At 36.1% G+C, this 288,358-nt stretch overlaps 1 long non-coding RNA gene and 2 pseudogenes across 4 annotated transcripts; 1 reads left to right on the forward strand and 2 right to left on the reverse strand.

Moving 5' to 3' along the window:
- Positions 1–60,458: 60,458 nt before the first annotated feature.
- Positions 60,459–62,222, forward strand: LOC307196926 (large ribosomal subunit protein uL4-like; annotated as a pseudogene). Its single transcript has one exon. The product of its transcript is annotated as a large ribosomal subunit protein uL4-like (transcript).
- A 1,429-nt stretch (positions 62,223–63,651) lies between these two features.
- Positions 63,652–206,851, reverse strand: LOC307197229. Of its 2 annotated transcripts, XR_013831358.1 has the most exons (5): positions 206,304–206,851; positions 172,904–172,990; positions 109,334–109,423; positions 105,164–105,220; positions 63,652–67,827 (listed from the first exon to the last, which is right to left on the reverse strand). It is a non-coding gene; the product is annotated as an uncharacterized lncRNA (long non-coding RNA). The 2 variants fall into 2 exon arrangements; XR_013831357.1 differs by lacking the exon at positions 105,164–105,220.
- A 48,778-nt stretch (positions 206,852–255,629) lies between these two features.
- On the reverse strand, positions 255,630–256,717 carry LOC307196963 (zinc finger protein 396-like; annotated as a pseudogene). Its single transcript has one exon. The product of its transcript is annotated as a zinc finger protein 396-like (transcript).
- Positions 256,718–288,358: the final 31,641 nt, after the last annotated feature.

The following is a 288,358-nucleotide window of genomic DNA, read 5'->3' on the forward strand; positions in this document are numbered from 1 at the left end:
TCGCAGGAAAATCCAGAGGATCGGTGAAAGTAGGAGGGGCAGCAGCCCATCCATCTCTCGGCGAGGTATTTGCATCGGCAGCGCGGAGCTGGAGGCGAGTTTGGGGAATTTTTTCCAGCGACCTCCCCTCCCCCCCGAACCTGTCGCGGAAGCCGTGATCAATTGAGCTCCTGAGGCATGAAGGCAAAGTCATAAAACTAATCAGAACTTACAGTTTTCTTGCGTGATAGTTTTGCCCTTTCAATCTCCTCGGACTGCTCTAGTTCTACTTTCTCTACTTGCAGACAATTTCCTCCCCTGCTGGGCTCTCTAATGCAAAACTTCCGAGGCGTGTGATTTACGCGCAGGGTGGGAGAGAGGACCCTTGCGAGGTGGGGAAGGGGCTCTGGTCCTTTTTTTAGGACGCGCCACAGCCAGTAGAGTTGAGCACGCTTCGTTTTCCTTTGCTCTGGTGCTTGATTCAGGCTGATGACGAGATGGATGTTCTGTCGTAGGGGTTAGGAAGGTTGAATAGATCATTTCCAAGCGCATTCGTTTTCATTTTTCTCATTCTGTCAATGGAACTTGCCCTGCGTCTCTCATCCATCCTTAACAGTGATTCTCCAGATACCGGTCATGTGGGCACGGGCTCGTCCGTGTAAGCACCTCTGCTTTCTTGCTCACTCGGGCACACTTGCCCTCCCCCCCAATCCAGCTCCTCCTGTCCATTTAGCTTGCATTTTCCCTCTCATCTAGTTAGTATTTAAAATTGAATTCTATGCTAATAATTCTAACAGCAAACCTTTCTAAAGCTTCTATTCCTTTCCAGATACCACGCATGCTATGCTGTTTACTTACAGTTGCTTCATTTTAAAAGTTATATCTCCAGCCCTAAACCTCTCCAGCTCCAGGTCTGCTTGGATGGCCATTTCACAGTCCATTTCCATTCAACTGTCAGCCATCACCCAAACTCGGTACATTTAGAACAGACCTCTATCTCCGCATAGGTACCACCTTGGATTTCCCAGTATGTATTTCTCTTTCAGCACCATCATCATTCTCCAGGTAGCAAGACATTAAACCTCGGCTTCATCTTTGAGGACTTTGACAGGATTTTCTCTGTGAAAATCCTCAATTATTCCAGCTAATATTACACAATCTAGAACTTTACATTTTTCTGGTGGCCTTACATACATCTGTCTTCCTTCATCTAATGAATTTGCTTCTGGGATGGGACCTATCCTTATAATTGTTCTGGACCAAACGCTTCAGGAAGGCAAAGATTGATATTCAGTATGATTAACACACAGCACGTGTTCAACCCTTAGCAAATATTCGTTGAATACAGAAGTGAATGTTTGTATCCCATCCAGCATTAACACAAATCTGAGCCCACCGACCTGTTTGTAACCAGTTCATTGACTGCCCGGATCTTTCATCTGTAAGAGATGGTGTGTGATCAGGAATCAGGTACTGTACCATATTTATTTATTATCTTGTTCTAATCAATGGCCACCACATAAGAAAGGGAAAAAATTGGAGACCTTTTTTTAAAACGATATGTTGGTCATACTGTTTCTAAAATTGTCCTCAATTGTTTATCTTCTTGTGCCTCTGCATAAATATTGATCACCAGTTTGGGCTTCCGTCCTGAACCAGATGTTTCCATGCTACTTGCCTTCCTTTTTAAAAAATATCCTTAAACTATAACCTTGACACAGATTCTAGAAGGGGTGAGTTAACCAGAATACTAGTTCTGGTCGGTTCATCACAGAGGAAGGTCGAGGTTCTTCTCCACCTAGAGAGTACAGTGTAGAAGGCAAGGGTAAGAACAGTGGATGCTTCACACAGTAACTGAGGGACACCCTTTCGTTTGGGGAGGTCAGGGATGGTCTCTCTCTGAGGAAATGGCACTTAAGCTGAGACATGTTGATGAGAATGAGTTGGACTTGAGAAGCTCTGAAGGAAAATGGCCTGGACAGAATAAACAAGGACAAATGTTTGCAAAGGAAAGAGTTGGGTATATTTGAGAAACAGAGAACACAGCACAAGGGGGAGAATCAAGTGGGCTTATGTTGGAGTGGTGGGCAAGGGACAAGTCTCGTAGGGCCTTCTAGGTCCCTGGATGGTGTTTGTATTTTATTTTTAGGAGGAAGCTCTACATTAGGAATGACAAATAAAGGAATTGCTCCTCAAGTTTACACCGTGGTCAAGTTCAAGGACAAGACATGTTTTTTTCTATCCTTTCTCCTCTTGCATCCTTTTTTTTTTTTTTTTTTGCGGTACACGGGCCTCTCACTGTTGTGGCCTCTCCCATTGAGGACACGCAGGCTCAGCGGCCATGGCTCACAGGCCCAGCTGCTCCGCGGCATGTGGGATCTTCCCGGACCGGGGCACGAACCCGTGTCCCCTGCATCGGCAGGCGGACTCCCAACCACTGTGCCACCAGGGAAGCCCTCTTGCATCCTTTTCCTACAACTTTTGGTTGATTAGAGAACCTTGTTTTCTTAGAAACACAAATAAAAAGTCACTGTACTAGATAAATCCCAAGATGCTACTGAATGTTTAAGATTCCATGAAATACAAATGTAAGTCATGGACTTCCCTGCTGGTGCAGTGGTTAAGAATCTACCTGCCAATACATGGGTTCGGACCCTGGTCCAGGAAGATCTCACATGCAGTGGAGCAACTAAGCCCGTGCGCCACAACTACTGAGCCTGCGCTCTAGAGCCCGCCAGCCACAACTACTGAGCCCACGTGCCACAACTACTGAAGCCCGTGCACCTAGGGCCTGTGCTCCACAACAAGAGAAGCCACTGCAGAGAAGCCTGCGCACCACAACTAGAGAAAGCCACACGCAGCAATGAAGACCCAATGCAGCCAAAAATTAATTAATTAACTAATTAATTAATTAAATAAATTAAAAAACAAATGTAAATCATAACTGCATATGCTTGTGAAATTTCATGTTGCCATATAATTTTCAACTTTATGTTTTACTATTTCTATTCTTATATATAACAATCTTTTACAAATCCTCTCAGTTGAAGGTTTCATTTCTTCACTGTCACTTAATTCTGTACACAAATTTGGTAAATGTCCCCCTTTCTTTCCTACTTAAAAAAATCCTCTCAATTTATTTTCATTCTCGATTAAATTCATAAAATCACCTGTACCAGACCTGAATTTTGGAGAAGGAGGAATTAAAAAAGGTAAGAGAACTTTGCCATGATTTCTGTTGGTGTGGAAAAGTATTTCTCTACATGTTTTATCTCCCAAAGCAGATTTGGTGCAAGTACAAGGTTTCTGATGAGATTGCTGATTCAATTATATTCATATTCATTCCATCCTGATCTTACTCTAAAACCAGAGATGTGGCTTGAGTATCTGGCAACTGAGAGCAGAAAAAAGCTAATCACTGAGATCTGAGTGCTTCTAGCAATTCTGGGGAGCCCTGGGTAGGAAAACATAGATGTGGCAGAAGGTAACAAGCAGTTACATAAGGCAAGCTCTCAAAAAGTCGGATCATTTATAGTTTCCTGTAACAGTCTCTCCCAATATAAACGTGTGGATAATAATAAAAATGTATCTTCATTATGTAATGCTTAGAATTTTCCTGAGTATGTCTATATTCTTCAATCTATTTCATCTAATTAAGTATACTTCCATTTTGTAGAAAAGAAAGGACTTCGTAGGAGAGATTTCTAGCTCTCTACAGTCATTTACTAACTTGGTAAATATGAACCCATACTGTGTGATCCTTAGTCTAGGGTTTGAGAACACAAAGATGAAGATGTAGTTCTTATCTTCAGGAACCTTCCAACCTATTGCAAAAATAAGAAGGTGCGTACATCTCCACGCACCGCCATGAGCACTGTGATCAGGTAGACACAGAATATCAGGTGTAGAAGCACATAACATGACAAAAAGTATCGATTGGGAAGAGAAGATGTTTGGATTGTACCATGAGAGCAATGCGAGAGCGTGAGGAGTTTTACGAAGGGAAATTATGATGATGACTGTATGAGAAAGCAACACCCTGGCAGTCTTGCGCACTGAAGGTGAGGAAATGTTTAGGAAATTACTGGAGAAATCCAGGTGAGAAAAATATTGGCCTGGACTCTAGTTGTGGCACTAGTGTATGAAAATCCCTTGCATGTAATCAGAAACTAGAAATAGATTTGAAGATTTCTTGAATGCAGTTATCAATAACAGAGCATAAATGATCACTGAGAGAAGAAAGATGTGTGCCTAGGATTAGCATCGTGAAATCACCCCTCCCCCACCCCTTGACCGCATCTCACTGGTGACCGTGCCCCTCGCAGTTGCTAGACTGAACAAATCCAAAGTCTGAGATGATACAATTTTACTGCTTAAGGTGCTCTCAAGGGCTGCTTGTTCATTATCCAAGCAGTCAGTCTGTCCAAAAATGAATACTTCCTTGGAGAGTACACTACTTAGTTAAAGGGCCCTGAATCTATTCACAGAGCAAGGTCAGCACGCAGTAAGTTAGAAAATGCAAGGTTGTCTGTTGAGGAGGAGGGCAACAGAGCCACAGTAAGAACACAGGACTAAGGTCTCATTTAAATCAATAAAAGTGCCAAGCATGGAAAACCTTGAAAGCATAAGTAAAATGAGAAAGAAAAAAAACCTCAAAAGTCCTTTGCGAGCTCACATATCATAAGGTAGGTGCGTCCCAGTGGGTGGTACTCAGATTTCTGAGGTGATACAATGATGCTCATGGACCAGTACTGAGGTTGCCATTCACTTCAAATACACAGTACAGAGAACTTCCACAGCGAAGAATAAGATCTATTGGTTAAACAGAAAAACAACTTTAGACATTTTAAATCTGCCTACCTGTATATCTTATGCTTTAGACTGTAGGTAGCACACTCCTTACCCCAACTATTTAGGAAAAAACCCACAGAAAGAAAATGGGAACAAAATGACCCATGGAGGGGTCAGAAAGCAAGGGTGAAGGATTCATTTTTCCCCTGTTCTAAGCAAAGGAAGTTGCCCAGACTATCTTTCCAGAATCCTCCAGATATTCGAAGCTTCTTCATGGGGCTTCAGAATATCTGAGATATTGTGGGTCATTGGTTACCATTTTAAAGAAGTAGAGCTTCCTGCTGCTACAAGTCAAATTTCTCAACATTTTCTTTCTGACGAACAAACACAAACAGATAAACATCTGACTTGGATTTGGCATTAAACGCCAAAGCAAGGGAACACTTAGTTATTTAAATAGAGTACGATACCCCTGATGTGCAATTGTATCTCTGGAATTACAATAGTTGGAACACAAATTACTTTTTAAAAAGCGGCTCAAATCAAAATTGTCAGAAATAATATAGCTAGGCCTGTGCTGTCTCTTGAATTATAGTTGTTCCATAAAAGCCTTCTAAAACCATCGGAGAGAAAAGCGCTAATGCAAATTCCTGCTAAACATTGCTCTATCACTCTGTAATAAACCAGAGAATCTTCTGGGAAAAAAAGTGGATTTTCACAATAAACTCATTTCAGAAATATTTATTGAGTGTGTGCTGTCTGCTGGGTTTGATGCCACAAATTGCAGGAACTACAAAGGAAAGTAATGCCAAGGCCCCACGGAATATTCCAGGCACATACAGAACTATAAAAAGGGGAGAGATGAGGCTAAACTCAGTAAGAAAACCATAAGCATCGAGCTATGGGATTTGAAGAAGGAAGACACTTGTTACTGGAGGGTCTTAAAAGCATAAGCCAATATGACCTTTCACCTGGGTCTTGGACAAGACTAGGATATAGACAGTAGGAGACGGCAGAATATCAGGAGAATATTCAGAGAACCTCAAACAGTCTCCAAGGAGCAAAGGGATTTAATAGGGGAATGTTTTTGTTGTTTACATAGAATGGGATTCTTATACAGAATCCTCTGCTCACCTAGACAGAAAGAGGGCTCCCTAAGCATGCGTTCACTTGTTCAGCTTGTGCCGGGACACTTTCTCTGCCTGTGCACTAACCTGATTGTTCCCTGCATGCAGACTCAGAGAGCTGGCTTGCCCTGGGTTTTCCAGGTTTTATAGCTGGTGTCACTAAATTATATTTAGCACTCTCCTAACACACATAAAATGTGCGTGTAGGAATGACCCTACTTCCAGCAGCTGCATGGAACCAACAGTACAGCTCTCTGGAGTATGTGACTGAGGCTAAACTCATATTCAGAAAGCAAATCCAGGAAGGGAAAATATAAGGAAACTATATACCTTAGGAAGAAAAATTAGATGAAATGAGCCAGTTTCTACAAAGGAAGGTAAGCATGCTTAACAAAATACCGAAGAACCACCACCCTAGAAGATACTTGTGGTTAAGAAGAGCAGTAGTCTTTTTATGAACTTGAACTACTCCGATACCAAAGGGGATATCTCAAGTAGTCATTATCTTTTTGAACTGCAAGTGATTCCACTTTTCACTGTTAGGTCTGAATGATTAAAAAGGGCAACCAGCATCTTTCCTTCACTTCATTCCCATCTGGCAAAATGGTCACTCTACACCCCAAATTAACGAGGGCCTCTCACTACAAGAGAGTAAATAAGAAAACTAACTTGATTGAGACAGATGTCATATATGAGGACCAACATAAACAGACCTTATGGACAAAATAAGGCATGATATTTTCTAACGCATTTGTGTATTTGTGTGAGAAAAAATTGTGCTGGAAATGAATCCTCATTATGCCACATTTATTTAGTTAGGGCTTTTTACATTTAATGCTGACAGGAAAATGTTATACTTCTCGTGAGGAACTTAAAGATTTCCTTCCAAATAAATCTGTGGTTATGAATCATGGTCTGAAAGGGTTAATGGGCCTCAGTAAGCAACTGAATTACCACCAGTCACGGAGGATAATTGGGCCCCATACCTTATGCATGAAATGACCTACATAAGACACCTTTGATGACACTTAAGCATATTCCCTCATTTTCTCAACGATGAAACTGAAATTCAGGAAGGTTAAAGGGATTGGTTCATCATCTCATGACAAACTCAAGGTAGGGGAATAAGACGCTAAACCCAGTAATGAAAGCATGCTGGCTGGTCCGCAGGGCAACAGCCAATGCAGGATTCCAAAACCCCTAGACATGTAGACTTAATTATTTGATATTTTGCATGTCCAATATCAAGAAGGATTTTTTGGTTTATATTTCATAGCTTTTCTAAGCATGAGAAAAGAATTTGGTTGTAGCCATTCTCATTTTTAATTTGACTTTTTTATAGCTTGGACTCTAGTGGATTTATAATGATTAAAATTGAATATATTTTCACAAATAATTCTGTAGACGTGGCTTTCCATCACACCTTAAAATTTTATTTAACTACTAATGTAAATCATAATTCTCATTCTTAGAAGAGTAAGAATTGAATGAGTCTGTCGCCTTAGGGGAAAAAACTCCTATATTTTGGAGAACTATAAAGTCAAATGAATAGCTCACGGCAAGAAAGTAATTTGATGTTAGAATCCATATTGATGGATAATTCAGTTCCTTTATTGTATGAAATATCAAGTAGTTCCACCCAAAAGTGAAAAAGCTAAATAAGTTTTTAACCCATAGTTAATGAAGAAAAATAGCTCTATTACTTGTTAGAAAATTATTAGGTATTCTTTAACCATTTAAATATTCCCCTATAGATTAAGACAAAATATATCTTTCTAAATTTATGAAAGACAGCTCCTTAACCGACCTTGCAAATTTGACTAATTTGAGTGTCATGTTTGAGTGAATACATAACAGAGCAAGACAAAGTTTTAGGTGTTTTAGTTTGTTTAACCAAGAGCACTGTAATCAGTGCTCCTCTGATTACATCCAACCTGCAGACAAGTTGGGCCCATATAGTGGTCTTGTTTGTTTGTTTATTATTTTTATTCATGTCTTCCAGTATTTGTTATTGGAAGATTAGACACACATATCTCTGTTTCTGACTTCTCTTGTTTTTTCTGTATTTTACAAATGTTCTATCTATATACATGTATTTTTTTAAAATTTTATTTTATTTTTCTTTTTTGGCCGCGCCGCACAGCTTGCGGGTTCCTAGTTCCCCGAGCAGGGATTGAACACAGGTATCTGGCAGTGGAAGCACAGAGTCCTAACCACTGGACCACCTGGGAATTCCCTCTGACTTCTCTTCTACACACTGAAAATCTGACACACTTACAATTTCATATTATAAAGTATGACTAATGTGAGGCCTCTCTGTTCCTTGAGATGGGCATATACACTCCATTTCGCCACAGTCAGCTTACTCCTCAGTGTAACAGTTGCGCCTTTGTAGGTGTGTCAGTTTACAATCCCTAATACTGAAGGTAAGATATCTTAGTCTCCTTTCACTTCTGTAAGAAAATACCCTAGACTTGGTGGCTTAAACAACGAACACTTATTTCTCACGTGTTGTCTGGGGACTCCATGTGTGAAATCAGGGTGCCGGCAGGTATGGTTTTGGTGAGAGCCCTCTTCCTGGCTGTAGACAGACTGCTTCTTGCAGTGTCCTTGTGGCCAAGGGGGAGAGGTCTATTCTCTTCATCCCCTTATTTGGACACCAATCCCATCATGAGGGCTTCACCCCAAGACCTCATCCAAATCCAATAATGTCCCAAAGGCCCTGCCTCTAAACATCATCACACAGGGGATTAGAGCCTTAACATATCAATTTGGGGGGAAACACAACATTCAGTCCATAGCATAAGATATGCAAGTAGGCAGATTTCAAAGTCTAAAGATTTTTTTTCCCATTTAACCGTTAGACATAATTAGATCTTGTTATTCTCGTGCGTGGATGTTATCTATACAGTGTATTCTATACAGTGTATTCTGTATAAGATAAGAAAGTGAATGGAAACCTCAGTACTAGCACAGCTGCATTCTTATATTACCTGGGAAACCTTAATACCACCCACTGGAACACATCTACTTTATTATACGTGAGTTGGCAAATGGCTTTTGATCTTTTTTTTTTTTTTTTCATTTTACACATGCTATCAAGGTTTTCCATGCTTGGCACTCATATTGATTTAAATGGGATCTTAGCATTTAGATAAATCTATTAGAATAGTAATCTATTAGAAGCAAGAATAGCAAAATATGAATCATCCCATTTCATGAAGACTAGTTATGAAACACTCAAGTAATTTTAGCTCCCCCTGTCCTAAAAGGATGGTTTAGATGCTAATTAATACCCAATTTGTAAGGATTCCTTTCTTTGAAAAATATAGTTATTTCAATTATGCCCAGCATATGCTTCCATATTTATAACACATGATCTTTATACAGTATTCCTAAACTCTACTTTTTACACTGAATTTGTTTTGTTATTTTTACTTTTGGCTTAAAAATGGAAAAACTTCCTAATCATTAATGAGAGTCATAGGAGGCATGAATACAATACTGTAATTTTATCTTTACTCGCACATATATGAGCAGATTCGGAAGTATAATAATGCAGTTAAACTAAAAGCAATATTTGTACAGGCTTTGAAGCACAAAATTTTTAATTTGGAGATATAATACATTATACCCATTTAAACTAATACGTTTAAAGAGCATTTTAAACAATTATTAAATATATCGTGCATGAATGTACTGTGTTGGTACAAGAATTTGAGTATCAAAGGACCCATTATGTTTTTTAAAGAAACGTATAAATTCAGATATTTTCAGAAGTATTTATATCTCTTTTTTATGAACATACATCATAATCATTGAAATCTACCCAAATCTGTCATTCTCTTAATAGACACAGATCTAAATCTTTAGATTTTTCTTTCTATATATTTTTTCAAAATTGTGTGAAGGATACCAAAAACATATATCAAGTCAATAAAAGTTTAGATATTGGAATTCATTTTCATCTGTTGGCTCGTTTGTTTTAAGAAACAGAAGACGGCAGGAGGCACACACATTATCAGCTGCATCGTATCTCATGTGTATGAAAGGATGTCATGGTAAAGAGTGAACAAAATTGCTCTGAAAAGTATCTTGCACAAAAATCAGGTAACTGTTCCTATATAAATTACCTAAATTTAATGCTTCCTGCAGCCCAAAGTTAGGGAATTGGAGTCAGATGAACAGATCAAACTCATGGGAAAAGACATAATCAGTGTGAAATATTCATTTTGACCAAAAAAAAAAAAGGAACCTAACAGTTGTTCTCCAAACTGTCTGGAATTAGGATAAAAGTTAGTAAGGAAGCTGGGAAGTAACCGTTGTGAAAGATTGCAAAGCACACAGTCTCTCACATTTCTGATTAACTGAGCTTAAGATGGACGCATTGAGAGAAATAACTTTTCCACAGTTCTTTAAGTCCATTAAGCACTAATTGGGAAAGATTTTTTTTTCTGGCAGTGTCATCAGGAAAGAAGAGGAGAAAACCCTTTCTTCCTACCCGTTCTGACAGAAGGCACAAAAGGCCTTAACTGTGTATGGGGGAAACATGCCCACGCTCCTTTCCGTTGAGGGCGTTTATATTACCCCTGTCAACAGGAACTCAGTCTCCTTCTGAAACTTATTGTCCCCGGCTAAGACCCCTGTGAAAGGCAACAGATGTTGCTAAGATTATACCAGGCTGTCCACTATCCTGTTTCATTTTTCAAGGAAGAAAATAAAGAAAGCGAACGAGAGAAAAGAGACCCAGCCTTGCTTGACCTCCTTGGACCGTTTTGCACTTGGGCAGATCTGTTTGCACACACTCTGCTGGCTGGGCAGAAAAGGCTGAGCCGATTCCATTCAGCTGGAGGTCACTCCTAACACGGTGTTCAGTGGGTCTCATGCCTTTCACACAGAGCAGCTGCCTCTGACTGCCAGAGCAAATTGAGGTGATTCAAGCCACCAGCGGGGCATAACTATAACTTCCATTCACTGGGAAGGGAGGGAAACGTTCAAAACAGACCAACTGGGGTTGCTCACAATAAACCGTAGGATTTGATTTGACACATTGGATATTAAGACGTGGTCATATTGAAAAGTAGGCCATAATGACAAGAAATTACAAGATAGTTATGTGAGTGACATTAAGGAAACACAGTACTTGGGCATTTATTAAGTTACACCTAATTATCAAATGCCCTATATTTCTGGGTTTTCCTGACACTTGAGGAGTTCTCACTGTCACCTAGATAGATAACAAACTCCTCAGGTGCACTTGACACACAGGGAAGGCTGACAACATTTATAAAGCAAAAACATCCATTGAAGCAGGAAGTGATTTGAAGCAAAGTGATGGTTAGCAAAGCTGGATAGATCATCTTCCGATTTAAGCATAGAATTATATGAGCAGTTTAAAACTAATAAGATAGACTTATTCCAAAAACAAAGCAGTAAAGGAAAATATGTTCAAATAATAATAGAAATTAATTACATAAAAAGCAGCATAAACTGGTATAAAAGATGCTATCATTTTTAAACAGGGCTTTTGAAATGGTTAAACAAAGAAATTTTAAAAGGACATGTTTCAAAGAACCCGTATTTACTTTAGAAATAAAATATCCCTAGTCCATTTAGTAAGATAACATTAGGCAAACACTATCTAAGAATAGATGAGTTTCTTTTTCTTCTTTGATGTAATTATATTCCTTAATTTACTAGCGTCGATTCCATATTTTTGAGTTCCCAACATGTATTATTGGGTTAAAGTTCAGGATAATTATTCCCTAAGGCACATTCAATCCCAGACCTCCCATTCATAGGTAGTGGTGAGATTTTTATGTTGGAATTTTTGCTTCAGAATATTTCTCTTCTTATCCCCACTAGAACTGCAGTTATCAAGAACAGGTAATATTCCTTGTTCATATTCAAAGAACTTAGCAGAGAATTTTGCATAGCATATGCTCTCAGTCAGTAAATGAATTATGTTTAAATATTAATTTAAACTACTTTGGTATATAAGACATCACAAAAAAATAAACAGATACAAATATATGAAAGACACTACACATTTTTCCAGTGTCATAAAACATAAAGCATATTTTTTCAAACAAGGTAGTCACCTCCTAAATTACAAGGGGCAAATTGTTTTGTCAGTGAGAACTCACTGGCCTGGACACTGGCCTTTACGTGAATTCCACGGTCATTTAAATAAGGATTGGCTCTAATGTTTCTGAAAGGATGATCTAAACTCAGAGTCGTATTTAATACTGAGCTCTTCTTCCATGCGGCCTCTATATTTTGTTTCTATGTGTAGCCCTTTCCCTGATTGGCAAGTTATATATTCTTCAACTCACTCCTTCCCTAATATATCTTATGCCAAGAAATTATGTCCCTAAAGTCTAGAATTCACATGGCTTTTGGAATTTGGCCATCAGTTCTTTTGATGGGTTAGATGCAAATAGAAATATTTCTTCAAGATATACGTGCTGTGAATAATGAAGATGGGGAATGACAGAATGGTATCTCTGTTTGGGAAGTTAATTACCCTGCTGCTACCAGTGCTAATAGCTGCATAACAAATATAAATTCAGTGTATTGATCTGCTGGAGTCCAGTCCAGAGGGTGTCTGGTAACACAATAAGATTCACAGTGAAATTAGCAGCAAGGAAGTTATTTTATGACTATAAGTTGTCATAGAAAATCAATAAAGACGTTTGGCATAGGGAAAATGGAGCCAATGATATATTTAAGAAAAAAAGTAGTTTATTAATGAACCTCTCAAACCACTGGGGGCAATATCAACTATAAATAGAATAGTGTTTCAAAAAAAGCAGGTGACCTGAAAAAGATGTATTAAACACTCATAAGTGCTTCTTCTTCTCTCTCTTTTTAGAATAACATTCAAGGATTAACAACATATTTAACCTGTGTAACTCTAGGCAACAGGATGTGAATGAGAGAAAATGATCCTAGAGGTAATTAGACATTCGTATGAGGGAGAGTAGCACGTGCAGTTACAGTACACTGGCTGGATAGAATCGCACCAGCTATTCCTCCTCATGCTTCAGGGCAGGAGCTGCTCACTAGATGGGTCAGGAAGATATCCGCCCCCCTTGGTATAGTGTTGTGAAATTAAGTGTGTTATGGGAGGTTTATTCCTGGCACTGGCCACTGGACGAGATGTACCCTCCGTTCAGGATAGTAACTCCTCTTTTTTCTCACTAAACTATTGCTTATGCCAGTTGAAGACATGATCTTTACCTTTACGGCATTAACTTCAATTCTTAAAGAACTTTGAGTTTTCATTGAACATCCAAAGGGAGGTTCTTTGAAAGTAGTTCTCAATTATTACTGAATTTGTGTTTGTCTTTGTTGAATCAATAATAATAATGGGAACACAGGTAAAGGATGAAAACGATCTGCCATGTCTATGTAGCCAAGACTGGCAACTGCCCATCAATATGGATCTTTCTCTTATTTGTGGGCATTTGAAGAGTGTGCATTTGTCAGCCTGCCTTGAGCTGAAAAAGGTCAAGGTCCCAAGCACTCCTGGATGGAATGTGTGTGGGACTGATGTGTGTGAATTTCACCTCACTTACCTAAGGGGAAAGCCCTGCCTCTTCTCCTCTACCCTCCCCCTTCCCAGGTCTGAAATGACCATGTCCAGGGTGGTCTTGGAAGCTGCGTGGTGTTGACTTAAAAAAAAATGCACGATGTGACAGTTGCGAGTTAAGTTTTATTTGGGACAAAATGAAGAATTTAGCGCTTTTCTGTGTATGGGAAAATGCAAGAGTCTGGCTTCACTGAAATCATTCCTCTGATATGCACCTCAGCTATCTGGGGCCAGTATCCGGTGTTTTCACTACCTGGGTTTCCTCAGGGCTCACCGTAGGGAGTGGCTGCTAAGATGGTAGGTATTCTTTTCGGCCCTGAATTTCCTCAGGGCTCACCGGCTCAAGCTGGAGGGTTGCAATTGTTGATGACTGTGACATCCTTTGTTTACTGATATGGCAGGAAATCTTCCATTTATAAATATTCCATTCCACTTATAAATATTCCATTTATCAGAGGTAAACATGGCAGAGCCCCTGTCGGCCCTTGTCACTGGATGGTTTTGTTGCTCAGAACCTATCTTCCCTGAAACATTATCTGAAAGACAAATAAACTTCTATCTTTTTGGTCCGTTGCCTTTTGAGTTCCCTCCATTATCGCAGTTTGCCTACCTTAATGCATCAGCAATTTTTATTTTCACACGTTCTGTGAAATTCAGAATCTCTAAATAGCTACAAGGAAGCTTTCCTAGGAATTCAGAATCTCTAAATAGCTACAAGGAAGCACAGTATAAGTGTATTTATTCACTTTTAAAATTTAATGTCTGAAAATGTATTAGATACATATAACATTCAATTTAAATACATCCTACCCAATTTGTTTAAGTATCTCCTTTTTAAAGTCCTTTCCCTTCAAATTTGCTTCTACTAGACTGAGGTGCTCTTTTAATCCCATCATGAAACTGTACAGGTCTAGGCCTATGTTGAAAGTCACTAAGATTGGAAGAATCTTTATTTCAGGGAAATTGTAGTACCTATGTTAGAAGCCAAGATGCAGTGTACGCAACTTATTTCTTGGCTGTGATCTCTATGATTTACGTTGTTGGAGTCACTTATCCTGGAGCTTCTCTCTTTGGATTCGATCTTAATCATATATATTATAGAATCATTGCTATTGTGATCGAAAGCAACCTCAAACATGGAGCTGATTTTTAAGCAGCAGGAATTTGCTGTTGAGTTTAAAATTGTTTTCCTATATTTATTCAGTCACATGTATATGTTTTAACTTTAATTAATTCTATTTTAAGAAATTTAAAATGTGCTATTTAATTCCACATGATTTATAGCAGCTGTCTCCATCTATAAAGTGTGCTCAGACAAATCTTTTCCAGCCAATGAAGTCAGAACCCAGATATCTATCCTGCTTACCAGGGACTTCAGTTTGACTGTTCCTGTCCCTGCTTACCAGGGACTTCAGTTTGACTGTTCTCAGTGATTCCCCAACCAAAGATAATCAGGAGGGAAAGAGAAATCCGGTGTAGAAATAACACAGTAGGAAGCAGCAACTCTGGCATCATATTGGGTTGGCCCAAAAGTTTGTTTGTGTATTTCTGTAACACCTTATAGAAAAGCCTTAATGAACTTTTTGGCCAACCCAATAGATATTATATATATTTATTATATATATTATTTTATACATATATATTACTTTATAAAATATACATTTTCTCTCTACTAGAGCCTTGTGTAAGCCCCTCTGATACTCAGAAATATCTAATGTTTCTGCTCTCCTCAGAAGCTTATGGCCTGCCAGTAGGAGTCTTCACTGTACAATTGCACAAGTCTACAAGAATTTTGGAAAGGTTAAAATGACTTTTTGAAAAGACTACCATTAAAAATCAAGTGAATACAAGAAAATCCAATTAGTACAGAAAATTATAAATAAAAAGTAAACGTTTCTCCACCCTTTTGATTCCCATTCCCTCTTCCCCGCTAGAAAACCACTTTTAACACTTCGACAATTTTGTATAGACCTGAACTTCACTTTCTCTCCTTAGGGAGTAGATTTCCTCACATAAGACACAGCAAATACAGAATAACCTAAACATAGCTGAGATTGCCAGGCCTGTAGGTCACCCTGAAGAGTGAAGTCGGCTTGTGCTCTGGCATGCCAAGTGCAGGAACCGTGGGGAGGTGTCCCAGGAAGTTTTGAGAAGGGTCAATCTTAGATGACAAAGAGAAAACTGTACCTTTTGATACAGGTTCATGTTAGATTCGCAAAAGAATCATAACGTAAATCTCAAGTTTAGTCTCAAGATTGGTCCGGCAACCATATACCCTGGTTTTCCCGGAACGACCCTCTTCTACACCCATTGTGCTATTCTGTGCTCCGTCTCACTCTCAAATGTGATCTGGTATTGAACTCTGAACTATACGCTCACCCTGGCTCTAGGACAGTGTTGCGTGCAACATGCTACCATGCAGTTTATCTAATCCTGACCTTCGCTTTGCCAATAGTGGCAATTATTGACATTTAATTAAGAAAAGTTGCAATCAATGAGATGTTGGGAGTCTTAAAGACATTCCTATCTGTCTCCCAAAAGCTTCAGAGGGAAATAGCCTCATATTCTTCATAGTTCAAGGGTTGGCTCTAAGTCTAGGTGGCTTAGAAAGCTGATTTATCAACATACCAGGAGCAGGAGGGGTCTCCTGTTACCTGAGCCCGAAAAGGATGATGCAGGCCAGCTTATCAATTTATAATGAGCAATCTAATCGGAGAGGCAACCAGACGCTCCACCTGCAAGCATGCCACGGGGGAAGCCACACTATAATCAGGCTGTGACTTGGTGAGTATGACGTCAGAATGAGGCTTCTTAGTTACGTGATTTAAACGTGTAAAGGCATCCCGCTAAAACAGACTCATGCGCGCCTACCCAAACAGCTTATTATTTGCTACCGTGCTTCCATTTCTGACTAACCTCTCTTATTATTTTACTTCTCTAGATATGTTAATTAGTTTTGTTTAGTTTTGTTCTCCCAAGCCCTGTCCCAGAGCTATTGTCATCTCTTTAAAATGGCTTCACTGATGTTTAATGCAATCCATCAAGTGCCACGGGGTGGGAGAGGGGGGGTGTTCTGTCCGCTTCTGAAGTCCTTCTTTCTCCACTAACCTCACCCAAAGCAGTGCCAGAACTCTGAGCAGAAACGTTTCCCAGTGGTTGTGAGATGGAGAGATGGAGGGTCATATCTCACATAAAAGCCCAATAATTACAGTCACTTATTTTTACAGCATATGAAAATTAGGCTGTCACTTAGAAACAAGCCTGGCGTCGGAGCGAGGGGCACCTGAAACACTTTTGACAAACAACAGCAAGAAAAGGAAAATATTAACAGTTAGTGAAAGACGTTATAAAAGATCGTCATCATCAGAGTGTATAAGAGCAAGTGGCTTCTTAAGATTGATGCAGGGAATGTGCACACGAATAAGGATCTGCTCTATTGGCAGGAACTTCCTTTCATTCTCTGCATAGTATTATATCACGCCATATCCTGCCACACGGTAAGTAAACATCGGTGTTTTATTGGCAGACAGTGTACGTGGTGCATTTTTTAAGTTGTAGCATTTGTTCAAGAACTTCTTTTGTATTTGCTAATAAAGTCTACCTATAACATTGATGCCTCTATGATTCAATTACCTTTTTCTTTAAATCATTATAGAACCTCCTTTATATTTTGAATGACTCCTTAGACCAGCCAGGACTATGCTGTGAAAACAACTGATATTGACAAGCTAGAACTGATGGGCAGGGCGGGTGCGTATTTGCTTTTCATGTTGATACAACCCTTATTTGGGGGACACTCAGCATGTTCCAAACGAAATTCACTGTCCTCTCTCGAAACATCTAGTCTTCCAGAGTGAAGGCCTCTCCCTCTGTTATTGTCACCACCCCTATGAGGAGCCTTGGAGTCACGTCTCCTCCTAGATTCCCCTCACCCATCACACCCACGTGGGAAGAAACTCCCCATTAGTCTCACTGCCCCTATTCTTTGTATTTTTCTCCCTTCTCCTGCTGCCAGTCATTTTTCTAAACTAGCTTAGATGTTGCCAGCATCTTCTCCCCAAAACATGTAGGGTGTCCTTATTGTCTAAGGCGACACGTCAAACTCCCTAGCCACGGCTTTCAAGACTCTCCACGCTCTGCCATGTCCTGCCTGGCAGCTCTGTTCTCAAGCACAGATGGGTGCCTATATTGACTACTTATTATTCCAAAAAAATTGGCCACATTTTTACGCCAATTAACTTTGCTCAGACTCTGTGCTCTCCTTCTATATCAAAACCCCATTTGACCTTTAAGTCTCTATTCAAATGTTATTTCTTTCATAAAACTTGCTCTGAACCCCCTGGTAAGAACGGTTTCTCCTGCAAGTCCACAGCACGGCATTGGTTTCCTATTACAACGCTTATGACTTTATGCTTTATGTTCACGTGTCTCTTCTTTCCCTGCCAACCCTCAGTACAGCCTTCTTGAGATTGACCACGTGTAGCCTTTGAACACTTAGCTCTTCAAAACGTCTGTTTGCAGTAAATGCTAGCTAGCAGATTATCATAGGCATTGGAGAGGGAGTGACACTGACTTCAGACATTTTTTGCCCCTGGGATTTCAATCTGTCCATGAATAATTAAAAAATCAGATGACCTTCTAATCCTGGGAAATTAGGGAGCTGGGTAATCAAGGATTAAAGGAACACTGGAGCAAATGGAGGCATCGCTTATCCAACCTGGAAAGAGCCTCCTTAGTCAATAATGTGAGTTATTTCATGCCAATGCGCCAAAATTCTGTAAGACTCAAAGATTCCCTTTATACTAAACTGTTTATAATGATCATTTGATATCCTGAAATGAAGTTCACAGATAATAAACCCATCATGCCATTTGTGGCAACATAGATGGACCTAGAGATTATCATACTCACTGAAATGTCAGAAAGAGAAAGACAAATACCACATGATATCACTTATATGTGGAATTTAAAATACGGCACAGGGCTTCCCTGGTGGCGCAGTGGTTGAGAGTCCGCCTGCTGATGCAGGGGACACGGGTTCGTGCCCCGGTCCGGGAAGATCCCACATGCCGCGGAGCGGCTGGGCCCGTGAGCCATGGCCACTGAGCCTGCGCGTCCGGATCCTGTGCTCTGCAAAGGGAGAGGGCACAGCAGTGAGAGGCCCGTGTACCACACACACAAAATAAATATGGCACAAATGAACCTATGTACAAAACAGAAACAGACTCACAGACATAGAGATCAGACTTGTGGTTGTGTGTCGGGGGAGGGGGAGGGGGAGGGGGAGGGGCGGGATGGACTGGGAGTTTGGGGTAGTAGATGCAAACTATTACATTTAGAATGCATAAACAACAAGGTCCTACTGTAGAGCACAGGGAACTATATCCAGTCTCCTGGAATAAACCCTAATGAAAAAGAATATTAAAAAAATGTATATATGTGTATAACTGAGTCACTTTGCGCTATAGCAGAAATTAACACAACGTTGTAAATCAGCTATACTTCAAAAAAACATAGATAATAAGCCCATCTATCCACTTACAATGACTAAAAAATATCAATATACTGCTCCAACAGAAAAATAAATGAGATAAAATAAAGCAATTTATGTTAAGATAATGTAAATTTCAATACGTAAATGCTTGCAGTGGGCCCAAATTACCCCTACCCATGTCCCAAATGCCTACACTGAGAATCACGGATTTAGACGCATCTTGGAAGGACAGAGGAATTGTTTCTTTTGGGGGATCTAGAAAATCTAACCCTGGCTTTGTGTGATGCACTCAAAAGAAACAAAATGAGGAACAGTTGAGTCAGTCTCAAAAGCAGAGGGTCTTCTCTTTTTTGTTATATTTAAGAGCAGAGAGGGAGCTGGTCAGCATTAGAACGGAGAGGATGGAGTCTCCTGAAGTTAGCATGACCAGAAAATCAGCGCGGAGCACAGCATGTCCAGAAACACGGCTGATTTGCCTTAAAGAATATACTGTTGTAAGGCCAACTGGCCCGAGGCAGGGGAACACAGTCAGATTCACAGGTTGCATCAGACCGAAATTCTCCGGACCACCCAGTTCCAGAAACTGCCCTGGAGACATTCCGGACCACCCAGTTCCAGGAACTGACCTGGGGACTTTGAACCCAACCCGGCCTTCCCGCCTTTCGAGGGGCGGGACTAATGGTCCCCCAGGATACCCGAAAAGACCACCAAATAAGGAATACCCTGCGCCCTCCCAGATTCACCACACCCCTTTCCCTTCTTCCCCTATAAAATCTTGCCCAACCCCCGCTGGGGTGCGAATTCTCTGGCCCCTTTCTCTCGGACCAGTGAACCTCGCCCGGGAGCGCTCCCTAATAAAGCTCCCTTGAAGCTTTCCTCTGTTTCGCGGTGCCGTTTGTTAAGATCCGACCTTACAACTGTTACCTGTTTGTTTCTTCAAATCTGTAGTCTAGCGTTAAAGCAATCCTGCGGGTTATAACATCAAGGGGAGTCTTTTGCATCCTATTTTTTTTTCTTTGAACTATTTCCTCAGAATATGTTTTTTAACCTAAATTAACTGCGAGGAAGACAAGTAGGAACAAAGTAACAGCCTAATACTTATCACTACCAGCTGTGATGTTGAGAGTGTGAAAGCATTTCAATCTAAAATGGGGCTGCACAACCTGAAATGTGGACTCTCACGAACTTGCCCTCAGGTAAACAGAACTTAAGATCTGAGAGACTGATTTCCAACAAGGGCCTGATTTGCAGACCAAAGCTTATCGCCTGACCAATGAACATCTACCAAGCATCTCTCCCCATCTTCAAGTCAATGGATTTACTGCTTGGACTCTGGCTGGACTGCCCCGTCTTTGCACTCCTTGCCATCAATACAGCCCACCCCCAAACCCTCAGCGCAGTCGCCTGTCGCTGGCTATACTTTGCATTTCCCGAATTGAAACTTCTCTGCTGTTCCCAGATACCCTTCATTGCCGGTACTTTGAGCTTGCCTCAGTTTACCTCTTTATGTAGGCTGACAAAGGTTTGGCATAGGTTCCATGACAGCATGGCGCCTGGGACTTTTCCCTTCTTTCCCCACCGGGCTCTTCCCTTATCAGTGATAGCTTCCTAATAAAGCTTGAAATATAATTAAATTCTAGGGTCAAAACTTTTTAGAGTTGGTAAGTCCATTAGATATATATATATATAATTCAACCCTCTCATTTCACATGTGGGGAAATAAGTCCCCAAGAAGTTCAGGGACCCTCCAGAAGTTTTGGCTTGCTAGTGCCAGCGCCTGGCCCGGAACCTATAGCAGCAGCCTTCAAGCCCAGAACTCTTTCCCTCCTGACTTGGTGCCGTCCTGAGTCGTGGGCAGCTTTAGTTCTTCCCGACTCTGCCAGCACACAAAGCCCTTATCAGCTGCCTTTACTTCCTCAAATATTTTTTCTTCCCATGGTTCCCCTCCAGGCGCATTTCTTCTAGCAACCCGTAGAACAAAGATAAACATAAAAAGCCATGAATCCTCATCTGAATTGGCCTCCAGAATGTATATCTTTCTTTTCCCTTATATATATATATATATATATATATATATATATATTCTCTACTTTCAATCAGTTCTCCAAGCCAGCTGGTTTGACTTGATAGAGAGAGCACTGAAATCGTTTTCTACCTTACGCTCTGTCCTTTATTGGGCATGTGATTATTATTACTTTGAGTTTCCATTTCTTCACGTGTAGAACAGGGTAATAATATTTGTATCCGTATCTCCCAGAGTTCCTGAAGAAATCAAATGGTAGAACGATGGCACTTTGTAAACTGAAGGGCATTGAACAAGTACAAAATATCTATGTTTTCCCTACTTTGAATTTCATGGACATAATAAATGAACTATGGAACCTTCCCTCAGTCATTCAATTTCTGGGTAATCTTGGGCAAACAGCATTTCCTCACTCTGCTGCTTTCTCACCTGCTTAAAAAAAAAAAAAACCAACAAAAAACCTGTATTGCAGAATTAAGGGTATTGGACTTAATACATATGAATCGCTTAGTACAGACCCAGGCACACAGTTCAATAAATGGGACTTGTATGATTATAATTATTTCCCTAAAGCCTCATTTATTTTCTGGTTTTCCCTACCCATGTCTTGATACCCACAGCATTTCCATGATATATTTGGATGGGTCGTTTTGTTTCTGTTTTAGAATTGTATCATATTGACTCATGAAGTTGTTACTGGATCATCCTATGAGATTACTTAGTGGCCATAAATGATGCTGCTTTATCCATTCTGTTGCAATAGAATAGTGGAAATGTGGAGTACAGCATGTCTGATTGCTGAATGCAGTTTTCACCTATTTTCCCACACTTTTAATAACATACTTAAGCAAAATGAGATGTATATGGAAAAGTTGAATATCTTGCTTACTCACTATGTATCTTGTTAATAAAAATCCCTATACCATAAAAGAAAGTAAAAGGAGTTTCTTCTGAAATACTTCATATTAAAGATGATATTTCTGACAATAAACACATGACAAGGAAAATTGTAAAAGAAAAGAAACAGTATCATTCAACATTGATTTCTTTTTCCAAACTGAATATTTTAATTATCTCTGTACCCCTCTTCACATTTAAAAGAGAGTAGAGTCTTGCCTCTCTGACAAAAACAAAAAACAAACCCCAAAAATCATACAAAATAAAATCTAGAACATCACTAAATAGTCTAATTTCAAATTGATGCTAACATGTTTGTGGTATTATCATTTTCAGTTATTTCCACAACATACATGGAAAAGGGAGCCTTCTGTTATATGCAAAACTATTTTTTTAAATAAATTTTTTTTCACATTATCTATAGATCTCAAAAATCTGAGGGGATGAAACTTTTCATTGTACTGGATTTTCAGGCATTGAATCCCTTAAATGGACATATTCCACCTGAATATAACATTTGTATAAGTGTACTCATTTAAATTCTTCATAGTTACAAACATTTTCTCCAATCTAAAGAAAAATTAGACTAGGTGCAAATCCTGTAAGAAATCTGAAGGTAGCAAATGGCTCATCTGTTTTTAAACACTAAAGCTCACTCTTTCCCTCTTTAAACACTCCAGCTAAGGGCTAATTCCCCCTCATTCTCTTTAAATGATTGTAGATACTAAATGGCCACAATTATGTTGCTACATATGAATGTGGTGTTTGATGAATGTAACTCCAACAATCACAAAGCAACAGAAGTTAGGAGAAAAATGCAATAAACTAGCAGATGAGATCTATCAGAGAAAACAATTTATTACAAATGGCAATGATAACTTGGTATTCTACTTTCTATTATACAAAGTAATGATTGTGTTTAGTCCTTAGACTGTGTGGGGTGTGTGTCTTTAATATGTATAAAGATATTTTATGTAATTAATAAAAACATTACAGAGGAGGTATGCTAGATAATGAAAATTAGACCTTAACTGGGAATCTGAATGTAAGCCTTCCAATTTGCTTTAAAAAATGAACTTGGGAAACACTTTTAATTTGTCCTTATTTTACTTGTTAATTAAGTCAGTGTCCTCTTAGAAAGTATGCACTTTTGCCCCACCCAGCGGCCACCTCATAAATAGCCACTGTTCCCATGAGTAAGAGAATTCCTTCCCCAGGTGAACTGGGTACTAGAAACACAAGGGCAGAAGTTCTCCTTGTGGCTGACACTTGTCCACGAGGCTATCATTTCCATCAGTGATTCAGCCATCTGCACTGAGCAGTTGGGGCAAACCCACCAGCGCGCCAGGAGCTTCAGGCGACCACCAGATATTTCCTCACACAAGAAGGTCTACAAAGTCAGCTGTGCACCCATCCAAACAACCAGAAGGAAGAGGAGACACACAGCTATGTAGCAAGATTGGATTGGTGAGAGGAAAAGGAGAGAGATAAGGCGATGGAGTGAAAAGGAGTACAGATCCAAGAGTTTTTGCTCCATGTTAATTCTGTGAATTGGACAATTCATTTCACCCCTGTTTCCATATCCTTTAAAACATGGATAGTTACATTTTCCTTGCTTATACATTAATGTACGGAGAGAAATGACAAATGTAAATGATACAGTAACTGGGAAAAGGTAAAATTTTTCCAAATTGCAGGAAAAGATTTTATACCTGCATTTTGCAGGCCACATGTTATTTTTCTCTTTGTGTCTTTTACATGTATGCATGCACACACAAACTCAGACTTAATTTTACAATCAGTACAAAACTGTAAGAAAATAATAAAAAAAGTATTGATATAATTATCCCATTTTAGGAAATTATTTTTAAATAAATTAATGGTTTTAAAAACATATATTTTAGATTTTAAATACTAGGATTCGTATAAAAACAATGCTACCACGGCAACCACATTAGCAAACTGAAAAAAGGGAGAGACTTTCTTTTTAACTGTCTTGGATAACAGTGTGAAGTCTGTAAAGATATCAAATTATTCGTCAGTGTAAATGAATACAATTTTCTCACTTGCCATTCTTCCAAATCCTCTCAGAACATGGACACTTCTATTATCTCCAGATCTCACAAGAAGACATGGTATTCCCTTTTAAGTAGAATTTCAAATATTTCCCTTCATACATTCATTCAGTTAAGCATTCATGCATTCCTTAAAGTTACTCATTGTACTCTTAACTTGTGACTTGGTCCTAAGTAGTAGAAGCACATTTCCCATGCCCCATAAGGGATGGCACTGTCACAAGGGGAAAAAAAAGTAAGTAGCATTGATTATGATAGGGTAAGGGTAGAGGTAAGCCAAGGTTTTGTGGGAAAACGGAAGTACTATCCCCAAATAGGTATATCTGTGATTATTTTCTAACAAACTTGTCATCCATATTAAGTCCCAGATATTGAGAATAATTCTAGCTAGAATCTGTATCTGTCATAAATGATGAGGTCTTTATGGGAACTTGGTTTCCAAATTGTGGCTAGATTTTTTGTTTCAAATTGTGGCTAGAAGTCCCCTGGGGTCTCTGAGACTTTCTCAGGGCTTAGCTAAGTCTTGTCTTTCTGGCTGTATATTTATGTGAGGCTGGATTTTCTTCATATTCTTCAAACAAAACAACATACCTTAACAAGTACGATGCAAAGGCAAAATGAGACTCTCTGTGTCTTTTATAAAGCCAGACATTAAGTACATGTGCAAAAATGTAAAATGACACAATATTTTTTCAAAAATATGATTTTACATAAAGTATTTGTTAACATGAAGGAGTCTCTATTGTTTTTTAATTAGTTAATAAATACATATTTTAAAAATGTCTGCATCAATTTATACTACGGTAAATATCAGTGTGTATAAGACACATTAATGAAAACTCTTAAGTCCTCAGTAATTTTAAAAATATGAAATGGTTCCTGTCCTCAGGAGCTCATAATCTAATGTAAATTATTTAATCAAGTATGCGACTTTATATTTTTAATGCTTTTAAAAGTCACAATTCAGAGAAGTCAGCATTTCATAGAAGATAATTTTCAGTATTATTTGAAATATTACATTAGATGAAATAATGTATTGATTTCTTGTTGTAGACGTATGTCTGTACATGAAAGATTTCTAATGTTGTTGCATCTAATTTCTGATTAGCAGGTTTTTTAAAAAAATTTATTACATATATATTTTTTATTGGGGCAATATACATATGTGTATATAAAAAACACAAAATTTTCCATTTTAACCATTTTAAGTGTACAGCTCTGCAACATTAAGTATAATCGCAATGTTGGGCAAACATCACCACTATTTCTAAAACTTTAACAACCCAAACATAGGTTTTGTAACGCTTATACCATAATTCCCTATCCTTCCCTCCCTCAACACCTGGTAACCTCTAATTTACTTTCTGTCTCTATGAATTTGCCTACATATTTCATATAAGGGGATTCATGTAATATTTGTGCTTTTGTGTCTGGATTATTTCACCTAGTATATTGCTTTAAGATCCATCCATGTTGTGGCACGTATCAGATTTTCATTCATTTCTAAGGTTGAGTAATATTCCATGGTATGCACAGGCCACATTTTGTTTATTCATTGTCTGTTAATGGTCACTTAGTTTGTTTCCACTTTTTGGCTACTGTGAATAATCGTGCAATAAACATTGTTGTACAAGTAGCTGTTCGAGACCCTGTTTCTAATTCTTTTGGGTATATACTTAGTAGTGGAATTTCTATGTCATATGGTAATTTTATCTTCAGCTTTTTTGAGGAACTACCAAACTGTTTTCCACCACATCTGTAACAGTTTTTGTTTCCACTAGCAATATTCACGATTCTTTCTCTTTGTCTTTGGAAAATATGATTATAAGGTTTCTTGGTGTGAGTCTCTTTTTGTTTATTTTACTTGAAGTTCTTTGAGCTTCGTGGATGTTTATATTCATTTTATATTGAATGTTTAACTTCCTGAATATATATATCTTTTGTCTGTCATCAAATGTGAGTAGCTTTCAGCCATTGCTTTTTCAAATACTCTCTCTGCCCTTTTCTCTCTTCTTCTTCTGGGACTCCCACAGTGTATATGTGGGTTGGCTGTTTGGTGTGTCCCACATTTCCTTTAAGTTCTGTTCACATTTCTTCAACTGTTTTTCTTTCTGTCCCTCAGACTTGATACTTTCCATTGTCTTATTTTAAAGTTCCCTGATTCTTGCTTCTGCCTTTGAATCCCTCCAGTCAAGTTTTCATTTCAGTTATTGTATTTTAGCTCCAGAATTTTTATTTTAGGTTTTGTATTTCTTTATTGATATTTCCATTCCCTTTATATAACATTTTCTTGATTTCTTCTGCACCTTCCTTTAGTTCTTTGAGCATCTTTAAGACAGTTATTTTATTTTATTTTATTTATTTTTTGGCCACGCCACGTGGCTTGTGGGATCCTAGTTTCCTGACCAGGGAACGAACTCGGGCCCCCGGCAGTGGAAGTGTGCCACTGGACTGCCGGCAATTCCCAAGACAGTTATTTTAAAGTCTTTGTCTAGTCGATCTGCCATCCAGTCTTTCAGGGACAGTTTCTGTTGATTTTTTTTTTTTTTTCTTTAAATGGGCCACATTTTTTCATTTCTTTGTATGGTTTGGAATTCTTTGTCGAACACTGTACTTTTGAATCTAATAATGTGATTTCTCTGGAAATCACATTCTCCCCCTTCCCCAGGGTTTGCTGCTTTTTGGTTATTTTCCAAATTTGTTTCTGTTTGCTTGTTTGATTATTGCAGGTTGTCTCTGTGCTAGGATCAGTCTGAGGTATAAACACTAGGTCTTCTCAGATCTTTTTGAGCCTGTGCATTTCTCTGGGCATGTGTGATCACTTTCTGATTTTCCCTGTACATTCAGATGTTCTTGAATGTCCTAGTCTTTAATGTCTGGCTTCCAAAGAGGAAAAAGGAGAAACATGAAGGGGCAAAAAATGGGTGGTGGCCATTTACATACCCTGGAAATCACTTCAGCAGGAAGGCGAGGGACTTAACAACAATGGGGGTGGGTGCTACAAAAATGGCCACCCATCTCTTTGTTGTTGCCTCAGTGGATAGAAGCAGCATTCACTGACCAGAGCACAGATCCACCATATTTCGAAGACTGGATTCTTTTTGCCAACCCTGGATCATGCAAAGTGTGTGCAGACTTCTCCAGGATCATGTGTACAGATGCCTCTCAGAGGGCTGAAGGGTGGAGGATTGGTTACCTGATGTTCAAAGAGTTGAAATTGACTGAAATTAACTGCAATTTTCCCTCCAAGACTTCCCCTGGAAATCTGCAAGCTTTCAATAGACTCCAGAGTTCCAAAATAGTTACATCAGACAGAATCTACCAGTGCAATTGGTGTCTAGGTGGGGAGACAGCTTCCTGGTGCTTCCAGCTCTGCCATCTTCCCATAATCTTCCTGGTGCACATGTTTTTAATCCTTATATCTTTTTGATGAATTGACACTTTTATCAGTATATAATATCCTTCTTTGTCTCTTGTAACCTTTTCCCTAACAATCTATTTTGTCTGATATTGGTATAGCTACCCCAGCTCTCTTTCAGTTACTATTTGCATATAATGTTTTTACCTTGCAGTTTTAATCTATTTGTGTCTTTGGATTTAAAATAACCCTCTTGTAGATAGCATATATTTGAATCATTTTTTTAAAAATCCATTCTACTGGACTTCCCTGGTGGCGCAGTGGTTGAGAGTCCACCTGCCGATGCAGGGGACATGGGTTCGTGCCCCGGTCCGGGAAGATCCCACATGCCACGGAGCGGCTGGGCTTGTGAGCCACGGCCACTGAGCCTGTGCGTCCAGAGCATGTGCTCCGCAACGGGTGAGGCCACAACAGTGAGAGGCCCGCGTACTGCAAAAAAAAAAAAGCCGTTCTACCAATCCTTGCCTTTTGGTTGGAGAGTTCAACCCATTTCCATTAAAGCAATCCCTGATAAGGAAGGAATACTTCTGCCATGCTGCTATTTGTTTTCTGTATGTCATACAGTTTCTTTCTTTCTTTGTTTCTTTCTGGCTCTCACTTCCTGTATTAATACCTTCTTTTGTGTTTAGTTGATTTTTTTTGTTGTTGTTGGGTGTTTTTTTTTGGTAAATCTTTTGATTTCTTTCTATTTTCCTTTTGTGCATATTTAAAAAATATTTTATCTGTGCTTTCCATGGAATTACATTTATCAGCCCAAAGTTTTATAACAGTCCAGTTCAAATCGATACCAGCTTAATTTCAATAGCACACAGAATCCATGCACCTATACAGCTGTCCTCCTGCTCTCCTCTATGTTGTTATTGTTACAAAGTATATCTTTATAAATTATGTGTAAAGTAACATAGATTTATGATTACTTCATGCATCTATCTTTAAATCTTGTACAAAATTTTAAAAAATCTTATTTCATACTTTTCCTGGGAATGGAGTGTTTCATAACTTCTGTAATCTAACTTTTACAACGCTGCTCTTTAATTTGAGAGAAATCAGCCATTCAGGATTTCTCACTGTGGACTAAATCTATAATGCTAATTGCCTTGTCATTTTTTATACAATCAGGTCTTAAAACTGAATTGGTCATGAAGTGTTCTCTTCTCAGTTTATTGTCTAATAAACATAATTTCACACCCACTTTCAATATCACCTTATTACACACAGACAAGTCAACTGAATTATCAAGCACCATGAAAATCTAAATATTATCAAATAATAATTTTACATTTTAGAGAAAGGTATCTTTAACTTATTTTTTCAAGTTGTTAAATTGATAAAAGATTAAAAAGAAAATTGTACTATTATGACACCACTGATAATTATATCACTGACTTTCTGAATGGAGAGTATTTTATGCCTTAGTTTCTCCAGATTCAAATCAGTAATTATAATAGATGACTATTTAAAAGGGAAGATAACACCATCTCTAGACTAAAATAATCTTTTAATTCTAAAATCTTCTGATATATATATATATATTTTTTAATAAGGCTCAATTATTGCTGTATTATGATTGACATTAAAACATATTTATAAACTGAAGAAAATTTAAGAGCTTGTCCGATATCACTTTTATTATATAAATCCTTTTCCTTTTGTTTTTTAACACTGAAACCATATTGTAAAGCATTTTCAAGGCTAAGGCAATGTTTCAGTCAGGTAGGCTCTCATGAGTTTTGTGACCATAAAGAGTTTCTCCTTCATCTTTCCCAAGTCCACAGTTTTCAAACTTTCAGTTATTCCTTTAAGTTTGTCAATAAATGTAGGTTCAGTCACCAAAAGGCTTCTACTAAAATAAAACTCCATGAATGTGGAGTTTTTTCGGGGGGGAGGTGTCTCTTCTGATATTCTTTTAGAATCGATTAGTCTTATTAGATATTTGCCATTTGTAGAGGAACATAAAAGAATCCTGATTGAACAATAAAGGTGTGCAGTCAGCAGTTAATATCCTACCTTGGTGTCTGGCAGCATAAGAGGCACCTAATTATATTAGATTTCCCCTTTTTTACTGTTTGTAAAGTAAGCACACACACATTCACATACTCAAAAAAGGAACAAAAATGGTATTACAAAACCTTGGCACATTCTTCCCCCAAATCTTGAAGTTTTAATTTTTATATGTAAAAGTAGTGACAGATATTCAACCTTTAAAAAGTAATAATACTATTAATAATATTAATGAGTTGTGAAAGGAAACTTGTCTATTCAAATAAAGCAGTGAGCTTGATCCAGTAGAGGATACATGCGTACACCTCTGGATACTGGTGCTCAGCTCACTACAGAAGCCTAAGAGCAGGCATAAGTCTTGTGTCGGGGAACCTTGGTAGAAGCAGCTCAAACCAACTCAGCTCTCTGGCCTGATTCCAACACTCTCCTCAGAGACGGCAGCTTGCTTGATCATTGACAAGGTGCAGAGTGCACTGCGTGGCTTATCTAATCATTCTGCATTGGGTGTATCTCTCGGCATACATTTCAAACTTAATTTGCACTTCGGATGGATAATTTATTTCAACTCTCACTTTTTAATTCTGAGCATATGAATTAACCCAAATGTATCAGAACTAAATCTGAATAATTTCCAAGGAAAATAACTGTACTTCATATGAAATATATTAATATCGATAATATTTATAAAAAAATAATAATTACCAGAATAACTTAGTGGCTCATAAATCACCAGTAGAGGTGTAGACGGTGATTGTATTAAGCTTCCTGTTCTTTACCTTTTTAAATTATGATTAAAATTATTCAATTTGTTTGGAGTTCCGATCCTAATCCTCAAGTAAAACATATTTAAACATGAAGGATTTGTGAATTGATCTGTTAAGATGTGTCCTATGACTCCATTTTGGTTGCTTAACTTCTCTGAAATTCAATTTCCTCATCTATAAAGTAGAAATATTTCATCTAATTTATAATGTAGACAAGTTTCCTTAATCTTTCCCTTTGCACTGAGAGCCGTTTATGCCTAATTTGTAACATCCATACAATGGGACATTATGGAGGAGCTTTTAAAACGTGAAGCATAGCTTTATATCCTCTTCAGGAACATGACCAAGATATGTCAAGTGGAGGAAAGGAAGTGCTACACAGACTGTACAGCAGACTGACATGTCAGTGCTGACTGACATGGTAGCCACAGGTCACTAGTCACAGGTCTCTTGGCATGGGACAGGTAGACAGTTCAAATTAAGATGTGCTCTAAGTGTAAAACACACCAGTTTTGAAGATAATGTATAAAAGTGGGAGGAAAGAAGGAAGGAGAGAAAAAAGGATGCAGAGAAAGAAGGAGAATAAAAAGAAGAAGAGAAAGAAAAAAGACAGATAAACATAATCTCCAATTCTAGTTTTATCTCCCCAGTTGCTTGACCTCCCACTCTGTCCCTGTGTAAGACGGATACAAAGAGCTCAGGAAAATCACCAAGGGACAGTATGAAGCCAGTCCCACTGCACCTTGGTTTAAGTGATATATTTATATTACGTCCTGGTTCTGGAGGACAAGCCCCACCTCCTTCACCCTTAAACCACTGATTGAACTTCCTCTGCACATACCACAGTGTCCACCTGTCTGTGACAAAGCCTTGGTGTCTCCCTATCTCTTTGGGGGAAAAAGTTCCATCCAGATACTGTAGCTCCATGTTGGCACCCCTGCTCTCACTGACCAGGTGTTTCTACACTTCCACCCACCCTGGGTCTGACACTGATTTCTCACTATCCTTGTCCCATCTATGCCTATCATTTTATTGTCTGAATCACAACATATTCTCTCAGCTTCTTCTTTCCAATGCCAAGTGCTAGTTTAAGGAAGAGATACAATACTGGTTTTACAAAAGCAAAAACTGAAACACAGAACTATTGGGACAAATCTTTTGTTTGTTTGTTTAGTTCCCTGCCCAGAGATCGAACACAGGCCCGAACAGTGAAAGCTCTGAGTCTTGGCCTGTGGACTGCCAGGGAATTCCCGGGACAAATCATTTTTTAAAAACTTAGTAGAAATGAATATTTGCCTGGCTTTTTTTTTTTTTCTTTTTTTTTTTGGCCATGCCATGCTGCAGGCGGGACCTTAGTTCCTGCGACCAGGGATCAAACCCATGCCCCCCGCATTGGAAGCCTGGGGTCTTAACCACTGGACGGCCAGGGAAGTCCCTTCCCTGGCTTTTTAAAAATGTAGTTTGTTTTTATTCTTTTATTTTAAAAATGTAATGCACATATTTAATTTGATTATTTAAATAATATTGTACTGTGTTTCCCCATTACATTAAATCTTCTACAAGCTCATTGTAACAATTTTCTTTGTGGAAATTAGATTCTTTCTGTTTTTTGTTATCACAAGTAACTCTGTAATATTTACTCTTGGGCATGTATCATTTCACGTCACTTATTACCATGATAACGTCCTAGTAGTTTAACTACTGAGTTGAAATCACTAAGCTTCAGGACATATAATTTTTTATTGGTACATCCAGACAAAAGTTACACCCATTTTTACATTTACTAGACGTGAAAAAGAATGCCTGTATCACTGCATCTATTCCAATCTTGAATATTCTCATTAAATAATTATATTTCATTTTTTAAATGTTTATTTAATTGTGTTAAGAACACTTAACATGAGATCCATCCTCTGGAAAAAACTTTTAAGTGCACAATACATTATTGTTAACTATGAGCACAATGATGTACAGCATATCTCTAGAACTTATTCATCTTCCAATACTGTATCTTCAAGACATTTAACTAGTTTAAATCATTCTAAACCCACCACTTTTGGTGGGACTTCTGTCCATTTTTAACTAAGATCTACATTATGACTGTGTACAATGTGGCAGATTATCAGGGCCAGTTCTGAATTATTAAAAGTTTCCTTTGTTTCAGAAGGAAATAGTGCCAATTGAGTAAATTATTGATTTCCCCCTTTTTTATTTAGCCACTTGTAGACTATATGAAGAATCCATAAAACCAAGAAAACTTTGATCAATTACTTGGAATTTAGCAAATTTAACAATATACTTGAATAAAAGCCAAGGCCTGTTTACATTTTATCTAATTTTGAAGCTACCTTCTTTTAGCATCCATTCATAAAACTCTCTTCACTCCTATTAATGAATATTTTTCATTTAGAAGGTTATGTTTGAAGGGGTGTAAACTTTTATAACTAACATGTGAAACCAATACAAAAAAGATTTTCTGTGAAGTAAATAGGAATTGTTTAGATCAAGTTACAATATTTAGACCAAATTTTTACAATGTAAAATGTTGATATTTATTTCTTGAATAGTCTATAAAAATATCTCATTATTTTATACTAAATCCCTTTCCAAATACTGTGCTCCACTTTGAAATCATCTTACATTTATTTAAACAAGTATCAAATTTCAATAATTCACATAAGCTTTCATAACTCTTTCATAAACTATATGTAAATATGAATTTATGCATATTTTCTTATTTGTAAACCAAGTGTATTATAGTCACAGAGTACTGAATATATACATTTAAACCATTTCCTCCAATAAATATTCATTTATTATATACAAAATAATTAGAATTTATCAAAAACTTTTTTTCAAAATGTTTTTATCATGTCATCAGAGTGATTTCTACAAATTGATATTCATTTACTATAGCCAAAATAATTAGAATTCATGAAAACTGCTTTTAAAACAGTCTCAACGTGTCATTACCAATATCTAAATATGTACCATTGTTATTAAAAATAAAACTAAAAAATAAAGAGGAACCAAAAGCAAAAAAATAAATTTTCATGTTAAAAAGGCCTACTCTTTAATGGGTTTAGTCAACTTAGACAACTAATTCTATTATCACAGCTCAAATAGCTAGTTAAGTCCATGAAAAAAATGATTAAGAAGTAAGTCAGACAAAGAGTTGGCGTTAACCATTGTTTAACTGCTTTTCAGTCCAAACAAATGAACCCCTGTAGAAATATACAATGACTCAGCTTTCTGATTGTTGACATGAACACAAGGGACTCATTAAATTCACCATAAGCCTGTCAAGCCTGAACTACACAATTACTCAGACACTGCCTCCATTGTCCTTCCAAGGATTCTCTCCATTTGGAAGACACTTGAGTTTTTGAGATGACAGGATCATACGTCATCAATTATTCTTACATCTAGAAAAGATTTTACCAAAAGAACTGTACTTGCTAGGTGAATGAAATGATTAAGAAAATTAAATAAATAATGAAATGGGTTTAATCAAAAATACTAAAAAAAATGGGTAACTAAAATGTAAAGTGGTAAAGTATTAAAAGAAAATGATCAAGAAGAACATATCTACATTTAGTATTATTAAGTATGGTGCACTATTGCAAAAAAAATAATTTTTTAAGAGCATTTCTTATATACATTGTGGGTACATTGTACATTAGCAAATAAAATATAATAACCTCATGTTGGAATACTCTGGAAAATATAAATACTTTGGAAACAAAAAAATTCAAACTCCACTTTAACGATAATATATGCAGTGGGATATCGCACTCTTAATAACTTAAGAGTGATTTTAGGTAATGGTAAAATATTTAAATGAAAATTGAACAATTTAATCAGTCATGTCCATATTTTGTTCTATTAGAAGACAAACTACTAGAGTTTGAGACATTTCATTCAGAGGTTTGGTGCTGTACAGACAATATTAATAGAAATATCACTTATTATAAAAGAAAAGTGTATTTTCATTCTTTTTTTTACAATTGTTGTTGGAGTATAGTTGCTTTACAATGTTGTGTTAGCTTCTACTGTACAGCAAAGTGAATCAGCTATACGTATACATATATCCCCTCTTTTTTGGATTTCCTTCCCATTTAGGTCACCACAGAGCACTGAGTAGAGTTCCCTTTGCTTTACAGTAGGTTCTCAGTTTTGTATTTTTGTTGTGAAAGAAAATAATTTTGATTTGAATGAGTAAATAATCAGCTTCATTTCAATCACAAATACATTTGCTACTTTTTTATATTTAAAGAAGCAGCTCTGCTTAAGATTAGTAGGAAAACTGTAGAGTCTCCCTAAATGCCTAATAAGATTCAGAGAAAATTTTATCTTATTCATTTACTTTTTTAATAAAAAAATTCTGCTTCAATGATAAAAGAGAATATTTAAATTGGTGGCCTCTCTTTTAGTGCCATTATATAATAGACAATCAAATATTTTTTCCTTTTGCATTTTGCTATTCTTTCAACAATGCTCCACTTTGAGATCTTGTTAAGAAAAAAAATTTCAATACTGTACATACCCACACATTACATTTTTGAATATTTATATTTGATTTCATAAATGACATACACTGTGAGGAGCACAGACATCATTTGAGAAAGTTTTGCAGTGCTTACAAACATTTAACTGATGGGTAAAATGCAATCTTCTCCAAAGCAGATGGTACTCCTACTTCTTATTTCTAAGCCTTCATAGTGGGATGCATTTTTCCCATTCTTTATGTCACCACTCAAGACACCCACAGTCAACTTGAAAACAAAATCTAATCTGAAATTCAATCTTTATAAATGTGGGATTTATTCTGCAGCCTTAATTTTTTGCAATTTGCAACTATGTTATTTAAATGTATGAGTAGTTATTTTTTAATAAAAATGTTATAATAGAAATAATCCCATTGGTTAATGAAAATTTCAACTGTGTGTCTATAAACATTTGGTTTCAGATATTCCCAGTCCTCACATACTTAACTTAAGAACTAAAGTACAACGATATATAATAATGTCATATATATATATTATGCTTATAATATAAAATTAAGTAAAATATATAAAATTAAATTCAAAATTATAAATAGAATATAAATATCTAACTACATAACATGATTTAAAATAAAGGAGGAATACTTTATAGGTACTTTAAAATTAAATTCAAAACTATAAATAGAATATAAATATCTAACTATATAACATGAGTTAAAATAAAAGAGGAATACTTTATAGGTACTTTATAAATTAAATTTTAAATGCCTATGTAGAAATATTTTCTTATTGCTCTTTATATTAAACCCACAACTTCTAAGTCTTAACTACAGAAAAAGTTACTAAAATTTATATTTTATTTATTTAAAGTTTATTAAACAACCTTTAACTTTAAAATGGTAGTTCTTTTATAATATTTCATTTTTTGAATGGACATTTTGATTATTCTCAACTTTTCATTATTATATGATATATTTTATTGTAGTACTTGGACTGAACATTTTTGTGTTTGCAGAGAAATCACATTTCTTGTAATGAATGGTCTAAATGTAAAGATTCTTTCAGGACAAGCACTGTTTTCACACCAAGACTATACTATTATCTATACTAGAAATGAGAGCTATTAATGGCTATCATCACCTAGATATTAGAGGGTATGTGTGTGAGGTTTCTATTAGCAGCTATTCCTTCTTGTACATCCCTTAGTTAATAAATGGCTAAATCTACCACCTCCCCAAATACTAGCTCAAAAGTCACTTTCTCAATTAGGCCTATCCTAACAACCCATTTAAATGACAAGTCTCTCTCTAGAATCCTCACTCCCCTTACTTTGTATTATTTTTTTCTATAGCCTTTACCACTTTCTCATATACAACATACTTATTATAAGAAACTAAAATTTCCCTTGATATTTATAGTAGCTACACTCCTAGAACTCTCAGTATATTACACACCTGCAAAAAGTGATGGGCTACACCTAAATCTATGTTCCACACTCACATAATTGAAACAGAGTTTTCACCTATTTGAATTCCAGAAAAATATTTGAAAGTCATGGCAGGAGACATTTTCAATGAGGGGACTTCCCTGAACAGTTTAGAACTTCTTGTTTCACTGATTTCCACCCAGCAGATGCTAGTAACATTCATCCATCCCCATGACAACTAACAGCCATCCCCTAAAATGTCCAGCCCCTCTTAGGTGTGGTACTGCTCCTATTGTGTGTCACTACTTGGACGGGAAAGACACCTTTCCCTCTACAATAGGAACAATTTCTAATAACATTGCTGATGATTTTTAAGTTTTGTGATAGAAAGTGGAATGTGTTTTCAAATGATAGGCACTATTTAACTTGTAGCGCAAGGTCCTGTGCTGAGAGGGAGGGAGAAATTGGGATAAATTTGAAGAGTTGAGAAGATATGACAAAACCACACCACTATGTGGAAGAAGCAAGAATATGAAAGGAGGATGAAAATAAATACATACATACATGTCATATATGTGTAATGTCACATATATGATATATCTATATGTAATATAGATATATGATATATATGATTTATTTTTATGCCCTCTGCAATTATATGGGTTTTTTTTGGTAAAATGGTTCAGCAGATCTAGTGTAGAAAATGCAGATATTGGGTCTATTCAACTCTGAACTTATTCCAGGTTGCTACAACTAGTGAGAAAGAAAAGCTGAGTTTATTCACAAGAATAAGGTCAAGGAAGAGACCCTGGAGTCTGTGCTGGAAAAGAAGCAACAGTGGAAAAAGGGGTTAGAGGAAGAAGGAAGAGGACATCAGGGTTTTGAGGTCTCAGTGATGAAAATCAGGAGTTAAGGCAATAACGGCACATAACACTTAGAAGAACCAGACCATGTAGTCATAGAGGATAACTGATTTCAGAAGATTAAACAATCTTTGTAGGCAAAATCTTTCTCCGAAACTTAAAGCTACTTTACTCCTTATTTACTGTTCTATACTTTGTTGGTTTTTTTTGAGCCTAATGTGGATTTTTTATTCTGTTTACTTATCTTGGAATGAAGAGTTGTCTGGCACATTCAGTGTTTCTAGAAAAAAAAGGTGTTATGGCTTACCTTGTGTTCACTCACTGTCCATTGGGTATACTTCTCAGATAGCATCAGAAAAGAATTTCTGGCCTGAAGCCTTACATTTTCATATTCAAGCAGCAATTTGGTGGAGTTTGTCTTGGCTCAAGCCAATGGAGTAAGGAAGACCATTTTAGCATAAGACACTTGATAGCATTTGTTTGTGTTCTAAACAGAAAGCTCACATATCACCCTGTTTAGTAGAGAAGATAAAAAACAAGCAAACCTGGGCTTCTCAGTTTGTATACGTTAGATTGATGATAGAATTTCTAGACCCATTACCTGGGCTAGGAAATATTTATGTGGTATAATTCTACTCGATTGAGGTACAATGGTCTCAAAAAACGATGACATCTTTTTCTGTCACTATGCTAAAAGAATTCAGAAAAAAACCTTTAATCCCCAGTAGGTACAACTAGCAGCCCTCCTACTAATCTTGCCCCCAAAATTTAACACATTGGGGCAATACCTCACAGGATACCATTTGATCAATCTTAGTGTCTCTGTTTTCATTCTCCCCTTTAAAATCTTACATTATGCATAATAAGAGATACTTGAGACAGAATAGCAACAGGAAAGCAGGTAGACTATGATCCCCTGAAAATCTTCTATCTGTGCAGTAGGTGGGCAGCTTCCAAATTTTCTGTTGGCGCAAATTCTGGTCTCTTACCAGTGGGAAGCTGTGGCACAGAACCAAATCATATTCGTACCATCTGCTCCAATTGGCAAAGCTCATGTCAGCTGCCAATTGTGCTTTTCAATTCAGCCCCGTAGGTCTTGTACTTCCTCTCAGATTATTGTAATGTTTTGTAGTTTTCAGTGTTCTTGTGAGATTTAGTGTTTCTGAGTCATCGTAGATGTTTTAAAGAAAAGCTGGCGGAAGCTTAGTACATTTTAAATTAAAAATTACAGGTATAAATATATCATTGAAAGCTACTACGTTTCTTCTTAGGTTGCTATTATTGTTTAACATGTGAACGTTACCAATTTTTATGAAAAGATATCTTTTTTCCTCTATTTTAGTTTCCTCCTAAAGCTTTCAAATTTAGAAAAGTCTTTCCACCACAAGAACCAATACATGTTTATCACTCCTTTGCCTTACTTTTGTTCATCTGGGTGTTTTTGTTTATTTGTTTACTATAATATTTAAGATCAAGGATTCAGATAATGTTGGCTAAAATTGTATTCCCTGATTTATTGGCTGTGTAACCTTGGGTATGTTACTTAAATTTTCTAAGTCCTTCTACTATGGATTATAAAATCTAATAGTTCCTGAGCTTTACTAACTCCTAGAGTTACATTTCAATTTTCAAATTACTTGACCTATCTGAAACATTCGATAGAATAGAAGATCCTTTCTATTGGAATTTGTTTTTGTCTCCACTATAACATACCATCCTGAGCGTTTGTTCTGCAGATGCTTTCTTATAGTCTTTTTTTTCCACCCATACTTTAAATATTACTGTTCCCCAAGATTCTCTGTTGCTTTTTTCCTTCCTCTGTTTGTTCTTCCTGAGTAATCTCAATTGCTTTTATGGATTGAATTTATCAGTACAAAGATTCGCAAATCCAAATCTTGACTTGCATTTCTCATTAGTATCACAACCTTGGTATGTCCCAAACTGAATTTACCTAACCTCCAAAAGCCTGCTCTTTGTATAACTATTATCTGAGGAGTCACCATCAGGCACTAACCTAAGAATCCTCTTTGACTCCTTTCTTCCCCATTTATTATAAATGAAGTCATTAACTCCTCCTACCTTGATCTCGAAAACCTTATTTGACCCTTTCTTACTTTCCACCTGGACTATTGTAATAGCAAGGTCTCAGGTCTCCAAGCTTCCAGATGGAAGGAACCACACCATTCCCTCTCCACAAGGTCAGGATTCTGAGAACATAGTTTAGTTATATTACTGCATTGATTAAACCCTGTCAAAATGTCTCCTCCCCAAGTAAGAATAGCTTTAGGGTGGTTTTCTACAATCTACCTAAGAAAGATGGAAAATAGTTATATGATTGAGAGAATACTGTTGCTGTGGATAGAAAGTATTGTTTTCAGTCTGTTTGAGGGGGTTCATATGATGTTGAACAATTAATTACTAAAGAAAAATAATGATAAAATAAAATAAAAACCCTAAAAATCTGACATTATAAAGTAGATGAGAAAGTACACATGTATTAATTAAGATTATAAGGACAAATTTATTCCAATAATAAGCATAAAAATAAAAAGTTATATGGATAGGTTGCAGAGTAGTATTATGTTTATAAAATATAATCCAATAAATACTATTTTGAGGTCAATACAAACTGAAGAAGCTCTGAAAAGTAATTTTAAATACAAAAAGTAATTCTTGACACAAAATAATTAATGAAAAAGAATCACTTCATATATTAGAGAACAATCTACAATGAAGTTGTGAGGGACTATTTTGAAATAAGATTTGTCAACCCCCAGAAGAATGTGTAATTTTTAGATTACAGCATTAGTAAATACTTATATCTGTCTAGAAATATATATGCTGTAAATGAACAGAAATATTGTGATAGGGTGGAATAATGGCCCTGCAAAGATATAATATCATGACCTAATCCCTGGAATCTATGAGTGTGTTATGCTACATGGTGAAAGGGAATTAAGGTTTCAGATGGTTAAAGTTGGTAGTAAGCTGACTTTAAGATTGGCAGATTATACTGGGTTACTCAAGTGAGCCCAATATAATCACCCTGGTCCTGAAATGTGGAAGAGGAAGGCAAGAGTGTAGGTCAGAGAGATGTGGTAATGGAAAGGGCAGGAGAGATGGGCTGAGAGAAGGATTCAACTCTATTATTTGCTTTGAAGTGGAGAGAGCCATGAGCCAAGGAATATGGGTGGCTTCTTTCTAGAAGAGAAATGAGTTCAGCCACGGAGGAAATGGAGACCTCATTGCTAACAACTGGAAATGAACAAGGAAATAGATTCTAACCAAGAGTCCCCAGAAAGAAACAGAGCCCTGCTGACATCTTGATTTTAACCCAGTGGGACCCATGTTGAACTGACGACTTAGAGATATGGCACTCGCCTACTCTGAGTTCACCTCTATGTTAGCACGTATTACAGTATATTAAACTGCCTATTTACTTATGTTGCCCGAATCTGGTAAATCTGAAACATCAGGCATGTAGCATACTTATGTTTGTATCACCGTACGTAGCACAATAGCTACCACATGGTAGGGCTCACCAAATATTCACTGAAAAATAATACGAATGAATAATTGAACAAATAATTGAATAAGTGAATTCATACATATATATAGAACACCATAAAATTAATATTTTCCCTCTTCTTTGTTTTATAAATTTACATTAACAGGTTTAATACTTTCCTTATGACTTTTTAAAAATTGGGTATTTATTTGTAAATTGCCTTTTCTTCCAAATAGGTTTATTGGTTAAAGAAAAATGGTTATAAAGAAACATAGAGGAAAAGGTGATCTGTTATCATCATTTGTACTCTATAATGAATTATTTGCCCAAGAAATTTCAACTGGAAACTTGAAATGTTATGATCACTAAAACTATTTGGTGAATATTAGCAAATTGGTAATATGTATGAGCAGCACTTCCTGCCAGAATTTGATTTGTCCCAAGAGGTGAATCAGTGATTCCTGTCAAAGAAAAAAAAAATGCAGCCTAGGTATAGGCTACATTTTAGTAATATAATGGATTTTTTTAAATTTTAAAGATAGTTCCCTGCTATACATACTTAGGATGTACGTATATATCCACTTACTATGAAGGGAGGTGAATGATAAATTGGCCATAATTTCTTGAGACTTGGCCCCTATAAATCATCACCTATATTCTTGTTTAGTGTGATGAGTTCACCTCTTTATTATTTCCCCAGGAAAATAACTATGAAACTTGAAAAAAAACAACATTCATGTGATCAATTTCAAATGTGAATATTTTAATAATACAAATTCAAGTCTCTGTTTTAAAGAAAAAAGAAGAAGTGCTGCTAATTTTTCAAAGTCATCCAGCTCTTCCTCATCTATGTCCTCAATTGGCATCAGTTTTTTTCCCACCAATGGAGACAGTGCATCCTAGATGCAATCTCCATGATTTCACCCAGTTAAAATGCTTCCTAATTCAGCTTTAAAAAGAGAAGAGCTAGCTCACTCTATTTGAATAAGCCCTGGTTTATTACAGGCAACAGAATGATCAAATAAAAGCCCAGCTGAATCTCAGTTATAGAAGAGATCTATTCATTTATTCTGTGCACTTAAGTGAAAGCTGTGTCAGCGTATGATAGTTTAATAATACTAATCTTGATAACCCATTATATTTTTATAACAATTATCTCTCTTTCTTTCTGTTAAACATACAAGTAGACTTGTTAATCCATGCCAGATTAAAAAGCAAACAATTTTCTTTTCAAGAAGATTAATAAATTTGCCCTTGCTGGTTTTGTAATTAAAAGAGAAAATAGCATGCAACACAAATCAGATAAAAGCAAACACTGCTCTAATTCAATTATATATAAACATGAGTCATCCCTCAATTTCATCTAAGGATGCTGACCAGCAATTTTACTTCTGAGACAGAGATCGTGGATAAGAAGGATTAGACTTTCTCCCTATTGTACTTTATTTCTATGAACAAAACAAACTCAGTAATGCTCTGCACAATATACAAAAAATCAATGAGTACTCTTTCTTTTTAAATCTATTATTCACCTTCTTATCAAATGGTAGTCCAAGTATTCCTCATTTATCATAATTAAGCAGTTCCTGAAAATGGACTAGATAATGAATTTTTAGATAGTGGGCATCTATATACAATTCATTTAAATAGGAAAAACAGTAATTCATTTCCAATCTACACAAAACCCCAAATTGCTTCATATATCTTAAAAACATTGTGAAATACCTATGTAAAAACCCACAGAGGAGTTGTAGAACACAAATTACCCAATTACTTATCAATGAATGGACTTTGGTGGTTATTAATTTTTGCATAGCATGATACTGTACACAGCAACAAACACAAATCCATTTTTTTCTAAACTGCAACAAATACCATATCTACAATGACTATGTCAATTAAGATACAAACTCTATCAGTTTTGAGTGTAAGTGGTATGATATTAAAATTACATAAGGACAACAGTCATAAACTGTGACGGATAGTCATTCAAGTCTAATGTTATTAAGAATCAAAATATCATGATAATAACAGAAAAGGAATTCAAATAACACTGAGAAAACCTGCTGCTTATTAATGGAGGTTTTGTTTAAATGAGGTTTGGTAATGAGAGGACAGAGATGAAGGAAGCAGTATGTGTATGGGTGGCAGGTTAAAGTATTGATACATGCCAGTGAGAAGGCAGGGCAACAGTGTAGGCTAGAGGTTCATCAATTACCGAATCCGAGAAACCCATGTACTCAAGACTACGATAACTCCAGGAATCCTAATAGCGTAAGACCAACTTGTTATTTTTTTAATGTGATACATCTGCTCATATTATGATTATGCTCACTAACAAGATCTTTTCCTTTTTATTTTTTGCATAACCTAAAATTTCAACTAAATTTTTGGCACCTGGTATTCATAGCTACTCATCTTCCTCTGCCTCTGATCAGTGATGAGTATCAAAATGAATACATTAGGAGTAAGTTCTTTATTATTTGATGCTGACACTTTTGCAACATTTTCACTGTTCACTAAATCCTTGCCTTTCCAGAAGATATAAGATATATTTAATTCTTTGAGAGTGAGGTGGTCAGACAGTACCCGAACACCTTGAAAAACAGCAAGAAAATGGTAAAAACACTTTCTCCCATTCTCTGTTCTGAAACTTTTCTTTCAAGCCTGCATGTCTCCTTGATGCCAAAATTCTTTTGTGAATCCCTCACTGAATCCATATTATCTCTATCAGCACCCTGAATCAGATACTGCTTAGAATATTCTGGGAATGTTGTAAAGACAATTCGGTCCAAAACGTTTCAATAGTCATATATTAGGAGGCAAAAATCTCACTTCCTTATCACCTCCATAAATCAGTAACTCCTCCCTAAATCAATACATTCTTGAGGAGTTGCCTATTATCAAAGAGTGCTGCCTGTAAGATTTTTCCTTCTTGCGTTATAAATTTCTCCAGTGTTAAATAACCTCCTTTCTCACTTACGCTTTATGATTTGAATACTATATAACAGGCAGTACACTCTCAACGTTATTTTAAGGGCCCTGGAGTTTGGGGAGTGATACACCAACAAAGATTTTACTTCTATCTTTACAATTTCTACTCCAGAATACGGTGAGCCTATCTTTGGGCCTTGAAGGAGCCAGTACTTTGTCATCTTCTGATATGTTCAGAAAAGTCATTTATTTCCAAAGAGCCCTGTCTTATCAAATGAGAATATTTGCTTTGCAATGTAGCTAACATGTTACCAGGAAAGCATGGTGTAGTCTTATATTCTACATAAGCTGTTTCATCTGCGACCTTCAAATTACAGTCATGAACTACTCTAAATCTCCCAAACTATCAGAAAGTTGCTTTGAAACTCAGTCCTTCAATAATCTCTTTGTTTTATCGTTTTTTTTTTCACTTCTTCAAAGACTCTACAACATTTTCTGCTATATCAAGATTCTAAATGGCAAACACCCTGCCTATGGCTTTTTAATCTTCTGCAACAATGTTTATCTAGTATTTCAAATATATTACACAGTGCTCAAGTATCCTAGTGAGAACATCCAGAAGGAACAAAATTCTCATAAACCGTATGCATGGCACAGCTTATGATTTTTAGGCATATACTTCTCTCAATAAGCTTCCATACCAAATTTTCTTCTATTGAATGAGTTTTTCTAGGCTTCTCTGGCTCATCTACTTTCTTCCCAGGATTTTACACTTTACATAAGATTTTCTTTTTTTTTTTTAACTTAAAAATGAGGAGCCTGCGACTTCCCTGGTGGTCCAGTGGGTAAGGCTCTGCGCTCCCAACTCAGGGAACCCAGGTTCAATCCCTGGTCAGGGAACTAGATCCCGTATGCATGCTGCGAATAAGAGTCCGCATGCCACAACTAAAGATCCCGCATGCTGCAACGAAGATTCTGTGTGCTGCAACTAAGACCTGGCAGAGCAAAAATAATAAATAAATAAACAAATAAATAAACAAATGAATAAATATTAAAAGAAGAGGAAGCTATAAGAATGATAATGCACAACCACAAATAGAAGACGCAATCCCATCAGAAGTACAGCTGAGATATGACGGTAGCTCACCACACAGCCTCTCATTTAGACTCACACAACTTAAATGTTTGTTCTTGCAAGAAGGTCTGCTATTTGTTATAGCAGACATCAAGTTTTGGGAAAATTTCACAAGTTGTTATGGCAACTGGAAGAGTTAAGATAGTAAGGGATTCCTGTGTATTTTATTTCAGAGGTTTCTAAGGGAATTCTGAAACAAAGGTGAAAGGCATTTTGGATGAAGTTAATTTGACCTTCCCCAAATTCAAACAACTATTTGCAGCCCATATCCATATAAGAAGGAAAAATAAAACCCAAATGGTCTATTTTCAGTTCAGCCACTGAGAAGCTTGTCAGCAACTGGCTGGTGAGTAACTAGATGACCTGGATGATCTCTTCCAATCCTAAGAATTTGTTTGAAAAAAAACATGTTTTTTTGGACTGCATGATCTCTAATTCTCCATAAATCTAAAATTCAATGATTCCATCAATTATTTTAATCAATTTATTACTTTGTATGATTTTGAAAAGTTTTATAAGATAGAAGTTTTGAATCATGTATTATAGAAAATAATAAAATAAATTTATACTAAGGCTGATCATTTGCCTTATTTCTCAATGACAAAGGTAAACTACTGTTTTATATTCTTTTAACATTTGTTAGAGATGGTCTACATAAATCTGTTAAAGTGATTCACTCTTAGTAATTAAAATATGCCATGGCATCTTGTCTTCTATCCAGAGAAAGGATAATTATTTAAAGGTATTAGGTATTTTTTAATGTTTTTAGTACTTTATAAACAACATGCTATAATGCTGATCATTTAATAACTGATGACAAAGAATATCATTGAAAAATCTTCGTAATTCAGCTCATATTATTTCTATCCAAACCAATTCTCTGTAGGAAATAATGCCAAACAACAACACTATAAAATATGATGGGATTCTTTTCAAGCAAGCCTACTCAGGAATGATATTTTAGGTTTTTGGGTTTTTTTCTTGCAATTGAACATAGCAGAAATTGATTGAATTTTTCTCAGTGCCTGTAGTGCAGCAGCTCAGCAATAATTTGCCAAAGGTCTGCAGTGGCTCTTAAGAAGGCATTTTATTTAACAACAAATGTGTAAACTTGATGTTATTCTATGCATTTCCTGTGGCTTTAAACCATACCAATAGAGAAAATTGGAAGAGAGGGAAGTTATTAAGAAAAGTAAAACTATATGATGTTCTTGTGAGTTAATTATTATGATCTTTTAACCAGTGAGGCTTTTTCATCCTCAAACTATCCAAATAATTGGTCTTAATCTCTACGTTACACTTTTCATACATGTTATTATGCGTTATGCCATTCTGCATGATTTAAGGGAAAGAATATATGAATTAAATTCTGTCTCCCCTCCCAAATTCATATGTTGAAGTATTAACCCTCAGTACCTCAGAATGTGAACTTTTTTAGAGATAGGGTCTTTAAAGAGGTAATTAAGTTAAAATGAAGTCATTAGGGTGGTTTCTAATCCAATATGATTTGTATCCTTATAAGAAAAGGAAATTTGGACACATACAGGTCTAGATGGAAGACGATGTAAAGACATAGGGAGAATACAGCCATCTGCAAGCCAAGGAGAGGGCCTGGAACAGGTCCTTCCCTTCAGCCCTCAGAAGGAACCAGCCCTGCTGATAACTTTGATCTTGGACTTCTAGCCTCCACCATTATGAGAAAATCAGTTTCTGCTGTTTGAGCCACTCAGTTTGTCGTACTGTGTTACAGCAGCCCTAGCAAATTAATAGAGAAAGTAAAGCAATATTTGTATGATTAAAAAGGTTTTTAGAAACATCCAATAATGGATGAATGACAGAAATCCAGGTGGGACAACCTATCTCTAAAACATAACTGGATATAAAGTGTTGCAAGAAGGATCTCTGGGGTCAAAGTTGAACACCATTCATACAGAGAAACTGTAAGTGAGCAAACAAATAGAACACAAAAAGAATGACATGGCTAAAATAGGGGAGCAAAAATAAAGATAGGACGTTAAGTGATTACATTTATTAAGCAAGAGGAGATTATGAAATTGAACTTAAAATAAATAGAAGTTTTACAAGTTCAAATGGGAATATGATTGTACGTGGTTGTAAACATAGCAGGAATGAGGTTGTAGGCATGGCAGTGCAGAGTCCTGTGGGGAGTAATGAGCTGGAAAGTTTAGAGAAGAGAAACATTGCAAAAGTTGGTAGAAGGTAGAAAAGTCCGGAGATTTAGAAAAGTAGCCAAATCATTTATACTTAATTTTGAAAGCAACAGGAAGAACCCAACAATTTGGACCAAATGTTGACCTTTCTAGACCTGACTCTAAGGAAGATAATTCCACTGGCACTTTAGATAGAGCTGGTGTGAAGGGAGTACAGATTGAAAATGAGTCCCAGGATTCCTGTCTTTGCAAATACTGAACTATGAAAACTTGCCAGTGGGAGAATTTTTCATTTCACTTGCCTTTTTTTCTTAAAATTTGTTGAATGTCAAACATAACGAATACACCTTAATTTTTTCATGTGTTCATTAGTGTCTTGGACCTCTAGCTAAGGGGGTACATTACATTACTACTGTGTTCCATTTCATTTAGCCTTGTATGGCATTTGGATTCTTTGGATGGAAACTGATGAACATAAAGAGATTGAGGAAGACAGGATGATGGTCTGGATTAGAGTAGTGGTTTTTAGTGCACATGCGAATCTCCTGGAAAGTTTGCCAAGAAGAAATAAAAGAAAAAAGAAAGAAAGAAGAAGCAGATTGTGGACCGGGCTCCCAGAGTTTCTGATTTAGTTGCTTTAGGACAGGGATCTTGAGAACTTGCAGGTAATGCAGATGTTGGTAGTTCCAGGCAACTGAGTTGGAGAATACTGAGTTGGAGAAACAGAACTAAGAATGGAAAGCAAAGTGGGTGGGAAAGAGCACTTTCTAAGTAATCAGATTGCTTCAGTTTTGTTCGTTTGTTTGTATAATGGAGTGTACTGTGGGGTTTAATGGAATCTTCACTCACTATTGGTTCAGGAATATCGTCATTTTCTTCCTGCTTTTCTTGTCAGTGATTCTATATCCTTTCATCTTTCTATCTTCCCTTTATTTTCTCCTTCCTCTTCCTCATGGAAGCTCTTACTTCCATGCTTCTTTCATTTTACCTTCTTTTTCTAGATTTGTAATATTCAAAAGGAAGTCTCAAAAAATAATGTCTGTAAAATAAGAAATTCTATGTAAACTCACTTTTCTTACCCTGTGTTTTGGGAAAGAAATGTACTGTTATTCATATCTAATTTGAAATTATTAATAATTGTATTAGTAAGCATGGATCAACTTCCTTTTTGATGATTACTTTTATTAGCTTAAAAGATGCATACATCTAGATGTGTTTTTAAGAAATTGATATGTAATTAGAAACACTTTGTTTCAATCAAGGAAAATTATGCCATCATGTATCAGAATAATAATGCAGATTAAATAACATATTTAGCAGTGATTATTATGTACTACTGTGCCTTGTGGATACCTAGTTTGTACTTTTATGAACATACAAGAACATTAGCAGATAGTTCGGTGGTCTAGTAATGTGCATGGTATTCGATTCATGTGATTTTTTTTTTAAGGAAAGCATTGCAATATTCAGTAGGGGTTTAAAGTAGTATAAATAGCTCTGTACTTCTGGTAAACTTCTGTCCTAAATCACAGAAAAATAAAGTAACATTGTAGATGCTGTCTATTTCATTAATGTTTAAAGTACTCTAATATTTTATAATTTTTCTCTACAATTCAAGATGACCTCTCTTCCAAAAAGTAAGTATTATCTGAAGTTCTGGCAGCATTTGGTGTTGTCAAAATACTTTTGTCATTCTCTTGCTTGTTATATATTACTACCTGACCAACCAATAATAACATTTCTGCGAAACAGTGAGTCCCTTGTAATTCAGTTAAGTTCAATTAGTCATAACATCCCGTATGTTCTTGTAACAGGCAACTAGAAATAGAATCTACAGAAAACTCTATAATTCATGTTTCTTCTGAAAAGAAATTCAAGGCAGCAAGAAATTATAGTCACAAGTATTAAATGCTTAATTCTCAGGCTATGTCTGTCTGTGATATTTATACCTAAGCGCACTAAAATATTTATCAGTTTGAATTACCTGCATTGTCCGACATTAAACAGTGAGAACGCTTACTTTATTTTTCTTGTATATATGTCATTATTAATTGAAGACTTAAGTGGGGACATGAGGAGTAGCCAGCTTTCCGTTATTATCTCTAAAACCCAACAAAAAGCCTTAATTGGTAGTTGTGAAAAGATGTCTGATTAAATTGCGAACACCAGTAGTGAACTATTGGCTAACTGGATACATCAGTGTTGAAGCATTTTTCACAAAGGTTGTCTCTTTTTCTTTATGGTTGATTTGGGGTTATTCAAATTCAACACATAAAATAACAACTGCAGTTTTGCTATTGATAGTATTTCAAATCAATTCTATTTGATCTACTAATCAATTAATATCTTTGTCTAATATGGAAAAGATCCATGCTGAGATTTAACAGAAACTTATAATTAAGACCTTTAGTAAAGTGTAATTGTGAACAAGAAATCTAACACCGTGGAGTCATTTGGAAGATTCAGTAATAACTCACTGCCAAGTTAAAGTTGGGGCCTTTTAGATGCAACTATTAGCTTCTGGAAAACAAATGGAGGAGAAATAGTTAAGTGTGACCTTTGCCTAAATCAATTCAAACTCATAAGGAAAACCTGGAGATGGTACTGGGGCTTGTCTTGCTCAGAGAACTCCAGTTAATAAACTACTTTCTATGAATTTTATTGTTCTTGCAGTTAAGGACCAGTACAAAGAGAATAGCAAATATTTCTAAATTATAGAGCCAGTATATCAAGATTCTAGGATATGTATCTTTTAATATGATCTCACCAAACTTTTTTCATCAGCCTTTTAGCAAGCTGTTTCATGGGGAATAACATTCTTTACTTAAAACTATTTGTGTTTGAATATCAATCACATCATTATCACCCATAAAGAGAAATGTGAAGACATTGCTTTTAAGCATCCTGCTACGCTGATGAGACAGAAACAGAAGCATGTAACTCACCAGAATGCAAGAGTAATTTCTCAAATTTGGTAGGATATTTGGACTTTGTGGTAGATAGAATAATGCCCCTTGAAAGATGTCCACATTCTATAATCCCCAGATCCTGTATTATGTTACCTTAAATGGGATTTTAGTTTCCTAGGGTTTCCATAAACAATTATCACAAACTGGGGGACTCTGAACAACAGAAATTTGTTCTCTTACAGGTACGGGGGTCAGAGTCTGGAATCAAGGTGTTAGTGGGGTTGAATCCTTCTGGAGTCTGAGGGAGAGTCCTTCCCCATCCCCTTCCACTCTCTGTGTCTAATACGTTTCTGTTATTTATAAGGATACTCCTCATTGGAAGTAGAGCCCACCCTAATCCACAATGATCTCATTTTGGGATCTTTAATTACACCTACAAAGATCCTCATTCCAAATAAAGTCCCATTCTGAAGTTCCAGGTAGACAAATCTTTTGGAGGCTACTGTTCAACCCACTGCACATGGCAAAAGAGACGTTGCAGCCATGATTAAGTCTCTTGAGTTGGGTAGATTATCCTGGATTATCTGGATGGGCCCAATGTAATCACAAAGACCCTTTTAAGGAAATGGGTAAGGCAGGAAAGGAGACATGGCAATGGAAGCAAAAGACAGAAAGGAGAGAGAGATTTGAAGATTTATACTGCTGGCTTTGAAGATGGAGCAATGGGCTAGGAGCCAAGGAATGCAGATGGCCTCTAGAAACCGGAAAACACAAGGAAACAGTTTCTCCTGCAGCCTCCAAAAGGAACACTGACCTACTGACATCTTGAATTGAGAACTTTTGAACTGCAGAACCCTAAAATAATGAATCTAAGCCTTAAAGTTTGTGATAATTTGTTACAGCAGCAATAGGAAACAAATAACACCCTGTCTCTCAAATTCATATAATCAAGAAATATTTACACTCTACCTTCCTGTAGGAATTTTTATAAATTGTTAAGATTCAGATTTCTAAGCCACATGGATGATATACTTGCAAGTGATTACAAATCAGTTTGCTATTGAATTCCAAAATCATCTTTATAAGAATTTATTAGTAATGGAATTTTTTTCTAAATTCATCTTTGTCGTCGACACAAAATACAGGATTATGAAAAATCTTGAATGCTCTCTAAGTATAATTTTCACGTGAAGAAATAAACCTGTTTGTATTTTATACTTATTAAAGATACACCTGACAAATTCTTGTTGTCTGTGGATACCAATAACATGTTTCATCAAAGTAGGGAGCCTATATAATACTAATAGTTCTATTTAACTCCATGTTGCTCTCTAATGTAATGGTGTTTCACAATTAGAAAAAAAATCCATTATACGTCCACATCTGACAGGTTATTACTCCAAAAAAATTTCAATTTATTTGAGCACTAACATTGTAGCTGGCAACAATTTTGGAAAGTTTAGTGCTAATGCAAAAAAAAGAAAATACCCTTGCAAAATTTACCACAATTGTTTACTTTCTGAAAATGAGCACTAAAACATTTGCATAACATCTGCACTGCTTGGAGGGTTGAAACACTAAAGCAATTAGCTCTGTGTTCTATAATGCATGTTGCAACTCAAGCAACGTTGAAGTTGAGCTAACTTAATATTTAGTTAGAAAAGAAAGGCACTTTATTTGCCCTTTACTATTAGTTCTTCTTTTAAACTGCCCGATCATGGTTAATGTGTTAAGAATCTTGTTTTCAAGATAATTCCAGGATACATCATTTTAAGAAAAAAATCTCTAAGGGACCTTCATTTAGTCTTTCTAATATGTGTGTGTTTACATCTATTTTATATACTTGAGTAGTACAAATTTTACACAGCAGTTATAGTGTAGTCTATAAAGCTGCATGTTTCCTATAAGAAATTATAAGGAATAATTTATAATAGCAATATGCCAGAATAACTATGTTATTCAAGATTAGATGCACTGACCAATACTTTTCAAATTTTAGATAAATATCAGTACCTACAATTTTATTTTTAGGAAAATATGCTATAACTAAGTAATCATGTTGTATTTTGTTTTTGAATAGTCATAAGATTTGACAATAGACTCCTGATTTGCAAATACATTTAAATTGGCAATTTAAAATTTATTATTAAGTCACATTAAATTCTGCATTAAAATCACAATGATTATATGTTCTATAGCTTAAATCTAGACACATCATCAATATGTAGCTATGTACATTCCACAGGCAAACTTTAGTAATAAAAAATAAATGAGTGTTAAAAAAGGTCTGCTATATTGGAAAGACACGAGTCATCTCACAGCTGAACAGGGCAACATTCAAACAATTCTGTAAAACACCTACAAAGGCTAACTAAATATTACTTTGATAAAAGATATTTTAATGCATGGCTATGCCTGCCAGAAAGGAAGGGAAGTGACAGGTATCAGCAATGCAGAGGTCAGTAAGAGCAAGAATGGTGGGTTCTCAAGTTGATGAAAGAGGCAGGTAATCCTGTTTTGGTGGAGAAGGGCAGGTAATGCAGAAGTGATTAGTGGGTTTTAAAACCCAAGCAGGGAAAAAGAAAAGGATGAGGGCTCTAGCTTGCGAGATAGGGAGTTAAAATTGAAACCTCTGCAAAAAGCTGGGTTCCTGAAAGGGCTATAAACCCTACATAGAAAAGACTCACACATCTGTCTACCAGGGGCAAAGTAAGAAAGCTTGACTAAGCCATGTGTCAATGTTCAAAAGCAGTAAGATACAGTAACCTTCCCTCAAGACACTGATAAGCACAGTCCTGGCTCTGTCAGGTTTGAAGTTTGAATTTTCACTCCCTACATGGGCTTGTGGAGGAGGAAACCCAACATCCATAGGTTGGGCCACATTGTGTGTCTGATTATCAAGTGCTTCCTCTGTATCCAGGGACCTTTGGAGGGCATCCACACTGGACACACGTAACAGCACGTTTCTGAGTGCGTCTACATTCCTCTTTCCCCAAATCCCTTGTTATTGGAACCTAATCTTGCTCCAAGTGGCTGAACATCCAGCATTTCACGCTCAGGTCATCTCCCTTTCCAGGCAAAGTGAGTAACTAAACGTGCTAATCAAGGCTGATACTGAGCGGGGGAATCATTCTGTTACTGTCATCTTGAAGCTGGTACCGGCTATGAGACACAGTTTTCTCTAAACCAGGTTCACATATTCCCCACTTCAGTAAACAGGTCACAGGGAAGTCCCCTGGAGATTCCAAGATTGATTGTAGAAGCAGTTGTCATCCAGCACTGTGGCAGGAGGAGGCAAGCTGAGAGTTCTACTACAACTTTGTTTAGCTTTAAGACTGACTTATCATTGATGCCGTTTAGACCATTTCTAAAGGACCATGGAGTGCTTCTCAGCACAGGCAAATCTGTATCTAAGTAGAGCAGATGAGAAGCAGGTGATGCTGAGCAGGTTTGCTTGTAAAGACACCTAGAGTTTTATGATTTGGCATTTAATCACTTGGGTGACTCAGTAGAAAAGCAAGAACGTTTCTCAAAAGTACAGTTCTTTGGAGAAGAAGGTATGGCTTTGTGCCAAAACCCTACATGCAGTTCATAGGGTTCAGATATAAGTGCCTCACCAAATGTGCATACAATACCCTGTCCATGGACACACACAGCAACCAGTCCTATCGACTCAAGGATAAGGCCCAAATGTTAAAGCTGCTGACATTCCAGTGTGGATCAGATGGGAACTTTTGCTTTTTTCTTGTTCTGTGTTCAAATTAAAGCACGGCATTTTATTCTACACTTAAATATCATGTGTAATATCCTGAATTTTGGGGTTTGTTTCTTCTAAAATCCAAAAAGGTCTAACAAGAGGTGTGTGCCTTTTAAAGTGGTAGTGGCATATAGCACATCTTTCTCTATGATGTAAAAATAATATCCAGATTATTCCAGATTATTGCAGCCCTCTTCTTTGCATAGAAACTATATTTTCATGCAGTGAAAATATAGGCCCAATATTTTCATGGGATTCATTTGTCTCCTCTAATCCTATGATATTTTCTGTTCTCTAGGATCTAGCAATAAATAGAATGATTTGGCTTCATGTTATTTTAGTGATGGGAACAATTCCATTTCTTTTGGACTAAACTATGAACAGAGTCATAGATCGATGCAAGCCTGTGACAGCACAGTGAATGGAGGTGTACTGCTGGGCCTGCCAGGTATAAACCTCAAACAACTTCCAGTGTGTTTTCAATACTTGTCAAGAGGGGCAAACAAACATTCACCAAATCACTGGCTGTATACCAGATGCCAAAGCCTGTTTATTTACTTTGGTGAAAACAGATGGCATCTAGAGCAAAAGCTTCAGCTGGAGTCACCAGTGAATTAAGCTTAGAAAATCCACTGTTGTTTTCTCTCATTCCTCCATCTTCTGCACCTACAAATACTGACAATTAAATGGAAATGTGGTAAAAACTGTGACTCTGAATTATTTTAATCCTTATGGTAATAATGAGATCTCTACATAGCCGAGATATGGGAGAAACATAACTGCCCATCAACAGATGAATGGATAAAGAAGATGTGGTATATATATACGATGGAATACTATTCAGCCATAAAAAAGAAAGAAATTTTGCCATTTGCAACAACATGGATGGACCTGAAGGGTATTATGCTTAATGAAATACATCAGATAGAGAAAGACAAATACTGTATCTTTTCATTTATATGTGGAATCTAAAAAATAAAACAAATGAACAAATATAACAGGAGGAAACAGACTCACAGATACAGAAAACAAACTAGTGGTACCAGAGTGGTCAAGTCTGGTGGGGAGTGGCAAGATACGGGAAGTGGATTAAGAGGTACAAACTACTAGGTATAAAATAAATAAGATACAAGGATGTAATGTACAGCACAGGAAATACTGCCAATATTTTATAATAACTTTATATTGAGTATAATCTTTAAAAAAATATCAAATCACAGTGTTGTATGCCTGAAGGTAATATAATAAGTCAACTATACTTTAATTTAAAAAAAATTCAGGGGAATAGTTTTCCAAAGGTGATGCTATAGCTTATGCAAACTGAGTCAGAATTTAATAAAAAACTAGAATATATTTATAACCATTGAAAAAATTGGGTAAGTGAGATAAATCACTTAAATTCTACTGACAAGCCAAACAGGTGGTTTGGACCTTAAAATAACATATAATCATCTTGCAAGCATTTATCCAATGATTATGAATACACACACACACAAATACACACAAGTATCTGCAACTTGCCTTATGAATCTTGTATAACTTTTATACCAAAGACAGTAGGAAAAAGAAAAATTATATTCCAAAGTCAAGAAAAATGTAAGTATAAAAACTGTAAATATTAGAATATTAACAAATATAAGCCAGCAAATCATGTTTGTAAAACCTAATCATATAGGATTTATCCCAGTTAAAATATGTAAAAATTATTTGACATTAGGAAATATATATTTTGCTACATTAACAGAATATTATCTTAATCAATGCAAAAATGCATTTAATAAAACTGGACTCTATCCATGATAAATACTCGTAGAAGTATGGAATAGAAAGAAACATCTTTAACCTGATTTAAAAAATCTGTAGTAAAAATTCTGTAATTAAAATACCTATAGTAAACATCGTATTTCATGCTGAAATATTAGAAGCACAGCAGCCACTGAACCAAGTTTCTGCCTCACTTCAGAACTCAAGCTTGCCCTGATACACGAACATTCACCATAGTGATAATCCCCACGTTATGTTATTTTAGAACTTGAGGAAATTTAGAGTATGTGTATTTCAGCCTCTTTATTTTACTGTGAGGAAACAGGTCTGAGTGGGCTTAAGTGACTTGTCTAAATTTATTCAACTAGTGATGAGTGGAACCTTGACTAGAAGCCAGTGTTCTGTGAAATGAAAAAAAAGCCAGCTAAAAACATGCTGGTTTGGGTCAGCACACACACACATACACACACACACAACACACACACCCCAACTATAATCAATCTTGTTTATTAATTGTTCACTATTTATTTAACAATGAGTATTAAGCCCAGAATTAACCTTAGTCACTTTTGTCTCAAAATAATAAAAGAGAGATGGAAATGTATTTAAAAAAAGAGAATTTAATAATAAAATGATATAACACCAAACTATGCTAGTAAATGTAATTTATTATATGGGAAAAATGTAAAAAAAATCACTTTTGTTACAGTTCTATATAAAATTTGGGTGGTCTAAAAGGTTATCAGTTTTGCTGACATAAAGCTGAGAAAAATAAAGTGCAAATTTCCTGGAAATCAGAAACTCAAAATATTTCATCGGAAGCCATTTACTACTTTAACCACTTGGCAGAAACGAATATATTACACGCTCAAAACAGCTTGAAGAACGAATAAAAATAAGTTTGAGGTATATCTTTTGTAAGTTATCTCTAAATGAAGGCTGTTGTTTTTCTATTTTCTCAGTTGATTCCGCTGTCTTGCTGGAATGAATATCTAGGGTTGGGAGATTACACAATTTGTTTAAGATGCTAGAAACCTGAAAATTTATGTGAAATCTCCTGAATTGTAGTACACTGAGCAGGTCAAATAAAATCCATCCTCAGGCCTACTATCATACAATTTGTAACCTCTCCTTTAGACTATGAGAGTATTAAATTAGTACTCATGACTTAATGAGCTTCTTATTTATATACTGTATCCTTTGCAAAAATCATACTGGGAACCTGCCTCATTTCTCCTTTCCCTTTATTTTATTTATTTTTTATTCATTCATTTATTTTGGTTTCAAGAGAGGCAACCTACAAATCATGGTTCTTATTAAAGTTTTTTGAGAAATATTGAGATAGACGAAAAGACAAGGGATTGATGTATGTGTAAATGGTACAGAAATGGGAGAGAGAGGAAAACTAAATAATTGACGCAAAGCAAAATTGCACTGAACACTTGTTAAAAGTGTCAAGGAAGACTGTATTCAAGACTATTGTAATAAGGTCAAGTCTCCTGCTCAAGACTTGTGTAGTAGAAGAGAGACAACTCACTCGACTGGAGAGGAAGGACTTTTAATTGCCGGAGTTAGTTTATGGAAAAGCGCTAAAGGACTTCAGCGCGGGGTTTGGTCAACGTGAGTAGGTCACCTTTGCTTGTTAATTGTCACGTATTAACAAACTTGGGCTGCTGCCCCCCAACGGAGACTGGGAAGGAGGCGTATTATCTTAGATGACTACATTTCAAAGGGGTAACTCCCAGGTCTTTGAGCAAAATGTTTCTGGGTTGGAGAAGATTTCCATCTCAAAGGGGCAGAGGAAGAATTTACAATCACAAGTGTTCTAAAGGAAATTTTCTAAGGGAGGTCAGGGGCCTATCCTCAGGAAGAAACCTGTCTGAAAGTTAGTTAAGATAAAGGAACCAACCGTTAAGCCCATCTTGATCACTGATAACCACGATGGAAGTGGAGATTATGATTATCTTTGTGGAGTATATTAGGTGCTTTAAATTTCCAAGGCAACTAATTTGAACAATAGGGAGATATGAATGGATGAGAACATGTTCTGGTTTACTGAAAAAGAGCCTGACTAATTTCACCAATTAATACACCAGACTAATTCTTGTTTGTGGGATCTTTGCTAGGGAAGAAGGGTCTTAAAATGCAAGCTGAGGGTTAGGGTAGGGACTAGGGGGCCAACAGAGGAAAAGGAAGAAACAGATTTTTTTTAGTTTAATTTGTACTTACACTATTAGTGAGACTCACATGGCTTCTAATCAGAGAATGTTTCAGATATATATACATAAATATTTATTTTATGTATTTATTTATTTATTTTTTACTTGAGAGTTAATCATTTAACTAGGTTGAAGGTTTTCCACAGAAATTTTCAACTGACTCCACTGAAACTAAATTGGGCCCCATTCTCCCAGGGGGCACAGCATGAAATGCGATACAGATCCAGTCCTCCACATGGTTTTTAACATTAGATGAGATACCATAAAAAACTGACCCCTATTTTCTAGGTTTTGTACTTATTAAACCCAAAAAGCCATAGCTCAATAAAATGATACAACTCTTATTCACCTTGATTACCCAAGAACAGGTTTTCCCGCTATCCTAAAGTAGAGCATTTCTATGAAGCCTTCTAGAAGCCAAAATGGCATAAAGCAAAGAAGCAATTACCTAAGGACATATCTCGCTAGGAGGCACAAAATAAATCAAGATACAGCACAGATGCTCACAGATGCAGTTCGAAGCTATGGTGGCTCGATGCTAAGATGCTAAGTGTAGTTCCCTGGGAAGGAGATGGCAGGTGCCACTCTCACGGTTTGGGGTGCATGCTGCCTGTACATCAGCTGCTACAAGACGAACCCTGAATGCTAGTTTCACTTTTCACCATGTTTTGTAAAAACAAAAATCCTCTTCGGATTTCTTTTGATTATCAAAGACAGGTACTAATGTACTAATGTAGGTCTTTTGTGAAAGTGAAGTGGTGTATAGCGAACTTTAAAAAGCAGAGAATACCCATACATAAATTCCTCCCATGAGTGTTGGGGACTTTTTTGTAACAGCATTAACTTTTTACAACACCAGGGAATTATGCATTGCACAGCACAAATGATGTATTAAACCCTGGTGGATTAGGAGCACTGATGCACTTTTAAAAAGTGCCATATTGTTCTACTGGATAAACTGGGCATTGGGAGGATGGAGATGTAAAATTCAGCACTGATTTCACTTCTATGTACAACTGGACAACCAGAAGAACATATTTTCAAAATTCAAATGGAACTTACTGTGGCATGCCAAATCATTTTAGTAACTGTATTTACTTTGTATAGTATGCTGCCACATCTTTTGAATAGTGGTCCTTTTCTAAAATTCACAAGGTCTTGGGTAAATTATTGCTTTTAAACAATTTAACTTTTTTCTTTTAGCTACTGCTAAATATGCAATAAAAACTGCATATAGCTTCATTTGATATAGAATAGAATTTTAGTGTCATTAAAAAATACAAAGGATTTAGTGACTATAGCTTTTAAAAGAACCTCAATAAAATATCTTTTTTTCTCAGTGTATATTTCAATGAAACCACTAAAATTGGACTCAAAAGACTAGCCCTCGGGCTTCCCTGGTGGCGCAGTTGTTGAGAGTCCGCCTGCCGATGCAGGGGACACAGATTTGTGCCCCGGTCCGGGAAGATCCCACATGCCGCGGAGCGGCTGGGCCCGTGAGCCATGGCCGCTGAGCCTGCGCATCCGGAGCCTGTGCTCTGCAACGGGAGAGGCCACAGCAGTGAGAGGCCCGCGAACCGAAAAAAAAAAAAAAAAAAAAAAGACTAGCCCTTACTGCTTCTAATTAATCTTAAAAGAATAAGTTATAAATTTGTAATGTAACGTGATGAAAACACATGAGACATTCATACTTTAGCATATTTGAATCTGAAGAAGTCTTGAAAATTGCTAGTACCACTTTCCTTAGAAATAAATGGATGTGATTTGCATTTCCCTGATGGTTAATGATGTACCTGTTAGCCATCTGTATGTCTTCTTTGGGAAAAATATCTATTTAGATCTTCTGCCAATTTTTATTTGAATTGTTTGTGATTGTTCTGCTATTGATTTGTATGAGTTCTTTATGTATTTTGGATATTAGCCCCTCCTTATCAAATATATGATTTGAAAATATTTTCTCCCATTCAGTAGGTTGCCTTTGCATTTTGTTAATGGTTTCCTTTGCTGTGCAGAGGAAATGAAAGTGGTTTGATGTCATCCCACTTGTCAATTTTTGCCTTTGTTACTTCTGTTTTTGATGTTGGATTTAAAAAATTATTGCTAAGACCTATGTCAGGAGCTGACCACCTATATTTTCATCCAGGAGTTTTATGGTTTCAGGTCTTATGTGAGGTGTCACCTCACACCTATTAGAATGGCTATTATCAAAAAAAAAAGAAATAACAAGTGTTGGAGAGGATGTGGAGAAAAGGGAGCCCTTGTGCACTGTTGGTGGGAATGTAAATTGCTGCAGCCACTATGGAAAATAGTATGGAGGTTCCTCAGAAAATTAAAAATAGAACTACCATATGATCCAGGTATTCCACTTCTTTGTATTTATCTGAAGGAAGTTTGCAAAGATATATGCACCTCCACGTCCATTGCAGCATTATTTACAATGGTCAACACATGGAAACAATGGAATATTATTCAGCCATAGAAAAGAATAAAATCTTGTCATTTACGACAACATGGGTGGACTAAAGGGCATTATCCTAAGTGAAATGTCAGACAAAGACAAATACCACAAGATCTCTCGCATATGAGAAATCCAAATCTAAAACAAACAAAACAAACAAACAAAAAAAAAACAAATCATGTAGGACTGTAGTATCTGCTACTGAGAAAAAAATCTGTGTATAGGTGGACCCCCACAGGTCAAAATTGTGTTGTTCAAGGGCCGACTGTAATCTCATAATCTAAATGTTAATAATGTTATCCAAAAAGATCTACTTATCAAAATTATATTGATATTTTTATTATAAAACTCATATTTATTCTTAAGCAAAAGTTCATCAATGCTTTTCATTGGGTTAGAATGATTGCTAATTTCAGATTATAACCGCTCATTTTTGTTCAGTACTATACAACCCAAATGCTGTATAGAAAATTGTAAGGATAAACAGAGTAATAAGCAATATTAAAAATAATATCAAAGAATATTAAGATAAAGACATTTTAAAAAATCAGCCTAAATTATGATTTACAGGCACATTAGATTATATTTTTAAAATTGGTTTAAAAAATTATGGAGACATAATGTAAAGCATGGTGACTATAGTTAATAGCACCAAATTGCATATTTGGAAGTTGTTAGAAGAGTAGATTTTGCTTTTCCTGTGGGAGCTGCCGGGTTGAGGGGAGCGTGGCCTTCTCCTCTCCCGCCATGGTGTGTGCTCGTCCACTGATATCAGTGTACTCTGAAAAGGGGGAGTCAGCTGGCAAAAATGTCACTTTGCCTGCTGTGTTCAAGGCTCCCATTCGACCAGATATTGTGAACTTTGTTCACATCAACTTGCGCAAAAACAACAGACAGCCCTATGCTGTCAGTGAATTAGCAGGTTATCAAACCAGTGCTGAGCCTTGGGGTACTGGCAGGCCTGTGGTTCGAATTCCCAGGGTTTGAGGTGGCGGCACTCACTGTTCTGGCCAGGGTGCTTTGGGAAATATGTGTCTTGGGGGCCGTATATTTGCGCCAACCAAGACCTGGCGACATTGGCACCGCAGACTGAATACAATGCAGAAGCGATATGCCATCTGCTCTGCGTTGGCTGCCTCATCTTTACCAGCGCTGGCCATGTCTAAAGGTCATCGTACAGAGGAAGTTCCTGAACCTCCTTTGGTAGTTGAAGATAAAGTTGAAGGCTACAAGAAGACCAAGGAGGCCGTTTTGCTTCAGAAGAACCTTAAGGCCAGGAATGATATGCAAAAAGGTCTACGGTTCGCAGCGAATGAGAGCTGGCAAAGGCAAAGTGAGACACCGTCGCCGTATCCAGCGCAGGGGACCCTGCATCGTCTATAATGAGGACAACGGTATCATCAAGGCCTTCAGAAACATCCCTGGAACTACTCTGCTTAATATAAGCAAACTGAACATTTTGAAACTTGCTCCTGGGGGGCATGTGCGACGCTCCTGCATTTGGACTGACAGTGCTTTTCCGCAAGTTAGAGGAGCTGCATGGCACTTGGCGTAAAGCTGCTCCCCTCAAGAGTAACTACAACCTCCCCACGCACAAGATGCTCAATACAGACCTTAGCAGCATCTTGAAAAGCCCAGAGATCCAAAGAGTCCTGCAAGCACCACGCAAGAAGATTCATTGCAGAGTCCTGAAGAAGAATCCACTGAAAAACCTGAGAATCATGTTGAAGCTAAACCCATATGCAAAGACCATGCACCGGAACACCATTCTTCGCCAGGCCAAGAACCACAAAATCCGGATGGATAGGGCAGCAGCAGCACTAGAAGCCAAATCGGATGAGAAGGGGATTCCAGGCAAGGAGCCTGTGGTGGGAAAGAAAGGAAAGAAGGCTGTTTGCGTTAAGAAGCTGAAGAAGCGAAAGAAAGCTTTGGTGGGAAAGATGTCCCCAGTGACTAAGAAACAAGCAGCTGAAAAGAAGCCCGCTAAAAAGAAGCCTGCAGAAAAGAAACCCACCACAGAGGAAAAGAAGGCTGCGGCATAAACTTAAATTTGCTTATTCGGTAAAGGTCAAATCATTTTGGACAGCTAATTTTGAATAAAGACCTGATCAAAGAGAAGTGAGAAACATGAGAAAAAAAAAAAAGAGTAAGTCTTAAAAGTTCTCACACCAGAAAAACAAATGTTGTAACTGTATGATGACGCATGTCAACTAGACTTATTGTGGTGATCATTTCACCATGTATACAAATAGCAAATCATTATTTGTACACCTGGAACTAATATAATGTTATAGATCAATTATACCTCAATTAAAAAAAGTGAAAAAAAATTGGTTTAAAAATTGAAGAAAAAACTAACACAAAGCTGAAGTTATTTTAGATGATGTGTTTGTTAAATTTTTAACTGAAAACTTTAAATACATCTTAATTTCAATGTGTTCGTTAAATACTGAATCCTGACAGGTACTATTTTACTGTAAATATTTTTCCTTGGCCAAATATGTGTTTACCAGCTTGTACATCAGGCTCAATTCTATAATAGAGTCTCTTTTCAGATTAAAGAATGCAATGAGCTTTCTTAAGAGACTCAGCTTCTGCAGCCTTGCGGGTTTCACAGTTATAAACAGCTAGTGGTAGAGGGCACTGCTGTTTTAAATAATAGTGTTGTGGGTCACATTTTCAATTCTTTTGTTTGTTTTCTGACCAACAGCCTCACTTCTAAGTGGCCTGATCTAATTTCTTCCAGATTATAAAAATCAATACAGGTTAACATGACTGATGCAAGAAACCAGAATGAAAAAAACTGAAGTTACCATATAAGTCTATAAACTGAGATTTACTTACAAATGTGCTGCCCTAATTCAATGCAGAAGGACTCGACGGATAAGACAGAGCAACACACTCTGCCACTGGATATTAAGTAATCGAGTAAAATGTTATTTCATTAGTCCTTTTACCTATTACTTAATTATGAATAAAGGTGACTTTTAAATTGTAAAAATTGGAAAATTATACATGATTTGTTAACTTAGCTTAACTTTTTTTTTAACATCTTTATTGGACTATAATTGCTTTACAATGGTGTGTTAGTTTCTGCTGTATAACAAAGTGAATCAGCTATACATATACATATATCCCCATATCTCCTCCCTTTTGCATCTCCCTTAACTTTTGATCATCCCTTTATTTAAATCTACAGAATTAACTCCCCTTTCATATCATTCCCACCTTTGGACGATCAATATCATAATTTATGTTGTGGAGATAGTAAAACAACTTTTCTCTCTCATTACCTTATATTCTTTTTATTATTTACATTGTATTTTTACATTTTTTTCTCCCAGCTTTATTGAGGCTTAATACTTTATATTACCTGATTACCAGGCTTATTTAGGCCGGTTACGTGGAAGGATTTCGCCTAATCCCAAAGAACAAGGGTGAGGAGTGAGAGAAAATATTATGCACAGACATGTATGCAGAGCTCTTCCTGGAAGCAGAAGGGACTCATGCCTCCCCAGGGAAGTAGGGGAAATACCATCATTCAGCACGTGAACATCAAGACACACACAAAGCAGGTGTTGCGCGGAGCAAATGGAGCGACTTGAGGGATGGACCGCGATAAGGCTGCAGAAACTGAAGAGCACGCCACCCATTTTCCAAAAGAAATTTTCAAACTTCTTAATACATTTTTGCCTTAATCACCTTTAACTTCACAGTAAAATACCCTTGGAAAACATATCATTCATCTTTACATGTATTTATAGCTCAAATATGTACTCAGAATTTTCCATTAAGAATAATATACTATTCTTACTTTGCCTGAATTCACACAGGAGTGATTCTCTACAGAACTACACTTCATTTACTTTTTAAGTGTGTAACTCTGGAAATGATTTGAATATAATGAAAATGCTATTAAATACACTTTTGTTGAACAGAGTAATAAACCTCACTCACTTTAATAATCAGAATGTAACCCAGTCATTCATCTTCTTGGAGAACACTGCATGTCTGCTATAAAAGGTAACGGAGCTCTGAGTATGCCATTTCTCCTATTTTAATGTCAAACCAAAGCCAGGAAAGAATTATAAGGTATGACACATACATTGTTTGCTAAAACCAAACTCATAGCACTATATTTATGCCCTGGGTGCAAAAACCCTAAATGGATAGAAGGATAAGAGTGGCTTTATTTTACAACTTTACTGGTAAGAATTGCATAAAAGATATGTAAAAATGGTGGAAATTCTAAGACATCTTGGGGAATTATAAAGAAAAGTACATAAAATTATAGTGTGAGGAAGTTTGAGGAACACGTTTTGTGCTACTGAACACTGGTAGGACTCTGATTGAAGGGTGGAACTCATTCAGGCCTCCTCAATTACAAAGTAATAGTTACTTTTCTTTTCCTTTTGTTTAAAGCTCCCATATGAATACGCTTGGGGGAAAGCATTATTCCTTTTAGAATACTACTGAGATTTGAAGATTCAATGGTTCAAAGAATGTGGGGTTTAATGCAAAAAAAAAAAAGTATCTTTTAAAAAAGAACATGACTTGTCTATTCCACAGTCTAATCTTAATCTCTCCCCAGATAAAGCATATTCCTGTGTAATATTCTCTTAATATGAATACCATCATCTAGAAACATTCTCCATTAGAGTTAAGACTTCCTTAGCATCACATGGACTGATTGCTTTCATTTCAAAAATAATATAGTTAATTGCATTCTTATTTTAAAAAAAAAACCCTAAGTTTCTAAAACAACCTGGTTGCATTCATGTTAGGTACTCCAGTGACCCTTAGTTATTACAAACATATTACGAATTATATGTAATTAGCTGCACTTACCTTCTGCACTGCTGCCCAGACCGGAAACTGCAGGATCAGCTTTGATTCCACTCAGTCTCAAACCCGCACGATTCTCTGTCTTAATTTGCATTCAGAACACCACTGCGTTTGACCTGGATTGTTTGGGAGGATCCATGACTTTAAGCTCTTTATACAGGTCATGCTCGAGGCACAAGACCACAAGACATGGTTTGAATTAAGACCAGGTTTGGGTTTGCTGAACACTGTAAGGCAGTGGCTTTCAACCTTGCCAAAACATTGGAAGCACCTGGGGAACTGTAAAAAACATGTTGATGCCTGCAGAGATGATGATTTAATTGGTCAGAGAGCATTGCAAAAGTTCCCCAGGTGATTCTACTGTGCAGTCAGGTTTGGGAAGTACTTCTCTTAGCTGAGCATTGTCTTGCAGAGAGGAATGTAAGCACGACTGGATTTTGAGAAGGTATGTGGATGAGAGAGGAGAGAATCTGAAATTTTTGAGAGGCAAGGTTGTGATGATTAGTACAGGAAGATGAAATTTTTAGGGAAAATTAAAACAGATGTTGGAAAGGATCATCATGCAGTTACGCTGTACTGATGTGTCATATGGTGCTCTCTTCTATGTTCTCATACTCAGTAAATGCTCTGCAGTGTTGGTTACTTGGGGGATGGCTATATGTTGGCTGAGATAACGTTCTATCTCTACCAACCTACCACCCACAAGTCAGGGGGGGCCCTTGACAGTCCCTCCACATTCTATTTTAATTCCCTAGTTAACTGTCAGTCTCCTGCTTTAATTTGAATCTCTTTGAGAACGATTTTATCTTTTTCATCACTGTGAAACATTGTAGTGTGCCTGATAACTATCTAAAATTCAGCAAATGTTTGTTGAATGAATATTGAATAATGACGAAGTTGAATGAATAACTTAAGATTACTTTTGCAATTAGTTCAGTCTTTTTGGGCAAATAAACAAAATATTCCCACACAAATACTGACTTTTCTTCTTTCTTGCCTTAGAGTTTTAAATATTGATTCTCCTTTAAAGTCTCAGACGAACTCTTTCGAGACCCAGGACTCAGCTGGGGGCTCCTTTATCCCTTTAAAGAAGCTTCTGAAAGAGGTAATATGAAAAGTGACATCAAGGATAATAAATATACTGTGAATTCTAGGAGAGAGTTGCCTTGATAAAGCCTCTCAGACTTAAATAGCTCATCTTGGCTATCGAAGAGACATTACCTAAGACTACTTCTGCCCTTGGGAAGAACCATATGTATGATGTTAAAAGATTAGTGTGACAGTGCCAGCTTATCTGAGGAAAAATTCTCCTTCACAGCCAGCCAGGAAATATCCTTACTGAAATATAATCGAACAGCCCCAAATTCTGATTTGACAACAGGTATGCTTTGCTCTTCTACTTTGGGCGTACCCTGACTGTTCCAGCTGACTGTCTTCTATTCTATCCTAATATTCCCCGTTTTTACACTCTACCCTCTTTCTCATCACTCTCCCTCTGACATATTGATGAATTCTCCTAGTCATCTCTAGAACCCACATTAACCCTTCTAACAGATTATCGTTTCACCCTGTCCTAAAGAAAGCCTTCTCTTTTGGGTGTCATGAGTTCCAGTAGTTCACCTTCTGCACTCCACTGTTGTCATCTATTGACCTGAAAGCTGCTCGCCTCCACCCACATTCAATGAAGACTTTGGCAACAACCTTACTGTTCACAACAACACCTCTCATTTTCCTGGACCACTGTTGCTACTCAATTGTACTTTTGGTCCATAACAACTTTCATTTCCATCTCATGCTTTAGATAATCTCTGATCACAAACTCCTAGGCTTTAATCCCACTGAATTTATCCTTTGCCATAATTTGGAACTCCTTTCATAATTCTCTTCTGTCCCACTATTTTCTCCTACTGATGTAACTGGCTTTCTGTTGTATCATTTCAACAACTGTCTTGTTTTTATACTCAGTTGCCTCCATATTGTATCTTTCAGTTAGAACCAACCATTCCAACTCTACATTTGTCCACTCTCAATTGTCTGATACAGCAACCAGTAGCCACATGGTCTATTTGGCACATGAACTATGACAAATCTGAATTGAAATATGCTGTATGTGTGATACACACACCAGAATTCACTGACCTAGTGTAAAAAAAGAATGTAAAATCTCATTAATTACCTTGTTTGTGATAATCAATTCACAATGTGTATATATATATATATATATATATATACATACCTATATATAAAATCATCATTTTGTACTCCTTAAATATATACAATTTTTACTTGTCTATCATACCTCAATAAAGCTGGAAAGAATTTTTTAAAATTACAAATATGGCTTGCATGTGTGGTCTGCATTATATTTCTGTTGAGCAATGCTGATTAACATGTGTCAAGGAACTTATGTCCTTCACTGTCAACTCCTGAGCATTGAACTTGGTGAGAGAAATCATACAAATAGGTGTATTTCTAACCTAAAGGGTCCACTTCTAGCCTAAAATGACCATCACTACTCCTCAGACAACCTTTAACTTGTCCCCAGAGAATGCGAGCCCTAAACTATCTCTCACAATTCATACAAATGCGTACTGAGTGCCGACCATGCCAGTCACCAGGTTAGGAGCTGAGGATGGAGCAGTGAACAGGAGATAAGAGTCCTTACTCTCACAGTGGAGTCGGAAAAAAACAAGGCGCATCAGGAAAATATGTAGTTTGTTACACAGATCGAGTAGCTCTAGGCTAAACTGAAAATGTGATTCAGGCAATTGGGATAGAAGATGTCAACCGAGGAACACTGCAGAACTTGTAGACAGTGTCCTGAAAAGGCCTCAGTGAGGATGTGGCACCTGGAGGAGTGAAGAAGCTGAGCTATGATTCTTGGGGAGGAGCCTTCCAGGGAGAGGGAACATCAAGGGCAAAGTCCCGGCTGAGAGTGGAGTACAGCTAGAGGCCTGGACAAAGGCCTCTGTGGCCGGAACCAGGGCGCCAAGGAGAGAGAAGCAGATGGCTCAGCGAGCTTCCAAGTGAGGATGGCTGTGGGGGGCAGAACACAGGCAGATCAAATAGGTCACCATGTGGACTTTGGCTTTTCTGTCAAATATTTGGAGGGTCTTGTCCAGAGGGGTCATGCGATCAGGCTTAATTTTAACATGACTCTGGATGCAGCACTGAGAAAAGAGAGAAGAGAGGTGAGGTTAAAAGCAGGTAGAATGGTTATGAGACAACTGCAATAATCCAGGTGAGAGGTGAGGGTGGTTTCCACCAGGCTGGTAGCAAAAGAAGTGAAGTGTCTTCTCAACAGAGGTAGTGAAAGCCTCTTGGCTGAAGTGCTTCTCTGTGTCCAGATAATTTACCTACACCCCAACTCAGCTTTCCCTTTTTCCTTTTGTCAGAGGAAGCGTGACCCCATCCCCTCATTCATTGTCTGGATCCAGTCCACTTCCTACCAACCACTGTTGTCTCTAACATCTTTCCCTATTGGTTCAATAACTAAACTTAAGAAAATGAGCACTCCCTCAAGCATTCACTCTCTCCCCACCTCATTGTCAGCTCTATTCTTTTTCCTCCTTTATAATTCCTGTCTCCGGAATCTCACCTCACCATTCATCTCTCTACTGCACAGTGGCTCTAGTTGCCACCACGACAGGAAAATCCTTTTGACCTTCTGATTTGGAACTTCTTAGATAATTTAAAGTCCTCATTTTATTGGACATCTTTGTGGCATTTGATAATACTGATTATTCTCTTTTGGAATTTGGACTTTCCTCTGTTTACATTTATGTTGCCACTGGTCTGTTAAACACGAGTGCATAATCATATTTTACTTAACTTTGGTCTCTAATATCATGTATATAATTCAATTTTATGTACCTGGAGCGCATAAACATATATATACATATACATAAACAAATATATAAATACAAATTTATATATAAAATGATATACATACATATATACTATTTATATATATAATGGTTAATTATATAAGAATATTTAATCTCAGTTTCTATAGAGACTACTCTTTTCTTTTGTTCTTTTATTTCTGTCATTGAAAGAATTCAGCCTTCTCAATGGGTCTGTGGTACCTGTCTCCCCAAAATTAATGGAATTGTTTCCCTTTGCTCATACATAAGTTTCAAAGACAGAGACCTCTCTGCTTTCAAGGAAAGAGGATCCAGGGTTTTAGTTGCTAATGATTTTGGTCTCTAGGCTTCAAGGTCTATTGCAAAATAAAAGGAGTTAGCTTTCCCCCCTGCTCTGTGTATGGGTAACAGAAGTTTTAAGTTAGGAGTCATAAGGCAGATTGGCAAGGGGGTAGGTGAGGGAGAAGCTGCCTGGGAAACGTTGGGTTAGTGGATCAAGAGACCCCACTGGGCACTGAGTGAGGGCCCAGAACAATGAATCTAAGTCCTGCAAACAGCCAACCGACACCAGCTTTCCTGTGATAGAGAGCCCCAAGACCTAAGCCTTTTTATCCTTAGGAGTATCTCACCAGTTGTCTGTGTAGTGGGATCTGGCCCTAGTCTAAATACCCCAGGTGGACCACACTTCAGTGCTCAGGATACGTGTCAGCGCTAAGTTTGGAAGGCAGCGGAGAGGCGGGACTGACATCAGGCACAGGGGTGCCTGGGGCTGTGGGTGTGGAGGGGAGGAGGCCCTGCTCTGAGGCCTGAGGGGCTTGAAGGGGGAGCTCTCACGGGTGCGCTGGTTACCGATGACAGTTCTGTCTGGATGGGCCTCTTCTCATCATCACTGTCCAGATTATGCCTACCTCACATTTCATGGATGTTTAGCTACAAATTCAAATGTATGGGTTCTCCATGGCATACGGATAACAGAAACTATTTTAATAAAGAGAATGTTTGCACATAATGGATTACAACAGATACTCAAATCACTTTATAAAAGAAAAAGGTTACCATGTTTCTAGTACTTGATATGAACTTAATTGGTTTTACTAATTTATCTAAAGAAAAAATAATGTGTCAAGCAGAAAGGGAGACTTTATCCAGGAAAGGCAGAATGGAAAGAATAAAACAAAAACAGCTAAAAAAGTCTGTGGTTTTTCATATACTCTGGGTGAGGAGACAACGCAAAGACTTAAGTATTTCTGTGCCACAGAGAAAAGCTTTCTATATAATGAAGACAGAAGCATGAGTTTTTCTCTGGATTTCTCTTTTTCTGCCACATTTTTCCCTGATGGCTACTGATCATTGTGTTTCCAGAGTGAAGAAGATGATAAAGCCAACGTGACTACGGGACTATCCTGATCCCTGTAAAATCCTCAGCACTTTTACTCACTGCTACTCTAAGTAACTATAAACTTACTTAATGTGACGCAACAGTTGGAAAAGAGAGACAGCTGTGGTATGCTGACACCGCAGAAGGCTTAAAACTACCATTCTTTCCAAGTCAAAAATCTAACCGATTGTTTTTGAAATTCCTACCGAGTTTATTTTTTTCTTTTTAATTTTAACCATGATTTTAAAATATAGATATTTCTTATGAAAACCAAGTTTCTTACCTCTTTTGAAAAATTGATCTCAATCTGTATCTCCACATGGCCACAACTGGCTGGAGTTGACTAGAATGTGGAAACCTGGTAACTTGAAAATCCAGGTAGATGAGCCTGGAACCTTTCTGTCTCTTGATGACTCCTTACTTACCAACCACTGTCAGGGTCAAATTCTGGTTTTAAAAAATATAAATGCCTGGGCCTCACCCCAAGGCTTTCTCACTTGGAATCAGGAATAGTTTAAGAACTCCCCCAGTAATTTTATTATGCAACCAGAGTTGAGACCCACTATTCTAGACCAGTATTTCTCAGCCTTAATGTGTATTTGAATCAACTACAGAACTTGCTAAAATAAAGATCCGGATTCATCTGAGATTCTACATTTATAAAAAGCTCCCAGGTGATGCTGGGGCCCCAGCAGCATTCTCAACCTTACTTACTACTCACAAAATAGAAACTTCAAAATTTTCATGCTTAGTATTCAAATTCTGATAATTTCTCAGCATCAACAGAACTTTCCTCTGTTGACCCTAACACCTTTACACCTCTTTTCCCCCCCCAACTTAGATTCCACAGTCAGGCATCCTCATCGATGCTTTGCATTTTCTTCCTACTGTCCCTTCTTCTTGTTTACTCCTGGGAAAACTCCAGCCCTGATTACAGACAACACTTGCCCTGCAACTGAACAGCTGAACTCTCAATTGGAGGTAAACACTCAACCATGCAGATGATAGGCTTGGAAGTTGAGACTGCAAATCTCAAACGGACACTCAGAACAGCAAATCAATCCTGCTACTAACAGAATCACGCTCCCACTGTGAGCGGGAACTTTCAGCAAAGAAATACATACATCATAATTATAATCCACCTTCCCTCCTGCTATTATGTTAACCAGAGAAGCAGTGAGAACCAACAGAATGAGGCTGCATTCATGCCTACAGATAAGATACTTGCCTTTTTTTTCTTTTCTCTCCTGCCTTTCCTTTCAATGCCAGTGGAGCTGGAGCTTAGAAGAGGGAGGAGAGGGATCAGAGATCCAGACTCAACTCTCCACTCCCTTCCCACCACAGAGGCCCACACGCACACACACACCAACACACACTCTTGAGTCCGGAAGCTGGCACTTTGGAGAGAAGCCCTTTGACTTAGCTCTGTGGCTCCCAGTTTAAAATGAACATGACTGTGCCTCAAACACAAAGAAATAGGACTATAATAACAGATGTGGCTAAAAAGTTAAATAGTTTGGCAAAGGTACCACTAAGGAGTATGGGTTCACATAGCTCAGTAGAAGGGAAGCATAGTAATTGGGAAAATGTAGAGCTGTTTCCTACCGAGAGTCCTCAATTTACCAGTGACACTGGTAACTTTCATCTCTGCTTTGGCCACTGATTAGTCTTTTGATGGCTCACTAGTTGTACTGTTCACTAATTAGCCCCAGCATTGAATCTCTTTTCTTGGAACAGCACAATTTTATGCATCATTATTCCTCCCTTAAGTGAAAGAAAATTTTAAATGAAAATTAATATTACTGTGAATACATTATATTCCGCCATTACATTTTTTCTCAATCAGGAGAATATTTTTCCTTCTATTCATGTTGTCTGCTCATCCTGCTCATTAAATAGTAGGTTGTTAGATTCTTAATTATTTCAAATGTTGTAGTCTATTTACTCATTAATGTGCTCAGTCACAAATATTTATTGAATTCCATCTGCATGGTAGGCAGTTAGAATCAGTAATCAATTAAGCAAACTTTATCAAGGGCTTATAGTCTAAAATTTTCTCAGCTTTTCTTAAACTTGGTCTTATTGTTCCTAAAGTTGTATCCATTTTTTAAAAAATATATCAACTTTTCAATGCAAATTTTAAGAAAACAGAATTTCTTTCAAAGAGCTACATAGTTTTGTTACCTGAAAACTGGGTTCACCTCTTGGTGGTTGTTGAGCCAATAGACATAACCAAGCCAAAGTGTGGGAAGAGGAACGATTTATTACTTGCAGCAAGTGATGGAACCGAGCAGGACCCTGTGGGGCTCCTGGGCACAAAAGCCTTCCTGTGTCCCCCATTTCTTGATTACAGGAAATAGGCTTCATTCAGCCTCCATGACCCTCCCTGAGTTCCAATGGGCAGGTTCAAACAGTTGCTAATTAGGGAGGGGAGGGGATGTGGAGACCAGGGAGGAACAATCAAAAGAAACAACAGGGCAGCTTTGCGGCAGGGTCCAGGTTCCCCCTCATGGGATGCACACAACAATACCTTTGAGCTGTTTTGCGGATACTGAAACCCCAACCACGTGGGAGAAGTTAACTGACTGCTTCCCACCAGCACGTAGACCCCAGACTGGTTGAAACCAGAAGGTTGATGATGCTGACTCCCTATTATATTACCTCACCACCAACCAATCAGAACAATGTCCATGAGCTGACCACGCCCTGCTCCTTGAACACTCTAAGATGCCTCACTACCCCCTCCAGGTCAGGACACACAGTTTTGAGGGCACTAGTCCGCTGTGGCCCCCTTTGCCCGGCAAAGCAATAAAGCTATTCTTTCCTACTTCACCCAAAACTCTGTCTGCGAGATTTAATTTGGTGTCAGGGTACGGAAGCCCAAGTCGACTTCAGTAAGAACACTGGGGATCTTTCCCAAAGCAACGTTTCCCTGAACAGCAAAACTGGGGAAGTTTTAAGCTAAGGGTACATACATATTCATAAAGGGGCTTGAGCAGAGGAGAATTCATCATAGAATTGGGGCAAAGGTCGACAGAGTTCAAGCTTTAGTTGACTGAAGTCAGGATGGTCAACATCATCATTCCATCCTCCAACTGGGTGGGGGCCTTAGTTCCTACAGAACTCAAAGGTATATTAACATTATGTATTTCCCTTGAGGAGCAACTAGGACTGTATCACTGCACTATGCTTCACTGCCTTTCCTTTGTTACCTTAAGATCATTAATTACCAAGGCCTGTTCAAGGGCAAGCATGGTGGCCAGGCTCAGGAACAAAATCGCTTAGTGCAAAACGGGTTCTCTTATGTCAAGAAAGCCATGCCTGGTTCTCTTTCTCCCACGACCCCCTAACCTATCTGCTTACAGTTTCTCTCCAATTTGTTTATAAAATAGAGATTAAAAAAATAATAATAAAGTGTGTTTCTTATCTTCCTTGGAGTTTAGCATTGAAAGCATACATCTATCTATCAAACACACTAAAGAATATGATATTCTTAGTTTTACTTTTGTTAAAAAAACAAATTTCAACCGAGTAAATTTGAAGATCTAATTGGTTTCATTAGGCAATTCATGAATCGGGCAGCAGTCCAATCTGGTAACTAGCAGGGTGCTCTGAGGGGTTGTACAAAATGGAAGGTTTTTATAGGAAGAAGGGTGGGGCAAGGGAGCTATTAACAAAAAGAAAAGAAAGGGTTATTTTTAGGCCAAGACATGGGGGAAATGGGGGGAAGGAATTGCAAGCATTTAATTGTGTAGATTTCTCTTCTCCCTGGGTGGGGAAGGAGAGGGTCACTCTGGCAGATTACCTCATTGGTGCTGACCGGAAAATTCCAGACTGGTTAATGAAGATTGCATTTCTGGTGAAGGCTGGAACTACAATTAGGTTAGGTGTTAAATCTAGTTTTGGTATCATTGGCTTTAGTGCAAGTGACACCATTTTGGGCCTGTGGTTTTTTTCTTTAATACTTTTGAACAGAGATGGACGTACCATGGAAATAAGGAAGCTTAAGTTGCAGGGCCCCTTACTTCCACTATCTCAGGATACTTATCGATGTATGCATGTGGTCATATACATTTATTTTTTTAATTTCAAAAATTATATACTTTAACTAAAATTATTTAAGATTGGTGTCTCCTTCCATTACGACATTCCTCCACAACACTTTTCCTATTTGGGATATCACTGGAAGGGACCGAAGGAATATGGGAAGGAAAACAGGCTGGGAGACCTACGATTTGAAAAAACGTTGTTGGGAAATTATCATTAAAATAAGAAAGAAACTGCAAACTCCTGAATTGAAGGTACATGTGAATATTACATTTATTTAGTAAAGACCTGAGAGAAAATGTAGACTAAAATTAATGAAATGCAAAACAAAATAATAAATTTAAATAATTCTGACACTGAGGTGCTAATTGTAATGAAAATTGATTTCAGATCACACCAATAACAGTAACTCATACAAAGGAAGCAATAAATTTTGAATACAAATAATTCATAGGCTTTTGAATTGTTTGATAATCCAATTAATGAAGTGGGATGAATCATATAAACATGTTGGAAAAGTATTTAAATTTCTTGCTAATGTGTCATGAAATACTGATATGGACACAGATGACATAAAAATCACAATATAGCATGAAAACCAGGACATTAGTGACAAATTATGACTAGTGACTTTTATCAGTTCAAACAGTATTTAAGATGAGGTATTGCAGAAGGAAAATTGAGGTGCCCTGAAATCCTACATCTTAACATTTATTTCTCACAGTTTTGGAGGTTGGGGAGTCCATGTTCAAGGAGCTGGCAAATTCAGTGTCTAATGAGGGCCTGTTCCCTCTTCCCGATCCACAGTAGAAAGAACGAGAGAGTTCCCCGGTGTCTCTTCTTCTAAGGACACTAATCCCGTCTATGAGGGCCCTGTCCTCATGATCTAATCACCTTCCAAAGTGATTAGATCCTCCTAATATGATCACAAAGTGATTGTATTGGGGGTTAGGATTTCAACACATAAATTTTAGGGGGACACAAATATTCCATCCCTAACAGTACCTAATGAATGAAATAAACAGAGTCTTGTGATAGAGAATAACAAGAGAAAGGAATGCTGTTTTAGGTAAGGTGATAAGAAAACCTCCCTAAGAATGAGAACTAAATGTTACACCTGAATGATGAAAAGGAGGCAGCTATGAAAAAAATCCCAGGAAGAAATCCATGCAGAGGAAAGAGCAAATACAAAGTCTATAACAATATTTGGTGTTACACGTTTTATGCCTACTTCTTAATAAACTTGCCACCTCCTTTCTTATTTGGTTTTAATTAAACAGATTTTTATAATATTCCCTCTGTCTGATTGAGTATGTTTCATGAAAGATACTTAAATGTGTTGAGGAGTACCAGCTGCACAACCAGTTTTGCTCACCATCTATGCTTCAATGAATAAGGCTCAAAAGACCCCTGGAATCCTGTTTAAAATGAGCTTCCATGCAACTCGATATTTGTATTGAATTAATTATGAGGAAACAACATGTGATGACACCTGACAACTAATTGCATCACTAGCGAAGGAAGAGTCCTTGTTAGGGCTGAGACAAGATGATTCGTGACCTCAGTGCTTATTGAAGAAATGTTATACTTGACAGCTTGCTGAAGCAGCTCTTTGAAAAGTAATGCAGCAATTCATCACCTTCATAATTGATAACATTATCCTATAAAATGATTTCATTTAAGGACAAAAAAACAAAAGATACCATTTGGAAGGATGTAATGAAATTGAACAACCAAAGAAATTTGAAATAGAAAAGCACACTGTGAGAATAATAGTCTGCATGAAGTCTATTAATATGCACTTTGTCTTGGTCATAGGGTCAGATTAAGATCACAGGAGTCAGTCTGTCTAAGTTAAAACTCCTGTTCTTTCACTTACTAACTCTTTAACCTTGCACATCCATTTAAACTTTTTGTACCTCAGTTTCTCAACAATGAAATGATAACAATAATATTTACCTCATATGTTCATTGTAATCATGTAACACAGAGTTTTGCAAGTAATAGCTACTACAATCATTATTATTTGGACTGATTTTTTGAAATATTAAATTTCCTAATTTTTTAGCTAATTGTGTGGAGTTTCACACAACTCCAATAAGTGGAGATAAACAATCTGCTGGTGATTTGGTAAAACATTATGCCTTCAGGCTATGGTGTTAATTATGATCTCTTTCCTTTCCTTTGGTTACATATAAGTCTATATATAGAAATCTAAAGATTTAGAGTATACTAAATGCAATGCTATTAATCTTAAATATAAAATAATGATAAATCCCATATCTTCCACTGAAAATGAATTTCAGTGAACTGAGATAGCTGAAATTTACCACCTTAATACAGCACTCCTCCTGTGGTAATTCTTGGTGATGTAAAAAAATTCATATATGATCCTTCCAATATCTTGGGACCTCTCAAACATCTAACCTCCTCCCCTTCCATGATCTTCAACCTCAAATCATAGCTTACACCGTGTCATTATCAGTAACTGCAAGGGCATCCCACTCTCTAGTTACCCTCAACTCATATTCCAGAGCTTTCCTGGTCTCCCCAAGTACCAGCCAGAAAAATTCATTATATACAATGGAAATGTAAACGAGGTTAAGTAAACACTTTAGAAATCATATTGTTTTGGAGAAAGTAACAATATCTCTAATTAATTAATATATTAAAGTATTAGGCATCAAATAACTGAAAAAATTGAAATAAAATTGGAAATCTGAACTGCAAACTTTTTTAGGTCTACAATTAAAGCATGGGCTTTGTACTTTTTATCTTGGCTTTCTTCTACATGCTTTATTTTCAGGAAATAATTGCAAATTTCACAAGCAAAAGATAATAATTGAAAACATTATAGACTGCTCTAACTGGACTTCTGGCCCAGGTAGAATATTAAACCAGAAGTTCAACAGGCATTGACTGTGTGCCCAAATGTATTTCCAAAGACAATTAAAAACAATTAGTTACTATTTTTCTATTTTCTTCTTCCTTATTGAATATTCTAAGTTATTAATCATTCCTCTGAGTACAGACCAAATGTCATCATTTATGGTCTACTTGCTTATATCCAAGTAGACAGTCACTCAGGTGACATTTGGTGTGTACAGGAACATATTATGGGAACTCAGCCAATGAATTTAGGACCAAAATCACAGACAAAATCTAACAAGATGAAGTTTGCTAAAGGCAGTACTGTTGTTGACTATCGTCCTCATTATTATGGAAAATAATTGAGTTCACATAAGGTAGACAATCTATTTTGAATATCTGTTTATTTTTCAGTTCATCGTTTATGCAAGAAATGTATATTGATAGCATTTCTGACCTTCCATAAAGACGGATACAACTTTCACAAGCAAAAACAGAATTAAAAAGGAAAGAGGAGCAGTCTAAAAACCTTTGTTATGAATAAACATATCTATTTCCTGGAATCTCTCCTTGTAACACACTCTTTCTCAAACCAAGGACAAGGTGAGGTTTAAGGCTGAACCCACATCACTCTCAGTAGTGGGGAAAGAAGAGACCTAGCTTTGTGATAATAACAATAAACACTGTCAAGTGTTGAAGACACATCAAGAACGTTACAGTCATCGGAATAGACAAGCCATCAGAGCTTCTGGCAAACTCACAATGTTGTAGAGACAAATTTTTGAGTTTGGGAAGGACAAGGAACCCCAAACTCGAGGGTTCAATCCCAGAGAGAATGGAGATATAGAGAAATGAATCTGACATTCCAGTTTTCCGCTGGATGCATATGCCAATTTCTTAAGCTGCATAGGGCCAAGAAATAAAAAAGGTAAGTTCAAAGCCTCTAAAAAGCAAAGTTTTTTTATCAGTCTTATAGTGCTAGGAAGACAAAAGTTGGAAATAGGATCTGCCAAAATGGAAAGAATCTAGAATATGCCAGCTCTCAGTGGGGAACCTCTAAACTGTAGTGGGATAAATCAGAAGGACAATCTTACAAAAACTGTACTCAAGCTTAAATGAGCTTAGTTTCTGCTCTACTCAAAAAATAATAGACTAAACTCACTCTAGAGAAAAATAACATTATCAAATTCTCAAAAACATTCCATAAGTAGTATCCAGCTACAGTGGGTTGAATTGTGTACCCCCAAATTAAAATGATCAAGTCCTAACTCTGGTACCTGTGAATGTGACCTTCTTTGTAAATATGGTCTTTGCAGATGTAATCAAGCTGCGATGACATCACACTAGATTCAATTGGGACCTTATCCAATGACGAGTGTCCTTATAAGAAGAGAAAAGGACACACAGAAAAACACACACATAGGAGAAAACAATGTGATGATGGAGTCAGAGATTGGAGTAAAGCAGCTAAAAGCCAAGGAATGCCAAGGATCACCAGTAGCCACCAGAAGCTGGAAGACACAAGGAATGATTCTTCCCTAGAGCCTTCAGAGAGGACATACCCTGGCAGACACCTTGATTTCAGACTCCTGGCTCTCAGAACTGTGAGAAAATTAATTTTTATTATTTTTGGCCATCCGCTTTGTGGTACTTTTTTATAGTAGCCATAGGAAATAAATACATCAGCATTCAATTATACATTACCAGGAATTTTAAGAGACAGACGTAGAGAAAATCAACAGTGGATTCAAAGCAACAAATGACGGTTATTACAATTAGCACAATAACAACGAAACATATCTTCAAGAAAATATATAAGATTTTGGAAACTTTTTTCAGCTAATTAAAGTTTATGAAAAGGTTAAGATGAAAGTCTAGAAATTAAAAAAATATATATATGGAAAAAATTATGATTCAGATAAATAATTTGAACAGCACATTGGAATCAACTGAAGAGAAAATTAGTAAACCATTAGAAAGACTGGTAGAAAATATTCAGTCTGAATAATGGAATGTCAAAGGAATGAAAATACAGAAAGTACAGAAAAATATATGAAATGGTGAAAAAGCCTAACAGTTGTATAACAGGAGTCCCAGGAAAGTAGGAGAGAAAAAATGAAGCAGATAAATATTTGAAAAGAAAACAGTTAATAATTTTCTAAAACCAATGAGAAACATCTCTCTGTTTCTTCAGGAAACTCTTTGAACACCAATAGGGTACATAAAAAGGAAACCACCCTAGATTTTCATATCATAATGAAACAAAATCTGACAACAAAAATAGTATCATAAAAGAAGTCAGATAATAAGGGTATATTCTTAAAAGGAGCAACAGTAAGAAAGAAGACTAAATTTCTTTAATGAAAACGATGGAGGAATACACGTATTGAAATTCAGAGTTCAATGCATACAAAAGGAATAGTTGAATAGCAAAGATTTATGTATTTGCCCCAAGAACTTAGAAAAAGAACAGAACATCAAACTCAGAGAAAGTAAAAGAAAAGCATACTGATAAAACCAGATAATGATAAAAACAGAAATCAATGAAAGAGATAATAAATACACAATGAAGAGAATCAGGCAAACCAAATATTTTTTGGGGGAAAGAACTAAAATTTATAAATTATTGCAAGATTAATCAAGAAAAAAGAAACAAAAGTAGGAGGAATAAAAAAGAGACAATAGCAAAGATTCTATGGATTTTAAGAAGTTCAAAAGATGATATTATAAGCAACTATGGCCAATAAATATTAACTTTTTCAAGAAAATAAAATTGCAAACATTTTTTAACCTTGGAACAGGCAAAGATTTTTTTTAAAAAACTGATGTAAAATAAAGGAAAACATAGATCAATTGGGCTACACTGAAACTAAGAATTTCTGTTCATTAAAAGACATACCATTACAATTATGAAGAAGAAGCGACAGAGTGGAGGAGGAGATTTACAATATTTATATCTGACAAAGAACCTGTATCTGAAATACAAAAAGAACTTCTACAAATGAATAAGAACAGCAAAGAAATTCCAAGTTTTAAAAATAGGCAAAAATCTTGAGTACCCACTTTACAAAATAGAACATACATATTATTAATAAATATATAAAGATCTGTTCAGACTTTTAAGTCATTAAAAAATACAAATCAAAACCACAACATGATCCCACTAATGTGATAACCACCACAGCAGCAAAAGGAAGAAGGCTGACAATCAAGATCGAAGGAATGTGAATGAAGAGCAATTGAAAAGCTCAAACAGCAGTGTTTTACTCTTGCTCATATCACTTTAAAAAATGCTTTGTCCTGTACTCTGATGCAGCAATTTCCCTTACTAGGTAAATACCCATCAGAATTGTTTCCATAGTTTATCAAACACTGCTATCCATAACAACAATAATAATAATAAAAACGTCAACCAAATGTTCATAGAATAGAGAAGGATATATTACAACAAAATACCATACAGCACTAAGAATGAATGAACAGTTGCTATACTCACATCAAATTTGAATCTCACAATGTTGAATGGATGAAGACACACATATACTGAATTATTCAATTTATTAAAAAAAATCCCAAAGACAAGCAAAAATTCTATATGTTAGAATTCAAGATAATGGTTATTTTCACGTGTGGCTTACTTACTGGGAGAGGTTATGAGTTGGGGTTTCTGAGGCACAAATCATATTCTATTTCATGATGTAAATGCTCATTACATTTTTTGCTTTCTTTTTTAAAATTTATTGTTTTGTGTACTTTTCTGTATATTTCAAAAAAAACTTGTTTAATAAATAAAAATGTTAGAACCCATAATCAAGGGTGAGGTGGGCGGTGGAAGTCAAATCACTTGGGCTTTAGAGTCTGATAGGTTTGGGTTTGAATACTGGCAGTGCAATTTCTGGTCTCTGTGGCCTTGGAAAAATTACTTAACACCCCTGAGTACTCAATTTAATAATATTAAAAAATAAATAATAATACTTTTTAGACATAAATTGCCTTCCTCGGTAACAGAATGTACATTGTGTTGTGGACGACAATGTGCCTATCTTTTAAAAGAAACAAGCAAACATGCAAAAAACAAAACTATTTTTCATTGTGTATCACTGAAAATATTTTAAATTTATTCTCTATGGCCAGCGCAACTACAGTAAAATTATGAGATACTAAATTGAATAATTCATGGCTTTTTCTCATATGGAACTCACAAGCTCTTAGGGAAAACAGAGAAAAACTATGTTTCATTTAAAAATGTAAGTTCCATGACAACAGGAATCAAGTTTTTGTCTTATTCACTCCCTTAGTCTCCTGGCCCAGCATGAAAATGTTTACTGCAGTAAGTAACCATCACTAAGTATTTGTGAATTCAACGAATGAACATGAAAGTAAAGTGCTATCATAGAAGACCTCATATGTTACAGTGGGAGAATGAAGAACTGTGTGCACCTATATCTAGGAGTGTTGGAAGACTACACAGCAGGGAGAAAATTAATTTAGAGCTTAAAAGATAAGTAGGCATACATCAGCCTGGCTTGGTGGGAGAGGAAATTGAGAGAAGTGTAGCAAAGCAGTAGAAGGCATTCTTAGCAAAGAAGACATAAAGTACTGAGTTCTTTTTTTCCTGTTAAACAGAACAGAAAATCAGAAGAAGTTAAAGGAAAAATAATGAAAGAAGCAGTGTTTCTACAGCAGTCTAAAGTCTCTTTAAGTTCTCCCTACAGCTGTGATGCACTGGGTTGCCAATTTTGGTGACTACCTTGGCCTCTTATTCTGGGTAACTTCCAAGACCAGTTGCTTTCCAGATATCTCTGCTAGGTTACTTTGTTCCTTATTTTTCCTGGGTTCTGTAATGTCATTGAATAACTAATGTGATCAATTCATTTAAATCACGGTAATAACCACTTATTTCTAATTTCTGAGATAGTATTTCAATGCCATACAATATTTAAATGAGTAGATCTTTAAAGGAATGGAAAATTTGAGGATTCTAACCTCTATGGGAGATATTTTGGGACATATATGACTTTTTCCAGTGGACTCAGACTTTCTTTTTTTTTTTTTCTTTTACTTTATTGATATATAACGGACATATAAAGTTGTGATATATTTAAAGTGTACAACATGATGATTATACACACACACACACACACACACACACACACACATTGTGAAAAGATTCCCGTGATCAAGTTAACACATCCATTACCTCACATATTAACTTTTGTGTTTTGTTTTGTTTTGTTGAGAAAGGTTAAGTTCTACTCTCTTAGCAAATTTCAGTTATACAAAACAGTATTTTCAACTAAAGTCACCATTTGATCTCAGGCCTTATTCATCTTACAACTGAAAGTTTGTACCCTTTTACCAACCTCTCCACATTTCCACTACCCCCAGGCCCTTGCAACCAAAGCTCTACTCTCTGTTCCTGTGAGTTCAACATTTCTTGTTTTTTACAGATTCCACATAAAGTTACACCTTGCAGTATTCTATCTGGCATATTTTACTTTAAAAATGCTCACCAAATTCATTCATGTTGTTGCAAACTGAAGGATTTCCTTCTTTTTTAAGGATGAATCCCACATTTTCTTTATCCGTCCATCCACGAATGGACACTTAAGTTGTTTCCATACTCAGTTACTGAGAATAACGCTGCAGTGAACATAGGAGTAGGTATCTCTTTGAAGTCCTGATTTTGTCCCTTTTGGATACATACCCAGAATTGGGATTGCTGGGTCATATGGCAGTGTTTGTTGTTTGTTTTGAGGCGCCTCCCTGCTGTTTTTCATAGTGGCTGCACCAGTTTACATTCTCACCAATAGTACACAGGGTTCCCTTTCTCCACATCTTTGCCAGCATTTATCACTTGTCTTTTTGTTGATAGCCATCCTAGCAGGTGTGAAGTGATATCCCTTTGTGGTTTTGATTTGCATTTCCTTTTTTTTTTTTTTGACCCCTCCGTGTAGCTTGCGGGATCTTAGTTCGGACCAGGGATTGAACCCATGCCCTTGGCAGTGAAAGTGTGAGTCCTAAACCCTGGACCGCCAGGGAATTCCCTGATTTGCATTTCCTGATGATTAGTGATGAGCACCTTTTCATATAACTGTTGGCCATCTGTATGTCTTCTTTGAAAAAATGTTTATTCAGGACCTTTGCCCATTTTTAAACTGGGTTATTTGTTATTTTGCTATTGAGTTGTGTGAGTTCCTCGTATATTTGGATATTGACCTTTTATCTGATATGTGGTTCTCAAATATTTTTTCCATTCTGTAGGCTGTCTTTACATTTGTGTGTGTGTGTGTGGTACACGGGCCTCTTACCGTTGTGGCCTCTCCCGTTGCGGAGCACAGGCTCCAGACGCGCAGGCTCAGCTGCCATGGCTCAAGGGCCCAGCCGTTCCGCGGCATGTGGGATCTTCCTGGACCGGGGCACGAACCCGGGTCCCCTGCATCGGCAGGCGGACACTCAACCACTGCGCCACCAGAGAAGCCCCTGTCTTTACATTTTGTTGACTGTTTCTTTTACTGCGCAGAAGCTTTTTAGTTTGATGTAGCCCCACTTGTTTACTTTTGTTAGGCTTCATTTCTTAGCTTTACTGTTACGTCCTATGTTACGTCTTGCCTGCTATCCGGGCACAGATGCTACTCCTTGATACTGAGCTGCTCCTCTGTGTAACAGTTCCACAAATGACGTTTGCTTCTCTGTACTTCAGCAAGCTGATAGAGACCAATGTTTATTCCCTTTTTTGTATCCTTTGTGCTCAACAGCATTCTTAGTAATCAGAAGTCACACAATAAATATTTGTTGAATGAATAAATGTATACAAAATAGGCAGTGTCTATCTTAAAGGAGGTGACCTGGTAATAATCTAGAGTTTCTCCAAATAGGCAGTTTGCTTTAAATGTACATAAGCTTGTTCTGAACTTGAGTTTTCTAGCAGATTTAAGGATTCAATTTTCTGGTATGAAATCACCTTCTAGGCAGAAGGTTTTAATTTTTCATTGTTAATTTCTGATTGTGATTTTCTACTCCCCATAGAGCTTGCCTATGACACCAGCTGAGCTGGTGGCTGACTCAGGCCTCAGGCAGCAAGAGGGCTTTGTGAGGATATGACCCAGGGCAGAAGGTCTGTGGTATCAATGTCCTTGGTTAATCCATTGATCAACAAACTCAAAGACTCTGGAAGGAGAGTATGACCCAAAGGAGACACTCATTTCTCAGCAGCATCTACAGGGCAATGGTGAAAAGAAACAGTAAATATACCATTGCCGTGCTTAAATATTAATAATGAACACATTGCTGCATCAGGCACTGTTGTTTGGCTTCTAAAGCCCATTTCATCCTTCTATCTTTACAGCAATCTTATAGTTTGGGTGAGATTGACCCTTCCCTTCACTGCAAGTAAGGGCCTAACTGACATAAAACATATAATATAATCTCACTCTTCTTACCCAGCAAATGGTTCTACTGGGCAGACCAAAGCCACCGATCACATCATGATAGTCCCCTGGCCACAGCCATGGGTTCCCATCATGGAAAAACAATCAGAAAGTTTAAAGCAGTATTGACAGAACTATAACTTCACTTTTGACATCACCAAAATGATTTTTAAAGTACATGTATAATACAATGGAAGCTTTTCTGTCATAAGGAGTGTGTAATTTACTGAAAGACTCCTGCTTTTCATCTGTTTGTTTTGATTGAGTTACCATTCTGTATATTATACAGTCTCAGTGGTAGTGATGTTTCCAGTGGGATAAAAATCAGTTCTGTGGGAGTGAAAAACTTAGATATGACAATAGTGTGTGGACCCCAAAGCACACTACCTAAACAGATGTACAGTATATTGTGGTACCAAATTTCACGAGGTAAGGCCATTAGAGAAAAAGGTGTATCTTAGAAGACTACGAAGAGGAGTGGTAGTAAGAAAAAAACGGTTGAGAAACACTTCTATGGATTATTTATGGTAAAATACAAATTCTCTAATAGATTGTGTTTGCATCTTCTCAGAGCCTACTTCACACTCTTAGGTGGTATATGCAAGCTAATTTTATTAGTTCAAGCAGTCCTCTAACTGGGAGGTCAAATCTATAGGAAGTAAGTTGTAAGACTGTGATGTGTCTCCAAACTAATTAGATGTGCTCTGGGAATGTCCTCACCTCAGTGGTGGGCCCAGCAGCCAGGAGCAGAGCTCCCTGAGAAGAGAGCTGGTATGGAGGTAACAAGGGCTAAATGAACTCAAGTGTCAGACTGGCTGGCTCTCCTAGGCAAAGAGGAAAGGGGAAGAGAGGAGAGAACAGAGGGAAGAGGAGAGGAGGGGGAGAAAGACCCAGTGAGAGAGAAGTCACAGTGTTTTGAACCTAACCTCAGAAGTGACGCGCTGTCACTTTTGCATATTCCATTCCTTATAAGCAATCGAAATAACTCAAGGGCTTGAACACCAGGCCCCCAGAATCGCCGGGCTCCCTCTAGAGGCTGCCTACCACAGGCCTGCCACTGACCTTCACAGTCAGAGCCCAGCTCCGCTTAGCAGGTCCTTCTTCAAACCTGCCCTCTCACTCTCTCCACACCTGCCTGACTCTCTCGGTGCCTTCTAGCCTCTGGGCCTCCTGCCGCAGTACCACTGTTCCTATCGCGTCCTGAAAGCCCCTCCCTTCCTCCTTTGTACACCGAACTCTTACTCATCTTTTGGATTTTACATTTATTCCATTATTTCCTATTTTTCCTAATTGCACCTTAGGTCCTTGGATAGGGTTGCCAGATAAAATGTAAGATGCCCAGTTAAATCTGAGCTTCAGATAAAGCATGCATAATTTCTTTTTAGTATAAGAATATTCCAAATATTTCAAGAGACATACTTACGCTAAAATATTATATGTTCTTTCCCTGGAATTCAGATTTAACTGGGCATCCTGTATATTTATGTGTTAAATGTGGCGACTCCGCCTGGGAGGGACCTCACAATTGCCCCAGTGCCTAGGTCAGGTCGGGCCTGTAGAAGACACTCCATCAATGTTTTTTGGGTCGATGAGTGATAATTTTTACAGCTTTTCAGAATAGGTAAGTTATACAAATCAGGAGTACAATATTTATTAGTTAATAAATCATGATCATTTAGAAAGACTCATTTACTGTACTTTTAGGCAGTTTTCCTTTTTGATGAGCTGATATCAACCCTTCATAGTGAAGTAATTTGTGTCCAGTTTCTCTTCATCCAGCAAATCCTGGCTTTATCACTCACTGTCCACTAGAGAAAGAAAACTTTTTAAAAAGTCCTTTGAGAGACAGAATTGTAAAATGGAAAACTTTGTAATTTTGACAGAGCAACCTAAATGCTTTGAGCCTCAGGTTTTTTTTGTTTTTTTTTTTTAAATTAAAATGACAGTAAAAGTAGGACTGCTGTGAGGATTAAAAGGGCCAATGAGAATAAAGCAGTAGGGAGAACACACTGCACTTAAAAGGCATTTAATGAATCTCCCTTCAGTCCCTCCTGCCCTCCTCCTTGTATAAATATCTCAGAGTAGCCAAGAGAAAATATATACACTGACTGTGAAAATAGGAAGCCTCTAAAATTCGTGGAAGACCTCAAAAGCGAAGAACATATTTTCTTTACGTTTCCAATCCATTTGAGGGAATTAGTCAAACCACTGTAATAAAGGTAGTTGAGACCTGAATAAGTGTGCTTTTTGTTTTGTTTTACTTTTTATTTTATTAGAGCTGAAGAATACAACAAATCTGCTTGGGAATAAAGTAGGTATATAGAACAAAAAGAGGTGTCCTATGTGATGATTTTGATCTTAAGCTCTGACAGGAAATAATAATGAGCTTAAATAATGCCAGATTAAGGAACTAGAATCAGAAGGATCACCAAGCAGGAGGAGGCAAGCTTGCAGTGCATGCCCTCCACTCAGACTGCATTGCTTAATTACTGGCTCCATGCCAGGTTAATAATCACTATCAACTGTCACATGTATTTGCGGCTTTCCTGACAAGATATTGGCAGTGCGCTGACACTGTAAAGCTTGGGATTTCTGTCAAGTAAGTGTGCCAGGGCAGGACGCTGACGTGGGGGAGTGCATTGTACACTATGCAGCAAGTACCGATTGTTTCTGAGGGATTTTTTTATAGAGGTCTAACTGACATATAACATTATATTAGTTTCAGGTGTACAATGATGATTCAGTATTTGTATGTATTGCAAAATGATCACTGAAATGTCTAATTAACACCTGTCACCGGTTACAAAATGCTTTTCTTGTGATGAGTACTTTTAAGATCCACTCTGCTAGCAGATTTACTGCAGCAGTTTAATTAGTATAAATAGTGTTTAAAATGTCATAGAAATCTTTAACTTCTCATACTTTATTTCTCCTAATGGAAGCTGGTGGGGAATAATACACTTAGGAAGACTGCTAATCAAGATAGTCAAAATGCACCATACTTGGAGATTAGATTTTAGGTGAATAGTTTTCAAAAATAAAGATTTTTTTGAATGAATATTTTAAATCATTATAGTCAAACATATTAGTAGTGTTTATTAATATGCTAACGAGAGAACAAACTATTGTCTCAGGTATATATCTTAATATGATCAATCCAAAATTATCTGTCTTGTTTGATAGGAGTATGTAATTGTGAATGTACAGATTTCAAGCTGGTTAAATAACTGGAGACATGACATCTATTAAGAAAATACCCTGTTTCTGACTGACTGGAAAAGATTTAGCCTTTTTCTTCACATACTAAAAATAATTTAAGTGGACTGACTCAAGAAACTATTATTGCCCAAATCTGGAATTCTGTTTATGAGGACATTTAAGGAATAAAAGCTCAAACTTGATTAGAAAATAAACATTTGGCTTAGAGGAGATGTGAATTCTATCATACAATATTTACTACATAATTTTTTTTTTTTTTTTTTTTTTTTGCGGTACGCGGGCCTCTCACTGTTGTGGCCTCTCCCGTTGCGGAGCACAGGCTCCGGACGCGCAGGCTCAGCGGCCATGGCTCACGGGCCCAGCCGCTCCGCGGCATGTGGGATCTTCCCGGACCGGGGCACGAACCCATGTCCCTTGCATCCGCAGGCGGACTCTCAACCACTGCGCCACCAGGGAAGCCCTATTTACTATATAATTTTTAATACACCAACATCTAATTTTGTGAAAATAATACTACAGACTGTTAGACTTTTAATAGTAGTTCATTTATTTTTCTTTCCAGTTAAAAAAAAATTTTTTAAAACACGTTTTACATTTCTTCTTTCTCTTAAAATATTTGAGTTCTAGAAAAGAAGTTAGAGTTGACTGCTTCTTACTCGTATAAAAAAGTGACTATATTAACCACATACTCCTATAATTTTATCTAGATAATCTCTTTGCATGATTTGTCTCCCTTGTTACCTATAACTCTTTGAACCACACCTCACTGCTCCTCCTTTTTCTCCCTGCCCCTCCTCTGACTGTTGGGAAGCCGTGGAGTCAATAACACCAAGTTCACGTACCAGTCATGAGTGCTAATTGATCACATATACATAGATGAGACTTTCTACTAGACATCCCATGTGAATATTGAGCAGGCATCTCAGATCCATTATGCTCACAACAATCCTCTTGATCCCCTACTCCCTCCAGAAAAGGCTGCTTTGTGTCCCAAATCTCTGGTCCCATGATTTATCCACTTCCTGAGTTAGAAGACTAAGCATTATTTGAGGTTCTTTTTTCATCTTCTCATCCAACATTGCCTTTTATCAAGTCTTCTTACATTTACCTTTAAACTATAGCCGAATCTAACTCCACGTCTCCACATCCACTGCTAATATTCTGGCACAAGCCTCCACTATCTGATACTTGCCTGGACCACTTCCTAAATGGTCTGTATGCTTACATTCTTGACTTTCATTGAGTCTGTTCTCCACTTAGAATCCAGAATAATCTTTTACAAACAGATCAGAGCATGCAACTCCCTTAGTGAAAATGACTTCTCATCTCATAAAGGCAAGGTGTTAAATGTTTTAAATGACCCACGAGTGCCTCTACAACCAAGATGAATCTTTTGCATCTCACTTGCTATTCTTCTCTCTGTTTTACCTACACTGAATTCATCCTGCTCCTAAAACATACCAAGTCCATTTCTGCCCCAGAGAATATTTGCTTCCCCCTCCATCCAGAATATGTTTCCTGATATTTTATAACAGTCAGTCCTTCACATTATCCATGTCTCTGATCATACGTCACCTTCTCAGGAAAGATTTTCCTGATTCCTTCACCCCAAACAGTATGATCTCTTTCAAGGCAAAAAATTGCACTGGACAAAGCTAAGCAGGCAAGGATACTGAGATAGGGGACAAAGGCCACAAATAAGTCTGACCTCGACTTGAGCGAAACAGAAGGAACAGGGCTTTTAAGAGCTGGGGTAAGGGAGCAGAGACCTTAGACCATCTGTGTTTACTAATTGGCTTTACCCACAAAGGAAAAGTAAACTCCACATCTTCATGACAGGAGGTATTTTTACACCTTGAAGCAAGGTATCCACTTAAGTGAGCCGCCTACACTATCTTCCTCATTAGTTACCTTTCAAAGGGATGGTTCCCAGGCCCTTGACAAATACATCCCTGCGGTGTGAAACTGGAAAGAGGCTTTTAAAAGTTATACATGCCAAAGGGGCGGAGAAAGAGTTTATAATTACAGGCATTCTAAGATAAACGCTTCCGAAAAAGAGAGGTCGAACACTTTCTTATATACTAGCAACAGAGAAGTGGAATTTGAAATTAAAAACACAATATCACTTACATTAGCACCCCCTAAAATTAGTTAGGTAAGCCATAAAAGGGGAAATTGACAGTAACACAATAATAGTAGGGGACTTTAACACCCCACTTACGCCAATGGATAGATCATCCAAAATGAAAAGAAATAAGGAAACACAAGCTTTAAATGATACATTAGACAAGATGGACTTAATTGATATTTATAGGACATTCCATCCAAAAACAACAGAATACACTTTCTTCTCAAGTGCACACAGACCATTCTCCAGGAGAGATCACATCTTGGGTCACAAATCAAGCCTTGGTAAATTTAAGAAAATTGAAATTTTATCAAGCATCTTTTCTGGCAACAGCACTATGAGACTAGATATCAATTACAGGAAAAAAACTGTAAAAAATATAAACACATGGAGGCTAAACAATACGCTACTAAATAACCAAGAGATCACTGAAGAAATCAAGAGCAAATCAAAAAATATCAAAACAAATGGCACTGAAAACAAAACGAACCAAAACCTATGAGATGCAGCAAAAGAAGTTCTAAGAGGGAAGTTTATAGCAATACAATCCTACCTCAAGAAACAAGAAACATCTCAAATAAACAACCTAACCTCACATCTAAAGCAATTAGAGAAAGAAGAACAAAAACAAAAAACCCCAAAGTTAGCAGAAGGAAAGAAATCATAAAGATCAGATCAGAAATAAATGAAAAAGAAATAAAGGAAACAATAGCAATATCAGTAAAACTAAAAGCTGGTTCTTTGAAAAGATAAACAAAATTGATAAACCATTAGCCAGACTCATCAGGGAAAAGACTCAAATCAGTTAGAAATGAAAAAAGAGAAGTAACGACTGACACCACAGAAATACAAAGGACCCTGAGAGACTACTACAAGCAACTCTACGCCAATAGAATGGACAACCTGGAAGAAATGGAAAAATTCTTAGAAAAGTACAACCTTTCAAGACTGAACCAGGAAGAAATAGAAAATATGAACAGAACAATCACAAGCACTGAAGTTGAAACTGTGATTAAAAATCTTCCAACAGAACTTCCCTGGTGGCGAAGTGTTTGAGAGTCTGCCTGCCAATGCAGGGGACACAGGTTCGTGCCCCAGTCTAGGAAGATCCCACATGCCGTGGAGCGGCTGGGCCCGTGAGCCATGGCCGCTGAGCCTGCGTGTCCGGAACCTGTGCTCCACAATGGGAGAGGCCACAACAGTGAGAGGCCCACATACTGCAAAAAAAAAAAAAATCTTCCAACAAACAAAAATCCCAGGGCCAGATGGCTTCACAAGTGAATTCTATCAAACATTTAGAGAAGAGCTAACACCTATCCTTCTCAAACTCTTCCAAAATAAAGCAGAGGGAGGAAGACTCCCAAACCCATTCCATGAGGCTACCATCACCCTAATACCAAAACCAGACAAATGTCACAAAAAAAGAAAACTACAGGCCAATATCACTGATGAACATAGATGCAAAAATCCTCAAAAAAATACTAGCAAAAAGAATCTGACAGCACATTAAAAGGATCATACACCATGATCAAGTGGGGTTTATCCCAGGAATGCAAGGATTCTTCAATAGATGCAAATCAATCAATGTGATACACTATATTAACAAATTGAAGGATAAAAACCATGTGATTATCTCAATAGATGCAGAAAAGGCTTTCAACAAAATTCAACACCCATATATCACAAAAACTCTCCAGAAAGTGGGCATAGAGGGAAACTACATCAACATAAGAAAAGCCATATATGACAAACCCACAGCCAACATCATTCTCAATGGTGAAAAACTGAAAGCATTTCCCCTAAGATCAGGAACCAGAGAGGGTGCCCACTGTCATCACTACTATTCAACACACTTTTGGAAGTTTTAGCCATGGCAATCAGAGAAGAAAAAGAAATAAAAGGAATCCAAATTGGAAAAGAAGTAAAACTGTCACTGTCTGCAGATGACATGATACTATACATACAGAATCCTAAAGATACCACCAGAAAACTACTAGAGCTAATCAATGAATTTGGTAAAGTAGCAGGATACAAAGTTAATGCACATAAATCTCTGGCATTCCTATACACTAACAATGAAAAATCAGAAACAGAAACTAAGGAAACACTCCCATTTATTACTGCAACAAAAAGAATAAAATACCTAGGAATAATCCTACCTAAGGAGCAAAAGACCTGTATGCAGAAAACTATAAGACACTGATGAAAGAAATCAACGACGATACAAACAGACGGAGAGATATACCATGTTCTTGGATTGCAAGAATCAATATTGTGAAAATGACTATACTACCCAAAGCAATCTACAGATTCAATGCAATCCCTATCAAATTACCAATGGTATTTTTCACAGAACTAGAACAAAAAATTTTACAATATGTATGGAAACACAAAAGACCCCGAATAGCCAAAGCAATCTTGAGAAAGAAAAACAGAGCTGGAGGAATCAGGCTCCCTGACTTCAGAGTACACTACAAAGCTACACTAATCAAGACAGCATGGTACTGGCACAGAAACAGAAATATAGATCAATGGAACAGGACAGAAAGCCCAGAGATAAACCCACACACATATGGTAACTTTACCTTTGACAAAGGAGGCAAGACTATACAATGGAGAAAAGACAGCCTCTTCAATAAGTGGTGCTGGGAAAACTGGACAGCTGCATGTAAAAGAATGAAATTAAAACACTCCTTAACACAATATACAAAAATAAACTCCAAATGGATTAAAGACATAAATATCAGGCCAGGCACTATAAAACTCTTAGAGGAAAACATAGGCAGAACACTCTTTGACATAAATCACAGCAAGATCCTTTTTGACCCACCTCCTAGAGAAATCGAAGTAAAACAAAAATAAGCAAATGGGACCTAATGAAACCTAAAAGCTTTTGCACAGCAAAGGAAACCATAAACAAGAAGAAAAGACAGTCCTCAGAATGGGAGAAAATATTTGCAAATGAAGCAACTGACAAAGGATTAACCTCCAAAACATACAAGCAGCTCATGCAGCTCAATATCAAAAAATACAAACAACCCAATCCAAAAATGGGCAGAAGACCTAAATAGACATTTCTCCAAAGAAGACATCCAGATTACCAACAAACACATGAAAAGATGCTCAACATCACTAATCATCAGAGAAATGCAAATCAAAACCACAGTGAAGTATTACCTCACACTGGTCAGAATGGCCATGGTCAAAAATTAAACAATAAATGCTGGAGAGGGTGTGGAGAAAAGGGAACCCTCCTGCACTGTTGGTGGGAATGTAAATTGATACAGCCACTATGCAGAACAGTATGGAAGTTCCTTAAAAAACTAAAAATAGAACTACCATGTGATACAGCAATCCCACTGCTGGGCATATACCCTGAGAGAACCATAATGCAAAAAGAGACATGTACCACAATGTTCATTGCAGAACTATTTACAGTAGTCAGGACATGGAAACAACCTACATGTCCAACGATAGATGAATGGATAAAGAAGATGCGGCACATATATACAATGGAATATTACTCAGCCATAAAAATGAATGAAATTGAGTTATTTGTAGCGAGATGGATGGACTTAGAGACTGTCATGCAGAGTGAAGTAAGTCAGAAAGAGAAAAACAAATATCGTATGCTAACACATATATGTGGAATCTAAAAAAATGGTACTGATGAACGTAGTGGCAGGGCAGGAATAAAGACGCAGATGTAGAGGACGGACCTGGGGACACGGGGGAAGGGGGAGCTGGGACAAAGTGAGAGTAGCATTGACATATATACACTACCAAATGTAAAATAGAAAGCTAGTGGGAAGCTGCTTCATAGTACCGGCAGATGCTTTGTGACAACCTAGAGGGGGTGGGATTGGGAGGGTGGGAGGGAGCCTCAAGAGGGAGGGGATATGGGGATAAATATATGCATATAGCTGATTCACTTTGTTGTACAGCAGAAACTAAAAAAGAAAACATAAAATAAAATGGTTGATTCAAAAAATAAATAAATAAAATAAAATTAGGTATAAATCTATCAAAATACATACAGTATCTATATGAGGAAAACTACAAAATTCTGAGGAACAAAATCAAAGAAAAACTAAATAAATGAAGAGATATTCCATGTTCATAAAAGGGAAGATTCAATATTGTTAAGATGTCAGTTCTTCCCAACTTGATCTATAGATTCAATGCAGTGCCAATCAAAATCCTGGAAAACTATTGTGTGAATATTGACAATTGACTCTAAAGTTTATATGAAGAGGCAAAAGTTTTGGAATAGGCAACACAAATTGGAGGACTGACACTGCTCAACTTAAAGACTTCTAATAAAGCTAAAGTAATGAAGACAGTGTGGTATTGATGGGAGAGTGGACAAATAAATCAATGAAACAGAATAGAGAACCAGGAAAAGACCCTCATAAGTACAGTCAACTAATGTGTCATAAATATGTCGACTGACCTTTGACAAAGGAGCAAAGACAGTACAATGGAGCAAACAGTCTCTTCATAAAGTGGCGCTAGAACAATTGGACATCCACGTGCAAAAAGATGAATCTAGACACAGACCTTATACCCTTCATTAACTCTAAATGGATCACAGACCTAAATAAAATGCAAAACTATAAAACTTTTGAAGATAACATAGGAGAAAACCTAGATGGGTACGGCATCTTGGGTATGGCAATGACTTTTTAGACACAGCATCAAAGATACCATCCATGAAAGAAATAATTGATAAAGAAGATGTCATTAAAACTAAAAGCAATAACAGAAGAAGGGGAAAACAAGCTACACACTGGGGAACAATATTTGCAAGAGACACATCTGAAAATTAATTGACAATTTTGAGGATAATGAAACTAGAAAAGGTGTTTTCCTGTTTCATTCCCATCATCTGTATTTACAGGGAAACTCATGAGCTAACACAAGTATTTCAAAATAAACTTCCTCTTTGCTTCAATATATCCAAAATCTCAAGTACAGAATCTCAAAAAGGAGATGATATAGCATGTCTTTGAACAAATTTGGAGAGGAGGGTGAGAATGAGGAAAATGACTTTCATGGCCAAAGGCTCTTAGAAATCAGGACCTCGGGCAGAAGTTCAGGTGTTAAAACTGTTGTGGAGTGCACTCCCAAAGCAGAGGAGGGATATGTGAAGGAGCTGTTGCTCAGGCTCACTGGCTCTCTTCACTGAGGCTCTCTAAAGCTACTGCATTACTGAACAACATCTGCAGCGGGAGACACAGAGAGAATTTATCCATCAAGGGTTGCACAGCATGGCAGGACTTGAGGTCTTATTGGCACATGCCTGTGAGCCCCCTGAGGGACCAGCAGCAGCTGCCCACTGGTTTCAAGCCCCAGTAACCCCTGGCTTTCCGTAGCAGCAGTGGTGGCAATGGAAGAATGGACATAGTACACACTCCTTCTAGGAAATCCCCAAATCCAAATCAAGGGAATTTCACAAATCTGTAAATCTGACACTGTCCACTCTGTGGGCCACTCACACCGGTTTGCACCATCTTGTAATAACTAGATTTTTCCTGGAATCAAAAATGACTTTTTTCCTGGGGTGGGATATGAAGGTGGAGAGTAGACTCCATCAGGTGCTAGCAAGTTGCCATCTCTTAAAAAGAACTAAGAGGTGCTACATAGCTGCTCCTGAGTCCATCACTATAACCAGCATGTCCCTCTTCTACCACCAACACTCCATTTCCTTCACCCTGGACAGCACTTCAGCTGGTCTGGTTTGCTTGTCTGGTTGTATGATCCAAATCTGAACCCCTAAGGGGTTTGTGTCCTTAGGCAGCTTACCCTTGTTGGGGCATAGTTGCTGAAATGAACTATTTAGAGCCGTCACTGGGCACCACAATACATCCCAGTGAGTGCAATTGTTTCCAGACTTCCTCTTTACTCCTGTGTGGCAGCTTCCCTGGAAGCTTATGATAATCAGAGTTGATTATCCCTTCCAGTCTTGTAACTCCTTCACTTGCCTTCTGGTACTTTGGCAAAAGGATACTAAAGTGATCAGATGGCAGTCAGAGCTCTCAATTCAATGGAACCTGACAAAAGCTTTCTGCCCTTGGGAACCACAACTTCTAACTGGCAGAGTTTAAGATTGTGGACTGAAAAGCTTAAATTCCACAATTAAATCCCTGAACGTGGTGGTGATAGAAGCCAGGTCTGCTTTGACTCTTTGGTTCCTGTACCTATACATTGCAGATATTGGGGATATAGTACTTTATATCAGCCACTGGGTCAGTGCATATACCTCATGATGGAGGATAGTGTCCCAAATCCACAAATTATTTTTCTTGAGTTGGCACTTTTAGCTGAGCTTCCAAATTGGCTATGTGTGGCTAATAATGCATGTAAGACCAGTCCCATTGCCCCACTGTCATCCGCTACAAAAAGGTTTCTTGGTCTGAGGCAATATGTGTAGAACTATTAAGTCCATAGAGCCAGCACTCTGAACAGAGAAGCAAATCTCTATCCAGAGCAAACACTGATTCTAGTAATGAAAAATAGCTGCCTCCTCCAGGGGCCAGGGGTTCAATGTACTGGAACTTCCACCAGATAACTGATGGTCACATGAAGAAATAATGCCGTATTGAGGAATCAGCTTTGTTCTCTGCTGCTGCCAAGGTAGGCATCCAGGACTACCAATAGCTGTATCAGCTTTGATGAAGTGAAAGCCATGTCACTGGACCCACGCAGAGTTGCCACCATGGCCACCCCTTATGGGCCAGGGGTCAAGCAGTCAACCGCCAAGGAATGAGGCTGGCTAACATCCAAGGTCAAGTCATCTTGTCCACCTGCTAGTTGAGAGCCTCCTCTTGGTTGGATGCTCTTTGGTGGTCATTAACATAAACTCTATACACTTCGCGTCCATTTCCATAGGGACATCCACAGGGTTCTTCCCCAGACTACTTTGTTCTCCATCTTCCAGTCTTGCTTCTTCTTGCCGCCCAAACACTGGCCAACCCATGTGCTACCGCCCAGGAGTCAATGTGCATTCATTTCTTCACTGGTATCAAATGAAAAACCTGTGTACTACTTGCAGCTCTTCCCATTGGGAGGATTTCTCTCCACAGTGTTAGCTGCTTCCTAGAAGGCTGAAAATGGATAGGGGTCCAATGCTGACCACCACCAACATATCACACCAACCACCCTGAGAAACAGATCCAAGTTATTTCCTTTTCTGTCAGTTGGCCATAGGTGTGAGTTGAGGGAGAAGCATCAGTACAGCAGATCTAATGATGGGCGTGGCGTGATCGGTACATGAGCCACCCGCTCATGCAATTTACATATGTTTTCTCAATTTTTCCTGGTCCATTTCAATAAACCATTTCTATTTGACAATGGAATACTGGTGTGTTTGCCTGATATTATGCTTGGTTGATCTAATAATACAATAATGCACAGCTCATAATGGATAATTACCTGGAGTCCCATGGTCAGGCACTCAGTTTTTATGAAAGCCCAATAGCCTAAGAGGCATATGTGTGTTAAAGGGGGAACTGTTCTTTGACACAGAATGACATGGCCATGCTTCACAACCTTACCTGTCTGCTCTGCAATTTTCTTATAGGGGCTTGTCAAAGATACACAGCATCCTTAACAATGAGAGTATCTCTAGCATTATTTGGATTTGGTTATATGGCCCTTGTTTCTCTAGGTCACATTCAAAATGATTTGCCTTCTATATCAGTCAAGTTTCTTCAGAGAAACAGAACCATATATATGGGGAATTTATTATGTGGAGAAGGATCACATGATTATGAAGGCTAAGACGTCCAATGATTTGCCATCTGCAAGCTGGAGGTCCAGGAAAGGTCGACGGTGCGATTCAGTCTGAATCCAAAGGCCTGAGAACCAGGGGAGCCTGTGGTGCTAATCCCAGTCTGATGGCTGAAAAGATGTGATAAGATGTCCCAACTCAAGCATACAAGCAGGAAAGAAAGGGGTGAATTCCTCCTTCCTCTGCCTTTTGTTCTGTTCAGGCCCTTAATGGACTGGATGTCCACCCACATGGGTGGGTTTACTTTACTGAGTCCATTGATTCAAATGCTAAACTCATCTGGAAACACCCTCACAGACACACCCAGAAATAATGTTTAATCTGGGCACTTGTGAGAGTGAAGTTGACACATAAAATTAATCATCACATCTGCTAAGTGACTTAATAAATAGATTAGGCAGTATTTCCATGCTACTTCTGAAATCAAGGAGTCCCAAATGCTGCAGTCTTTGTCGGGGAGGGGAGGCGAGGAGCAATATTTCACCTTCTATCTCAGAGAAGATGCTCAAGAGTGCTTCAAAGTTCTGGATTCCTAAGAATGTACCAGTGTTGCGGGCTCCGAATCGTGTTGGTGTTTAGGAGGCAGAAGAGTTGCTCCTACATTTCTTGCTTCCCCTGGGGTAAGTTCACCAAGTGAGGACAGCAACAATCTAGGACCTCAGTAGACACAGAAACCCCCCAGAGGGAGGTGAAGTGTGGGTGTGTAGCAGTAACAGAGGAGCCAGAGTACTGTCCCAGAGACACTGGTGATAGAGCAAACCTTTGCAAGGGCTGCTTCAGCTAGAAAGCAAAGCAAATGCACTGACTACGACATGCAGAAGCTGGAACCCCTATGTGCCCATTTATGAAGTTTTTATATAAATTAAGATTTTGTTTGTAGTATTTACATACATTGTGTAGCTAATTATTAGTCATTAATTAAATACCAAATGATCATCAAAGATCAAAAGGAAACTTCAGTATGAGAAATAGAGGCGAGCAGAAGGACAGTCATAAGCAAAGAAAGGATTCTCTTGGATTAAAAAATTTATCGTAGGGCTTCCCTGGTGGCGCAGTGGTTGAGAGTCCGCCTGCCGATGCAGGGGACGCAGGTTCGTGCCCCGGTCCGGGAGGATCCCACATGCTGCGGAGCGGCTGGGCCCGTGAGCCATGGCCGCTGAGCCTGCGCATCTGGAGCCTGTGCTCCGCAACAGGAGAGGCCACAGCAGTGAGAGGCCCGTGTACCGCAAAAAAAAAAAAAAAAATTTATTGTAGAAAGCTAAATGAGTGGAAAGGCTACCTACATAGCTATGTAGCTATGTAGGCATGCTTACGTATGTAGGTAAAGGACCAAGGTAAAAAAGGTTAGTAACTTAATCTGTCTGCATTCGTACTAATACCCAGCAGTACCCATCATTTGTATATTTCACATCCTTCCTACAGTAGTAGTTCAGCCATTAATTGAAGAGAATGTTCAACAGTTTTGATAACAGCTATTTCATGCAATACAATATGCAAAATAATAATATGAAACGTATGTAATAATAATTAAAATCAATTATCTGCAGGATATCATCTCTGCTCTCAGTCCTTAGACATGTTAAAGAATAAAAAATAGCACATATAGTCCCTATCAGGTTATACTTTCCTACTTCTTACGGCAATGGTATCTACTAAAGCAGAATATATAGGTAAGGATAATATTTTAATTCTAGACGAGCAATTAAATTATCAATTGATATTGTTTACTGAACACATCTTGTATGTGATTTTGTGTAAGACAGAGGCCTTAAAAAAGATTAAGGTGGAGATTTGTAAGTAATACACATGTGGAGACCACTTGAAAGTTCATGTAATATGCCAGTGAATACAAACGATGTAGTATGTCTAATCTTAGCAACTGCAATCAGACTCCAATTAAACGAAATAAAGATGTTCACAGATGAAATACAAATGTACTTAACATTTTTAAATTCAAAGCCGGGACTTTGGCTTTAACACATGATTTTACCTAGGCCTTAGCACAACTTACAGATGAAAGAAGCGTTTTACCTCCTTCTGGCCCTTAACGTAATGAATATGACTGAATTGGGATTCGGGCATATGCACCCTATAGGACATTGAGTTCTGTCCTTTTGAACGCCGGAGCAGTATGGCCTTGAGGCTTCATTTGCTTCTTTCTGTGTGTATGTTTTAGATATGAAGAAAAAGATAAGAGTTAACATCTAAGTTTTTACCTGGAACTTGGCCACTTAGCTTTAACACAATATCTATTAATCACATGCCAAAAGCACTTTATGAGGAGACTAAAGAAATAAACTAGGTTCTGAATTATTTACGCCCTGTCACTCTGTACCTGGCAGTATGGTTATATCCCCCCACATTGTACAAGTTGTATATATAGAAGTTACTTTTTCCTCAGATGTTAGAAGACGATAGGCCACAAGGAATATATGCTTCCCAAACAACTTGTTAGGAATTTGAGCAAAAGAATAGAAGAACGTGCTCTCTTCTCATTCCTAGAGTATTACTTGGATGTTGTTTCACTCTGTCTTTGTCAAGGTGTTCAATCTCACCTTAAAACTTCAATGCTAATCCCACCACTGGGCATATACTCTGAGAAAACCATAATTCAAAAAGAGTCATGTACCAAAATGTTCATTGCAGCTCTATTTACAACAGCCAGGATATGGAAGCAACCTAAGTGTCCGTCAACAGATGAATGGATAAAGAAGATGTGGCACATATATACAGTGGAGTATTACTCAGCCATAAAAAGAAATGAAATTGAGTTATTTGTAGTGAGGTGGATGGACCTAGAGACTGTCATACAGAGTGAAGTAACTCAGAAAGAGAAAAACAAATACCGTATGCTAACACATATATATGGAATCTAAGGAAAAAAAAAAAAAAGGTCATGAAGAACCCAGGGGTAAGATGGGAATAAAGACACAGACCTACTAGAGCATGGACTTGAGGATATGGGGAGGGGGAAGGGTTAGCTGTGACAAAGCGAGAGAGTGGCATGGACATATATACACTACCAAATGCAAAATAGATAGCTAGTGGGAAGCAGCCGCATAGCACAGGGAGATCAGCTCGGTGCTTTGTGACCACCTAGAGGGGTGGGATAGGGAGGGTGGGAGGGAGGGAGACACAAGAGGGAAGAGATATGGGAATATATGTATATGTATAACAGATTCACTTTGTTATAAAGCAGAAACTAACACACCATAAAAAAGAAAAGGAAAAAAAAAAAAAACCAAAAAACTTCAAAGCTTGTTCCAAGAGTAAACATTTCACAAAAAGTAGCCAGGCTGTTGTCCCTTGTGATCAGTTTCTATTAAGCTCTACTCAAGAGATTCAGGGGCAACATTACTCTGGGGCAAACAGAGTGGGCAGCCTGACCTCCAGGGCCACCTGCTGCAGCCAGCCACCCATCAAACTGTCCTGCTCCACAGGGAGCTCTCTGATGGACGGGGCCTTGGCTTTTCTGAAGACTCTCCATAGGTAGCAAATTGCTGGCCTAGACATCAATACCCTAGTAGGTTGTGTAGGACCGCTCAGAGAAGTGTAAATCAGTATGTCAGGTAATATTCTGCTGTACGCTTTCACTTATTATTAACTCTTCCAGTTCATTATGATAGAAAACAATATTTTTAAAAGGTCATTTGAAAGAAAGAGCTGTCGCTTTCACATCAATAAATACCTTGGGCCCCATACAATTCAACAATCCTAAATACCTTGCCATTTGATGGCAGGATATTAATCTAGAGCCCAAATACCTATTAACATCTCTGCCCTAGTTAGGAAACATGCATTGATAGTTGAGTCAAATTATAAATCTTCTTAACACTTGTAGAACAAAACATCCACATGTACTAAGAACACATATGGGTGCCCTTCTTGTTCTCTTGAGTCTTCCCAGTGGGGCTCAGCAGTCAGAGAGCTATTTGCTCTTAAATTGCATTTTTATATTGTTGAGCTCTTTCTCTTTCCAAGCTGCCTGAGGTTGTGAGGCTGCCAATAGATTCCTTTTCCACTCTGACATGGTTTATAGCCAATAATGACCTACAAAATTCTGTAACTCATCCAAATGATAAAAACTGAAGCATATAGAGAAATCGCACGTTCTCTGTTAGGGAAGGTGGCCCAGCATCCCAGCAGTCAGACTCCCTGTCCCTTTTAGTCCTTCCCGATTCTCTTGCAGAACAGTCTCCTGATAAGAGGCATCTGGAAACACTAACTAGAAAATTATGAAATCACTGAAATATTGAATACTGTTTTCTTTCTCTGAAGCTTTAATAAAGCTTCCGTCTTCTACGAGAGTAAGAGGTAGAGTTATTAATTTCATTTTTGGCACCCAAGGAAGATGTTCCACTTATACCAGAGAGGTGAAGAGTGAATAAGTAAGAAATAGAGCTAAGTTTTTTTTTTAGGTCTAACAAATATGTGCTAGAGAGAAACCTGGAAAGATTTCTTTTACCTCTAAAATGGTTATGAAATAAGACAGACTACCATCTGCAGAAATAGAAACCATAAACTCTTATTAGTATGCAAAAAAAAAAAAGATTTCTCTCAGTCTGTGGTCATTTTCAGCTGGCAATCTTGCTCCAAAGAACAAATGAAGTATGTGTTTTGCAGTCTTAACATTTTAAACTACATACTTCCAAATCAGATTAAGGGAGTTACAAATGGAAAAAATAAATTTAGCACTTGGAAAATTGTTTGGTTTGAAATTTCTTGTAGCACTGAACATGTTGGTGAACAAAATGAAAATTAAAGCTTTGTATAATTCAGTAAATGAAGAGAAAACCAAATTAGCACTTGGTTATTTCTAATTAAGTAAAAAGTGATTATCTTAATTAGACAAAACTGCCATTTCAGCAACACTTTATTCCTGATATTTTGAGATGATTTTGTCAAATATACTTTTGGAAAGAATAATATACCAATCTCTTAGTCAGTTTTCACCTTCTAATTTTTGCAATGCATCATTTTACAAAATAAATATCCTAGTAAAGATTTACTTTACAGCATATGAAACAGTGCATAAGAAGATGCAAACACATATTGTAGAGTAAAAATATGCATCTATCAATGTCTATGTTAGTGTGGCTCTTAAGAGGATGGAGAAGGGGTAGTTTAATGGAACTAGTAATGCAGTATCAGATCTTGTTTGACCATCTAGAAATATGTGTAATATTTCACAGTAACAACTAAATTGTTACATAAAAAGACAGACAAATCTTTCAGAGTAAAACTATGGGTTCCCAGTAAATGTTTGTCAAATTACATTTCAAAATGTGATTTCACAGTGCGTGTGGGCCCAGGGCTTACCTTAAGGATGGGAGACGCTCAGTGCTTTGGCGTCTGTGCCATCGTGCTTCGTGGCACATAGTGGTTCATGACAGCCAACCTACGTGGATGCATGTAGTTTGCAAGTTCCCTGGCAAATTCGTATGGTTATTTAGCTTAACTTGGTAGTGAGATGACGTTTCTAAATTACATGTACGGAAGAAAAAACGTTTTATATTCAAATTATTAGAATTAATATTATCAGACAAGTCTATGGAAAATATTTATTGTGTGTGCTACACAGAGGCAAGGGGGCCACAGAGGCCTTTTGTTACTTACTCACCTCTTTCACCCAAAATTACAGTTGGTCCTTGAACAACATGGGTTTGAACTTCACAGGCCCACTTATATGTGCATATTGTTCAGTAGTTTTATTTTACAGATCATTAACCAAATGTGGGGAAAAGTTTGTGTTTGACTAGAGATCACAATATGTGGAATAAAATAAAACTAGAATTTGGTCCGATTCTATGCAAACGGTGCCCTGGGTGAGTCATTTCTTTTGTTTTGAGGCAGAGATAGCAGTATTCCGATTTTCAACTGTGTGACGGGCGGAGTGGCTCCAGGGTCAAGTGTACAAACATTTTTTGGGGAGGGGAATGTGACGCAGTATAGCTAATTAGAAGGTGATAAATGGCTTAGAGAGAAAAGCAGGGAGGGAGAAGATTATGAGGAAGATGAGGGATGTGGTCTAAATTAAATTAAAATGTCAGAAAAAGCCTTACAGAGATTGTACAGTTGAGGAAAGACAAGCTTACGGTGGAAACAGGCTTCACGGGTATCTGGGGGAAGAATATTTGGGGCAGAAGAATTGGTTAGTTCCAAGGTTATAAGCTTTCGATTTTATCACCCAGACTTTCTTTTCTGAAACGGATCACCAAGCAATTATGCTGTGCAGTCATTCCTTTCTAGCCATGCTGAAATTTACAATAATATATATCAAAAATTTGGTGTAAAGCAGGTTAGTTAGTGAAGCACAAATAAGATCTCTTTATAAAATAGGCCTGGAACATAGATTTAGGTCCTGAAAACTTGCTGAGCTATCCGACTGCATCAGGGGATAGGAAGCAAATAGCCACGACTCACTTTTCTTTCTTCTACCTAATCCCAAAGTGTAAGACTAAATTATATGTCACTTCAGCGTATCATAAAAGGTTAGACAAGAGGTTTCTTGCCTTTGACCAAATGTCATTTATTATACAACTTATTTAACACAAAATAGTTTCGATTTGCTCTTTAATGTAAATTACAGAGATTGTAACAGAATAAAGTTTGAGTGCACTTCTTGTAAAGTTGCCAGTGGAAATCTATAGCTCATCTATATGCCTTTTTCGAGCACCTTTTAAGAATTGTAGTGAGAATAAGGATATTATAAGGGAATTAAGAGTCATGAATAATAATATTTCAAATAAGAAAAGGTAAATTCTTCTGAACCCATAATTTATCATCTATATTGGAGGAATTAGTCATGAGGATGCTCACATTTCATAACCAAATTAACAACTTGGTAATCCAAAAAGGCATGTAATAAACATTGTAGAATGAACATTGATAAAGTAACTTCATGGAAAAGTCTTATTATTCTTAATCATGTATTTGCAAACTTCCAATTTCTAGTGATAGTTTCAAATAAAAATTAACTAACAACCATTGTTCCATGATGTTATTTATTTCAAAGTTATATTTTCTCTCTTTCATGGACAGAATTAGTAATTATTCACAGTACCATGTCTATAAAATTAAGTAAAAATTTAATATGATTTGACAAATAAATGGATGAACTCCTGAAAACTTTATGATTCACTGGCCATTAAACAACATATAGCTTGTTAGATTATCATCTTTCAGGGACCACAGTCATACTCTTTGAGATTTATTTTTTTCTGTTTTAAGCATATAGGCTCTACCTATATTTTTTCTTAATTTGAAAAAATTAAATTTGGCTAGTGTCTAAAATCACAGATTTGCTGATCATAGATCATTTACTAATCAAGATGATATAGCTTCCTACCCTCCTCCCAAAAGATATCCAATTACTCTATGGGGTTGGGCTTAACATTTCTTCAATATATGGATATCGTTCTATTAGATCATAAGTATTAATCTTATATATTGGAAGAAATCAAGTCTGCATAGCTAATTATTAATTTTCTTAAATATAAAACTACGAAACCATTTCCATGTATGGGGAGATATAAATCTGACTTATGGTTAAGCAGGTATTTGATGCGTTACTCACCTCTCTAGTCATCTCAAATGAAAATCTATCTATCTATCTATCTATTACATACAGTATAGGTAATATATAAATATAAATGTATGCATGCCCCATACATATAACATTGTAGCACTTTATTAAACGCTGCATAAGAAACCAGTATAGTGTATGCATTTTTCTAATTGTGATTGATATCTAGATCTTTTTTAAGGCTTATGATTACCTCTCTGAAAGGGACGGTGGCATGATACAGAATTCAATGAGCTGCTGTTGGAGCCAGCTACAATGAAAGAGAAAAAAGAAGTTTGATCAAGGTCACACCAGGATTAACTCTATCTTTGTAAAAGAGTGTCAGGGGATGTTTCATATCCACACATGGCAGAAAAGACCTTGGTTTTACACTCTCACCTGAAAGACCCTCACATACTCTACTCAATAATTAATTTACTTCTGAAAGGATGGAGGTTAAGACAGGTGGGATTTGAAAGGAAGTTTAAATTCGTCAGTTGTACACTTAGGAGAACTCAGTACTTTGCAGTTTATACTTGTGTATGAGACATAATTCCTAACCTAATGAAAGTATTTTAAGTGTAGTTTACGTGTTTCATTCTTTCACTTCTCCTATCTTTATGACAGGGTACAGTTTTGGAGCAAGACCCCAAGTTAGACTCCTACCACCCCTCCCCCCATCCCCCCAGAAACTGGGGTGTTAACTTCTTTGATGATGACATTTCAAAGAGATGGTTCCCACGTCTTTGAGAAAGATATTCCTGTGTTGCTAAGCAGGTGAGAGGCTTATATAGCTTTTGAAAAGATTTACATACATTTCAAAGAGACTGAGAAAGAAGTTATAATTACAAGTTTTCTAAAGTACATGCTCTAAAAAAAAGAGAGTGAGGAAGAATTTCTTCCCTTATTTTCAACAGGAAGAATTAAGCCTCTTATTTTTAATTTGTATTTGCCCTTACAGTTTTTTTCTCTATTTTTAATTGCTTTTCTGTTTTCTTTTTTTTTAAGTTATAAATCACAATTGACTGGTCTGTCTATTCTTACACAGTCTCCCAATTTTTGTAGCTTTTGAGAAAGTTTTGAAATCAGGTAGTAATTTCTACAAGTTTGCTCATCTTTTTAAAAATTGTTTTGACTATCTAGGTCCTTTTCATTTCCCTGTTAATTTTTGAATATGCTGCTGCAATTCTGATTTGAGCTTCATTGAAACTAAAGATGAATTTAGGGAGTATTGCTAACCTGACAACATTAGGTCATCCAGTCATGAAGGTGACATATTTTCCATTTATTTGTCTTCATTAATTTTCAGCGATGTCTCTTAGTCTTCAGTGCATCTACCACACACCTTTATTACACATTTTATACTTTGTGAGGCCAATGTAAGTATTTATGACATTTTTCCATTCGCTTATTGTACAATTAATCTACTATTTTCTTGCCCTTGCAATCTGCAACCTTACCTAATTCATTTATTATTCCTAATAATTTCTTAGGAATTTTTACATGCACAATTAATCATCTGCAAATAAAAGTTTTACTCTTCCTCTCCAAAACTTGTGACCACGTTGAACAGGAACATTAAGAGTGGGTGAGGTAGGCAAGGCACCTGAGGCTGCAAAATGTAAGGATGCATCCCCTGCTCTCAACGTGCAGACCCTGTACTTCAACATCCTGATGGTGAGTGTCCCCTGAGGAGGGTACTTAACAGGGAGGCACCCGTACATAACTGTGAGAGGACCATTTTTAGGCGTTTACTACTCTGTACCAGAAGTGCAGCCATCCCTACAACTGAATTTTAATTCTTTCTGTTTAAAACAAAAGCACAAACAAAAACTTTAAAAACCTGTAGTTGTAAAACAATTATTACTGTAGTCAGTTTTGTCAGGTTTGAATAAATCATAAATATATCAAATATTCTGAGGAGGCTCTCATAATTTTGACCTAAGTTTATTTATGGTAATAGTACATAGAGAGTCAGGGTCATGAGATTTCCCCATGTTTAATGCATAGCTCAGATTCTCATGTGTTAAATTTGGAAGAGAACTTAGGAATAATCTAAAAATAAATAAATAAATGAAAAACCACCATTTACTGATATCCTCTTATTCCAAGCACTACACCAGTTCCCTCCCTGTCCAATTTAGTCTTTCCAAGAACCATGCAAATTTGATATAATTAATCTCCACTTTACAAGTGAGAATACTGAAGATCAGAAAGAAAAAAATCACTCAACTACATCCTCACTGTGTGTTACTCATGGAGACAATCCTTCAGAGCAAGAATTTTTAATTTAAATTTTATTTTTGTGTGTGTGTTTTGTGCATTGATATATTGCAAAGTCTACAAGAATGCCAAAGCATCAGCACTCGTTTAACATTTGTTGAATGGATAAAATAATTTTGATGCTTAGTTAAGTTGCATTTCCATTGTTATCTCTGTTTTTTTGGTAATGGTATACCTCTGACAATATATATGTACAAATGACTGTCATATTTTGTACTTATATTTGAGGGGTTTCTTTGTAGTAAGGCAGTACAGAAGGTTCAGGACTAACCTTTAGAATTGCTTACACCTTATAAGTTCACAAGGGGTGCTGATTTCAGTTTATGCTAAGATAAGGTAAAAAGTTCAAGTCATGAAGCATGAACCATAAGAAGAAAAATGTTTTCCAATAGGCGAGTGTGTTGTCAGGGTATGAGCCATACTCATGATCCAGGCCATTAGCCTACCAGAAGTGTTGTCCACAGGCAACAGAGCACAGACAAAGGCTTCAGGCACCAAAGAAGGAAACTACCCCAAATTAAGCCAGTTTCTGAAAATAGAGACAAGAAGAAAATCTAAAATAAAAATAATAAACCCAAAGAGAGAGTACATAAAAAGGGCTGTATCCTGTGGAACAAAAATGAAACAAATGAGTAACTGTTCATACGTCCTGGCTAAACCTAACAGACAGTAGCTACATTTTCCTGAGTGAAGTTATTGATAGTACTGAATGCTTTAGGTCAAGATAAATCTTGCAAGTGAGAGAAGACTGAATCTACAGAATTGGAACGTACTGAGTTTATTGAAACTAACTAAGCAGTAATTGTCAGAAATAATCTTAGTTAAGACGGCTATTCAAAGAGTAGGTTTCATGTCTAGCCTGGGGAAATCCAAGTTGTTCCTAGAACTCGGTTTAGTGTTTTTGAGTCTTCTTGGCATACACGGCATACAAAATATATAACTGATCTGGCTCTCAGGGAGCTTATAGTCTTATGTAGGAGACAGACATTAATAAAAACAGTATCATAATTATAAATGTATTACATAAGACTTACAATCTGAGATTAGTGCTGTGAAAGAAAGCAACAGGCTTAAAAGAGTGTGAACAAAGACATATGACCTATACTGGGACTTTTGGGATCTTTCTGGAGAAGACAGATTTTAAGTTAATATTGAAGTTATGGGTGACCAGATTTCCTAGGATACATATAAAATGAAAAGAGAAAAACAAAGGATTGAACCTTGAGGAACTGCAGGATATCATTTCTCTTAGAAAACAAAGAAGTAGACAGACAGGTAGGTGGAGAATAAGAGAGATCGGTCCATGGAAGTCAAGGGAAGAGCTATTTCCTAGAAAGTCTCTTTCTGTGAGTTGTCCACTAGAGCAGTGGTTCTCAACATGGTGGGTGGGTGGGTGAGTTGGGGTCCTAAGGAAATTCGTCATTATCTGGAAACATTTTCGGTGGTCACAGCTGGGGAGGGAGCTACTGGCATCTAGTGGGACGAGGCCAGGGATGCTGCTAAACATCCTACCATACAAAGGAAAGGCTCTCACAGCAGGTTAATAATCCACCCCGAAGGGCTGTGACGCTAAGGATGAGAACCTGACACTAGTGTGAGTACAAAGAAGATAAAGTAGCCACAGAATTGTCTCGGCACTCTGAAGAGTGACTGATGCCAAGAGCTGCTAATGAGAGGTGTTTTGGTAAGGCAAGCAGAGTCAGAAGTTTGAATAAGAGGTGCTGAGGACAGCAATTGTAGAAAGCCACTGCCTTCAATAGAAGCTGAGACTGAATGCCTTAGGGCATTTCTCAGAAAACAAATGTACATAACTGTCAGGAAATTCAGGAAACGTGAGTCATATCTGAAAGCTGAATGAGAAGGGCCTGTTTGTTGGACTTAGCACCTACAGTTTTTTATTTCCTCATTTCCTTGTTGACTTTAGAAAATGATAGGAATCATTGGATCTATACATTTAATCCTAATTGGGCTTATCAAATTAAAAACACATTAAAAGGATAAATTGATGTTAAAGGCCTAGAACCAAACTTTAACTTAATTCTATAATGAGAAAATATTCACAATTATGTTCATTTATTTGGTTTATTCGTTAAATACTTACAGAGCTTATCCTAAGACGAGATGTTCCAGGTGATGAGGCTTCAACAATCAGCGATATTGACAATGGCTTTCTTCTCCTGAAGCATAAATTCTAGTTGGCAGAAAGAGACGGGAAAAAAATCAAACTACTAAGTAAGATAATTTCAAGCAGTGACAAGTTCTATGAAACGAATGAAACTAAGAAGTGGTACAGAGGTAGCCTCTGATCACCTTAACATATGTAGCTCTTCACTCACTTTCTAAACATTTACCTGATTTCATTGGCATCTGCACTAACATTGGAGTACTGAGAAATATTTGGTCATGGAAATCTCTATAGGCAGAGTGATCCAAACTATGGCTAGAACAAGGAACAGAAAGACCAAGGTGGCTGGATTGTATCTGGGGGAGAGGGAGAGTTGTGATAAGCAAAGACTAAGTCATGAAAGGCTTGTAAGTCATGCTAAAGATACTGGATTTAATTCTGAATGCCTAAGGGATCATGCAGACTTTTATACAGTAAAGTTACATGATCTAATGTACATTAGAAGGCCATTCTGGGAACGTTATATGGGAACCATGCAAGTAGAATGATAGGACTAGGGTAGTGACTGTGGAGATGCAGAAAAATAGGAAAAGTTCACATATATTTCAGAGACAAAGTTGGCAGACCTTGCTGTTGAGTGTAAGGAAAAGAGATGTGCGTCAAGATTGTCTCAGTTTCATTACTGTTGTTGGTCATAATATTTTTTATAAATTTTAATAAAATTTAATTACATAAATTTTGAAATATCGTGTATGTTTACATAAAATTTTAGGAAATTTTAATGAAATAAAAGTAGAGGAAGATAGCACATTTATTAAGATTACTAATATGAGAAAGACTGAATAGAAAAATATCTGGGGAAAAAATGAGAGTCATGGTTTGGCATGCTAGGTTGCAGCTGCGTATAAAACATTCAATAAAGCTATCGAGTAACTATTGCACTATACGCATTTGGATTCCAGGAAATTTCAGTGATCAAGCTATTGATTTAACAGTGAATGACCTTTAGATGGTGTATAATGTTTGGGGATTAAATAAGATCTCCCTTGGAGATCTCCCCTAGAGAGAGTGTGTAGACAGTGCATGAGGCCAAAATCTGAGCGCTGGACTGTTCCAGCTTTAGGAGACAAAGAATAAAGCACCTAGCGTGCAGACCTAGAAGGGGCAGTGACTAAGGTAGGAGGAAAATCATGAGAGGGCGTCGCACAGAAACCAAGAGAGGACAGTGTGTCCCGGAAGAAGGAGAGTTATCAGGGAGGAGTGCTGTTACAGGCTTGACTCCCCAGGACATGGAGACAGGATCTGGGAACAGGCAGCTTACAAATTGTCTAGACAAGACTTGTCACTGTGAACTCATGGAGACTCCTCCAGCCTAGAGGGGACTGAAAAGACTAAGGAAGAAAGGAAGCAGAGTCAGCAAACACAGGCAGCTTGAGAGGGGTGTTGCTATGAAGGAGAATGAAGAAATGGAATGGAAGTGAAATCTAAAAATGAGAAACATTTTTATAATATTAAGATTATACACACACATATATTTGCAATATAATGCAGTGGTTACTTGATATCTTCATTTGGATAAAACCTAGGATGCCAGAACATGACTCATTTGCATTTTCCTCCCCAAACATGTTTCTCTCCAGTCCTTCACATATCATTAACCTTAGTAAATGAATTATTGTGCACTAGTTTTTAAAATCTTTTTGTGTATGTTAGACTATGCTTTATGATTTTTAATGTTCCCCTCCTTTTATATATGTTTTCTTTCTTTTTAAAAAAATTTTGATGCATTCAGTTGAAACTCCTCTGGAAAAACGGAAGTATCAGTGGGTTAGAAAATTTTTCTGGAGTGCTGGAGTGTTGACATGGGAATAATTGAGTTCATGAGTTAGGAAAATGGGGTGATATGTTCAATTTGAGGAAGAAGCTACCTGGTAATGTAAAGATTTAAGCCAAACCTACGGGAATAGGTAGTTGAAGGAGGTAGAGAAAATATATGTTAGAGGTTAGGAGGAAAAGGGTCTAAACAACGTGTTGAATGGATCAAAGAGTAAAACAACGGCACAAAGACCTGTGCTACTTGTGATGCTGAAGTGATCAGGAATGACCGGAGGGAATTCAGAAATGGTGGAGGGAAATTCAGTCATTCAGTAAATGAGGGGAGCTAAGGAGTTGATTGGTAGCTAAACATAACGAATGAGAGTAGCCAATGGTACTATCTAAGGTCACGAACTTAAAAAAAGTATTCGGAGATGCAAGAGAAATATTTGAGGTTATGTCAAATCATATTTAATACTCCTGATTATTGTTCAGTTTGTCAGTATTGATGCAGAATTAAAGGTCTCATTCATATAGCCCATTTTAAATTGGTATTATAATAAATACCAACAGGAATACTTAAAGAGATACATCACTGAAAGCAGCTTAGGTAGAACTTTTTGCAAATGGAGAAGAGGATATTTTAAATTTTGGGTTCAAATATCATTTGGAGTTCATACTGCCGCATAAAGCTGTAGAATCCTTCTACAATATAAATGGCTTTATCGCTGTTGGAGCAAATGGATTGACAGCTTGCTGAGTTTTGAACTATCTTGAATTGTTCTGGAAATCTTTCTCTAAGGCTAAATAGTATGGCAGCATAATTACTGAGTTTAGAGGAGGGAAAGGCAACAAGGACACCCTTGAATAAATGAAATGTCAAAGCAGGGTTGAAGGCAATAGTCACGCCTGGCATAGAGGAAATCCTTAATGACATTTTTTATGGAGTTCAAAAAAATCATTGCAATTCCCTTTAACTGACGCGAGGAAGAGTGATCTGTCAGCTAGAACACTTAAGGCTAGCAAACTAAATTGGTTTGAGGCATCCTGAAGTACACCAAATCTAATTTAATCAATAATACTGACACACCAAAGAGACGTACAAAGCGATTCTTAAAACAAGGAATAATGTGGATTTTTATCATGTATCACAATTTTTCCTTTTTAAAATCCTGATAAGTAAAATTTAAAGTAATACTTATGTAGTTTCATGGTGTCTTCAGTTGGAGCAAGTAAATTATTTTGTTGTTGTTCCCGTTTGAGGGATAAATGACTTAACATGTAATTTTGTACACTCCTCAACACACACACACACAATATACAGCTTCACTGTAAAAAACGGGAGGATTCCATTACCTTTTTTCCCCTTTAGTTATGTTTTAATCTCAGTTTAAAACATCGGCTAATCAGAACCCTAGCAAGTACTAAGCATGGAAAATTCTTATCTTTTACTGACTCAGCTGTCTTTCAGCTTCCTTTATCTCAAACTTATGTTTCTAATTGGGCTATTTGCCCAACATTTTCACATTTCAATATTATGATTGACCTTGAAGAAATTGTTCTGGGATTCCACCGATACTGGTAATTATAGTTCCATTATGCCCCTCCTTAACGCAGGAGATATTTAGACTTTGATCAATATATTCATTGCACTTCTTGATGGATAATATAATGCATTATTTGCTGACTTTCCTGCCACCCTCATTAATTGTCTTGTCACAGTCCAGAAATACAGTTGCAAGACACTTGACATGCGTTTTTGCCAGAACTTATCACTCTACGCTTACATTTACTTGGTGTTTAATTGTCCACTTCCACTATTAAAGCCTCGGTTTATTATTTATTGTAGCTTCCTGGCCCCCTGTGGATATAAGCAGCCTTCACCATTCTTATCTCCTTCTGCCTGCTTCTTAGCTGTGCTCTTGTAAACTTAGGATTTCCAGAGTATTATAGAACAGCCCAGAGAGACCTTGTCTTTCATTTACGCTAGGATTTAGGGACAATCTATTTTTAGATTTCATATTTTAATGTGTAAACTGAAACCCTATAGATATATTGAAGCTTGTGAATATTACTAGTTTTCCTTGAATCAAGGACATTTAAATATACGATCCCATCTTAATCTAACAATCTAATTTGGGAAGGGGGTGGGATTCAGGCCTTCCATCAGGATACAACTATGTTTAATCTACGTATTTGGGCAAGGAAACTGGGAGGGTGACACACTTTTTCTTTGGTCATTTTACTTCACCACTTAAACTACCCTAAATGATGGTCTGGGTCAAGACAGGGCAGCTCATATTTATTTGTGAGGAAAAATATTAATAACAAGCTGTGTATTCCCTTGACCTGATAGATCGTTCTCACGGCCTTTTGTGGATATTTCAAATCATACTCTCCCCAAGTGAAGCACATGTTTTATTTCTGATATTTTGCTGACCTATCCATGTACTTGGTCATATTAGTGAACACATTTATCACTGATACCCCCAGACCATTCCAAGCAGTTAGGTGCTTCCTGCGAGCTTTCTAGTGTATTTCCTTCACTCTCTACACTTCACACCTCTTCTCATATTTATGTAATTGTTTATTTATTTGTTTGACTCCCTCTTCCAACTTGGCCAGTAGATTTTAGATCTCCCTGTTCCCAGCGCCTAGCAGATGGGAGGTTTTAGTGTATATTTATCTATCTACTTATGTATCTATCCATCTATAAAGATGAAAAAGAAAAGTAAAAAGTTCATAAGAATGAGTAAACTATTCTCCTCTTATAAACTACATATATATCAAGGGAGAGATAGATCAAGAACTGAAGAAGAGCTATAGTCATACAGAGTGTAGACAAAAGCAATTATAACTGTTACTTGGTAAAAATGTTTACTTAACCCATCTACACACTGCATTATTATTTTCTGTTTTATCTAATTACCTGATTTTAATTTTGCTTAATTATAGATGATCATTCCAATATTTAACCACATTGCTGCCTAAGAAAGTAGTCATGTATTTTTTTTTACTCTACATATGCTTTCCTCTTATTTTCTCACAGTTTCTTCAAATGAGCTCTCAACAGCACCTTCTTAGCATGAGTGTTGGCTTTTCCTGTTGCCAACCTTCCAGTTGGAGTTTTCAAATAAGAAAAGATTTAGTTGAGAGACAGAAACTGAGTAAAGATAATTTTACAGTTTTTAAAAAAAGAATACTGAATTATACAAAGTTGACATTTCTTTTTTATGATTTTTATCTCTTTTATCAATTTTATAGTAAAATAGCATAAGGATAAAGAACATTTAATAAATAAAAGCAAGAAATTATTTTATTTAGAACAGGAAATGATTCACCTAGGAATGCTATTTTTACAATTAAAAATAAAAATAGTGTTCTATAATATTTAAAATCATGATATATTAAAAATGAAAATACAAATTTCAAACAATTTCTTCCATATTATATAGAAATACATTTGTCTTAACCTTACTTGCAGAGTCAGAGAACTAGATTACTATAAAATGGATAGGCTCTTTTGAGTGCCATTGAATTGATAGAAGCCATGTGTAAATAATGTATAAAAACATCTCTTGATTATCTCCAGTTACATCACAAAGTATCAACCCTGTCAACTCCCACAACCACTTCACAGCTCTAAACAGCTTGGGGAATAAAGCCCATCTATCATGATCCAATGCAGTCTTTTCATCCTTAGCCACCGGGAAGGAGTGTGCATTTTTTTTTACACAAAACCACAAGTGTATTTGGATGTTGAGAGGTGGGAGGAAAAATGTAGAAAATCTTTAAATTTATTAAAAAAAATAAGTTATTTAAAAATATGTTCACACACCTACTGTCACACACATCCCAAAGGCTGTTTGCTTATTCATGTGTATTTTCAAAATTTATTTACGATGTGGAAACAGCTCTGTTTTTATTGAGTGTAATCCAATTTAAATTAATATGTCTCAAAATAATTCATGATTTACCAGTGAAAATGAAAGCAGTCCTTCAAGTGTGCTTCTGTTTAGACAGTTGTTAATCTATACTACATTGAAAACAATTCAGTACTTCACACCATCTGTAAAGATATGTTTCATTTTGAAGATTCTCAGATAATTCTCTGGATTTGCATAATACCTTCTATTAGATATTAATAGCTAACAAGATTAAAATGTTAAAGAATTTAGAGTTAAAGGCTGATAAAAATAAATTAACATTTCTATTAATACACAATAGTTGTTAAACATACCTTTCACCCTAATATGAGTACTTGATCAATTAAAACATTTGCTTCATAATCTTAAGATTAGAATGAAAGTCAACTGTTCTTACCCACAGACATCTTTGAACACATCACAGTATCACCCATTCTCTTTCCAGGGTACATATGCTGAGTTAATATATGACTGCATTTCTTCCATTAGCACTGTAATAACGCCTTTTTTTTTTTTCTGCCTCAGCTACACAAATTAGATATTTGATTTATTGGGTAATTGTGACAGGACAGATTATTTATCGTTGTCTAACAAACTGAAAAATAAACCCGTAAGCTTTTCTAAATCAAGGAAAAATTTCAACCTTACGTAATAAACTCAGAAATTTAAACCTTGCTACTAATAAATATTTAGATGCATTTTTAATCCTTTAAATTTTATGTTGATGTTTATATTTTTTCTATGTTATTCTATAAATTATAAAAGGTTAAAGAATATTTTATACATAGAAAAAATTTATTTATATAAATCTTAATATTTTATAATTTTCTGATTCTGCCTACCCATATTTTTTTACACATCTGTAATCATAACGTAATACATTTTATACTCTGCTGTGTTCAACTAACATATGCCTTATGCATGCTGTGACTGGCAGAATCTTGGCCCACATGAACTTTGTACCCTGGTGTTGTGTCTATGAAAATGTTATGTCACTTGAAAAAAGGACTCTACAAATATAATTACAGTTATTAATCAGTTGAATTTAAGATAAGAAGGTTATCCCAGATATTCTGGTAGGCCCAATGTAATCACATGAGCCCTTTAGAGCAGGAGAGAAAGTTGAAGAGATTTGAAGCAAAAGAAAGATTTGATGTGCTTGAAGAAGGAGGGCTTCACATGGAAAGCATGAGAAATAAACACAGTCTATCAAAAACCACTGTACTCAGAAGAGGATCCAGACCTCCAGATGAGAACAACAGCCTTGGCTGATGTTTTGATTTAACCAAGTGAGATGCTTAGCAGAGAATTCAGACAGATCGGCTAGACTTTTAACAAACAGGAAATATGGAATGATAAAAACAGTGTTTAAGTTACTAAATTTGTGGCAATTTGTTACTCAGCAATAGAAAAAGGATACATATGCCTTTTTCTAGTTGTCATTATTATTCAATATTCAGATTGTTCCATTGATATGTAATGTGGTCACCAGTGTTATAAGTAGTGCAAAAAAAGAAAAAGGTAGAACATGGTTTAAACCTTCAAGAAATCCCACAATATAGCCGGAAAGGCAAGTAGTCACAAAACAAGTATTGAAATATCTTCATTATTTGCCACAAATAGAGAAAAGTGTTCAGGAAGAGTCACAACCATAGGAGGAACTGTTTTGTCTGATGGAACTTGAGTTCTGTCATCTAACTCACTTCCAACATCACATCATTAGCTCTATTTCCACTAACACTGCCCTAGTTGAGTGGTTGGAAATAAATAGAACCTGTAAATAGGGGATTATATTAAAAGATCAGACTGGCAGTATTACATGAGCAGCATTATATTACGCCAGTAAGGATGGACAGACCTAAAATACGTTGCATGTCTAGGAGGTTTTCTGTAATCTCTACTTGAGCAGAAGATCAAATACGAAGTGACAGTCAGTAGTTTGGAATGGAATCATTTTAGGGACTTTTAAGGGGAAGCAACACTTGTTTGCCTTGTATAGCAGGATACGCAGGATGCAGGAAGGGAACTGGTCAAGATTTACTCCAAGACTTCTAGGCCTGGCTACTGGGGAAGAAGATAAAATGAAAAGAAATGAAGTGGCTTTAATAAAGCTATTGGGCAGAAGAGGGAATATAAGGAGCTGATTTAAAATAATGTCTGAATTAAGATATCATCTGTTATAAGTAGCAGAAACCATGTCTCAGTCTTCAAAATACCTAAGTCCATCATCTCACATAACAGCACACAGGGTTGGTAGGTTGAGCGTTTCAATAGTGTCATCTAGAACTCAAAATCGTTCTCTCTCTTACTCTGTCCACAACATTAGCCTCATTCTAAGACTACTTTCTCTTGGTGGTCTTCGGATAACTGTCTGCAAAAGCCAGGCCAAAACACTTCCCTGTTTACTCCCTGCCTAAGATAAAGAGCATTTCTCCTACCCATGACAAAACCCTTCTCTTCAGTCTAAGTCAACTTAGTCACGTGTCTCCCTTATGACAAAAGTAGTCACCAGCAAAATATGTACTGGTTTAAATTAGATTTAGATTTGTCCAACACACTAAACAGAATATACATACTCAGTTTATAAAGGTAGTAAAGGAACTGAATAACTATAATTTAACCCCGCATTTTATAAAGAAATTGAAGAGGAAACCACGTGGTCTATAACACAAATGCCATCCTGTTAGATAAGCATTGAAGGCATCTGGCTTGTCAGAGGCTAATCCAATATGGCAACAAGAAGTTCTGTTGGTGTCCCTTTTCATTGTCTTCCATGGTCCTAAATTCTTTCTTTGGAATAAACTAATACTTTGTCGGTCTTCCTCCATTCCCTCCATGTTTGCCTCTAAAATGAGCATTTGGGAGTTTGCCCATTTGGGGATTGCCTTATGGATTCTTTTATACCTATGATCATAAATCAAATTTCAGTCTAAGTCTGTTTACTAAAGGGGCACATAGTTTTCTTATAATAATGAACATTTAAATAGTTTTGAGGACATTTGTCTTTTCCTAAAAAATTTTTTATTGGAGTATAGCTGATTTACAATGTTGTGTTAGTTTCTGCTGTACAGCAAAGTGAATCAGTTATACATATAGATATACCCACTCTATTTTAGATTCTTTTCCCATATAGGTCATTACAGAGTGTTGAGTAGAGTTCCCTGTGCTATACAGTAGGTCCTTGTTAGTTATCTGTTACATATGGTAGTGTGTATGTATTAATCCCAATCTCCCAATTAATCCCTCTCCCTTTGCCCCCCCGGTAACCATAAATTTATTTTCTACATCTGTGACTCTATTTCTGTTTTGTAAATAAGTTCATTTTTTTAGTTTCCACATATAAAAGATATCATATGATATTTGTCTTTCTCTGTCTGACTTACTTCACTCAGTATGATAGAGGACATTTGTCTTATAACATTAGACTATGGATGTTATTTGAGGAAACCACATTTGTTAGACTATCAGTGACTCAGTTAAGGTTGTAAACTATGGTTATCACAGAAATAGGAATTTACTCACCAGCTGTGCATTACTTAATCCACTATGACCTCACTGATCCACTTCTAATTAACAATCAAGTATGAATACTGAAGATTCTCTTAGAATAATATATACATATCTATTAGCATTCCACATTGTGAAAAAGTCATTTTACAAGTAAAATAAATGTTACTCTTAAAGAGTAACTTGAAACACAAGGCAGAAGTTTGATTCTCTACAACACTTTTAAGAAATGCTCTAAAATGCCCAATGCTACTCAAAAGCTAAGTAGGATGAAGATTGATACAAGCTAAGTGGATTTAAGGAATTAAAACCAGTCATGACATTACAAATAGTGTTTTGTAAAGAGCTGTTTTCCAACAAATTGTGGAAATATATGCCAGACTGAAAGGAGAGAGTATTGAGGAAGTGCAAGCTCCAGAGACTGACTGCTCCTTCAGGACATTCAACATCGATGGGAAAGAGGTTGTATGAGGGAGGAGTAGAACTTTTCTTGTTGTTGTTTTTGTTTGTTATATTGTGTTTATTTTCATTTAGGGAAGAATATATTATGTATTTATGCTTTGGATAACAAATGGGGCAGTTTATTCAAAAGGTTGAAGGTTTACCAGTGGAAGGAAATAATTTATAGAGGAATAACCTGGATGGCAGAACCTGAATTTATAATTTGCACATTGTGGATCACTGATACATGTGAGCATGCTTTTCCCACAATATGACTCAGGCCACATATTTGTTTTAGCAATAACAGGAGAAACTACTTCATGCATAAAAAAAGAGAGAAAGATGTTGAGTCAATATACGAAGTAGTTTATTATAGAAACTAGGGAAGATGAGTGAGTTCATATTGCCTGACAGCAGTCTTTCCAGGAAAGTACAAGTTAATGTCATCAGCTGAGAGTGAAGCCTCAGCTTCACATCACTTTGATGTTTTTTATTTATTCCACTATGTACAAATGCTTTACAGATAATTATACTTCTTACTTGATTAGGTGTGAGAACTTAAAACCAATACCTAGTACCAGTTGTAATGCAACCTAGTGTAATCATGTACCATATCTTTCTAGCTCTAATTGATCAGATTCTTTTGCTATGTTTTCTTTTTTCTTTTTTTTGTATAGCTTAATTGTGCCTGGTTATAAAATGTTTGACTTTCACAAAACCCAGGACAAAGTTTGGTGATTTACTGGAGAGGGAAGAGTTTAGAGGAAAAGTGACTCTTTAAGAGATTAGTCTCGGTGATGATGACACAGACTTAAACAAAGGGATTCGCAATAGGTCTAGCTTCCAAATATTAGAAAGAACATGATTTTTTACCGAGTTGGAAGTGATAAATACAGGAGCCAACCTCTGGGTTACAGCTTTGAAAATAAATAGTGCTATAAAACCATGAAGAGAGCTAGTGATTATTGGAAGAGAAGGAAGAGGTTAAGAGGTGATCTGATGCTGTCACTTTGGGATATGTTCAGTCCATTATGTCTGCAGGACATACAAGTAGAGATAGCAATTTCATTAGTATTTTTAATGTAGATCTGGTGTTTAGGAAACAATCTCTGAAGCCAAGCATCATTATATATTCGATTACTGAGACGAAAGACAAGCCAATATTGACTAGGAATGACAAATACTGCTTTTTAAGAACAAAGCAGGAAGAGAGAATCCTGCAGGAAAGGAGAGAGATGCATCAGTAGAAGAGACAAAGAGGAATTGGTCTTAGACGGTGGATTATAATTAGCATTTTCTGAGTATTTTCTGCAAGAAACTATTTACATAAATTGTACTTTTATTTGTTCTTACCACACACTTTCAGGATGTTATTACTATCTATCTTTTACTAAAGAAGAAGCTGGACTTCAGAGAGGTTAAGTAATTTGCACAAAGTTATCAATATAGGACCTGGCCACAGCAGAAACCCAGGTCCACCTGAATCCAAAGCCGTTTCTTTTCCCATGCTACCGAGCTGCATCTGGGAGATAACTTTAGACCAAAACAATCTTTTGGGTCACTTATGTAACAGCAACTTGGGGATTCCAGGGCAAGTGGGTGTAAAACAATTTATGAGTGAGTTTTCTGCTGGTAGTTTTCCTTTTTTTCAGTCTCCTAGGTCTATTAGGGAGACGGTCCTCCTTTTTGCTTTCTTGGGTTTCCTAATCATCTAGAAAGTCCCTGCTCTATTTCCCCTCACTCTTTGTTATATGACTTTCTCTGTTTCTCTCTCTCCAGGCAGAAGCAGAAAGAAAGACATCTCCATTATTATGTTACGTGTCTGCTCATCAGCAAAACAAATCCCCATGGCTCTCTTTCTAATCAGAAGGAAGTAATTTTCCTTTCTCACCTGACTGATTCTCCAACTTGGCTCTCAGAGCTCACTGCTCTCCAATCCCTCCCTCCAGGTACCCAGTTGCAAGTTTCAGTTAGTGCTACAGTTCACTCATTAAACATTTCACCACTGACTTCCTAAGTCACTGCTACCCAGCGTCCAACTCATTTAAGGTCGTGCCACTAATTTAACCAATTCAGTTAAAAATCAAGCTAAAACTATATTAAACAACCTTTATGAGATTCTAAGATCAATCCTGTGCTGATCTGAGCAGATAGTAAAATGCCTGCTGACATAATCATAAAAATAATCACCATCACCTTTATCAACATCATCGTCATCATCACTGCTGCCATACTGAGTACCCTCTAGGTGCCAGACAGTGTGCTATGTACTTCTCAGGCATTGTTCCCTTTAGTTGGTAATGTTTATACTAGATGTGCAATTTAGTTAGTAGGATTCAATACATACCCATACATGTGAGGTTCACATGTCAATCTAGTTTAACACATTAGGTGTTATCATCACTTTACAGATGAGGAAATAAAGTTTCAAAGTTATACAGCCTCTCCAGGGTAGAGCCAGTTTAAAATATGCTTTTCTTTTTTTTTTTGACTTCTAAAGACACATGAAAAGTCAAACCCAAGAGAGCTTGATCTACCAAAAATATCCAGTATACTTGTATCTAGATTTGTTTACCCACTAGGCAAGTTCATGGCATGTATAAGTACAAAATATGTACGAATGTGTAAAGTAATAGCAAGTTTCATTTCCTTAATAAAATGAAAGCAAAGATGAAACACTTAGGAGGAATCGCACTTCTATTTGAATGATCGTGGCTCAAATCACAGTATCTTCTACACTGTTATTAGTCCTTTAATTGTTTGGCCTTGAATCACAAGTTATATGTTACAATAAAACATAACCTCTCTGTCAAAACAAATGCTCAACTTGTAAAGCCAGGCACAAGAGAAGAAATAGAATCCAGGCTTCAACTCAGTGGTGGTGGAACGTATTTTGTTTAAACTAAGCATCTGATACTAAAAATGTTCCTTTGAACAGTTGCTGAAACAGTCAGGGCCACAGATCACCTTGTCAGGGCTCTGACAGGAACGCTGACGTTTAAAGGTGAGTTCCAACTGTTTCCTTAATTTATAATGTAAGACTTCTGCAGCCACCTGTCTAAGGGAAGCAACCATGCAGGGTTTATTGGTCCCCAAGCACTTTTGACACCCATCTTGTTAGACCGCTTGTACCAATCAGCATTTTTGGTAGAATCTAAGCTGTTATCACCTATTTTTCCTTTTCCCAAACTTTGTGTCAGATAATTTTATCTAAATCTGAATGGGGAAACAAACAAAAGTCCTTAATAACTGAAAATCCAATATATCTTGACTTGGCTAATGTTCAAATCATTACTCTATGGCAAAAACTTGTCCTCTTAGGGTTTTAAAGACTTTCACCATAAATAAGCGTTGTAGGTCTTATATAACATTTCAGCCAACTTACCAACCATATTTTGAATGCTGTTAATAAATCAGGCATCCCAAGCCCTGACTATAACCTCATTTTCCTCCCATTGCATAGTATTCACCAGATATCTTTCTCTCGGCTCATCCATTGATGTGTTGCCACTTACGAGCTATGTCAACAAGGTCAAGACCTGACAAAGTCTAAAAAGACTCAACTGAGCCAAGCCTCATATTTAAGCATCAGAAAAATAGATCCAATTATACCCCCCAGGGCCATCTGAGAAAATTAAATCCAATAAAATATTATATAAAACCTCATAGCCAACTGCCTGGCCTTTGGTAAGTGCTAAAAAATGTTCTTTTCTTTTTTCTCTCCATCTTTACTTTTCTCTTTCATTTACTGATATAGAAAAGAACTCTCAGGTGGGACCTAATAGGAACTAAATAATTCATACTCATTCTTTAATTTACTTATGGGTCACAGGTTGATCACTTGCCACTTCACATTATCATCGTTTTGCTCTCTGGTACTTGGAGACAATACTACTCTTTCTCAGTTTTAAGTTAAGTGTAGCAGTAATCCTTAAGAATATATGCTATATTATCCTGAATGCATTTCCTTTTAAATTTTTTTCTATTTGTTTTGATGTTTGCTTGGTTTATCTTGTTTTGAAAAAAAAATTATTGCAAAGTGGAAAACATTACAGAAAAGAAATACTGAGTTTTGTGATCTGGGAAATATAGACAGAAATACGTGTGAATATTTCTGAGTTATCGAAGATAACCTTTTTCTCTCATATGAAACATCTTTAACTCATACGGCGCACACTTTCATCTTCTATTATTTAAAGTGTTCGTGGTAAGATTGGATGGAAAAGGGGTGGAGAGAGTCATCAATCATACTTCTCTTTAAGATGGATTCCTTTACTCTATTTTACACTTTCAAAGAGTAGAAGGAAGAGCTTGTTATATAGCCAAGTGGGATACCTTTCCACAAATGCTTCAAATAGTTTTATATATATATATATGTATATATATATATATATATATATATGTATATATATATAAGTTAAATGTTTCCCATACATCTGAATCTCAATGCATTCTACATGAAAACACTTTTAGCAGTCCTTATGGATAGGTTAACTGAAGTCAAAGATATTAGACACTCTGTTTAAGGCAGAGAGATAGAGTCCTCCCGTGAATATTTGATAACAGTGTTATATTACAAGGCTTGGGCTAGCATCTGCTGAGTATTAGAAAAGTGAACCAAGTGGGAAGAATAACATGAATGACTTTCATGTTGATTGACAGATTGATTGATTGACTGAGTTTTGTACCTAGATAGCTCATGTAACCTTGATTTCTTCATCCATAAATTGAAACAAATTATGCCTGTCTATCAAAAGCAATCATTTCTAAAATCAAGTTTGTTTTTACTGATGTAGATTACTTGGAGATCTTTACATTAATTTTTTTAAAGTTATCTTCTCTTATTAATGATAATCATAGTCTTCTAGCAGAGAAAAAGTTCAATTTGCCTCCTAAGGTGTAAGAGAGAATGAGTGACATTTGGACCAATACCAATTTGCTTCTTGAGGTGTATATATTATTCTTAACAGACTACTGCTAAAAGTTCAGGATCATTGCAGGCACTAAATACATGACATTATAACAGAATACTAACCGGTACGACAAAGTGTGCAATAAATATGCATTAAAAATAAACAAAAACAAAACTTGTTCTTTAAAGCCAGGGCAAGGAAATTGAAAACCTGAAAGAAAATAGAAAGGATGAAAGAAAACTATATTTTAATTAATTATCAGTGCATTTCTAGGGGCTATGGTAGCATTACACATACTTTTATCTAATTTAGCTTTTTAACTATTTCACATATTTTACCTCACTTAGCCATTTTACTGTTTAAGAAAACTAAGGTTCATTTAATTTTATTAGTTGTCAAGGATTCACAGTTACAAGATAGAGTGTAAGATTGTCTCGTAAATTCTATGCAGGGTTCTTTGTCCCACTTTGTGTTATATAAAACTCTCTCCTAGAAGGATGGTTGATAACCAGGGAAGGATTTGCTCTATGTTTCTCCTGATAATACAGCTGAGTCAATTCAATATGACAAATTTTAATGAAAGGGCTGGTTTGTGCTTGTGGGGGTTGAGTGACATCAGTGAACAAGACATATGGAGAGAGAGAAAAAAACAGCAATAAACATGGTAAATAAGTAAATGTATAATGTAATATAAAAGAAGGTAATAAGTGCTATAAAATACATAAAATAGAGTAGAATAAAAAGGATCAGACCTAGATAGACATTTCTCCAAAGAAGATATACAGATTGCCAACAAACACATGAAAGAATGCTCAACACCATTAATCATTAGAGAAATGCAAATCAAAACTACAATGCGATATCATCTCACACTGGTCAGAACGGCCATCATCAAAAAATCTAGAAACAATAAATGCTGGAGAGGGTGTGGAGAAAAGGGAACCCTCTTGTACTGTTGGTGGGAATGTAAATTGACACAGCCACTGTGGAGAACAGTATGGAGGTTCCTCAAAAAACTAAAAATAGAACTACCATATGACCCAGCAATCCTGCCACTGGGCATATACCCTGAGAAAACCATAATTCAAAAAGAGTCATGTACCACAATGTTCATTGCAGCTCTATTTACAATAGCCAGGACATGGAAGCAACCTAAGTGTCCATCGACAGATGAATGGATAAAGAAGATGTGGCACATATATATAATGGAATATTACTCAGCCATAAAAAGAAATGAAATTAAGTTATTTGTAGTGAGGTGGATGGACCTAGAGTCTGTCATACAGAGTGAAGTAAGTCAGAAAGAGAAAAACAAATACCGTATGCTAACACATATATATGGAATCTAAAAAACAAACCAAAAAAATGGTCATGAAGAACCTACGGGCAAGACGGGAATAAAGACGCAGATCTGCTAGAGAATGGACTTGAGGATACAGGAAAGGGGAAGGGGAAGACGGGACAAAGGGAAAGAGTGGCATGGACATATATACACTACCAAATGTAAAATAGATAGATAGTGGGAAGCAGCCGCATAGCGCAGGGAGATCAGCTCGGTGCTTTGTGACCACCTAGAGGGGTGGGATAGGGAGGGTGGGAGGGAGGGAGACCCAAGATGGAATAGATATGGGGATATATGTATATGTATAACTGATTCACTTTGTTATAAAGCAGAAACTAACACACCATTGTAAAGCAGTTATACTCCAATAAAGATGTTAAAAAGAAAAGGACTGTATTGAACTATTAATTGTACAGAAAATTCTATCTGTTATTTAATTTATTTAGATTTTTTATTTTGGTTTTATTTTTCCTATTTTCAATTTTCTTCCCCAAACTACAATATAGTGGACAAGTTATAAGTACATTACAGTAATTTTATTAGAAAGGTATAAATCAATTCTTTACAAGTACACTCTGATTTTACAATGAAACTTATCCCAATTTAAACTTTTATAGATTAATGGAGGTGTAACTGATATGAAATAAACCACACATATTTAAAGTATATGATTTGATAAGCTCTGAACAGGTATATACCCATGAAGCTACCAACAAAACTATGGTAATGAACATACTCATCACCTCCCAGAGTTCCTCATGACTCTTTTTGGCCTCTCCCTCCCATTCTCCCTCACACTTCCAGTTCATGCCAACCAACTACTGATCTACTTTCTGTAACTACAAATTATTTTGCATTTTCTAGAATTTTAGATGTCCTTTTTTTTTTAAACGGAACTATACTATACACTTTTCTGCTTTTATTTTCATTCAGGATAATTACTTTGTGATCATCCATGTTGCTGCATGAATTGATAGTTTCTTCCCTTTTATTACTGAGTGGAATTCCATCGTAGAGATACACCACAGTTTCCTGATGCATTCATGTGTTTATGGCCATTGGAATTGTTACCAGTTTTTGGTTATTACAAATAAAGTTGCTATGAACATTTATGTACAAGTCTTTGTATGGACATATGCTTCATTTCTTTTAGGTAAAATCTCTAACAATAATCATGTGTTTTTAATTTTTCCTTGCAGTTCTATCAGTTTTTGCCTAATGTATTTTGAAGCTCTGTTATTAAGATGTTAAATGGTTAGGATTTTTATGTGTTCTTGCTGAACTGACCACTTAATTATTATGAAATAAACTTCTTTGTCTCTGATAATATCTTTGTTCTGAAATATACTTTGCCTGATATTGTATTAGTTTTCTAATCATGCACAACAATTGACCACAATTTTAGTGACTTAACATCCATTTATTATTTCACAGTCTCCTTGTGTCAGCAGTCCAGGCATAGCTTATGTGGCTGCTTTGTTCAGAGTCCAAGGTGTTGGCTAGAATGGGCTCCATCTGGAGGCTTAACTAGGAGAGAATCCGCTCCCAAGGTCATTCAGGTTGTTGGCAGAATTTATTTCCCTGCAACAGTATGACTGTAGTTTCTGGCATTTTGCTTAGTGTAAGCTAGAGGCTATCTTTGTGTCCAGGAGGCTGCCAACGGTTTCTTGTCATGCAAACTTCTCCCGCATGGCCACTCATTTCATCAAGCCTTCACGGGGAGTCTCTCTCTGCAGGTAGGGCTTTGTACTTCCACTGATGAGGCAGACCCACCCAGGAAGGTCATCCTTTCACTTACCTCAAAGTCATAATGATTACTTACATCTGCAAAATTCCTTCATGTCTGACATTTTCTGTTTGCCAAGGCAAGTTACAGGTCCTGCCTACACTCATGGGGAGGAAATTATACAGGATGCAAACATCAGGGGGTGAGGATCACAGGGCAACTCAAAGGTTTGTCAACCACAGATACTAATGGAGTGACTCCAATTTCATTTGATTAGTGTTACTTAACATATTGGGTTATTTAACCCAATATGTTATTTTATATTTATATTTAACCTATACACGTCCTTACAGTTAAAGTCTTTTGAGGTTTTTTGCTTGTTGGCTTTTGTTGTTGGTGTTCAAGGCAGCATATAGTTGGATCTTGGTTTTTCGTGTGATCTTATTATCTCTCATTTTTAATTGATACATTTTGACCATTTACATTTAATATGATTATTGATAGGGATGGGTCTAAATTCACCATCTTGCTATTTATTTTCCATTTATTTACTTGTTCTTAGTTCTCTTTTTTTCTTTCTTTTTGATTAATTCATGATGTTATTGTATCCGCTGTTGGCTAATTATCTATTACTCCATACTTTTTTGAGCAATTGCTTTGGTATTTATAGTATATATTTCTAATTTATTGTTGTCTACCTTCAAGTAATATTATACCACATCACACATAGTATAAAACCTTACAACAGTATACCCCCATTTCCCCTCTCCCAGTCTTTTGCACTGTGATATGTATCTTACTTCTATATATTTACAAACTGCATTTTACCTCTGGTAACATTTCCTTACACCTAAAGGTCTACCTTTAACATTTGTTGTGGAGCATGTCACTAATTCTGACTTTTTCAGCTTTTTAATATATGATAAAGTCTTTATTTTACCTTTTTTTAAAAAGATGTTTGCTTGGTATACCTTTTATGTTGAAAGATGTGCTCTTTCAGTACATTAATGTTGCTCCTCTGTTTTCTTGCTTACATTGTGTCCATCAGGAAGTCTGCTGTCCCTTTTATTTTTGTTCTCCTGTACATATCCACCCCACCCCACCTCTATCCAGTTACTTTCAAGAGATTCTCTTTATCACTGATTTTAAGTTGATTATGTAACTTACTTTCCTTTTTTCTTTCTCTCTTTATTTCTCTTTCCCTTTCTCCCTTCTTTCCTTTCTTCTCTCTCCTTCATCTCTTTCTCTCTCCCTTCCTCTCTCCCTTCCTTCCTTCCTTTTGCTTACTGGGCATCTTAGATCTCTTGGGTTATGTCAAGCAAGTAACTCCTGCTGCCTACCACCAGGAGCAGCAGTGCCAGGATATCTACCCACTGCTTGGTTTGCAGGTAGCAGACTCACCATGAAAGACACAAATCATACAGGCACTGGATGGAACAACACCTCACTCACATGGAGAAGAGACAGAGCAACATCAACTTCTATAGTGAGTGTTGGTCCCCCACGTCCAACAGGTGTTGCCCCACAGCCAAGGCAAGGAGATGGTCTGCATGCACCCCTCTTGTGCTGTAGGCAAAGGATGCCATTCCTTCCCCACCAGGAGCAGATAAAGCAGCAGGGTTGGCCAGGTGCCATACGACACATTATTTAAGCGAAACCAAGAAGTATATGTCAAACCTGGAACAGGGAAAGATATTCCCAAACAAGGCAATATGCCCAGCGCAGGCTATGAGGGCTCCTGACTTCCATGTTAGAAGATATTTCAGGCCCAAGGCACACTCTCATGCAGCCAAGCTAGGGCTGAGCAACCTGCACATGTCTGCCTTTCCCAACAGCTTGTAGCTCTAATCTGACTTAGAAAAATTTCATCCAGTATTCCTTTATTTTGCACCCCATTTTCAGAGACTCCAATTACATATAAGTAGGCCTCCTGAAGTTTTCCTACAGCTTATTGATGTTTTATATCTTTTTATTTATGTGTTTTTTTTCTGTGTTTTAATTTGGATATGCTCTTTGCAAGTTTAGTAATTTTTTTTCACCTTTGGTAGTGTCTACTTAATCTTATTTAGTGTATTTTTTTATCTTAGACTTTGTATTTTTCACCTCTAGAGGTTTAATTTTTTTCTTTTAAAATATATTTCATACCTCTACTTAACATGCTCTATCTTTTCTGTACCTTCCTGAACATATATGATAGTTATAATAAATGTTTTCAAAGCCTTGTTTACTATTTCTATCATCTGTGTAATTTCTCAGTGATTTCTAAATCATTGATATTTCTGCTTATATATATCATATTTCTGCCTCTCTTCTATGCTAGGAAATTTTTTATTAGATGCTAAAGATTGCAAATTTTGCCTTTTTGAGTGTTGCATAATTTTATATTCCTATAAATGTTCTTGAATTTGTGCTGGGGCAAAACTAATTTGCTTGGAAACAGTTTGTTTTTAGGCTTTGCATGTGGGAACACAGCAACTTTTAGTCCAGGGCTATTTTGACTCCCTATAGAGGCAATACCTTTCTAAGAACTCTCTGTGAAACCCTATGGATTATAAGATTTTCCACTTTGGCCAGTGGGGGCTTGAACTTTTCCTGGAATTGTTTCCTCTGCTTCTTTCAGTTTTTTCTTTTCTGGTCTCAAGAGTTCTCATATACTCCTTTGTTGATCAGTAGTCAGCTGAAAACTAGAGGTGGACCCTCTGCCCTTTTCAAGAAGTTTCTTTCCATGCTTCTCTGTTCCCTTTAGTACTCTACTCTGTGGATTACAGCCTTCCGACCCCACTAGATTCTAAGGTACCTCTCCTCAACTCAGGAAGGCTGCCAGACTTGGCCTCAGTGCTCCCTTCCTGCATGTCAACCTCATCCCTCTATGTGGGCAGCAGCCCTGGGCAATCATAAGGCACAAGTCATTTGTCTCTTCTCTCTCAGGGACCACTTTTCTGCCTTGTCTGATGCCTAATGTATGAAAATCATTGATTTTTTTGGTGTTATTTTTAGTGGTTTTAGATAGGAATATAAATTGATTCCTATTATTCTATCATGGCTGAAAAAAGCCCCGCCCCTCCATTTAAATTTAAAGGTTTATTTTTCTTTTCCTTGAAACCCGAAAATAAATTAAAATACCAGTCTTGGGGCTTGCCTGGTGGCGCAGTGGTTGAGAATCTGCCTGCTAATGCAGGGGACACGGGCTCGAGCCCTGGTCTGTGAGGATCCCACATGCCGCGGAGCAACTAGCCCCGTGAGCCACAACTACTGAGCCTGCGCATCTGGAGCCTGTGCTCCGTGACAAAAGAGGCCGCGATAGTGAGAGGCCCGCACACCGCGATGAAGAGTGGCCCCCACTTGCCACAACTAGAGAAAGCCCTCGCACAGAAACGAAGACCCAACACAGCAAAAATAAATAAATTAATTAATAAAATACCAGTCTTGCAATGTTTTAGAGTCACACAAATCTCATGACATTTTAGGTATTATTTACAGAATCTTGCTAATTTTTTTGCTTCAAATCATGTTGTAAATTCTAATTCACTATAAAAACTTGATAGAAAACTTTAGGTTTTGATTTTATTTGATTGCTCTATATTCAAATACATGATAATAATTAACCATAGTACTAATGCATATTCTGGTCAAAGTTAGTTGACATTCTTGAACAGAAGGCATGCTTAAACATTCTATAGAGATAAAATTTTTAAAACTTAAATGCAATATTTTTTCATGGACAGTTATGACAAAGTGGAGCAAGAAACTCACTTTGGGGGTTGCACATTTTGAATAGATATGTAAGCATCATGGAGGTAAATATTTAATAACCTTGAGCTATAATGACTATCATGATATATACAATGGGCCTGTGTACTTTAAGCACAGTATTTTTTACAGCTCTCTCTCTCTCTCTCTTTGTGTTTTTTTAATTTATTTTTATAATGTGTCCTAATTTGCTTCTTTTTACTATGTAGGGCATCATGACTTGGGCAAATTAAAAGTTTTCATGATGGCATTGTGACAGATAAGAACTAGCAGGTCAGTTGCCTGGTGAAACACCAACTGAATGTCAACACCCTTATGATCCTAATAAAGAAGAAAAAATGAAACAAAAGATCATCACACAGAGCATCAGAACCAAATTGTAATGGACATCCTGTGATCAATGATGACCGTGGGGAATACTAAAACAAGGAAAAATTAACAACATGACTGATACCAGGGATGACAGGTATCAACAGATGTTTGCCCCTGGCAGAATGAGAGTGAGACTCAGAAACAGAATTTCTGTAACTCTGACCATTTTTCAGCTCCAACATCTACCTATTAGCTAAATTATCAAGAAATGGTTTACCCTAAATCATGGTACACTATAAAGAAATTAGAATACTATGAATTTTTAATACAAAGAGACAGCTATAGGAAAATAAATTATGTGACTTAGAATTTTTACAATAAGGAGAATAATAATAACTTTGATCATTATTAAAAACCTTTGTTGAATATAAATGTTGATTTATAGACTAGGTTGCCTGAATTGAGTTTAGCATTCAATATTTAGTATTTATAATAAGTTTGGAAGGCAGCTAGACTAAGAAGATATTGACTCTGGAATTATACTATTTTGTTTCAAATTCTGGCTCCACTATTTTCTAGCTGTGTGAACTTGGGGAAATTATTTAACTGTTCTACGGCTGAATTTCTCTGTTTTTAAAGGAGGATCTAAACTATATCTATTTTAGAGAATTGTCATGTAGATTCAATTAGATAATACAAGCAGATCTCTTAGAGAAATGTTTGGCATATTAGAATATTTATTGCTTAAAATAAAGCAATAAAAATTGTTGCTGGATAAAAAATTATCACTCAAAAAAAAAAACCCTCTGTGACAGTAAGAAAAATAGAATGTAGGTCAGATTATATAATCTTAAATACAAACACACACACACAAACAAACAAATCCAAATGGCATTTTTAGATATAAACAGAAATGCTTAGAAAGATTTCTAGTACTATATAATATTCTAAATTAATTCATAATTAGAAGGGCTACCATTATCAGTACAAGATGACATAATTGCAAAAAATAAGATGATCTTTCATTCCTTCCTTTCTTTCTATTCACATTTGAAGAATAATTTCAAAAAGATTTGAATAAATATATTTTTAATGATTTCCAATAGTATACTCAAAATACAAAGTGATCTTAATTGTTAAGGGGAAAAAAGTTATGATTGGTCCCATAACCAATCAAATGTTTTGTGAAAACATTAAACATACTCTTATTGTTGGTTATCAGTGTACAGGGAAATTAACAAAAATAATATATATTTAGTACACCTTAAAGAAAAACATTAGAAACGTTGAGAATTAAAGTGTTTTATGTCCTTGTAAAAAACTTATTAAGAGTAGTTTGAACAGTGCTAGCCTTCTGATTATGTAACTTAGGATATGAAGTGAGGCAAATCTCTAAGTTTGGATCAACTTCCAACATTTTATTCTCTGCATTTTCAGTGTCATGAAATATCTCTGAATTATTTTAATGGGAAATTTTCTCCTGTGTCACTTCCTCTGGGACGTCTACATCCTTTTCTTCACAACCACCTTCCTCATTATGTCTAATCACTTCTGCATTTTATCATGCAATTCTTAAAGTATCTCCCTGTGTTAGGAACTATTAATACTCTGATTTTCTGGGTGAAGAAACTGAGGCACAGAGATATGAAGTAACTCCCAATGTCACAATTAGCATAAGACAGAACCTGCTTCAGACTCCAGCAGTTTAACCCTCTAGCAGGGCTCCACCTGCTAACGCTTTGGATAATCTGGGTGATTAAAACGTCAACACCGGGGCCTTGCCCCAGACCAATCAACTTGGACTTTTTAGAGATGAAGCTCAAAAGCTTCTCAGCTGAGTCTAAGGGGAAGACGTGGTTGATAGTTACTGCTTTGGGGCCTCCCAAAGCATACCCAATAAGCCTTAACAGCATGGAAAAACAAAAGATGAAAACAGACTATTCTGTAAATGGTGTTAAAACAATTGGAAACAAATAAATTTGATCTCCATTTCACACAATTACCCTCAAAAATTCCCAATGGTTTAATGACTCAGTGTAAGAACTGTCACTATATAGTTCAAATACAAAAAGAGAATAGGTATATATATCCATGGTTAGGGTAGGGTAGAGAGAAAAAGACCAGGTTAAAAAAAAAAATCGACCAAACCACAACATTGAAATGTTGTCTGCAAAATAAAACTCAAATCATTGAGCACACACTACTTTTTGTTATCACATCGTCACTACATGCACGATTTTCTCAATCTTTGTCTTCCAGTCTTTGTCGTGAAGATATGCTCTAGGTAAAATAGCCTATTAAGGTATGTCCCCTGGGGATTGGTTTCAGCTGGCCCACATCATGCCGCACTAAACTGTATCAAGCAGTGTTTAAACACACTAGGAATACTGTGAATAGATTTTTGGTTATTTAAAAGTTCTGCAATTTGGCAGTCAATTTTAAAACTAGTTTTTCTTTATTCTAAGAAACCTCAAATGGCATCAATAAGGCTTTTTAAATATTTTTTGAGTAGAAAAGTATTTTCTTCTGTACTATTCTTTGATCAATCGTTGTGAACTTTCAGCTTTTAAAATTTTTTATAATATTCATTCTTGACGAAATGGTGCCCTTGTCAGCATCTCTAGAAGAAATCAGTATGAGTAATGGAGAAGAATATGTTCGCTGCAGTTACTATAGTAAATGATGGGTTGGGATCTTGTTTAATAATTTCTCAATAATTGATTAGTCATACATAGTTGGTATAAATAATATGTGAGAATGCTCTTAGCAAATATCACAGAAAATATGGAATCTCTTGTCGTCACATCTTTACATTACACTATGGACTGTAAGTAGCCTATATATTTCAGTAACGAGGCTGAAAGACATCCTTTATTTTTATAGTTTTGTTTTTAATTCCAGTCAATACTGTGAAAGGAAAAAAATGCTCCAGTAAGCTCTATTCTATAACTAAAGCAAATCTTTGGACAAACGAAATTATATTGAGAATTACCAAGTTTAATATAAAGGCAGTAGTTTACTTTGATTCAATAACATTTTGATTATCTAGTCTCTAAATGATACTGCATTATCTACTTTAGGCAGTGGCTCGAAATATTTTTGTCTATTTCAACACACCTGCTAGTTGATAATTACATGTATGGCTCACTCCAGTAGGCAGACCAAGATTTGTTTTTCAAGTCTGCAATAAAGATAAAACTTATGAGGTAGTTGTGGGAAATTCATGCCAAACTAAAAGCCAATGCCCTCTTCTGCCTCTGAGATTAAGAACCAAATCTTTAGAACACGTAAGAATGAGCAAGACAGATAATCTGTGCTCAAGGAACATGTAAACTATCTCACAGTGCCTCCCAGGTGACTGCTGGAAGTATTGATCCTTGGAAAATGTCTTACAGTCCAGTGATTTGCACTGGGAACCAAGTAATGCTAAGGAGACTGCTAAACTGGGATGTTTATAAACCCGAGGCGATGAATGCACTGGGGATGCAAAATAACCATAAAGTCAATTCTCGTGGGATTATAGTCTTCCAAAACCCAAGGCAATTCAAAAGATCAATTCACCCCAACTTTCTGTTTTACAAATCAGGAACCACAATAAAGCGAGTCCAAATAATTTGTCTAAGGACACACAGCTAAATAAATGGCAATGATAGACTACAAACCAGACGCTTCCATTCAAGCATTCTTATTAAAATTTCTCAACTCACAGCTACCCTGTGAATGAGTCATCTACTACGTCAGTCATGCTATCTTAGAACCAGCAACCAAGAACAAAATGCAGCTGTGAAAACCAAAGTGCAGCTCTGCCCATCCCAGTCACTGTCAAAGGCTTCTACTGTTTTCGGCATATCAATCATAGCTCAATAAAGCTGTTTTTTTTTTTCAATGTTTTCTATTTGGTAGGAAAATCCTATATTATTAGTCTGTTACATTTTTATATCAGACTTATTACCATGTGCTTATTTTACGTGAGATAATAACCGATAATTTATTGATGGTTAACTATGATCCAGGCACCATTCTTACTACAAATAATGTCACATTAAATAGTCACCAACAATAACTTGAGGAAGAAATATGTAAAACCTATGAAAGGAGGACTCATTATTGTAAAGAAAGGAAACCTTCCCAAATTAATTTATAGGCTTAATGAAATAAAATACTAATCAAAACCCCAAAAACCTAAAGTTCATCAAAAATAAGCAGCTTAGAATAGAAAAATATTTTTATTTTTTAATTTTTTATTTATTTTGGCTGTGCCGAGTATTAGTTTCGGCACGTGGGATCTTCATTGTGGTATGTTTAGTTGTGGCACGCGGACTTCTTAGCTGCGGCATGCAAACTCTTAGTTGCAGTATGCATGTGGGATATAGCTCCCAGACCAGGGATGGAACCCAGGCTCCCTGAATTGGGAGCGCAGAGTCTTACCCACTGGACCACCAAGGAAGTCCCATAGGATAGAAAAGTATTTTTAAATTAAGCATTTTAGTTTGAGATAATTGTAGAGACACATGCAGTTGTAAGAAAAAGAGTGAGATCCTCCGTATCATTTACCCAGTGTCTTCCAATGGTAACTTCTTGAAAAACAATAGTACAATATCACAACCATGATACGAACACTGATAGTCAAAATATAGAACATTTCTGTGATCACAGGGGTCCCTATAAAAGTGCTGAACTTTGATAGCCACATCTACTTCTTTCCTGCCAGCCATTTTCAAACATGACAACCACTAATCTCTTCTCCATCTTTATAATTTTTGTCACTTCAAGAACGTTATATGAATGGAATCACACAGTGGGTAACCTTTTGGCATTGGTCTTTTTTTTCACTCAGCGTGGTTCTCTGGAGATTCATCCACTTTTTTATGTTATTTTTTTTAACTGTCAAATTATTTTTCAGGGTGGAGGCGTCATGTTAAGTAAAAAAGGCATGTTATTAATTATAAATACTCTATTGCATTCCCACTAGCAATGTATGAATGGCCAAGTTTCCCTGCATCTTCACTGGCAACTGATGTCACAATTTTTTTTTGCCGTTTTGTTAAGTGTGTGGTGACATCTCATTGTGCTTTTAATTTGCACTTCCCAAATGGCTAATGGTGTTGAATGTGTTTTCATGTGCTTATTTGCCATATGCATATCTGGTAAAATATCTCTTCATATATTTGGCTCATGTCCTAATTAGATTGTGTCTTTGCTGTTAAGTTTTGAGACTTTTCCATATATTCTAGATTCTAGTTCCTTGTCAGATATGTAATTTGTGAATAATTCCCTTCTAGTCTGTAGCTTGTCATTTCAATCTCCTCATGGAATATTTTTTAAAGCAAACTTTTTAACTTTGCTGAAGTCTAATTTACCTAGTTTTCCCTCTAAAGATAGTTTTTGATGTCAAACCTAAATAATTTTTGGCCTACCCCTAAATTCGGAAGATTTTCTTAAGATTTTTTTTCCTAAAAGTTTAATAGTTTATGGTAACATTTAAATCCATAATTTATTTTAAATTTCTTTTTGTGTAAAGTGTGAGACTTACATTCTGCTTCTTTTTTTCTGCCTATGGATGTCCAGTTGTTCCAGCACCATTTGCTGAAAAGTCTTATTCAGTTGAACTGCGTTTGCACCTTTGTCAAAAATCAATTGAGCATATCTGCGTGGGTCTATTTCTGGATTTTCTATTCTACTTTTTATTATTGATTTTTGTGTCTACACCTGTGCCAAAACCACGTCTTGACTATGGTAGCTATGTAATAAATCTTGAAACTGAGTACTGATTCTGTCCATGTTATTATTCTTTTTTAAAACTGCTTAAACTATTACAGTTCTTCTGTCTTTCCACACTGTTTTAGAATAATTTTGTCTATATTGAAAAAAACATCTTGCTAAGACTTTGATAGAAATTACATTAAATTAGCATATCTATTAGGGGAAAACTGACATATTTACTATGCTGAGTCTTCCAATCCACAGTATTGCTTTCTATTCATTTATTCCTATATTTAAACTACCATTAAGAATCATGTTTCTGAAGAATCTTCAATGACATGGAAAATGCTTAAGCTGTCATGTAAAGTAAAAAAAGGCATGTTATTAAATTATAAATAATCTATAAACTAAATAGTGGAAAAGATAATATGTTATGCATTGACAATTTTCAAAGAGAAAAGAACACTCCAAGTGTTAATAAAAAATTTTATATTTAGATTTTATTATGGTTATATGAATGGCCTCCATTATATTATTCTCCATTCTTTAAGCTTTTTTGATATTTTTCCTTTTTAAGAATATTAATATTACTGATTTTATAAACGTGTAGATCAAATACTTATCCAAAATGTGCTCATAATACAACTAGTTATTTATAATTATATCCTCTATGCCTGTCATGATATCCTCTATGCCTGTCATGATACCTTTCAGTATCAAAGTATTGAGGAAAGTTTTATACAAATGAGTAAAAACATGAAGCTTTATACTAGAATATTTTCTATTTCTATAGTATGATTATACCTAATTAAAATTATGTTTTCTTTCAGAACATACTTCTTATATGTCTACTACTGACCAGTGCTATTGCCATTCACAGTATTTTCCTTAATTCTTATTAAATATCTAAAAGATTATTTCATTATCTGAAGGTGTCAGGAAATTCCCGTGAAACTACTCAGATTTTAGTTGTAAAACATAGTTTTATCTCTAGGATATCTGATTCCAAACTTAGGGACATTTTTCCCTAAAATAGACGTAAAGTTTTAAACATACCTGTAAAGAAAATATGGGCAAATTTTATGAGTGATTTAAATTTTCTCCATATTTCTAAGTTCCCTTGCACTGAATGGGGATGGGAAGGATGGAGAATTTTTTATGCTTATATGTTTTATGATATTACTGAAATGGCAAGATACATATAGTTCACAGAATGAGGAATTTAGTTTATGGGAATATGAATTCTTCATGAATAATGCATAACCATGCCATCAGTATTTTTCCATGAAGTGAGCTCTTAAGTAATTCAACATAATTCTAGTAATTTTACAATGACAATAATATTGCTATAGATTTTTCTTCAAAGGTACAATTTTAAGATTATATCTGTTGTGTATTGAAAGATCTTCATGACACAAAATAATAAATACTAAGAGACATTTTAGCATTAGTTGTAATTGAAATCACTTGTAGTCTTACTAGGAACATTACTATTAATAAGTGAGTAAAACTCAATTACTGGCAATATTAGCATTTCCCTGTTTAGAATAGTGAGATTTACCATTCGGTATCTGCTTAAATGATGATATAACAAGGTGATCAACATTCAGGGTATGCAGTTAATGAGTTAAATAGACATGTAGGCAATCAACCAACAGGCTGTCTATGTTGTGGGTAATTGTTCAGGCTCTGTAGCAGTACAGCCTGGCTGTGAAGTTCAGTTCCACTACTTTGTAACATTGAGACTATAGTTAAGTCAGGCAACCTTTCTGTTTGCCAGTTCCCTCATCTATAAAACTGAGCTAATCATAATGCCTACCTCAGAAGACTGTTACATTAAATAGCAATAAAGGGGAAATGACTCCTGCATAGAAAATATTCAACAAATGTCTCATTGGATGTTATTATAATACACAAACAGTTGAAGAAATTATCCTATTTTATGAGTTTAAATTAGATGGCTGATAATCTAATCACTGTTTCATATTGACTTTTGAGAGTTTTCTGGGTATAGCATCCCCAGCTGGTCTGTGTATGGGAGGCATTATAAAGACTGCTTAACTTTTGAAGTATGCAACATGACCCACCAAATGAAAGCTTTAGCAACTCATGTGTGCTATAGGAAAAATACTATATAATTAGAGACTTATGAGGTATTTTACCTCTGTAACTGAAACGATTATCTAAACTTATAAAACACTCTTGGTAATGTCTGGCAGAAACTTTCCTTGAAGGACATGTTTTTAAAAGTGCACTGAATGTTAGAATATTTTTACTTCATTTCAAAGTATTTATATTATGCATGTTTTTTTGCTTTAGAAATTGTTCTTAAGAGGGAGAAAAGTCTACATTTAAATAAAAATGGCCTATAAGGTATTTTTCAGAAATATGTTTAAACATGGGACATTCTTCAGAAGAAAGTATTTTGTGATAATTATATTCTCCATGAGTGCTGATTGAACTAATTAAAAATTGCAAGTCTTGGGGCTTCCCTGGTGGAGCAGTGGTTGGGAGTCTGCCTGCCAATGCAGGGGACACGGGTTCGAGCCCTGGTCTGGGAAGATCCCACATGCTGTGGAGCAGCTGGGCCCGTGAGCCACAACTACTGAGCCTGCGTTTCTGGGGTCTGTGCTCCGCAGCAAGAAAGGCCACAACAGTGAGAGGCCTGCGCACAGCAATGAAGAATGGCCCCCGCACGCCGCAACTAGAGAAAGTTGCGGCGTTAAGAAGAAAAAAAAAAAAAAAAAAAAATTGCAAGTCTTATCGAGATTATTTATTGACATCTATTTGGCAGCCTCATTTACTTAACATACCTCAGTAGTTTATTCTTTTATACTCAGTTAAGAATGGTAGCAGTAACGAGTGAAAGTTGATAAATGTTTGATAAACAGATAAGATCATATCTCATCCTTTGTACTTCAGAAAATGAATCAAAGGCTAAGTCCATACACTATAAAATAACCTTTTAAATCACCTAGTAATTTAACTTGTGTTTTGCTTCTATTATCTGGAAATATGCATTAGGTAACAACCATTCAGCTTTCTATTCTAATTGTCTCATCAGTTCAATCTGAAGAAAAACTCCAAGGTTAATTTTTGATTTATTAGTGGTCGTCAGGAGAGATATATTAGGGAACTGCATATGCCAATTCTAGAAATAACTCTATTCAAACTAGGCCCTACACGGGTAAGCTATGAATACGTACTTGGTATTGTCTTCCCAACAAGTGCCTTCTGTATTTCTCTTGTGCCACTCTTAGCTCAAGGCATAGAAATTCACCCAGGGAAATACAATCAGAGAACCAAGAAAGTGAAGAAAATATGGAGTGAAGCAGAGTGGGAAGGGAATTTTAGCTCTGTTTACTAGCTCTGTGGGCTTGAAAAAGAAAATCAGTATTTCTGAATTTTAGCATCTCATTTGCAAACAGAGTAATAAAACTTATCTTGCAAAATTGTGGGCACAGTACATATCAAGGGTATGGAAGGGTTCCTGAGAGGGAAAAACTCAACTCATTATCAAAGTAGAATAATTCTAACAAGCAGAACTATTAAAAAGGGCAATGTATATCCTCATGGATGTGACCATTTATTGTGATTATTGTAATGGGTTTCATGCTTTAAGAAGAGGGCTGCTTCAGTTAGCTCCAGGGATTTTGGAGTCTGATAAGTTTGGGTCAGTGTGAATCATGAAATTAACTTAACTATTTATACTTGTGATAAATGTGTAAGGGCCATATATTGTTGCTTTGAATACTTATTTCTCCAATTCTGCTAAATAAAACTAACCAGAAAATTAGAAATTCTCCCTTTTTATTGATGTAAAAATGCCTTTTTTATTCGTACGGAAACATGTAAAAAATAGAATTCTAGAGCATGTAATTGAGAAATCAAGGCACAGATGGTGAACGGCTCAGGCAGTGAGACGCAACGTAAAATGGGAAGTAGATTGGCTTGAATTCATTCCACAATATTTGTAAATAGCTTTCAAAAAGCATTGCAACTGCAGAAAATCAACTGCTTTCTTCAATATTTTATTGACCTTACCTGAGTCATCAGTATCACTACATCTATAGTTAAATATAACTACTCCTTCTTTCCCTGTCTGCCGACTGAAAAAAAAATCTGAATTATCAATTGCAGACTCTCATGAAAATCAAATCAAACTGTCATAGAAGCAGGTTTGGTAATGTCTCAAACTCTGTTCGAGATTCACCTGTTCAACAACCTTACCCTAGAGGTTTTTCAAACAGACATAATATGTAAACCCCTAGTGAATGAAACGGTTAGGAGCAAGAGGCTCATTTCCAAGAAGAAAACCAACAAACACTGGAGAATATGTTTCTGAATTTGAATAAAATAAACCAGCGGGAAATTGTGGAAACTACTATCATTAACTTATATTGCACTGAGAGAAAGGATATCTAGACCAAATTATCTCTTGACCATGAAATTTCTGAAGAAAGTATCTCATTATTAAAAATGTTAAAATTCAAGATTTTTTCCTATAAAAAGATACTTTTCCTATAAAAATAGTTACTAAACATGGTGGGAGGAGCTTTGGAAAAGCCACCTGAGCTCGTGACCTCAACAAGATGGCAGCATAGGTGGTTCCCGACATAAGCCCTCCTCATAGAAAGGCCAGACAGCAATTAGCCACAAAGGAGGTGCCCTTGGAAATGCCCAGAACCTGGGGGTGAGGCTGAAGCATCTCTTTGTACCACAAACACCAAGAAACACTGTTAGGGGGCTTCCCTTCCCTGGTGGCGCAGTGGTTGAGCGTCCGCCTGACCATGCAGGGGACACGGGTTTGTGCCCTGGTCCGGGAGGTTCCCACATGCCGTGGAGCGGCTGGGCCCGTGAGCCGTGGTCGCTGAGCCTGCGCGTCCGGAGCCTGTGCTCCGCAACGGGAGAGGCCACAACAGTGAGAGGCCCGCGTACCGCAAAAAAAAGAAAAAGAAAAATTAAAAAAGAAACACTGTTAGAAGCGTGAAAGGAGCGGTTGACGCCATTGCCCCTCCCAGAGGCCGGTCCGGCGCTGCCCTTAGAGGGTGCCCCTGCCTACCTGGTCTCCGGTGCAAAACAGACTCCAAGGTGACTCCCCAGCTTCCTCAGCGTTTCTGGACGCTTCCCAGGAGACCCGCTAGGGTCTCACCTTCTGAGGACCACTGGCGGAAAAAGCAGGACCGGAACAGCGGGGAGATGGGGGGAGGGGCGCGGCTTGCAGCCGCCGGTGCGGGGATCCCCGTGGATCCTGTTCCTACGCTGCTGGCAGCGAGCACAGGTCCCAGCAGGTGACTCTGCTCATTTGCAGAGCCAAGCCAGTGGCCGCATCTGGCCGGGGAGCTGGGTTGGCAGTTTTGCCGGCTTTGCACACCCAGCCAAAGGGCCGTACCTGCCACGGAGCCCAGTCTGCACTTCCACCCAGACAGGGATAACCCAACCGCTGAGCACAACCTCCAGCCCCAGCTGACCAGGAAGCCTGGCCAGAGACCCTGGGCAGCCCTGGAGCCCATCCTACAGCCCCCAGAAGGCAGAGTCTAGCCAGTAGCCTTGCCCAACCGTAGAGTATAACTTCTGGCCCGACTTGAGCGGGGAGACTGAATAGTCACCCAGGCAGCCTCACAGCCCACCCTATGGTACCGCCTGGTTGCGGAGACCAGCCTTCAGCCCCGCCCGATTTCTGTTCACATTCTGCATCCCTTCTCAGGCGAAGGACCTGGCCAGTGACCTCACCCATTTGTGGAGCTTAGCATGTGGCCTCACCTGACCAAGGGACCTAGCCAGCAACCTCTTCCGACAGCAGACCACAGGCAGAGGACTGCACGGGGCCAAGCCTGCAGCCCCGCCCAACGTGGGACCACATCTGGAGCCCTGACTAATCACAAAGTGCAGCCGGAGGCTGGTACAAAAGTGTAGCCTTGTCTGTGGCCCTGCCTAATGCAGAGTCAAACCTGCTACACCATCCAGCTAGGAAGTACAGTCTGGGGCCTCACATGAAGAGGTGATTGCAGAGCCCAGCCTCCAGCCTACAGATGTGGAGTCCAGACCACAGCACAGCCCTCCCAGGCTCTAGACCTGTGACTCCCCCTGACCAGACTTTGGTGCCATTACCTCCTCCATCCCTACACACAACCCCCTGTTACAGTTTTTTGCTGTACTAGCAAGTATAGACCAAGAGGCTATACTTGCTAGTTATAGACCAAGCCTAGTATAGGCTTAGTTATTTGATAGAACTAACCACCTTTTTTAAGGAAAACGTTTGAGCAATTTCTAAAAGAATCCATGGGATCAAGTTCCCTTATGTTGAGTTGGATTTGCCCAGAAAGCTAACTTGCAGTCTTGTGAAGAGCCTAATTACCTTTAACCGGACATTTCCTTTCTTATACTTCATCAGAAAAATATTATCAGGTCACCTTCTTTTTTTCTATAAAAACTTTCCAGCTGAAGGAAATGTTTGAATTAAATTTATTAGAAGTCTTGCTTCCTGCAGCAACCTTAAAATAAAGTTCTGTCACATGTATACAATTAGTCAGGTGGTGGCGGGACACAGGATGAATCAAAGCAGCCTTCCTTCAATTCTCCTATGAAAACAATGTTTAACCAGGAGGTGGGGAGACCCAGGAGAGGTAAGATCCAGGTTATGGTACTGACTGGTTCTTAAGATGAAACTCAGTGTCATGGAGTAAGAGATGCTAAGAATTTCAAACAGATTGAGGGGAAAGCAGAAGGAGCTAGATCCTTATTTTCAGTTTGGAGCTCTGAGGGGACTCCCCTGCATGACACAGGCACACTAGTGAAATCTATGAGGTATTATAGAAATCTGCAAAGATGACCCAAAAGAGAACAGACAAGAGGAAATTTCCTTGCTCTAGCAAGGAAGTCAGCCATCGTCCCTTGCCTTTGGCAGAGACTCAAAGTTAGGGGAGTGAGAAAGCTTTACAGTGAAAAGAGGGAAGGCCCCAGGTATGCTCTGCTTGGAGGTTGTTGCCACAGGGAAGCTGGGAGCAATCTCTTTTGCATGTCTGAGTTATAGTTTTTGAATTTCTACCTACTTCGTTCCACATATATGTTCAAATGAATAATAAGCTACACAATATCAAAACTTGACAGTTCTAACATAGCAGATTGGTCAAAGTTCATACGACTCTTAGCTTCTATTAGAACTATAAAGAGTAAACTTAGGGTAAAATTTTACCTGTGTGGCTGGCAATCTACACAGGAAACAAAAGCTCCATTCTTATTTACAATACATGTAATTCTAAATGTTCAAGAGCAAGCATGGGGCAGAGCAAAGAAATATGACAAATTCACTCCTTAACATGCCACACAGCTGAAGAGATGGAAGCCTTGTGAGTCAGAGGCTTCCTCTCACTTCAATGAGGAATTGATTACTTTCCAATGATCGGCATCTCCAACAGCTGCCTGCCCCACTTTTTTCTTCGATATGAGTAGGAAATACAATCATATTGTATTAGTGCACTAAGGTAATGGAATAGTGAAGAGTAAGTGCTTTATATCGTGAGGTGTTTAATCCCAATAAAGTTTTATTAGCTAAGATGTGATTGTTACTTTTTATTTGAACATTTATGTTGGTATGGCTGGCCCAGTGTTGCCAGATACTTTTTTTTTTTTTTTTTTTTTTTGCGGTACGCGGGCCTCTCACTGCTGTGGCCTCTCCCGTTGCGGAGCACAGGCTCCGGACACGCAGGCTCAGCGGCCATGGCTCACGGGCCCAGCCGCTCCGCGGCATGTGGGATCCTCCCGGACCCGGGCACGAACCCGTGTCCCCTGCATCGGCAGGCGGACTCTCAACCACTGCGCCACCAGGGAAACCCAAGATACTTTCATTTTTAATAAGAAGTCTAAAATGTATACTTTTATATTACAGCTCTCTATTTTTATTTATTTATTTATTTATCTATCTATCTATCTATCTATCTGTCTATCTATTTAGGCTGCGCTGCAGGTCACATAGGATCTTAGTTCCCTGACCAGGGATTGAACCTGCGCCTCCTGCATTGTAAGCATGGAGTCTTAACCACTGGACCCCTGGGGAAGTCTCACAGCTCTCTATTTTTAAAAGTTGTCACTTTTCTTTAATCTTTTGGTGGCCAAAAATTAGAAACAAACAATAACAAGAACATGTCTGTGTGAGGTAACTAAGGTACCACTTTGTGACCTCAGATCTCATTTTAGGGTATAATAATATTTTTATTATTTTGTTATAATAAACAAAAATATTTAAAGTTAATTTCTAAAAATGAGTTTTGCCTTATATTGAACTGAGTGCATTAAAGAATAATGAACATATAAGTATATAAAAAAATAGCATGAGATCTGCCACATTGATAATCAATATAGTAAGCGTTTCAATTCCGTACAGTACAATAAATTACAATTAAAATTTCAAAAATATATGTTTTAATTTACCTAACATCTAAGTTACTGTTTTCTTGATACAATTTGTCTGTTTAGAGCTTTTCATTGAAGACTGCAACAAAAGAGCTTTAATGTCTCTTAGTTTCTTTCCTTATCAGTCATTGTAAAAATTCAATAGAGTTTTTTAAATGAGCCTTCACTAACAGATTCTAAAGATCATCTGCAGAGCAATTGCATGGGTAGAGATAAGAAGATTCTAAGAAAGAGAAATAAACACTACTCTAAAGTTATAGGAATAAAAAATAAAGTAACACAAACACAGTAAAACAGTCTGGTGGTGGGCACATTTACAGAAATAGAATTCTACAGAAGAAAAGGTCCAGAAAGAGATTACTCTATGTATAGGTATTTAGAAATAATGAAATATGGAGCATAGACTATTCAATAAATGACTTACATATATTTAGGAAACAAAATATAAATAAACATAGAAAATAAGCAACAAGAAAACAAAAAGATCAGTATTCAATAATATACATGTTATTAATTCTGGAAGAAAATATAAAACCATAACAATATTAGAGAAAGATTCATATTTAAAGGTAACTTTCAAAAAAAGCTGAAATGACTGTCCTCAGATATAGAAATGAACATTTGTGGGCTTCCCTGGTGGCGCAGTGGTTGAGAGTCCGCCTGCCGATGCAGGGGACACGGGTTCACGCCCCAGTCCGGGAAGATCCCACACGCCGCGGAGCAGCTGGGCCCGTGAGCCATGGCCGCTGAGCCTGCGCGTCCGGAGCCTGTGCTCCGTAACGGGAGAGGCTGCAACAGTAAGAGGCCCGCGCACCGCAAAAATAAAAATAAATACATAAATAAATAAAAATGAACATTTGTTAAATGATGTTATTTAACTCATTCCGTGAAGGAACTAGGAAAACATTATAAATAGTTCAAAAGAGAATTCAAAGAATAGACATAAAATTACTGAGTTGTAAAACAGCTCAAAAACCATGAAGAGTTCTAGAATTGAATAACCCAAAAATGTGTTGTACGTAAACAGTAGTGGTAAAATAGCTCAGACATGGATGGCCTTGTATGATCCAGAAAATGCAGTGCTTTTTGGAAACACATTTTTTCCCCCTCATTCTATGATAATTTCAAAGAAAGATTATTCTGAATCACAAATGAAGGCTCTTCTCATTAGATCTGTACTGACTATTTACCCAGCTACAGGAAGAATGTAAATTTACCACATGGCCCTTTTTTAGTTTGTTTTGCTGTAAGTTTCATAAGGAATCTCAGATAAAGATTTTAAAATCATCTTACTAAGCTGTACTGAGGCTAGAATCCAAGCCAAGAACTCTCTCCACCAGGTTTTACCTGTGGTACCTATACATTTAGTTGAATTCTCAGTCCCCAAAATATCCTAAGTCTGTCAGGAAGTGAACTTCCTTACTGACCTCTAAGGCTGGAATTCCTGTAAGCCAGGTACCAGTCCAGCTTTCCTATACGGCTTTGTGAGCACTGCTCTGTAAATTCAACTTCAGTTGACTTAAAAGTCTCTGGTCATATCTGACTAAATGAGCATCATTCTTAAATATGACATTCCAAGCAAGTCCTTGATTGCAAAATAAATTTTTCCAATTACATCCTCATAAATAAGGGAACAATTTCTTACTGAATCTATGCAAGTAACTATATTGCCATGAAAAGTAAAATTTTTTCATAAGACTTTCAAATTCTGGGATGGGAGGGTCAGACAGAGCATAAGATAATCATTTTAAAATGTTTTATTTTAGCTTACAAAATAATAATTCACTAAATTGTTTTGGGTTATAGGTAGCTTAAAAAGAAAGAGGCCTCCTAGTACATCCAGAAAATGGAACACTAAAGCAACAACAAGAATATTCAAAAGAAAACAAAAACTATACTCAACCCCTATCAGTTTACTCACTCCTATGTAATTAGTTTTTGTTTCATTGCTTCAGTTCGAAGTTTGGCAAAACTGTAACATACCTTGTCGCTTCTTTTCAGACTCATTTTTGCACCAACTATATCTCAAAGCAAATTAAATTCCTCTGTGCAAACTTACAACTTTCTACATCCATTCAGGTTTTGTCCTTCATGCTTCTCTTTCTCATTCTGGAATGGCCAGACACTTTACTCTAGGTCAAAACTTGATATTTTCCCTTAATAAACAAAAACCTACCTCATTATCTTGTATATGAACAGCACTTCTCTGACATTATTGCTCCAACTTTCATTTATGTATACTAATTATAACTTTTAATCAGAGTAACTTTTATTTACAAAAAAAACCCCAAAACCAATAAAATGGACATTGCGAACCTTCTGGTACACATCAGCATTTTAGTAGACTTAAAAGAACTCATGAATACACAAAAACACAAGTTTTTACTGCAAAAACTATTCCTTAGACAATTTCTAAAAGCATCAAAAATGAACATGTTCATTAACAGACTGGCCCTATTGCATAGAAAGTAAGTTCTGAAGATAGAACTTCTTTGTAATATAGAAAAGTTAAAAGCTAATGTACATAAACTTAAAATGTGAGTTAGTAATAAATATTTCAGTATTCTCTCTTGCTTATGAATGACCTAGGTATTCAATTAATATCAATTAATTAATTTAATATCAGTCCAAAACATTGTTAGCTAAAATCTTGGAAAGTATGTCCCAGCTGACATTCTACAAACATAATTAATATTGAAATTGTTAGATTCAGAATAATGATTCAATTTGGTTCAACACAAACTTATATTTTTTTCATAATCCTAAATATAAAATAGCAACTGGTGAAGATCTGGTGTTCACCTCAGGGTTCTGTGAATAAAGGACAGTTCAACAATCATTGTTGCTTTTGTTGTGGTTATCCATTTACAATGCTTGGTGTCAGTCTATTTATCTCTTGTAAAAATAAAATACAGTGTGTGTGTGTGAAAAAAAAAAAAAGGATGAGACCAAATTCACAATTAGGCAAACAAAGAGCTTTTCTTAAGAATGAATAAAGTTTATTATGTTAGCGTTACTAACCTTGATGTCTGTCCCCTCAATGGCAATGTTCTCCAAATATGTTTGCCAACATATTTTAAATTAAAAGCATGCGTATCTCCCTATACAATTTAAAGTTGCTATCTAAAATTTTAAATAGTTTGACTGGATACATTTTCTGGCATATTGTATATTACATATGTGCTTTAAATATATTTCTATCAAAGCCTTGGGGAAAAAAAAGAATAAAAGTAGTTAAGTGGAACTTTAAAGAGGAGCATAGATTTGGTAAAATCTGTTTCTATCCAGTGTGTGTTTCTTACATATCAACGGAGGAATTCACAATCCCATGCCCTGTTTGTTGAAGGGTGTTTGTGTTCTGGTACTACTAGATAAAATTCATTTATTTCTTACCACTCCTGGAAAACCTGACTTTTTTTTTAAGATGTGAAATAAAGCCATCTTTATTGAGACTTCCAACCACAGCATAAGGGAAGTCATCCCTAAGGAAAATTCTTTAATTTCAAAAGAAGCCTACCATTGGAATGTCATCCTTTTGCAATAAACAACTGACAGCATCTGAAGTGATTCAAAATGGCATTCAAAGAATAATTCAGGGGCTTCCCTGGTGGCACAGTGGTTGAGAGTCCGCCTGCCGATTCAGGGGACATGGGTTCGTGCCCCGGTCCGGGAAGATCCCACATGCCGCGGAGTGGCTGGGCCCGTGAGCCATGGTCGCTGAGCCTGCGCATCCGGAGCCTGTGCTCCGCAACGGGAGAGGCCGCAATGGGAGAGGCCACAACAGTGAGAGGCCCGCGTACCGCAAAAAAAAAAAAAAAAAAAAAAAAAGAATAATTCAGGAAAACAGACTTTGGCTTTAACATAGATTCATTTTAGTAAGATTATCAGAAGTCTTCAAGTAGCGATATTACAACTTTATGGGGAGATAGAAAATCAAAACCCTGGTCATCTGTTCAAACAACACTGGGAAGTAGTAACAGTTCTCATGTGACACAGTGATGGATACTCTGAAAAAACTAGAAAAATAGGCAGAATATTTGGTAGGTGAAAGAAAAGTGTTTCCTTGGGGGATAACTAAGGATGACATCTGAAAGTTTTTCACTGCAAGCAATTCTTACCCTTCAAGGTGGGGCATTTTATAAGAAATAAGCTTAATTTTGCTTCTCCCAACCACTATTAAATCAACTCTGTGAACATGGGAAGCTTTCACCAATACAAAATCAAAATCAAAATTTTACAAATCAGTTTTGAACATTAAGCAAGTCTAAAACCTAGCTAATAAAAAGAAGCTCTCCAACTGAAACAGCCGAACGTGTTTCCTCTCTGGCTTGTTCTCTTTTTTGTTTTTACTCAGTTTGGAATCAATTCTCTTTACTCATCCTGGGTATTATACTTCTTGTGTGTACCGAAATCTCAGTTTTATTTTTCTTTCAGTAAGCAGATCCGATCCAGAAACCAAAAGGTCAACATCTTGAACAAACCTTTCTCTTTTTTTCCCCAATACATTTTGACAATTGTATTATCTTTTTTCTTATCCAATATAAAAGGATGTCTCTCCTAACTGCTGTTGTGAAGTGTGCAGCTGCTTGGTGAATCATGCCTGATGAAACTGGTTTTCAAGGGTCAATCCAAATAAATTAATATAGTATTACTTACCCAGGAAGTCAAATAAAGGGACAAGTGTAGCTGTCAGTAACACCCTTCTAGGTGAACAGCTAATAGCTGTAACATAATGTATTCTTTTAGCATTCTGTTCTAATTTAGCAGATCAAACCAAGACACACACTTTCAGAAACAAACCCATAATCAATGTAGTATAAAGAAGGTAATAATTAAAAAGTAAATGGTAAGATTAACCACATTATTTTTGTCCTCTGTGTATTCAAATGTTTATACATTAGTTTTCAGATAATGGTAGCTAAATATAACTTGCATATTTTTCCCCAAAATATTTATGTAGCTAAATATAAATTGACTTTTCTGTATTCTCATGTCTCCCTTTAATTAATTTCACCTATCCCTTATTGGAAAAGATATGCACTACTTCCCCAAATTTCCCAGCATCCTTTCAAGTAGTCAGGGGCATGTGACTTGTTCTGGCTATCGGCATTGAGGATAAGTAACGTGGGTCCCTTTTTTTTTTTTTTTTATTGCGGTACGCGGGCCTCTCACTGTTGTGGCCTCTCCCATTGCGGAGCACAGGCTCCGGACGCGCAGGCTCAGCGGCCATGGCTCACGGGCCCAGCCGCTCCACGGCATGTGGGATCCGCCCGGACCGGGGCACGAACCCGGGTCCCCTGCATCGGCAGGCGGACTCTCAACCACTGTGCCACCAGGGAAGCCCCGTGGGTCCCTTTTTGATCTTTGCATTTTATATTTTTGAGTGCCTCTCCCATTCTCTTTTTCTGCATAGGTAACAGTGGAAGACGCTTTTTTTTACAATATAGCAATGCCTTCATCAGCTTGGGTCTCAGATTGATGCATGGATCAGAAAGTCCACCAACCTACACTATACATATAACATGAGTACAAAATAAAAACCCAGTTTGGGGATTGATTTTTACCACCAGCATTACTACCTATTTGACTATAACCCTCTTAAGGCCACTAAATTAAGACTATATTGAAAGTTACACCTTAACCCAAGTCCATTTCTATGTCTCCTTCTGCCTAAGAAATTGTCTATTTTGAGGAATATTTTTATCCTCATATAAAAATCTTGCTTCTGCTACTTCTCCATACTATCTTTTATTTTGTATTTTATTATGGTCTTCTAAGTACTGAATTCTTCTCATTCTTTGGGGACATTGTGTTCTCATTCACAATACTTTCTTCCATTCTACACATTAATTTAGAATCCAATAAGATCAGCTTTATTTCCTTAACTTCTTGATTTTTAGTGATTTTCATCTGCTTTCCACTTTAGCCTCCTATCTTGAATATTAACACTTAAGATACCTAAAACACCTCAACCTCTAAAATGTTACTATGCCCAGTCTCGTATTATGTCCTACAAATTTTCTACTTCTCTTACCTCTTTATAGTCTCCACCATGGTTCTTAAGAATATCAAAACCCTCTGTCCTTAGACTTACGTCATTTCTCCTACTAGCAAGCACCTCCTCTTTTTACCTAATTTTTACTCAGCTAAAATCCCATGGTCAATCTCTACAACTAATTGTTTGCCAAATGTTCTCAACATGCTTACCTAATCGGTCCGCCTACATGCCTGCACACGCACAAGTGCACACACACAGTAAATGCCCAACCTTGAATCAATCTGTTCACCTCTACATTTTAAAAAACAAACTGTGCATTGTCCCTAAAGCAAATCCATAAAATGCATATTACTAAAATTTACCTAGGAAGTTCCACTGCCTCTTTTCTATAGTGGTTATTGATTAACTTTACCACTTTCCCCAACACCACCATCCACATACCACATTTGGATAGAATATTGCACTTTCCTCTTCAATGAGAAAATAGAAGGTATGACATAGATTTTTTCTTTTTCTTTTTTTGCGGTACGCGGGCCCCTCACTGCTGTGGCCTCTTCCGGATGCGCAGGCCCAGCGGCCATGGCTCACAGGACCAGCCGCTCCGTGGCATGTGGGATCCTCCCAGACTGGGGCACGAACCCGTGTCCCCTGCATCAGCAGGCGGACTCTCAACCACTGCGCCACCAGGGAAGCCCTGACATAGATTTTTAAAAAATCACTCCCTCAAGCGATTTTTAACTTCCCTCCAATCCTGAGTCATTTTCTTGATTCTTCTTCCCCATCACAATGAATGTGGTGACTCCCCTTCTGCAAAGGGGAAATCAATCCCATACATGTGTGCCTTTAAATACCATACCCTCATTCTCCTTTACAACTTTCCTCTGTCAAATGTTATCTTCTTTCACCTTTATTTTTATATTCTCCATTTCTATTGATTTTTTCATTTCACTATTAAGCATACTGAGCATTAAAATAATGAAAATATTTATGTATCTGAGGATAATAATTAGCTTTATTTCTGCTTCCTATTGGTCCTGTTCTTTTTAACTCTCTTTAGATTTTTCTATTTTGAGTTATTACATTTCTCCAGCTGTCTCAGGATTCTTGGTTGTTCATTTGTACGTGTGAATGAAAGACTAAATTGATGATGATAGTTGATGACTGGATCTTCCTGAATAAGAGGACCAAATGTAAGTTAGATATACATAAATAAACATTAATTTAATACCAGCATAATACAGCTTTGTGCCTTTAGTCTGGGGCAGCACTGAAATAAAAAAGCAAATAAATAAATATATATTATACTGCCAAGTAGTAATATGAAGAAAAATAAGTAGGGAACTACACAATAGAATAATGGCTAGAGAGAAACATTCAAGTTAGGGTGATCTTGGGACTCTCTCTGGGAAGTAACATAAATACGCATAAATGGAGTGATGGGTAAAGCAAAGCAAAGGTCTGAGAGAATACCCCAGGTGGAAGAAGCAATAAGAGCAAAGGCCCTGAAGCATCAGTAAGTGTGACATGTCAGAAGAACAGCAAGAAAGCCAGGCAGAGTTAGTAAAGGAAAGGGGAGTATACAATTAATTTAAAAATCAGGGATTAATTTGATTAATTTCCTAATCAAAAAAGTAAAATGTTTCAGTATTGCCAGGTCTTATCGTTTTCTCATGAAAAGTGTTCTTTAAATGATTTCTCTAATCACTCAGAGTGTTCTTGCTTGCTTACAAACCAGATCATTGGTTTTGGTCTCCACATGTATCCAGCGTATTTTGCCCTGCTTTGTACTTCTGACTCTCCTGGAACTGACCCAGAGGACCCTCTCTGCTGCCACTGTTGCTGGTGCCTTTGATGTTATCATGGCGTCTATGTAAAAAGTACGCAGGAGGCCAGACATTGCTCATTTTGTGCAGAAACAATGAAATGGCCCTCTTCTTGAGGAGCACTTTGGTGCTCAGGCTCTGAACCACATGGCTAAAACAGAAGACCACATGCTCTTCCTCGTCTTCACTCCTCTAGCTAGTAACTCAACACACACACACACACACACACACACACACACACACACACACACACACGTCTTTATCCTTCAAGGCAGATAACTGTCTTTCTGCAGAGTACCATCTTTATATATACAAAGTCAGGAAAAACATAAAACTGCACCTTGGAAAATAACCCAACAGACTTTCTCAACTGTATACAAACGGCATAGACAACCAATCCAGAGATATGTAATCAAATTTTAATGACAGGTTGATACCTTAAGATTTCTTTAAAGAAAGTTTATAGTAGTCTGCCCAAAGGTGAGTTGAAGTGTCCACAGCTGGTACTAGAAAAATCCCTGCAGCAAAATTCAGATGATGACCCAGCTCCCTTTTATCATAATTTCAGACATTAAAATTAGAAAATGATTTATATTCCTAAATTGCTACATAATTTCAGCTTGTCCTGTTCTGTTATGTGTATGCGATGTGGTTTATGTGTATTGTATGTTTTACTTAACCCAGTGCCTAGCATACTGCAATATTCAGTAACTGAATATTAACTGTTTAATGGGAGGAAGCAAAAAAAATACGGACTATAATTTGTTTGTTCTACCATGTGAATGGCATTATTGGAGGCAAAGTCCAAGTTTTTAATATTACCAAAGAAGCATCTTAGTATAATGTCTGCAGACAGTTCTTCACTTCATATCTCACAATGAGGCTGTGACAGAGATTTGCTATTTATCAACATTTGCAGAATGATTTCAAGTGAAGGAGGTTGTCAGCTTCCTTTTAGAAATAAGATTTTTCTGGTTAAAGCCACTTGCTTTGGAATCATTCCACTGCAAAAGTACCATGAGAAAAATTTCAAGTACATTACATTGAATTTTTATAAGGACCTAAATTTAAATTTTTTTTTATCTCCCATTTCAGAGCCTTTGTCCTGTGTTGCTTGTTGACAGTAGCTCAGCTAGCTTTAAAAGATCTCTCTTCTTAAATCTCAAGGATTTCTTCATTAATCTTTCCCACATACCCAAAACACTTTTTAATACCCCTCTCCTGCTTAGTTGAATGGAATCAGGTGTGATGTTTTGTTTCAATCATCCTGGCCTTCTTCCTCTGTATATATATATCTCAGATATGGAACTATATTTGTTTTAGTCCAAATCACCAAAGTGATCAAAGTCAACACCCAGTCCCTAGTCATCCTTAAACAAGTTGCAGAAGAGAAAACTTTATTTTGACACATTGTATATGTGTTCTTTTTTCAAATGGGAAGTTTAAAACATGATAAATTATCTTTGAGGTAGAACATATTTATACACACATACAGGAATGTGTTCATACAACTTATTTTCCCTCCTCTAGAAGCACTGTGCACAGAAAGTAATCTTGTCAGAGGGCCTGATTTATTTCTTTAAGTGTTGTGTGGATACACTGGTAAGGAGATATGCATGGGACTCAGCCACCTCTTTTAATTCCCAACTCCATTTGTAAAACAATTTGAAAATGTTTTTGATTGAATACTTGGTTTGTTCTAGGGCTTTCTTGGTTACATTTTATACAGTATTTAATTTATCCTTTTTCCTCTCAGTTTACCACCACCTTCCATCTTACTTAGTGGACACGGAACTAAATTTTCCCTATTCTTCAACTGCCTGAAAGGTACTGTGTGAGCATAAAATCCTAGAGTGAAGATGCACCCACCCACCCTCATCAGTGCTCCCCATTTATATTTCTACCTGCTGCTTCATATGAGATATTTCTTGACCTAGAGCTATTTTCAATCAGTATATGAACTCAAAATTGGAAATAGCAATTTATTTATCTTTGCTTTTCCCCACAAGGTCAATCTTGTAAATGATTAGCACCCACGAAATATTGTCAAACTGAACTGAATCTTCGTTCTTCAGTCTCATGACTCCCAGTGACTGGTGCGTACCAGGAGCTGTCATTGGGGGATTCAGAAAGACAAAGGAGAGTGAACAGAAGTTTTCACTGTTTTGAGTGTCTAAATCTATAAACTTAAGTTAAAGGAATCTAAGCATCCTAGAAAATAAGAGTTGAAGGTGAACTCAGAAGGCGTTTACTAATAACGGTTTTTAAAAGCAGCTAAAATACACCGAGCACTTCCTTTGCACCAGTCACTGGTCTAAACCCTCATCATTTGCTAGCTCATTTAAAAGCAAACTTATAAGGGGTGATATTATTATTACTTCCATTTTATAGTGGGAAAACTGAGGCTAGGTAACTTGTTCCAAGTCAACAGCTCCCTAGCCAAGGTGTAAATCCAGGCAACCTGACTCTGAAGATCATACTCTTACCTTCTGCTGCTGAATCCTATTGCTCAGGGAAATTAGGTTCAGAGATTGAACTCATTATTGCAATAGTTTTAAATTGCAGATTTTAGTAATTTGTAAAGGTATAAAGTATCTTTGCTTATATATTTTCAATAACATTTCGCTTTTGAAAAAGTATACATCAAAATTGTTAGCTTGTGAGAAGCCTGAACATTGTGGTATGAATGGTGGAAATTGAGTGTATAAGTAATTGGGTAAAATCTTCTAAAAATGTTGCCTTGAGTAACCTTGCTCTAAACACAGAGTATTCAAAGAGCACTTCACATGAAATTTATTGAAAGTGTGGGCTGACAGTTGTAATGTCACATGATTCTGCCACTTGCCACGCAGTCTTGTATTTTCTTGCTAAACAAACTGCCCTAATCCTTATCTTTAGATAAGATGTTCAAACCCTAAGATACTTTTTTACCCAAATTCAATGAACTCTTTTGAATTTCTGTATTTTGCCATGTATTTAATACACATGACTCTCATTTACTCAGCAGCACCATTATTTGAATTTTACAGATGGAAACATCAAGGAACAGTAACCCTCCCATTGGTGGGGTAGGAGATGGTGGGTTCTGACTCAAGGATTTGAATAAAGGGGCCAAGGGAGAGGATCAGTTTGGACAGAGCTAAAATTTGCATCCAGAATTGCCATGAAAGCCCCAGCTAGTCTATACCAGACAGGTTTCCAAGCTGCTTGAACTTCTGCTACCTGGTGAAGTGTGGATTTCCTTTTGTGTTTCCTTGTTGTTTAAATCAATATTGCTTTAGACGACAAGCAGAACTTAGAGTTCAAGGATTATAACTCTTTCCATTGCTTTGCTTTCTCTAGTGCTCTGAAGAGTGAGATTTACATTCAATCATATTCTCTGATTAAATTGACTAAGTTGATCCCCGTGGCCAAAGAGGATCACTTTTCCGAATCAAAATGTATCCTCTACCTTATGTCTTTCTTCCTACAAATTGAATAGGAAATAATACAAAACATATGGAATTGTTTTTTAATGAATATCAGCTTATATGTTAAAAAGTATTCTCTAATAATGAATTTTAATAATTATACTGCATAATGATATATATTTATATAACTAATATTAGTGAATATTGACTTTTTAATACTGGAAATCAATATTTTTAAATTGTTATTTTTATAATATATAATGATGTATAGCATGAATCAACAAATATTTAATTAGCGTCTTAGGAAAGACCCTGATTTACCAACCATAATCGAAGAAATCTTTTTAAATGTATTTAATTTTTCTGATTTGTTAGTCCAGGCATGCACCTCTCCACTCCATGAATTTACCTTAATGTACTGCTATCCTAGAGTTAAAATAAGTTACATTTTTATCTTCTGATACCACAGATATTAAACAGTTTTAGAAAATTACAAGATATTTAGGAGAAATAAATCACACACGTCCTGTGGTGTGTTCCTAGGGAGATCATCCATCTCTAGAAGTCCTTGTGCTACATCTTGCATTCCTGGCTATAACATGATCCAAAGCCATTAAATAGTAAAGCTAAGTACCCTCTCTATACCTTTATGAAAATATGACAGAATTTACTTTGGGGTAGTGTGGTACTTAAGAGACTACTTTTCTTTATAATGATTAAAGGGACACTGGAACAAAATATTTATTTGTATTTCTGCCAATGTTATATAGGCAGCACTGTAATAAGTCTCATGACTGGATTTTTGCCAAAGACTATCAAATACCAGGCTTAAAGCCTATAGGCACAACTGTCTGTGATAAATTACTTTTCATTTTAAGAAAGATACTCAGTGAGTAATTTTATGGTTTTCTGAGTTTAAACTTGGCATTACTGAATGAGGTGGCCCCACTGATCAAAGAACCATCATTCCACTCTATAGTGAAGGTGCTATATTAGTGAACCAACTTGAAAACCAAAGAAAGTCCTGAGTGTACTTTGTGACACGCCTTACATATCGTGGATTGCCTTTGTATTCTTTATAGTGATTCATTTTCATCTGCAAAGTAAAGAATGCTCTGAAATTTAATCTTAAAAACTGCCTTCTTCAAAGATGTAGTACACAGGAAAGAATATGGTTTTTGGAATCAAGATAAAACCCTGGGCCTGCCACTTAATAGTGATATGGCTTTGTTGCTGTTTTTTTTTAACTTTTTATTTTATATTGGAGTATAGTTAATTAACAATGTTGTGTTAGTTTCAGGTATACAGCAAAGTGATTCAGTTATACATATACATGTATCTAAGAATTTTGAAAAAGAATAGATACATGTATATGTATAAGTGATGTGGCTTTGTGTAATTCATTTAATTTTTTTATTGGTACAACTGGAAAAATATCAACTTACAAGGCATTATAGTAAAATACATAAAGCACATATAAGGCACCTAACACAATGCTTCCACAATTTAGTTTCTCCTTAAATGGTACCTGCTGACTCTTTTGCATTTTCTTTTCATACTCAAATACTAGGTCACATCTGTTAATTTTCATTTCCCTTGCTCTTAATTTAATGTAGTATTTGTAGTTAAAATGAAGGTTAGATTCCTCTATTTTTTCTCCAAATTTTACTGTGAAAATATGGTTTTGTAATTTAATTATTCTGGATCTAAGTCTATTTATCTTTTCACTATACTGATGTCTCAGTAGTCTAATTTCTCAAGGTCAATATTATTATTCTTTTAGCAACAGAGACATCACCATAAGATATTAAAGGGTGAAATCAAGCCTTATAAAGTGCTCTTCTTGCTGGCAGTGTACGGGAGCAAAATTTGCCACCCCATGTCTGTTTGGCATGAGGATTAATTTAGCCTGGATCTTTAAGAAACAGAAGAGTTGAGAGGTTTGTTCTTGTTACCTCCCCCTTAACTGCCTAAAACATTTTGGATAAAGGCCCTGTTACTGGAATAGAGCTATCACGAAAGGCATCGGCAAACTGGGTATGGTGGTGGGGAAACTCAGCAGGGCCTAGAGATCAGAATCCACTCTGCATCCCTTGTCTCTGCCTGGCCCAGCAAACACTTGTTTTCCAAACATGTGATTTTCCATCTCCTTATGAATCACCTTCCCCCGCCTTTGAAGTCCCAAACCACTATCCCCAACATCCTCTTTTGTTTTAGCTGAAGATGGTATTTAAGATGAGGGCTTCAACAATTTTAATAAGTTATTCAGTTTTCCTGGGTCTCTCCCATGTACACATGTTATTAAATCTGCCTCATGTTAATTTAATTCTTAGACCAGCCAGAAGAACCTAGAAGGGGAGAGGAAAATTTCTTCCTCTCTGACAGTAGATACAACATTAATACCTCTGAAATTGCCATCTACAGTCTCTACTTAAGGCCTTAATAAAATTTGAGCTTTACAAAAAAAAAAAAAAACAATAACTTTGTTTTATGATCAAAGATAGTGTTTTTTATTTTGTTTTAGTTTTTGGATTTAACTTACAGCTCCATTCTCTTTGACCAGTATAGCTACCTTATGGAACTGTTCAACTATTTCCAAGGATTATCAAGAGTCAAATGTTATTTTTTTCAAATGGTATTTTTAGATTGCATAAAGAGATAAATTCACTACAAATGCTGAAGTTCTGAGACAAATAATTCTTTATGCTTTGTTTTATCCTTTTTGCCATTTCAAAATACATATTTGAGTTTCTGTGCTTGAGTTTTAGAATCCAAATTCTTTGTATAGTGGTGGGCAGATCACATTTTCTAATGAGAATGTGTACAGTATAGTGTTTGATTTTAACCCAGAGGAAATAAAAGGTATAGCCTATATTTTCAAAGACTTTTTACTTTTGAGTATAGCTGTTTCACTGTTGGTTCAATAGCAAAAAGATCATCTGTAAATAAATAGCTTCCTATAGAAAATAATGTATCTTAAATACTCTTCAAAAATTCCAGGGAGTTGTGCTGTAACCAAGAGAGACACAACTCATACTTTCTTTCAAAGGTTCATCTTGAGTAGGAAAATGTAAGTTTTGAATATTTTGTTTTCTTCTTAAGATACAAATAGAGAAGAAAATAATTGGCCCTTAGAATTTACTGATAGATTCACTTTTCCTTGACCATAGAAATAAAATGTGCTGTTAGCAATGATATTAAAGTGTCAACATAGCTCTGCTTATTAAATGAGTGTTTGAGAAAAATCTTTACAGAAATACTGTTATTATTGAATTGCTGAGTGATTGCAACTCATGTCCTTGCTGAGGCTGATCTAGAGGGGATATTTTTCAAAACTGTCGGCTCGCTACTCCAAAGGTCTAAAAGAATGAAGACAGAAGGTATCAGAGACACTCCATTAACGTAGACAAGTGTTTAAGATAGCGGAGTCACTGGATGGTGCAGCCAAATTTAACCCGCTTACAGTCTTGACTGTTTCCATATGACCCATTCCATCTCTAAAATGATTGACACTATTTACACACATACACATATTAATAATAAGCACATATTAGTATACTATATATCATATTTTTGCCCTAGCAAATTTTTTTTTTTGCGGTTGAAAACATATAACTTTATTATTTTTTTTTGGAGTAAAATTGCTTTACAATATTGTGTTAGTTTCTGTGGTACAGTGAAGTGAATCAGCTATATGTATACCTATACCCCTCCCACATGGACCTCCCTCCCACCCCCCATCCCACCCATCCAGGTCATCACAGAGCACCGAGCTGCACTCCCGTGCTATAAGGCAGATTCCCAGTAACTATCTATTTTACATGTGGCAGTGTATTTATGTCAAATCTAATCTCCCAATTCATCCCACCCTCCCTTTCCCCTCCGTGTACACATGTCCATCCTCTATGTCTATGTCTGTTTTCCTGCCCTACAAATAAGCTCATCTGTACCATTTTTCTAGATTCCACATGTATGCGTTAATATACGATATTTTTCTTTTTCTGACTTACTTCACTCTGTATGACAGACTCTAGGTCCATCTACACCTCTACAAATGACCCAATTTCATTCCTTTTTATAGCTGAGTAATATTCCATTGTATATATGTACCACATCTTCTTTATCCATTCATCTATTGTTGGACATTTGGTTGTTTCCATGTCCTGGCTATTGCAAACAGTGCTGCAATGAACACTGGGGTACATGTGTCCTTTTGAATTATGGTTTTCTCAGGGTATATGACCAGTAGTGGGATTGCTGGGTCATATGGTAGTTCTCTTTTTAGTTTTTTAATGAACCTCCTTAGTGTTCTCCATAGTGGCTATATCAATTTACATTCCCACCATCAGTGCAAAAGGGTTCCCTTTTCTCCACACCCTCTCTAGCATTTATTGCTTGTAGAGTTTTTGATTATGGCCATTCTGACCAGTGTAAGGTGATACCTTATTGTAGTTTTGATTTGCATATCTCTAATGATTAGTGATGTTGAGGATCCTTTCATCTGTTTGTTGGCAATCTGTATATATTCTTTGGAGAAATGTCTATTTAGGTCTTCTGCCCATTTTTGGATTGGGTTGTTTGTTTTATTGATATGGAGCTGCATGAGCTGCTTGTATATTTTGAAGATTAATACTTTGTCCATTGCATCATTTGCAAATATTTTCTCCCTTTCTGAGGGTTGTCTTTTTGTCTTGTTTAAGGTTTCCTTTGCTGTGCAAAAGCTTTTAAGTTTCATTAGGTCCCATTTGTTTATTTTTGTTTTTATTTTCATTACTCTAGGAGGGGGGTCAAAAAAGATCTTGCTGTGGTTTATGTCAAAGAGTGTTTTTCCTATGTTTTCCTCTAAAGTTTTATAGTGTCTGGGCTTACATTTAGATCTTTAATCCATTTGAGTTTATTTTTGTGTATGGTGTTAGGTAGTGTTCAAATTTCATTCTTTTTTTTTTTTTTTTTTTTTTTAACATCTTTATTGGGGTATAATTGCTTTACAATGGTGTGTTAGTTTCTGCTTTATAACAAAGTGAATCAGTCATACATAAACATATGTTCCCATATGTCTTCCCTGTTGCGTCTCCCTCCCTCCCACCCTCCCCATCCCACCCCTCCAGGCTGTCACAAAGCACCGAGCCAATATCCCTGTGCCATGCGGCTGCTTCCCACTAGCTGTCTACCTTACTGCGTTTGTTGCTGTGTATATGCCCATGACTCTCTCTCGCCCTGTCACAGCTCACCCTTCTCCCTCCCCATAACCTCAAGTCCGTTCTCTAAGAGGTCTGCGTCTTTATTCCTGCTTTACCCCTAGGTTCTTCATGACATTTTTTTCTTAAATTCCATATATATGTGTTAGCATACGGTATTTGTCTTTTTCTTTCTGACTTACTTCACTCTGTATGACAGACTCTAGGTCTATCCACCTCATTACAAATAGCTCAATTTCGTTTCTTTTTATGGCTGAGTAATATTCCATTGTATATATGTGCCACATCTTCTTTATCCATTCATCTGATGATGGGCACTTAGGTTGTTTCCATCTCCGGGCTATTGTAAATAGAGCTGCAATGAACATTTTGGTACATGACTCTTTTTGAATTTTGGTTTTCTCAGGGTATATGCCCAGTAGTGGGATTGCTGGGTCATATGGTAGTTCTATTTGTAGTTTTTTAAGGAACCTCCATACTGTTCTCCATAGTGGCTGAACCAATTCACATTCCCACCAGCAGTGCAAGAGAAATTTCATTCTTTTACATGTAGCTGTCCAGTTCTCCCAGCACCACTTATTGAAGAGGCTGTCTTTTCTCCATTGTATGTTCTTTCCTCCTTTGTCATAAATTAGGTGACCATATGTGCATGGGTTTATCTCTGGGCTTTCTATACTGTACCATTGATCTATATTTCTGTTTTTGTGCCAGTACCATACTGTCTTGATTACTGTAGCTTTGTAGTATAGTTTGAAGTCAGGGAGCCTGATTCCTCCAGCTCCATTTTTTTTTTCTCAAGATTGCTTTGGCTATTCATAGTCTTTTGTGTTTCCATACAAATTGTAAAATTTTTTATTCTAATTCTGTGAAGAATGCCATTGGTAGTTTGATAGGGATTGCATTGAATCTGTAGATTGCTTTGGGTAGTATAGTCATTTTCACAATATTCATTCTCCCAATCCAAGAACATGGTCTATTTTCCCATCTGTTTATATCATCTTTGATTTCTTTCATCAGTGCCTTATAGTTTTCTGCATACAGGTCTTTTGCCTCCTTAGGTAGGTTTATACCTAGGTATTTCATTCTTTTTGTTGCAATGGAAAAAGGGATTGTTTCTTTAATTCCTCTTTCTGATTTTTCATTGTTGGTGTATAGGAATGCCAGAGACTTCTGTGCATTAATTTTGTATCCTGCAACTTTACCAAATTCATTGATTAGTTCTAGTAGTTTTCTGGTAGCATCTTTAGGATATTCTATGTATAGTATCATGTCATCTGGAAACAGTGACAGTTTTACTTCTTCATTTCCAATTTGTATTTCTTTTTCTTCTCAGTCTGCTGTGGCTAGGATTGTCAAAACTATGTTGAATAAGAGTGGCGAGAGTGGACATCCTTGTCTTTTTCCTGATCTTCGTGGAAATACTTTCAGTTTTTCACCACTGAGTATGATGTTTGCTGTGGGTCTGTCATATATGGCCTTTATTATATTGAGGTAGGTTCCCTTTATGACCATTTTCCGGAGAGTTTTTACATAAATGGGTGTTGAATTTCGTTGAAAGTTTATTCTGCGTCTATTGAGATGATCATATGGTTTTTATTCCTTAATTTGTTAATATGGTGTATCACATTGATTGATTTGCATCTATTGAAGAATCCTTGCATTCCTGGGTTAAATCCCACTTGGTCATGGTGTATAATCCTTTCAATGTGTTGGATTCTGTTTGCTTGTATTTTGTTCAGGATTTTTGCATCTATGTTCATCAGTGATATTGGTCTGTAATTTTCTTTTTTTGTGATACCTTTGTCTGGTTTTGGTATCAGGGTGATGGCGGCTATGTAGAACAAATTTGGGAGTGTTTCTCCCTCTGAAATTTTCTGGAAGAGTTTGAGAAGAATAGGGGTTAGCTCTTCTCTAAATGTTTGATAGAATTCACCTGTGAAGCCATCTGGTCCTGGGCTTTTGTTATTTGGGAGATTTTTAATTACAGTTTCAATTTCATTACTTGTGATAGGTCTGTATTTTCTAATTCTTCCTGGTTCAGTCTTGGAAAATTGTACCTTTCTAAGAATTTGTCCATTTCTTTGAAGTTATCCATTTTGTTGGCATATAGTTGTTTGTAGTAGTCTCTTATAACCCTTTGTATTTCTGTGGTATAATATTTATGCACCCTACATAGGAGCACCTCAATACATAAGGCAAATGCTAATGACCATAAAAGGGGCAATCGACAGTAACACAATAATAGGGGACTTTAACACCCCACTTACACCAAAGGACAGATCACCCTAACAGAAAATAAATAAGGAAACACAAGCTTTAAATGTCATAGTAGACCAGATAGATTTAACTGATATTTATAGGACATTCCACCCCAAATTGGCAGAATACACTTTCTTCTCAAGTGCACATGGAACATTCTCCAGGATAGATCACATCTTGGGTCACAAATCAAGCCTCTGAAAATTTAAGAAAACTGAAACCATATCAAGCATCTTTTCTCACCACAACGCTATGAGGCTGGAAATTAATTACAGGAAAAAAACTGTAAAAAACACAAATACATGGAGGCTAAACAATGCACTACTAAATAAACAAGATATCACTGAAGAAATCAAAGAGGAAATTAAAAAATACATAAAAACAAATGACAATGAAAACATGACAACCCAAAATCTATGGGATGCAGCAAAAGCAGTTCTGAGAGGGAAGTTTATAGCAATTCAATCTCACCTCAAGAAACAAGAAAAATCTCAAATAAACAATCTAAGTTTACACCTAAAGCAACTAGAGAAAGAAGAACAAAGATAACACAAAGTCAGTAGAAGGAAAGAAATCATAAAAATCAGAGCAGAAATAAATGAAACAAAAATGAAGAAACACTGGCAAAGATCAATAAAACTAAAAGTTGGTTCTTTGAGAAGATAAACAAAATTGATAAACCTTTAGCCAAACTCATCAAGAAAAGAAGGGAGAGGATGCAAGTCAATAAAATTAGAAATGAAAAAGGAGAAATCACAACTGACACTGCCCTAGCAAATTGTAGGGTAATTCCAACAAAAATTTTGTATTACAAAGTGATTAGTTATGGAAATGCTATCTTGTGCCACATAGGATCAAATCAGAAAATATTGTTAACTGATTTAGCAAACTCATACTTGGTCAGTAGCTGAGTGATTTTCTTTTTTCTTTTTCTTTTTTGGCCATGCCGGAATCTTAGTTCCCAGACCAGGGATCCAACTAATGTCCTGGGCAGTGAGAGAGCAGAGTCTTAACCCTGGACCTCTAGGGAACTCCCAATAAACTGAGTATTGAGTAAAGCAAATGATCGCTACACTTACTGAATCAGGTTCTGTGCCAGTATCTGAGTGTATCAAAATGAAAAGTATGCTATCCTTGAGTTCAGTAGGAATGAACAAATTAATAGCAGTTCAATTAACTGAATAATAACTGGTTTCATTTTCCCCCAGTGGGGCTGAGGATGAATAAGTAAAGCAAAATGTCTTTAGAGGTTGAATGTTTAGTTCAAATAGAATTTACATAAATCTAAGTAAAAGAGTCATACCAAAACAACATCTAATTAATCTCATTTAACTCAGTTTGATATGCATTTGTGTCACATACCATTCCCTGCCTGTGTATAGGAAATGGGACAAAATTCACAGGTTGTTCCAGTTGGGGTGGTGGTGGTATATGAGTTGTAGTGGTAGTGCTGGAAAGAGTAGTAAGTTCCAAGGAAGGAAAAGAGTCTCAGCTCACTAAGGTCTCTTTTCAGGAAATGGTATGAGAAGTCAAACTTCAAATGATTTTTGTGGGAAATGGAGGAGGTTGGATAATCCAGGAGGTTCTAAATCCCAAAATAAAACCAACAAATTGTGTAGCTAAATCATAGCAAGCTGTTGACCAATGCAAGCTTCAGGGTACTGTGTGGAGGCAAAATTGGGTAGACCCCCAAGGCAGAACAGGAAACAGTCAATTTTTACATTCTTACCAATAAAAGTAACAGGGCTGTAGGGTCAATAGAGGGGACGAGTGTATTATTAAATGTCTGCTTTTTATTTTACAGACACAAAACATATTTTACACACACCTTTAAAGACAGATTAATAATATCTATGAGAGAAAATATAAGCATTAATAGTAGAGGTTGAGAGGTTGTCTCAGGAGAGGAGGCTAGGTGACTGGGGGACAGCAAAGAGAGAGACTTCTCACTGTGCCTTTAGAAAACAGTATCTGAAATTCCTACTGTGTTTTTATACAAGAATACATCTATTTTTAAAGCATATTAATGAAAATGTGCTTTATAAAAATACTCTTCCACATGTTTTATGTAATCACAAACAGAAAACATATATATATTACATTATATTATATAATATACACATTATGTATATACACATAATTTATATATAAGATCTTATGAAACAGCTGGAATGCATTCTCAGTTCTTGGCAATTATTGCTTTCCTTTGGCATTTTATATTACGTTGGGAAGAATTTTTGCTTGTTTATTTTGTTATGTATTTATTTATTTATGATTTTATATCATCCAACCATTCAACTACAGGATGGGAATAACACCTTATAACACCCTCAGGAAATAGTAATGCCGGTGGATCAGTTGGAATGTCTCACTAATGTCAGCTTCAGGAAATAGAAGTTGAATTTTCTCATGTAACAAGAAGCATGTGGGCCAATGAAGCTATTGGTTCTGTGACTCCTTGATGCCTTTCCAGCTTTATTTGGCTTTTCTTTCCTCGTGTGACCAGCTGCCATGGCTCTGGTCATCATGTTTATGTCTCCATGGTGGTGCCAAGAGTCTCCTGCCTTCATCTCATTAGCCAGATCAGTGACATAAGTAAACCCCATCTGCAATAGGGGCTAAAGAAGGGCATATTTAGCTTTTACAATCTCTCTAGAAAGGGCAGGCAAGGGAGTTAGTGGTTGGGATTGAGTTTAGGGTGAGTTTGCAGGGTTCACGACAGCTGGTGGGTAAATTTGGTCCCATTACAGATTTTCAAAAGTGAAAAGATAAAGTTAAATAATTGCTTTTACTACTCCCAAATGAGGTGAAGTTGTGCATAATAAAGACCGTTTGCGAGAGGGAAGAGGAATTAAGACAATGGCGATAACTCAAGAAAGGATTTTAAAATTAATGTCTATAAACACATGCTTTGATTGATCATGAAGGATCCAAAATCTGCCTGTGAGGTGTTTAAACATCAACATCTTGCTATTATGACTTAGATCAAGTGCTATAAAAATACAGTATTAAATTCCCTGTTATTATTATTATATACTTTCAATTTATATATAATTTATAAGAAAAGAGTATAAGTCAAATAGAAGTTTTAGTAGAAATAGAACTTTATTAGAAAATGGGTGATTGCTTTTTAAAAATGATTTTTATATCCTGGGCATCATTTTATTTACTTTATATTTACTATTTCACTTAGCAATATTGTGTATTTAAAAAGAACAGTGTCTGATATTAAACCTGAATATTCACTATTTTTCTCCTATTTCCAGAAAAAGGAAAAAAATTCAGCCCAAAGCACAAGCTCTGAGACTCTGAGCTAACTATCTTGCTAGAGAGCTGGAGATTTGCCCAGATGTCCCACAGTGAGTCTGACCCCATGGAGCAACTGCTACATACTAGATTCCAGGCTATTCTCACAAATTTCATAAAAATGTCCAAAAGTTTTATTTATACAAAATAACTCCTTTTATCCTGTAGGGGAGGAACAATTTTCCCTCCACCCTTCTAGGTTCTTTGGCTAGTCTAATAATCAAATTGACATAAGACAGATAAATAGGAGAAAATTTAATTACATACATACAGGAGTCCTTTAAGACTATGAGGCCCATGTGCAGTCAGGCAATTGAGGCTTATATGAGATTTTGATCTAAGGAGAAGCAGGGTAGGAGTCTGGAACTTCAAGGGGGGTGAGGAAAATGTACAGGAACACAGGAAGAGCAAATGTTTGGTGAGCATATGTCTGGTAAACAAATGTTTGCTGTGCTATGCAGAGACAAAGGAGGAATTTGATCTCCAGACTCAGTCAGCTCCCCACCAGCTTACCACACTTCACTCATGTTCTTTGTAGTTATCTCTGCTGATAGTTCTCTTCCTGGACCAACCCCTCTATCTAAATTCTTTCAGGCAGTTAAGAGAGAGGTAAAAGTTTTCCTTGAATCTGCTGGGTCTTGACTGCCTTCAGCAAAATAGTCCACAACTCCAAATAGTGGCACATGTTGGAGAGATCTGTTCTGAACCCCTTCAATTCCCTCCCAGTTTAAAGTCCTAAGAGATCAAATGGCAATTTGGTAAAATGTTGAAATATTTATAAAAACAGATGAATAAAAGAAAAACAGACATCTCAGACAAATGCAAATATTTATAGCAAAATGTGCTGAATTTCAAGGTCAATATCTTTTGAAATTCTTGACTCAACAAAGAGAGTCATAAATACAAAGCATTGCTTTATTTTAGCTCATAAAATTTATTTTAATTTTAGACAGAGTTTTCTGTGTTTATACATATAGAAACACTATTGAACTATAGGTTATAAATAAAAGTGGAAAAAATCTTCACAATTATACCTGATGAAAAAATACTTAAGAAGTTTAAACACTTTAATTATTTTTTGAAGAAAGCTAAAAACCTTTCTTGAGAGACATAAATAATATCTCACTAAATGGAGAAATAATTATTAATGAGAAAATAATTTTTAAAATGCCATTTCTCTAAGATAGATTAAGCATTTAATAATTTTAATCAAAATTGCAGTGTTTTTGAATCTTAACTATGAATTTAAAGTTTTCTGAAAAATAAAAGAATACCACTGTCAAGATATCTTTAATGAATAGTGAAGCCTTTTTCATGAGATATTATATTTATATTTGATATTTGAAAATATCACATATTGATATTGATTGAAATTACCAATCATTTGAACAACACTGCACTAATATTGGAATAGATCACTATAATACAAGGTAAGTCCTAAAACAGATTCATGTATATGGTATAAGTTCATATATGATAAACGTATGAAAAATGTATTAAAGTCAGTTATAATGGGACTGAGTATTTAATAAATAATGTAACCAGTGACAGAACTTTTGGGAAAAAATAAGTCAAATGTTCTTCTTAATACTATTTATATGGGTTAAGAACTAAACATTCAAAATGAAATAATAGATTTCTGGCTCCAGCCAAAATGGAGAAAGCTCACTACAAGGCTGTTTGCTACCAAATGATCACAATAAAAACCTCTGGATTAAAAAAAAAAAAATTAAGAAAAATAAATAAATAATAGGCAGACTTTCTGAAGTGAGAGGGGCTCAATCTTTAAATTTAACACATTTGGTGGCAGGGGTTATTTTTTTTCTCCTTCAACTCCTGGCTTTGACCCAAAGTCAGGCCAAGTTATAGAACTGCATGATGGGATACTCAGTAAAACTTCTAGAGGAACCCTAAATTTCTAACCAGGGGATGGCAAAAAGGCTCTTATGACCTGAAACATGTGCAGAGAATCCTTGCTTATTTTTCTTCTTCTTCTTCTCCTTCTTCTCCTCCTCCTCCTTCTTCTCTTTCTTCTTCTTCATCTCCTTTTCTTTTTTTCTTTTTAAAGTTTCAGCCCTTCCCTGAGAACAGATTTCATTGAAGAACTACACTGCAGTAGCAGAGCAGTAAACTGGACATGTAGGAAAAAACAAAACAAAGCAAAACCCTACCCCTTGGAAAGAAGAATTGGGAAAAGGGCCCGTGTTGTTTGAAGAACGTGAAGGGAATCTCCAATATTTTTTCTTCTTTCTTTTCTCACTGCTTTGTCTCAAGTTCAGACCCAATCCCACAGAACTACTCAACAGTGTGGGAGGATAAAACTCAGAGAGAACCCTGTATTTATGAACAGGTAAAGATATTCTGATGAGTATCAGGAAAATCCCTGAGAAGACAGTCTGTCAAGGGAATCTGTAATTCTGATACTAATCGACATTATGTCTCTTGTTCATTTACAAAGTGCACATGTAAGGAACCTATCAAAACATGGAATAGGCTTTTAGAAGTCAATTCTGATGCTTACTCCAGCCAAAGTTGCAGATAAATGACCCAAAATACACAGCAAAATTTTGAAAATTTAACTAACAGTGGAAACACCACCCACAGATGGCAAGTTTTTACAGAAAAATATACTTAGAATAATTTCATTCAAAATAATGGTCAGCCACATAGAGATCAATATAATTTAGCAAAAATACATCACAGATTTTTATTTTAGAGGCAAAATTACCATTTCTAAATATTGTATACTTTATAAACAATACCTGTTTTATGTTTATGTTGAAATACATACATGAAAAAAAGAACATGCAATAGTTCTACACTAAAGTTAATATAAGAAGGAAATGGTTTTATTATTCCTAAAGTCTGAACCACAAATTAAATGAATTCCTTACTGAGCTCTTAATTTTAAAAACTTACTGATTTTAAGTCAACCCCCCCTTTCTGAAGGGTCTAAAGATAAAATTGTACAGAAGATACTGCTTTGAACATTTTAATGTATTCAAAATCATAAAAACAGAACTTCATTTCTGGCATTACAGACTGGTTTATTCAGACTAATCATCCTTCTGACAATAACTAATAAAATTCTTGAGAACAACAAAAATTTGAAAAAAATCAAAATGAACTAGGCCAAATTAAAAAGAGATAAGAAAGAAAATGCATCTTGATACAGTTAGATCTGTACCAGAAATGCAAATTATCAATTCATGTATTCTATCACTTTAGTAGAATTAAATGAAAAATATCCAGCAATTCTCTCAACTGACGCAAAAAAAAAAAAAAAGCAGTTTGGAAAAAGCCAAATCTAAAAGAAATATCAAACTAGGAATATAAATAGGTGTTCTTAAATAAATATTCAAAACATATAACAAAATAACAAGGCTATCCACATGATAGACTTCTTTTCTTTTCTACCTTGTGCTAGAATTCTAGCCAGCTCAGTAAAGTGAGAGAGAGCGCAAGAGAGAATTAGGAAAAGGAAAAGGAAACAAATCTGTTATTACTTGCAGATGACAGAATTGTGTACAGATTAATTAATAGAATTGGAAGGGTTGCTACATGCAAAAAAAAAAAAAGAAAAAAAAAGAAGAAAAAGCAATATCAGTACATTCCTATATGCCAACGGTGGGCAAATATTTTCTATTGATGGCCAGATAGTATAATAATTACTTTCGGTTTCACAATTCATAAGGTCTCTCTCAAAACTACTCAACTCAGTCATTGCAGCCCAAGAATAGTATTGTCAATACATAAACAAATGTACTTGACTGTGTTCTAATGAAGTTTATTTACAAAACCAGGAAAAGGGCCAGATCTGGCCACAGGTTACAGTCTGCCAACCCTGATATCTACTTACAACCAAGTGATAAATTTCAAATTGAGAAAGATGCCAGTTAAAACAAATAGAAGTATTATTACATAGAAATATTTTTAAAGATGCAAATAATTCTATAGGGAAAATATAAAACTCTATTGAAATACAATAAAGAAGATAAGTAAATGGAGGAAGATACCATGTTGCTGTACAAACCTATAAGATAGTATACATTCAACTCAAAATGATTAATAAATTTAGTACAAACCAAAGTCCTTTTAGGTTTGCTTATATGGACTTTGTGGAACTTGACAAGCTAATTCTAAAATGTATATGTGATGTCAAAAGTTAAGGATAGGTAAGGCTCTTTTGAAGTAGAAGGAAGTGGTAAAAGGATTTTTCTCTCCCAGAAAATAATTATTTTTAAAGTCATTGTGATAAATGTGGCTATGGACAAGTAGAAACAAATGGACCACTTGAAAGAAAAAAGGGAAACCTGAGATGTATTCACATACGGGCTCTTCATCCTATGACAGAGGTGACATTGTAGAGCAGTGCTGAAAATAATGTTATATAAAATCCCTACCAGGTAAAAAAAATGAACCTCTATCATACACTGTACAAAAACATCGACCGCAAGTAGATTAAAGAACTAAATGAAAAGTTCCAACTATAAATCTTTGAAAAAATTATATAGGCAAATATTCTCCTGATCCTAGGGTATGATAGGAAAAAATTATTTCAATGGATCAAAAAGTAAAGAAAATACTTTGCAAAGAAAACTATCGATAAATTTAATCACATTAATTGAAAGCCTGATAAATAAGAGAAATAAAATTATATAGACAGTGGAAGGAGATATTTGTCACAAACATAACTGACAAAAGAATTGGTATAAAAAATATATAAAGAACTCCTATAAATCAATAGAAAAAGACTTATAAAAATTGGACAATATGCTTGAACAGGGCCCAAGGAACAAATAAACATATGTGTTCAACCTCTCTATTAACTACATAAAATATTTTAATGTTGTACTATTAGACTTTTGCTGAATTGATGGGTATTAAATGATGTATTTGTTATACATTATATTTCACAATTAAAGGAGGAAGCTCTAATAAAGACAAACAAGCAAAAATAGCAAAACGGCTTTGAGTTTTCCAAAGTTCAAAAGTAATAACATCGAAATTCATGATTCCATCTTTTTATTATAAAGATAAATGTACTAAATGGGAAGTATACACCTGGCTTATGCTTGAGGCATTTTGTAGGCGTTATCTTAATTACATTGATATACATTCTTATTACCCTCCTCAATTTTTAAAGAGGGGAACTGAGAAACTTGGAATAAGGAAGTTTTTCAAATCATACACCCAATCTGTGGCAGCCTCAGATCCAAACCAGTCCAAATTAGCAATGTGCTCCTGCTGCAGAATGAAGATTTCAAGTTTGAATGAATGAAGATTTCAAGAATGCCTGCTGAATGGTGAGGCCCTGGATGCTGCCTCAAAATCTTTTAGCAGGAGTCAGCAATGCGAGGGGATTTTGACTAAATATTTGTGTTAGGTTGGATAGGGAGGTGGACCAGTCAGGAGACTCTGAGACCACCTAAAGCTAGTAGAAGGGAAAGTATGGTATCTGTGCACTGGCAGACCTCTTTGAACAGAATTTCATTCCATGTGAATGGAGGTATTAGAGGTAAAGTGCTAAAGACGTTGTCTTCTTGTGAGAAGGTTTTAGAATGTATAATATACCCAGGGTACTTGCTTCAGATTTCAGATGGTGACAGTACAATCATTGGGAAATGGACCCTCTGCTCTTATGTAAAGCACTAGACACTGTCTGGAAGGAGGAGGCTGGAAAGTTTGAAAGCCTTGGTACTTACCACCTCTAGTGTGGATGTTGGTCTTCTCATTGTGAGTTCCAAAAGCAACAGAGAACTGAGGCAGCTCTGGGCTTCTTCCATAGTGAACTGGGATAGAAGAAAGAACAGGGCAAAAATAGAGTGAGAACTCCAGTGTGTACTTAGGTCTGTGAACCTTCAAAATATCTCCTCAGATATTATTAGTGAGAATGTTCCAGAGTCCTGAAGATCCTTCCTTTGCTGGTGGGAACACAAACAGAAAACTTGGGATAGTGACTCTGATGTAACATCATTTGTGTCAACAGACTGTGAAGACCTTAGAAACGGTTCCCAATGCAGGTGCAGCGTGCATAAGTAAAGTGTTGATTTAAAGATGTGGATAAACTATATTTGAACTGGCTTGCTTTGAGCAAGTGTTAAATAAAGTAAAATGATATGTTAATTAGTAATTTAGATTTTCAAGAGCAAAACATATCTATAACTACTTATAAATATTTATTTTAATAAGTATCCCAAGCAAAGGTTAATTTAAATATTCACATGTTTTCAAAGGCAATCTACCTCTTAATTGATGATGAATAATAAACAGGCACTGCGTAAAAGTGGAAATCCAAGAGACAAATAAACATATAAGAAGATTGGTTCAACCTCATTATTAATTACTTTAAAAGATTGTTACACCAGCATACTCTTTATTTTTTGCTGATTTGGTGAGTTTTAAATTATATGTTTTTTTATATGATTTATGTCACAATTAAAGGAGGAAAGTACCATGAAAACAAGCAAACTAAAATAACAAAAATTGTTCTTAATTTTCCAAAATGCAAAGAAAGGAATAGTGCAAATAAAAAATTAAAAGATTAAAGACAACACTGTTTATGTTTAATTTATGAACTCTTATAATATAATATATAACCCTTATAACATTATATAACCCTTATAATATTGCACAATCAAGTGTAAAAAAGGCAGCAACTACCCAATTGACTTTATGTTCTATTAAAACTTTTACACAGAACAATCACCCAGTCTCCTTACTGTACTCTAAACCTTTTTATTCCATAGCCTCTATGAAGCTATTACATAAATTATTTATTATATTCATTCTTTATTGTCTATCTCTGTTTGCTGGAATGTAAAATCCCTAAAATCAGGGATCTTTGTTTAATTCACTGAGGTATCCCATGCACAGAGAATAAGTGCCCAATAAATATCTGTTGACTAAATGGTTGAAAAGTAAATTCATTAAGGTATAAGACTAAATGCAACTTAGTGTTAATGAAACTGATAGCAAGAGAAGTGATTATCCAGGAAAGGTTTATACATTTGGTGCTTTAATTATAGTAAAAAAAAAAACCACGAGAAATGTTATTTATTTGTGTAAAAGGGGATATATACTTTGTATAGTATATGTTTTTGGTATTGGCATCTGACCATGATATGTGCACAGACTCCTGAATATTTTCCTAAAGGTGGAGAGGACAGGAGTCAGGCAACTCAAAATCATTGCCATCACTACCCCTCACACCACAACCTTGCAGAAAACAAACAACTGTTTTTTTAATAAATTGAGGTAAAATTCACATCACATAAAATCGACCATTTCAAAGTACATAATTCAGTGGCATTTAGTACATCACATATGCACAACCACCACCTCTAAGTTCCCAAATATTTTCATCACTCTAAAAGGAAACCCCATGCCATTAAGAAGTCACTCCACATTCCCATCTTATCTCAACAGCTGGCAACCACCAATCTTCCTTTTTGTCTGGATGTACATATTATAGATATCTCATATAAGTGGAGTCATAAATATGTGACTTTTTGTGTCTGTATTCTTTCAGTTAGCATACTGTTTTTGAGGTTCATCCATACTGTTGTATGCAACAAAACTTCAGTCCTTTTTAAGGCTGGATAGTACATGCCACATTTTGTTTTTTTCCATTTATCTGTTGATGGACACAGGTTGTGTACACCTTTTGGCTCTTGTGAATAATACTACAATGAACACTGTACTATAAGTATCTGTCTGAGTTCCACGTTCAGATCTTTGGGCATATACCTAGGAGTGGAATTGTTGAATCATATGGTAATTCTGTTTGCTTTTTGAGGTACCACCAAACTGTACCATTTTGCATTCCCACCAGCATTGTATGAGGATTCTAATTTTTCCACATTCTCACCAACTCTTGTTATTTTCCATTTTTTTAATGCTATCATCATCCTAGTGGGTGTGAAGTGGTATCTCATTGTGATTTTGATTTGCATTTCCATAATGATTAATGCTTTTGAGCATTTTTTCATGCACTTATTGGCAATTTGTATATCTTCTTTGGAGAAAATCTGTCAAGGCAATTTTTAGATTTTGATTGTTTGTCATTATGTTGTTGAATTTCAAGCGTTCATTACATATTCTGGGATTAGATCTTTATCATATATATGATTTGCAAATATGTTCTCTCATTCTATAGATTATTTTTTCCCTTTTTTGATAATGTCATTTGATGACAAAACACGTCACACTATCTATATGAAGATATTTTGAAATCAACTAAAGATATCACAAGTGAAATTATAAATTTGAACCATATTGCAGATATAAATCAAAATAATTTATAATCAACATTAGGGTTATTTAAAAATCTATCAGAGGGCTTCCCTGGTGGCGCAGTGGTTGAGAGTCCGCCTGCCGATGCAGGGGACACGGGTTCGTGCCCCGGTCCGGGAAGATCCCACATGCCGCGGAGCAGCTGGGCCCGTGAGCCATGGCCGCTGAGCCTGTGCGTGCAGAGCCTGTGCTCCGCAACGGGAGAGCCCACAACAGTAAGAGGCCCGCGTACCGGAAAACAAAAAACAACAAAAACAGGCATATTCTGCTAAAAACATTCCATAATGACTTTCCTACTAGCAAAACTCGTTGCTTTTTTTTTCTTCAGGAAGTCTGTCATTCTTATTTTCCCCATGAAAATAGACCAGTCCTCCTGGCTTTTTCTCTCCTGATAGGAGCACAGACATGTTGCTTAAATCCTTCTTAGAGTTGTGGCATCTTGGAAATAGTGATAATATTCAAAGGGATGGTGTCAGTGGTGAAAATTTCATTAGGGAAGTTATTTGGGTATAACTTGGACATTGCTAGCCCTTGGCTCACTACACATACACAGATCTCCAATCTGCAAGATGTGGCCTTAGCAATCATTTGTCTTGTACAAAGATAAAGCTATGCCAATATTTAGATTATATCATATTCATTTCTGTAATCGCAGTGCCTGCCATGGAAATTAGCTCATATTTTCCGCTCAAAGAAATGTTTGAAAATATTTGTTGTTGAATTTCTCTAAGTTTTAAGAAATGATGGATCCTTCATCTTCTTGAAAAATGAAAAGGACTCTGGTTTTATCTTTCTGTGTTACCATCTCACCTGACCTTGAACATAGTGCCTCACCCTTCATACCCAATGAAGAGTCAGTTCAACTTCTATAGCTGGTTCAAAGAGAAAAATGTAGTACCTCCTTGACATTTTCTCTCAATCACAAGAATGATACAATCTTACAAACAGGACTTTTTAAATTCTTTTACTTGCTTTGCAAACCTGTATATTTCATCACTAAAATATGTTTTCGTTTGGAAGTTGTCAATTCCTCAAACATTACAAGGCATTGTTCCAAAGATCTGGCAAAGATCTAGCCATGTAGCAAGTCAAAAGTAGCCAAAATATTCTTTGGAAAGGCCTCAGATTTTCATCTGTAATATTGCTTAACCAAAATCAATTTAACATTTTGAATATGCCATATCACTAATGATAATAATAATCAGGATCCTAATATGAATTATATTTCTATATTACGAAAAGCTAAACTTCTTAGTTTCTTAGTAACTCTGATTAAAACTTACTTAACATGACAATTAAATTGTTATTTCACTGTTTGCTGTTTGAACGAGGAGAAAATTATGGTACTCTTAGTACGTCAAATGTTATGGCACACTTGTAATTTATTTTAAAATAAGCTGCTTTCTCACTTGTGGTGATGGATGGGTACAATTCATCTTTATTCTAAGGTACATTTTCTGGTTATAGGCAACACAAAGAATTAATCATGATTAAGATTTGGAAGAAGTGGTGAGGAAATTTAGCAAGATTTTTAAAAGGCTAAACTGTGGAGTTACACTCAGTTGGGTCAGAATTAACAGATACTAACTCTCTGACCTTGGGGAATTTGCTTTTCCTCCTTTAGCCTTAGCTTTCTCATCTATAAAAGTATCTGATATAAAACAAGTACTCAAAATTGTGACCACTCAAGAAATCAATACAAGTATACAGAAAGAAATGTGTTAATTAGGCCCCTAAATTCCCTGGTACCACACTAATTTTGACAAAAAATGAAACTTTGTTCTCTAGCCTTAAGTTAATAATTAATCTTCTTAATGAGGTTTTTTATTTAATTTTTACAACCTGATTTTATTTGGTTGCCTTTGATCCTCTACACCAGAGATGGAAGAAGTTACAAAAAAAGCTACACCATTCTCAACAATTCCCACTGGTTTATTAAAATAAAAATTGTAGAAAAAGTGAACATTTTTGTAAACACTCAATTCAAATCACATATTATAGTGTTAAGAGAATAAAACATTCAAAATATTCCCTCTCGCAATGGATTAAGTAGAATCCTTGACCTAATGTATCATCCACTTTTTAAAAACAAAGCATTCGAATGATTTAATTATTTTGTAAAGTTACTATACTTTCTGCAGATGGATAATTTGCTAAGTTGATACTAGTGGATAATTACTATTTTGAGTATTTTTGGAAGAGTCTGACTTTATAAATAAACAAGAGAACAATAATCTAATAGTTTAATCAATTAACATATCTTTTCTGATGTAATCTGTAATGTTTCCTGAATGGCTCTGAATTACCAAACTCCTGAATTTGTAGAGAATGAGAGATTTTCCTACAATTTACTAGGATTATGAGAACCAAATTTTCTTCCTTATATTTTCTTCCTCCCCCCCTTCCTCTCCTTCTTCCTTCTCTACCTTCTCTTATTTTTTTCTCTTGAAAATACGTTTGCTAAGAAAAATTTAGTAACTCAGATAATATGAATATCTATTTATTAAAAGGAAAATTAATCTCATTCAATTGCACTCAAGTTTCTTCAGATTTCAAGAGACAAAGGTAGAAGCCATTTGTCTAGCACATGTTATGTAGTGGGGCCTAAGTGAACACTGAATGTGAATGAAGTGGTGGAAAAATCTGAAGACCCTATATAGCAGCTCATCTACATAGTCATGTCACCAAGCCTTAAGATGTGATTTAGCGGGGGCAATATGCCAACGCTGACAGATAATTGAATTTCAAGGATCTGGATGTTCATTGTTACACAGTGAAGAAACACTGCACTAGGAACCAGGTAACTTAAGAAAAAGTCTTTGATACAAAACAAATTATTTGCTTGACCTTAAACAATTACACTTTCCTCAGTTTTTTCAATTGTAATATAACAACAAAAACTCTGTATATCTACTTAGAGAGTAATGGGGATGTATTTGGAGAAAGTTATTTTTTCAATCATGTGTCTTTGTTTCACAACTGATACTATCAGACTTATTATGATCTTCATTATTTGTAAAGCAGAACGATTTTAGCCCTGAATCAAATATTCTAAATACTTGTGGGTGAGTTTAGAGTTTTAGATCAGTATACAGTTAACATAATGTGAAACAAAATTCAGATGCTAAGTCAGTTTTATCTCAACCTCTTTTGTAAGCCACAGAAAGTAAACTGCTACAAGAGATTTGATATAAGATCTGGGAGCTCAGGAAAAAAAAAAAAATCTGTGCTTGAAAAGTTAAATCACTAACCAGTCAGCTAATTTTCCCCAAATGACCTATTTCTCCTTAATTAAAATATTTCCCAATTAAGACAATTTCTGTTTCTACTTTAAACACACTAAAGAAGATAAGTAGACCAAAGAGGATAGTGCTATTTCCCAGGTAAAACAATTTCCACTTAATTTCTCATTAACACTTCTTAAGAGAGCATATGTTTCTACTTAACTCTTTCGACCACCTTTCTTTTATATTCTATAATTACAGATATGTATAAAAGGATTTATAAAAAACAAAACAACTCAAAAAAAAAAATCCTCTCCCCTAAAAGCCAAGAGTAAAGCATAAGTATGGTCATTACAATCCTTAACTCACAGGTCAGGGGAGTAATGATAATGATATAGAAACAAAGCAACAGTGTTATGGACTGAATGTTCACGCCCTCCTGACCCCAAATTCATATGTGGAAAACACTCAGTGTGATGTTATCTGGAGGATGGGACGTTTGGGAGATAATTAGGGTTAGATGAAGTCATGAATGTGGGGTCCTTATGATGGGATTAGTGCCCTTGTAAGAAGAGATATCAGAGAGCTTGCTCTCCCTCTCTCTGTCTCTCTCTGCCATGTGAGGACATAAATAGGAGGTGGTTATCTACAAGCCAGGAAGGGAGTCCTCATCAAAAACTGACCATACTGACACTTTAATCTTGGACTTCCCAGCTTCCAGTACTGTGAGAAGTACGTTTCTGTTGCTTAAACCATGCAGCCTATGGTATTTTGTTATGGCAACCCGAGCTAAGACTGTTTCCCTTTCTTCCCTGGTCTCTCCATCTCCACCCTGATAAATACTCTGTTTTTCAATGATGTTCAACACTGAGTTAAGATTTTATTCATTAGAGCTGAACTATTCAGTTAGGTAGCCACCGAACACAGGTAGCTAAAGAGCATTTGAGATGTGGCTGAATTGAGATGTGCTGTAAGTGTAAAATATGTATCAGATTTTGGAGACTTAGTATAAAAAAAAGAATATTAAATATTCCATTAGTAATTTTTAATTTTAATTACATGTTGAAATGTATACTGGTTAAAATATATTATTAATGGTACCATCAATTTTTTTTTTTACTTTTTTTTAATGTGTCTACTAAAAAATTTTAAAGCATGTCTCTGGCTTGCATTTATAGATGACATTATGTTTCTAATGGACAGCACTGATTTAGAATCTCTTCTTGTTTCTATTAAAAGCCAAACCCTGATTAAAGAAGTAATGTTAATGAATCAGTCATATCTTGATGCTCATGAATTGTCAAAACCAGAAGGTGCTAAGGAGAAATTTTTATAAAGATAGAATTATGATATCATGTTGGAAATAATTTGGGACATTATCAAGAGCAAGATAAGAAATTTGCAAGGGACCTAGGAAGACCCACTTTGTTCTAGTTCATAGCAGATCAAATATTATCCAGTAGAGAATCATGAACTCATAGCATGTTAGAGCTGGAGACGCCTAGATAGAATATTATCATATAAGGAAAATAAGGCTTTGGATATAATAATTTATTGCTCCTTTTTCAACTTTATCTCTTGTCAAGTCCTCCAATATTCATTACATAATATTTCCAGACATTTGAACTTACCTCCCTTTTAAATGGAAACTCAATACTGTACCCTTTTCTGACTCATTTATTCTCGATACTGAGAATGTTCCAAATAATATTTAAACTCATGAATTCCTAGCAAAAGAAAACCAATTGTAATGGCATGATTTTGTTACTCATCTCTCTTGCTGTAGAAAAGCTAGCAAAAATATAAATGCCATCCATGAAAAGCAACGTTGAATGCTGAGAATTGTATAATGGTTGGGTAGATTACACCTTAGCATTAAAAAATAAATAAATAAAAGATGCTCCATAATAGGGTAAGTAAAAGTTGAGTATATTCTTTTACCACATAAAATGGCATTTTAAAACTTAAGTTAGATCAGTATAAATGAGATTCCATATTTTGTATATTAAGGTAGATAGGATAATAAATGGCTTAGGGAAGGAGAGCAATTAGACTATGACCCTGGATTCCTCACCTTCCACTGCACCAAATTCATAAGGGTTATCTGTTCACCATCATAAAGTCAGCTGCACCTTTATTGTTAGTTATGGATGATGATCCAAATTTCTTGTAGTATCTTATTCTAACAATATGCTTTGGATAACATATGAGATGCATGTTCTCCTTGCACCCACATAGAAAACAGGCTAATTTTTCTGCTTTCTAGCAAGTGTCTTTCAGGGTGTAGTCTGGTTTTGTTTCTCTAGATCTTACTGCTATGCCTGGTGGAGAGAGCAAGGAAAGAGAAGACTCTTATTTCATGGTCTAGAAAACAGAGTATTTATATGTCTGCTTTTACCACATCCAGATCCTTCTAGGCCTTTCAGTGGCAGGAAAACTCTCCAAAACAGAAAGCAATAGGACTTATTGCAGTGCCACATGTAATAAAGGATGGGCCAAATCAAAGAGAGTATCACACAGAGGAGGACATTTTATCTATTCTGCCTTCCCCAATGCTCAATGAAAAATCTGTATCTTAATGATGGTGTTTTGTTAAGCCACGTCAGAAATCCTCATTTTTAAGGCAGGGATAAGGGGACTTTTACATTGTGTTAAATATTTCCATATCCATTCTGGGTGAACTTTAATTATTTAATGTCTATTATGGAAATGTCCTGATTGTCACCACTGATTCGTTTAGGAATCAGACTTAAACCCAATCAGTGTGTGGTGTTCCCCACACCAAGAGCATCTGACATAATTTGGGCCAATGAGATGTGAGAGGTTTTCTGCTGGGTTTCTGCAATATTTCTTTACTTGGAGTTGAGATTAACAGGAACGGACAGTGTCTGTCATTCAGATGTGCCACCTGGAATTTCTGTAGCCATTTTGATGATCTGAGGTTAAGGCCAGGCACACAAAGGTTAAGACCAGGGCTGAGATGAGAGAAATGTGATAAAATGGAGCTTGAAACCTTCAATAATTAAGTCAACTGTAAATGTGACTCTCCCTCTAGACTTTCACTTATAAGAATCAATATTATACTTCCTTCTGTTTTAAAAGCAATTTGAGTTGGATTTTTCATTTTACTACAGCCAAAAGCAACCTAATGTCTCCATGGTGTGAGGGAACTGTTAGAATATGCTGACATGCAGACTGACCTATGTAGCTGACCTTAAATATCAAGTAATTTCTTTTATTGCCAGAAGCTACACAGGTAGCCATATTGCCTGGTCAAGCACAAATACCATATAAGGAGTTCAGGGTCACTGACACTCATCCCAACAAGTAGAAAGACAATGAGAATAAGACATGATACTGTGTTTGCATTTATCATGGTCTTTTTATTGCTGTAGATATAGTCATGCTACCAGAGTCTCCTTTTATTGAGAGAAGAAAGTAATGTTGTTTTAGTAAATGAGACGCAGCTATGCTTGAGGCCATTATTCTGTCCCCTGGGGCCCAAGAAGCTACTCAAGCTGTACATTTTTGGTCTATCCCACCATTTGCTATTCAAATGTTTCCTATAAACTATGACCACCAGTAGTTTAACCTTTCGGTATCTTTCAAATGTTTCTTTGACAGTAAAAAAACAACAAAAACAAAAACAAAAAACCTGTAACTAGGATGGATGCACAAAATCCATTTTGAGGCTTGTATTGTGCAGCTAATAGATCTGTCATCAAATGAGGGCATATGTTAGGTGAGTTGCATGTCCAGATATATTTCTCTGTTCTGAATCCATCTATTTACATTGCTGAATTGCCATGAAATAGCTTCCTTGATATTTTATTACCATCGAGCTGTAAAATTTAACAGCAGAGCCAACATTGTCTGAAATCTACCTCTTAGGGAAGAAAGGGACCATGTGGAAGATTTAAAGCTTAACCAACAAGATACCCAGAAGCAGAAAATGAACGCTTGGAGTGAGCTTTTGTTAGTTAGAACTAGTATCACAGCTGAACGGAATGACTTTTCTTTCATAAAAATAGTGTTCGACATATTTCAAATCCAAATGCTTATTTCTTCCTTCATAAGAGTATAAATGTGTTCCATGCTCTCTACTTCAGCTGAGGAAAAGCAGCTATTGTGTTACAAATCAAATCCCTTCACACAATATCTTCCTTTCACGCACTTGTAGAAAATGCAAAGGATATCAGGGCTGTCAGAATAAAAGATTCTTTTCCTTTAACAACAGCACTCAGGAGTAGACTTTAGGGCTATAAAAGGAACTTCAGAGATTGAGAGAGGAAGCCCTAAATTGTTTATCATTACTATGTTGGAAAGATAAGACAAGTTAAGTCTGAACCAGGATTACATTATTTATGTAGTACATTATACTTCTAAAGCAATGGTAACTATTACATATATTTAAAACTCAATGCAATTCTCTGGTCCTGTTTGACATTCATTCTGCAGAAAATAGTATATTTTAAAGAATAATCTACTAGAGAGCATGACTTTCGATTCCCCACCAATAGTTTTATCCAGGCTTAATTCTATCGAAGTCGGGCATTTAGGGACAAGCACAGATAACCAACACTTTGTATGCTGTGTTACTGTGGTTACCAAATCCTCTGAGATAAAAGCTTAATTTAACAAATTTGGACCCAATGGCTAAGAATTTGGGGAAATAAGTATGACTCTCTGAGGGACAGGCTACAAGGATGGACATGTCTGGTTTCAACTGAGGGAAGAAACACGTAACTGAAATTGTGAGAATTAACTTGCTCATCTCCTGCTTTACTTGGGATCCTTCTCTTGTCCATTCTCCATTCAGAAGCCAGAATGTTTCTGTATAAATGGAGGTCACAACATATCATTTCCCCAACTTAAATTCATTCAAAAATTTATCACTATATTTAACAATCTAAATTCCTTACGTTTGCCTAAAAGTACTGTTATGATCTGACTCTTACTCACCCTCAGAATCAGCTCCAGCAATTCATTCTTACTTCACTCCCTCTTTTCTTCCCTCCCACACTGGAATCCAGAACTTTTAAAAATTTCTTTATAAAATGCTGAGCCACACATGGTTTTCAAAGCTTTGGTTCCCATTAACCCTCTCTCCAGTACTCATTCATTGATCCTTCTCTGCATGGTTCAATTTTTATTACAAATTACCCCTTGTTGAAGTGACAGCTCTGTAGGCCTTCTCTGCCCCTTCTGCCTAAAATACCCCATCTTGTGTTGTTCTGCCTCCCTGCGCCTTTTGTAGCAGTTATCAAAATTTGTAATTGTTTCATTTTTGTGTTTATGATCAGTTTTTACCCCCATATCTGACAACTGCAAGAAAATATTTTTGAAAGCATAAGAACTTATATAATGATCGGTTTTCCAACTTAGAATGCAAGGGTTATTACTTTTGATTTGTTTTCATCAACTACAAAGTCATTGTTTTGTAAATTTCATTATCATTTGTTGAACATTAAAGAGTCTAAGCTATTGAGTTGGCATTTCATAGCTTACATGCTTTGTAGCTATTCTTCAATTTTAAAAAAACTAAAAAATCTGATGAAAATGAATTATTGTATTAGATATGTTGATGGAATTTGTAAACCAGAGATTAGGGTCATTGGATATAAAAGAGTTTTCCGGGCTGGAAGATCAATATAGATACTTGGCTACATTGGATTTTAATTAGTTTTGAAAATTTAGAAGAATATTAAATAAAAGTTTCACCTAAACTCTTTTCTGGAATAAAATACGTGCATGGGGGTGGGTGGAAAATTGAGAAGGTATTGGATAAAGTTAGTTAGTTAATTAAATTATTAATGGAGAGGATATTTTGATCTTATAACTAACTAGAACGATGATAGACCAAAGGCTATGTAATTGCAAGGAAAGCTGTTGGAAAGGAGATTTATTACTGATATAACTCCTTATAAGAGTCATTAGAGCCAGAAAAAATATGCAATTTTAAGCCCATGGTGATGGAGGACTTCTGGAAAGAGCTAAATCACCTGAATGAGTAAACATGCAACTGACGAGGAACATACACAGTAGGTTATTAGGAGTTAAATTAATTGGATAGAAGGAAAGCAGGGAATGGCTAAAACTTATTAGAAAGTTTTAAAAACATCTGCCCTGTGGAGTTAACAAAGCTTTATTAGTATCAAATCCAAGTCAGCTAGTAGAAAAAGATTTCATTATGGGCTAAAAATACCAAAACAGAATTGGTATTCAACTTCCAGTAACAGAGGGATAGTTCTTACCAACCCAATCCTCCCAAAGATTACAATTGTAACTCTGGAAAAATGTTTAGAAACCAACTACAGAAAGTCATAAGACAGTGAGAAAAAAAAGAAAAAAAAAGAAAAAAAAACCAGTAGAAATGAGTAGAGTTGATACTAAAATGAACAAGGAAGGAGGTCATTTTCCAATTTTTATGGCTTCCTGTCTGCGGGAAGACCCAAATCTTAAGATTTCGGTCTTAAGAAATCAGAATGAAGATTTTAGGGTAAATTCAGTAGCTGGTATGTGACACTAAAAATTGGGCAAACGAGAAAGATAGAGAGAGATGTCCTCAAATTCTGAAAATAAACTATCTAAATCTTGGAATGACTCCAAAATGTTTCATGCATGGAGTAGAGTCCAAAACAAAACAAAGCAAAACAAAGCAACAAAACAAAACAAAAACCCAACTAAGGCTAAAAGAAGAGAACAGCAATATTAGCTGCTTCCACAGAAGAGAAAGAGCTTGAAGTTTTTCAGCCAGGGTAATAGCCTTCTGGACTTTTTTTTTTTTCCCCAGAGGTGATTGGAAAACATACCCTGAAGTATGTTCCTCTTTGTGTGTATCTTAAAGGGAGAGGTTGGGTTTATCAAAGATAGATTTGGAATGTTAGAAAGACTGTCATTCAAGACACTGAAAAATAACAGGAAGAAGAAAACAGCTAAAAGCAAAGTCTATGAAGACTTTGATAAACAGCTCCCTGCTGTCACATGCTTTAGATTTGCTTTATAGCAATGTGTACTTGATTCTTTCATTTGAATCGATCTATGTTTCCCATTATGGATAGCACTATGCACCCAACAGTAAAGGAAATTAAGATAATAAGTGATTATTCTTTTGGAAACTGACAGTATTTGTATATTTTGTACTTATTTGTCCTTCTATAAAGATAGGATATCTACATTTAAAATAGATTTAAGAGAATGGACAAAACTCTTCTGGAAAAGAAAAATGTAGATTCTTGTTCCACCACTAATTAGTATTTGCCTTTGAGTACCCTGTAAATTTCAATTTTCTAGTTTTTAGTTTCTTCACATAAAAAATAAATTGTATTTAATAATTACTGATGTGTTTCCAGCTATAGAGTCCTCTGGCATTTCTATAAAACTGCGACAAAGGAACATCCCTAGATTCCACTTAAAGTAATATTTGCATAAGGCAATGCATATATATATAAATGAGATTTTATATGCACTAGGAAACCAAATAGTTGTGTGACTCCATTTATTGTGATATTCATTTTATTGTGGTTGTCTGGAACTATATCTCTGAGGTATACCTATACTTTAAAAATAATATATATCATATGTCAAATACCATAGAAAAAGATTTCAGTAACCTCACAAAATAAGAAATGTATCATATACCATTTTTTCATGGAACACTGATACTCTACTTAGAGGCATAAATGGTTTCATATTTGTAATTTTATATTTAGTCAGTTGTAAAAAGAGTTTAAAATTTTCTCATGCTTTAGATTCCTTTCCCAATTAAATGTTTTAAGTACAAAAATTCACCCCACTAAAACAAAGCTAATCTGGAGGAATTTGAAGACTAACAGAAGTGGTAAATTGAAATGGCATGTTATAACATGTTTTCTTTGAGGATAATTATAGGACATACGGAGAAAGATACTCCTTTATTTAAAGTTAAATTTTTAAAAAATGGACATTGTCAAATTTATTCCTTTCTCAGATGAGTATCCATTATGCAATAAGTCACAGGAGGTCTGCTCTGAAACACCTTACTAGGAAGCTTTCACTGAAAAAAGTAGAACATTATGCCCCTAAGCAGATACAGTAAATCAAAATCAGGTTGAGTCTTTTTAATATTATGAAATGACTATAGTGAGAATGGCAATACATTTCACAGACGAAGAGAGACAGAAGCAACCTTAGAGACCATTTAATCCAGTTATTTTCACCAGCTTGTACCTTTTTAAATCTCAGAAACCTTTGGGCAAACTCCAATATAAAAATCAGATCAAAACACAGTCTGTCCTCCCCACGTGGGGGTCCTCAGATTGCTACTCTGAATCCATTAAAACTCTGCAGAGCACAGATTGAAAACCACTGATCTGATCTTGCTATCATTTTCCAGATGGCAAAACCGAGTATCATGAGGATTAATGTGTTTGCCAAAGCTGGTGGCTTGATGTGTTGGGGAGCCTGGCCTAGAAGCTGGGTCTGGTGCAGCCAGCTCTTGCCTGCACTGAACACCTCTTGCCTCCTTCCAGAAGTGGGCCTCTTTGCTGCAGGCTGCGGGTAAATACAATCCATGTCAAGTAGATGTGAAAGTACTATGCAAACAAATTCAAGTTGTCCTTTAATCTACTTTCCTTTATTAAAATGGGGTCTTCTTGCAGAACGCTGTCTGCACGGCACCGGATGTCTCAGAGTGATAGGCCATGCATATGCCAAAGAAATCAAAGAGATCCACGCTATTTTAACAAGGCATATAGGCTTCCCAAGTGCTTTCAAATGATATTCACATTGTGTAAAATTTTTCTAGAAAGTTCTAGAAACGCTTTCCACAAAGCCTAATCTTTTTTTTTTTTTTTTTTTTGCTTTTTTCCTCAAACCTTCCTAACCCAGAGTGGAATGACTGGCCTATAATAGCATAACCATCATTTAGAAGATTATTCTTAAATGTTACAATTATTAGATAACAAAATAAAAGTCACATTAAAAGCAAAAGATTTCCTTTCAACACTTTTAAAATCCTGTGGCATCCTTTAAGAGAGAAGGCACATATTAGTGCTTTCATCACTATTATTTTGTTAGTAGTATTTTAAGTGTTATAAAACATGAAGAGCTGTATGGACTTTCCTCCTGGAAAACAGTCTCAAATGTGTATAAAATGATTATAAGATGCTCATGTCAAAGAACTGACTAAATCCAACGGACTGAATACTCAGTGTTATACAATGTATTTACTTAAATGTTAGTCATGCAATTTTGCTCTTCTTAAAAAAAAATTGCAGGAGAGCTTTATTAAAAAGAACTTAGTTCAGAATTTAACTTCTAAAACCAAAAAGTTCTATTTTTTCAAAACAGCTGTAATTTGGCTAGAAATCTTATTCTCTCTGCACCATCATTAACATCACCAGTGAAAATCTGTTTATTAGATATCATCATCAATGTTGTAAGGTTATTTCATCCCATCTCAAAACAGTTTATATGATACAATCTTTCATAAGGTAAAATAAAAACTAAAACAAAAGAAAAAGACATGAAATACTGGCTGTTTGGGAATTCCCTTTTGGTCCAGTGGTTAGGATTCTGCCCTTTCACTGCCAGGGCCCTGGGTTCGATCCCTGGTTGGGGAACTAAGATCCCGCAAGCCACACAGAATGGCCCAAAACACAGGCTCTTCATATAGTGATATTATAAACCTGTTCCTAGGGTTGCTAAATTATAGTAAAATTGTACATTATTAAGCAGATTGTTTAATCCAAGGCACTTTTGTGCAATTAATTCATGTTACAGAACTGTTTAAACAGTATTCCTCTAAAAATTTAAATACAAGTAACAAGTAATAAAGCAAAAAAAGAAAAAAATTATAGTTAACATTTAAATCTCTCGGATGTGTAAATATTGGTTAAATTGTATTCAATAAGATTTTTCTTAATGTTAATATAAATAATTTAATTAATTGTTAAACCTTTAACTTTACTAAAATTATAAATTTACCATATTTAGATGCACTTAAAAGTAGGCTAGCTTTGCGAAATTTTTTAATGATTACAAGGCAAAGACGAACTGGTTACAAAAGTATTAATATCACAAATTTCATATTTACTTTTCTATACATGCATTTTTCCAAATCACTACTATAATTATCAATATGTAATCCATTTATTATTATTACTGTTATTATTTTATAGCTTCCTAGATTTAACTTTCCATTTATTTTTGATACTTTCCTATGGCTAGGGACATATTTATTCAGGTACCTTTATGGAGTTACAATCTTATTGCAGAATCAAAAAGAAAAACAGGAATACTGTCTCATTCCCAGTTGGCCAACATAACCTGTACTATCTCTCATCTGTGTGTTTTGCTCTCATCTGTGTTTATCTCCTGACAGATGAGGAGTAAGATCTATGTAGTTTTATTTGTGAATTCCCACATGAGCTAATCAATTATTGGAAAACTTTCTACGTGGTTATTGTTTGGGGCTCCTGGTACAGGTCTGTCCTATTTTCTATCTTCTATTTTAGGACAATTTGATTTAATCAGAGTTTTCGCTCTCCTCTCTTTTCCATTTTCTAAGACAGAGAATAAACAATAGTAGAAACAATCACATCTGCTTACAGGTAACCTTTTTCATTTTGTTATGAAATTATGGTTTCAAAAATCAGCTTATTTCTCTTTACCACAATTATTACTATGATTCTGATTTCTTTTTAATTTGGCCAGTGGAAATCCTGGCTCCTTCATTTTTTTAGGGTTGTTCCTGAAACTGCTAAAAGTATTCACTTTATCAACATTTTCCAAACCAATGATGATTTTATTTTTTGTTCGAAGACATGAAACAGGCTGCTACATAAACATCCCTTACTTCTTGTCATATCAGGGAACCATACCTGTATACTAAAGACTCAGGGTGGAAAATGTGTAACAAATGTTACTTTGCCACATTTACCGAAGGAGTGGTAAAAATGCTAATTTTAAAGCCAAATATTACTTTAATAATTGATTCTTAATTTAATCATACAATACCCAAATATTATTAACACAGAAATATTTCTAGCTTATTTTCTTTATAACTTACATAGGTATAATTTTGCACTCACCCAAATTTTAAGTGTACTACCTTTTCTTATAATCTTTATATGACTCATCATCCACAGATATATAGTCAATTTATTGACGGACATCTATTTCATCTTTGTCCTAATGATATAATAGACAATAAAACCAGAGACTTATATGGTGTAAATATATAGGAGTCATTGTTCTAAGCACTTTCATACCTTTATTAACTGACCTAACAAATGTATGTCCACAGTTTGCATTTTGGGAAACTAAGACACCAAGAGATTTATTAATATGTTACCGAAAATCACACATATTAGGAATACTGGTTAGAACCAGGATTTGGATTCAGGGACCATGCCCTTAACTACTATCCTCCAGTAATTTCAGCTACTTAACTTAAAGCTTAATTAAACATCTGCTAAAAGTCGTATAATGTTTAAGCCTCTGTCAATTTATTTGGTTACATAATATCAAATTGATGGGCAAAAAAACTAAGATAAAATTATCAATCGTAGTTTTGTTATATTTTTGTCCTTTAATGATTTTTACATTTTGTTTGCATCTCAGATTGATCAAGTTTTCTAACATATACAAATATAACATGAGGTAGACAAAACCTCTCAAACATATGACAATCCTCATGAATTTATATATTCTGTAATTTAAAAAGTTTTCCCATACTTTTTCTCATATTTGATATTCTTCTTAACCATATTTTAAAATAATGATGAGTGTAACTCTGAACTCTTTTTATATTTATGTATTGAATTTCTTTTGCACACATATTTCTGTTTAATTTCTGCCTCAAAAATATAGCCTATTTTTAACTGTTGTTGTCGATATTCAATATATTATAAAATAAATCAAGGGCAAAGTGTAAATCTGATGTGAACATGGGTCGAGAAAGGCCTTATCTTTTCTAAATATTAGTAGATAATTTGGTATTAGTAAAACTGTCACCTCTGCTTCTAAAGCATATTTTTTCTATTGATTTTTAATAAACTGCACATCTATTTGAGGGGTTTACATTTTTCAGCAATTCTTCTTATGGTAATAGTTACATTGTATTATAAAATATTATTTTACTCATTTCAAAATATCCAAAGTAAATATACCCACAGAAGCATAACATGCCATGATGAGGTATATTGAAACTATTATATATTTTCAGTTTTGACTTTTGAATATGCTCTTGCATTCTAGATCTGCATTGAAAATACAGGTAGCATCTCAAGAATTGGGTATTTCAAATTAGACTGCAGGGCATGTGTCTGAATGTAATGTCCAAAACTTCACCTGTTGTCATTTCAGTAATTATATGTATTCTTCATATTTCACTGGCCACGTTATGTTTATTTCTGTGAACTCCTCAACATTTGTTTAAATCTTCAGAAAAGAAATCTATAAACTTCCAAGCGTCTTGACTTCTTTCAAGTTGCTTCGGTTTTTATCGTAGAAAACGCAAATTTAATTTAAGCTAAAGATGAAAAATCTCGTGTTAAATTTAAAAACTTTCTAAAGAATTTCAATTTTTTCTTACATCAATAATGTTGTTGGAAAAAAATTGAAATGCCCAACATAGTGCTTTTAGCTCAAAATTCTATTATACTATAAATGCAAATGATCTTCCTTTGTAATATCAAATCACTTCTGTGAAATCTAGTAAGGTGGAATTTAATCACAATAAATAGGTTAGGTTTAAAAAGGATCCTTTTGATAACAAAAGTTGTTTAATTTTTATAAATCAGGCATTAATCAGATATACCTTCTTTGCCCTCTAAAATATTTTGGACTCATTCAAGACATAGTGACTCAAAGTCATTTACCTAAATTAATGACCCAAAACATAACTGATTAAAGGAGTCAAGAAGTCCCTTTATATGAATGATGTGGTTTTGCTAGAGGAAGAGTTTTCATGGAAGTCTGGACCCTGTACACTTAATGACCTTGGGCTCATCATTTCCCCACTGTAGCTACTGCTTCACCACCGATAGTTGATGGGGAACACTGCAGGGTTAACCTGCAAATGTTTGTTTATAAATGCTCTGCACACCATGCTGCCTTGAATAGATGCCTCCAGAACTCTCCCCACATACTACTGTATTTTCAAATTATGGGTCACAACCTTCTAGTGACTTGTGAAATCAATTTACAAGACAGACATAAGATAGAACATAAAGGTGAAATCTTAGAATTCATCACATAAGGTAAGAATAGGTATCCTTTATGTATGTTTTTTCCACTTTGTGTATGTGTGTGTGTCTCTGTGTATATTTGAATACTGAGTTTTCACACATAATATATTTCTTAATATAAGTTCTGGAAATGTGCTTGAAATACACCACTCTGAATGAATTGAAAATATATCTGATGAACTTATTTTCTTAAGTGTTTTACTAAAGTAAAAAAAAATAAATGGAAGTTTGCAAAACAATTAATGTGACTTTTTAAACTCTGTATTATTCTCCCTATTGCTTTTCTCTTTTGGTGGTATTCTGTATTACTTCCTATGTCCTTCCTTCAGAGTAGCATTCTATTTTCACTTCCTAAGTTTTATCAGGACACCACATTCCCTTTTTATTGGTTAGGGAGGCAAATGGCAGTTCTCTACAGTGTGGCAGGAACTGTGTTAAGCACTGGAGATACAAGAATATGTATAAAACAATATTCACTCTTAAGAACCTGACAAATTTGTTGAAGAAAACAGAAAAGTGAAAATTATTTCTCAACTAGACATATTATTAGAACTCATGGAAGCTGAGGACAGGTGAAAAAGTATTGTCCGAAGCCCACTTTTTAAAGGAATTTAGGAGTAAAGAAATTTTATAAAGCGATGAGAAAAATGATTCCCTGACAGAAAGAGAGAAAAACATTACGAGGTTACTTTAAACTGGATAAATAGGAAAAGGTGAAATAACAGCACTGGCCCATCAGTGTTTAAAGTTTAAATGGCATCTGAATGGCCTGTCTCCTTCTGTGCTACCTGTCTCCGAGGAACTTCTTTCAGCTATATTGATGATACAGAAAACAGAAAATCTTATTCATTCTTGCTACATGATTTACACTGTGTAAGAAACAGTCTTTTGTGCTATTTTGCTATGTCTCTCTGTTGGTGACTAAACTATAAAGTCTCCTGACTACTTCTGTGCTGTGAATTCAGAGAAGTGCTAAATGTAGTGCTTCCTCTGGGAAAAAGCCTGTACACTTACTTCCTCAAGACTCTTAAAGTGAGCCCCCAAATCTACAAGATGTATTTCTTTGCACAAATATATATTTTTTGCTTTTAACAATCCCTACCACACTCTGATTCATCTCTATAAATGTTCAAACTTAAGAAAATATATTCTTACATGTTGCTTGCCATATGCACTTCAGAATTCCATTTGCTTTTATAAATTCGTCAAAAATGTTTCCAAAATAAAGCCAAAATCAGGGGCAATTTTTTCATTCAGCAAAACATATGCCAGGCACAGGGGATGCAACAAAAAAATGGCATAATCAGGGTTTACAGGAGACAAATAAATATAGTATGTAGATTGAGGGAGACAGGATTGTCAAAGTCCTAATTTTGGCTTGTGCAATTCCATGGGAACTACAATAAAGAGCATTGGAGAGAGAACAGGTTTTGGGGGAAGCAACATGAATTTGTTTGGGAATATTGAACTTGAGGTGTTTTTAATGTAATTGGATATATTGTCTGCAGCCAAGATAGGGTGTCGGAGCTGGGGATAAAAATTTGTCATTTTCTTCTTTCTTTACCTTTTTTTAAAAAATTCATTAATTATTTTTGGCTGTGTTGGGTCTCTGTTGCTGAGCACGGGCTTTCTCTAGTTGCAGCAAGCAGGGGCAACTCTTCCTTGCGCTGCACAGGCTTCTCATTGCATTGGCTTCTCTTGTTGTGGAGCACGGGCTCTAGGCACATGGGCTCAGTAGTTGTGGCCTGTGGGCTCTAGAGCACAGGCTCAGTAGTTGTGGTGCACGGGCTTAGCTGCTCTGCGGCATGTGGGCTCTTCCTGGTCCAGGGCTCGAACCCGTGTCCCCTGCATTGGCAGGCGGATTCTTAACCACTGTGCCACCAGAGAAGACCTGTCTTTGGTTTCTGAAGTGGCATCATGAATGAGATTTTCAAATTTAAAAAAAAAGTGAGAAGAGAAAAGGTCTTCAATGTGTGTTTTGAGGAGCTCCAACGTGCCAACAAAAACTATAAAAATATTTATAACATGTGTTCCATTTGAAAATACAAATATATAACACCCCTGAGCACATAATGCAACTGAATTTAGTGCTTTTCCCCCCCAGCTTGTATTATGGCTATTTTCATGTGTCATTCCCTGTATTATCATCTCCTTGAGGTCAGCTGTCTTTTTGACTATGTGTATCATAAAACCTATGGCAGGGTTTCAATGTATATTTTAAATTGAATTGAGCAAATGTATTTTTAATTTATTTCTGAAATATTCTAGAACACAATTTAATATGTTAATTGTTTTTGAACCATGGATTCATTGGGAGAACTAAAGGAAATTAATCATTTATGGTCCAGTTTCTACCATTTATAAAGAAAATGTAAACAAAACACTGAATTTATTATTGATCAATTTATATCACAAGAATACCATAATTAATAAAGGATAATATTGTCAGGTAGCTGATAAAAAATACTTCTTTTATCCCCTGAGTTGAGAACTGTGGTATATTAAAGAGGGCGGCAAGGGCTTCCCTGGTGGCACAGTGGTTGAGAGTCCGCCTGCCAATGCAGGGGACACGGGTTCATGCCCCAGTCCGGGAGGATCCCACATGCCGCAGAGCGGCTGGGCCCGTGAGCCATGGCCGCTGAGCCTGCACGTCCAGAGCCTGTGCTCCGCAACGGGAGAGGCCACGACAGTGAGAGGCCCGCGTACCGCAAACAAAACAAAACAAAACAAAACAAAAAGAGGGCGGCAAATGTTGTGCCTTCTTATAGAGAGTGGTGGGGTCTGTGTCCCCTCTCGGGGTATCTGGATGGGCTTCTGGAACTACTTGACCAACAGAATGTGGTGGAAGTTATACTTTGCCATTTTCTGGGTCCAGGCCTTAAGAAACAGGTAGCTTCCTGTGATGGTTAATTTCATGTGTCAACTTGACTGGATCACAGGATGCCCAGATACTTGGTTAAACATTATTTCTACTTTTTACTGATTTTGTTTAATCAAAAATCACAAACATGTTAAGCCAATGGAGATTGGAAATAAAGAATCAGTGTAGAAGAAAAAAATACGTGTATGTGTTTCATATATATGTGGTAAAATATTTGAAGATGAATTCTTTAAGAAGAGCATACATTTAAAATTAAACTTTTTTAGTTAATGGTTTGTGTTGAGGTTTCTTCACTGGGTGTTTTTCATACTTCTTTAAGGACTTAAACTAAAATTTATATCTACATAATGCTTCTGCAGTTAGGTATATCTTCTAACATGTATAAATAAGTATGCATATACATTTTTTCACTTGTCTTCTATTTCCAGTGAGACTAATCTGTAGCCAAGCCTAATCCCTTTGCTTGCAATATAAGGCAAGGTAAAAAATTATTTTGCATATTTAAATTTATTATTTGAATATTATTATGTAACAATATGCACTTCCAATATGTTTTACCTCCAAAAAGAGATTTATAAAAAATATGGTTTCTTTCACCACAATTACAGTAAGAAATATTTTTCGAGGCATATTAAAGTAGTAATATTTTAACTGAGGCTGACACATCCTTCATAATTACCTTTGTTCTATTACAGCACCTTACAAATTGAATTAATTCGCACTATTATAAAACCAAAATACAGGATATAAAATCACTGAGCACCAAAGAATTTAAGCTGATGTCAGTTCTTTTACCCAAATAAATCAAATCACACTCCTTTCTTTTTCTTTTCCTTAATTGAAGTACACTCCTTTTTTCAAACACATAAACATCATCACCTGTATAAAACATAAATTAAAATAGAATAAGAGAAGACATTAGCTCACCCCAATGACCTCTCTTGAGCCATTCACCTCTTTGAAACATAAATATGACTTAGTAAATCATACTTGTCAAGAGAAACAATTCATCCTTCATTCGAATCTGAATGAGTTAAAATGAAAGAAATGAATTAAGGCCAGTGATTGGCAGTACTACATTTTTAGTGAAAGGCTACCACTTTTTCTTTCATCACGGAATTTGAGAGGTGAATGCATTGAAAGTATTCTTTCTGGTATCTTTCATAGAAATAATCTATGCCCAACTATTTAAACCTTGTATACCATCCCAGCTATGAAAAAAATGTAAATATTGGACTATTTTGTTTAATTTCTTTTCTAACTTAAAATTAACATTTCATTAGCATATAAGCTAATATCAGAATATATTTGCATCACAAATTTAACAGGCCCCAAACAAATCATTGATTTCCCTCCCAGTATCTACTCAGTTGTTTAGCCTGGAAACATTAGTCATCCTAACTTCTTTTCCTCAGAAACATCTCAAACTAATACATTAAGTCAATTTTTACCAGCCATACCTTCTAAGTATATATGTGGAATCCAACCACTTCTTACTACCACCAACCACAATTATGTTCACAACACCATGGTTTCTTTCACAGAAGTCAGCATGACACACGTAAAAGGGAAATCATGTGTGGCCACTTTCCTCTTTAAAAGATGCAATTCACATTCATAAAATCCAAAATCTTCTAATGGACAAGAACGTACACAATCAGGTCCATTCCTATTTCAGACCTTGTATCGTGTCATTCTCCATTCACTTGTTTCTCCTCTGGGCTACTGGCTGTTATCCATGACAAGCATTCTCTTATCTCAAGGCATGTACAGTTATTGTTCCCTCAGCCTTAAATATTCTTCTCACCTCTCTTTATGGATTTCTCCAACACTGCATTCAAGTATTGCCTTTTTAGATAGCACTTCCCTGACAATCCTGGTTAAAATGGTATCTCTCAGCCTGAATTATATGTATTTTTACTGTAACCCCAACCAACAAATAAGCTCCAAGAGAACAGGACCTTTTTTTTTATTAACTGCTAAATTATCATTGTTGGAACACAGTCGGTGCTTAAAAATATTAACTAAATAGATCTAACGCCAATTTCGTAGGATTCTATTACCTTTGCTCTACCTAACCACTATATTCCTTTTTCCTGCCATGAAAATACATTTTGATACATTAGTTACTTCCCTTATTTGCCCTAAAGAGGTGATCTATACAACTGACAGAGAGGTGACTGGAATGGAGACTCAACCAACTTTAGCAAGTTAAGGATTGTGCAAGAGATCCCTCTATAACCTCTGTCAAATGCATAGTTCTGGACACGAAGTAGACAGTAAGTGAACATGTGTTAAATGATTGATAATCACATTCCATTTACATCATTTTACTTTATTTTGCCACTAATACCACTATTAACAATAATTATTATTGACATTTCCTGACAATCTACTATGACAGAATTCACTAAATTTCCCTCAATATTCATTTTATTCTCTATTTTAGTTATAAAACCTCCAAGTTTTAGCTGTACATATGACCACTCAGCTTGAATTTATATTTCTTAGTCTTCCTTGCTGATACTGTGGACATGTGCCTGAATTTTGATCAAAGAGATGCAAGAGGAGTCTAAGTGCTCACATTCTCGGTCATTTTTTAAAAGCCATTGCTTATCTTCTGGTACTTCTCCTCTTCTCATGGACTGGATCCTGGAATTAATTGTAGGGCTGGATATTTTCTGTTTGCCCCTCTAGAGCCACCACTCATTTTTTCTGTGCCCTGGGAAATTGGTTCTTATGGACTCCCAGGTGCTCTGATTCTCAATTGGGTTTGGTCAACGGAAGGCTGGTTGGTGGGAGGATAAATTTATTCTTTCGTCTCTCTCTCTCTGTCCAGATGTTGTGTTCTTTTCCTCAAGACCACTCCTATGAGGTGGTCCATAGGACCACCTTCACCTGTGGTTATCCCTTCTGCATTTTAGAAGCAGTTCTCTCATTTCCTCTTCAGGTCTAGGCATGATGATAGCTCCTTTATCTTTGAGTTCATTTAAACCTACCTATACCTTTGTAACTAGCCCCTTTATTAAACTCTTCTCATTTTTAGCTTGAGTGTAATGTCTTCCCCCACCCCCATCTGCGACATTACTTTTTGAGACCTGGATTGATATAGTAAACAGTACAAAGAGTTGTATCAGGAAACAAACCCTTAAGTAAGTACGTTTATGGGAAAGGTTTGCTCATATATATGGCATCTCCCTTGCTGGGAAAAAAAGGATACAGATAAAAGCATCTACGGATAAGGTAGCTATGGCGCTTTAGTCACTCAGGAGATCACAGTAAATATAAGAATTGTGGGGTAAGCTGGTTCCTTCTGTTGTCCCTAAAAATGATACGTAGGAAAAAAACACCAAAATGATGACCTTGGATGTTTAACTCATTCTATGGATGCAAAGTTAGCAAATCTCTGTGGGGAAGACAAGACTGAGAGTCAGACACAGAGGCTGATTTCATAGGCTGCAGAATTGTAGCACCAATTAAATGTTCATTCCCACCAGGTAAGGTGATGCTAAGGTAAGGGGAGTGATGGGAAAGATTGAAACCCTGATATTGGGTATTTGACACTTGAAGCTAAGAAACTGAACTCTCAATTATTTAGAATCTCCTTTTCTGTTGGAAGTAGTCTCCTCTTTGTCTGAGGGAACTAGATTTATCCTACCTGAAAAATATTTAAATTACTGTATATTGGGCAGTTGCCTTCTAAGAGGATTCTCTCCAGCACCCACCCTGATAACTCCTCATTTTCCTCCAAGCTCATAATAAGTTATTTTCTAGCCTATTGTCAATATAAAAGCATAAGACTTGGCAGAAAATAGCCTATATACTGGAAGAGTTACATGACATTGTCAAAGCTGATCAACAAAAACCTGACAATCATAATGAAATTGTGTTCTGAAGGTGTTAGAAAAGGCATACAAAATATAAGACCTATCAACCTGAATTTATTGACACGGGCACACTTACTCAGTGTTCTGGATTTAAGATGTTGGCTTGAGTCCAGGGGAGTGGCACTTATATTCTGTGAGGGGGCTAACTGCTTCACCTAAAGTCAATGAGGATGAAATACCAGCCCTGTTCTGACATATTCTAGAGGAAGGAGTACACAGGCTCAAGCATCAGAATATTGAAGTGGATCTATTATGTATAAGGTCTTAAGTTAGTCTTAAACCATATCCACTGGAGTGGTTTAATCCAGGAGGGCATTCTCTTTGCCACAGCAGTAAAATATGCCTTAGTGATAGAGGCACCAGTATCTTTGAGACATTTAGGGTAGCTCTTCTCTCTAGGCTAGAAATGAAAAAGAGGAATACCACAACTAATTTAGGTTCTTGATCCAAATGAGAAGAATGAGATCATAGTAGGTAGAGGTCATCTTATGTCACTTAAAATCAGAGAAGATCTGGTCACAGGTATAGAATGGTAGCAATTAGTAACAGGGGTGGCACAGAATTTAATGTGTTGATTGACTGGGTCTTTTTAATAGCTAATCCATCCCAAATTTCCTAGGAATGAAACTGATAAGCAAATCAATAAAGGCAAGACCAATGGATACTGAAGGAATAAAGCTTTGTGTTATTCAGTCTTATAAAGAATCCAGTCCAGCCAAGGTACTGCCAGGAGGCAAGCGGAAGGCGGAAAGAGGAGAGGGGCCAGTAGCAGTTACAATTTGTATTAGTTCATTGTTCATGTTCCCTTCTTTTTCTCATATGACAAGTGCAGATAGTAACTGAAGTTAGTTGTCAGATCAGAGTGTGATTAAATGGACATTGTTCTGTGCTTATACAACAGCTGATGGGACTTAGTATGTTGTCTGTTTGGGGAACGTATATTTTTTCTTCAGGATAAATGACAAAAGATGGTTTCTGATGGAACATGCTATTTTTTTCTTCTTGCCCCTTTGTTACACTGTGTGCTCTGGGAGGCTGATGTTAGGAACAGCATCCATAGGCTCACTTGTCCTCAGGATCAGGGTTTGGAATGTGTCTTCCAGGGCTAATCAGAGGGTAAGAAGAGAACAGGGTCAGGTATTTATTCCCCTGCTTCTGCCCATTCCAGGACTGCTGTATGTTGCTGCTACATTCCACTGAAAATCACAGGTCTTGTTGGATGGCTCTCTCCCACAGATTCTGGTAATTTCTCCCTCTTCTTGTCACTTCAAGCAAGATGCCAGAGGCTGTGCTGTGGTCTTCTCTTATCTGTTACACCAAACCTTTTTGGTTCCTTTCCCCTGTCCTGCTGTTGTAAATTGTCCCTTTATTACACTTACTTCAAATAGGCCAATGGACTGTGTAACGTGTTTCTTGCTGGGACTCTGGTTGACATATTGTGAGAGTCAGCTTTGAACATGCAGTCAACACAACAACTGAGAGGGCAGCAAAGCAGCAAGATCAAAGGAACCTGGGTCTGTCCTTGAATTTCCTGCTGAGCTGAGCTGCCTACTCTCCCCGGACCCCTGCTCTCCAGACTGTCATAAAATAGAAATATGTTGTCTTAGATTCCATATATATGTGTTAGCATATGGTATTTGTTTTTCTCTTTCTGACTTACTTCACTCTGTATGACAGACTAGGTCCATCCACCTCACTACAAAGGACTCAATTTCGTTTCTTTTTATGGCTGAGTAATATTCCATTGTATATATGTGCCACATCTTCTTTATCCATTCGTCCAATGATGGACACTTAGGTTGCTTCCATCTCCTGGCTATTGTAAATAGAGCTGCAATGAACATTTTGGTACATGACTCTTTTTGAATTCTGGTTTGCTCAGGGTATATGCCCAGTAGTGGGACTGCAGGGTTGTATGGTAGGTCTATTTGTAGTTTTTTAAGGAACCTCCATACTGTTCTCCATAGTGGCTGTATCAATTTACATTCCCACCAACAGTGCAAGAGTGTTCCCTTTTCTCCACACCCTCTCCAACATCTACTGTTTCTAGATTTTTTGATGATGGCCATTCTGACTGGTGTGAGATGATATCTCACTTTAGTTTTGATTTGCATTTCTCTAATGATTAATGGTGTTGAGCATTCTTTCATGTGTTTGTTGGCAATCTGTATATCTTCTTTGGAGAAATGTCTATTTAGGTCTTCTGCCCATTTTTGGATTGGGCTGTTTTTTTGTTATTGAGCTGCTTGTAAATTTTGGAGATTAATCCTTTGTCCATTGCTTCATTTGCAAATATTTTCTCCCATTCTGAGGGTTGTCTTTTGGTCTTCTTTATGGTTTCCTTTGCTGTACAAAAGCTTTTTAAGTTTCATTAGGTCCCATTTGTTTATTTTTGTTTTTATTTCCATTTCTCTAGGCGGTGGGTCAAAAAGGAGCTTGCTGTGATTTATGTCATAGAGTGTTCTGCCTATGTTTTCCTCTAAGAGTTTGATAGTGTCTGGCCTTACATTTAGGTCTTTAATCCATTTTGAGCTTATTTTTGTGTATTGTGTTAGGGAGTGTTCTAACCTCATACTTTTACATGTACCTGTCCAGTTTTCCCAGCACCACTTATTGAAGAGGCTGTCTTTTCTCCACTGTATATTCTTGCCTCCTTTATCAAAGATAAGGTGACCATATGTGCGTGGGTTTATCTCTGGGCTTTCTATCCTGTTCCATTGATCTATATTTCTGTTTCTGTGCCAGTACCATACTGTCTTGATTACTGTAGCTTTGTAGTACAGTCTGAAGTCAGGGAGCCTGATTCCTCCAGCTCCGTTTTTCGTTCTCAAGATTGCTTTGGCTATTCGGGGTCTTTTGTGTTTCCATACAAATTGTGAAATTTTTTGTTCTAGTTCTGTGAAAAATGCCAGTGGTAGTTTGACAGGGATTGAATTGAATTTGTAGATTGCTTTGGGTAGTAGAGTCTATGCTAACACATATATATGGAATCTAAGAAAAAAAAAAAAAAGGTCATGAAGAACCTAGGGGTAAGATGGGAATAAAGACGCAGACCTACTAGAGAATGGACTTGAGGATATGGGGAGGGCAAAGGGTAAGCTGTAACAAAGTGAGAGAGTGGCATGGACATATACACACTACCAAACGTAAAATAGATAGCTAGTGGGAAGCAGCCGCATAGCACAGGGAGATCAGCTCGGTGCTTTGTGACCACCTAGAGGGGTGGGATAGGGAGGGTGGGAGGGAGGGAGGCGCAAGAGAGAAGAGATATGGGAACATATGTATATGTATAACTGATTCACTTTGTTATAAAGCAGAAACTAACACACCATTGTAAAGCAATTATACTCCAATAAAGATGCTAAAAAAAAAAAGAAATATGTTGTCATCTGTTTGAATCACTGCATTTTTTATATCTTTGTCATGACGGCATAACCTGTGCTCTAATTAATAGACCTACTGCATGCCCAGCACTGAACCAAGGGATTAACACAGACCTGCTCATGTAATTTTTCTGAAACTCCTAAGAGGTTACCATTATTAATCACATTTTATAAAGAAGAAAATTGAGCTTCACGAGCACTGAGTAATTTGTCCAAATTCACAGAGCTAAGGGTCAGATTTGGGAATTGACATGAAATCTATCTTATTTCAAATGTGTAATCTTCATACTGTAGTTCACCATCTCCTTAAATAGGTTTGCTTTGCCCCCTCCAGGTTCCAGGCCCTGTAGCTTCTTTAGAACTTACCTAATCTACACTGGTCTCGCATCTTCCCCCAATCTGGGGAATGCTGTGCTCAGACAGAACGTTCTGCAAGCATAGCATCTAAGAAATAATCATTAAGCCTGCCCCCCACCTCACGATTAATCTATCAATGTTTTGTGTAATACTGATCAAAAATAGAAAGGACATTTGAGGTCCTCATGAAATGTATTTGCTCCTCTATAAAGCAGAGTCAATAGTGATAACACAAGCTGCAACTAGATAAAGACACTTATCAAGGATCCACATCTTTTACCTGAACAAATGTGGAAGAATAAAAGAAATGAGATTCTGCTAACTCTGACAAAGGCTTTTAAGCTGCCACAAAGACCCCAATCCTTGAAATATTTGACAGGAAAAAGATGGATGCTGGCAAAATTATTTACTTTACATTACAAGGGCAACATTATCACACACTTTTCAGTAAGTACAGGCTCTGGTCACTGAAAAGTCTCAATGCAAAATTATAAAGCTTCAATTCAACTTTTCGTGTTCTCTTTCCTCTTATTCTCTGTTCTCTTCTTTTCCACATCCTGTTATCAAGTGTATTTCAAAAATATCTCCAAATACTGCACATGGTCCTGGAACCATTGAGAATATTGACATAGTGACACCTTTAGGATTTGTGGAGCTGTCATGTGAAATCTGGTGAGTAGAGATGCAAGCATGAATGCAGTTATACATTTTAGCAATTATGTAAAAATAGTTCAGCTAGAATTAGAAATAATTAACCAGGTTCTACCCTATGCTTTCTATGGCATCACACTGGAAGTTTTTGAGAGATGTTTGAAGACAGGAATGTGGCTTATAGAATAGAAGGCTCAGGGGTTTCAAAATTCGGGGAACTACCAGGAGACCACAGATCTGTTGAATGTAAGACATTATTCTTATACCTCAATTTATACTTTATTTATTCATTTATTTATTTTGGCGGTACGCGGGCCTCTCACCGTTGTGGCCTCTCCCATTGCGGAGCACAGGCTCCGGACGCGCAGGCTCAGCGGCCATGGCTCACAGGCCCAGCCTCTCCACGGCATGTGGGATCCTCCCAGACCGGGGCACGAACCCGTGTCCCCTGCATCGGCAGGCAGACTCTCAACCACTGCGCCACCAGGGAAGCCCTATACTGTATTTATTGAAATAATACATTTTAGAAACTCCACCTGTCTGTAGACTACATTATGAGAATGGGCACTGGATTTTACTAGAAAGGCTAGATTCTGACCCCGGCTCGATCGCGAATGGATTTTGTGACCTCTATTGATATCATTCTTCATAGCCAAAAGGGGAAATAGTTCTTATTCAAAAATCACTGCAACAGAGTATTCTGCATATTGACAAGTGATTTGTAAGGGAAAGGTTAAAGGAAAATGCATAAACTTCAAATGTATGCTACTAAATTTTCTTTTCTAAATTTGTGTTAAGTTTCCACCTTTGTGATTTAGTTTTTGTGATTCAGAAGTATCTTTGATTTTCTTTGATCGGGATTTATTTTCAGCTTGTGGAGGTATGACTGACACATAAAAATTGTATGTATTTAGATTGTATGACATGATTTTTTAAGGTATACAATGTGATGATTTAACATACATATACATTGTGAAATTGCTCACCACAGTCAAGTCCATTAACACATTCATCACCTCACACAGTTACCATTTGTGTGTGTGTGTGTGCATGTGTGTGTGTGTGTGTATGTGTGAGAAAAGAACCAATTTTAAAGTATCAAAACTGCTACCTCTCTTCACTCTCAGTTTTCCTCCTGTTCCCTTCCTCAGGTGGCAAGAATTGTGTGGGACAGTGGAGTTTATATGACTTTAAATTTTCCATTAAACAGTCAGTGATTTACTTTTACCACAGTTTAGGAAGCAAGATGATTCTCCTCTTGGATTTTCTGCTTTTCAGGAAGTTTCATTCTTCCCTCAGGGCTTACAGAGCCATCTTTTAAACTTCAGAAGTCTTAACTTCAGTGCAAAGATTAAAAAGAAGGATGGAATGTCAGAGCTTCTCAAAATAAACAACATTCTTCCAACTGTGAAGACTGTCTTAATGCAAGATAAAACAGCCATAGATGGAATAAATAACTTTACATGTATTAAAACTACAGAAACATATTGGTTATAAACTACAGCCTATAATGTAGCCCCTTTTAAGGTAAAACTATATACTTAGATAGTCTTTATTTAGTATTTCACCAGCATTGTATTATGTATTCAAAGGCTATTATTAGCCTTTGATGCTTGTTATTCCCATTTTAAAATAAATCTGAAACTTCTTCAGCATTTTCATATGTTCTTATCCCTAAAATGAATACCTCAAAAAGATCAAACAGAAGCAGTATGATCCACTGCTAGTCTTGAATTAATTCTCTTACGAGGAAAATAAAAAGATACTATTTTAGTTTCCCAAGATATTGGATATTTCTTTTTTGTTTAAAATTATGTATCTGTTAGACTTGGTGTTACCCCTGAAGTAATTCCAAGTAATGATTTTTCTGTTGCTTTTGTTTTTGAGATAACCTGTATTTGAAGGGCTCTGTTGCCAGGGGGACCCTTCCAGGGCCTGAGAATGAGCTCTTGTTAACACTCCCTTTGGGGGAATCAGGAGAACATCAAGGGGGTCTTCCATCCCAGCCTTTGCCAAACGGACATTGAAGAGGCATTTATCAGGGTCTCTGAGCTTATATTTTCTCCTTTTCTTGTGGTCTTGGTAGAGGGCCATGAAGGCTTGAACATAGGGAATCTCATCTTCCTTGCCCTCAAGTTTACAATATAAACCAAGCTGCAAAATGGTGCTAAGTCCTAATGACCCCGAGGGGGGCCATTTTTCCCCATCCCCCAAGGGGTACATAGGCCAGTCCTGAGTGCAATATCTGATAAGTTCTTTCCTTTTCAATCTGTCCAGCTGGCACCCCTTCCAGTGAATCAAAAGACAACCCAGTGGGGTGTCCAAAGGGAAACTAGGCTTGTTTCCCATTGGAACCGGCGGTATAGTCTGTGTCCTATTATCAGGGGACCAGAGCCGGGGTGGATGCTCCTACTTGTGATTCTGGAGGGGTTGTAAGCTCTCTGCCAGACCCAGAGTGCCTGATTGCATATGCGCCAAAGAAAATGCTCAGGATAAGCACAATCAGAGGGGCCGTAGGGCTGGTTCCAACAGGTGAGTTCACTCCTAAACAGACGTCTAAGGTTTTAATTTTCACCCAAGACCAGGTCCAACTGTACCGAACCCCGCCAGCCACTTCCACCCGGACGCACTGGGTCAAATGGACAACTCGATGGCTGAATTCACAGAAACAGGGAGCTCGACTCAGGTTTTCTATCGCCAGATTATGACCCCAGGCACAGAATGCACAATTAACGGCGAGGAAAGATTTCCGTCTCTCAGGAAACCTCCTACGAAGACTCAGAACTTCAGATCCAAGTACTGACAGGCGGAGTAAATGGAAAACTCTCGGGTTTTCAAAGATTTCAAAGGGAGAAAAGGGGGTCAGGTTGCAAGAAAAGAGAAAGGAGAAAGGACAAAAGGGGTGGCCTTACAGGCAGCTCCCGCCACCTGCAGACACCCAGGCATTACAGGACTCTTCTCTAGGGTTACTGGGAAGGGAGGATAGGAACTCGGTCCCCACAGAAATCAGCTATCCCCAGGTCTCCGCCAACGCGAGGTGATCAGGCTGCAGGCCCCAGATAACTGAGGCCCTTCAACCAGACTCCTGTGTCTGGGAACAGGATGAAAGGAAGGAGGGTAGGAAAGAGGTTGGGGGTGAAAAGAGGAAAGGGAGAAGGAGGGGACAAGACGTCAACAAAGTCTCTTGTTCCTTACCCGGTCTGGGCACTCGGGTCCGCTGTTCGTGTCAGGAGGAGACCAGGGACAAAAGGGTCCTGGTAGCGGCCGCTGGGCCTGGTCCGCCGGCAGGTGAGCAGGTGAGCACCCGAGGTCGGGATGTCAGTCGTGGAGTAGGGGTCCTCCCTGGAGTGCCAAAGATGTTGGCGGAGAACCCCTTCCAGGGCCCGAGGGTAGGCTCATGTCTTACATGGGAAATGAACTGTCCGAGCAGACATACGTGCCGAGCAAAAGACTTGATTGGAAGCGGCACCGGAGCTGAAAGCAGCCGGGTAAGCGACCCCAGGAGAAACGCTCTGCCTCGCGGCTCAGTCTCAGGCGCTATGGAGGTGGGGTTAGTTTCCAGGTTGTCTCTGGCCAGTCATCTTCCTCGTGCCATGTTTCGTTCTCCTCAGGGCCCTTCCGGGGGACGTGCGCATCTCTCAGCCAAAATGGATTCCACAGCAAGGGTTTCTGGGAGATTGTCTGACCACTCCTCCCTCTTTCCGGCCCCTCCCGAATTTTCGGTCGGTTTTGTAGCAGCTTGTTAGTTCCGTGTTCCTTATCGGGAGCTCCTGATGTGAGACAACTTAGGTAAGCGGTAATTTTCATGCCTGTCCGGGACGGGCTGTTTCTGTCAATGATGCCCTAACAGCACTGACCTGAGAATCAAGAGACTAGTTATTGGTACTTTACAAACTGTGATGAGTATTCATAGTGCCTCCAAAAAATAAGCAAGTAACTTTTTTTTTTAAATTTCTCCACCACAGGTAATATCATAAATGAAATGAAAATATAATTCTAACAGCAGGTATGGTTAAGAAACCCATGGCAGATCATCTCAAAATATAAATACAAAATTAAATTGTTTTAGTGCGTTTCATCTAAATGAAGGACATTTTCAGAATTAATAACTTTTTGTTTTAAAATGTGAAAGGTTTTTACCCATTTCGACTGAACAAAGACATGAACAAATCATCCAACATTATATCCATAAGTTATATATTATAGTTGAATATTAATACACATCTAACACAGTCATTATAAATTTTCTTGGCATTCTAGCATCAATCACGAGATATACCTTAAAATAAATGGAGTTTAATAATTTTTGCCAAGCTTGTTGAGAACGTGTAGATGTTGTATTAATTATCTTTTAATAACTAGATGAAATTCACAGCTTAAACAACAGTATTTATTCCCTCGTAATTTCTGTGGGTCAGGAATTTGTGCTTAACTGGGTGCTCTGGGTCTCTTTTGTGACTGCAGTCAAAATGTCAGCTCGTGTTGTAGGCAAGTCAAGTCTTGACTAGGGAAGGACCTGCGTCCAAGCTCACTCAGGTAGACAGGATTCTGTTCCTTGTGTGCTGGTGAGCTCAGGACTTCAGTTCCTTGCTGGCTGTGGGCTGGAGTCCTTCCTCGGTTCATTGCCACATGGGCCTCTCCACAGGGGCAGCTCAAAACATGACAGCTGGCTTCATCAAATCAGGCAAACAAGAAGCACCAGAGAGCGTATGCAAGTGAGATGGAAGCCCCAATCTATTGTTATCTAATCTCAAAAGTGGCATCCCATCACTTTTGCCATATTCTGTTTGTTAGAAACAGGTCACTAGGTCCAGCTCACATTCAAGAGGAGGAGGTTACACAAAGATGTGAGTGCCAGGCAGAGAATTCAGTAGCTGCTGACGACACAGAAGTTACGATGCTTGAGCATCGTTTTTCACGGTTGTAAATTTAAAATCACAGCACACTTTGGATCTACATTATACCAATCTTTTTGACAGAAATAAGAATTAGTTAAATAATTGGGATGTTGCCAAATTAGCTGAACCATAACCCGGTGAAAACTTTTAATAAATTGACTGTTTCTCCTTTTACTATGGGATAGTTTGTAATTACCTTCAAGCATAGTGATGGGTGAACAGTAAGGTAGGGCAGGATTACTAAATTCCTGTCTGAAATAAAAGCTATACTATTGCAAGTGCCTCAGATTGGAGGCACCTGATTGAGGAAGACATTCACCCAGCCAATGCCTGTATTCTTTTTTTTTATTTTAATTAATCAATTCATTTATTTATTTATTTTTGGCTGCATTGGGTTTTCGTTGCTGTACGTGGGCTTTCTCTAGTTGCAACGAGCGGGGGCTACTCTTTTTTGCAGTGCGCGGACTTCTCATTGCAGTGGCTTCTCTTGTTACGGAGCACGGGCTCTAGGCACACAGGCTTCAGTAGTTGTGGCATGGGCTCAGTAGTTGTGGCTCACGGGCTCTAGAGTGCAGGCTCAGTAGTTGTGGCGCACGGGCTTAGTTGCTCTGCAGCATGTGGGATCTTCCCAGACCAGGGCTCAAACCCATGTCCCCTGCATTGGCAGGCAGATTCTTAACCACTGCGCCACCAGGGAAGTCCCCCGTATTCTTTGATAATATTCACTTGATATATCTAGGACGAGTCTTTTTTGTTGTTCCTAGGTTATATATTGAGAGGATAATTTTCTTATTTGCCTTCTTTATGTAAATGTATAAGGAATTGAACTTGTCATTCAACTCCTAGGTAGGAATCATTGCTGTAATAAATTTGAACTGATCATTCAACTAAGATTTATTGCTTCCTTTATAATTGCTATATATCACACGAGATGTTAAATTTTACATACTGTATGTTAACATCATACAATATCATATATATTATATAATGACCTATACATTTGTAGTCCATTGTCATCAATAATATTTTTGTGGTAATTCATTCATTTTTGGCCTATAAGTGGGATAATTAACATATTAAATCCCTTTATTTACCTATCTTGATCTTATTTCTTTTGCTACTAGTTTCCTTTAAATGAATTCCAAATCTATTTTACCCAAATTTGCTCAATGATTTATGTGTTGATGCTAAATAAGTTTACTTTTTTTCCTACTTTGAATTATTTAATTAGTTAAAAAATTAATTATGGAGAAGTCAGTGAGGCTAACATTAAACATTAACATTAAGCATTAGTAACATTTAGGGTTACTGACTATAAAAGGAAAAGTTAGCTGGTGAACGATGATTTAAATTGCTTGCTTACGCAGCACTCGTACACTTCCTGTAGGAATAACATGTGATGTTAGAAGACTGCACTGAAACTCTGATGTATGGCGTGGTGACTTTAGTTATTAATACTGTATTACATACTTGCAGTTTGCTAAGAGAATAGATCTTGTGCTCTCACCACCCGCCGCAAGTACACACACAAAGGTAACTATGTGAGGTGATGAATGTGTAAATCAGCTTGACTGTGGCAAGCATTTCTCAGTGTATACGTATATAAAATCAAATTGTACACCTTAAATATATACATTTTTTTGTCAATTATACCTTAATAAAGCTGGCAGAAGAAAAAACTCAGACTCTCAAGTAAGTACCTACATACTTATAAATCAGTAATGTTTTTATTATATTATTAATTTATTTTGCTAACATTGTCCTGAAAAATAAAAGGAACCATATTTGGTTCTTATTTCCCATTTTTTTTAGACCTTACACTTACTTAAAATAACATGATTTTTAACCAGTTCTGTAATAACATTTTAAATTAATTAAACAATTTTTGTCAAATAAAAAATAAAATCAGGATATTGCCGGAATAGAAATGATTTCAGTAGAATAATAATTTCTCACTGGAAAAATTTCCCCAACCCTGACACATTTCTCAAGGCTTCTTAGGTTCTGATTTTGTACTTAATGTTCTAGTACTGTCACTTTTTTGTCTGTACATATGTAAGGTGGAAAATGACGGCCTTGGTTTTCAATACGCCAGGTGTATTCCACTTGTAGTCAAGTGTATTAAGTTCCCACTGAAAGAAGAACACTATTTTAGGTAGTCAGTCTTCTTATTCATAAATTTAGAGAAAAATTTTTTTCTAAGAAGCTCATGTAGATCTTAAAAATAGAAATAAAATTTTGTATATATATTCAGGTCTGAAAATATTATTTCCATTTTATAAAAAAGTCTGTAATTCTGAGGTTGAATGATTGTATAATTAACAAAAAATTAAGGTACTAACTTTAGCTATGTATATATCTAAACTGTTTGTTTAAATGTGCTTAAGTTACAAAAACATGAGAACTTTGAGCAATGATGCAATAGCTTACTGTAAGATTTATATTTAACAATCTATAGAAGTGAATTGAGAGTGAAGTTTGAGTAAACTTTGGGTAATGTCGACAGAGAAATGTTCACAGACAGACTCCTTTGCAAATAATAATTATTAAAAATGGCTAAGTATTGTTTAATGCATCAAAAAGCAGAAATAAGAAAGTAGAAAGTTTGTTTAAGAAAAAAAAAAACCCTGCATTGGAAGGGACAAGAATCTAGATTTGAAATTTTCTGACCTAAGTGTGCTATTTAGCACCCACGGCTTTAGAGGTGAAAAACTGAAGCAGAAACCTATAGCCTTGTAGTTTAATTTGAAAAAAAAGAAAAACAAAAAACTGAGCTCTAGGCTGGTAGATCAGTTGAAAATAGAGAGGGATTTTTTCTTTTCCTGGTAGCCAGAGGACTACAGAAGTAAGACTCAGCGTATAAACGTGAAATTCTGCCCATATCATTGGCTGAAGCTAAACTATGCATGTGCAGGAAAAATGATAGGGAGTCTGGTGAAGTAGACAGAAACTGGAATATAATCTATTATTGAAAAATGGAGCTGCACCCAGCAAGATTTGTAAATTTTCTGCTTAATAGAGTGTAGCTTAGCAGAGAGTTAAAGTCTTATGTGCTTGAATTGTCAGAGGATATAGTGCAAGGCCAGCAAAGCAGGTGGAAATTAATTGGACATTCCTAGAAGGAAAGAAAACAAAGAGAGAGCAGTCTCACATGTCTGAATATAATCTCTGCTCCAATCCTTGGCTGACCACCAAATTAAACAAGGCCCAGGCTAAAAATACAATAGCAGGAAGACATTAGAAGGAAGAGGAGGTATTAGATACTGAATCCCACTGGAGAGACAGAGGTTTTAGATAGCATCTAGGTGAGTTAACTGCTACTAGAATAAGAAAGCATCAATGAATAATACAAGAATAATGTAGAATAATACAAGAAATTTACAGTCACAACAAATTATTGTCAACAATGTCCAATGTTCTTCCAAGAGCTCCTAGACATGCAAATAAAGAGGAACATGTAGAACCAGTTTCGGGTTGGTTAGACAAGCTGCTTGATTTACAAGGCTACCGTTACATGCTTTTATATTCCCTATGTACTGAAACCGGAACGGTGGGTCCAGGGCTAGGTCTCGGGTGAGGTTGACATTAACATTTATGAATGTAAAAAACAAAAAATAATTTTGACAGATGATGCCCCAGCGGAAGCTGCTCAAGGGAATATTCTTATTCTAGTCAGGCAAATCAGACTTGAGGGTTGTATTAAGAAGGAGGAAAAATAGGGAAGAAATTGGAATTGAGATTATACTCTAAGCAAAGTTAAAAGCTTTAATTTATCTGTGGGATTGAAAATGGGGAGTGGTGATAGCAATGGTAAATAATATTAGAGAATTTTATATAAATAGCATTTTATGGTGCATATGATAACATTTTAGGAAACTTCGGATGATCAGTATGGTTTGGAAGACAAGAGATTTTTAACTTTGGCTATATGACAAGTGTTCTTTCTGTAAAATAATGAGATGTACAAAATGTCACTACGTTTTTCCTTGGAGCATGGACACTAGCTAGGCCTTAGACACAAACTGCTTACTCTTCAGTGCTTTGATTAAAGAAAATTATAACTGGATGTCCTCACTGCCAAGCATTTCTGCCTGAGAGCAGGATGAAGAATGATGGGGTCAGGTCAGTTACCCCTCAGAAGCAGTTATCAGATCTTGCCAATGGAGCTGTTTGGCTGCCCCTCCCAAAACTGCAGGATCTCAGATGCACAAACAATCAAAACAACAGAGAAAACCTCACCCACAGGGAAATTAGAAATCAATACAGACAATTAGTTCTTGATTTTATCCTGTGGAAAACTTCTTTTTCCATGGAGAAAACACCTGGCCACAGTTCAGCACTGACGTGCTTGCCACGCTTAGCCATTCTGTCTAGTAGTTGGGGTAAACTTCCACGGCCATTTAACTTTGGTTAACCTGTGTGTCCTGCTTTGTCCAATGGGCTGTGAGTGATGGTGATGTATATATACGTCTTAGCAGAAGCTTGATATTTTCCCAAGGTTTAGAAGCTCTGTGGGTCTTGTTTCCTCCTTCTTCTAATCCCTATCTCAGCTTTTTTTCTACCATGAGAATGACCACAGCTGTCCACAGCCCCATGTAAAGGGAGCAAGACTTAAATGTTTGTTGAGGCAAAAGCCTTACGATTTGAGGACTGTTTGTTGCCGCCATAAAGGTTCAGGACAGCATGGTTCTTGCTGGACCTCCTTCACATTGTGTCATATTTTCATTTCACTGTTCTTGCTATTTGGATCTTGAGAAGGAGAAAAGAAAGCATAGAAAAATATTGAAAACATACTCCAAGTTCTAAGGAAAATAAGGAGAAATAGACTTGGAAGCATTAAATCACTCACGGCAAAATTGTATTCGTGTAGAAATTGGCAGACATCTTTGCACTTACTCTGCTACATCAGGTGAGGTCACATGTAAGGCAACCTGCTTTCTCTGTCCCTCTGATCCTCCCTGACCAGCACAGGTCCCAAATGAGTCCATCCCTGGCATCAATCAAAACTCCCACAAAGGGCTCCTGTCCTGAAGATCTGTTCCTAGGATCGCTCTCTTTTTTTGTCTCAGTCTCTCTGTCTCCATCTCTCTTTCTCTTTCTATCTCTCTCTTCCCCTCCTTCCAACGTTAAGACCTCAGAAAGCCCTCTTGCTGGTGTGTCCTTCTCACTCCCTTACCGTATATCTGAGCGACTCATAAAAGTGTGAATTACCTGTGATCATGGGCTCAAGTGCAATGCATTTTGACGCTATTCTTTCAAAGGGGAGGGAACAGCAGCCGGTCTGACATAACAGGATGCTAGACTTCTTTTCCTCTCTTTCCCTTCCCATCCTCCACCAGAACCTATTCCTATATCGCGGGCCAAGGTATCATAGAGACCACCAGGAACATATGAGTGAAACAAACGGCTACCTCAATGGGAAGCCTGCGCACCACAACGAAGAGCAGCCCCCGTTCGCCGCAACTAGAGAAAGCTCGTGCACAGCAACGAAGACCCAATGCAGCCAAAAATAAAGTAGATAAATTTATATATATATAAAAAGAAACCAGTGTCTTCTATTCTGAATGTGTTTGTGAGTGTGTGTATGTGTCTTTGTGTGTGTGTGTATGTGTGTGTGTCTGTACAGGAGGTACTAAGGTGGTTATGGCACTAGAGTCAAACGGCCTGAATTCAATTTTGGACTCCATGATTCCCACCTGTTGGAGTGAGCATGTGTTATCCAATGTCCCTCTTTCATTCTCCTCATCTGAAAAAACTGAAAATAGTAATGTTATATAGACTGTTCAGATTTTTGGGGATTAAATAATTAAGTATCAATTCATGGAAAGCAGTTAAACAGAAACAAATACAAGATAAACATTATATAGGTAGTATTATTCTTAAAACTATGTTGAGAACTTTTTCTGTCTCTTGGAAAATTATCTGGGGTCATAGAATCACCACGCAGCTGGTACCAGCACAGTTAATACAGTCACATAATAGAGCCACCATTTATCAATATTTTGGGAGGACACAAAGTCACCCATAGAAAGCCATGGAATGGGTACCATACTGTATTGCAGGGAAACATTGATCAGGTTGTTTAGGCTACATCTTGTCTAGCCAAAAATTATATTTATAGCATCCCCTTCCATTCAATTTACCAAGACAAAAATCTACCTGGAGCATTCAGTCAGTATCCTACTCAGTGTAAAGAAGATACATTTGGCTAGACTATCCTCTGTTTGCAAAATATTTCTCAGGAACCTGCAGTAGTTGACCCTGATTCAAAACTTCAAGATCATAGCTATGTCATCATTAAAGACACAAGAAACAGTTATGAATCTTCCTGTCTACATTATCATCCAGCCCACATTCCATATGGGGCTTATTAAAGACTTTGTCAAGTGCATTACTGATTTGGAAATATATCATTCTAAATGCTAATGTGGGTGCAGTAAGAAAGACATTTTCGTATATTACTGGTGTAAGTGAATATGGCTACAAACTTTGGGAAGTCATTTGGCAACATGAATCAAGGGTCTTAAATTATTCAGACTGCATAAATTCCATTTCTATAAATATATTCTAAGGAAATAACTGGATCAATTAACAACTATGTTAATAACAATATTATTTACAAAAGCAAAAACAGGAAAATTCAATGGTCAATAGTAGGAGCTTGCGTGAATATGTTATGGTGTAATCATAGATAAAATATTTGCAGAAATAACAACTATAATAAAATAATGACATGGAAAATGCGTACGAAATAACGGTGCTTGAAAGAAGCAGTCACAACCAGACAAGTATAAGGAGTCATTTTATATTTAAAATTATATATATATGTAGATCACATGATACGTTATCCAATACACAGAGAGGAAAAAATCTTGGGAAGGTATATAACAGCATATTAAAAGTGGTTATGTCTGAGTTTCTGAATTCTGAGTTATTTTCTTTTTTATATTTCTTTTCATTTTCCAAATTTTGGGGCATATAGTTCATTTCTTTTCAGAAAAATGTAAGATTTTGGAACTTTGCTGAAGTTTAAATATAAAAACTACTATAGTCAGTTGGACTGTCCGTTTACCAATAATATTATAATGAAATGAGGTTAATCTTCAATAACTCATTCTAATTAAATTCCTTTTGATTCCTAGTAACCCTTTCATCTGTCTCTCAGTGCTTAACAACAATTCACTTGAAAAAAACCATTATTTTACATTAAGCTCATTGGTCTATGATTTGCAGCATCCCTCTCCAATAAAAACATATTTCCATGTCTTCTAACACCTTGATTTTCTCTTAAACAAGATCACTTCCTTTTTTTTTAACATATCTCTTTTCTATTTTCTATAAATTGTTGTTAGAAGCTCTATTACTATCTAAATAAATATCATGTGAAAGCTTCCAAAATTAGGAGAATATATATTTGCCTTTTGCATTTTATTAGAGAATTTCTCAAGGTTTCTGCATCAATCATTAGTTCTTATTCAAAATATAGTCCATCTGATATAATAAGACTTAAGAAGTCAGGCCACAAAACATCCCAAGTAAAAACATATAATATTATTGGATGATGCTAGGGTTCTCATCAGCACCACCACCACTGCCAGAGTAAATTGGTCAAATCTGAGCAAATTGGTCATAGATATAGAGATAGAGATAGATAGGTGGATAGATATAGACATAAATATAGCTATAGATACCTATAGATATAGATGCTCTAGTACATAGTAGAAACAGCTGATGAAGAAAGTCAGGTGATGCTTAAGCACAGGCATTACTATAGGTTACTGGAATGTATTAGTTTGTCCAGAACATCCCCACTTCTTTTCAGGAAAATTCCCATCCCCTCTTCTATTTGAAATTGCAAAATCCATCCTCAGAGTTACCATGGGAATCTCAACAGTATAAGGGCACTCAAGCTTTTGGACATAGTTGTCAAGGTTTTGAACATAGTTCAGGAGTGGGAAATTGACACAGACTAACCCAATAACTGTCCTTCTCTGGGAAGGGCTAAGAAACAGGCTGAAAATACCATTCCAGCAAAGTTCTCTGAGGACATGTATCAAAGGAGCTGTTTATGATGGCCATTTTTCTTCTTTCTGTGAACTTCAGACCACAGCAAGCAATAAAAGTTTTTAAAAAGTGTGAAATAAACAATAAAAAATATAAATTATAAAGATTGATAAAGAATAGTATGGAGAGACAAAACACCAGAAGAAAACAGAACAAAACAAAACAGAAAACTCTTAACAGAGTTTTGTTTCTAATTTCTGATCCCAGTGGAATTTCTGTCCATATCATCTGTGAGATATACCAATACACTTATAATAAACTCATGGTTAATTGACTTTTATTTTATTTAATTCAAGTTGGTTTTTATCACCTAAAAGTCTGCACTTAAAGATCAGTTCTGAAAATTAGTAATACTGCAGCGGATTACAGAATACATTTTCTTTGAATAAAATTCTCCGTACCATTTCATAGAAGCTTGAGAAATGCCTCCACTTTTCATTAGTTCAAATTTTAAATGTTAAATTTAGTTTAAAGGAAAAATATGTTAATATACAAACAAGACATAACATTTGTGTGATACATCCCTGCCAATTTATCGTGAGTAAAGCAGTGTGCACAGCAACATTCTATATAGCATCAAAACCTGGAAATAATCCAAATATCCATAAATAGCAAAGACAACGTTACATGGACACAATGGAATATTATATAGCAATCCATACACAACCACAGATATACACAACAATATGGGTGAATCTTTGCAAAATAAAATGAATTCAAAGAGTCTGAAAAGATATAGGACATGATGCACTCTTGAAAATTTTAAGAACAGCTAAAACATAAACTTACATTTTAGTAACAAATATGATAAAATGAAGCCCTATAAAGCAGTGGGCTAAAGGATAATCATGAGATCTAGAAGAATGCTTAACTCTGGTTTAGGAAGGCAGAGTAGAAGGCATGTCTACTTTTGCTTGTCTATCTAGTTCCATTATTCATGACTGTGTGTCTGAAAAGGGTTTTTCAGTTTAGATGACCATAAAAGCCAACATTTTATTTAGCGTAGATTGGATGATACTGAACCTGAACTGTGAATTGGTAATTTATGCACCAGAGACATGCTTGAGAATTACAAGCACGGTGACCTGATGGTATTTCTGAATAATTGGCTCTCTCACTTCCTAGGAAGTTTCACCTTTATTAGCTCAGTGTGACACTTTCCACATTATAACTCATCTAAAAGGGTCCACCAAAAGTTTGCTAGTAGTTTGTCTCACATATTCTAAAAAATCATGTGTTATTAAAGAAAAAAAAAGGAATGTATTTTTCATATATTCAAATTCTATTAACATAAGAATGATCCTGACTAAACTACTTTCCTTTTGATTGTGATTATGACTATAAATAATGTAATTTTATTCCACCCTTGGATTGGCTTTCTAGGTAGAAACTAAGGTTCTCTTTTAGACCACCAATTACCCCACACTGACAGTAAAACTTGATTAGAATGGCTGTGCGTTAGCAGGGTGGATTCTGTTTCATGAGCGCTTTAAAAACAGGAAAATGTCCCATCGGACAAGAACAATTAAGCTCAGGTCTGTTATGTAACATATTTTTGTATTTTAGGAGCTTTCTAGTTCCCTTTTAGCCCAGTAACTATATATTATCTTCGTTGTCAGTATTTTTGTGCAAATTAAAAATACTAACAATTTGAACATGACATTCATCTTGACAGCTGTATGTGGTTCAATTTCCCTTTTCAAGTCATCAGTGATAATGCCATTAATTGCAAACATAACCGAAATGAATATTCTCTAACCGCTTCCATACACAGATATTTTTGCAGGAGAAAACAACTAATGGAATTATGAGAATTTCATCCATTAGGACATTTAGACTGAAAATTCTATTAACTCTTAAAAGAACTTCTGACATAAGAAGTTTATGGTTGCATATTGTTAATCCAAAATATTGAACTCAAATACTGCAATTACTTAGAAAATGCCAAGGCTTAACCCTCTGAAATGAATCAATAAAAATATGCCTTGGGTAGCATCAGAAGCAGTTTTCTGTCATCTCTCTTCACTGAAAAGTAACGTTCTTTGGACAAGGAACTTGCAAGCACTTAGAATTGTGTATACACAATAAACTTATCTAAGTATATTTTTAAAGAAGCACTAAGTGGTAACATTTCCTCTGCTACTTAAGTTCTAGACAAAACCATTTCTATAATATCAATTTCTCTGGGCTACCTTGAGAATCCATTAAAATCCTTCTTTATTTTCCTCTCTCTGCTTTCATACCTCATCAATCGTCAGTCCTTTGATCCTACCCTCAGAATTTCACTCATGTGATTAGCGATTTATTTTACATTTTTGTAAAAATATTAATAGGACGCCTCAGACACCTGGGTTCCCCAGGTGTATCTCATGCCCAAACTCCCCTGGCAACCCCAGAGAACCCACAAGATCAGGCATCCTCTGGGAAGAGTGGTCAAGGCAGCAGCGCCTGGGTCTTAATTCCGCTGTTTTCTGAGTAGTACCTGATGCTCCGTGTATCTCAGCCCATCCTTGCCCTGTCCCTCTATCAGGACCTGCACTTTACTACCTCACATACCCAGAGCCACCTAGTACACCCTGTGGGCTCCAACTGCACCCTGTTTGTAGTAATAAATGAATAAATAAATAAATAAAGATAAAATTTTATTTATCTTATGCCAACATGATTGAGTCTGTTTCCTAACTGGTTTCTGTGCTCCTAGATCTCCCCTCTGATTCATAGAATATATATTTACTAGACAAATCTTTAAAAATTTACTCTTTTTATTATGTCATCCATCAATGAAATTGTTTAGTAACCTCTAAACCTTTATAATGGTGCCCAAACTCCTCAACCTACCATTCAGCCTTCTTGATAGCTATCCAGAAAGCACTACACAGCCATATTCCCAATAATTGTTCTTCGAGGAGACATCTCCTTCCTGTTAATTATCATTGTCTTTGTTAATCCAACCACTCCCCCATGCCTTTGAATCATCTCTCTTTTGTAAACATTATCTAAATATTATCATTCCTTTCCTTTTTGTATTTACTTAAATATTTTCATTCCTTAAAATCAAACTGAAGTCTCATACTTTCTACAGAGAATGACTAGATAATACTGTTCCAAAATGATCTCTCCTCACATGAACTCATGAAAATCTTAGCACCTCAGCTACCCATGTGTACCCTATCATAAACAAACTTTGATTTTAGTTGTTTAAACATTTACCTCAACACTCTTATTAGCCTGGAAATACTTGGAGAGACGAGGCTGAAATAATTTTCAATTCTTTATAATATTTTGCTACCCTAATAAATATTAAAAGTAATAGCCCCTACTGGTATCAAGACAGTCTTCTAGGAGTTGCATTTACAATGAGGAACAAACTGATGTGGCTTCTTATCTCATTGAGCTTCTAGCAATATCTTGTTATATTAGGTAATTTTTTAGTCTATGAAACAGATTTATTTGATTCTTACATGAATCTCAGTTTCTCTAAGTTCAAGGGCAGTGCTCAGACTTGAATTATTTTATAATAATATTCCAGTTGAGAATATCACATTCTGGTCCAATAACCTCAAATTCAAAAAAAAATAATAATAAAGAAATACATGTGTGAAATAATGGATATTTTTTACACATATTTCCTTTCATGTAGGAAATGTTTTCATTTGACACAAACTATGTACCTTTAAGGTATAAGCAAGCTAGTTTCTAGCTTGAGTTTTTCATTAATTTTAAAATAATTAATGATAGAACAGTAAAGCAATAAAAGCTGTCAGATTTATGACAAGTTTCGGCTACTCATTGGTCACACAAAGCTATTCTGCTTTTCATATAATCAGAATTATGTGGAGGAGGGAAATTTTTTGAAAGGTAAATTAAAGATAGTTATTGGCTATAGGTAGGCTTTCTTAAAAATAATAACTACAAGCAATACTTGGGTGTAGCTAGGGACACATAAAACTCTAATCGAAGTCAGGAATCAGTTGTTACTTTTCCAATGGAAATGAACTCAATAATCTGGGAGGTTTCTTCCTTCTTTGGTTTCAATGATTGTGCTGCTAAGTCCCCAAAGCAACAAATTTTAAAACAACATTTGAAAAGCTTTTCTGACCTGAATGTCAGAAACTGGTCAAGCAAATAAATGTAACAAAAGGAAACTAAGGGAAGTAAACAAATGAAGCGTAGAAACGATTCTTAAATGATATGAATGTAAGGGAGGACATTTGAAGTATGTGTATATTCTGTCACTTGCTTCTTAACAATGGAATATAGTTTGAGATTCATAGCTTTTGCATTATGTAGTTTCTTTTTGAGATTACCAATATCAGTTAGATAGAAATTTATAAATGATTCAAATAAACATAATTTTAATTTTCAAGAACTAAAGGGGATTTTTGTAATTAAGAAGAAGCACACGGGCTTCCCTGGTGGCGCAGTGGTTGAGAGTCCGCCTGCCGATGCAGGGGACACGGGTTCGTGCCCCGGTCCGGGAAGATCCCACATGCCGCGGAGCGGCTGGGCCCGTGAGCCATGGCCGCTGAGCCTACGCGTCCGGAGCCTGTGCTCCGCAACGGGAGAGGCCATAACAGTGAGAGGCCCGCGTACCGCAAAAAAAAAAAAAAAAAAAAGAAGCAGCAGCACAGGATGAGATCAGGATGATGCTTAACTTGAAGCACAATTTCAACTTTTGATTGACATTTGATTACCAACTGACGGAGAGATTTGTCCTCTCTGGTTTCAAAAATCAGGTCATGTCTTTTGTCCTTTTAAATATTCTCCATTTTTTTAAATTATCGTATTCTCAAAAGTCATGTAAAGTTTGTACTGTGTGAAGTATATGCATAATCAAATAGTACTCAATGTAAACTTTCTGATAGAAGTACTGCCGATAAAATGATGGATTGACAGCTCTCACTGATATGACATGCTGCTGGATGAATATACATAACATGTATGAATAAACATACGTATGTAAAAGAGAATGTATATAGGTACATGTGAAGTATGTGAATGTAATCTACAGCTTAGAAAATAAATACCATTTGAAGGATTGTCGAATTTTAGATATCAAAGGCTTATATTCACTTAGATTGTCTAAAACAAAACAGAAGCATTACATCAATCATGTGAAACTTTATTCCTTAACTAGAGAAAAAAAGATTTTTTACTCTACAAAAAGTTTTTATTAAATCATGGCTTGCAAATAGTTTTGCTATTATTTTCTTGTCTAAAGCCTCATATATGGCCATCTGCTGCATCTCCAACCAGACTTTATTTTTAAGGTTCCCCATATATCTTAATAGATAAAACCTTCACATCTGTCAGAATATAAATTCCTACCTGTAATTATTGTTAAGACATAGTCTTTAATATTATACATATTATAGTATATCATTACTTTCTACGCTAAGTAATGAACCAGAGCAAGCATCAGAAAAACCCTCCTCTTATGGCCCCAAAAAGTGGCCAGAAAAATTTTCCTTTCTGTATTTATAAATGATTGTTTGACAACTACAAGAATAGTTACAACACATTACATGCAAAATCACCTTCTGCCGCTAATTGTGGATGTTTCCACAAATTTCTATACAGAAAAGCCCAAATATAAATGTCCAGTCACTAGGACTTCACCCAAGCATCAGGAAGCACAATTGTCGATATCCATTAAACACAGTACAAACAAATAGTTCCTGAAGCTTCTCTAAGTACTTAAAATATGCAATAATAATGCATAATAATGGTTGATTGATTGGATGCGCTAATAATGAACAAGGGAATACATGAATATTCTAGAACTATTTGGCAAGTGAGATATAAATAATTTGATAAAACTACATTGTAAATAACATTAAAGCAATTTATGATAGCTGTAGAGCTTCCCGATAAGAAGCAGAAAATTAGCCATTCAAAGAAGTTTTGAGTACTATGTCTGACGGCACCGAGGACCAGTGTAGGAGTGCTGACTGATGAAAATCAGTGTACTGGCAGTAAAGGGGACTTCGTGAGAACCCCTGCAAGGGCCGGGGCAGGAAGAACCATGCGCGCTCGGCAAACTTCCACGTGTGCAAATGAGCATTTTAGAGCTGTGGCACCCCAGAGGATCAGAGGCCATACAACGACTAAAGGGAGTAAAAATACAGATGACACACAGTGGTTTAAACAGAGGAAAGAAGAAGAGCATGGCCGTAAAGGGTAGCTTTCACAGAGGCCAGATGTAGAAGACTCAGGAAAAAAAGGAGAGCACAGTGAAGCTTCAACTAACCCCGGAAGAGTGTGGCACCAAGCTGCCTGGCAGAAATGTCAGTAGCTATGGCCGTAGGTTATTGACAGTAAGATAACTGAGCAGTTTAAGGTCAGAGAGGAGGATTCGAACAGCAAACTTATGAACAAGAAGGAAAACCAAAGTGAGGATATACAACCTGAATGTAGCCAACATCTCTGTCTGAATGTGAGTAAGGAAAAAAAAAGTGTAACGAGAACAGAGAACAGTACTGCAGAGGCAGAAGAGAAACACACTTTTGAGAAAAATATGTTGAGGGAAATAGAAGGAAAATATGGAAAAAGTCTGGTTTTTTATTTCAATAAAATTTCAGAATTATGTTAGAAAATAAGAGATATGAGATATGATAAGGTGATAGAGATCAAGAGGAAACTAAAAAAAGATGCAAACAAATATGAATAATTTAAAAATATCTGTATGAAGGAGGAAATGTATAGGAAAATAAGAACGCAACTGATAGATGAAATTTTCATTAGAAGAAACAGAGAGCAGAATCAAGTTTACAGAACATGCAATCAATATAGAGGACAAAATGCTCGAACATGGAGGAAAGAACGTTATGAAAAGGTTGAACAAAAGGTCATTAATTTAGAGCCGATTTTTAGATAAAGAATTCTGCTATAAGTAGCTGAACAAATGTAATAAAAATATAAAATTGAACACAACTTTAACTAGAGAAAGACCAGGAGTCTTGAAATTAAAATGGCTAATTGGATGTTCATGATATTAATGAAAAGATGCCAATCCCTGGACATATCCTGTGATAATTTTTTTTAATTCAGTAAGAAAGGAGAGGTATTAGTTTCAGTCTTTTTCTCGGGAATTAAGATTATCTACAGGGAAACATTGATCAGGAACTCTTTTTCTTAATTCTTTTTTTCTAGTCAATAAAATTAGTCACTTGCTTTGGCTGTTACCAGTTCAGTTTCTAGTTTATTCTTTACATTTGGAATTCAGGTTTTGATGTTCAACTTAAACTCACTATTTGATTTAAAACGTTTTAATTATAGGTTTCTAGTTTCTAAATACATTAATAGTCACTTCTTTAACTTAGCTTAATTTCTTTTGCTATACGTGAATATTATTTTCAGGAGGGCTGCCCATTTACCGGAAACTTTATGCTACTATGGAAATTTTTCTATGATTCCTTTGTATTGCTATAGTCCTACAATTGGAATTATATATTATCAAAACACACTGAAAAGTTATGTACAAAACAGAGAAACAATACGTATTTCTTTCATTCACAAAGAGAAAAATTATACTAACTTTATAGAAAAAAGAGCTTGTTTTAGATTTTATTAACACTTTTCTCACTCTCTTGATAAAAGTTAATTATTTTACATGATGGAATTAGTCTGCTCATAGGTTTTGGTACAACTTTTTTCTCTATTTAGGCAACGATGGGCATATTTACTATATGACATAAAATACATTTACCATTTGTATGAACTTATACCTTAATGTAAACAGATTTTATAAAATATAAAGATGTATTCTTTTTATTAACTTTTAGATAAGATGCTATATTTCTTTCTCTCTCTTAGTCCATAAATAGTCATACTCTTTGAGATGATTTTCAATTTCTCTTTAATCAAATCTCTTTATCTTCACTTTAGCAAATGATTTTTTTTTTAAGGTAATTATTTCTGGGGTTTACTTTCAATCTCTATTTTAGTTGAACGTGAGACAAACTTTAACTTTTCCAAAGTGTCACTTCAGTCAGATAACAGTGCTGCTAATCATTCTATACTCCAATTCCAATTTCACAGTTTAGTTGAGTATTAGGTGCCAAGGCTTCAAAACACTCTTCCCAACTATGCCTGTGTGAAGAGAGCAAATCTAAACTACCTGAGCCCTGCAGAGGCAGTCATGTCGGCTCCTCTCCCTGACTATATGTTTGCAACTCTACATAGAGGCGTGCTTCCCTGAGTCCAAGCCATGTGGGACACGGTGGGTAGCAACAGTATCTTCACTCCACATCCAATCTGCAAGGACTATTAAGCCTGGATGTTTATTGTTTCCTTATTTTTGATGGAGTGAAGGCTCAGATGAATGTGTACAGAGGCATCTGGGGCAATGGCGCAGACTGGGAATGGGATGATGGGAAGGAGGCTGAGAGATCATGCTCTCACTTCTACAGAAAGAGTGAAAGGGGTGGAGATCGTCTTTTGAGAAGCTGGTGACATACCAAGCAGGAGCTATGGTTCCTAGGGACCAACCTGACAAAGGTTGACAAACATCAAAGACGGATTCTACAACCAAACATCAAAGAGAGGCTGCCTGAGTGCCTGTTCATGGCAGCGGTCTGGTGACGCCTTCCAACGTCTTGTTCATAGATTCCTAAGAAAAGGCTGGAGCTGATTTCATGTCCTGTCTCGTTCCCAAGCACATGCAGACAGTTTCTGTATAATTTTGAAATGAGTCAGAAAGACATTGAGTCTATGACTTACGGGGATTATAGTTAGAAGCTCCACAACTCCAGTGGAGGAAGGCTCCAGCCCTTATAATATATGCATTTTAAATCTAACAACCAAATGGAATTTGGATATTAATACTAATATAGGCACGGAAGGACAGCACACCCAGAGAATGATGAGGACTTTGAAAGTCTGGTTTTACATTCCTAAAAATAAAAAACAACAAGCAGTTTCTAGAGCTACTGTTTGTTGTTATCTTGAGTATTAAATGCATTTTCAGAAGGAAAGAAACAATTGTATGAATTGAACGTTATTCCCTTACAGTTTGGAAGGATTTGGCTAAGTATTTACCCTCTTGAGTCTAACAAACATTTGGAGGAAACAGTATTTAGCACCCTTGAGAATCTCCATTCCAGGCTTGCACTCAATGCTTTAGTTGACAGGTAATCTAACTCCCAACAGTTATAACTTGTGACATTTATATTCTCCCTAGTTATTAAAGGTTTCCTTCATTTTATGTATTTATTTTTTTCCCTTTTGGCTTTTCTAAGTAGAAGAATGGAAAGTGCACATGGCAGCCAAAAATCTATGGGGATATTCAAAGTGCTTGAATAATATATGGTGTCTTTGGACATACAAAATAAATCTAAATGTTTGCAAGGAGAATTGTGCTTTCAAAATTTTGAATGATACCACAGTTCATTCAAATTCTTCTCACATATATTATCACAGATAAGATATTACATAGTTCAAAAGTTTGCAGAATATGACTTACAAAAAAAATTAGAAAAGGTATTCCAGTTTTAGAGGTATAATATATAATACTGGAGGTATTCCAGTTTTAAAGGTATTCCAGTTTAGAGAAGTGGATAACAAATCAACCATAAAATGCCAAGTTCTCCAGCCAGGTAGGAAAATTTCCAGTGTTGCAATGCATCATGCAATGCATGATGACATTTGTGACTTTTTTCGTAATAGAGAATAATTTTTGTATTCAGACAAATGAAGTTCTATTTAGGGACTTCCCTGGTGGTCCAGTGGTTAATACTCCGTGCTTCCACTGCAGGGGGCATGGGTTCGACCCCTGGTCGGGGAAGTTCCACATGCCACACGGTGAGGCCAAAAAGAAAAAAAAAAGGAAAGTTCTATTTTGTGCCCGAATTTCCTGAACTCACTGCAGTATGGCAGAGACTCACCAATGTACAATGAAGTGCACCCACAGAGAAGCAATGCAGAGTGGTAGCACTATGCGAAGATATGCCAATGCTGGGGCGTAACTGGGCAGACAATGTGCAGAATTCAGTGGATGAGACAAATCTCGGTTAGTCTCTCTCTAAGGGACTTGTTAATCTTATTAAGTCTTCCTAAGAGACTAAAATTCTCTTTAATTTTTATCAAAAGGCACAAGATACAAAAGAGTATTCTGAAGAAGACAGTGAAGTAGGTCATGGAGGAAGGTAACTATTCAAGATCTTACCTTATTTCAATCCTTAGTAAGGGGTCCATGAATCCTCAAGTGTACATGGATTAGATTTAAATTAAATTTAACTTCAGAAGCTAATAAATGGTATAATGTATAATTTAGATCTTATATGGATGTATTGTATACATACACCTTCTTGGATATATGCTGACACTGCAAAAATCATTGCAACCTATATCGAATATAGCAAGGAAATGGCAATCTATTTTATTCTTTGCAGAATTCTGATTCTGTAAGTGTTAGAGAATACTGATTTTAAAACCTCTAAATAAGAAATACTTGCTAAAGACTGATACAAATATGCTAATAAAACCATGTAAATAACTCAACATTTTTTCTTTTATGTTTAATTTCAATATGTATGTTCTTGAACATACTTGACATTAAATTAAGTAAGTACTGCCTTCAATTTTCAACAGCCTAGAGGAAAAATAAATTGGGGGGCTTTCATATGTCTTTATTCTCTGTATAACCCAGTTATTATCACCAACACAAGCTGCTATTATGTGGCATGTTAAACTCTTTTATTCCTCAAAATTCTTTCCAAAATAAATGTGCCACCTACACTATAAAATATTTTTGAATACATTAAAAAGAGTGTTTATAGCAAAGCATCTCATCTCTTCTATTTTGTATCAGCCTTACATAATGTCATTCTGGTTCTTTCTAGTCCTTTTTCTCACTTGGCTCCGTAATATCTAAGGAAATAACGTCCTTTTTAAAATAAAAATAAGAGTTTCAAAAGTTTTTCTATCTTTAGATAAACATAAAAGCCAATATTTTGAAAGATTGCTGACATATTGAGAAAAATAATAGTGTAGTCGCTGTAGAGAATGGAAAATTCTTTAAATTTGCCCCAATACACGAAGAAATTTTTTCTTAAATTCACTGGTTCTCATGGGAAGTACCGTCATCCGTTTAACACACCTCAAAATACTATTTGGAGAAAGGCAAAGAATATTAGAAAGAGTGTCAACAAATTTAATTGTTATTAATACATCATAGCATGGTCAATTACATACAATTCAATTAAATACTCACTTCTTCATGTTATAAGTATTTATCTCAGGATATGTCCATAAGATACTTAGATTACAAATCAAAAGCAGGTGCATTTGTTTCTTTGTTGGCTACACAATACATAGCATATTGATATTTTAAACACCTGATGATTACATTTTAATGTCACCCACTTTATGGGAGTTCTATAAGCCAATTTTCAAAAAGGGGCTGAGTGAAGGAAAAATATAACCGTAGTAGAAAGGGCTGGTAACAATAAATGACATGTCACTTTTATGTAACAATCTATTTAGGTTAAGCAAGTCTATTTCATACATATTACTTGCTGTCTCATGTCTTAACAAAAAAAAAAAAAAAAAAAAAAAAAAAAAACCCCAAAAAACGGACTGATTCCCTAGGAGAATAAAATAAATGTATACAGAGCATGCAATTTTCTCCATAAGAAGCAAACTATTTTTATTTTTATTTATTATTTTTTTAACATCTTTATTGGCGTATAATTGCTTTACAATGTTGTGTTAGTTTCTGCTGTATAACAAAGTGAATCAGCTATATGTATACATATATCCCCATATCCCCTCCCTCTTGCATCTCCCTCCCACCATCCCTATCCCACCCCTCTAGGTGGTCACAAAGCACGGAGCTGATCTCCCTGTGCTATGTGGCTGCTTCCCACTAGCTATCTGTTTTACATTTGGTAGTGTGTATATGTAAGTGCTACTCTCTCACTTTGTCCCAGCTTACCCTTCCCCCTCCCTGTGTCCTCAAGTCCATTCTCTACATCTGCGTCTTTATTCCTGTCCTCAAACCTTAAGGCAGCGTGGTATGAGCAATACCTTTGGGCGCGCCAGTTGTAAGAGACTCATGACAATCTGCAGAGATAATTTAGCAGTAGGAGCATCTGACTCCTTGGCAAGGTCTTTAGGCATTTTTTCTGGCACCAGTTGGTTACCTCTAGGTGGATCATTTGATGGTACATTTTAAAAGGTCTATGGATTATTTGGCTGACATTTAACCTGTGCTGATCTGTTTTTTCCTTTTTAATCAATGTTGCCTTTATTAGATCAAATACGGTGTGTGTGTGTGTGTGTGTGTATGTGTGTGTGTGTGTGTGTGTAAGTGAATTAAAACTTTATCAATAATCTGAAATGTGAAAAATATTTGGAGATCATATTACTATAGAAAACTCTTCCCCAGTTCTGTAACTCTGAAACACCATTCCAGGTAATGATATAACAGATACCTTAAAAAAGGTTTGATTAAATAATATAATGTTGAACATATGTTAAATAAAAAACACAATGTTGAAGTCTCTCACTACCAAATATAAACAGGAAAAAGCTAAACAAAATAGAAGACCACGATCTGGATTCCTGAATGAAATATGGTTTCTATCTATTATAATGGATTGAACCAGGTTAAATTAGGTTAGTTGTGAGTCTGTCCAAATGGAGTAAAGTAACTTTTGGAACAGATTGAATTTTTTCAGTTACACAGGCGTGGTTAATTTTCTTGCAAAGCTTTTCCAAAGATCCATGCTTTACACAAGATATGAAATTCTACATTTTTGCACGGAAGTGCTAATTTCAGTCTTTGCAGAAAGAGTTTGCTGTTTGGAGATTATCTTTAAAAATTATGATTAAGCATTTGGTGCTTAACAAACTCTGCCACAGTTTATATTTATATTCATATGTACTTATGCTCATAAATATATGTATATGTGAATGTGTGTGTATTTAACTACGTGTATATGAATTAGATTAAATTTTAGGCCTTTGTTTACTCCACCCTGTCCCCATGCACATTGCCTTGAAGTCTCCCCACTAAAGGTTAAACTTCCTTCTTTCAAATTTTAACGTGGTTATCAGCCCCTGACTTGCTTTGGCCAACGGGATGTTTGCAAACCTAATGCATATAGGGATTTGAAATACACTTGTGCTGTGAAATCTCCCTCTTGCTCTGTGATCATTGCCATACAAAGAGCTTCTCCCCGACCACAAGTGAAATGCACTGAGTCAGTCCATAACCACACAGCCAACAGAACATAGACTCCCCAGCCAACGCAAACATCCATGAGAAGAAAATGCTTATTGTTGTGTGACACTGAAAGCCTTTGTTTGCAACTGCTGACCCAGGCAATGAACTTTACATTTTCAACACATTTTCTAAATGCTTAGAAGCACTGTTGAATACTCTTAAACTTAACCAATATAGTTAATACCCCCGATAGACTTTATTCATAGAATTTACATGTAACGACTTTATTTAATATTTGTGTATACTTGGAGATGGGAAGACCTTCTTTAACAGGAAAGGGAAAATGTAAGCCATACAGGGAAAGATAAACATTAAGCCATAGAGAAAAAAAATGAGTAAATGTCTTCATAAAGTTTTCTTATAAGGATTTTTCTTATAAGAAAAACAAGTGGATTTTCTTATAAGAAAAACAAGTGGATTAAAATAAGTGTAATATATATAAAAAACACTCATAAAGAGAAAATAATGTGTGAAATGGTAAAACAATATTCCATTAACTTTTCAAATAATTGAGAACAAATCAATGAAAATTAGGAAAGATTCTGAAAAAGCAGTTTATGTAAAAGACAATACAAATGGCCAAAAAAGAGTGAAATTACAATTGGACTTCACTAAAAGAGATATATGGCTTGTTTCACCTTAAAAAGCAAATATCTTTGATAACATTTTTGATGGCAAACACATGAGGGAGTGGGCTGGTCACAGTGTGAAAAGTTGCAAACTTTCTGAAATGGTATGACATGATTAAATAAAGAAAAGAAAAAGACACAACTTCCCTTCATAATACCATTCTATCTTGCTGAAATTTTATACATGTATATATAGAAAAAGAAAAGATGAAATATAGAATAAATTTCTACTCATGTAAAGTGAATGGTCTCAAGAATTACTGCACCAGTATCAATTGTTCTTGCCCTTGTGAATTTCATTACTCAAATCCCATTCATTTTGAAAATCCTAGTGTCAGTGGAGGTGCTTCAATCCCATTTCCATCTTCTGTTCTTCATTTACTTCAGCCTCTTCTCTGTTTTTCAAAATTTTTTGCTCATATTGTCAGAAACACCGAGTTCAACACTGAATAGTTCTCTCAATATTATCACCATCTCAACTTTTAAGTGGCTAAAATCTTGAGGGTTGTGGTTGACTTTTACATCTTTTCCCTGATCAATCACAGAACAAAGAATATTGACAGGAATAGAAAAGGCACTTGGAAATATTTTCTGATGATTATGTGATTTACTTGTATTGTTACTCAAATTATTCAAGAACTCTTTAAAAAACTGCTATTAATGAATTTCTCAATTTTTCCTTCAACGTCATGTTAAACATTCTTGAAACATTGTTAGAACTAATAATAAAATAAGAATATAAAATTTAAAAATCTAGCTGTCTCCAATGGATTATCAAGTTAAGTTCTAGGACTACAGACAAGAAATATATAAACTCTAAGACAATGTCATTTTTATTACGGTAATTTTAATTTTTTTTCCCATTTTCCACGTCAAAGGAGCCACTTTGACTGTCAATTCTTTAGCATTTAAAAATACTACATGAAAATTTCCTCTGAGCTCTGTTTATCCCAACAATGATGAGACTTTAAAAGAGATCCTGAAGAAGGAAATAAGACTGTCCTCCTTACACTAGAAAAGAGTGTCGTATTATCTGCATTAATAGTAGACAATAACAACCCATATTACAACTATAAACACCTGCTTCTTCATCTTTTGTTATGCAGCTTATATGTTTTTATCAATTCTTCTTCTACTGAATTAGAAGGGAATGAATCAAGGTGCGCATTCTGTACTTCCCTTCCCACATTGCTCAAGGAATTCTCCCACATTTCCCATCTCACTCTCCCTTGCCTAATAACGGCAAAAAGTCCTAATAATTAATACTAAACATTTATAGAATACATTCGTTGAGTCCAAAAGAGAAAACACATACATTAACTCACTTAATTATCATAACAAACTTATGAGGTTGGTTCTATTTATTATACTGTTCTTCAAGTGAAAAAGTTGGGATATGATGAGGTTAAATGTTTATTTAACTTTCATTTCTTCTTGTAGACCAGATAGACCTTCCTCGTCTAAACTCACTCTGCATTTGTACCTACCTCCCTCCAGATACTATTACATTCAGCCAGGCATTGTTGTTGAATCTGTTTCAAATATTCCTTCTTAAACCGTGAGCACTTTGAGACCAGGAATGAAGTCATTACCCATTTGTGAAAGGCAACAGTGCATAGCCTAATGCCAGGTTCAGAGGTACTTAATAAATTAGAATAGAGCTTCAACAATATCACTTGGCTACTGTCAAGAGCCAATCTTTTTTGTTTATTTGCTTGTTTCATAAAAAATACCTAAAATGTTTGAACTATTGGATTGTAGCTCAGGCCATTGCATACTTAATTGCTCTGTTTTCTACAAGTGGCCTTGCATAGAATTATATTAAACACCAACTGTGAAAGATAGTGAGAGATTAATAATAAACCAAAGGGGCAATTGGACAAACAAAATTAAGGCAGTATTAAGGCATTCGGTTAAGTAAGTTGTAAGATATTAGTCTATTCATTCATTCCAATTGTGAACTCATTATATTAAACTTTAAGAAGAATATTGGCTTATTTTGCAATATAAAGTGAAATATTTCACAGTTTTAATTATGCATCACCAGCTTCAGGGTTCTTTAGGTCCTTTATCAGAGAGATAATACATTTATGAGAAATGAATTACTTTGGTCAAATTTTCATGAAGTTACTTGAGGTCTCCCTCCCCTCAAATCTAATTCTTATAGTGGGTAATCTATATATTTTATGCTGTCCTGAACACTGGGAGTGCATTTTATGCAAAATAGAATAGAGAGGTGAAAGATAGGAAAATAAGGATTTGTTATCAAAATATTGACTTTATGTTGAAATATATCAGTGACTTAAGTATCAATATTGATCTAGGCATGGGAAATCTTGGGTATTATAGCATTGTATCACTGCAGTGTTCCCTGAGGACCATAACTGTTTCGCAAAGGAAATGACATACTAGTTGGGACTTCTTGTTTTAATTCTTATTTTTATTCAACTCTGAACTTCCTTTCCAAGTTAGTCATGTTTCCTTCCTTGCTTTCACAACCAGTAGTCAGTCCCTCTCTCTTTCTCGTCTATATTAATGTATTATATATGGAATTAGATATATAATATATAATGTATGTGGAATCATATATGAAATCAACAAATACATATACTGGATATATTTATATAAATATGGAATAAATGTTGATTGAATGTCTTCAGTTAATATCCTATACCTTTGAAGAAACTCTATTATAAGTTGCCCAAGGATTTGTCAACTGATTTTTGTCAATTATATTGTATAAAAAGATTTTTGTGTATATACATATATACATACACACGTATACCTATACATACACTGACATAAATGTATATGTAAATACCTATATATTCAAATGTTATATTTTAATATGTACTTAACAAAAAATTTGATCTCTGTGTCTGTTTTCTTCTCAATTTACTTGTACTTACTATCCAAGATTAAAGGAGCCATTTGTCTATAATTAAGCAATGGGTCAATGGATCTTTATTTAACAAAAAGCTGTTAAACACCATGCCTTTTGAGTTGAAAATGTTTACAGTAAGCAGCCCTTCGGTTCAAGATATAAGAAGAGGATTTTAACTGACAACTGAGTGAGTGAGCACTAAGGAAAGCAAGAAATATCTACAAACCAACTATTATTAAAATCTCCATATCTAGAAACAATTCCTAAACAACAAAAATAAATAAATAAACATCTTGACATGAACCCATTAAAAATTCTGAAAGAAACAAAAACAAATACAGAGAGAGATGGTGATTGTGATAGTAGTACACAAACAAAATAATTGTTAGAAAACATCTGTTTTGCATTCAATTAAAATTGTTGAAATGTGTTCTAGGAAACAAAAGATGAAAATGAGAGGATTAATGTTTATTTTGTACTCTGTGTTTAAATATGATAAAATTGCAAGGAAAATAAAGATATAAATGTAGAATTAAAATCTGTGTTTGAAGCAGTAAAATGTAACATTGATACCAAAGAGAAAATTAAATTAGTGATGTGAAGAACAAACTTGAGAAAGCTCTTTCCAGAATTCCTTTTGCCAAAAAATGAAAGGAATAGTGGAAAAAATAGAGAGAGAGATGCATATTAATGAAGAGACATTAGGGTAATAATTATATTCATGAAGATAAGTCTAGAAAAAAGAAATAAAAATAGAAATTTTGGCAATAAAAAACAAAACTTTTTTGGAAAATGGAAAAGAAAAAAGTGATATAAATTTCTCCACTTTTTGATGCTTACATTTTTGATGTTATTGAAAAATAGGTTTGAATACATTTTTAAAAACCACTGAATTAGAAGTAAAAATAATATATATGTCAGTTCCTTTTAGAAAAAAATAAATAAAATATAGTTCTCATAAAGATAATAGAAAACAAAGTAGAAGTACAAGTCAGAGGCCATTAAAAGATTTATTAAAAATTATGTGTGTATCTGAGTTTGGTGGTGTGTGTGTTTGTGTGTGTGTGTGTGTGCACATGTGTTTTTAATAAAAGAAAAAATATATCTTTATGGCCAAGAAAAGGGGCAAAATCTATGAGACAGAATTGGTTCCAACTCAATTGATATACCAGTAGGCAAGATGCTCGGGCTATGGTATGTTTTATTTCATCCATTCATTCAATAAATATTTATAAAATGTCTAATATTTCCCTGATACTTTGCTCTGGTACTAAACATAAGAAGATGAAATACACAGATCATGACCCTAAAACACTACCAATCTAATGTGAAAGCTAAGTGAATAAATTAATAATTCTCACATGGAATGACCATTGCTATGAAGAGCTTTTAAAGAGCTGGAAGACAAAGGAAATGTATTTCATTCATACCAAAGCAGACTGAGTAGGCAAATAGTGCAGGTGTTCCTTTAGAAGAGACAAGATTACTACTTTGGGGCTACCTTTATTTTTTTAAAGGCACAGTTTTCTGAATCTAATATCTGATGTCTCTAAATAATTATAATATTAAATTATAAAAATTAAAAAATAAATTATAATTTGCTGAGAAAAAGACTGAAAACTTAGCAAAGGATAAATCTGGTAGAATTCTACTATATATTACTTATGTATAGTCATAGAATTACTGAAACAAATGGAATTCAGTTCTGGAAAATATACTCCCATTGCTATTTTTTTTATAACTTATATTGGAAGGATGTAGAGTTTGTGGTTAACATATGGAGAAAAAGCAAATGAAATTCTTTATAGGAAGTTTCACTAATTTCTGCCTTCTTCAGGTGGTGGGTTCACAGACCATGAGATAATTCAAAAGGCAATAAAGAAATGTCTTTGATGTAATATGATTATTTTAAAATCATAATAGCATTTAACCAACTTTGAAGTTAGAGGGAACAGCCCACAAAAGACCAACTTGACTTTTGACAATTGCTACTTCAGAAGCTTCCCCAAACCACTCTCAGGTTTGATAATTCCCTAGACGGGCTCATAGATGTCACTGAAAGTGGTTTTGCTCATGGTTGTGGTTTATTACAGGAAAAAAAAAAAAAGGTAAAGATTAAAGTAAGCCCAGGGGAGAGACATACAAGGCAAAGCCCAGGAAGGTACCAACCACAGAGCTTCCAGCCATCCCTGTGTGACAATATGCACAGTATTGTCAACCAGAGAAGCTCATTTAAGCCCTGTGGTCCAGAGTATTTATGGTGCTCCATCACTTAGGCATGAGTGGTTGCCCACATGCCTCCTGTTCATCTCCAGCCCTGCTAGATTTCCACTTACATCATGTGGCTCAAAGCCCCAGTCTACATCCCATTGGTGGTATGGCTCAGAGCCCTCTCTCTAGAGCACACTGTTACTGGCTTGCCTAAGGCACCCAGGCAAACAAAGACCCTCCATTCAGGCAAGACATTCCAAGGGTTTAGAGATTACCTCTCAGAAGCCAAGGGCAAAGGCGAGGCCTCTTTTTTTCAAGGTTAAATTCTTGACTACATAGTGTCTACTTTCACTTAAGTTATCAAAATAAAGTTTATGTGTAAAATTGACATTAGGAATCTTGCTGTCCACGTGTAACTTCTAGAGATTAGATTTTAAATGATCCTCACAGTTTGTTTTACATTCAGAAGATTCTTAGCAGAGATTAAATCATCATTACCAGCACATGACACAGAAACTATCTTTGAAATAAGACTTTCAACTTCAATTATCATAGAAATTAAAGTCTATTAAAATTGGAAATAAACACCAGTTTCAAGTAATTATTCCATAGCTAAGGCTTAATGCATATTAAACCAATCCCTTTTTGAAAATTCTGGAGTTGAAAATGTCCTTAAAACGTTCTTTTAAAGATGCTCTAAAATTAAAATAGCCAGCCTAAAAAAAATCAGTTTTTAAAAATAGTTCTCCTGGGACCTGATAAGCCAAGTTTTTTTTCATTTTTTCTTTTTTCTTTTCCTCAGAGGTAAAGGACATTTTATGACTAAGTTGTAAACCATTAACAGTATAGCATTATAACTGAAAGGCTGACATAGTCCCAACTATAGTGGGGAAATCTGCATCACCTTATCTCTCAGCTGCTACAGAGAGATACAATCAAGTACTAAAGACATTATCTGATCCTTTGGTAGGTGAGGAGGGGCAGTAATCTTGTTCACTTCAGTACAATTTGATTCTCTCAGAGATACCTCTAGCTATGCATAAACATTCTGTACATCCACATATGAATATTCTATCCACTTAAAAGAAAATAGAAATCCCCCATTCTTTCTTCAGACTTCAAAATTGGCCACAGAGATAACTGAAATGTGCTTCCCCCTCATATATTCAGAAATAACCAACTCAGTCTCTGAAAAGAACTGTGAATACCAAGATATAAAACAAGCAACCAAACATTACAGAATAATCCCAACGCTTCTGTTTCAAACGGTACTCACACTGTATACCATACTCCTACTAGATACAGGGGGCATTTTATTTATACTCATCCTACATACAGGTGGCATTTTATTTCCATTTCATTTTTTTTCTTCCAACTTTCATTTTATTATTTCTATTCCCTCTATTCCTTCTTTGGGAATTTCTATCCCCAATGTAGTGGTTACTACATTGCAAGTTCTTTTGAGGTTAGAGGTCATGAATTAAACATCCCATGCATTTTCCACAGGGGAGAATAGGTCTTTATAAGCTTCCTTAAATAATGTTGCTAAAATATTATTATTCATTTAACCTACCTACAATATGGCTATTAGGCAGTATTTTCTTCCAATTTCTTCCTCAGTGAAACGCTTGGTGTAGTTTGACACCCTGTTCTGCTTGTGTATCCGGGGATACCATTCCTTGTTGTATCTTAGACTCTGATGCCTTTTCTGATCATAAACTCAATGCCTAATGAGATTAGCAGAAAATATTCATATATTATGCTTCTTCTGCAAGAATTGCCTTTTAAGAGTGTAACTCTGAAAAGAGCAGAAAGTGTAATGCGGACGAAATTATTTAAAAAACCCTGTCCTCTATTCTACAGAGAAAATAAATTTCAAAAATGTGACTTCCCCAACATCTGTTCCATAACCAGCTAAGGCCGGCCAGCTTGCTGACGAAGCCTCAAGCTGCCAAAAGTGCCCTATGTGTGGGAGGAATGGCTGGCTTCCAAACAGGAGTGGATCAGAAAGGAGGGCAGAGGACAGCAGGGTGAGAAAAGGGTGCCAAGCTCTCTCAGGAATCGCTTGCATATGTACATTTGCTTTGTAACTGCAGGATGGTTTATTCCATTTCAGAGGGTGAATTAAAACGCAAGAGATGGTGAGAGATGATACTTCATCTCAATGGAAAATAAAATGAGGTACAGATGGTGAGGATCTGCTTGTCTTCTATTACCTGGAGTTAAAAAGGTGGTAGTTTGTCACTGAATCACCCTACTTGGCTGAATTCATACAAGTCACTATAGGCGATTTTAATGTTTTGGGTAATTACTCTTCTCAACCTCTAATCTCTCAAATGATTTCCAGAGTAAAAAATACCATTCTTACAGCCAGAAAATAAAATTGTGCTGACTCAGGTTTAAGAGATAAAAAACAAAATGGAAACTATTCATTCAACATAACATTCAAGATCTTAAAAAATGTAGTATAGAAAGGGAAAAAAAAACTCCACACTTTTATTGAATCTAGAAAAGTTCAGTAAATGTTTTCATTACACAAATAGGCAATTAGTAGTGCACTATATGGTGAGGACTGAAGAATAAAGACAGTTGTGTTAAGTGTGACATAACACATTTGCCTGCAGAAGAATCACTGTGGAAGGCTGGAATATTTTATTTTCTATGACTTTATTCTTATTTCATTTATCCTTAAATATGAAATAAAATATTTAAGTATGAAATAATTCAAATACACAGTACAAGACAACAAATAATATCAGACAGACATATAATCACTATTTATAAAATGTTGATAATTGCCATAATGGGTGTACGCGTGTGCTGTGTGTATACATTTATACATATAAAACTGTTGTGTATAGGTCCTATTAATATGTTGCTATATCCATTAAATATAAATATGTTGGTATTTTTTACATAAAATATATTGCAATGTATCATAAAACAATATTTTTACATACAGTTAACTTGTCCATCTTTTGCCCATTGATTTTCATTGCCATCTTCATGATACTCCAAGTGCCAATATACATATGGCTCTTTTTCTTTCATCTTTATAAGTTTTCTTCTATCTGCCTCTTTATCCTTAGGCCATTACCACACTGAATTACTGGCTTTATAATAAATTTTATTATCTAACATGGCAAGTTTGGCATTTATTTTTCTTAATGAAAAGTATTTCATCTTGAGCCAGTTCATCTTCTGTATGAACAATTGGATCAATTGCCCTGATTGCATTGTAATTATGAGATAATTTTGGGGCAAAAATGATATCTTTGTGATGGAGGTTTATGAATATTTTTATTTATATATTCTTTATGGGCTTTAATAAAATATGATACTTTTTTACAAAATTTGAGTAATTTTGTAAAATTTATCCTAAAAAACTTTAGCTTTGTTGCTATTAAAATTAGTTTTTTTTTAAAAGTAATCTTTTATAATTTTTTTTCTGGTTTATATCCAACAAACTTGCTGATCACTTTTTATAGTTTTTAGGGTTTCTCTAATGCTGTACACTGCAAAAGATCACATCATCAAAGTTATATGACAATTTTGTTTCCTTTATACCTTTTATATCATTTTCATATTTTTTCAGCTGAATTGGATTTCCAGTATAATGCAGAAAGGTAGCAGTGGTAGTAGACACTGACTTCGAATGGAAGAAATATTTTATGATTTCACTATGTTCTAATATGCACACTGTAAGATTTTGCTAAGTTTTATCTGGCAAAACTTTGAATGGATCAGGTTTCATGTATATTTTTTTTCCTTTTGATCCTTGTAGTTTAGAAGTCATATATTCTGTTTACCACTAGGTCTTTAACAATCAATCTTGACCTAATAAGGTGTAATGTTTTCAAGAGCTCAAAGTTTCCCTTTATTCAGTGCTTTCAATCTGATCTCTGAGCATTTCAGCTCCCCTTTTATAAATACCCAAATTACCATTATTTTTATATTAACTTTGGTGGTTATTATTCATTTAAATTTGTTTGCTCAGTATCATGCTCTTATCTTTTTTGAGACTTTGGTTTCCTTTTTACTTAACTATACATTTCTTATAATGCATTAGAATTTGTAAATGGGCGATGCCAATGTTTGTTTTAATTAAAATGTTATCTCTACGTTTAATTAAAATGTAATCCACCCCTCCTCTTGAATACTGGTTTACTTGAGTATAGAAATATAATAAGTGTTTTATTTTATTCATTATAATTTGAAACACTAGAATTTCAGTTTGGTCACGTTTCAAACATGCTTTCTTTATTTTTCATGGTATTAAATTATACATTTTGATTTTTATTACCTTTTGTATGACTTTCATCATTTTATGCATACTGATTTTATACTTACCAGATTGGTAATTAGCCCAGATCCTTCCATACTAATTACTGTGATTCTACCTCTTGATGACTCGTTTTCTCATGTGGCTTTTAAATTTTAAAATTTCACTTATTTTTAACAAAGATTATTATTCTCAGGGCCTTATATAAGTTACAAGTCTGCCTCTGCAGCATGGCTTCATTCTGCTTCTCCCAGAGCCCTACGGATTCCATGGACACAGATATAGTTACTGTGTTATTTTCTTAGCTTGAAGTGTCTTTATCAAGTGAGCAGAGTAGGTTGCAACCTCACAATCACAGATAGCACAGGGTTGAGATATCTATTTTTTACAAAAAAAAAATTTATATTTTTATTTATAATCTTTTTTAGAAGAAAACCTTTTTTGCCATTTCCCTGGGCAAAGGTTGCGGGTTGGAATAGATAGTTTGCTGACCCAAGTTTTTATTGCTATTTGTAATAGAAAATTCTGACGCTATGATTCATCTTCTTTCTTGACAATAGCTCTGTGTTCCCATCTCTAACAACAACTAACTATTGAAATTGATGGGCATCTCCCTGACCAACATAAACCCTACATTGAAAAAGTCACTATAAAAGAAAATCCAAAGACTCTTCTTTGGTTTTTATATTTTATATTTTGATCTTACTAAGATTTATGTGATGATGTAGTTGGAAAAATTGTGGGAATAAATGACTAGGTGAGAAATAGAAACAGGAATGTTTAATATAAATAATAAATAAGAGTTTTTAAATGAATTTAAAAAATAGTGAAAGAAAATGTTCTTTCTTTCTGAAGCTTAAGATATCAGACTGATCTGCTATAAAAATGTCCTAAATGGAGCTGGATATTCGGAATATAATTAAGAAACTAACATTTGGGAAGATAGTTTATATGAATATGTATACTTGAGTATTCCTTGAATATCATTAAAAATCTATGCTAATAATTAATTTTAAAGAAGAAATAAAATAAATGTCTTCAAATCTGGATTAATCAACTAAAGCCTTCCCAGCCACATCTGATATACTTTTAGCTCTACAGGGTTTCATTTTCCAGAACCTTGTGACTACAGACATGTACTATAAATGGATGGGTAGAAAATATTATTTAATATATGTCTGGTAAAATCGGGTATATTAATGCTAAAGTTTACAAAATGCATTAAACTGTGAGGTACAATGTGAATGTGTCCTATGAGGGAGATTAAATAATTTTCTTTCAGAAGACTTAATATAAATTGGGCCCAGAAATAGAAAGCGGCAATCATATACCCTCTTTTCCCTACCCCTTTAACTACATAAATTACTGATGACAAAGTGTGCTGACACCTGCAATTGAATGCAACTGTGCCAAGTACAGCAGTTTTCCCTCTCTAGCAACTTCATCTTCTTCCTCTTCTCCTTCTCCTTCTTCTTCTAATTATTGTATATCTTCAGATGTATCCAATCACAAAAATTATACTTCTGAAGAATAATTATTTTGGGTTTTTTTGTTATTTAATATTTTTATTGAAGTATAGATTGATTTACAATACTGTATTAGTTTCAGATGTACAGCATAGTGATTCAATATTTTTACAGATTATACTCCATTAAAAGTTATTACAAGATAATGGCTATAATTCCTTGTGCTATACAATATATCATCGCTGCTTATCAATTTTATATGTAGTAGTTTGTATTTCTTAATCCCATACCCCTAATCTGCCCCTCCTCCATTTTCTCTCCCTTTGGTAACCATTAGTTTGTTTTCTGTATTTTGTTAAGTCTGTTTATGTTTTGCATATACTTTCATTTGTATTATTTTTTAGACTCCACATATAAGTGATATCATACAGTATTTGTCTCTCTGTCTGACTTATTTCACTAAGCATAATATTTTCTAGGCCCATCCATATTGCTGCAAATGGCAGAATTTCATTCTTTTTTATAACTGAGTAATTTTCCAGTGTATATATATACTACATCTTCTTTATCCATTGTCTGTTGATGAGCACTTGGCCATATCTTGGCTATTTGAAAATAGTGCTGTTATGAAATTTAGGGTGCATGTATTTTTTTGCATTAGTGTTCTTGTCTTTTCTGGATATATACCCAGGAGTGGAATTGCTAGATCATATGGTAGTTTTATTTTTAGGGTTTTTTTTTTAGGGACCTCTGTATTGTTTTGCATAGTGGCTGCACAAATTTACATTCTCACTAACTGTATACAGGGTTCCCTTTTCTCCACATCCTCTCCAATATTTGTTATTTTAGACTTTTTGATGGTAACCATTCTGACTGGTGTGAGGTGATATCTCATTGTTGTTTTGATTTGCATTTCTCTAATAATTAGTGACGTTGAGCACCTTTTCATGTGACTGTTAGCAATCTGTAGGTTTTCTTTGGAAAAATGTCTATATAGATCTTCTGCCTGTTTTTTGATTGGGTTGTGTATTTTTTGATATTGAATTGTATGAGTTGTTTGTATATTTTGGATAGTAACCCCTTGTTGCATTATCATTTGCAAATATTTTCTCTTATTTGTTATGTTGTCTTTTTGTTTTATCAATGGTTTCCTTTCCTGCACAAAAGCTTTTAAGTTTATTAGGTCCAATTTTTAAATGCTTGCTTTTATTTCTTTTGCCTTAGGAGACAGATCCAAAAAAATATTGCTATGATTTATGTCAAAGAGTATTCTCTTCTAAGAGTTCTATGGTCTTACATTTAGCTCTTTAATCCATTTTGAGTTTACTTTTGTATATGGTGTGAGGAAATGTTCTAATCTCATTGTGTTACATGTAGCTGTCTAGATTTTCTAGCACCACTTTTTGAAGAGACTTCTCCATTGTATTGTATATTCTTGCCTCCTTTGTTGTAGATTAGTTGATCAGAGGTGTGTGAACTTATTTCTGGACTCTATATTCTGTTCCACTAATCTATGTGTCTGTTTCTGTGCCAGTACCATACTGTTTTGATTACTATAGCTTTGTAATAGAGTTTGAAATTGAGGAGTGTGATGCCTCCAGCTCGGCATGGGCCAAGTCTCACAGTAAGGTAGTCTTAGAAACCCAATAGCCGCCACAGCAGACCTCTCTCTGCCCTGCCTCTGGGGTTAGTCAGCATGCACGCTCTCCTCACGAGAAGAATCCAGGCTTCCTCAGCCTTTCTATTTGTCTTAGATGTACTCCAACCAGTCAAGGGGACTTGTCTCCTCCTTAGAACCTATTTCTCTGAATTCATCCTACATCCACATATCCTAAGGGACAATTTAAAATAATGATACTAGACATCAAAAATAATGATCATTGGTGGTGCAGAAATTTGGCAATTGTAGAAGAATCCAAACTCTCAAATGCTAAGTGACTTAGGAAACAAAAACTTTCTAAAGATCAGCATAGAATGCTTGAAAATGTGATTTTCTTAGAAAAAACATGGTAGTTTCCTATTAGAGTGACTTACTATGACATTGTGAAATGTCCTAATGTGTCTGAATTTGCATATGCAGTGGTTCTACTCTACCAGCATGTTCCATTTTATTGCACTTTCCCATGCAGAGGGACAATCCTGAATTCTCATTTACTTGAGGCTAAAAATTAACGATTTTGGCTCATTTGCAAAGTAGGCTAGGGAGGTCAGGAATTGAAATCTTTATTTAAGATACTGATTTTTCCCCCTCCAAGTTTCAAAAAGCAAGAAAGTGCCTTTATCATTTCCCTTTGTAGGTTAACAATGACAATTCAATAGCAATAAAGACACTACAGAGCTACATTGCAAAGCTGGGCCTCTCCTAAAATTTCTCTCCTAACTTTATTTATCACCAACAAACCTTTCCTTTTGCTTCCTTTTTGTTGTTTCCTAACTAAAGTAAGTGCTTGAAGTGCTTTACTTTCTCCCTAGAACTGTGATATATTCAGTAATTTCTGTAGCCGTTGTAAATGATGAAGCAAAAACATTGGTGGGATATTTGAAATGCAAATTATAAATATGTAGTCCTTACAGAAACACAATACCAAACAAATGCACGAATGATGAAAGCAAAGCATACAGTGACTTTTATAATATGAATTTTGGTACCTTATAAGCTGAAAAAATGTATTTTATTCCTCAAAGTATTTTTATATGTCTGCTAAGAATACTGTTATGAATGAGTCTATGGCCTTGAAGGTTATAAAGGTTGTTGTGTGAAGTCTGTCAAGGTGACAGTGTCTAATTCCACATTCTGCATATAGAAGCCTCTAAATGAGAAAGTTCTTTTCAGGATAAGGACCTCCAAATCTTTAAATCTTGTCCTGCTACCTTGAGGCTGCTCTTAACCTGAAGGAAATATAAAAAGGATCCATACTATTAAAAAAACTCACTCTAGTACTAGTTTGAGCCTTCACTCTGGTCCTTATTCAATCTATCTAGATGCTCTTGATGGGATTATTTTTAAGTTACCTGGAGCCTTTTCACTTAGACTTGAGGAAAACCTCTGCTGCCTACTTAAGGCTCCTTCACAATGTCCACTCTGGTTTCAACTTTTGACCTTCAAAGAGTTAATCTTTTAAATGATAATTCCAAATAGGAGAAGGTACAAAATAATTATTTGAATGTAAAAGCTTTTAACGTTTTCGTCTTCTACCAAAACCAAAGAACACACTAGCTCCTTGGCAGAAGTTTCTAGTCAATAATCAATATCGAGGCTGCAAAGAACAAAGAGCTTTATTTGTGGGGTGTCAGGAATTGCAATTCAGGAAACACAAACTCTGGAAAAACCAAAAGTGTTCTAAGGAAGAGAAAGAGTCAGGGGCTTATAAAAAACTACCGGCTGTTAAAGTTGTCTGGCAGGAATTATGATTGACTCTATACAGGAATGGAAATATATTGCCTTAAAGGAAAGGCTGTCATGAGTGATTTTAGGGTAAGTGTCCCATAAATATCTTGAGTTTCTGGAACATTGGGAAGATGTTCTGGATGTCTGCATTGGGACAATCAGCTGTCGAAGTTCACATTCCATACAGGCTGAGCCATGCATAAGTCACACATCCTTGATGGCCTCCTGGCTTCATTTTAGAGAGGTCTCTTAGCCAAAGTGACTCTATTTTGATTTTCCTTTTACATCCTTAGCAGTACCTTGTAAGAGCCCTTTAAGTTGGAAGTTGAGGAACTTAATAGGTGGCAAGGGGAAGGGCCATGCTTCCTCTGATATTAGAGCCTGTGGTCAATAGTCAGCAAAGCCTGGACATGTTCTTGATGTTAGTATACAGCCTTATAAGGACTGACTGCGTGTAGCATACTAAAATACAAGTATCAATAATACTTGAAAATAATCGCTAATAAAACATTAATAAATTTAAAATTTTGCATTATAAACCTTTACTTCCCAGATTAGGGAGTCCAATAATCACACTCTGGAGAGAAGCAAATTTTCTTTAACTTAATATAAGTTTTAGAATTTAAAAGCAGATTTTGTCAAAATTTTGATTTATGGATCCTGTTTGAAAAGGCTGAAGATATAAAAAGTATTTTCATTTGAATATAAAGTTTATAGGAAATAATTATGTGTCAATCATTTTCCTAAATATTTGCTAGAAATATTTGCCAATGTAATATGTGAGGATATCTTATAAGAAAAATATTGAGTGTTTTGTGTTTCAGGAAGCCTAAAGTAGCAGCAGATTAATTAAATTAAGGATGAGAAAAACTATTCAGAATCTAGACTTATTATAATATGTAAAGTGGTAAACCTTTTTCTGTTTGTTTTACTATCTTCTTGCACATGAATGAAAGTATATTGATTAAACTTTGTCATCAGCACTACAGTGTTTTGCTCTGCCTTTCCTTTCCCAAATTAATTTCTTTTTCCTGTAGCCCCATTTCTTCTTCATCATTACAGATTTATTTTTGCATAATTGTTAATTTGATCCATCCTCCAACATTTCTTTGACATTTTGTACAATATCAGACTTTTTGCCCATGGCTCAGCTCGAACCTTATGTAAATATTTCTAAGTACATAAACCCTCAGAAACATATAACACTTAGAATTTTATAATATTATTATGACACATAATAATTAAATTCAAATCGTTATGTTTAACATTACACATTTTAGAAATTCTAAGCTTACATTCAGAAAATCTGTGAAAACAAAGCCCAGAATAGCCCATGTTGGCATTTATCACCATCGATTTTTAAATTAGCAGGTGTCATTTTGACTTGAGTTTTGAATACTGAATACTTGAATGTTCCTTGACTGAAATCACATGAAAATCTGGTTTGATACTCTAGGAATACAGCTCCGTATTAAGTGTGTGCGTGTGCCAGAAAGAGGGACAGAGGCAGAAAGAGAAAGACTGACTCATATTCACCTCTCCAAGGCAAGAATTCTACCTGGATTTCTTTACTGCGTGGAAGGAAGAGTGGACATCCTGAGGACGAGCTTACCCGAAAGAGAGTGGTCAGAAGGACTGAGCTACACACTCAGATGTGCTTTTTATTCCTGTCTCACTGACCACGTTATTACTCCTCCCTCACGGGGACTAGACGAGGGCCTTAGAGACCAACTTCCCAAGTATTCAGAAGTTCTTACTCTAGGAATAAAAACAGGGAGGCAAGAAGAGGGCAAAAGTAGTTCCTCCTATGCTGGGTATATGCTGTTGATATAGCTTCTATAAATTTTATTATAATACCTGAGCCTGATTTATAACCAAACCTCTGTGCTTCTCAGGCTGCTATAACTGTCTTACTAGCAACATCCAGGGGCTGCTATAAGACTCAAATGCACAGTTTAAGATTTGTCTTCCCCAGATCAAATAGCATAATGATACTACATAAACTACATATATTGGAATCTATAATCCCTCAGATACATCTTCTTTTCACCTTAAACACAGAGTATGTTTACTTTAAAGATAAGAAAAAGAAATATCCTATAAAGTCATTCATCTTCTTTCCCCCTTGATTCTGAGATTTCTATTAAGAGATGCAGAGATTTCCAGATGATAGAAAACAGTGTATACGATGTGTTCAACTTCAGAGTTACAGTTCAGTTTTCATGATGAAACCTTATAGATGGAAAATGGTTACATAAAAATCATATGGAAAATGTTTTCAGTGAAAGGAGACAAGATACTGGAAAGTAAAATTCATCATAATCAAAAACTTTTATCTGCAATCAGCAAACATCAGTAGGTAGGATAGAACTGAAGATTATATTTGATTATATTTTTTCACACACGGAGCCAGTTAATATGTACAAAAGTTGTTCCTCATTTTATACAAGTGGTTTCTTTGTCACTTCTCTTCCTTCTTGTCCTTGATTCCCTTCAGTAATGTCCATTATGAGGAAAAGAAATTAAAAGACTTATGCTATTGCAAAGGTTTGACATAAATTATATTTTTGAAAAAATGCCATGTTTTATTCATTAATACAAGCATTAACATGACAAACTTGGAAGTCTCCTCAGTAGAATTTTTGAACTTAAAAATTTGTAAAGAATAACCACATTGGTATTTGTTCAAACATTTGTATATAATTACTAGATTTCCTAATTGACTGTCTAGCTTTTTTAAATAACTGTGAAAATAATTCAGATGCATAAGGTTAAAGTGGAAACTTTTTAAAAAAAGAGATTGAGAAAGATTTACAAATAATGTTTACTTACTGGTTGATTGTGAGGAAGGGGATTATATGATTTCTGACCATAATTTATGTGATGAAAATAAAGGATCAAAATTCACTTAACTAGAAACTCTGTAGATGATTAAGGGAACATTACAATTAAGCTAGATGTGAAAATATCATATTGTTTTCTGTGATATTTTTCCTTGGCAAGACCCATGACACAGTCATCTCATTTCAATATTGGCAAGTAAGTTTCAGCAAGTTTGATAATAAGAAACTTAGGTTTCATCAAGGGCAAGAATTCCCCCTTCAAGCTAGGAAAACTGAAGTCAAAAATGTTTAAGTGACTTACTCAAAGTCCAGGAACTACTTAGTAGCAGAGTCGAGAGTACAGCACAGTTCTCCTGATGCCACTGCTAGTCAGCAGTGTTCCCACCACAGGCTGTTATCTTAAGCCTGAAAGAGTACAAATATCTTTAAGCTGATGGCTAAGAAGGATCCTTCAGAATAGATTGTTATACTTAAACTAAACACACTTCTTAATTATAGGTAAAGCATGTAACTTCCTGTGTTGCCAGCAGAAATCTCCGTTTTCTATCCTGAGACTCTCTTGGTGAATCATTCAGTTGTTAATTACAAGTACATTGATGCAACGGAACTCGTGTGTGGAGTGAGAGTTTTAGGAACCATAATCCGTTTGTAAGTGAGGCTTGAGGTTCTTTTCACATGGCAATTTACACAATAGTGGGAAAGATGGCAATTTTCCTTGTTAAACAGTGTGTATAGAGAGGTGTTGATGGAGACTTTTGAGGGAATTGAGTGATTCCAACCAGCTGCTTATTGCTGAGCTCTTAGTCGAGGTCAGTAGACTGTGGATGTTCTATTAGAATAGGTAGCTTCCCTGACCCTTCCTGTCTCCTCTTTACCTAACCCCTGCTATCTCTCTCTTGCCTCTAAATCTTCTTATACACCTCCCCCACCACACACACACACACACACACACACACACACACACACACACCTCTCTCTTTTGCAGAGCTTTCTGCTCTTCTTTTCTGAGGTCAAAAGGCTATCATTCTCTCTCTCTGAACCAAGTTGTCTATGTGAAGAGTGTGCAATTTTTACACTAGTTGCATTTCAAGGATGTGTGAAATCTTCCACAGAGTCTGGCCCAAGATCAGCAAGGCTACTTTGCTGTCAGCTGGTTCACGATGATTGATCTTAAGGAGAATTGTCTTCTATCAGCCAGAGAGGAGGATCGTTTGGCTGATTTATCATTATGGCTCATCACCTTGAAAGTTTCCGTGGAAGACCTTTCTGTGTGACATGTAATCTCCAACAGTGAATGTATTTTACATGACATCTGCAGTTTGATACATACCTGGAATATAAACTGTTTTAAGATTTTAGTTAATGTTCTACACTGCACAAACTGCTGTTTTAGCATTTATTGCTGGTCATATTTTTCTGTCTCTAGTTGCTTTGGGCCTAGCTAGGTGATGTGGCATGATCAGCTTACTTTTCTAATACAATTCAGATGAAATCTGTTGCACATTGTTTAATTTAAGGTCTTTCACATAGATAGAATGTATCTAAAATTAGGTAGAAAATAGCAGCTCTACAGAACTCAGACAAATTGAGTAGATGACCTGATCTTAAGAATAAATAATTCATCTCCCTCATAGACCAGCCATTATAACAATTCTCTTCAGGGCATTATATCAATTAAAATGCCTTAATATTTTTTATATTCTGTTATATAGTTTCATGTAAAGGGATGGTTGCTAATACATTTATATTAATCGGTTTTCACTTATTGCTATCAAAATACATAAATTATTTCAAAATAGTAAGACCTTATAAAAATTGTTACCAAAAGGCTGATACATAAAAAATTTAACATAGATAATTAGAGCTTTTCAGCAGAAAGAAATTTTAGGAGGCTAACTTTCCTGTCACATGGATGGAGAAACTGAAGACCTAAATAAGTTCACACAATGAGATATAGGACCACGGGTGCAATGCATATCTCTTCACTTATAACATTTAAATAATTTAATAAATTATACTATGAATAATATATATGCAGGTATAATATACCCATATACATAAATATGTATATTATTCATAGTATACGATATATATTGTATATAATATACTTAGTGTATTTTGGTATATATAAAATAAAATGTATATAGTATAAAATTTAATGTAATATATGTATCTATATATAACTGTAGAAACACAATTCACATTTCATGTATTGCTCTCATTTAATATATTTACATTGTACTAATATGCTCTACAAGATAAATGTGTTTGGAAAGGGAACCCAAGCACTGTGTGAATATGGATACCTCTTAGAAACAGCTCACCTCAATCTTTATTGTTTATTTCTAGTAAACATGTAACTCTTCACTAAATTGCTCAGACCATTTGTTAATGATTAATTAACAAAATAAGTGATACATTACAGGAAGGCAGACATTAATAGTTTGAGCTCTTTAAATTTTAATTATGCATTTTACGTCATTTAAATCTAATTCTGGTATTCTACTGTACTTTAGTTGCAAAGTCAGTTTCAATTTCATTTCTAGCTATGTTTGCTCTGGTAAAAGAGTTTCAGGAATTAGAGTGTGTCTATATTGAATATTAGTTGTTTAAGCTTAATTTTTAAAATTTGATCTAAAATACCAGTGTGACTCAATTAAAGTTCAATTAAAGTCAGTGCAAAAAAGAAGATACACTTTTGACCATTGATGGACCACTTTTTTCAAAACTGAAAGAAGAGAAAATTCAGTCACTCTTCCAAAAATCAAGAAAATACTGTACTTGTTGTCCACATTTTCAAGATTATTCTATTATCTAATTATTTTTTGTCCGTTCTTAGACACCCAGAATATGTAGTTCATAAAAGGCCTTTGTGGAAAGTTAAACCAAATCCATTTGGATTTGAAAGAACAAACCAATATCATTAAAAGGGAGAATTTGATAACATGGAGAGACTTTCAAGAAGAAGGGTCAGGATACTTTGGTGCTACTCCACATTTGAAACTACAGAAATTTAATTAGCTGCCTTCACACATATTTTTCTTATGTTAAACTTCCATGAAAAAATGAATTAATCATATATACAATGGAATATTACTCAGTCATAAAAAGAAATAAAATTGGGTCATTTGTAGAGACGTGGATGGACCTAGAGACTGTCATACAGAGTGAAGTAAGTCAGAAAGAGAAAAACAAATATATTAATGCATATATGTGGAATCTAGAAAAATGGTACAGATGAATTGTTTTACAAGGCAGAAATAGAGACACAGATGTAGAGAACAAATGTATGGACACCAGGGGGGAAAGTGGGGGTGGTGGTGGTGGGATGAACTGGGAGATTGGGATTGACATGTATACACTAATATGTATAAAATAGATAACTAATAAGAACCTGCTATATAAAAAAAATAAATAAAATAAAATTCAAAAAAATGAGTTGATCAAACAGAACGGATTTATTCTATATTTCTTTTTTCATGTGATTTTAAAGCATAGTCTCAAAACCATAAAAATATTGGAAATAAGAAAATGTTTCACAACTAGGAGCTTTATTGTATACTCTTGCACAATAAGTATTTCATGAAATTTTATTAGACTACAATCCCCCTATTCTTTGGAAATTGTAGTTAAAACCAAGTTCAACATCATTTTAAAAATACACCAGATTACTGCATTTGACAATGTACAATCATAAATTCTAGCATTTATTGAAAAATCACTATACATTTCCAAAACCAAGAAATTATGTTCTATGAACATGAAAAAAAATTATCAGTAAATAGAGACAGAGGCTGAAAAAGACAGAAAGATGTAGTTGGGAGACAGGGACATTTAAGCACCTATTACAAATATGCTCAATTTTCTCAACATGTCAAAAAAATGAACATAATCAGAAAAAGGTGAAATGAAGTTGGCAAAGATTTCTCAATAGAAAAAGAAAAGAAAAAATAGGTAAATTGGACTTCATCACATTTCAAAATGCCCTTCTCTAAAAAACAATGTTAACAAAATGGTATTTATATTATTTAATTATAGTTTCAATTTAAAAATACTGTAGAGTATGTTAATAATTGACATTTTAAAATTTATTTTTTCTATAACAAATTTTTGCTAATGTACATATATATTTTGATCTTCATAAAACTCAGAAACAGTTTACCTAGTATGAGCTTAATATTTTGCTTCTATATAGCATCTTCTCTGTGTATTTTCATCTGTGAGTAGTGTGCAGAGTTGATACATTTTGGTCCACAAGGCTAATTTGCTCTTATCCATACCGTTGTGTGAACCAGAAGTTCTTCAGTGTAAGGTCTTATACCCTGAAAAATAGAGTACATGAAGAATTTTAATATCCAAAATGATGGCTTCCAAATTATACCTTGTTTTTGCCCTGCCTACAAAACTTAATTTGGAAGAGTTTCCCCCCAAAGTAATGCACCACACTACCAATTCACTCTTATTCCTTGCTTAATATTGTTTCCGAAAGTTTCATCTGCCAAAAGATGAAAGGTGAAGATGCAGTGATCATCTGGCATCAGCATTTTTGGCTGATTGTAAAATGCATGGGCATGAAGTGGAGAAACACATGTCCAAAGTTCTATTTGGTTCAGGTAGTGTTATTATGAATGTCTGGTAAAAGTGGGGCAGGAAATTTGAAAGTATAGAGTACATTTGACCTAATTTCAGACAGTACAGTTCTTGGATTTTGATCAACCAATTTAGGTAATCTCTGATTTATTTAATTCCTCCTTGATTCTAATGGTAGGAAAATTCTAAGTCTTAGTCTCTGATACTCCTTCTTGAGTTTATCTCTTATTGTATGTTGTCAATGGGAAGTGTGTGAAAAAAAGCTGAAAAGATCTTTGGATGTATTTGCTGGCCAGACATCATTTTATGCTAGATATTGCATCACTTTTTATTGTTAAAAGCAAGACATTTATTTAAAATATTTATGCATCTTTGAGTTTAGTATATCATTATCAGTGATAAATCTGAATTCTTTCAAGCTATTCTTGAAATCAAATTTTCTCTATTTGTTTAAAATGCATCATATACTATTCTGGTCCATGACTTTTCAATTTTATTTTATTTTATTTATTTATTTATAACTTTTCAGCTTTCTGATGCAATTGTAGAAGGAATCCTCGTATGGAAAAGAATCACTATATGGTTTAATAATATTAAAATTACATTATGAAAAGTTTCATACATATGTATTTCTTCTATTAAATTAAATGGGCTTGCAATGGCTAAAACATTCTGAATATATTACTTTAAAGAAATGTCTTGTCTTGCAGGTTTGAGTTAAGTATGTACAAAATTTCTTTGGAATAAATTTGCAAAATAAGTGTCTTTGGCACAGAATTTTGGGTATTGGACTTAATCATAAATTAGTGAATAATGACTATTGTGCCGAAACATTGGTAATACTATTTAGCACTAATATGTCATGAACATTTTGGAAGGAGACAAGAATGACTGGTTTTGTTGAATCTAGTTTGAATTGATTTTTTACAAAATCTCATCTTGATTTTCTTTTCCTATAATTATTTGTTTAGGTGATTTCACTCAAGTTTATTACAACAAAAAAAATTGCATTAACAAAAATAAAATGACTTGTACTTATACAAATCTTGTTTCTTTGAGGAACCAACTGATATTGAAAATGCTTTCAATACTCTTGTTTCGCATGATGTTCCATTTTGGATCATTCCTAACAAAGATTAAGTTTATTCAAAATAGACAAAAAGTGAAAACTGTGGTCATGATCTTTTCTGAATCCTAACATTGAGATAAACTGTCTATAAAACTTTGCAGTTTTTTACATCAACATAATTTTCGAAATTGAAAACCGATTCTGAGAATTGCTAGGAATTTCTCAGGTTGACAAATGATGGAGAACAATTAAAGTATAACTGGCCATGAGATTCATATGCATGGGCTCCATTTGGGGAAAGAAGGGCCTTAGCTGAAAAGGCCAACTGCTGCTTGCAATGCTACATCTATGCCCTTTTGAAAGAATAACTACAGGGACAATTTCAAGTCTTCAGTTTTTATTAGGCTTGGATTCTGATGCTGCTCTTCATTCCCAGTCTGGTAGTTTGAAATTATGTTTTATCTTGTGTGTGTGTGTGTGTGTGTGTGTGTGTGTGTACATACCTATATACATATACCTTCTATAAGTATATCTGAGTATAATCATGATGCACTAGAATGGCTAATGATACAATTTGCTCAGGGGATGATTATGATCACTTTCAAGTCTCACACACACAGAACAGACTGCAAGCCACACTTCAGTTTACAAACCTTTAGCCTTGAGTTTGTGCTTCATTTATCAAACTGCTACTCCACCAAATGGTACAGTGGCTCTGACCCAGATAACTAACTATGGTGAAACCACATAGAGCAGAGATGTCTGGATTATGCAAAATCGGCATCCAAAACATTCAGAAGGGAAATAACAACAGCAACAGTACGACGCCAGGCTCTTTTGGTACTAATCAAGTGTCTTGTTCATTGTTGCATTCAATCTGCACAGCAATTCTTTCTGGAGACATCATAGCTATCTGGCTACTGTATTTTACTTAAAGGACTAAACACTACAGACATCTTCTCATTCAGAAATGTTGAGTATTCTCCAGTTAATATTACCAGGTTAATAACTGCTTTATCAGTCTTTCTAATCAAGCAAGAAGAGAGATATTTCATCCCTATGTTGCCAAGGTTCTCCCAAGTTCTGATGAGCAACTTGAATTTAAAATAGGTCTCCAAAGCCATGGATGAGGTTATATCATTTTTACAAACAGTTGCACTTCCAGTTGCATTCCCAGTCAGGGAATATTTTCTTTTTTTTTTTGACTCCTACATTTTTAGTAAATGAAAAGATACAAAACTCAATATTTATTCATATTTACTAGAGTTACGAGTATAATCATTATCAAAAAATTCTAAAATTAAAATTTGTATTCATCTCTCCCCTTACTAATCTTATATTTATCAGTATTCTAACTAAGCAGAGCATGTAATTCCACATTTGTCTCAGGAGTTACTCCAAGCACTAGATATGATTGGATTTTCTGATGATGAAATGTTCACACTTCATGAGGAACAAAGAAGTTCACCATGAGGCCTATCTTCCCTTCTCCTTCTAAGTACTTTCATTCCTCATGGTTACCTCCATACTGGGTAACGGTGGCACCATGGGAGACACGATAATCCATGTATTCTTGTAATACATACAGAGTTTTATTAAGAATTCCTGGAAAGGACGACATTATGTTATATACTGTCAGAATACTTTTAAAAAATACCAGTCATTTACTTTTTAAACAAGAGAATCTGATTGAATTAAATGTGGGTTAAACTCAATGGACTCTTTAAATTGAACCTTAGTGATTTTCTCATTTGTATAAGAGTATCAAAATCCAAGGTCTTAACATCATGATAAATTGGCTAGAAACTCATCTTACTAAGAATGCATAAGACCCTGAAAAGGTTGTCCTGTGACACCTGAAACGTGTTCACAGCTGATTTATGCCAGAACAGAAGCTATGAAGAACTCTGAAGGATAGTCATCAGCTGTTAAGTGTTCTCATTTCCAGGTAAGTATACTTTTCCATTATGTGCTGCACTTACCAGGTAACATCAGTCTTGTTTGGACAGTTTTTTCTTCATCTTCCTTATTTCTTTATGTTAAGCTGATCAACAAATTTATATAAGCACCCACAGATAACTGTTCTTTATTAGAACACTCATCATATTTAGGCCACTTCCTGAAGACATGTAGAGCAAATCTTAATGCTTTCACTGAGATATTTCCAATATAAATTGTAAAGGAGATCATTTTTTTCCTACATAGGAAATTACTTAGTATCATCAACAGTATGTATAGATGACATTATACATCAACTATACCTCAATTTAAAAATTTGAAACAAAACCATATGTATGTTCTCAGATTTTCATAAGAGATAAGTAAAGTCCCTTTACTCACCTGCTTCCTAACAATGACCCTGGACCTTTCAGCTTAGGTCTTGAGGTACATATTCTTTTGGGTCTCCTCAATCTTATTCTCATATTTTGAATCTGGTAATAGAAAATAAAACAGGAAATTTATTTTATTTTATTATTATTATTTTTGGCCACACCACATGGCTTGTAGGATCTTAGTTCCCTGATCAGGGATCAAACCTAAGCCTGCAGCAGTGAAAGCATGGAGTGTTAACTACTGGACTGCCAGGGAATTCCCAGGACATTTTTTTTAAAAAAACTGATTTAATCTTTGGTTTAATAACTCCAATGTTCTAGTAATGAAATGGAGAATACCCACTTATATACTAACTCACACATTCCTTCTCAATAGGGAAAATGTACTTGTCTAAAAAGGAACATACTAGTTCATTATTTGTGTTAATAATGGAAACAGTAGAACATGTCTGAGAATATCTTTTCAACAGCTGCACTAGGGATGGAAATCCGATTTAAGCTTTAGAATCTCAAACATCTGAACTGACACTATTGAAAAGCAGAAAAGCAAACAATGCTGACAGAAAATATTCTACATTCTCTCTTGTGGCTTTTATAACCTTTGAAAGGAAACTGGTGCCCACTGAAACTACCGATTTATACTAAAGGAGTATTGGTGCCTTGTGTCTTCTCCCCTGTTGAAAAAGTTCTCTGTAAATGCTTTGACTCCCTCACGACGCTGATGGGACTTTTTTCTCCAGCATGGTTTTTCCTATGTCTGCAAAGATTCGAGCTCTGACTAATGGCTTTCCCACATTCATGACATTTGAAGGGTTTCTCCCCAGTGTGGATTCTTCGATGCTGAATCAGGATTGCACTTCGGCTGAAAGCCTTTGCACACACATCACATGTATAAGGTTTCTCTCCACTGTGGATTCTCTGATGTCGATTAAGGGCTGAGCTCTGACTAAAGGCTTTCCCACATTCATCACACTTTTTTTTTTCAAGGACGGTTTCCCTGTCTTCTTTCAAACTTTCTATCTTGTTCACAAGTTCCTCTAAATGTGAAACTCTGGGAAGCATTCATTTGAAGAGTATTAGAAACTTTGTAATGCAGTTCTTTGCCTGAAGAAGTCTTTTGCCTTGCAGCTGATTTCACATTTATAGTTCTGGTGTCTCTAACATTTTGTCTTAAGGTGTGAAGCTACTTCGATGCCCGCTGCAGTTGCTTTTTTGTGGGCTTAAGCTGGTTACATGGTGTTTCCTAAGTGATTTCACAAGTTGGTAGCTTCTTTGCAAGCATGTCCTCATTTTGTCCAAAAAAGACCTGTTCAGCTGCCCTGTCATGCCCTTTCTCCAGCTCCTCCAGCATCACCATGGCTTCCTCTCCACTCTCTGGTCGGTTCTCTTGAAACCAGGCCTGCAGCTCCTCAGGCAACATGGACAGGAACTGCTCTAGCACCAGCAGCTCCAGGATCTGCTCTTTGCTGTGAACCTCTGGCCTCAGCCACTGACAGCAAAGCTCATGGAGCCGGCTCAGGGCTGCCTGGGGCCCAGGTGACTCCTGGTAGTCAAACTGCCTGAACCGCTGGTGGTAGGTCTCAGCTGTAGTAACTGCTCCAGTGGCGGCTGGAGACCCTATTAGGGGCCTGCCCTCCCTCTTTCACCTTCATTACCAGAATGCAGTCAGGGCCCCCTGAAATTTGTGGAAGGAGTTTTGATGTCTCTCTCAATTTTGCAGACATTTGGACTGGGAATAGCTCAGGACTGCTAGGCTTTAATCTTCAAGAAGGTGAAACTCTCCTTATGGACATTCCTCCAGCCTAGGAAGGATGACCCCACGTTTTGGGGGAGAAGCCGGGGAAGCCAGGGAATATTTTCTTAATGTTATCTCCTATTCACAGCTTAAAACATGAATCAAAGAATCTTACTCTCCTAAAACTATCCAGAGCTATTCAAAATTATTATGAAAGTGAAGTTTATTTTAAATTAATTTTCCTTACCTTTTTATAGCAGCAGAATTTCAAAGACAATTTGCATTACACATTTCAAAATCAAGACATTTTAAGATGTCTACTTAGGATGTTTTACATATGAAATTTTGGCAAAAGAGATGGTGGTTAAATGTGTTCAACTCATCTATCCTATGATTTCTTGGAAAGAAGTGACCACAACACTCACAAATTAGTGAGAATTGGGCAGTTTGGCCTAAATCTACACCTGGTACAAAACTGAAAAGCATATACATCTGTGTTTATTTAGGATAAGAAAATTATTATTTTAGATGTTCAATTAAATAAAATTTTTATAACTTAACTGTGAATACTTCACAAAAATTAAATTTCCTCACTTAATAATTTAAAATATTACACTTGCAATTCTACTTTTGTAACTTCTATTAATCATTAATAATCCATTTAATAAAAGATTCTTAATGTTCATCTCAGAAAATTTAAATAGGGCCCATAAACAAGTAGGATAAGAGATAGGAAAAGGCATATAAGTTCCCAAGGATAGAATTAAGAACTGTAGCACTTTTAATTAGCATTTGCCTTTTTAGAAATAAGAGAAACATATACTAATGTGTTTCTCAGAGGCCTGATCTTTCTTGGTCTATGAAAACCTATCACACTTATAATTCAGTAAAACATTTTTCTGTGTACATTTATATCTTCCCATTAGCTAAAGGAATGACAGGTGAAGATGTCAGTTAAAAGACTTTTATTACTGTAATTAGAATTAATTTTCAGCAGTGAAACATTGTACACTCACTAATGTAATTCTATATTGATTTTAGCTATTAGACTTGTTTCTTCTATTACAAGGTTTATTTTAACTGTGTTTGGATGAATATACCTAATACAGGGTAACTAGGGTCTCCCAAAATAAATACCAGCAGATTACAAGGCAAAGGTAATATTTTAAATTGAATTTATGTAATGGCACTTAACATTTTCTTTATATAATACTTTACCCATGTGTATTCGTTTAAAATTCCTACCATAAATTCTAAAATTACAAATTAGCTTTAAGATTAAAAGGCAGAGATAGAAAATATTTTGCCTAATACAAATTATGGGACAGGAATAAAGTGACCATATTTATGTGCCTTAAATCAAACTTTCAACCACTGGTAGAAAAATCCTCAAGATTATTTTCACCTTCCAATGTACACATTGTTATTTCTAATCACCCAATCTAACTCAATCATCCCATTTTGTCTACACTCTCCTGCCATATGTTAAACCTGGCCCTCACTGTTTATACAAATACTCAACATTTTTTAATTGCTTAAATCCTAGACAGTTGTATTATGCATGGGTCTCTTTCCTTCCTCAATGATATTTTACATTCCATATAGGCAAGAACCAGACCTTGTATACTGACTGGTTTTACAGTGAAACTGCACGTAAATTTCATTTCTAAAAGCAATATATAAGTGCATTTCTTTTGGCTGTGCCACACAACGTGGGGGACCTCAGTTCCCTGACCAGGGATTGAACCCACGCCCCCTGCAGTGGACGCACGGAGTCCTAACCACTGGACAAACAGGGAAGTCCCTAAGTGCACTTTTAAACATCCTCATATCTGCAGTATCAACCAAAATGATGATAACGTTATCCAAGTATAATCATTACATCAATAACCTTCTTAATTCTATTTTTAATAGTCCCATTGACTGATATACTTTAGTTTTAGCTTAATTCATTCTAAGCGTTGATCCTGAGAGTCAGTGTTATTTTTAGATGACTTGTCGACATTTTTCCTGAATACAAGTGCTGCTTTGCAACAAGAGGCTAAGCTTGTAAGTGCCAGTTTTTTGCTTTAAGAGAGTTCTCTAAAATGAACCTGAGCCTTGTATCAAATCTATGCAAGTGGCTATTTTATATTGAGAAACAACTCATACCATTGTCTAATTTTGCTAGCATTTCTCCTTTTTCAAACTCTTAGTTATATTCAATGGACTATCACATTACTTACAAAGAATAAAATAGTAGCATAATGAATATAATGTATTTTTTCTTCAAAGTCAGCAGGATGCTAACATAATAAACTGATTATCTAATTCTGTAAACACATGCTTATATGGTGAGTTAAGCCACCAATATGTAAACCTGTGTTGTTAGCACAATTAAATATTTGGTGTTTTAGACTGGATAAGATTAAACTTGTCTGGCTAAAGAGTCCATTTGCACTTATGCAAACAACAGCATATCGTTACCTAATATAACTAGCTTCAACATATTACACTAAAGTGAAGTAAAATTGTATATTTTATGTAGTTTTTTGATAAATGTTACTTATAAGAAGAAGTTACAGATGAGTATTTCTTAATTTTTTAGATGAATTACAATTTATATAAAATAACTAACCAACTGAAGGATAGGAAATACATAATGGTCAGAGAAAATAAACTTCAACTAAGAAAAACAATTGCATATTTAATTAAGGCACTTTCAGCTTAAAATGTACTGAATAATATTTAATCTTATTTCTCATTGTTTATAATCTTTTATGTAAGGATTATGTTTTGTTAATCTTTGATTCTCAACTTTTATCACCTATAACAGTCAGTTGTACTTATTTGCAGATACATGGATATTGTTTAAACTGAACAAAAGTAAAATAGAAATGTCTCTAAAAGTTTCAGAATAGAAAAATAATTTAAAAGTTTACTTATTATCTAAGTTCATTTGTTGAAGTATTTTAAAAATTAAAAAAAATTTTAATTTATATAAAAGGCACATTAACTTTTCTCAGGACCCAGAATTATCCAAAATATTACTGGTAAAAGTTAAATACATTTGAGCTAAATGGTAAATAATATTCTGATATCAATTACTATGAGACACATCCCAAACCTTTCTTAAAGAGGAACAAATTTAAATCATTGGCTGAAGGAATAAAAAGATGACTATTCTTGAACATAACAAAGAAGTTGCTTTTTTGGGCTGTCAACCTCTTAAAGTTAAGAATCTATAATAGTTCAGAGCATGGTAACTCCAAAACATGTAAAAAGACAGGTTTTTAAGTGAAAGAGCTATCAGATATAACCTAGATGTTTTCTGGCCGATCCCAATTTACTAGATGATTAAATGAATATACTCTATTGTCTCTTGACTAATTTAACTTGCAGCCCATAATGAATTAAAACTGTCAGAAATATTTCTGTCTAAAATACACTTTCTTTTTGGACTTCCCTGGCAGTCCAGTGATTAAGACTCCGCACTTCCACTGCAGGAGGCACGGGTTCAATCCTTGGTCAGGGAAGATCCTGCATGCTGTGCAGCAGGACCAAAAAATAACACAAAAAACCCACTATACTTTCTATTGTCTTTGCTTTGTAATCACTCAAAAAGCTCATAAAAGAGTAAAAATAAAAAGATCATTTAAATAATACACTTTCTTTTTATCTTTAAATATAAGTAATATACAGTTATTATAGATAATAATGGATAAGTGAAAAAAGAAGAAGAAAGAAAGAAAGAGGGAGGGAGAAAGGGAGAGAAGAAAGGAGAAAGGAGGAAAAGAAAGGTGGAGAGGAATAGGGGTCCAGGGGGAGAAGAGAAAAGTCACTATAATTTCTACCCTTGAGAGAATGTGTGGACTTTCTAATACATATCCTTCCAGAGGTTATCTGTGTATTATGAGAATGTGCATATTTTTGTGTGGATTAATATATCATAAGCTTTCCCAGGCCTACACACAGCTCTGCACGTGCCTGTGGACTTCTATAATACCAGGAATATGTCAGAGATTTTGTAAAGCCCTTTATGGACATCCTGGTTTTTATTTTATTTTTTTCAAGTTTTTTGGTCAGCCCCTTATAAGCTCCAACTGGTAACACCACCCCAGGCAGCTGTGAGGATAAACAATCCCCCCTGAATGTTTTTGACGAAAGCCCTAGGGGTATGGCTGATCCCATCCAGCAAGTTCTGAGTCAGGTCAAATAAAGGCCGGCCCTAATAATGGAGCTTTCCTGTGAGGTACCAGAAAGGTCAAAAAGTGACAATCGTCTAGGGGTGGTGTTTTTGGAGAGCTCCAAACCATTCTTCACTTGCCCTAGGCTGCTGGTTTTTGGGCTGTTGGTTTTCAAGGCTGCTTCAGAGCTGGGGTAAAGGGGATGAGGTAAAGATGAGAAAAACCTCAGTCAAGGTCCTCTGATGAAAAGATTTTCACAGGAGATATCTGGACTAGAAATGCAAAGATGTCCGTGAGCATGGCTGGCCTCTGATTCCTTGACCGTGACTCTCTGCAGAGACTGCAGTGCAAGGGCGGGGTACCCAGTCTGGTGTGGGGAGGGTAGCATCCCTGGGATACCGGCCAGGGAGAGTGCTGCCCTTGTCTGTGGTCGGCCTGAAAGATCACACAATGGGTTTTGATCTGAAGCTGGACTCCTCATGCATAGTAGAGTGTTCATATATGTCTGACTAACGGAAGAGCCTCAAATCAAAATAAGACTCTTACCAGCATGAGAGGCACATATAAAATAGTGTATAATAATATGGGTAATCTTTAAATCAGGAATGACTATTTAATGCTATAGGGTCATAAGGAGTTCTATTTTTAGTAAGGTTCCTAATGAAGTGATCAGAAAATGTGTTAAGATACATGTGAACAAATGTTTTTTACAGTTTTGTTTAAAATAAAAAGAAATTTAGAAAAATATAATCAGAAATATGGAATATATTTAATATATTTTTATATCATACAGACTATTAATTTTAAAGATAATGGTGTAGATGAATATTTAAAATGGAAATACATTATATTAAATATGGTATAGATATAGAATTGATTGGGAAAAGATTACAGTGAATGACAATAGTATTCTTCCAATTTTAAAATTTTTGACTCTGTGTGTGTGTGTGTGTGTGTGTGTGTGTGTGTGTGTGTTTGTGTGTGCCTTTGCAGGAAGGCGTAGGAAATATTTAAAGACATGTAGATCAAAATGTCCTCATTAACTTCTTTTTTTTGTGTTACACGGGCCTCTCACTGTTGTGGCCTCTCCTGTTGCGGAGCACAGGCTCCGGACGCGCAGGCTCAGCGGCCATGGCTCACGGGCCCAGCCGCTCTGCGGCATGTGGGATCTTCCCGGACCGGGGCACGAACCCGTGTCCCCTGCATCGGCAGGCAGACTCTCAACCACTGCGCCACCAGGGAAGCCCCTCATTAATTTCTTGAATGAAGATTAAAAGTGATTATTACAGTCTTTTATTATTTTTTAAATTTTGCTTTAATGTATTTTCTGAGAGGAACATGAACCAATTGTCTAATTAGATAAAAATTAAAAGGAATAATTGAGATCAGTTCAGAAATCAGTTGGTCATAAAGCACTACAATGATCTTGTTAACAATTAGTTTTTGGCTAGAGTAAAAGGTAATGACATTGTTAAAATGTTATAATAACATAATTTAATTATTTTAATCTGTTACTTTATATTCAGTTATTGACTTATAGAGGCTTATTAAAATTTTCTTTCAGGTAGAATTTGAAGGGAGAATATTTCCTTACAATATTGTTGTTTCTAGAAGAACTTGTGAGTGAGTACTTTTGTGTTTGTTTTCTATTGCTATGTAACAAAATTCCACACATTTAGCAACTTTAAACAGCACACATTTATTATCTCTGTTTCTGTGGATCAGGAGTGTGTCTGTGTGCTAACTGGGTCTTCAAGCTCACAAGGCTTCATCATGGAGTTGGCCAGGGATGTGATATTATCTGATCTTGATATTTGCTTCTAAAAACTCACTTGTTGTTGGCAGAGTCACTTCAGTTCCTTGAAGTGATAGGGTTTAGCTCCTTGAGGTCACCCGACATTCAGTGCCAGGTAACCATCATCACATAGCCCTTTGTTCTTTGCGACCGCAGGACAGTGTCTCTGCTGTTTTGTCTCTGACCTCAAGACCCTCTTTTAGCTGATCAGGTCAGGTCCACTCAAGCTAACCTTCTTCTTAACTTAAAGACAATTACTTAGGGATTTTACTAACATCTTTCAAAATCCCTTCACTTTTGCCATATAACATTACCTAATCAAGGGAATACCACATTCTATTGGTTCAAAGCAAGTTATAGCTACTGCCCACACTCCAAAGGAAGAACCCAATACAAAGGCATGACTCAATGGAGGTCACTCTAAGGTATGTCCATCACAATCAGAAAATGTATATGGTACTTAATGGAGATTCATACAATTCTCAATGAGTATCTATGCCGTCCACATCTGAAATCAACTACGTGATATATTTTATCCATTAGTTTTTGTTAGATTTCTATAAAAGCTCTCTGATATTTTAATAGAATCACAATATTCTATGGAGTATTCTTGATATAAACTTTTAAGCAGCTTTAAAGAAGTCTCATTGCAATTTCATGAATTATCTACTTTTATCCATGTATACAAAAGACTTAACTGACTTCAGTGCCAAAAATTAAATGCTTCCTTTAAGTATTTGAAAAGTACTTAAGGAAACTGACATTGAGCTCCAATATGTTTTCATCAAATTGATGTTTAAACATCAATTGGTTTTTTCATTTATAAATAATAAGCTCTGTTAAGTGTTACTTTACCAAATCTAAATTTCAGCTGATGTGCATTAGCAAGAATCATGAAAGTTGGTTTTAGAAAGCTTCATACTGGGGAATTTTACCCATGGAAAAATTGCTTCAAGAGTTAACAGAAGGCTTTTAGTTTAAAGTTTCACCTGAGGCAGAGATGCTTATTTTCTAAAAGTTATTCCTTTTCAGAATTTTAGAAGTAACATTTCAAATTCATTCAATTATGAAATGTGTACTTTGTGACTAAGTCCCAAAAATGATTGATAAAAGCACTCCTCAACAATTCATTTTTTCATTATGAAGTGTTTAATTTGTGTCAAGTACTCTATAAAATACTAGAGATTCAGAGATGAGGACTTCTGTTTCTAATAACTTGGATCAAGTTCTTTATTAGGACCAACTTTTACAAGGAAAACAGTAAAACTGCGGGTAAATATTTTTGATGATTGAATGCATTCAGAAGAGCTTTCAGGCGAATAGGATAGGGCCAAGCCAAATTCTCAGGGAAACTAAAGAAAGTAATGCAGGCATTATACTTGAGCATACAAATATTTTTGTCCTATCAGTCCTGACAAGCCAGCAAATGCAGGCTGTAGTTCAAAGTCTCATGGAGTAAGTGTTAAAAATAGAAATATAATTTAAATCTAGGGTGGGAATTGTATAAGAACCCTCGCCATGTTAAGCTGGGGACTCAAAGGGCTACACCCTTGAGGTAAGGAAAAAGTAGATTTAAATTCACTTCCATAATCCCTGATCTCCACAAATCCCAAAGGACTTTTCATGATTTTTACCTGGCATTGAATTAAACAGGATAAAAAACCCAAAATAATAAAATAATAATACAGTAAGTCCCCTACATACGAACCTACAAGTTGAGCACTTTCAAAGATGCGAATGTGCATTCCATCATCAGGCGTAAGTAAAATTGCAGCTTGCCTTCTGTCTCCTATTGCTGATGAGGCTTCATCTCTACCATCTCCCACCTCCTCTCCCTCCTCCAGTCAGTAACTCTTCTTGCCTGTTCACTCGATGCCAGCCACTATATTGCCAGCTGTTGTACTGCACTACTGTACTCTTCAAGGTACTCTTCTGTAAGATTAAAACTGTTTTCTTTATTTTTTGTGTTTGTTTTTTATGTATTATTTGTGTGAAAAGTATTATAAACCTATTACAGTACAGTACTGTATAGCCAATTGTGTTAGTTGGGTACCTAGGCTAACTTTGTTGGACTTAATGAACAAATTGGACTTAGGAACACAATCTCAGAACAGAACTCATTCATATGTAGGGGACTTACTGTAATACCAACTAAAAAAAATATTCAGGATAGCCAACACAGTATTAAATGGGAATGAAGTTGGAAGACTGACACTACCTGACTTCAGTTCTTACTGTAAAGCTAAAAGGAGTCAAGACAGTGTGGTATTCGTGGAAGAGTAGACAAACAGATCAATGGAAGCGAATAGAGAGCCCAGAAATAGACCCACATAAATATGGTCATGTGATCCTTGACAGAAAAGCAAAGGCAATACACTGGGGCAAAGATTGTCTTTTCAACAAAGTGTGTTTGAGCAACTGGACATCCACATGCAAAAAAAGACTTTAGTCACACATTACACTCTTCACAAAAATTAATTCAAAATGGATCACAGACTTAAATGTAAAATGCAAAGCTACAAAACTTCTAGAAGATAATATAAGAATAAACTCAATTGGGTATGGTGATGACTTTTAAAATACAACACCAAAGATAAAATCTATAAAACAAATTGTGGATAAGCTGAACTTCATTAAAACATAAAAACTTCTGCTCTGTGAAAGGTAATATCAAGAGAATGAAAAGACAAACCACATACTGGGAGTAAATATTTGAGAAAGATACATCGGATAAAGGATGGTTATCCAAAATATACGAAGAACTCTTAAAACTCAACAATGAGGGCTTCCCTGGTGGCGCAGTGGTTGAGAGTCCGCCTGCCGATGCAGGGGACATGGGTTCGTGCCCCGGCCCGGGATGATCCCACATGCCGCGGAGTGGCTGGGCCCATGAGCCATGGCCGCTGAGCCTGCGCGTCCGGAGCCTGCGCTCCGCAACGGGAGAGGCCACAACAGTGAGAGGCTCGCGTACCGCAAAAAAAAAAAAAAAAAAAAAAGCTCAACAATGAAAAGAACAAACAACCTGATTTAGAAAGAGTCCCAAGACCTAAACAAACACCTCAACAACAAAGGTATACAAATGGTAAATAAGCATATGAGAAGTTGCCCCATATGATATGTCATCAGGGAAATGAAAATTAAAACAAAAATAAGATGCCACTGCAAACCTATTAGAATGGTCAAACTCCAGAACACTGACGACGACAAATGCTGGCAAGGATGTGGAGCAATAGGAACTCTCATTTACTGCTGGTGGGAATGCGCAATGGTCTCGGCACTCAGAAAAACAGTTTGGCAGTTCCTTACACAGCTAAACATACTCTAACCATATGATCCAGTAATCACACTCCTTGGTATTTACCCAAAGCAGTTGAAAACTTATGTTTACATGAAAACCTGCACACAGATGTTGATAGGAGCTTTGCTCATAATTGCCGAAACTTGTAAGCAAACAAGATGTCCTTCGGTAGGTGAATGGATAAACTATGGTACATCCAGACAATGGAATATTAGTCAGTACTAAAAAGAAATGAGCCCTCAAGCCATGAAAAGACATGGAGAAACATTAAATGCATGTTACTAAGTGAAAGAAGCCAATCTGAAAAGGCTACATACTGTTATAATTCCGACTATATGACATTCTGGAAAAGGCAAAACTATGAAAAAAATTAAAAGATTAGTGGTTGCTGGGGTGAGAGTGGGGGAGACATGAATAGGCAGAGTACAGTGGAGTTTTAGGGAAGTGAAAATACTTTGTATGATATTGTGATGGTGGATATATGTCATTATACATTTGTCAAAACTCACAGAATGTACAATACCAGGAATGAACCTTAATGTAAACCATGGACTCTGGGTGTTCATGATGTGTCAATGTATGTTTATCTGTTGCAACAAATGTACCATCTGGTGGGAATGTTGATAATGGAGGATGCTATGTATGTGTGGAGGCAGGGGGTATATGGAAAATCTCTGTACCTTCCTTTCAATTTTGATGCGAACCTAAAACTGGATTAAAAAATAAAGTCTTAACAAGTGAAGTTTTAGAAGTCAAAGACCAAATAGAAAAATATATTCAAATTTTACTCAAAGTGATGGCAAAGAAAGCAAGTCAAACAAAGCTTTCATTTTAGGCTATGAAGTAGCTGTAAAGAACATAAAACATGGGGAGTATGATGAACATAAAACAAAAATGTCTGAATAAAATCACACCAAAATAGATACCTATCAATAGGAGAAGAGCTATTTATCAATTGATACCAAGGTCAAAAAAATGGAGAGAGAGGTCTGTAAAAAGTGGACAAAGAATGTAGGATATTTTCAGGACTTTAAAAAACAAGAAACAAAATTTCATTTTCTAAAGTCCAAATGTGATCTTCTTCTACCCCAAATTAATATTCTTCAAAATCTTCTCTTCTCATCATGTAAAACAAAATGTGAGCTTCTAGCCATGAAGTAGTGAATCTGGGCTGCCTTATATTCATTCTTCTTTTCCTGATAAGACATGCTAACATATTTGCTGATACCAACATACAATTCTGCTTTTGATTGTTTTTCTCCTTCTGCCTGGAATGTCCTTTCCATGTATCATTTAACAGATGGACATTTAATCATCCTTCACCACTCAGCTCCATGTATAAATCTACTATATTTCTGCTTCATTTATTCATTTATGCATCTTCCTTCTTTAATGGACTATAAACTACCTGGTGGCAGGAATTATTTGATTTTATCCATCTCTACATACCCAGAAATTAGCACAAGTGCCTGGCAAAAGAAAGAAGAAAGAAAAGAAGGATGCGATTTTAAAATATGGTCAAGTGTCTGTAGCTTAATTATTGAGTTTTTTTTTAAAACAACCTGTCTATATACATAGAAGAGAAATAAAATTATTAGCAATTTAATAGCTTTTAAATAATTATATTAAAAGAAGTTAAGGAAGAGCTCAGAAATCAGAGAATCCTGACACGTGCCAAACACTATTTTATAAAATTTTAGCAGCCATATTGCTGAAAATTTAAAGTATGGTTATAAGGAAATATACAAAGGTATGCCAAATTCATTAGAAGACAGCAGGGTGTAGCAGATTAGAGAACAGAAGATAAATATCAACAATTCATCATTCAACAGATGAGTCAGGAAAGAAAGAAAATGACCAGGAGACCAAGACATGCTGAACACCTAGTATGCCGGTTAAAAATGAACGAAAGGACATGAATTTACTGATACTGTCTATTTATGGCATATTCATATGCCATCATTTTTATAGTAACAAAGAATAAAAGAAGGCCATTTTGAAAATTAAGCTATACTAGAAAAGCTGGAACATAAAATTAGGAAGAAGTTCAATAAAGAGGAAAATAGAAGGAGTGGTGTTATTACTGTAGATATTAGTGTGGAGATTGGGAAAGTGAATATTCTTGGCATGCACTTTCATGGGAAGGGCTAGCAAAAAATAAATTCCAAATGCACGTGATGGGTACTTGACCTTTCTCGTTAGATTTAGAAAGAATAAGGCTGAACAAGCAGTTTCTGTTGTGAGTTGTTCATTATTTTTGTAGGGTTTCCACCACCAGTACACTGTTGTACTGATGGGCACCATTTCTGTTCTTAGTGAAAATAGATTAACTACTCAAGTGATAAATCATCTACCTGGCAAGAAAGAAGGCAGGCCACAGATGACCGATGTATTCAATCATTGGGGGCAAAGTTAGAATCTTCACTTAAAAAGTGATGGAAATAAAATCGTAATTTCCTACAAGTCTCTTTAGAAATAAAAAGGAATCTTAAAATTATGTGTTAAAGAAGAAAGCATAGTATACTACAAAACTTGTGGTCATAAAAAATGTATTATTCAGACACATGGAAGAAATGTTTTATTAATAGATAGACAATAAATAACAAATACTTTATATTTAAGAGGTTTTATGAGATAAAAGACTTGAAGAAATCTGGGCATTCATAGCAAATGCTTTAGAGAATAAACGCATAGATTTTCTTCCATGCTTTCCTGCTGCTTGGGGCACAGTCTGAATTTCCACTCCTATCCCCCTACCCAGCCCCTTACCTGTATGACACCAGGTTATTTTCCAGGCCTTGGGTTAAATGTTATTTACTCATGGAGGACTTACCTGAGTCCTCAGACTTGGTTAACTTGTACATATTCACTGCAACCTGTAGTTTTTCTTCCTGCCACTTAATCATGATTTATAGAATTATGTGTATGGTTTACTTAGTGATGGTCTCCTCATTGATCTATCATGACCATTAGGCCTGAGATGGTGTCTGTGTCTGTCCCTCACATGTATCATGCCAGACACATATTAAATAATTAACAAATAAGTGTTAAATAAATGAATATGTGAGTGTACATTTTGAGATTTTGCAATTGTAAAATAAAATTATGGAATTTGATCATGTAACATGTCTTGAAATGGAACAAAGTAAAGGTATAGGAAGAATAAAAATTGTTATCTAGAAAATTTTCAAACTTTTATGACCTTTCATACTACCCTAATTAGTAGTTTGATCTCTAATTACTGAGACAGTAAGAACAGTGATGAAAATTAACTTAATTCTGTGTAGGAAACAATATAAGATAAATAATCTAACTAGAGCAAAGGTCAGTAAATGCAAGGAGTTATTTAAATTTAGATATAGAGCTTTCCTATAATCAGATTTGATTTTTTAAAATCAGGAAGCCTCTGTCATATCTATTCCTGTAATATTTCTGCTACATATACAAGAAATAGTGAAATGTTGCTTAAAGATGAATGTATTAAACTCTGTATTAATTGCCTTTTAGCAAATGTTTTCTCTTTTCCACATCCTGTGGATTTAAGAAGTACATGGATTGAATCACCCAGAATTTTTAAGTTGGATATATAAACATAATATACTAATATTTCAATGGAGTTTTGAGGGAAAAATGCTATTGGGCTATACATATCTTTCATATGAAGTCATTCTTTGCGTACATGTTGATTAGATTTGATCAGTTCCTTGATTGATACATTTATTCATTCACTATTTATAGAGTGCCATTATTTACTAAGTATGTGTTAAGCACTGTTCTGGACACTCGAAATGGATGAAAAATACAGGGTATTTTTGCAGATGCATTGATGGTGGTAAGAACCTCCCTGGGAGAACTCTTAAGCACAGACCTGAAGGATAAAAGGGAGAAATCATGCACTATCTTTCAAATGATGGTTAAGAATTTTGATATTTTTTTAAATTAAATGTTCCTAGCATAGATTTAATGATTTTGTTTTGGTCTATGAGTATGTCCTTGAGGAAAATCAATTTTAAGGTAAAAGTTTGAAAAAAGAAGAAAATATCTGTCAGGTAGCTTTGGAATCTTCCCAAGCAAGACATAATGGTGATTTGAAGCAAGACAATGTAAAAGTAAAGACACTCATTAAAAAATTACTAAAGTGTTCTGTGGGTGAAGCAGGTGATGACGTGGAAGTTCCTTTATTCATCTATTCAGTGTTTTCTTATAAAGCATCTACAAAAGTACAAGCTATTCTTCTTGGCTTAAGGATAATATAAATAAATAAGAACAAGAAAATGCTTGCCCTTGGAAAAATTATATTTCATTAGGCAGATAATGAACACAGAGATAAGTAAATAATTAGATAATGTAAATTCAGATAGTTATAGCTGCTTTGAAGAGATAAAATAGGGGATTGAGATAAAGTATGGTTGAGAGAGAATAAAGAAGAACCGAATATTTTAAGCATTGAAGTTAAAGAAACCCTCTTTGAGAGGAAGAAATGGTAGTGGATTTGTGAAATATTTTAGAGTGAAAGGATTGAATATTGTGGGAGAGGGAAATTGGAAACTCAGCAGAGCTCAGCTAGGTGATTCATTATTTCCATGTGTCACTGACTGAGGTTATGTGATGTTATTCAGATGATGGAAGGGCTGTCTTCACTTACTCACCATGCCCTTTAGTAGGGATAGGGGAAATTTGGGCTCAGATGTTTTGATCAGAGTACCTGCATGCAATCTCTCCAGCCTCGTGTCTCTAAGTGTTCAAACTTCTTATATGTGGTCAAAACTCCAAGAGAAAGTAATCCAGGGGCAAGATGGAAGCCACATGATTTTGTGTGATCTAACTTTGAAAGTAGTTCTACTATAATCTGTAGGTTGAAACTGACACAAGACCACTCAGATTCAAGGGCAGGGAACATGAACCACACATCTTGTTAGGAGGTCTGTCAAAAATATGTCAATGTATACATCTGGCTATAAATTTCACATACTCCCAAATGCAAAATGAAGTAATTCCTTCCAAAAACACTCTCAAAAGTCACATCACATGATGGCGTAAGATTGGACTCAAGGATTAGAATATTCATTCACGTCAAATCTAGGTACAGATGAGGGTCCTCACATCCAGTTTCTTAGATCTAAAGAGCTATGAACTAGAAACGAATTATCTAACCTGTACGAATGACACAGGGTCACCTTAGTAGAAACCCCTCTCCAAAAATAGGACCATGCATGCACACAGAAGTCACTCGTTCAGAGCAATTCTGAAAACCAGCTGGGCATAAGTTGCCAAATCTTTGTACAGGGTTCAAAACTGCTTCCTGGAAATGAATTTTTATGATTCTTAATTTTGCCCTCTGGGCTCTTAATTCCATATTCTGAGTCCTTCTTCCAAAAGAAGAAAAAGAGAGAGAGAGAGAGAGAGAGAGAGAGAGAAAGAAAGAAAGAAAGAGAAAGAAAGAAAGAAAGAAAGAAAGAAAGAAAGAAAGAAAGAAAGAAAGAAAGAAAGAAAGAAAGAAAGAAAGAAAGGAAGAAAGAAAGAAGGAAAGAAAGAAAGAAAGAGAAAGAAGCTGTGTTTTCAGTTCAATAGTTTTCTTAACATGCTTTCTTCCCATCGAAATTTAGGAGTCTAATTATTTTCTCCATGCTGTTCAGACCAAATTGATATACTCCTATAAAATACATGAGTGTGTTATGTATCCACCTGTAACCCATTCCACCCGTCAAAGGACATATCCACAGATCTCTCTGAGATAAGTTTTTCTCTACTTTGGGCATTTTATAAGGCTGCAGTTGGAAAGTGCTCAGAAGGTTCTTAGAAGCCCTTTCATTTAACAAATAAGACCTGTGGGGCCTATCTTGAGATCCATAGAAGGCCTTTGTCTATCTGAAAGGGTCTTTGAAGCATCAGCTTGAATCTTTCTAAGGTTTTAAAAAGGTTTTTATAGTTGCCACTTTAGCTCCATCTTCACACTGAGATAACAATTTGACAGTGAGTTGCATTTAATTTTTTCCTTGAGACTTTCACTCTTTGGGGAACCCTTTTCTGGTTGAAAAAGCTGTGCTGGGCCCTTAACATTTCATCCAAATTCTACTCAAAAACTAAAGTTATATCTTTCATTCTCCTATCCCTTTCTTTAAGCAAAGATAAGCAAAATGGAAGAAGGCAAGTGACAACTTTAATATTCAGCCCAGAAATCTCTTTACTAGATCACTGAGGCCTTTTGGAAGATTTCCTATTTTTCATATTACTGCAGGCAACACTGTTGCCAAAATTCCACAACTATATAATAAGAGCCCTCTTTTCTCTACCTTCCTATACATGTTTCTCACTTTATCACAAACTCTCACCAATAGAGTCCCTTCAGGTCCTTGACTGCCACCCTAACCCATAACAAGTTTAGGTTCTGTTATAGCATCATCCCACTTCCAGGTGCAAAAATTATTTTCCATTTATTTTTTGCAGCGAAATTAACTATCCCCAAACTTAGTGGCTTAAAACAACAGTCATTTTGTTGATCTCATGATTTGGGATCAGAGATTTTAACAGAACTTGGCTAGATGATCTTTTTGTTCCATGCATCATTGACAGAGGTTACTTGGTAGCATTCAACTGGTAGATGGGCTGGTCTGCAGGGTCCTAGGTCACTTCACTCATGTGTTTCGTTCCTTGATGCAGATTTTACTGGAAGGCTGGTATCAGTTGAAACTGTTGACCAGAGTGTCTATATGTTTAGTTTCCACCATGGTAACCTCAGGGTAGTTGGGCTACTAAAATTGCATCTTAGAGTAATAAGCACAATTGCTCCAAGTGAACAACATGCAAGTTCTATGGTCACATATTACCTACAATTGGAAGGAAAGCTTCCTTTCTGTCATAATCTATTTGCCATAGCAGATAAAACCTGCCCAGAATAGAGGGGAGAGAACATAGATCTTAGCTGGGCTGGGTGGGGTATCGAAGAATTTGAGGTTTTAAAAATCGCCTCTTCCATCAACAATATCAATGGATACATAAACTGTGCTATGTTCACACAGAGATGTAGTCATACAACAGTGAAAGTAAATAAACTACAGCTAAAGATATCATCATGGATGAATCGGATAACATAATATAACATAATGTTGATTGATAGACACACACCATAGAAGATAACATGTCATATGATTCTGTTCAGATGAGTGTAAAAAGCAAGAAAACAAAACCATATATCATTTAATTACATACAAATTGAAATAAAGTTTGGGACAGTGATTACCTCTAGAGGCAAGAGAAGAAATGCAATGGTAAACACACACAGGTACTTCTAAGTCCTGGTAGCTAACCCTTTCAGCTAGCTGTTGGGAACACTAATTTTTGTGTTCTTTTAACTGATCATAGAATTGTAGACTCTTCAGAAGGTATGCTATGTTTCAAATATTTTTTTAAAAAAAGAAATGATGGGGAGATGAAAAAATGAAGAGCTCTAATGAAAACTCCTGAGAAATGTAACCTGAAAGAAGGAAGAGAGAAAAAGTAGTGTTGCTTGGAGAGGTAAAGAGTGACTGGAGATTCTCATGTTTCTTAGTTGGGAAATAATATAGAGAGGGAATGATCTGGGGGGAGATAGAAAAGAAAAGATGTAAGAAGAGAGGAATTGCCAAAAGAAGTATCTTTGTAGTGATAAATGGGGATAGAAATCACAGAACAAGGAGAGGGTCTAGTATCTGATATGAGAGACACACCCCACAGCATGCTGTTTGAAAAGGAAGGTGGATTCAGATGCAGATAGATATCTAATGACAATATGAAGGCAATATGGATAACTGCTTCTTTAAAAATAGGCATATTATGCTAAAATATTCATTTAAACTTAATCAGGATGCCATGTATGGATCCTCAAATAAAAACATAATTGCAAAAAAACCTGGACAATAACATGCCACCTAGACATTCTTCCCTCTTCCTGTAGGAAAATCTAGATGGGAATATAATTATCAGTCAAAACAACACTTGTTGCTCCCCAGAAATTGAAACATGAGAATTTGAGTGGGTAATTTTAATTGTTGATGACATTAGGCTAAAATATCCATCCAATTATTTCCATCTTTAGTGATAATTCTGCCAAAGGGACTGGATGGCTTCATTCAACTGAATATTGCTGAATGAACACTGCCCAAATCTATGAATCTCATTGACATAAGTTTTAGGAAAAAATGGGTTTCTAACTCTACCTCAGAATATAACTATCTGAATTTGATTTAGAATATCTGCTACCTGTACAGTCTAGTAAAGATTTTAAAATATGGTTATGACTTGAAACATAATATTATTCTCAGTACACTTATACTGACACACTCATAACTCATGCTAAAATACCCTGAGTCAAATATATGAATACAGAAAGAGCTCACTAATGCAACCATCTCCTCTCGTAATGCCTCTCACTTCATTCCTCAGTTTGTGTATTTTATACTTTCCATTTTCATCAAATGGAAGTGAACTAGATTAAACAGATTTATCAGTCTAATGGATACCGACTAGTAGTCAATGGCTATGCTTTTTATTTTCCAGCTTACATTTAAAATGCAATTGGTGTAAATTACTGGATAAACATATAAAAAGTGCTCTATAGTTGCGTTATGTCTTTAAAAGCTTTTTGAAAATAAATATTAATATTGGGTAAGCACCTCCACACTGTTTTAAGTACAATTTATATTTAGCAACTTTAGGGAATCAATTCATAGAAATGGCAGCGCAGCAAGTAAAGTGGAAAACTAAATAAATTATACGCAAATGGTGGGAAGCCACTGAAGAAGTGAAATAGCGTTGCCGGGCAGATTTAGTGCTTTCTTTATTGGGGTGTATAAATTGTACCTCTAATAGGTTGACTGTACACCAGAATCACTTCAGGCCGTCTGTGTTCTGGAGCTAGGAAAGTTGTTTAAGATGTAAGGTGCATAAAGAACATCTAAAGTCAAGGAGATTTTCAAGTAAATTGATCAAATAGGTAGTTTTCCCAGCCTATGAGTCTAGGTGCTGGCGACTAGATGGTTATAGGTGTAAATCAAAGCGCGTACAAGCTAGATGTCCACCGCTGTAGGTACTCACACAGTATTTCCATCAAGTCTCATTTCACCCTTCCTCTGAATGAAATGATTGATTGATTGTTCACAGCTTGCATGATTCTGTGCTGCCCTAGATCCATCTCCACTCTCCACGCTCCACACTGAGTCTGCATCATTGACTTTCTGCCAGCCATTTGGCTGCCAGGGCAGAGTGACATTTAATGATCTTTCAACATGGCAATGTCACATTCGTCACTCTTTATCACTTGTGACAGACCTAAATTCAAATGCAAACATGAAATGGAGACTGACTTCAATCCAAACTCATATACTTTTGAATTGACATCTATCAACAAAGATTGACAAGATACATGGGAGAGAGAATAACCTGTTGCTTGTACAATAATTAAAAATACTAGTTCTAAAACTGTCCTGAGAAATCAAGGACATTTTAGTTTCATGAGGCAATAGTTCTTATTAAAAGCTTTGAGGTGGAAATTGTATTATCTCAGCTGTCATATCAGCTAACATCAAATATCTACACACACTTGGAAAAGATAATTTACTTCTAAGGCAATAGTCTGCTTTAAAAAACAAATATCATAATACCCATGCATGCTCTTTATAGAGTTCTTAAAGGGAGAGGAGCCTCCAAAGTTATAACAATCATTTAGAAGAAAATAAAAATCAGTATAATTATACAAAATTTCTCTAAGCCTCTGCTTCCTCTGAGTTGTCTTACCCTGCTCTAGGCCTATTATATTCTACATTAACATTTTTTTTCCAAGTCAAATACCTCCCTGATACTTGCACTTTTCTAATATCACTACATAAAACTATATTTCACTAAAGTTTGGGGGTAGTGGAATATTGGTATTTCATTTCAATACTGTTTAACAAGTAATTGTTAGAATAAACAAAGAAAGATAAGAAACGTATACAAGGAATTCAAGGTTTGGAGTCCCTCAGCCATTCTTACTAGCTTAAACTCCAAGTAAACTTCACTTCCTTTCTAGAAACTAAGAGATCCTTTGTTTAAAAAAACAAACAAAAACTTTAATTAGGAAAATTTTGCTAATTATAACCACTTTATTTTCACTTTTCAGTTAAATAAAAAAAAAGTCCTTCAAAATGTAATGTTGACATTAATCTAAACTTCCTAAAGTCAGAGACTGTCTTACCCTTTATACTTTTATATCCACAGAGCCTGATGTCTAATAATTATAGAACTAAATTGCATAGAGGCATCACATTAATTTCACAATGAAGGACAGCAAGTTTTCTTATATGTCACGATATCAGGAAAACCCCTAGCTATTATACTTATGAAAGCATTTCTCTAAAATAAATGCTTCTTTGATCTATTCTCCCTTTACTTTAGAACTAAGGCAATTTCCACATTCTGCCCTACATTTTGGTAACTGGAGTACCTATCTACTCTTTTGTTCTAGATGTCTAATGCTTTAAGAATAGAGAACTCTGCCTATCACAAAATTTATCATATTGTAAGAGCTCAGTAAACATTTCTTGAGTGTAATTGATGTCTTAAAAGCAACAGCCTCAAGAAACGCACAGAATTTTCATGGCGTTAAACTTCCTGCCGTGGATTCTGGTGGGGCCCCTTGTACTATTAGGGCACCTATCAGTCTGTTAGTGTTGTCTGTTAGCAATTCACAGCTGTCTCCTTTTCCAAAAAATTTCCTTAAGCCAAAGGGAACCACCTCACTCAGAGGGCCTTCCCCACTCCAGTTCCCACCCGGGGAGACCTTGCTGTAAGATGGCAGGCAGCTTCTTGCTTCAGGGCAGACTGACTACGGAGCAAGTCCCTTTGTCCTGAGAGCAATCCTCCAATAAACCACATAAACAGGAATTCCCATCTTTTGCTGTGTTTCTAGGGAAGATGATGTAAGGCACTTGGTGCTGTGAATGGCCCTAGAAAGCAGACTCAGAGCATGAGGTTCTGGGTTTGCATCACATGTCAGCTGATTGTAAGAAGTACCCCATTCCTGTGGTAGGTGAAGTAATACAAGTTCCTGGCAACCATAACAGTGTGATTCCAAAGACTTTTACTTCTTTGAGTTGGGATGGGATACAGCCACCCTCTCAGGAATTTGAAAGGTATGGAAGTAATAACAACTATAGAACTGGATGGCTATTTCTCAGCATGACCAACTCATTTAAAACTGGAACAACAAGCCTAGATAATTAATCAGTAATTTAAAGCCAAGTGTGAGAGAGAGACTTCACAGTATTTAAATAGATCCTCACGTCTTACAGCCCCTAATCAGACACAGCTGAGTACCAGGTGTAACAATTCTGAGAGTGGCAGACATTCAGGAAAGTCTCACATTAGAGTCACTTGACAGGGAAGGAATGGGGCCCTTTGATTTGGTATGAGAATAACTTGATAGATGCATTTGAGAACATTGAATCCTCAGTTTCTCCTGTATCGACTGAATCTTCAAATATGGTCCACCCTCCCTTGTTAGAAGAGAGAGACCCTCTTGCAGGAAGAAAAGGCAGAACACTCAAATTTGGTAGATATCTTACAAGATAAATGCTTTCCCACTACAGGGATTGTCCCCCCTGCCCCACGGTATAATAATTAGGCTCGGGCTTCCCTGGTGGCGCAGTGGTTGAGAGTCCGCCTGCCGATGCAGGGGACACGGGTTTGTGCCCCGGTCCGGGAAGATCCCACATGCCGCGGAGCGGCTGGGCCCGTGAGCCATGGCCGCTGAGCCTGTGCGTCCGGAGCCTGTGCTCCACAACGGGAGAGGCCACAACAGTGAGAGGCCCGCGTACCGCAAAAAAAAAAAAAATAATAATTAGGCTCAAATCTCAGCCCAAGAATGGATCCTGTATGCTAGAACAAGAAAGGTGGAATGGAAAGTTGGATAGAAATTATTGTAAACACTATACAAGATCCAAAACACTGGCAAAGACCCTGGTGACAGCTCTATTATGCTTTTCTGATGGCTCTTGGAAGCTTGGATAAAGTGACAAAAGTAATAAATAGTCCACAAGTAATAAACAGTTCACATTAAACAGAGTAGAGGTGCCAGAACTATCATAACAAACTGTGGCAAAATGGATCAGAAGTCTCAAAGAAATAGGTGTGTCAATCAGGAGTATGATCAGCAGGTACCGATGACTCAGTACCTGGCGTCTCCAGGAACTAAAGTGATGGACAGTCAAAATAGTATTTCTTAGTATATAATCAGAAGATATTAAGAATGGAGGTGCTGGGACTTCCCTGGTGGTCCAGTGCTTGAGAATCCATCTTACAATGTGGGAGATGCCAGTTCGATCCCTGGTAGGGGAACTAAGATCCCACATGCCACAGGGCAATTAAGCCCATGTGCCACAACTACAGAGCCCATGTGCCACAACTACAGAGCCCATGTGCTCTGGAGCCCATGAGCCACAACTAGAGAGAAGCCCACACACCACAATGAACAGCCTGTGCACCACAAGGAAAGATCCCCGCATGCCATAACTAAGACCCAATGCAGCCAAAAATATATATAAATAAATAAATGATTTTTTTTAAATGGAGGTGCTGAAGCCAACACGTTGCCCATGTTTTCATACCTACATCAGTTCTATCTGATGGGGAGGACCAGTCCCCATTAGTAGGAACTTGCAAGACCAGAAAAAGAGTAAATAGCTGTGATCTTCCCAGTCTTCCAAGAAACCTATGGCCATTTCCCAAGGCAATCATACATTGGGGAAAGTGGACTTCCAAGTTTTTTTGAGAGCTCTTGGATACATGGCACACACGGGAATTAGATAATAACTGGAGTTTTAACCCAGATCTGTGTCAAAATGTGTCCATGGTGTACATGGATTTGCCTTCTAGTCATTTCTTCAGGTTCCACATGTATAATTTCAATGGACGTGCTTGGTTGTCAACAACATACCTTCAGTGGGACGAGCGCTACAATAGTAGGAAAATTCATGTGGAAGCCTCTGAAACTGCCCCTTCCATGTGTCCAGGTAATAAATAAAAAGCAATGTTGTATCTCAAAGGAATGACACATGTTGGTGTCACACTTAAAGATTTAAAGGATGCATTTAGTATATATCTGGCCCTTGCAAAACTGGATAGTTCATGCCACATAGTAGGGGACTACTGCACATTATACCAAGCAGTAGCTAAGGTGTACATAGTACCTTGTGTGACTCTTGATAGAGCTATCTTTAAACAATGAAAGCAAAATTAAGATGTTTAAAAAACAAAAGCTAGAAGAATTCATCACCAGTAGACTCACACTCCAAGAAAAATGAAAGAAAGTGCTTTAGGCAGTAAGAAAATAATATCAGATGGAAATAGGGTATGAAAAGCATCAGAAATAGTAACTTGGATAAATATATGAGATATTTTTCTTTGTTTACGTCTCTTTAAAAGATAATTTATTGTTTTAAAAAACTGTAATAACACTGATTATTTTGAGTAGGTAGAGTTGCTACTGGACAAAGAGGAATATGTTTGACACTTCAGTGACCACTTGGGTATCTCTTGGTACACAATATCTACTTATAGATTTTAACTGTGATATACGGCAACAATGACCAGTGTCTGTGCTTAGTTTTTCAATAGTAGCAACATATAAGGACTGATACCTAATTTAATACCTCTAAACCAGCTACAAAGAGGCCCATTCAACTGGCATTGAAAAATAATTCCCAAAGGGCTTCCCTGGTGGCTCAGTGGTTAAGAATTTGCCTGCCAATGCAGGGGACACGGGTTTGAGCCCTGGTCTGGGAAGCTGCCACATGCCGTGGAGAACAAAGTCCGTGCACCACAACTACTGAGCCTGCACTCTAGAGACGGTGAGCCACAACTACTGAGCCCACGCACCACAACTACTGAAGCCCGTGTGCCTAGAGCCCATGCTCCGCAACAAGAGAAGCCACCGCAATGAGAAGCCCGCGCACCGCAGCGAAGAGTAGTCCCCGCTCGCCGCAACTAGAGAAAAGCCTGCGTGAAGCAATTAAGACCCAACGCAGCCAAAAATGAAATAAATAAAATAAATAAATTAAAAAATAATAATAATCCCCAAACCTGAACACTTACATATCAGTCTAAGTAAGTAGAGTTAGCTCTTAGAATCACAGAAATTATCAGAATTACTTGAATATAAAAGTTACATGTGAACAGAAATACATAACTGGTTTTATTTCTGTATAAAAATTTAAGAACTCTTTCTTGAATTCATTGTTAAGGGATATCTATCAAAAATTTTGCCTAGTTAATTATATTGTTGCTATAATTTTGTATGAAAGTGTGATGTGGTAATAGTTTCTGAATAAGTTAATGTATCATTAATGAATATTATACTTTAATACTAGTAAACAGTCTCAAGGAATCAGTACACATCTCTGTAAAGCTGCTCTTAGGGCACACAGCCTAAAGTTCTCTGAAGCAGTGTCTTGTTTTGCAATAAAAACATCGAACTTAGCATATGAACCCAACGATATAGATTTGCCCAAGGACTCTTGCTGTGAAAACTAATTGAAAATATTGTCAATTCTCTCACTTTCACAAGACATGTAATTTCAAACCAACCTCCAGTATTTTCACAGTTGCTGATTCATTCTTTATTCCATTCATTTAATGTGAGAATTTGACAAATACAGTTTTTTTCCCTATACCAATTCACTATTTATTTGAATCAGCCACTTCATTCTATTCGTATACATGCAAAAGAAAAATATTAATTTGTATGTTATCACATGCTAAAATACCACTGAGTAGAAATAGTAGAATTAATATGAAGATATTTTTATACATGATAAATATTTCAAGAATTGAATCAACTGAGTTCAAATACTGGCTCCACCACTCACTGTAGGCCAAAGTACAAATTATTTGAATCGATTTCAAGACACGCTTGGCTTTTCTGAAACCTAACCATTATGGTTTTATAAAAACCTTTATAAGCCCCCCAAAAATCTAGCAATTTTTACCTTCCTACTTTATCATATATGGACAGTACATGTAAAATATATATCAGCTTTTACCTAGTCAATTGAATTACTTTGGATTAGCAAGGATGGAATTTTGTTATAATATTATTTGCCCTAAGCACCATTTGACTCTGTCTGGCTCAGTCATGATTACAGTTAATTTAAGAATTTTCACCAGCATTCCTTATTTAAAATTAAAAATATATATTCTGAAATACTTCTACTTTTGCTTGGTTTGGGGACAAAAGTGTAGAAAATATACTGATGTTTAAATAAACAATCCTGTCCATAAGAAGCTCTATCCATAAGAATTATATATGATAAGACATTTATATGAAAAGTAATGGAAACTTGTATAAAAGAGCAAATTCTGCTTGGAAGATTCATGACATAATTTAGAAAGGAGGTATTAATTAGTCTGGTCTTGTTTGCATTTATCCCCAGAGCTAGAATAATGTCATTACATGCTTAATCTGTAGAATGGATAATTTTCCTTGTCCTTAGTTATGTCTTACCTGATTTACTACAATAGTTTTTTTTATCTTATTCTCCTTTATTACATAGTCCTTAGAAGAACTGTATTATTTTTTCCAAGCCTAAATGAGGTTATATCATCCCTCTAATTATACATCAATGGCTTCTGATTAAATTTGGACAGAACTACAAATACTTTTTCATGGCCCACAAGGCTTTCCATGATCTGGAACTCACCTACCCAGTTCTCCAATCTCAACTTGTGCTATTATCTATAACGCTCCATTATACCCCAACCATTCTGGACTTTTCTGAGCTACTTGAACACACAGTATCAAGTCTTTGATATTTTCTTTCCTTTTTCCCTGACCTAATTTTCTTCCAGATGTTTGTATGGCTGACTCCTTCCCAGCACCGGAGGCATTATCAACTGTCACCTGATCACCTAATTTAAAATGCCTCTTCTGCTGCCTCTGGTCACTCTCCCTTATCCTACTTTATAACACTTATAACTAATTGAAACAATGTTATTTATTTATTTATGTTATTTATTATAGATACTGCTTTATGTTTTGTTTTCTACCATCTCTTTAGCACTTAGAACTATGGATTGCCTGTAATAGGAACTCAATAAATATTTTTGAATGGCTATGTCCATCTTTGAAGTACGAATAGTTATTGAGAAGAATAACCATGTAGGTGCATGAAATATATGAGAAATGCATGTATTCATAATAATAAATGACTTATTTTGGTCAATAAATCACACACTGAAGTTTAGAGGTTGTAGGGATTTTTAAAAACTAATTACATGACAAGGGTAAAGAAGAAAAGATAACAGGAAAGATTTAGGACCCTCCAGAAGAAGTACTTGGGTCTTTTCTAAGACTGATTCTTTTCAACTGGCTCTCAGTCTCTGTACCCATCATTCTGAATTTGAAGGTGGGGCTTCCTCTGCTATTCTGATTAACTCTGATTAAGCCTTTGGCAGGCACTGTGTACCTCAGTCTCTGATCTGTGGCTTTACAGGTTCTCCTGCCTCTTGCCCCCAGATAGAAATGATTTTATCTTGTTCCCTTCTTCTATCCACAGTTTCCAACAGTCCTAAGTTTTCTTGTTCTTTGCTCTAAATAATAAGGCTTTCATTCCATGGGGTGGATAGGGCTGATGGGAATGAGTAGAGTTTCACTGGTGGCTACTCTTCCTTCTCTCAGTAGATTTGTCTCCAATCTTCCCTGTAAATGCCTGGTGGGTTTAGAGAAGAAAAGACTGCAAGAGTGGGCAAACCTTCTTCTGCTGGAGGCCCCCAGGACTTCACCATCTCACACCAACCATGCTTGATCATTAGCAATGCATTAAAAATATTTAGCTGCATCTTCTTTCTGGCTTAGAGGATGTCTGGTATCGTCTGCCCAGGTACACAAGAGTTCAGGTCTTTTTTTTTTCCTTTTTTGTCCCTGTAGGAACCTATCTCTCCCCAGATACTGGATTGTTTGCCCTGAATCTTCAGTTGTCTGATTGTTTCAAGAAAAGTCACTAGTTTGCAATTTGTCCAGTGTTTCACCTTTCTTTTATTTCTTATTTTATTCTTATTTCTTTTTGTTTTATTTAGTGATGCTCTTTCCAGATTTAGATTTCCAAGATGAAACTTGATGTCTCAAGTAACATTTGGCCTTTTACACGAATCGTTGCAAATTTCTTATTGTTAATACTTCAAAAAACAAAGAGTGACGATATTAGAATATATTATAGTTTAAGATCTGAAGCTTTGTTCCAATGGTAGTTCTTTATTTCCAGATATGCTCAATAAAAGTGAGTGTTTATTGTAGATGTCATGTGTAGTCTACCCAGATGGTAAACTACGGAAAGCACTTTGTAAGGTATATTGATATATTTCCTACACTGAGCAGAATAATTTTCACAGCAATGCTAATACGTGAAATATCCAAATATCATTTCTATTTGTACATATATAATTTATATTTGAGTGCACTCCAACATATGTTTAGTAAAAGAAGGAGTTATTTAACTCAAGACAAAGAAAAAACACGACAGAATTTATTGACAGTACTTAAACCCACTCAATAATGAGAACAGAATATTACTTTCTAAAAGTTACCAAAGAGGAGAAGAGAGAGAGATACAGATGGGCAGAACACTATAATTAACCTGCATCAAGGCTCTGTGTTAACGGCTCTCTCCTCCTTACTAGGGAAGTAGGGAGACACTTCAGCATTTGGTTAAGAGAGACCTTCCTGTCCACCTTCTAAAATTCTCCCCTAGATTGCTGGTTAGATGAATGGCATGTGATATTGCACTCAGGTGCATTTGTAAGTCACTACCACTTATGCAAATCCATGTATATCATGTATATATACAGGTATATGTGTAATTGTACATGTGTAGATATAAATAACCAATAAATATTGCATATATGAATAATTGTAGTGTAACCCAGTATAGATATACTACAATTCCTTTTTGTTTTAGTTTCCTGGTTTCAGAATGGAAATTATCATGCTCCGGTTTTATGGCAAGCATAAACTAAGGATGGAGTGATACAGGGTAGCAATGTATAAATTCTATCATATTTTTTAAAACTTCATTTCAGAGAATTTCTAACACATACAAAAGTGATATAATAGTATGTTGAACCCTTACATACCCATCACCTAGATTCAACAATTGTTTAAGTCATGGCCAAACTTATTTCATATCTGTCGCTATTCACTTCTGCCCTCACTGAGTACTATGAGATAAGTCTCAGAAATCATATCGTCCGAGCTTCCCTGGTGGTGCAGTGGTTGAGAGTCCGCCTGCCGATGCAGGGGACACGGGTTCGTGCCCCGGTCCGGGAAGATCCCACATGCCGCAGAGCGGCTGGGCCCGTGAGCCATGGCTGCTGAGCCTGCGCGTCCAGAGCCTGTGCTCCGCAACGGGAGAGGCCACAACAGTGAGAGGCTCGCGTACCGCAAAAAAAAGAAAAAAAAAAAAGAAATCATATCATCCATAAAAATTGCAGGTATAAATCTGAAAAGAAAATGACTTTTTTTTTATTAATACCATTATCACAGCATGGTGTTTTAAACAATTATTTCATCTCAGAGAATGAAGGCGAAATTTCTAGACAGCAAAATGTATCATTTAATATTAGCAAATATCATGAAAATTGTTGAAAATATTTGCTTTGAAGTGATATAGATATTAATAATCTATGACTATTGGAATTAAACACATTTAAGACGGTTAAAGGATTCACAAGTTTAAAAGAAATAAAATTTTCCTTAAAAAATGTATTAAGCGTTTCCTTTATACTTTGAAGTACTACTCTATGCTACGTGGACATGTTAGGTATTAAAAGAGAAAATTTTTTAAATAGAATAAAAATATAAATTATAAATGCTTGTTTCATTTAGTTTTTTAAAAATTACTGTAACACATTTTAAATATACAGTTCAGAAAACTATTTATGGCATAAATGAATAACCTGTTAAATGAAACTTAAAATACTCAAAAAGAGGATGGATTATATAGAAGGAATGAAGAAAAATGTGTTATATTTTTAAATGTCTGATCGTCAAATCAATATTCTGCCATGGTTTTCCCAGGTTTCCGTGTGTGTGTGTGTGTGTGTGTGTGTGTTTCCAAAAACATGTGAAAGCTAATTGTTGGATGCCATAGTCTAATACTATCAATTTTCACTAAAAAAAATTCGATACAATAAAATATGTATCTTGTTTTCACTATATGAAGCATAGTTAAACTTTGCAGGAGACGAAAACCAAAATGATACATTTTCCAACATAAACACTCTTGCAGGACTGTACAATCAAGAAATACCTAAAGATACTTCAATGTCTGTATTTTATGTAATACAGACTTTTATTTTTACTTACTAATTCTGAAGTAGTTCTTTACTTCTATAATTAGAAAGCCAAGACTCTATAAAACTAAGCTAGCAATAATAAAGTTGTCATAAGTCTCTCCAAATTTATATTCAGACTTTATATGTTAACTTTTATTTAATTCTGCTTTGTGCCTAGTTAAGTTCTAGTTATGAAGAAAAAGCCATTAAAATTGAAATATTTTCAAAAGGCAAAAAGGCCAAAACCACTTTTTTAAAACTTAAGTCAATGCGACTCTAAGAGGATCAAACATAATCCACTTTAAAACACAGAAAATTCGTCCTAAAACTGAGGTTTAGTTTTAATTCCTATGATATTTCAACATGTGTATTCAATAAAATTATTAACTAGAAAGACTAAGAATGAGCTTTTATTAGACCAGGAGAAGCCTAAGCAATTAAGTTTAAAGGTACATAGTTAAAATCTGAGAACAAGCCCAAAGATGTGTGATGAAGCAACAACAATTCTTGTGATGTTAAATTCAAGTTTCCAAATCAAATGTTCACAATTTAAATTTTTAAATAATTTCTTCACCTCCACCAGAAATCAGAACAAAGGTTAAAGAAGAGTATTTAGAAATTTAAAAAAAATTTATGTTCTTGTTTATATTATTCCAACAATTATATGTAATATCAGCATGTGTTTTATGATGGATCTGGGAAAACCATACAAGATAACTGATTTGAAGATTTTATTGCCAGCATAAGGACATGTGATATTATGTACAATGTTGGTATTGGAGAGCAACTAGAACTTTCTCCATAATGCGAGAGGAATAAATCTGAGGAACACAGAAACTTTCTGAAACTAAGAGGTATTACTAGATTCCATTTTGCACTTTTGCTTTGAACTAAAATTTGTACATTTTGGAACTTGACATCACATACCCAGTTACCTGTTTTCTAATTTTCTCTCCTATCTCTTGTCATCAGTTCTCTTGGTCATCTATCCATCTACATCATATCTATTATGTATGTATTTTTTAAACATCTTAGTGTCTATTAATATAATGTCCTGATTATTTTCTTTATATCCATTTCATAATGTCTGTCTTAGATTATAAGAAATTCTCTGATAAGAATAAATGCATGTAAATTTCTTTTTCCAGTACACTTTAAATACCACAAAGTTTAGCTGTGTTTTTTGAAGATGATGCCACATAACTAAATGGTAGAAGTAGAACCAGTTGACATACATGATTATGTAGGTTTGGTGAATATATGAGTAAGATGTGTGTGTCTACTGGATGCCTCTATATTTATGTAGGTTAAACACAAATGTTTGTTGAATCGTATTGGAATAATAATTTACAAGGTCACTTTCATTTTTTACTTTAAGAATGTTGATAAATATTTGTTTTTGATTTGGTTCTAGAAATAAATTAAGTTCCTTGGGTCTTGCCTTATTTATTTTCCATTAATTTTTTCATGTGAGTGTAAGTCATTAAATGAAAATCATTGCAAAGGCAAATGAATATTATGACTAAACAATGGATTATCATGTCTTGCATTTCAATCCCTGTCTAGGTAAGGATAGTTCATATTTTCTATTTCTATTCAAATAGTTGTCTAAACCTTTAACTCATTAAATGTTGAATATTTTGAAATTTTACACATTTATTCCTTTATAAGGATTACTAAATAATAAAGCATTAGCTTACAGAATAAAATTCACTGAGGCATATCTTTTTTCAAAATTAGAAGAATTCACATTGAAGTATTTCTTGATGAATATGTGATCATTTGTGCTATTTTACTAAGTATTGAGTTTAGTTTGACAATTTTTTTTAGTAAAAAATAAGCAAAGATAGTAGACAAATTCAGGTAGTACAAGGCTGTGGGGAAATAAAAAACAAGATAAAACACATGATTTGGGTCTTCACACATCAGATAAGTGATACAGTATATACTCTAAGACATGTGGCCCTCAGGTGGCCTAGGCTGCCATCAGTGTTTAAAGACAGGATGTGGTAATATATCAGACCCACCCTCTCCAGTTACTTTGTGTCTGCTTATTGAAAGATAAAGTGATGGAAACTGCCAGTAAAGGGGTCTGCCATTGGTGTACCATCTTCACCTCTTGCTGGGCCATGGCAGCCAGCCAAGTAAATGGGAGAAAACAGTATATACTTTGAGTCGAGCCAGAATACTTTGAAAAATTAGAGGCATAGTTTAATATTTCCCTTTCTGAACAATGCAAATTTGTATTTACATACATGAAAAGTTTGACATAGTTTGTGTGGTTCACATTTTGGGACTCTGATGAAAGTATACACTCTCTCTGCCAGTGGGAGGGGTGGGGAGTGATAGAAAATGTGATAGAAAACCTTTCTTTAAGAAGTCATCTTTCTTTTCTAGAAAATCAGCCACTGTCATTCCAGGAATCATATGTTTCCTGAAAAGACCTAAATGCCATTTGTCTTCTGGGCCAGCCAAGTAATAGTCTTCATGAGAGGGTGCTTGAGGTTCATAAAAGAGTGTTAGTAGTTGGGAGAGGCCTTAACTAGGAGGAAGAGGCAGGTCACAAAGCAGGGAGGTGACAGAGACAACTGAACTGAAATAACCAGTAAATTCTGAGGGATTCCAGTTTCTGCAAGTTTTGATGAAGGCTTTGATTCAAGAAAGAACATAATGTAACTTACTTCTTTGAGAATTAAGGGCTTGTGTGCCTCTTATTTTTTTCAATCTATCAGTTCAATTTTTGTTTGCTTGCTTATTTGTATGATACTTATATGAACTAGTTTTGTTTAGATTCTTCTTTATATCTTTTTAAAAATATTTAAGTCCAGATTTTTAATCAAAGTCAAGTCACAAAAAATAATATACAATTTCAGATAGATATTAAATAGATATTAAGACTGCTTCTGGGAAATTCCCTGGCAGTCCGGTGGCCAGGACTCCACGCTTTCACTGCTGGGGGCCAGGGCTCAATCCCTTGTGGGGCAACCAAGACCCAGTGATGTTGATAATTCAGCTGTATTCCTTTCTTCAAAA

Source organism: Stenella coeruleoalba, assembly GCF_951394435.1.
Source record: "Stenella coeruleoalba genome assembly, chromosome: 14".
Taxonomy (NCBI): Eukaryota; Metazoa; Chordata; class Mammalia; order Artiodactyla; family Delphinidae; genus Stenella; species Stenella coeruleoalba.